Here is a 288,358-nt window from a genome sequence, read left to right on the forward strand (position 1 = left end):
ACAACGGGATAATGGGAGTTATTGCATCAGTGTAGATGAAACTTTGAACTGTGTAACCTAAGATGGAAAGGAGAGGAAGTGGAGTTGTGTGGGGTCTGGTAGGGAAAAGGCTAAGAGAGAAAGGGAATGGAAGTCATTGGAAGGTTCAAGAACAGGTATAGTGGAAGTTATTGGGTGGGAAGTTCTGGCAGGATAGGAGAGAGGGCTCAGAGTGAAATGTTTCAATATATTATTCCAGAGTCACAGCAATTCCAGGGGTTGACAAAATCAGTGTGTCAGGGAGCCAGCCTGTGGCCAAGTGGTTCAGTTTGTGCACTCTGCTTCAGTGGCCCAGGGTTTTGCAGGTTTGGATCCTGGGTGTGGACCTAGCACAGCACATCAAGCCATGCTGGAGCAGTGTCCCACACAGTAGAACTAGAAGGACCTGCAACTAGAATATACAACTATGTACTGGGGGGCTTTGGGGAGAAGAAAAGAAAATCAGTGTGTCAGGGTAGTGGGTGGCAGAATTGGAGGGTGCAAAAAGTCATTAGAGATGAAGTCTGAGAAGATAATGGACTAAGGTATTGGTTGCATTGCCCAAAGTGACATTTAAGTCACCTCTGATTATGGCAGCACTTGGGGTGAAGAAGATCACTGTGAACCACATACCGAAGTCCGTAATGAATGAAGGGGAATGACTGGGAGGTCAGTAGATGGCTGCAATGAGGAACAGCAGAGCATGGTAACCACCAATAAATATGAGTCCCAGAGAAGGAGGGCTTTGTATAATATGGATGGAGAATAAATCATCTGGAACTAGCAATGAAGAGCAATGTGGATGCTCAACTTTTCTTTCCATCTGTAAGATACGGAGGGGATGTTGGAGAATTAGCAGCTTCCATTTGAGAGAGTTGCTGGAGAGTGAGCTCTGAGTTTTAGTTAACAGTTATGAGGAGAGAAAATTCCCAGAGATTCACAAGAAAAGAAAGGTTGCTACCCTTATATTAATGATCCTAACATTCCATTAAGATAGACTAGACTACCAGTGGCTCTCAAAGAGTGGACCCTGGACCAAATCCATTATCACCACTGAGGAGATTGATAGAAATATAAATTCTCAAGTCCTGTCCCAGACCTGCTGAACCAGAAACTCAGGGCGTGGGGCCCAGCAATGCGTGTTTGCAGAAACTTTCCAGGTGATTCTGATGAATGCTGAAGTTTGAGAATTTCTGGACTAAATCTAGCTTCCTAACATAGAGAGGCAATGGAAAGATAGAAAACACAAATTGAGAGAAAGATTTAGAAGGCAAACATTTGAGGTTTAAATGGATGGCAACACCATGCATACTTCGCAAAGGTGCAGTTAGTCCCATAACAAGATCATGGTTCTCAGCTCACTGGCCTGCTCGAAACTACTCAACAATCATGAAGTGTTTCCTGCTATTTGCTCCTTTTCGCCATGGGGGTCATTGAAATCCTCTCTACTCTCTTTAAACTTATCCTCTATGGCCACTTATCAGATGACATTGCACCCTACTTCATACAAAACATATTATTTTTTTCCAGTTTTATTGAGAACATATTCTTAATTTAGACTTGAAAAAGGTCATAACACATCTTCCTTTACTTTAAGAACTACCTGGAATGCTAGGAACTAGCTATGTGGATTGCTTTACTCATTATGTTCATTAATAAAATTGGTAAGTCCAAGTGAATTTTGTGCTGTTGCAACTTCTGTCATTCACTTAAAAGGATTTATTGGGAACCTACTATGAACTGGGTTCATGCTTGGTTCACCTTCTAGTGGAGGAGGCACACAAACATACAATTATTAACACTTAGATAAGTGTTTTAGCAATGACAAATAAATTATCGGAACAGAGAAGATGAAGCATCTAAACTCAGGAAGGTGTTTAGTAAGTTGACACGTGTTGAGTCTTGGGAGAGCAAGAATTCTTTAGATGGATGGTGGGGATGGGAATGGAGACTATTTTAGCCTAGGGAGAGGCCAAAGGGATCTTCAAATAGTTTAACGTGGGAAAACCTGTGGGTAAGGGTTGCTGACCAGCAAAACATGAGGCTGTAAAGCTGGGCAGCCTGGGATCATGAAGGGCTTTGCTTTCTAGACCAAAGTATCTACACGATAACGAGGGACTCCTGGAAGATTTTAAGCAAGGGAACGGCATGATTAAATTTCCCCTAAGAACTGTTTTTAGTGAAGTTGGTTTTGGCACATGCACTTGGCTTACACTGGGGAACATTATAAAAACCTGCTGTTATACTCATTGTAGGGGTGCCCTTACGACAGTGCTCTCTATAAGAAGTCTCACATGAGAAATTTCTTATCAATCAGCTCTTATTCTTTTGAGGAAGGAGTATGTTTTCACCTTATGGGTGATGTAAACATGTTACTGACTTCTCTTTTTGGTCACCAAGAAGCTCAGAACCATATGATTTTATATCTTTTCCTTATAACTTTCTTTGTGCCCTTGAACTTTGTTTATATGTGGCTTTCTTGGTTATTTTTAAACTTATATATTTTAATTTCTTTATAAGTGTTCATTTAATTTGTCTCAAATTCTATGTGAAATGAAACCTGAGGATGAATTCATAAATAAATAAGACACGGCCATATTTGCTTTCTTTGAATCATCCTCCTCAGGGTGATGAAGTATGAGGTGGAGGGGAGGTAGTTATTAGAGGCAAGGGGGCCAGTTAGAAGACTCTTTGCAAAGTCCAAGAGAGAAATGGGGGAGCCTAACCAAGGGAATGGTAAGGGGATGAGGAGAAGAGGGGTGGATCTGAGAGATATCTATGAGGTAGAATGGAAGGAAGTTGGTGATGGATTGGATGCTGTATGTGGGAGGGAATGGGCAAGTAATGAGAGGTAGGCAGTGGCCAGAATGATTCTGAACCTTCTATCTTGTTTGCTTGGCTGGCAGGTGGGGATGGAATTTCACTCTAATATGGATGTCTGGAAGGGACCATCTGTGAAGGGGAAGATGATGAGCTACCAGTGGGACATCCAGGTGGACACACCTGTAACTGTTGGTCTGCAAGTTAGAAGAAAATCTGCAATAGGGATAGAAACTTGGTCTTTGTGAGACTGAACGAGCTTTTCTGGAGAGAAAGAGTGTGTGAGAGAAGGGCAAAAGCAAAAGAACATGTAGGTCAGAGCCTGAGGATCATCTGCTAGTGATCAGGTTGAGGAGAGAGGTGGCAAAGGACAATGGGAAAGAAAAGTGGGAGGAAATGAGCGTAGGGACACGGACATGAAAGCAAAGAGTGTTTAGGAGGGTGGCAGGGGTCAACGGTGTCCAATCCTGCTGGGAAGTGGAAGAAAGATGAGGACTGAGAAGTGTGCTCTTTTAGTCAGGACTTGTAAATCAGGTGACCTTAACGGGGGCATCCAGTCATTCATTAGTCAGTATATTTAAGCCACTGCCATGTACTATATTCTAATCACACAATGATGACTGATTTAATGTGGTAGAGAGAAGAGTCAATTGGGACTAAGGAAGTTTAATTACTCAAGATGTAGAATTCTGGAAGACAGTGAGTTGGAGGGGAAGCTTTGTCTGGAGTCACTACTATCTAATAAACAGGAAGTACTAGTTTTTAAAGAAAATCCCCATAACTAAGAATGTGCACTACATTGAGTGGTGGCATTGCAACACTTCAGAAGCGCAGAATATAATTCTTTATGGACTGTGTGTAAATCAGAGAAAACAGGCCAAGGTGTTCATGGAACATCACTAAAGCTTTATAACAATACAATTCATTACCATTGTTTGGATTAATATTGTAATAATTACACACTTTTTACATTATGAAAATAAGTCATAAATAGTGTAAAAATAATTCTGAAGATCAACTTCTCACAAACTAGGAACCCTGAAAACAAGTTAAAAAAGCAAATCAAAACATATTAGAAACTGAACACAATGCAAGTATCTCCAGACTGCAAATCAAAAACCACAATGCATCTTTGATCCGGCAACATCAGCTGGAGAAATTATCACGAGACTGAAGCAAGAAATCAAACAGGGAGAATTCAGCCTTTCAATTATTTACACTACGGAGAAAAACACGTTTGTGCCATATTTACAGTGATAAGACACAACACATTCTTAGAATAATCAGTTACATGAGACTGGCCCATAAAACATTAAGAAAAATACGCAGTGTAATGCTTGCCAAAATATTTTTTTTTTGCATTTTCTTCTTCTTTTGTATTTACGTGATTTTTTGGCAATATAAAAATAGCTGCACATAGAGATGAACTTTAAAATGTAAAAAATACAAATAAAAATATAATATTTTCTAAAGGAAAATCAGATACATACATCTTTTAAAAATGGTAAGTGGCATGAAACATTTACAACAGTATAAAGAATATTCACATAAATGTCAACAATATGTAAGACATTCCTTTGTGAATCCAATTTCTTAATATTTCTGAGATATGTGAGAATATCCACTGCATTTTGAGAAATGTTGATACTTTGTTAAATTATCAATAAATCAAACATAATAGGTCAGGTTGAAAAGGTCTTCCTATTTCCAAAAGAACAGTTCTGTCAATAAGCAGCATAGGGAATCTTATACATTTAAAGAAAAAATCAGAAATGCCATTAAAATGTTTCAGTGTTGGATCAGCAAAAACAAAATCCACTAAAAATTTAAGCTGGAAGAGTATCTCTGCCACGGCATGGCATATAGTAAATATAGCCAAAATGAAGATATTTCAACAAAAGTGGGAAAAAGTAGGGACTGAAAGTCCTTACATTCGAAAATAATTCAGCAGAATCATAATTGGTCAAGTATGTTAATTCCACTAGGAATGAATGATTTCAACATGTGATTGTTCTTTATTATTATTCTTGAGAACATAAGGTAAGGTTGTTATGGACTTGACTTTCTAGAGGCTGCAGGATTTTTCTTTTTTTGTTTTGGTAGAAATTAGAAAAGTTCATTTTTGGTAATGTTAATTATTAATATACTTGATTATCAAGAAATAGAGAAAAACGAGGTTTCAAATATCAATATCTGCATGTTCCTATGATCACTCATTAGAAGATATTAAAACACCACCCACCAAACAAGCATAACTCATTTCTGGGTAAGATAATACACAGTGGCAGGAAAAAAAAGGATGAAAAGTGGTGTTAACTTTTTATGCTACGATACTAACATTAAAGAAAAAAAACACCTTGGAAAATTAAACACATTTTTTAAGTAATAAAAATATAAGATACCAGACAATTTTCCATAGGTACTGACATGCTGATTTGACCGTTTTCCCACCTAGAGTTTTATATATATATATATATACAGTAGACAAAGGACATGTAGAATGAACTACTGGATGTGTAAGTTCTTACTGTGCCATCAGAACATCATGCACAGAAAGTAAATTCAAGAACAGACTTTTTCTTTTTGGTAAAAATTCAAGATATTCTCATTTTTTCTATAAAAACAAATAAGAAAGAAAAATCCTTCAAGACTGCTTTTCATAATGAAGATGAAAACTAGAAGAAAAATATGGGCACACTTGTGTCAGATACTCTATGAATGTGTCCAGACTTGTCTAATGCTGGTTTTGTCATGCGTAATCAACTTATATAAGCTAACAGATGAGAATGAAAATTGAGAAAAGCATATGGCATACGAAATGAACATGAAACAAGAGGATCCACGATCCAGGTAAACACACATCAACCTACAGGTACACTGTTTCGTTTTGTTTTACATCAAGAGAGACTGGTCATGGAACCATCATTATAGCAAATACATGAAAATAAAATCACACACTAATAGTTTAGGAATGCTATTAAACAGAGAAATGAAATTATCTATAGTAGAGTTGCATTGTCCATAAAGAAAAGGAAAAGAAATACATTAGCACCAACCTGAATGGAAAACAATTTTAAAGCTAAAACACATATCAGTTTGGCATCCTTAAAAGACGCTTATCAGAAACAGAACCTGATCTTGACTGCTTTCCAATGTGTCTTTCATGTATTTTTTTCTCAATCCTCTATCTATCCAATAATATAAATTAAAAGAAAGAAATCTTTAAGAAAAATGTGTATCTGCCAACACATATATCAGCAGACATAATTCATTAGTTCATTCATCAATTACTTGAGAATTCTCTATATTGATGACAAAATGGATGGCTGGACATATCTTAGTAACCAAAAGTTTAAGATTATCCATGGTGGTTAAGACCTGGTAATTCCACTAACAAAGAGGAGTACCATCCCCCTGTTGTTTTTCCCAAAGAAATAAATGTAACGGAAGTTTACAGCTTCCTTTAATCACGGAATAAAAGTCAATGTTGTCAAATCAGTTATAGAGCAAAAAACTCAATATACACATATGACAAAACAGTATTCTTAAAGGGCTGTGTTCAAAAAAATGTTTTTTGTCCATAAAATGTTTCTCTTTGATGTTGAGGTATTCTCTTTTGAAGCTGTGCAAGTTTTAAATAGTGATCTATCTCCATCCCTCTTTCTACTAGAGGAGTAGAAAGACAGACAGGTAGGAAGAAATATAGCCACCAGATTTTTCTCAAGACACCACTGTTTGTTTTCTTGAAGAGACTAGTTTTACCCCCTTTAGTTCATTTCTTCAAATTGCTTAAGACAAGTTGTTTCGGACACTAAACAATACCTTCTCTTAACCATGTCACAACAGAAATGGTCAGAAAATGCCCTCTGTTGTTTTAAAAATGCTAAATTGTCTTCAGAGTGTGGAATGTTACTAGAAATGTTACTAATTAGATTGATCGAATGGTTTGAACATCTTTCCAATCTTGAAAACTTAATGGAAATAAGAAGGCATTTTGTATAATTGAACATTCGGTTATATAACATGAAAGAGATCATAGGGTCTTAGGCTTCTTGTCTTCTATCTTAACTATTGTTGCTGCAAGCCAATGATGAGCTGGTGGTGAAAACCTATGCATAAAACTAGAAAATTTCCCACAAAATGGCATTAAGTCAGGAGGGAAATTATATTGTCCCATGAGCGGAAAGTGTGACTGCTCCTCACTGATAATGTTTCTCCTAATGCAACCATTCCACTTCGAATAAGCCATTTGAAAACATCCCACCAACTCTTTTCTGTGCAAAATGCTCAGTCTAATACAGTTAGGTAACTTTTGAGCAAGTAGATGAAAAAAATACTCTCTTTATGGCAACTATATTTCACAGCTTTCTGAGATCTCAGATTTGGTCTGTGCATAAGACAAACATTTAGAAATGTAAAAAAAGATAAAGAAATCTAAATATAGACAAAACTTAGATCTAAATAGAACTACAAAAAATAGAAATGAATTAATACTATCAAATGTAACCAAATCTTGATTTTTATCTTAACTGATCATCACTATGTGCATTATAGTCATCATATGAAAAAAGTCAAAAAGTAAGTACTGAAAAAATTGCTTAACTTTGATGCTTTACAATGACTGAACTGAAAGTGGAGTTTGGTTTATATTCTTTTCAATCATTCAGAACAGGAGTTAGTAAAAGGTCATCTTGATGGTTGGGACCAAGTTATTAGGATTTGAAGACTTGATTTAAAAAAAATTTGTTCAAAACAAATGTGATGAAAACTGAAATAAATCTTTTCTTAACATTCCTGGGACTAAAAAGGAAAAGCACTCAAAAGAATGGAAAAGATCTTTCTGTTTCTAGAACATTGTAAAAAATGTCTGAAATGGGTTGGATCTTGGAAGGCAGGGATGGTCTCACATCAGCTCCGGAAGAGATTGTAGGAGTTGTTCTCATCCATTTTCAGGAGACATTATTTCAGCTGAGCCCTTCTTGGGACTTGTTATTTCTTCAGCAACCTGAGCTTTGGTGGGATGTACATACTCTTCGTCCTCAGCAACAGGGGCCGCCATTCCAGGAACCCCCTACCCCAAAGCAGTGCTATATGCCTCTGTCATTTTCCAAAAGCACCCATATTAACATTGCTGGAATTCAGTTTATTAAAAAAAAAAAAAAGTCTGCCCTTCTGGGTGCCTGCAGTCGTAATCCTCCTTCTTACTTGGTCACAGGAGATACAGCGCAGGATGCTGACCTGGTCCTCTTCCCTTGTCTTCACTGCCAAGGGCAGCCCAAGGAAAACTGGCCGTGGCAACCAGCTGAACCTCTTGATATTTCAACCAAGGTGGCCCCGTGAGCCACAACACCGGAAGCTGTAGATCTGCAGTCGGGGACTGCAACTCCCTCAAAATACAAGACTGTTTGAGTGTGTGCTCTCCGCCACCTTATCTCTTTTTGGCAATCAGCCATGGTGTAACCCCCTTGAGATGACAAAAGAAATAAGAGCTCAGATGTGATCACAGGACTCATCAAGGGCATGCTAGCATCTGAAGGTGCACAACAAGGAGTGGGTGTGGCACACAGTCATGCTTTTTAGTCAGTTTCAGTGGGTGGTGTGGGCATCAATGCTAACAGTGAAGGAGAGGAGGGATGTGATGATAGACTCTAAAATCGGTCAGTATTGTAAGTACATTTTCATAGTTTTGAGTCCATATTTGGTCACAATTTCATGTAAACTACTTCATGGCACTTTTTGTCCATGCAATTAACAAGCCCAAAGTAAGAAAAGAGCAAGAACAATCATTCTCTATTGCTGATATGTCCTTATCAATACACATCTCACATAAGATATAGAGACACTGATCTATACTTTTTGCAGGCTTCTCACTGGTTTCACATATTGCCCAATTTCAGATGTAAGTGAAGAAGAGATGGACATATGTTCTACTGCCAACAGGAAGCAGCTATATGTAAACATATCTCAGACTTGTAAAATCTGCAATTCAGTTTTCAACTATAAATATAAAAAGTGGACCATTATATACACAACTTCATGCTCGGAAAGTTAGATTCATCACTGTAGAAAAACAAACAACAAAAAAAGACAAATATATAGAATTAATGGTCTACGATAAAAATTCCAAATTAACATTTATTTTAAGAAAACTGGTAGAACCCCAAATAGAGTTTTGTTATGTTTGTTTTATCAATGAGCCAATTGATATGTGTCCTATACATTTTCTACAACTCCAGGGCATCATCAAAATTTCCACCACAGTTTCAAACCACATTTTTCTTTTGCTACTGAGAAGTTTGTGGTGTTTGTCTCACTAACTATTCTGGGAAAGCAGAAAATTAGGATTTTATCACATCTGTGCCATAATGAAAATACATGTCCTGTTTATAACTGACAAAATCTTCTCCAACCATTAAAACACGTGGTGGAAAAGGCTGAGGATTCTGACCTCAGTGGAACTGTTGGCATCTGACTCCTGGCTATAGTGCTCCACTCTCCTTCGGTTCTCGCTTCCTCTTTCCTGTGGCCAGCCCTGCCCTGCTGTGGATAGTATGCAGGTAAACCTGCCTGCCATCAGGTCTTCCAGCTGTATTTCAGGTTCCATTGCCATCTAAGGCACCGTAAGTCTCTGGCTCCTTGTTTTGAGCAGCTATAATTATTAAGATTTTCCCAGAACTGAAGTCTGACAGAACTGAGGGACAATGGTCTTTGAGGGACAAACTTAGAGATCTTGGAGATACTTTTACTCCAAAAAAAAAAAAGCCAATGAGAAAAGAATGTCCAGTTCATTAAATATTTGCTTTTCTCTCTCCAAGAAAAATAGACGCTTTATTAGCTGAGCTTAAGAGGCCAGGTCCTTTGCCGTCTTTAGAGAAGATTGCTCATCGTTTACGCAAGTCGTGTCAAGGCAGAGAACGCGCTGGAAGGAAATACTCCTTTCTCCACACTCTCCCTTATCTCAGAAAACAAACAGATGAGTCTTTTGATTACCAATGTTTTGTAAATAATCTACAGAATTTTAAAGAGTTTTCTTTTTTAGATTTTAAAAATCTGTCACCTTACTTTAGGAAGTCCTGCTGCAAACCTGTCAGCCCTATCTGGAAAAATAAAGTTTAGTGAAACATTAAAAAATCTGAAGGCTTTGGGTACTTTCCCTATTAATAGTTTTTAATCTCTGGATAAGGATGGATGATAACTTTAATAGCTCATTTTTTCTTAACTATACCTTCTGCCATTTCCTCACTGTATGAATTACACTGTGAACTGGTACATCATTTTTCTTCAAAATTTAGAAAACTGAACTATATCTAGAAAGAGAAGTGATTTAAACAAAGATCAAATAGTTTTGCGTGAAAAAAATGCTTAGTGAGAGAAGCATGACCAAGAGACCTCGTTCATTAATCACAGTAATTTACACTGTGGCCACAACCTGAATTTTCAGTCAAACATTCACCACTGTGCCCAGAGGCTAACGCACCGAACGATATTTCGAAGGTACACATGAAACGGGATTAACTCAAAGTAATCTGCTGGCCTTCTTTTTAAAATATCATCTTAAAAATAATTTGATTTGACTAACAGTGTATTTGAGGCAGCTAAATTGACCACACAAGAGATTTCAGAACATTCATTTTTCTAATTGATTGTTTCTTCTTTTTGGGGGGTGGTTGGGGGAGGTTGATCACAACGATGTGCATTCGTGTGTGTTGGGCAGTGTGGTGAGCAACACTGAAGTTTTATCACTGAATTACTATTCTTTGTACAATAAGATGCTAGATTTAAGAGATCTTTAATCTTCCATAGAACATAGTATATATTCTGTGGAAAAATATGTGCTTTTTAAAGGAAATTTCTGATCTTCTGATGCTATTCACATTACTACTAGGTTCGGCCATTTCAGGAACCAAAAAGATGATGACTCCTTTGCTTGTTGCTGTTATTACTATGAACTCACAAAAAGAAGAGGACAAAAATGGTGTGAACCCAGGTTCTGAGAGTGTCAGAGGTTGGCTAAAGTAAGCTGTTTCCATCTCCCTCTATGAGAGTGTGCCAACGACTGTATTAAAAAGTCATTATAGTATTAGATCACAGGCCAAGGGTTACAGCGTAGACGGTAATTCCAGCTCAGGATAGTATTAAAAATCCTGAGAAGAGGGGTTATGCTGGTGAAAGGATAGTTTTCTCAGGTGAAGGAGAATATGATGCTAGGCTCCTCTTCCTGAGAACCGCTTGACCTCACATGTGATGGAGCTAATGAGCTGACAGGCTGAAAGTGGAGTATGGGAAGCTGTAAATAAATGACGCTACTGAGAGGGAAGGCTTTTCTTTCCCCAGCCAAGTGGTGGGAAAGTAGTTAAGTAAGAGAGCGAGGATCTCCTTGCCAACGGAGTTGGTGAGACCAGATGCAGCTAAGGGAGTCCAGTTTCTCCTCATCTTTCTGCGCCTACGTAGTTTTGCCAATGAAGCGTGCCTGATAAAAGTGACTGGATCAGCCACGAGGTGTTAGAGAAAAAAAATCAAAATGATGAAAGCAGCATGTATACTCCCCCAGCTCATTTTTACATGAGAACATTTCCTTTATCCTTCAGTAGCAGAGACCACATGCACAGTCCTTTATAAGCAGGTTCGCACAACTCTGGTGTGACGGATAGGTCTTCTCTTCGGCAGCACAGCACATACAGATCTCTTCTCTGCTTCAAGTTCTGCCGTTGTTCTTCCTCATCTGTTTCTCCTAGTTCTGTGATACACTTGCCCTGTGCCCTTGGGAGTTCCTTAACCTCTCTGAATTTCAGTTTCCTCATCGGCACCATTGAGGATAGCAATACCCCAGAGGGTTATTATGAGATTAAACAAATCATATTCTGTATACGAAAGGGATCATCACACAGCCTTCGTTCACAGGTTCTCCGGGAAGGATGAGTGCTCTCCCTACTGAATACAGACACAGGGACTATGGGCAGCCACATGCAGAGGCTACAAGAAAGTGACATCATAAAGGACGCCAACTTAAATATAACAAGATTCTCCCAAATAAATCAAGACATCATTGAAGAAAAAAAGTCATGCTTACATTTTCTGCTTTCTCAGCTTTGTGATTACTATTGACAGGGTTCTACCATGTATTTGCATGTTTGCCTAAGTAATTGACTATCACTAGAAAAAGAATCACAAGGAAGAATAGTTTTAAAGAGTAGGGGGACAGGGAGTTTATTGAGAGACAAGCAAACCATTACTAAGATGCGCTGACCCTTTCCATTCCAGACAGGATTAGGTAGGGAGGTTCCAAATGACAGTGTTTGCTACGAACTGTTTTCACTCATCAGTTTAGGAAGAAATCAGCAGTAAACACATTAATCGAAAGATATTCTGGAGATGAAATCTTTTGCTTTTTAATACCCAAACAATTTTCAGGAATGTCAAATTCAAAAGGTCTGTTGTAAATGGAAAAGGCCAGGCCAGGTGAGGAGAAAGGGAGAGCGCTTCTTTTAGAAAGAACTCTATAAAGCCTACCTTTTGCCAACAGCCAGGCATGGGTAACCCATCTGGCCCCTGGTTCAAAGAGGAGAATAAGAATTCCTTAGGCTCCACGACAGTGATCATACTTCATAATTCACATGCTCAGAGGCCTAACAAATGGACTTCTACCCACTAGGCATCTTTTTCTAATTATCAACTCCCAATAGAATGCCCAACATTAGTTAAAATGAAGAAAATTTAAATGTTTTCCAGAGTGAGCACACCTTTTGAAAATACATAAAGTATAGAAAAAAATTATGCCTAACTTTGAAATAGTAATTTACAAAGCATTGTGGTCTACTCAGTTCCACCTTTAGATAGTAAATCTGTACTAGTCCTCTTAATTTCATTAAAACACATTCCACAATTATCTTTACTAAACAAACTGAAACAACATCTCTTCCTGGTCACTGTGGTCTATGGTTGAAGGCACGATAATGATAAATAATCAATGATGAGCCATTTCTATCTGAAGTTTATAGCTCTTCACATGCCAGTATCTTTCCTCTTTCTATACTGAAAGCAGATTTGGTAGAACATATTCAATTAATTGAATTAAAAGATAGGCAGGCCTCTTTACATCTTTATAGTAAAATGTTATCCATAGCATTCATCAATTTTTCTATTAAAATTCTTCAGAAGCCAGTTAACAAATTATGAATAACCAAGAGATTCCTAAATCTTGCAAAATTTATTTTCATTTACAGTGAGCTCTCTTCAGATGCAAATGGTACGAATGAAGCAGGAAGAGTCGCTATATTACGAGGCATGCTTATGCTCCCCCTCAACAAAACGATTGTAAAATATTACTTATTATCAATACCAGGCAAACAAAATAAAACACTGGGCACTTCATATTGAGATTTTCTAATTGTAATTATTGACTGGATAAATTTTTTCTATAAATATAATCTCTTAAAAGACTCGAGAAACATAAATTCATCTTTAAAGAATCATGCTTAGCACTGAAGAATAATATAACATGCAGACCAAGTATAACCATCAACACAGCCATAGAAAGTTTTCCGTTATGTGAAAGACATGTGAAATATGAAATTTCCTTTATATGAAATGAAAATATGAATATACTTTCTTTTTAAATGTAAAAAAGAAAACACTTTGAAATAGCTTTATAATATATTTGGGAAGAAATTCGGTAATGCCAGATTGGTACAAGGAGAAGGATCACCCAATAGAATTTTAGATTTTAGTATAAGGAGGATTTTGAGTTCATGCCAATGGAGACAGGGGTTCTGTCTACTTTAGGAGAGTGAGTTTCAAAAGGAGAGACCATTAAATTGAGAGGGTTACGTGATACAGAAGAGGGTTTGGGCTGCAGACTCATCATCTTTAGAAGCTCAGGGAAGTTTGGCTTGCTTCTCTACGGGTCTCTTAACAGCATTCCTTTGAATTGTTAACTCTTGACCACAGAGGCTTGACTCTCTAGGTTTTTATTTACAGCCTGACAGAAATTCAGCGGAAGAGGCAAAACGCCTTTATATCTTTTAGAGAAAAATTTTTAAAAAGTTTAACTTAGGAGTAAAATCCAAAGTAATGGCCTAGCTGTGCCTTTACATGGGAGATATTTATGTGATTTTAACGTAATCTTTAAATATTGATTAAGTGAATATTCCCCAGAACGCAGACGTGGTGGTCGTGACGGTGGTGAGAACAGTGTCAGGAGATTAGTTGGCAGGCAGTGGCAGAAATGCGTGCTTGCTCTCTTCACTGCAGGGCGCTGAAGGAGCATCCATGCACATGCATGTCATGTGTTCGTCATGTAAAGCCCGCTCCAGAAGCAGCACTTTACACTGATCGAGATGAAGACGTAATAAACAAAGGAACTGCATGCAGGGTGGTAGGAAAGAGAAATACTGTACCAATTGGCAAGGGGCATCCAGCCCATCCAGGCCAGGCTGGCCTGGCTCCCCTTTTTCCCCCTTAACGCCACGGAATCCCTGTTTGTAAAGATTAACTCATAAAGTTACTAATACAAGAAATCACTTATCCACAAATACTGCTAAAGAAATAACCACAGTAACAGAAGGCTGGGGGAGGCGCAACTCTGGAGGGAAAAGTAACACGCAGTGAAGTTGGACAAAATAAAATAGAACGGACGTATCCCATAACTAGGGCTTGTCTGCAACGGCAACCCGCTCTTTCGAGCCCTATGGAACAGTGCAGCTTCCTCTCCGGCTGCTCCACTCACATTCCAGGTGGGCGTCAACACTTGAGTCTTAAGAACAGGCAGAGCGGTGGCCAGACAAGGTGTGACATAGCCGGACAACCTGAGAGAGATGTTTCTGGCATCTTGAAGTGTAAGTTAAATGGCCCTGCTGTGGGGTCCCTCCAGCTTGCTCCTCTCCCAGCTCATCCCTTCACACGTGACGTCAGGAGCCAGGCTCCAACGCAGACGTACCAACGGGCAAGGCGCATCTAGTCCAGGGGCCCCCTGCTCTCCTTTCTCCCCTTTAGGCCCCTTTTTGCCTTTCTTTCCCTTTTCCCCCTGTGGATGCAAGGGTTTAAATGAAACACAGGTTTTATTGGAGGGGGAAATAATGGTGGTTCAAAAAGATGGTTTAGCCAACAAAAGTCTGGAAGGGCATTTACCACTGTTTTCTGGTTTAGGTAAGGCATGATATTATAAAAAAATCACATACTTCCAGAGTGACAATGGATTCTGGGCAGTGATATGTGGGATTTTATTTAAGATACTCAAGATGAAAGACAGAGAGCTAAAAGGCCGACACATCAGAAAGGAGAGTCAAGGCTGACTTGGACCCCAGGCTCGTAGTCCTTGTGAATGAGGTGTTTCTGCCACGGATCTGGTGCGGATAACAGTACCAAGTGTATGGAAGCCAGCCCACAGCCGGTGAAGTTCAGAGGAATAACGGATACCTCACCCAATTTTCAATACCTGTCTACTTGCTTTTTTTCTAATCCTATAACAGATGAAAGCTACATTGAGCCAGAGGAAAAGGAAAGAATATGAACAGCTTCTATCTTTTTGAAATAAATCCAATTTTATGACATTGTTTTTTTGTAGCTCTCATTAAAAAATATTCAAAGTATTAAAAATACACCTCTATTTCTTTTAAAATTGTTTTTTAGGAAACTAAAAGCAAATACTTTCCTTATTAAGTCAGGTAAATAAATTTAAGAAGTGCTAACACTTCTCAGCATTGCCAATTGGAGAAACAGACATGTATAAACCCAGGGATCATCTTTAATTCACTTTTACTGATCTCATGCCAGGTGTTCACAATGGTAAATGGGTTTCCAGCTTACTCACAATGTAACAAAAGCCAAAAAAAAAGAAATTCTGCTCAAGAGAGGAAAAGCAGTTTGGACTCAGTTGAGCTAATACTAAAAATGAGGTAGGCAGGATAATTACACAGTGGGAATGTAGCCATGGAAATTAGTATTTAGGAATCAAGGTAAAGGTTGTGGAAATCTGCACGGATCATAGGGATGGAGGAATTAAGGAAAGGAGGCAAAAGGAGGAGAAGGAAGGAATGCACCTCAGCTGTTTCACATTAACGTCAGTCTCTGCATATTTATAGACAAAAAGTTGGTGCCAGGACAGAATACAAAATACTATACAATACATATTTAAATTAGTATATTCATTCTGCAATCAGGATGGCAGTTACGATAAAAACGAAAAATTTCAGAACTAAGACAACACAAATATTCAAAGGTGAAAAGACATACACGTAACAGAAATATACGAGAGAAACATTCACACTAATGCATTCGTTCTGACTGCGTGAGTGAAAGCTCCCCGTTTATCTCCTGTGTGCCAAAAAGATTGCATCAGAAGGCTCAGAATCAAAAACACTTGGGTTTCTTTAATATTGGGGGAAGAGAGAAATTCTGTGTGGTTTAGTTGATCATGATCTGAGAAGCCAGGGTGAAAAGGGAGCAGGTGTGATGGGAAGAAAGATGGGAGGAGCAGTCAGAAGTCAATTGCTCACTCCTGCAAGATGAATCAACAGCCTCTCCCGGCAAATACCTTCAGTGCCATGACAGCAAACTGATTTCAACTTGTTTGGGTGAGCTCTTTCCTCCAGAAGGCAGTGGACTCTTCTTCACATGGGTGTGACTGACACCAGGTGGGCTGGGTATTATTAACTTAGAATTCAATTCCTTATTTGATTGGTAAATCAACTCAGATTAATCATGCAATAGAAAAGTGTTGTCATATGGACATTGACTGTATCAGGCCACGGGGATCATTTTTCAGCAATATTTTAGTGAACCTCAAGCTTTATGGAAAACAGACACTATTGTACAAAGAATAACATATCAGTGTTACTATTAATCAACGTAGTTTTCTAACAGTTAGTGATTCCCACGAAACCATCTATCCTTGTGGGTAGGAGCACATGGGGGCTCTTGCTAATTTTTCTCTCTCATGTCAAAGAATGATATACATAAGTGTTCACATTTAGATCTAATTTTCCTAATATAAAACTTCTAATCATGGAATCTTAAATTTAGCAATATTTTGGTAGGTATGGGTGGTTAACATTATTCTGAGGATTAAATTTGTAGCTTTACATTTTTATAAGTTATAATACTAGTAATCTCTTTGTTTAAAAGATTATTAAAACGAATATCCTCATAATGGTGACATACTTTTGAGTGAATGAGATTTGGACTCAGACAAGCCATTAGGTAAATATAAAATAAATGCCTATAATCTTTAGAGCACACACACCTTGGGCTAAAAGCTTGCATGTACAATTTATCTCAAACGTGTATTTTATAGTTAGAATTTATAATTCAGAATAAAAGAACTTTCATGCCTCAGTTTCCCTGTCTGTGAAACGGGGCCAAGAATGGCACCAACCTCAGGGGGGTGTTATGAGGATTAAAAGACTTATGTAAAGCTTTAGGGAAAACACATAATCAGCGCTCAGTTAAGTGTGATGACATGGACGATGCTGATGCTAGAGCTGTCACATAACCGCTCACAGGAGCTCCCTTACCAGTGGGCGGCTAAGTGATGCTCGAGGTCTGAGGAATACACAGCAGGCTGAATACACCCTTTCTCTGACAACTCTCATTTGGCCTTGCTTTTTAACAGCTATGAACTTTGCTGTTCAAGAGAATTTATAGGGTTTTGAAACAGTTGTGAAGTATAGAGCAGGACAAGAATTAACCTGAGAAATAGAAGCAGCTTAAATCTGCACTGGGAAAGTGTCATTGCAGCCACTCTCAGGTTCTCACTGTTCTGTTGAGGTGCTGAGATTTTCTTGCCACTTTTGCTGTGTCCAGCGTAAAAAATTACCTTCAAAGACCCAAGCAAAGGGTGAGAAGAAAGGAAAAAATGATTTTAAAAATCCATAGTCCAAATTTTGCTTTTAGACTTAAAACCATTTTGTCTGATATTGGCTCCCACATGCCCTGCAGCTGATGGTCCTGAGATAGAATGCAAACACCAACTGCATAAAATACACCAGTATCTTCATTTAAAAATATCAACACCATCTGAAGGTGGCAAGTTCTGGTCCCTGTGTGATGGACTCCCTGGGGTCTATCAGTCACACTGCTTCTCCTCCATTTTACAATAAAAAAACCGAGATACAGGACATCTCTTCTGTAAGTCTACTGAGCATGCTCTGAAGATAAACAACAGGCTGGCTGCACAGGGTCAGGGAGCTCTGCCGGAGACCAGGGCGGGGTGGTGCTGCTTAATTTTACCTTAATGTAATAAACGCCTTTTTTTTTTTTTTTCATTTTCAACAGTCCCTGGACATTACGTCTTTCAACAAATTGGTGTTGAGTAGTCGAAAGATTGTAGCCTGGCTACGTGGGGAGTGTAACTGTTTTCTTCTATGCAGGACAGTGCCCTACGTGCAGCAGTGTAGGCTTCTCCCTCCCTCTGTGAAGACCTGACTCCTCAGATCAGGCATCAGAGTGTTTTTGGAGCACAGCATGGAGAAAGACTACACGCGTGAAAGAATCGCACAGGCTGACAGCAAAGCAGACAGCATGAGAAAATCAACCAAGACAGGCAAGACAGACAGGTCACCTTTTCTCCCTTCTCTCCTAGATCACCCTTCTCGCCTCGTGGACCAGGGAAGCCCTAAAGGATAAAAGCAAACCAAAAAGATCCACTGATGTAACTGCGGCAAAACTGTACTGGAAAAGAAATTTAAGGTTTCATGTTTCCGAACACAAATATAAACAAAGATGGCAGGCCCAACAATTTCAAAACTTAGGTAAATTAGCACTTAGAAATATTGTTTTCTAACATCTCAGTTGTCTACATACTACAGGTTTCTTGCTTTTTCTCTTAGAAATGTATAGTGGAGAGAATTTCAGAATCCTAGTTTGAATCCTGGCAAGTTCACCGATTTGTGTGGCTTTGGGCAAAACACTTACCTCTCAGCCGTTTAGTGCCTTGAGTATAAAATGGGGTTAATGACATCTACCACACGACTGTTAGCGCGAGTGTTGACTGTGATGACGTACATAAAGTACAAGAATGGCGCCTGTGCACAACAGGTGCTCAATAAACAGTGACCGCATTACTTCTGCATTGTTATTCTTCACATAGTACAGGATGAGCAGTGATTATTCAAGAGGCACTGACTTCTGACATTCTTTATTTTTAAAGAATTATGTTACTACAAGATACAGGGACTTTACGCTAAAAGTATTGCATAACAGCTTTGAGAATAGACATAATATACCACTCCCTAAGGGCAGCATGTGAAATATATTTCCATTTTATGCATATTTTAACATAAGTGGTTCAACTGCAGATGTTAAGATTGTCCTTAATTTGGGAAAGTATTTTTGAAGTGCCACTACAACTGTCAGTTATGAATTTTATAGCAGACAATTGCGGTTTTTTCTATTTATCTCATGCAAACACTAGTAGTGTATTTTCTCTTGCTGTCTACATGCACAACAATGTATGCTGTATGCATAACTATGTGCACAGAAAAAGAATGCTGTTGTTGATGATGGAGACCATCAGCATCCACTGTAATAGGAAGATGTTTATTGTCCATACTACTTACATCGAGACCAGGCTCTCCATCTTTCCCCTGCCAAAGAACCACAGTAGCTACATTAGTGTTCCTAAGTTTCACGAATCGGTTACTGTTTTATTTAAGGCTCCCTGGACATGCAACACCAGTATTAGAGCAACTACTTCAGAGACGTCCAAAGGATTCTCTACTGATTAGTGACACCGACTTCTCTCACTGAATCAACCGAAGTGACTATTAGTGCTGCAGTTCAGGTCATGAAAAGTTTTTATTACATTTTCGGTTAAATAGCCTGTTATTTTGCTGAAGTTTAATGCTTGGTATCCACGTTATCAATCCAGGGATAAGTTGAAAGCAAAAATACTGTTTAGTTGACTTAGAAACACACCAGCACTAATAGAGTATGCAAATCCATGTTAATTTGATAACTTAGTAGTTAGCTCATAAATGAGCAGAGAATGTGAAAACTGTTATTGTTAAATATGGTTTTAATTTGGCTAGCTGTGTACCTAGTCTATGAATATCGAGGGCGTGAAGGTCACCACTCAAAAACCATGTTTAGGTAAGCTTTGTCAATGAACGACCCCAAACATAAAAAGAGTCATAAGACTGTTGTTATGCAAGGATGATAATTCGCCCACCACGGTGCAGGTTATGAGGGCAATGACCCTATTGTGTCACAGGACGGATCCACCCAAAGTGACTTTCATTCCATCAATTTGATTTTGAAACCTATTTCAAAATCAGCATGCCTTGCAGCACTGACGTCATCATGGTTTAGGGTTATTATTGCAGTTTCTGTGGGCTGGAAGGCACAGGTGTGTAGAAGGTAGATGAGGGCTGAAAACCTTCACACCGTATATGCTTCTGCTGCTGTCCTACCCCGCCCCATTGAAGCACCCGTAATTACCCCAGAGCTAATGTTCTGAAGTAAACCTGGGCCTCAATTTGAAGTAACTGAGAATTTTCAGAAGACAAAGACGATAAACATTCTATGTTCTGAAGATCGTTTGTCACCACAGTAACTTACAGAGGTCGGACATCAAAGTCATTGTAAACATCAACTTGAGAAATAAATTCTATTAGCAAGAGTGGTTTCAGTATTAACCTACTCAAATAGATAAAGCCTGAAGAAAGTGGTTTTGGATAAAGCTTTCACACCCACTTTTGGGACAGCGACCTTCCAACGAAGTGAGAGTTATAGGCGTCCAGTCAGATGGCAGAGGAAGGCATCATCTGACAGGTGGAATCGCCTTTAGGGTAGTACTTTTTGCCTTCTGGACAGTCTCGGATCTTCTCAACCTCGTGAAGGGCACGGGTGTGTGTCCGTATGTAGGTGGCAAAGGACGTGAGCATGCCCTGCCTCTGAAGCACACGTAACACTAGCGTTGCGGGGAATCAGTGGGTTGATCTTTGTTCCTCTAGTGTGATTAGTGTGCCCCACAAGGGATGGGTTAACCGTGCCAGTACCAGGTCATCTATGCATGCAGAAGGGGACCGCGCCCGAGACAGAGAACTCACAGGCAGACCGTAGGGCCCTCTGGGTCCAGCCTCTCCCATAGCTCCTTTTTCACCCTAAAAGGAAAGGTGGAAAGTTCAATGACACACAAACACCTATATTTACACACTTTCTCTAGTGGCCTGTGTGTACAGCCTCTGTTTGAAGAACCACTCCATCAAAGTTTCAAAGATTCAGGCGCTCCCGGGGCACTAACACACACATCAGCATGTTTGACCAAATCATCTTTGAATACCGTCAGCAGGTAAGGCTGCCGCCGCCCACGTGTGCAGAAGGTGGACCATCTCTGGGAGGCTGTCCTTGGGTTTCTCTGGCATTAGTGTGAAACATTCATTTGTCACTGTCTTAAGTTACTACTTTTTAAAAAATGTACAAATAAAATGCCTTTTTTTCCTATCAAATGTCTCACCTTGGCCACCCTGCCCTTCATGAGCTGTCATTACGTCACAGCATTTACGGTGGGAGACACAGGTGTACTCTGACCTGGGTATAATCTGCTGAGCCCTCTCTCGGATGTCACCATTAGGGTGCCAGGGCCTCTGGCTTTGTCCCCCACTGCACCCCCACGGCTTATGACAGTGTCTGGCACATCAGTAAATATTTGTTGAATTAACAAATCAATACATTCATGGATGTGCTTTGCTTTCTTTCTGAAAAAGGGGATTTAAAAACTTATGCCTTCTACTAAATGCCTGGTAAGGTAGGTATATAATACCTTTAAATAGAATAGCTTGTGCTGGCTTAAACGACCATCTCGAATGCTTATAAAGAACAAGTGCAATTGGAGGTGGTCCATGAATATGAAATAATTGTGTCCATAAAGAAAGAGACGTCCTGCTTTTCAAGTAGAGTTTTCTCCTGCTACCATCTCCAAAATTAAAGGTTCGTCAGAATTTAGCCTGAAGCTTCAGAAGTCACAGTGATGTTTACATAAGTGGCCAAACAGACAATGTCGCTTCTTTTATGACACCCACGCCTGAGGCAGTTTAAAGGTTAACAAATGTTTTTCATGGGTGAAATGCCAGGGTCAGCTGATAAGTGTGCCTGCAGTCCAGGGTCGCACTGTGTTTCCCTGTGCTCCAGGTTCCCACGTGAGCAGACTTCCAGTCACTGGCAGCTTTCTTCTTCACCCTGCACTTAGGCGTGGTGCAGCTAGGTAGCACTGTCACCCAGGGGCACACACAGGACAGAAAGATTTCTTAGGACAAAGCTTGCTCAACTTTTACTCATTATTACTTTATGTTCATTACTGAAAGAGCAGCAATTGCACTCAGTAAAGTGGCCAGGCTTTGAAATGAAACCGATTTCAATCTGAATTCCAGTTCTCCAGTTCTGGCACTTACGGGCTGTGTGGCCTTGGGCAACTTTCTTAACTTTTCTATGCCTGAGTTTCATTGGCTCTAAAATAACAAAAATAATACATATTCTGGAAGAATTTTTCTGAAGATTAAATGTGATGATAAAATATGAAATGTTGCCGAGAAATATGTCCCATGAATAGTAGTTATCAGTATTATTATACAATTAGAAGACTTGTTTTGAATTAAAGACTTAGCAACTCAAAGACTACTAACTCAAAATAAATTTCTTTCAGTTTGATTCGGCAGTGTTACTTAGGAGTTTTAAAATGGTGATGATGGTGGGTGTGGGGGGTGTGGGGGGGGGGTGTGTTGTGCGCGTGTAGTAGGAGGTGGGGGTTTAAAAGGAGGGTTCATGTAACTTGGAGTAGGTCTAGTTTGAAAAAACTCAACAGATTAGAGCAGATTTAGTTGGAAAAATCTCCGCAGACTAGTTTGATATACCTACTTCCTGTTCCTGCCTCCAACTGGATACTTCAGCTTTATTTTGCTTTCAAAATGACTATATCACGGCTTATTTGAATCAAGCTGTCACTGAAAGCTTTGTCTGTGAACTCCTGTGATAGAACTGCCCGCTCCACATGATGACTTGAAGCTAACGATGACAATTCCACGTCGCTCGCCAGCGGCTGCTTCAGGAGGGACACGTGGCCGGTTCCGGCCCTCGCACTACCCGCTGGGAAGCCCTGGGGAAGCTGCCTCACGGTGAAGCGCGGGATGATCTCCACGTGTGTTTGGCGGCCTCCCTGGAGGGAGGTTTGGAACCGCTGTCACCAGCTTGCCTGTGGTCAGAAGACAAAGCCAGCACGTGGAAAGGGCACAGAAGCAAAGCCTAGAGTCTTCCTTTGAACATTTTGTTATGCAAAACAAGAAGGTTCTTTATTGTCTAAGCCATTTCGAGTTGGGGTTCTGTCACCTAAAGCCAAAAGCATCCTAATGGTCCCAGCTTGAAAGCTTTTAGGAATGAAATATTAGCACAGGGATGTGAATGTGCAACTTCTTTCCCTGGATTAAGTAGTTCCAAAAGAACTCTTGAAGCTCTCAAATGTAACCGCCTCGACAGAGTGCCTAAGCAGTTACCAGGCCAGATGAAGAGCTCCACTGAAGGCAGGGACGGGCAGGTGCGGGAAGAACAGAACGCTAATGCTGTCCACCGTGGACTGGACAACTTCTGAAGCACATCGTCTGTCAAATGCCTGGTTTCTTTTAGGCTGGTCTAATTTCATTCGGGCTCTTCAATTTGCCTGTCTACACTGAGAAATTATTCTAGAAGGCCCTCTTGCCTGATTCCTCCCTCTTCAAAATGTGAAACTTTTCAAGAGAGTCCAGATGGCACCTCCATCAATTAACATTGAGAATCGCACTCCAGTTTAGCTCTTTGGGTGCGGGGCACTTGGAGAGTGCTGACATACGATCCAGTTAAGATGGTTAACGTGCTGAGTAAATACAAGTGTAACACTTCACACTGCACACCAGTTGACTTCAACTATGCCTTCAAAAATGCTTCGCGATTTCATTTGCTCTCCTGGGTAATTCTGCCCCAGTGCTGGGAACTGATACTCTTGTGACAGTGTGGAGCTATCGGAAGTAGCAGCTGATTTACCAAACAGTAAGCCCTCTTGAGCCCCAGGGCATTCTGCCAAAAGACTACTTGAGATTGGCCGCCCCATTTTTAGTACAGGTACTGGGTTTCTTGATAGAATGCTTGTATGCATCAGCAGTGTGAAGGTCTCAGCTTTTAAATATTTTTAATTAAGATGATCTTCATACACTGTTGGTTTGATCTTAGAAATAAGACAATTGCAGATTCAGATTATTTATTCCTTTAGGCCTCATCTCTTTCTAGAAGCAGTCTTGGATGAAGCTGGCGTTCTTCATCATTGTATGTACAGCCTGCCCTATTTGTATTCACTTTGGCCTCATCATCTGGTTATTTCTTACAGATAGGTTTTTCCTCTGTAATTAGATTGTAAACTCTTCTAGATCAGGGAAAACAGCCGCATCCTTGACAGTATTGAGTAAATATATACAGTGTATTTATAAAAGGTTTAGTATGACGAATCAATTATGATGGTACTATTCAATTCACTGGAGCAAATTAGCAAAATAGACTTTCCATAAATGGGAGGAGAGTGTTTCTGTTTCACACTAGGAGTATGCTGTGTTTTGTATATTGTAATGTGTGGTAAATATTTACTGAATGAATTCACTTTCTAGAACATGCAATTATGTACACTGTAGAAATGGTGCACATTTCTTTGGGATGTACAACAAAGAAATCACTATGTGGCCCTCTATTTTAAAACAAATTATCCCAGACTGAGGAAACTCTATGTAGTTTTAAAAGACCACAAACTTGCATGAGGAACCCTTCCAGCATTTGGAAACCCTCACTGTTAGGACTTTCTTTACATCCCTTCCTGGATGATGGGGAAATTGATGACACAATTCCACTCATACACACACAAAAACTAGGTTTCCCAAGGTGAGGAAAAGAAAAAGTGGGAGAAAAACAGAGAAAGAGGGAGAGAAGTTCCAGACAGATGACCAGCTGCTGATGCTGCCGTTCATCTTTCTGTGTCAGATATTTATCTTCCACTCTGAATGTCTTTTTTTTTTTTTCCCCAAGGATGTGGAAACAGTGCCCAGCAATAGAGAGGTTAGTGAAAGGTTTTTGTTTTATAATGCACTGAAATTATTTCCTTATGGTGAAGAAAGACAGGCTATTCTTTTCCTTAAAAAAAAAAAAGGAGCACGTGTAACGGTGCAGAGGAGACTACTTAGGTTTTGTAATTTCCTTTAAAAAAAGTTATAACTTACTCTGAATGAATACGGTAGCTTTATACAAAAAATTATCAACCAGAATATGTAGTCCTGGAAATTTTTGGCTTATTGACTTCAACTTTCTGGATGAAGGCCAAATGAAAATATCTTCCTTATGGGTTAAGAAGAAGAGGTCTGAGCTATGTATTTTAGCGATGTAAATGTATGCATTGTTTTTTATTAAGGAAGCCATATTCTATTTTAATACTCTATTGTTTTCTTCTCTCAGTTTGAGAACTCTGAAAAGGGCTTAGGATGGTATCTATTTTCATTTAACGTTAGATGGTCCTTTATTTCTTCTGGAAAACGAACAGTTCAGTTCAACTAAAATGGAAAAGCCACACACTGTGTTTTCTTTAGGTCACGGGTTAATAACCTCAGTAGCAACTTACTCTTTCTCCTTTGGGACCCGCAGGGCCATGGGGTCCCATAGGGCCATCTGTACCCTACAAAAAAAAGATAAAGGTAAGATAATATGAGACATGTCCCACGGGCTGTAAGCAAAGCAGTTATAGTTTATCCTGGACTTTCCCTGGGTGAGTGATGGCTTAGGACGTCAGTCAGACAGCGCATCTCCTTTCAAAGGGTTTTCTGCTTGATTCTTTCAGGCCAGTAGCTTTCAAGAAACTCCTGCAAAACGGAGGAATTACATAACTGCGTATTTCAGTGAAGGGCACGCACAGAAAGCTGTATTTCATATTTAATTATCTATTTCCTCCCTGACTCCATGGAACATCTTCACTCTGCCCCCAGAGTCGGAAGAAGAAACATCTAATTGCTTTCCTTCACATCACCTCTTCTTCAGGTCCCTTTCCCACCCCCACTCTCCTTGGCCCTGAGTGCTCTGAAGCCTTGCTTTCAGCTGTTTAAGAGGCTTGGACAGTTCTACAAGTGAAAAAATATTAAATAAATGAGAACGGTGTTTAACTGTTCAAACCAAACTTTCTTGGGCTCTGTTGGGAGCAGCAGGGGCCTAGTGGGAAGGAATTCATCTATAGGTCCTGCCACAGTGACTGAAGTCGCCGGGCTTACAAGGCTCGAACCAGGCAGCTGGATGATTTAAGGGCAGAAGTGCCCTCTGGCCTCCCGGCTCAGGAATTTCTGTGGCAGACGAGGTAATATCTGAATGAGTATAGGAACACAGGTCCAGTGGAGATGGCGACTGCCTGAAGCGGGTTTTTAGAATTGAAGAGCTTGGAATTTCTTTTTGATTCTTAAAAATGTAGCAAGAACGTCAAGTATACTTGCTCATTTCCAAGAAGACTATGCTTAGATTTGCAAAGAATTTATTATAATATTTGCAAACATAGGAACTATTCTGGCACAATTTTAAAATAACATTCCTATTTCTGTTCCACTACTCTTATTTATTCTATGGGAGACTTGTGATATGAAATAATTCAGGGTTTTAAACTCATTCTAATGTTGGTGAATCTTATCATCTTAACTGATCTTTCTCTTCTGTCTGAACACAAAACTCTTCAGGAGACTTCTAAATACTGAGTATCTGTGGCTGAAATTTAAGAGATGGAGCTGTTAAGAACCAAAGCAAAGAGACAAAATGACAGAAGACAGACAACTCATTTTCATGAATAGAGATTTGAAAGTTAGTTTCAAGGAAGAAGTTACATTTCTAACATGGACATAAACATAAAAGGGAAAGCAAGTCACAATAAATTCACATTATTTTAATCCCTTTGAGAGTCTCTCTCACGGAATTACAGGAAACGTCCACTGGGTACGGAGAAACTTGTCTGGGATTCTAAGACAATGAAGCCAATTAGATTGGTCATTCCTCCCACCCAGCAAGTTATCCCGACCAGAACCCGGGCTGCAGAAAGATGTTCTGCCCTTCAGGCTGCACGCCAATCAGAGCTGCGGCCATGCTCTGTCCACTCTCCCTTCTCTGCCACTCTCATTGTCCACCTTCTCCTTTCACTCCAGTCCTGTGGACCCCTCCTCATTTGATGGCAGGAGGATCTGTCCTGACACACAAAATTCATAGCCACCAAACATGCTGGAACAAGACGAGGGACTGACTCACCCGGGATCCTGGCTTTCCGTCTAAGCCAGATGCTCCCTGTGGGATTTGGTTGGTAGCAGGGTTGGTGGGTGTAACACGAATGACAAGAACAGAGATTAGTATGAGGAACCGATGAACAAATGTAACACTTCAAACAACATAATACGCAGTCACAGGGTTCTGGGAGGAATATCACATTGCTACAAATTGTTAGTTAAAAAAACAACACACAACAATAAACACCCCATGGATGATGGCATTTTAACGGTATTACCATTTGACAAATTCGTACTTAGAAATCAAGCTAATGAGGTTTATAAAGTGGGCTTTAAAGTATTTCCTGGTAACAGTGACAGGCTGCTGATTTCCATATGAAATTCCTTTTCTAAAGACTGTACTATTCCTACTACATTTCTTTACATTCTGAAGAAAAAATAATGGCCAATCTCTCTAGGAAGGGCTCATTATAATAATCAATCAAGGTTAACATTTCAGAGGAGGAGAAAACAGCTCTAGTTTTGCTTGTTAAAACAGCATTTGCGGGGGCTGGGCCTGTGGCCGAGTGGTTAAGTTTGCACGCTCCGCTGCAGGCGGCCCAGTGTTTCGTTGGTTTGACTCCTGGGCGCGGACATGGCACTGCTCTTTGAACCACACTGAGGCAGCATCCCATATGCCACAACTAGAAGGACCCACAACGAAGAATATACAACTATGTACCTGGGGCGAGGGGGGCTTTGGGGAGAAAAAGGAAAAAAATAAAATAAAAAAAAAGTAGCATTTGCGAATAACAAATACAGAATTTTAACACACTAGGATGACTCTGTGGATTTACATGAAAAATACTCATTGTTTTCTGGGTTGTTCTTACTGTGTTCACATCAGTCACCACTAGAGGGACTACTAGGAACAGGAAAAAGCCAGAAAAATGTCATGAGTCCAGACAAAAACTACCTGTCCCACATGAAATTGTTCCTCAATTCACTTCAAATAACCACCGCATCCAAGTCTGCATGGGAAATGTTTTAAAAATCTAATGCGCTTCCCAGGCAATGCGTCCTGTCCTTTACCTCGAACTTGAGGCCACATGTAGCGTATGATTAAAAGATGACATTTTCAAAACTTGTCTCAAGAATAAGCACAATTAATTCTCTGATAGGGCTTTTGTATCTCCAAAAAATACAGATTTATAGTCCTTTAAAAATATTGATTAGATCAAGGAGTAAAGACAGACAACGCACTAGCCCTATAAATTCTCTTGGCTGGGCTGCAGAACTATTTCTCCATTTTATGCTTCAGACATAGTTAATACAAAATGGAAGAAAAAATCTATTCCAGCTGCAAACTTCACCAGTGATGCCACACCATATATATTTTGGGTGCTTTTAGTTTTTTATTTTACAATTCCTTCTTGATAACCCTATTATGAGTCAGACTATAACTGCAAAATACATCTTTAGTTAGCAATGATTAAAATTTTTAAAAATACGTGTTTTGTCTTTTTGTTTGCTTAATGTTAGCATATGTAGAGCTTTTGGCTAAATGTTCCCTAAAAATGATCACTAGCCCTAAATTTGAAATTAGGAGAAACTTTAAAGACATCAGATTGAGGGTTTAAATAAAATAGAAATCCAAACTTTCTTTTGCCTTTTGCTACTTTCTTCAGAGTCACCATTATAATAATATTTAAAAATGACTAGGGAAACGGTAAAATTTTTGCATTGATAATGTAATATTATATTTACCTGGAATGTGAATTAATGACTCACGTTGTTATAGAGGGTTTATGCCTGTGGTCCATTGATCTAAGTGGTATAATTTAACCTATATTCCCATATGAGGCTTATACCACTCACTCGATAGATGAATCCATGTGGAGCATCTGCTACGTGCCTGATCTGTGTGAGGCACTGGCTATTCAGTGGAATACTTTAGTACTTAAATATACATGGGAAAAATGAAGCAAGTGGTCACCAACTTTTTTTATCTGTAAAATATGTGTATAAATCATTTTCCACTACCAATTTTATGTCGTATTTTAACAATATAATCTATAATGCTCTTTATTGACTTTTATCTGCATTCACTGAATTGACAGCATATTAAAAGCTTGAAACTAAAACCTCATATTCAATAATTATTTTAAAAAATCTTTGTAATTGTTGCGGAAAGAAGACTGACATAAAGTGCATAAAAGACGAAAATCCTCTTTTCATTAAAAATAAAAATCTCTGGGGCTGGCCCCGTGGCCGAGTGGTTAAGTTCGCGCGCTCCGCTGCAGGCAGCCCAGTGTTTCGTTGATTCGAATCCTGGGCGCGGACATGGCACTGCTCATCAAACCACGCTGAGGCAGCGTCCCACATGCCACAACTAGGAGGACCCACAACGAAGAATATACAACTATGTACTGGGGGGCTTTGGGGAGAAAAAGGAAAAAAATAAAATCTTAAAAAAATATAAAAATAAAAAAAAAATAAAAATCTCTAAACAACTGCAAAACACTTCTTTAATATTATCCACTCTTGCCACAAGAACCTCCTAAGAGGGTATCTCCAAAACAAACAATGTACAACATTTAGACCACGATATGATTGATTAATGTAAAGAGCCACAGCACTGACCTCAGCCATCAACAACGGCCAATTGCATACCTGCCACCAACAGAGGGCTGCAGTTTTTGGTATCAAAGGAGAAAAAATGTTGAGGGAGGATTTTAAACTGCACTAAATTATAAAAATGTTTGGGAGAGATTATGAAATAACCAGCACAATACTTTTCTAAAGAAGAGGGTGATGGGAGAAAAATTGTCAGCCTTAGAAGAGGAAGGTTGGCATGTATGTAATTGAATGACACAACGCTGAAGGCATTGTTTCGTACAGGTCTTCCTCTGACACGAGAACGAACATCAGAGAACAAACAACTGGGCTGAGCTCTGCTCTAACATCGTATTTTTTCCAATCACAGAAATCTCGACTGGAAGATAGTCACTGAGTAAACCAGAGTTGTTAACTTGAAAGAAAAGTCTGAGATTTGCACTGAAATGGAAAGTTTTCTTTACTTACTGGAAGACCAAGGGGTCCTCTGTCACCCTTTTGACCTGGTTCACCCTTCAATCCTTTAACACCATTTAACCCTGGTTCACCCTAAATGCAAAAGCAAATGCCAATTTTGGTTGCTATCACGGGTGTTTCAACTGCGAGAGAAGAGAGCCAGTCTCCGAAACGGCTGCAGATTCCAGTTTGAGGTAACAGCAGAGTCAGGCTAGATTTGACTTGCATCAGTTCAAAATTAATTAAAAAAAATTAAAAATTAATAAGCTGAAATTGACAATTAAATAATATTTTTGGAAGCAAAACTCCCGAGAGAGTGTGCTCTTTATCATCAAAATATATTTGACTGAGTTCCCGAATTTTTCAGTTCTACCTCAAGGAAATTGGTGTTACGCTGCATTGTTCTGACCAAGCAAATCAAAGACAATCTGAGTGGAGGGCGCTGAGGAGAGTCAGCGGGAGCACCCACTCTGCTGGAATGGAAAACTGGAATATGCAGGACAGCGTCATAGACAGATATTTTAAGCCTTTAAGCATTTTGCCCAGGGGAGGGAGCTAAAAATGTAGCAGCTGACGTTTGAAGTGATGCCGTTTCCGAGTCCTTGTTTCCTGAGATTGCCAAACCAGGTCCCTATGTGGATTAATCAATAGAATAGCCAACAAATAGCCAATCCCAGAAGAGAATATGAAGATCACAGAACTTAAACGCGGTTTTACTACTGTTTGTCTGCCCAATATTAGAATAAAGGAGGTTTAGAATTTAAATTAAGGCGACAACAGAAAAGCCATGCTAAGTGATAAATTCTCTTGACTCGTTTTTTTAAAAAAATACAAGAATACAGGACCCCTACTTTCTATCAGAACAGCACATTAGAAATAGACAGTTCTGACCCGAAAAGTCAGAACTTTTCAACTTTTAAGTACGGACGTTAGTTTCATCAAGAAAATCTTGAAAGACTTGTAAAAGGAAGATGATTTCAATCTCCAATGGCCTGTGGAGTCTCGCTGGGCGGGTGCGGGAGGGGAGAGATCATGCTTACGTGCGGGACAGTTATTAACCTGGGCGCTATTTCCCCCATTTGCCTGGTGATGGAAATTAGTGTGGCGCTTGTTAGACCTAAAGAGTACAGCGCCCCACCTAGACCAGTCGCACAACAATGGGTATTTTTAATAAGTCTCTCAGGGAATTCTTCTCATTGGGAAATTCTGGGAAACAGTGAGCTAGTGAGCATCCACGAAACCAGACTGTATATCTGAACTTTCAAAGGGGTCATGGAGGAATGAACACATTGGCACAACCTCGTATAGTACCTAGTGGATTTTTGGGATTCTAAAGATAGGATGTTCTCAGTGCTGCCACCATAGGAAATCCAAATGGGCTATGGTCAGTAAAGAAGGATCCTGGAAATGTCACAGAGCTAGAATCCATCTGAGATTAAGACCAAGGCTCCATAAGCAGCCTCAGTTAACTGGCTAAACTGGAGACCCAGGGCCGTGCACGTGCGTGGACTTCCAGGCGGTGGTCTTGAGCTGACGAACAGGCAGGGCAGGGCAGCCTTGGCAAGCTGTGGAATTCTTTGGTGAGGAGTCGTGCATCGATAGGAGAGGGCAGTAATTGAGAAGGTGAGTTTTTAAACAATCAAATTCAGTGGCAAAAAGACCGAATTTCAACTCTGGACCTAAGTTCGAGTCCCAGATCTGTCCTTTAATTAGTAGTGTAATTTAGGACAAGTAACTTAAATTTCCTGGGCCTATAGTTTATCATCTGTAAAATCAAGGAACTGGCACAGGTAAGCTAGGATGTCTTCTCAACTTCATAATTCTCTGAAATCTATGATTTCAGGAACAACTGAAGTTACAGGCAAAACAAATCATTGCATTGTAGATATCAAAACGATCTTGAGTATTTATTAAATCTCCTGGTGATGGGGCATCTGAATCACTCATGGAATTAAAAACACAGTCTTGGAGGCATTAGCCTGAGTTATGATGATTGGGTTGGTCTTTAGTGGTGCCTTGAAATCCAAGGAGAAGCGAAGAGTGGGAAATACTGCTTTAGTCTGGAGTGGGAAAAGAGGCCCAGAGAAGTTAGATAATTACCAAGACCACAAAGCTGACAGACACGCTCTCTCTTCTGACCCAGAGCAATGCTCTTACCCCAAACTATAATCCATGTGTCTGGGACACTGTCACTCACCTGCCTCATCAGAAGGTACGGTACTCTAAAGAATGAAGAACTCTTTCCATTCTTGGGTGAGTCACCTCCCTCACCTCAAAAAAGAAACTCAACTGTCTAGAGTCAGACTAATACCTCTGCCACCCCTAAAGCTGAGTGCGCCAGAGGGGCTCCCCAGAGGAGAGTCTGGGCTGCCTCTAAGCTTTCTGATTCCTAGAGCCGACATGGCATTATGGCTCCTCCATCCCTCACCACTTAAATGCACAACTCACCACTGAGGAGCTTCCAAGAGTCCCTGACCCTTCCGTCAAGCAGCCTCAAGGAATAGCTAAATTTTTCTGTTCAGAACAAAGCATCAAATCACAAGATAAAAATAACAACGGACATTTTTGGGTGTTTATCAACAACTGCAGATATTTTACTAAGTGTTTCATAATCATGCCTCATTAAATCATCACCACACTATGAGGTAAGTTACCTAGTTTAGTAAATGAAGGATCAGAGAGGGTAAATAATCTGCCCAGGGTAACACAGCCCGTCAATGGCAAAGCTGAGATTAGAACACAGGTTCTCATCACATACGCTCCCTGGAAGAAGGAGCTTGTCTTTCAGGGCCCATTTAACCCTCCAAGGTGTCCTCTCTGTCTACACAAATGCAAAGAACAGGTGGAGAACATCTTCACAATACAAGCTGCACCACTTCCGACAAGGAGGGGCTATTCTCTGTCGTTCTCTTGTTAATGTAGAGTATAGAATACACGTATGTGACATATTCTTCTCCTCAGTGGAGCACACCCGATGTCCTTCACCCCACTCTAGAGCAGTGACCTCTGGGGGAGTACCAAATTAAGATGCTGGATAGTCAAAGCATTTAGGTGCAGTACTGCATATGAAAGCAAGAAATGTCAATTAATAACACCTAACTATACAACTAAAGATACCATAATAAGAAAGAGCATCTGGACTAGTTTGAGAATCTCATCAGACTCACTTCTGAATGGTTGATTTTGACTATGATGGGTAACTTAAGAAACTTACATAGTGACCAGGAAAGAGGCAAAATGAGGAAAAACTCATCTCCAGGTGATATCACTCAAATCTGCTGTAAATCATTCTGTGCTGTGAGATTCAAACATCTGGATGCTTAAAGGCTTAAAGATTATCAACACTACTTGACAAATAAATAAGACAGGACAGACATGCTTCCGCCATGCTTCTCCATGATTAACAAGGAAACAGAAATAAAACAATCAAGGGATTTGTTGAGTTACCTTTGGTCCAGGAAGTCCATGGGGTCCCTGAAAAAGGAAAACACAGCTTTTAATTAAGAATTGACTCACTATTTCCCAGAAGAAGTGAATATTATATAAAGTAACAAAAGACAGTAAAACAAGAATCTTCTCGTTTGAGCTACAGCTAGAGGCAGGCCAGTGGACCCCCTCGTGGAAGCTCCTTCCAGCTCTTGGATTGCTCTGTACTAGGAAATTCACTAATAGCAGTTCTTTCTGCTAAATGTCTGTGAGAGGGAGGGAGGAATCTGCAGGTTTATACAGAAGAAACATAGAAAAAAGTATTGTGAACCCACACTACTCCTATTTCTCAACTTCCCATTTATCTCAACTCACAAACTTGATGAGTTTATATGGAATAAAGGTAAGTCTGAAAAGACAGAAATTTGTCAAAGAAAAGTCCCAGACTTTAAGTGCCAGTGAAGAGAAGACCTTTTCCATTACTAACTCCTGTAGACCCAAGGTGTTGAGAAATCTAAAGGAGGAAGGAAATGAGGAGACGACAGTCAAGTTTGGAACCCTATTGCATCATCCATTTGAATTAAACCTAAGGAAAGGATTCTAATGCAGGAGGGCTAAGCATTATTATCTGGAATGCATTCACTTTTACAAAGATGAATTTTCCAAGGTTCTTGTAACAATTGTTTACCAAGGGAAGGAAGTAATAATGCATGCACGAGTCAGGGTTTTTCCCCTGTATTTTGTGGAAAATCTAAATATACAGACTAATTAGCCAATCTAAATTAATTAAAATTTTCTTTGAATTGCTTTAAACTTTTCAAGTGATTAAAATAAATTCTTTGGAAAGAGGAGTATTTAAATACCTATCAGTGCAGGAAAAAGTTTTCTATCAAGCAATACACAGACATTTGTTACTGATGTCTACATTGGGAATATTTTCCCTTAGATAAGTTGTGAATAAACATTTTCAGGAAATGACTGGTACTTTATAAAGTATTCTTATCTCATTTTAGTAATGGTTTAAAATTTCTTTAAACTAATTAATTTTATGATATGAACAGGACATAGCATTTTTAATCTAATCTTCCAACTTAAAGTAGAGGGAGTATAAGGAAGTCAAAAGTATGCCATTTGCTTACTTCTTAATGAACTGTTTAGTTTTAAGAAAAGAAGGTTGTCATAATGCCTTCTGGTACGAAACAGAAGTGAGTGAGGAAGGAAGGGATGCTCTGGTCTGGGGCTACGTTCTGAGGCTTAGATCGTTCCATTGAGGCTCTTTTTTAGAGCACAACAGGAGGAAAGAGTGACCCACGGCTTGCTTCATCTGTCTGGTTGAAGACATGGTTTATTGAGGCATCTTAGAGACAAAGGGGACCTTAGAGGCTGCCGGACATGTCCCCTCCCGCCCCAGTCAAAAGCATTTGAAGCACGGCACTGTCTGCATTCTAGCCTTAACACAACCGTCACCAGGTGACATTCTGAAAATTACACTGCTTTAATGGCTGCTGTCCTCCCTGGACGTAAGTCCTACAAGGGCGTGGTCATTGTCTCCACTGGTCTCTGAGGAATATCTGCATAAACACTTTTTCCACTGAAGAACCATAAACGTGAAAAGACAAGACCCTACAATATACGTCATCTGTGGAAGTGAGCTTCCATTTTTATCATATTATTTTACAAATCTTCTGATTGACATTTCATTAAAGGATCACAATGCTCAAAGCTGTTTAGAAACATCCATTAACAGCTACAATTACTAATCTTGTTATGTTACTAATGGCCTAGAAGAGTGATTGGTTAAAACGATTTTCTGATGTTCATGCTAAGGCTGGAGTAAAACCCGCCAGATCTATCTTCCTTCAACTCTCCTATCGCAAAATTACGCTCTCTCTTTCCAACTGATATGTTTGCAGGAGTGAAAGGCAACACTGCAAAGTCAGTATATTGAGAGCACCTCGCATTTTCTGTCCAGTCCACAGACAGTAGCACAAAGCTGGCTGTTTCCAGTGAGGTGTTCCTGTTTTCTCTAGTAGCATGCTCGTAATAAATGATCACATTGTGGAGAGAAGGGAGACTCACCATGGGGCCTGGTGGGCCATGGGGACCTGGTGGGCCTGGTGGGCCTATGATCTGTATGTCCAAAAAATAAACATGGATTTGGTTACTTCATTTAGATAAGGCAGTTTGACTCGAATCTTGCGCTGGGGGTCTGCGAAGGCCATTAGTAGTTGCAGAGGAAGAAGGGGTGCATTGACTCTCTAGGTTTAGAAATTCCTTCATGAGAACAAAAAGACTGAAAAAAAATACAGTTGTTCTACAAAAGCCAGAATAAATCAAAAGTACATTAAAAGAAAAGGAAGCAACTGATTACCAAGAAATGGTATAATGCCACAACCACTAATGAACTCTCAGATCTTTCACTAAGCAACAACAGGGCTCTGGAGCAAAAGGAACGAGTGTCCTATATTCACAGAGCTCTGCCCACAGCATCGTGGGAGAACCATTGATTTTCTCCTCAGGATAGACAGTCCTCTGACACACAGCTTCTAACTCAGACCTCTGAGATACTTTGTCTGTCATCGTGCAAGGCCGACAAATGTTTGTTCTACAGTTTGACAAACCAAGAGGGGACACGGTCTTGATGCTGTAGATAGCGCCACCTGGCACAGGCTGAACTAGGTGAGTAACAGGCCGGGTGCAGAGCTCTCCAGGAGCATGGAAGTTCCGCCGCCACGGACTTACAGAAGGACCCTGAGGACCTGGCAGCCCGGAGTCTCCTTTCTCCCCTTTCACTCCATTGGCACCCTACAAACAAGTGTTGAGAGAATTGAGCTGGTGGAGTTATCTTCAAAGTGTGAGAAACAGCTGAATTTCCTCCCCTAACCCACCATCCTCTTGAAATTTTTATACTATCATGCATGTAATATATAAAAGAGGGAGCCATCCCCTTGTGTTTTAGCCTCAAACAGCAAGCTTATTCAAATCCCTCGGATGGTGGGTGACGTGAAATAAAATATAGAGTAATTAAAAACTAGGTTAGGCTTGATTGGTTAACTTATACATTGTTAAATATATCAGATTATAAATGTCATTTTTTTAATGGTGGTGCTCACTTTAAATAGCAAAGGTCAGTCTTTTAACTTAGTTTTCATTGACATTTGTTTATACATTCCCTTGTTTTAATACAGATGTAGGGCAGTGAAGTTTTCTACATTTTTCCCTCCAAATTCTCAGTAAAAATGATGGAAGAACACCATAAAAACACCATCCCACAGTATGATACACACAAAGAGAATACTTTCCAGAGTAACTTGTTTTTTAATTGTTTAATATTTTTTGGTTTGTTAGTTTTTTATTATGGTTTATTTAAAAATGATCAGTTACCACTATCTTATGCATACTAAGTTAAAGTGATCAACTGTATTTATTTTACTGTCTTCTAGTGAAATAATTCAGGGAAACCTGATGATTTGTTTTATAATTCATTTGGCTGATGCTTTAACATTTTTTAGTGCCCCAGTGGAGTAATTAACCAAGAATACCTTAAATATTTAAAAGTAAAAGTGTTATAAGAACCACTGGATGAGACTGCAGCTAATAACATTAACTCTTTTCTGATTATTTAGTTTATTTTAATATGAACACAGCATAAAAAGTATAAACCTACCGGTAATCCAGGAAGTCCAATTCCTCCTTTTTCACCTGGCATGCCTGGGTCCCCCACGTCTCCCTTTGAGCCTTTGAGCCCCTACAAATGATATGGTTTGTATGTAAGAATCTTACCGGCCCTTGACAGTAACATCCTCAGGAAATTAGAATTCTACATCAATTTTGTGACTAGGTGGGTCCCATGCTGAGATGATTCTGGTTTTCATTTTTAGGCAGAGTTATTTCTTATAGCAACCTCTACATTGAATCTATACTATTTCCCCATGTAATGGAAGGGATTAAATTCTATTACTTAGGCCATTTAAGTACGAAAAACATGAACTTAGGCGTTGATATAATTTCTCCTGATTCCATATTTTCACCTGGCAGCTAATTCTGTATCACCGGTCCTGAGTACAATTTAATGGATTTAATTCTCAACGTACAATATACATTTTGAACCAGGACTAGTGTTATGATAACAAAGGTCTAAATAAATTTCTCCCATCTCCACCCACCATTCTCCCCTACTCCCTTAAAAGCAGGCAGAACTTCCAATCACTGTCAGTCTTCAATGGTCCAATACACAGACAGGTAAATCATTTACTGCACACCAATGCTCAATCAGTGCTTAGAAATACTTCAAGTTTTCTACCGTGTTCTTATTTTGTTCTCAAGACATCTCTACGAGGTGATCCAGGATGTTATTTTTATTCTTCTTTTACAGTGAGGAAATAGATAAATGTGTATTTTGAAAGCTAGCAAATCTGAATTTTGTGATTCGAATACTGAAATAATTCATATTATTAAGCATTTCATCCAAGGGACCTCAGGCAACATGACCAGATGGTCTGTTCTTCAGCAGAGATGAGCACAGTTATTACAGCAAGGGGTCCCTAGGCTGCACAAACTTGTGCATCTTTTCTGTACCAAAAAACTACGTAAGGACAGGAACGTGTCTTTTCTTGTTACTTATACGTATTTTGTAGAACCTAGTTCAGAAGCACCCACTAGGTGGGTGGGTGGGTGGGTGACTGAATGGGCAGGTGGATCTTACTGGTTAACCAGACCCTGGTTGGTTGTAGGGATCTAGCGATGGACAGTAGCAGGACAGTCAATCCAACGGACTTAGTAGCAGAAGACGACATTGTGAAGCCTATGGAAAAAGTCCAGCTCCTGTGTATGTAGGGACCCTGCAGTATGTCATTACGCATGTCAAATTAACTATTTTTAATGACTAACAATGGGAAAGGTAATACAACTAGATTTTTAAATTCTAACATGAGCTCTGATTGATAACAGCAAATCACCTAAAGTATCTTTCTTTTTCAGCTACCATATGTTTATTTAATGTGACAGTGTACGATTTCAACATACAACTCTGATATCAAAATAACTCAGCTCAAACTTAATTTTCTTATCTAATGGTATCTACTAAGGAGTATATTTCACTAACTGTATCAAGAAATCCCTTGATTTCTTATGATTGTATTGATTTTAGCCATTTCTTGGGTAAATAATGGAAGCCCAGAAAACATCAAATACCTTGAAACTGACCCATGTGATTTGATTCTGAATTCTGAATACCATCCCTTCTCCTGGTCAGACTCTCTTTGGCCAGGGGTCAACCATGGTTAACGGGACAAATCCAGCCCAGGGATGGTTTTTATACAGGCTGAATGTTTTAAAAAATTTTTAAGAGGTGTTAAAAAAAAAGAATGTGTGACAGAGACTGTATGAGGTCTGCAAAGCCTGAAACATTTACTATCTGGTCCTTTCTAGAAAAAGTTTTCCAATGTCTCTTTTGGGGGAACCCCAGAGATACTGCCACGTCCTACAAACCCACAAGTGCCCTGCTGGCTTCTGTCTTTTCTAATGACCTAGAATACTAGGTGTACTCTTTATTTGGGAAAAGAAAATATTCTCAAAATCACACACAGAGCAATATCTAATTTTGTGAAACTATGGTCACTGATGTTAATCTTGAATTATTTGTATTCACAGACAAAAATTGGGTTATTCTTACTAAATTGTCAATGATCTTACAAGTCTATTAAAAATTCACAGAGGTGTCACTGGTAGATTGATTAGGAGTATTAAGACAAAACTAAAGATCATATAGGTTGTACGTTTCTGCAAAAGAAGACTAATGTCTATTTTGAAACCAATGGCTTTTCAGAGTTCATGTAGTCTCTAGAACAGATGGTGAAAAAAAGAGAGGATATCATATACCAACACTCATGCCTTTTTGGCTTCAAACCTATAATAAAAGAAGTGATCAATAATGATGCTTTAAATGACAGTACATCTCTCTGAAAATTACCTGCTCTCCATCGGCTCCTGGGATTCCTGGAGATCCTGGCTCTCCCTGTTAAGATAAAAAGTGATGGCTCGCCTCCATTTATCATTGGTAGCATACGACACTAAATAAGAATGGTGCCAGTTGGTAACAGTACAGTTTGATTTTCAGCAAATGCATCATAACCCAAGAACACTTTATGACATCATACCACATATCTAAACTAAGTGAAATAACATTTTCTTGAAGATTATCTATAATAATACTTAGATGTAGCTAAGTATTTTTTTCCCACTAAAAGAAAAAATTAGTGAAAGAGAACTGATAGAGATCATTTGATGGCTGACAATATCCTGTAACAACAACCTCCATGCCTCAGTTAATTTTTTTCTCCTTAAAAAATCTGTATGATTCTACTTATTTTCCAATTTGAGAAAAAAGCAAAAATGAGACAGTTAAGAAAAAACAAAATGCAAAGCCCCATAAGTTTACAATATTTTAACTGGCACCATTTGAATAGAGAAGACAAATTCATAATGAGTATGAACGTGGTATTTCCAGATAAGCCTCATGGAAGATATGATAAATCAGAGAATATCTTAAGCCACATAAAATTATTTTTGGATCAATTCAATTTCCTACACTAAGCTAGGAATGAAATAAAATTCACTATTCACAGTATGATTTATTAGAACCCTTGACAAATGGCAAATATGTAGATTTACTTTTTCTCAACTGAAGATGTTCCATTAAAAACAAATTTAGGGACCGCCCAGTGGCACAGCGGTTACGTGCGCACGTTCCGCTTCAGCGGCCTGGGGTTTGCCAGTTCGGATCCCAGGTGTGGACATGGCACCGCTTGGCAAGCCATGCTGTGGTAGGCATCCCACACATAAAGTAGAGGAAGATGGGCACGGATGTTAGCTCAGGGCCAGTCTTCCTCAGCAAAAAAAGAGGAGGATTGGCAGCAGATATTAGCTTAGGGCTAATCTTCCTAAAAAAAAAAAAATCATATTTAAACAGTGTGCTAGAGATTTATCCAAACAACACACTTCTAGTCACCTTTCAGTTGAAAAAGGTCCTGAACAAATTCTTTGAAAGGCAAGATAGTATTTTATATCAATGAGTCATTTACGTCAATCCCATTATAAATATCCCTGATTCCCACATTGTGGAAACTTTGTGAAATCAGCCCGCGTGAGCGTGAGTGGCCCGCGTCACAGAGAGATTTCCAAGGGAGCTGACTTGAGGCTGTATTTTTCTAGGAAGCCTTGTTTGGTGATGTTATAAACTGCAGTGTGGAAATGCCTGCAGCTCCTTCCCTGGTAAAGCTTTAAGAGCTATCAGCCACCACATGAAATTTGAGCTTTGTAGTGTTTAAGGAAGGCATGACAAACCAATGACAGAAAAAAAAAGGAAGAAAGAAAGGCCTTTCCTTATTCCTGATTTCTTGCCCTTCGTGGTAACAGCAAAGTTTGCTTTGCCCCCAGCACGTCGGCCAAGGCTGGCTGAACCTGGCTGTTTCCTTCCATCTGAACACTTGTCAGCACTCTGGGTCTCATAATGATCATTTTGCTTTTATCTTCAAGATGCAACCGTGAGTGTTTGAAAGGAAGCATAATTCCTGAGTTATCAATTTACCTTCACCCATCAAATGTAGTTTGTAAAGAGTTTCTAGATGTGTAAGAAGTCACACGATCCTCGTTTGATTAAGGAAGGAGGAAGGCTAATTGACTAGTTCCCATTCAGTCTGAGGCCGAGTCCCCAGTGGGAATGGGTCTCTATTTGTCTCAGGCTGCATGTGCTGATTCTTGGTCATGGACACAGCTCACCCCAGTTATCCCAACCTTCTCAAGGAGAGATCATGGAAAGCATGAAGGACTGGATCAATTTACCCAAGATCTCAGTTATGACAGCATGAGGGGTGCGCGGGGTGGAGTGACAGCGCAGCGGCAGGTGGCAGGGGTAAGAGGTAAGGAGTGTGACTAACCCCCACCCCCACAGCTCTAGACATTCATTCAGCCAGCTTCCCCTGTCCCTCAGTTTCAGCTCAAAGTCATCCTTGACTCGCAAGACTGAAGGAGCCTTGCCCTGTGCACACCCAGAGCACGTGCGCTTAATCCCAGCGCTCACTCTATCTACTAATAACTGTGCCTGTACTTGCCTATCTCCCTTCCTAAGTTGTAAGCTCCTTGTTGAAACCCCTTACTATAGCCTAGTATCTTTACTAGATATTAGTCCTCATCACAGAGTAGACACTCAAAAATTACTTACTGAATAACTGAATTAACAACTGAATAGCAATTGGATTATAAAGCAAGGAGGGTATAGATTCTACTGACATAGCCTTCTTGGCTAGGTGGTCCTTTTTGCCTCTTTAGGGTAAGGGATGGGTACCTTTTGGCCTTCTGTAGGTCTTTGGGCTATAAAGAAGAGTAAAGTCCTAGAAGCTTTCGAGGTTTTAGGGAATGAGGTACGTATTTAGCTGTGGGGACAATTTTGGTTCTGGAGACTTAGTCAAGTGAGGGGATGAAGCAAGGAACTTAGATCTTCGCTGACTCCACACAAAAGAAAAAGGAATCTGCAGTTTCCTTCCAGGTTGTCTAGTCCAGCTCACCAAGACACTAAAGAATAGAGATCCAGGCTGACTTGCTCACCAGGAATGAAGACAGTGTGTGACTGGAGCATATTTTTGTCTTATATCTCTTAGGGAGCAGAACGTGGTGGAGAAATAGAAAGTTAAAAATCCCAACACTTACGATAATGTTATATAGGAAATCTATTTGAAATTAGGGTCTATGTTACAAATATATCTCAGCCAAGGATCTCAGTAATATTTTACTTTATATTTCTTTTTATGTGCTGGCTTTCTGTTTTTAAGCATCTTGAAAGAGAAGAGTACAAAGCTGATATGTATGTGCGTATGACAGACTTCGCAAATAAACTGCCTTAAGAGGTATGAACAAAAGATGGATTTCAAAGCTGCTTGAATTGCCTACAAAAATCCAATGACGGAAGTCACATTTCAACACATATAGCTCAGTTCTGAAAAGCCAGAGCCACTGGCCATGTGTTCATTGATCAAACGCGGTTGAATAAGTAAGCTTTCGTTTGGATAATGCCACCAACAATTTTAGATATTATCAATTAATTCTAAGTTTCTACTATTCATGGTTGTTATGTTTCATTAGATATGATTTAAAAGGCAAAATGTCTGAATATATATAATAACAGGATGTGTTATAAAAAGTGACTCAAAACGATTCCTACAAGTGTCATTTGTGAATGCATCATGCTAAAGCTCCCCTTGTTATTTTTATTACAAAGGAATTAGAGGAAAGGATCTTTTTAAGTGTCAGAGTAAATTTTCCTTCAATCCTCCTCTATTTAAATATTTTCCCTTTTTCATACACCACATTTGTGTTTCTTTACATTTACAATTTCTGTAAAACTTGTTTTCCCTTGTTTACTATTCTGTTTCTCTCACTGTCCTCCCTCTAAATTTAATGTCATTCTCACTTCTCTCCCTTCTCTTCTAACTTTCCTTTTTTTCTGATCCCTCTTCCTTTAGCCCAGACCTCAATTTCTATTCTTAGCTCTTTTAAGCAATATTGCTGATCTCAGTTCCTCCAGTATTTTGTAAGATTGATTGTCAAAGATACATATATTTAATATGAGAGTCTCTGCACTACACGCGGCAAATGGAAACAAGTAAAATAAGGAAAACCTTTGGGCCTTGCAGTCCTTGCGGTCCAGGCGGTCCAGGGGGACCCTAAATCCAGAAAAGACAGAGTTTTAAAGAGTAGCAAGTATATGTATTAAAAATTATGCTTTAAATAAGTACACTATACAACTCTGCAGTTTCTATCATAATCAAATACCCCCCCGATACTGATTTGCAATGCGGAAAAATTTCACTTGTAAGACAATGTGAAATTGCAGCTGGGTCCCACAGTCGTCTGCTTGGGCTGAATCAGCCTACTCAAATAACCTGTGTTTCTAGACTCACTTCTCCTCTCCCCCAGCCAAGGCTTTGGTTTCCCAAACACTAAAGAACAAAGCTGTACCATTACAATAAGGCCAAAAACTTCTAAGAAAAATAAGAATAACTTTTTTTCTTCACTTTTTTCACTAAGTAGACAAACTGATTCAACTGGAGAAATGCTGTAAAAAGGTATTAATATAAGAAAATATAAAATTAAATATCAGATAAAAACAACTGCTACGTTAGTATCGTTATGACCAGCATGCATGAACAGCAAATACAATGTCCCAAACCACAGAAATCATGCAACAGGAGTTACCGTGACGGTCAGGGTGGTCATCCTCTGTTGGGAAAATGTATCAATAAAGACAGAGTCACTGATTTTGTGTGCCGAAGTTCAAAAACATGTTTCTGAAATAATCAACTTTTTGAATATGTTTTGGCAAGACTGATGTCTTAAAAGAAACTGACAGAGACTGAGAACACATTATCCTATCTTAAATGAATACAATATACTGTAAAGATTTCTTTTGGATAAAGAAAAATTAAAAATTTTAATGCATCTGATTTTTAAAAATTATGTAGTAAAATGTACACACCAGAAGTCTGTCAGCATAATTGGGAACTGAGAAACTTTGCTACTCATAGGCACTCTATTCTAGAGTCCTTCAATTAGAGAAAACTGAAATAGCTAATTGTATAAGTAATATTTTTTCTCTTTTCATCTGTATTTCATTTGTTGCATTATAATTAGCCTGCTTTTGTGTTTGTGACATGACTAACGATAGGAGTTAATAAGGGATTCATTTAGTTTCTTAACGTAAAGCGCTAGAGTACTGTAACAAAATATATTCTCTCAAAGTATGAATCCCCAAACACCCACTCTCTAATCCATGAATCGTTTGTCCATTAATATTTTTCTAGTCTGAGTCTTGTGCTAAAAGTTCTGTAGGGTATAGAACCACTTTATGTGATCATAGAGGAGAGAACATTTCCATTACGGTCTCTGCTTGTAGAGAAACATTATCTGATCACATGTAGAGTGGAGAATATCAGTTTAACACCATCCCTTTGTTTTCCACTACTCCAGTCCAATTTCTGATTCAGGCTGTTGTTGCTGCTTTTTATTATGGTTGTCGTAAAAAATAATCTTAACATTATCCTTCTTACTTCAAACACGTAATCGAGTCTCTAGTGACACAGTGTCATCCTTCCTTAGAAAACAATATATTTATGCAAGTGTACAAATGGATCAACTTTGGATTCTATGATAAAATCAGTCATGGTTGTGACAGCTTCAGAGAAAACATAGTAGGAAAAAAACAACCAGTGCTTATAGGTCAAAAGGCAAAATGGCCACAAGCTGGGGGCAAAGTTTTAAAAAAATCAAGGTCCAGATTTTTATACCATCATATCTGTGTGACAAGAGGCATGACTGACTTTATTCTTAAGGGATTCAACTAGAGTGAGAGTTGCATTTACGGTTATGAGAAAGTCACTTCTTTGCTCCTTTTGGCAGATGAGTCATTAAAAAATGCCATGAGAAAATTATAGAGTAGAAATAATTTCTTTATTCTTGCCTTCCAATTACACGTTACATTTTTAACTAGAAAGCAGAATCATAAAATCTTAGAAAGGGAAGGGAGTTTAAAATTTGAACTCTCAGAGGTTTTCCAACATGTACCATAAATGATTCATTTCCCACCTAAACACAAAACTCATTTGCCTTTTTTTAAATTTAAGGGTAACAACACATTTCATAATGAGGTGCATAATAGAAGAATATTATTAATGGTAACTGAACTATCTGGCAGATGGAGTTTAAATGATCCTGTTAAATGACTATATTAGTGAGACCTAAAAATTGTGCAGCGCAGGTTCCATCCAGGGAACAGAAGAACAGATAACTGCATACTAAGCTAACTTCTCAAAAACAAAGCAGCTACTGCCATGCAGACGCTCAGAACTGTCCGAAAGATGTCGGCTCACTTTGGATTTCTTATACCTGGTTCCTCTAAGTTAAAGCAAGATAAACTTAGTAGGATTCTCTCTGGAACTTCAGTAATGATTTGAAAAGCAGAATTTTTGGCAGTAATGGAGAACGATATGCCATTCTCTAGTGAGGAAGGAGGTGAAATGGGGGCCTGAGCTAGAGCACCTGCAAACGGGGTGAAAGCTAGCGGGCTGCTGTGTGATTTATTCCCTGAGATGCTTTTGTGAATCTCCTTCATTTCTCATAACGATGCAGGCTGAAAATCACGCAGGGTTTACGCTAGAGAAGAGGGTTAGTTTAAATGGTGTCGAGAAATTTTAAAAGCTTAAGTTAGGAAATGGAGAGGTTTTATTGCTAAATGTGGAAATGTAACCACCTTAAACAAAAATCAAAATAAATGGCTTATGGCAAACAGTCTTGTAAATAATTTTCCATAGGGGCAACAGTAGAATTTCATATTTCTAATGTGATTATTTTTATAACTGTAATTTACCCCTATTTATCTAGTCATTCTAGATTTTTTTGCAGTTTTTTTAGAGGACAGACTAGTGAAATGAAATCAGCTAAACTGTGAAGATCCATCAATGGTTAGAGAATTAGAAGACTAAAGGTCTACTACTTCCTCTCGATCTAATGGATATTTAGTTTAATTAATTTTATTGGGGACTCTTAACCCAGTAGAGTTCTACATTAGGAAAACAAATAGTTTCGAAGTAAAAAAATATCTATAAGCCATTTACAAGCACAACATACAGTTGCCCTAACAATCCCATAAGAATAATAAATCTTTAGGTTGAGAGATAAACATGAACTAGTTGACTGTGGTGGATATTGACTGGTTACGGTCATACAGAACTCAAGGTGAGAAAAAGAAACTGAGCATATGTATCCTTTCATATCAAGATGCAGGTGTCAGATTTTTAAAAAGTGCAGTGAGTTTAAGGCACACCAGTAAAGACTGGCCAGGAGCTGCTGAAAAATTAGCCTAGGCATAATATTATTAGATTTTATAGACCTTTAGAAAAAAATCTATTATTTTACAGATCAGACCAATAAAGTATAGATACATCAAGTGATTTCCCCAAAATGACCTAGCTAGTTAGTAGCAGAGGGGGAATCAAAACTGAGATTCTGTTTTAGGCTCAGGCAGGCTTGCTTCATGCTGGGCCCTATCCACGCACAGGGTGTCGTAACAAGGTTCTTTCACAATTTTTCAGAAAATGGCGAATAATACTGGAGCATTTCTTGGGAGATAAGAGAATGGATACCTCTTAAAGGTGGTAGCAAGAATTATGATGCCAATGGAAGCAGTTGAAGGGAAATTTACAACATTGCTAATAAATTAAGTTAAAAAAGTGTGTTCCTGTATTTTACAAGAACTTTGAAAACATAGTAGATACACTAAAAATTCTTGTTCTTTCTTTCTTTATACATGCAGTTATCAACTGGTGAGAAAAAGGGAACAATTTCGAAAACTGGTTTTAGAACTTTACAATAGCCCAGAGGCTACTACTCGTGTCTAATCCACTTGCACTGAGGAACACTAATTCAAGCCGTTGACTGAACATCCTGCTCAAGCAACATTTCTCCAAGCAGTAAGCATACTTCTCCTTGCATCTTACAGAGTGAAAAGAACAGGAAAATTGGCTGAGCTGAAGAAAGGTTCTGTAAGAACTATTTAATAAATGCTTTGCTGGTTAAAGATGGTACTTGTAGCAAAGGACCCATGGAAATGTAGACCCACCATAACTAGATACTGTTAGGGAAACCAGACAGATGGAAACACAATTCAAACAAGTGCAAAATGACAAATATTTAAAACAACTGATTTGGCTTTCAAACAAAGAAATACATTGGCCATATGAGCCAAGTATACTCACTCATTCAACCAAGAATAGTTTATTTAATATTCACATGCCCAGACCTATGTCAGGCACCCTGGGGGATACAGAATAAGCATAAGACATGTTTCCTGTCAGCAAGTAACTTACAATCTGGTAAGAGGCAAGACTAAAGTAAATTATGCAATTTGAGAACAATTAAATGTTAAACTACTGGGCCCTGACTGCTGATATTTAAAGGGATTACGAGGAGGCATTCATCTGGGTCAGCAGTGGATTGTTGGATGGGATTTAGATGGATGAAAGAAAGAATGGGATGAACCAGGCAAAAAGAGGGGGAATTTTATGGATATGATAAATATGACTACTCTAGGGGGAAAAGAGTATTGTGGAGAAATAGAAAATTCTGTACAGGAAAGGCAAGATTATAGAGCCTTAAAAGTCAGATGCAGAAATTCGGGCTTGATAGAGTAGGCAAGGGAGTCATTTAGGCTTCTGAGATTACAGCCACCAAAATAGTGATAGTTTAGGAGAATTACTCTCTGAATTGGAGTGATCTACTGTATGGATTAGAAGGGGAAGGGGGCACGTGGGGCAGAGGAATTGGTCAAGGGCTGGCGGCAGCGTTAGACTTGAAATAAACAGGATGTGGATCTAGTTGGGAATGGAGAGAATAGAGACACTTTGAAAAAAGCAATCGCAGCATCTGGTGAGACATGATGAATGAAGGACTAAGAATAGTTTTGAAATGACTCTAAAGTTTCTATCTCAAGAAATTCAAAGACTTATGGTATGACTCACAGAAATTGGTTAGTTAAAAAAGGGAATCAACTCCTGGGTATCTACCCAAATAAACTGAAATCAACAACCCAAAGCAACACATGTACCCCTACATTCTCTGCAGCACTGTTCACAATAGCCAAGACATGGAAACAATCCAAGTGCCCATCGACTGATGACTGGATAAAGGAGATATGTTATATATATACAATGGAATACTACTCAGCCAGATAAAAGACAAAATCATCCCATCTGCAATAACATGGATGGACCTGGAGAATATTATGCTAAGTGAAATAAGCCAGACTGAGACAGACAAACACCACATGGTTTCACTTATATGCAGAATATAAACAAACACATGGACAAAGAAAACAGTTCAGTGGTTACCAGGGTAAGGGGTTGGGGGGTGGGAACAGGGGTAAGGGGGACCACTGTGTGGTGACAGATAAGAAATAATGTACGATTGAAATTTCACAATGATGTAAACTGTTATGAATCTCAATTTAAAGAAAGGGAATCATTTGGTAGGTGGGAAAGGTAACCAGTATAATTGTGTGTATTGGTGGGAATTGATTTGGCGATCATGCATCTATAGTAGAAATATTCTTAGACAGCTGGAGGTGCATGCAGATCAGACCCGGAGATGAAAGATTGGGAAGCCAGAAGATGGAAGAACATGGAAGGAGTTACTGTACCAAGAAAAGACCAGAGACTTGAGGATACCAAAAATTAGGGAATGGACAGAGAAACAGAAATACTAAAATAGGGTGGATCCATCAAAGAAGAAAACTGGAAGAAAGGAGAATAGAGGGTCAGAGAAACCAGAAAGAAAGAGTCTCAAAAGGAATGTGGTTTACTATAAATGTCACAGAAAAGTCAACACTGATGAGCAAGTGGGCTTGACCTACTGGTTATTGTTGACCTTTATAAGAGAGGTTTCAACAGGATGATAATGCAGGCGAGAATGCAGGAGTCTCAGCAGGAGAAGGATGAATAGGAAGCAAAGGCAATGGAGACAGCCATGTAGTCTATGGGTTTTTACTTAATGGGAGAAAAAGAATTGACTGGTAGCAGTAATAAGAAATACCCGTGGAGGACTTATTCTGTGCCAGGCACTGTTCTAAGTGTATAATCCGTATTTAGCCATTTATTCCTCACAACAACCCTAGGAGGCAGATACCACTGCTATCCTCATTTTACAGATGAGAATACTGAGGCACAGAGAAGTTAAATAACTTGCCCTAGGTTCTTCACTTAGTAAGAAGAGATTTGAACCCAGGCAGTTCCAACTTCAGAGAAACAGGGCCCTTAATTGCTTTGCTAGGCTCGCTTTGCAAGGAAGGAGACAAAGATTGGCAAAAACTAACACAAAGTTTAAACCAGATAAGACTAAAGCATATCTGAAGGTAAAAGGGAAAGAAAAGGAAAGATTGAAAAAATGCTAGGAAATAGAATAAAGTGAGGCAGGGAGAAGGCGATGGGTTCAGGAGATCAGGGAGAAGGTGGGCTTTGAGCGCTGGAGCCCTCTGAGACCCAAAGCTGGTAGTTACACCCATTACATGGGCGCTCATCAGTGTCACTGTGTCAGGGTAGGGTGCGGTCACTTGCCTGCAAGGCTTCGTGGAGGTTGCCATTGTAGTCTATGATCTCGGTGGCTCCTTGATCTCCCTTTTGACCAGGTGGACCCTAGGAAAAAAATCAACCAATGGAAAATCTTGGAAGTTAGGCTAGGATGTAGAAGGGACTGTGGCAAAAACAGAAATAGCAACAATTCCCTAGTACGGCCCAACTGCTCTTCAGAATGAATAATCAGGTTCAAATTTTGTCCTTATTTCAAAGGAGGCAAACCACTTCCAACTTCCTGTCTGTGGAAGGTTAAAGACACGAAATCTGATTTTGAAAAAAACGACGTGGTTCAATCTCTGAAAGTTTTTTCTGAAAATTATAAAATGTAGGCTCACCTGATTTGACTTATAAAATGTTGTGGGCTTTATCCATGTTTATTAAAGCAACTCCTAACTTCTTTCCACTCATGTACACCTCACAGATTGCTTCCTCATCCTTTAAGAAGATACAACACTGTTCTGTAGGAAATGGTTGGCTTTCCCAACAGGAATAGAATTCCACTAAAATTAAACCAAATAGGGAACAAATATTTTTAAGACATCTATGGTCCATCCTACTCATTAGGTCTGCCACTGAATTTCCATTAGTCATGTCCTAATTCTCTGCCTGTGTTTAAAAAAGGCTCTGAAAATATGGGCTATCGATTTCTTTATAATTGGATTAATTGAGAAAGGGAAAATTCTATTAGCTGGATGGCTACGGGTTTGCTATTGCTCATTTTTACCAGAGGGAAAGTAGATAGAAAGAATTCTTTAGAACTTCTTCTCGTGGAGTTTACTTTATGTGCTAGAATCTACACATTCATTGCTCCTGGTGACTAGCATAGAAAATAAGAGGAAAGGGAGTAGGAGCGATAATCACAGTAGTCTATCTCCAGTGCTATCACTGGATATTATTAGTCTGGGTGAAAAACCCACATGGACACATACGTCAAATCTGGGCTTGTAGGGGGCCAAAAGCTTAGACAAGAGACACACTCACCCTTGGTCCCAGGTCTCCAGAATCCCCTTTGTCTCCACGATCACCCTTACCACAGTGAAAAAAGAGAAAACCTAATTAGTAGTGGGGCCCACAGTCTAGAAATATCTCACACATAATGATGTCTTTAAAACCACACAGCAGCACCTTCAGTAGGAACTTGTGAAGTAGAAAACAACAACTAGAAGAATAATAACCACCAACACGGCAAATACTTCTTTAAGATGCACCTTAAAGTAAATTAAGATTCCCCTTTCAGATGACAGAGTATCTTGAAACAATAATATATGTTACCTCTCTCACTAGGGATCTTCAAAAGCAAAGTGAGTGGTTTCTAGGACACCCAAAGTAAGCCTTCACCTCTCAGATTGAGCCACGTTCTTGCCTTTATATGAAAAGATTTGGGGCAAAGGGAAAGAGAGCCATCTAACGGGGTTGTCTGTTCTCTCAGAAGGAAAGTACAGATAATCGGGGCAGGGAACGAAAGGAGAGCTCATTCTAGGGAGACCGAGGACCGAAAGGTCACCAGGTAGGTCTCCCTCTGATGATGAGAATCTAAGGAAAAGTTTTTCTATAGTTACGTATGGGCCTCTTAAGACTCAGAAGGTGCTGAAGTGGACAGCAGCTCGCTGCAACAGGTTGGCCCGGCTGAAGGTCGGGGCAGGGCAAACCCAGCTCTCTTTCTTTCAACACAATATGCAAAATCTCTAAAGTTCCATTTACGGTGTTACTACTCCACCTGGAGAGACACCAGGGCTAGTCTAAGGAAAAAAACTGCAAGTGCATCACTCTGAGAATACTCAAAATTCTCGGAAGTCTAAACAGAAACTTTGGAGAAGAGATTTGAACGTGGATAGATTTGAATGTTCTTTAAAACAGCCTAAAATTTATAGAGTCCTTTTCCTAAATGGAATTCGACACATTTTTCCCTAAGCAGAATTCAAAGCATATTCCTATAAACTGGGTAAGGACCAACGAAAAGAGGCAGGAAAAAGGATTGTAATTTTTTTCCATCCACATTATGCTGTTAACATTGATCATAATTAAATTTACTACGAATAGAGAAATAATAATTCCCACTCTGTTTTCCTCATTTCGCACCCATTTTTCCATGTTATTAGCTAATGGCATCTTAAATAACATGATTCTGCTAACAGTATACAGATTATTACAGATACTATAAAAAGCATGATAAAGAATTTCAATTGGTGGTGAAACTTTAATGCAATGAAGGAAGTCAACTAACTTAAAAGCAAAGTATAATTTGAGCATTTATCACAAAGATAGCCGGGAAATAAAAAGTAAGATTATACCTTACATAATTTAATTTAAGTAAAGTACTTAATTTTTTCCAGAGAAGCTATTTTTACAAAACAGGAAATACAACTTCTCTTAAATAGTCTGAAGCACGAGAACACACAAAAACAAACAAGATAAAACAAACCAACTGTTTTGAGATATCATCATAAGGATGAAATTATTACAATCCCAGTGTGTGAAAGAATTTAATCTAAAACATCATTCTCTGCGGAAGAGGCGAGAAGCGCCACTCTCGACGGTCCCATGGTACATTACAAGGTTACTCAGTTACTGACCTTTGACCCCTTTGGGCCTCTAGTTCCCGATTCACCTTGTTTCCCCTATTACAGGAGAATATGAAGATGAAAAGGAGAAAATGACAAAGGAGATAAGAACAGAAAAAAGAAATTAGCAGTGACTCAGAATAATGAAGAAAAATGGAAACACTTTATTTTAACTGCCTCCATATATGGCTCTATATAATGTGGGATTTTATAACAGTAAACATAAGTATTGTCACCGTGTCATTAGTTCATTCCCTGGTCTCTCCACCGACCTTCATTTCATTATACTTCTGAAGACTTCCCAGCCATCAGTGGATGGGAAGAGTTCTGAGAATAATTCTCATTAGTCTCAACAGTGTTTGCATAAACTTCCTTTTCATCAAAGAGTGAATGACTTCCCGTGTCTCTAGGATGGGTTATTAAAATAAAGTGTTACCATATTGGTTTGCTGGAAGTTTAGAGGAATAAAGATCGAACAGTCAAATAAATCCTTAGCTCTCATATTTCCAAGGTGTTACACACCATCAAGTTACCACAGAAACTAACACAGCACGTGCCTACATTTTTCTAAGTAAGTTTGAACACACATTGAGTGATAACATGTTAATATGACAGTGCTTCCCCTTTACGTTTGGATATGTTATTAAATTTGTTTACCAAATAGAATGGAGTAAATTGGAAAAGTTGAACTGTAAAATCCCTTCTGAAAAGAACCAATCGGTGAACATTTCAATACACTACTTGTGATTTTGCCTGTTATAACTCCTGTTGAGGAATTGTATTTGTTTCATGTTCTAAGCAAGTGACACAAATTTCCAAACCAGAGGATGTTATTTTCCAGCATCAGAAGAACTGACCTTTGGTCCGGGGGCTCCAGGCTCCCCTCGCTCGCCTCTTCCAGGAGGCCCTGCCTCCCCACGTTCACCCTGTCACAAATTACAAAATAGGTAAATGGCAGCTTCCCCCCACCAGGCTGATCGCTGTAGATTAATAAGTGAGTTGAATAAAATCAAAGAAAGCAGAGAGTTGCCATTTGTTTACCATGTACATGGCACTTTATTAATCTCAACATGGGTTATCCCATTTAATAATCAAAACAATTATTGAATGTTTGTATTACCATTCTCATTTTATGGACAAGGAAGTGGTTTGGTAAATGCTTGTCAGGTGCCTATGTTGGTAAACAGAAGGGCCTTTGAAGGGAATTGATAAGGGCCATCATTACGCCTCAAGACAAGCGTGGCCACAGTTTTCATTCTCAGTCACTTTTTAAGATCTACAGGAAGAAGCATGGTGACATGGTTATACACCAGCTTTGTGATCCGACATCCTAGGTTTTAATCCTGACTCTGTTATTTGCCTGTATTTTGGGGTAAGTTACTTAAGTTCTGGAAGCCTCAGTTTCCTCTGTAAAATGGAGAACATTACAGTACTGGCTTTATAACTTATCAATGTAAAGTGTCGCAAGGGTGTAATACACACAGGGGTTACAGCTGGTTACCAGATTCATGGCTCTGTGAAGTTTGCACATGGCCACTGCCCTCAGGGAGCTGGTGACCTAGTTAGACAGACAAGATCCACATGAACAAAACAGTTAAGAGTTAAGGAGTAATGCAGGGCTGTGTGCGAGAGAAGAGGAAACCCCATAGAGTTCTGAGGGCTCCAGATTGGCTCCTGACGTGAGACCTGAGTCATGTTCTGAAGACGGGTAGGTGTATTTTATAGTTATTGCTGTTTATGATTCTGCTGCTATGACTGCAGGAACTGCACAAAACAGCTTACATGCATTATCTTCTGTAATCCTCAGGACAAATGAGAAAGGTGTTAGCCTCCATAGTCTACAGATGAGGAAGCTGAAACTCAGAGAGGTTAAGTAACTTGCCCAAAGTCACAAAGCTTTTAAAATGAGAGAGCTGCAATTTAGAAATGATTGTGCTCAATCTTCAGTATTTGCATAAATGTTTTTGTATGCAAATCTTTTGCATTTCTCTGGTCATTTTCTCAGGATAAATTCCTAGCTGGGGAATTGCTGGGTCAAAAAGTACAAATACTTTAAAAGCTTGCCAAGCCACCCTCCAGGAAGACAGTGCCATCTTACACTCCCTGACCATAGGGAGAGTGTCCGGCTTCCCGCATAGTGGGTAGAATGTCAATAATCAAACAGGGTTGGCATTCAGACTGGTGATGGCATCTTTATGGATGAGAGATGTGCTGCCCTCACTGTAGGAGCTCACTCATTTTGCAAAGAAGAAGAAAACACGATTGGATCCACGATGGGTGACGTTGGGCTCTAAATTCCAGGGTCCTTGTCTGTACCATGCCCGTCTGGGAAGCCTTTGTGGATGGCAGGGGAGAGGGGCTAGATTATGGCAAGGATTAAAGAACGCTTGGTAGGTTTCTCAGCATGAACCAAAGAGAGGTGTGAAAACAGAGAGACTGGGAGAAAGGCAAGAGACTGGGAGAAAGGCAAGAGACTGGAGTGACGGAAGAGATGGAAAAGATGTTCCAGACGGCACCTCCCAGGGATTGGAGGCTGAAGGGCTTCTGTTGCTATATGGAATTTTTATTTTTAAAAAAGTACCATATTTGGTGATTCTTTTAATAGTTTACAGAAGACTTCTAAAATAGGAACTATAAGATTATTGTAGAGAACATCAAAAACCTTAGAAAATCATTCATCTGTCCTGGACCGCAGGAGTCTGTATATCTTTACCCAGAATCACTTTTTATCACAATGCCCCTAATTTTGATTCTCGCTCTTTGGAATTACATTATTTACTTGCTGACTTCTTCCTCTCCTTCCACGCCTCTCTCGCACACCCTGGGAAAGGACAGACTGTTTGTGTTGCATTTGATCTCAAATCTCAAATATTAGAAAAATGTCTGGCAAAAAAATGTGTTGAATTAATGAATAAACAGTATTATTCAAAGTATTCTAAATTATTCATAGTAAAACCCCAATTCTTTAGACCCAATTCTTTAGGTCTCTCCCAGGCACTGATGTTGATGCTGAGGAGATGGCGGAACCTAAAACAGATTTTTAGATGCCGTCACACGTCTTCCTTCATTATGATCTCTCTTCACTGTGTTGGGGGTAAAATATGCAGGGTTAGTTTATTTTTTAAATCTGAATTTAGTGGCCCAAATCCAGGCTCCCTACGCAACTGGAAAAAGACTCATGTTTTCAGGCTGAAAGAGATTTTCAAATAATGATGATTTTTCCATTATGACACCAAATGCATGTCAGATAGGCAGTTCAGCTGAAAATTAACTTCAAAATACTGTTAATAAAATGAAGTTCCTGTCCACATCCCTACTTGGGGAATGAAAAACAGGTACAGTACATTCTTTACTTTTATTGAGAATTCAGAGTAGCGTCTATTAGAAAAGTATCTGGTCTGTAACATCAGGCTGCGTTCTTCACAAACAGTAATTAATGTTGATTTTATGGCTCCACATCTGGATTGTTTTGAAACTGCAGAGTAGTTTAAAATCAGTGGACTATAGAAAAGAAATTTAGGGATGAACTCCACTCTCTCCTGCCCGTGTTTCTTCTATTTTCCCTCGTTTAGCGAACAGAAGCCTGCAAACATTTTAGGATCTGGCTCCTGCCGGCTTCTCTGGGGCACTGACTGGGTTTCGGGTTTCTTTGTGCTTGTCCACGGGCTGTCTCCTTTCTCACCTGGCCCTCAGGCTGCACGCCCCAGTACACCAACAGCTCTTACAGGAACACAGAATGCTCCTTATTCTCTTGCTCTCTCTCCTTTTATTCCAGAGAGTGCATTTCTTGTGTGAATCTGTTCAGGCTAAAACAGGCATTCCTCATATTTTGTTCATAAGCCTGACAACTCATTATGTGAAAATGAAATTGCTTAAGAAAACAGCAATTTTGCATAAATTCGACCGAGTTTCAGCCCCTCTTAGGCCACACATAGTTTCCATTTACTGGGATTAGAGTTATTTTCTCTCGACCAGCGGAAATGAGGACCCTTCTGTCAGAACAGACCATGAACATGTTTCTCCAGCTCTTGGAAATCATCCTGGCTTATTTCTGTGAATGCAATACACAGTGAGGCAAAGACTGCTACGGTATAAAAATAAAAGAACGTAGTTTGATCTAATTTTGCCCCTTCTTTGATTCATGAGTCTGTCATGAGTAAGGTTCCATCCTCAGAGCTGTGCCTTTTTATGTCTTACTGGGTAGATAAAAAGAGAACGACAGGCCCACTGTATCCACAGCAACATCATTTTTTATATGGCGGCAGCTCAATTTGTTTTTAGGGCCCTCTCTAGGGTTGCCAAGTGGAATATCATGAGATGGTTTTCATTACAGAGTCTTTTTGCAGACATTATTCAGGATGGATCCTTTTGGGGTGAGACACTTAGGAATCTACATGACATCAGGACTTGCCTTTGAAATCTAGGGAGTGATGGGGGAATAGTAATAATGTTTGATTTACAAGTATGTCCTAAAATCGGTGATGAGGAGCGGGAGGTAACGAGTTCTCTCTCTCCTCCTCAGAATCTCCCCATTTTTCCATCTGGCCAGGAGGCTGACACCATCACATCAATTTAGGAGCAATTTGGGGGCAACTGGAACAACTAATATATTCCACCATCCTGTTGTCTTGCCTGAGGCTTTCTGGAATTAACTTCCTATTACTCTATTTAATATAGTATTCCCATTAAAAGTGTTATTAATGGGTGATAGGCTGCTTTAACTCTCTACCAGGCGAAAATATCTGGTCACTTAAATAATAAAGTCCTTTCTACATAATGAACTAAAAATACATGGCAAAAAAAATCAGAAAGAAAGGAAAGGAAAAAGACTCCACTTACCTTTGTTCCTGGTAACCCTGGTAAGCCTGGTTCCCCTTGAGGACCAATGAAACCTGGTTCTCCCTGTAAAAAGGTGGCATATGAGATCATTATTCATGTGACAGTAAAGTTAAACTGATTTCCTTCTACTGGGATTACACTCCTTTGATTTTATACAGCTTTCTTGCTGAGATCCAGCTACTGACTATAAAATTAATCAGAATTGGTTTTGCTCAGTGAAAATACTTTAAGCAAAGCTTTGGAGAAAACCTAGAAAGGGAGAGTGACAAAGAAAACAGATAAATGTCTTTACCACTTCCTTTCTCATCTGTTGCTTAGTGCTTCTTATCATTTACCAAATTGAGAGCCATTATGTTTGGGTGGATGTGGTAGGTATCCTCTGAGACACGCCTCCATGATGCCACCTCCTGGTATCCATGCCCTTGTGTCATCCCCTCTGCTTGCATGTGGACTGGGTTGACTGTCTCATATCTAATGAACAGAATATGGCAGAAGTAATGGGATATCACTTCTGAGAATGAGTTAGAAAAAGACCATGGCTTCCACCTCTGGGGCCCTTTCTTGTTGTCTCTCACTTGGATCACTTGCTTGGGGAAAGCAAGCTGCCCTGCTGTGAGCTACACTATGGAGATGTCCACCTGGTGAGGAACAAGGTCTGCCAACAACCACATGTGTAAGCTTGGGAGTGGATGCTCCACCCCAGTAGGGTCTTCAGATGAGACCACAGCCCTGGATAACAGCTTGACTTCATCATCATGAGAGACACTGAGCCAGAGGCACCCAGTGCTCAAATTCCTGTTCCTCTAAAACTGTGAAATAATTGTTTGTTGTTTTAAGCCACTCCAGTTATAGGGGTAATATGATAGGCAGCAAGGGATAACTGATACAGTGGATGTGGCTAGGGAAGAGATTCAGGAATGTTCAGCATGATAGGAAAAGGCATCTCTTCTTGCCACAACTCCATAACCTCTTCTCCACTACCTGGAGGAAGTCGGTTGTGGTATAATAAAAAATGTATTTGGTCTTTTTTCTGGTTCCTGGCACAGAGCTTCTAAAACCTTGGAATTGTCTAAGTGATAGGAGTAACAGGAGCATCTTTTGTTATTCATAACAAGAGTCTTTCAAGGTACCTGAGTTTATGCTAATGAAGTGACTTGACTCTTGGCGGCCCCTAGAGAGCCCCAGGGTGGGGGCTATGATGAGAAGGGTGGAACATTCAGCCCGTCCCCTCCTCTCACCATCTCCAGGGAGGAGCGGGACTGGAGAGTGAGTTCAGTCACCAACGGCCAATGATTCAATCAATTGTGCCTACATAATGGCACCTCCATAAAACCCCTAAACAATGGGTATTAGAGAGCTTCTGAGCCGGTGAACACATCTACACGCTGGCAGGATGGTGCACCTCAACTCCCGGGAACAGAGGCTCCTGTGCTCAAGACCCTTTGACCTAACCCTATATATCTCTTCATTTGGCTGTTCATTTTATCTTTTATAATTAACTGTAATAGTAAGTATGACATATTCTTGAGTTCTGTGAGTCATTGTAGCAAATTTTCAAACTTGAGTGGAGGTGAGAGTGTGTAGTTGTGAGCATCCTCAAATTTGTAGCCAAGTAAGAGACAAGTGCAGGTAACCGGGGGACCCAGTACTTGAGATTGGGGTCTGAAGTGAGGGCCGTCTTGGGGGCTGAACCCCTAAACCTGTGAAGTCTGATGCTAACCCTGAGCAGTTAATGTCACAATAGGATTGAATTGTAGGACATGCAGTTGGTGTCAGAGAATCAGAGAGCTGGAGAAGCGGTGTTGGAAGACACCACGTATTTGGCATCAGAAAATACCTGAGACCAGTGTTCATATTTTCTTGAACATCCAGAAAGTTTTCTTTTCTTCTTAACAATGTGAGCTCAGATATAAGAGTCTAAATTCCTTAAATCGATAACATAGTTTTAAAGCAAAAAGCATAATGGTTCTGTTCTCATAGTTCCTGTTTTCTGTTTTTGTTTTTTACCCAAGGTGGATTATTTCTGGAGAAGTTTCTAATGTTGTTTGATAACATTTGATTTTTCTCTAAGGTTGCAACATTTCAACTTGTTTTTTGATACTTGGAGTTGAGCAGGCCAATACAGAGAAAATATTTTATAAGAAGTGTTAAAATGTCATCAAACATTTTTGAAATAAGTGAGTTTTAAAAATACGCTGTATAAAGCCTTGGGTATTGGATGGGGAACCACCACAAAATGTATCCTATTGATACACAACTCAAAAAAAAATTATCTCTAGCTCTGATGCTTATGGTGCTGGTTTAAGAAAAAAACGGTGGAGGGGAAATACTGCTATAGGTTTATTGTTTGTGAAATTTCTATAACTCTACTCTACATGCCCCACACCCTTCCACATCACGGAAAGGAGAAACTGGACAAATAATTTTGTATGGATCTCTTAATGGTCTAAAGAACATCAACTATATTTAGAGCAACCAATGATGACCATTCTACTTTTTGTGAAAGAGTTTAACTTGTTATTTTAAACAACAAAAAAAATCACACATAATACATTTATTTACAAGTAAGGTATTTCTCCCAATAAAATGATATATACAAAGACATAAATATTCCCTCTCCGCCCTCAAGAAAAAAGCTGTATTAAAGTCAGTGTGTATCATCAGTAATGACTTACTGTCTTGAAAATACAAGGCAAGTTAGTAGGTTGAAAGTTTACAGGCAGACAAGACTCTCATATATGTTCAAGTAGAAATGAAATTATCTCACTGTTTAGTAAAGCAAATAGAAGCACTATTAAAGCATACTAATAAAAGAGAAGAAAAAAGAGGAAGTGTTGCAAAAATGTATTTCTTATTCAGGTTAGTGTTTAGTTTATAAGAAGATGAAACACACAGTGTCATAATTCACAAATAAATAAATAAGCCTTTGTGATCTCAGTGGCCAGACAAAAGTGTTTTTTCTACCTTTTAAAAAAATGGAACGTACATTAAATTCTCCTGAGTAAATGTAAAGAAAGTTCCCTTAAACAGAAATGTTCGGGAGGAAATTTTTTTATTTCAAGATATAAAATTAGCAAGGTAGGTGACAGTCACAAAACTTTAACTCTATTAATATTGGCTGATTCTAAAGCTTTGAGTATGATTAAACCTCACCATGCTACTCTAAGAAAGCAGCTACCACATCAATACAATCATTTCTTGTTTCAATTTATTCAGGGGGAAAAATAGCATACTTAACTTTAGGATCAAATTTTTATGTTTATTTAATTCCAGTGCTCTCAATCACTTCAGAGACATTATCTCCATCCTCTCTATATCTTGGCAGGAGGGGGAGGAAATAATCATCGGGCTTTTTCCTGTCTCAGGCTTGGAAGACAATTGTTGAAGTAAATAAGGCATAAATATGTGTACTCATGGTCTTGAGCTGGGCGGGCTGTTTCTTACCTTCCTAAGCTTATACCAAGGGTGCTCAAAGTGCCTTGTTGTGTACCCTCATTAGTTACAGAGCAAGAGACGTTCATTGATGTGGTTTCAGATTCCACATTGCACCTAACCTCTGAGAAGCCCCCACCTGTAGAGTTTGGGGTGGTATCAAAGCAGAATATCCACCATTTTATGGAAAGGCTACTAGAATAATCTTCCTTTGTCCAATGACATATCTGTATGAGGCTGGTTTTTCTTCATATACTTCACTCAAAACACAAACTGCAACAGATTGAATGCAGAAGTGGCTATAGGAATCCAGCTGCCTTCTATTAAGCCAGACATTAAAGAGATTTGCAAAAAAAAAAAAATAAGTATAACAGTGTCACTCTTCTTGCTAACTTTTTCTTTTTGGAAAATTCTATTTCATAAAATGTTATTTAACACACAATGAGTTTTTAAAATTTCTCAGTTTTAACTTCTAATACAGAAATGTCAATAGATATAATGTACATAAATGAAACCTCTTTCAACCCTAATTTTTAAGCTTATAAAGAGGTTTTGAGACTAAAATGTTTGAGAACTGTTGGTATAAAAGTACAGAACTGAGTTAAAACTTGGCTTTGCAAGCTGGAATCCTGAGGATCCCAATAATGGAAGATTTTGGTGTCATTAAGGGGCGACTTAGTCAAGATTCATTATGAGATAATGCGAGCACTGTCTCTGGAATAAAGGAACCGAACAATAATGTCTGTTAATATTGTTGCCCCGATCGTATAGGCTCACAAATGTTAGGTATTATCATCATCATCATCATCATCAGTAGTAGTAGTGTATTACAACATCTCTGCAGCTCATTGGTGACATACAAGGTAACTTCTTGTTCCTTTACAACCTGTGTGGGGCTATACTCAATAGCTCTTCAGCTTCTTCCAAGAAGTAACCCTAAATTTTCTCATGTGAATACGTCATCATTTTATGAGACAATATCCATCTGCAGAGCATTTAGGATTGCAAAACCAAAAGTGTGTAAGGTAGAGAAGTGACAGATTTCCTAAGAATGACTTTTCTTCCTGTAAGGAAGGGAAAGGAGAAAATGGTTGTACCCATTGAAAAATCCCTAAATAAGTGTAATCCTTTAAAAAAAAAAACCTCACCTCTTTGACAAAGACTGAGGTAGAGTTTAATGGTTCTAGAATCTCCTAAAATGTCTAGGAGAAAGCTATGACAACGTAAAGTATTGAAACACTTTTATGTGATTAAAAAAAATAGGGAACTGTTTATTCTCCCGTAGTCACAGTTCTAGCTGACCAGGGTAGAGGAAGGAGACCGGGAGTCAGGGAAGGTGGGGGAGCAGCTGCAATATGATTCAAACACAAAGCACTTCTGGGAAATCATCTTTGGAGTCAATCAGACTACACAAAAATGAGCTTACACAAGTTTTTGGGGGCAAGAAACAGAAGTAACGATTTGTACTAGTCTAATGATTCTCAGAGCTGTTTTTACATATCTAATGTCATTTAATCAATGGGAAATAGGAGATTACTGAATTGGAAATTATTCACATGTATTTGAGCAGACAATGTGGAGGAGAGATGCAATAGAGGAAATTAAAACTATAATGGAATTAAGTTCTTACATTATTTTTTTTTGAGGAAGACTAGCGCTGAGCCAACATCAACCACCAATCTTCCTCTTTTTGCTGAGGAAGACTGGCCCTGAGCTAACATCCGTGCCTATCTTCCTCTACTTTATATATGGGACACCTGCCACAGCGTGGCTTGCCAAGGTGTCATGTCCGCACCTGGATCCGAACCAGCGAACCCCAGGTCGCTAAAGCAGAACATGTGAACTTAACTGCTGCGCCACTGGGCCAGCCCCTTACATTACTTTTAACAAAGGAACAATTAAATCTTGAGTTTATTTTTTCTTTTTCTTTTACAAGGCAATTACCTGAATTAGAAAATCCAATTTATAATTTCACTGAGCCATTTTAGGGATAAATTGGGAACATAAAGCAGAGGCCCTTTGAAAAGGGCAGATTCTGGCCATCATCCTCAGGGAAATGTGGACTACACGGGAAACAGCAAGTTCATAGCTCTACTGTCGAAGTGAAACAATAAAATATGACATTCTCTGAAACAAGATTAATTTTTTCAGTTTATGATGTATTAGTGCTTTTTTTTAACATGACAACAAAAAACATCAAAGAAAAATGAGGGAAAGGCAGAGGATTTACACATTGGTTTGTCCTGAACACCAGGGCACCGATGGCTAGCATAAGAGTAAGGCAAGAAGAGCACTAATTACCTCAGAGTCACTTCACTCTGCTTAAGTGTCAGAGACACATGTTTTCTCTCGTTTCATAGATACATTCTAAGTTTTCCTCCGTCTCTCTATGTATTCACTCACCATCTCAAGTGAGACAGCACTTTGGGTTTCTACTTTTGTTATTGTTGAGAGTAAGATTACAAAGTAAACTGGGACTCCATTCATGTTGGTGCTGTGGATCCTGCGGGGAAGGGAATCAAGAGGGAAGGCCACCAGTGGACAGATTTTAAAACGTCACTGCTTGCAGAGGTAGCGCCTCAATACCAGGGGTTGAAAATTAAAGCGAAGGAAGAGGAGAAGGAACAGTGGAGGAGTGTGGCAAGGGGCTGGAGAGAAAGATGCAGGAAGACAGGAGGGGAAAGGAGGAACGGAGGGGAGCAAGCATCTGACAGTTTTCTGCTCCTCCACCATGACCCTCACCATTAAGTCCAGGTTTTACCTGTGGTTTTCGTTGGTCCTGGAAACATCCAACCACATCTACCCTTGGGACAAACATAGAAAATATATACAATATCTGACTCTTAAAATAAATACAGAGCTATGATTTAACCAAAGCCTGGAGATGAAATATGTACAACACTATTTATCAGAACCCCTAATACAGTCTAAAATTCTAATCACTAAAACATAATTAATAGCTGGCACCATATTCTGCTGCCCACACCACATGCTGACCAGGGATTCAATGGTTGTCAGAGAAACAAAACTCTCAGCTCGAAGGCTGGTGCTGTTGCATCACAGCACTAACACAGCATCAGATGCCAAAGCGAAGAAAAACTCGGTTGAATTTTCTCGTCTTGTCTTGCATACCACATCTGATTTCTTCCTGAGCTGTTTCATGAGTTCTGTCCTTTGTTTATTCTCCACATTAATTATTTAGCCCACCACCAAGGAGTTCAAAAACCAGGCCTCAATACCAAGACTGTAACGCATTTCCCTGTGTTGAGCTGGAAGACACGATGAATAATAGAGTAGCTGTGGTTTTGGCAACTAGAGTGGGATTCACGTTGGGCAGAAGAAATGCTGTTAATTCAGGATAAAGCACAATATAGGCCTAGCAGCAAACTGCTGGGAGCAGCAACAGCAGCAGCAGACCCATCTGAAAATCTGAAACAGCTCGCTAATTTGAGTGAAAGCTTTGAACAGCCAGGGCTCACAAAGATGCAGACCCACGTCTACGGAGAAGAGCTGTAGCCAGAATCAAAGGTGTGTCTCCATGTCGCCAATTTGGAGGGCCTAACGGTCTCACAGTGATCTTTCCAATACAGCTAACCATTTGGCAGCCACAACTTTGATGTTGTAGTATTAAGCTCAACGAAAATAAGTCACAGTAGCTAATATGTACTATATTTGAAAAACTGTCTTGTTTGTGCACCAAACAAAAAATTCCCGTTGATTAGAGTGTCAGTATTAGGGTTCTCTCTCTCTCTGCATTCTTTCATAAATTGGCAACATATGCACAGAGACACGCAGTAAACTGCAAGAAGATTTAGCTACAGGAAGGTGGGGTCCATTCACTCTATAAGACAAAAGGAAGACACCACAAAGATACGATTTTTGACTGAAGCCATTTTGCTCGACTCGTTTGCTATTACCTTTAAAAAATTTAAACAACCTATTGAGATAGCTTAGATTCTGTGTATTCTGGCCAAAAACCCTCAAAACAAAACCAAAAAAACCGAAACAACCAAACAATGACCATCTTTGCCAACCAAGATGGCAACAAAAACTGGCCTTCTTTACCCCAAAAAGGCAAAGGAAAGCTAGGAAATTCCGTAAGAACAGGACCCTCTGAAGTCTAACAATGACCATCAAAGCTCCCACTAAGTCTTAGAATTCCATCATAAAATCTGGACTGATTTTTCTTCAAACCCACATTGAATACATAGTAGTAGTTTAGATGACCTTATTCTGTCTTTTAAATGGCTATTGGGACAGTTCACTTGACACTCTTGTCAACTTTACATAAAAGATGTCTTTGAGGTAGGCAAGAAGAGTCAACAAATACACAGATGGGGTTATCAGTCAGGGTGAGAAAGGAAGAGAGAGCTGCATTCATACAGAAATGGTCACCAGGTATTTCCCTATAAACTTCCAGAACTTACCATCTGTTAAAGGGAATGGTGGCCAGAAAGTCCTAACTGATTAGCTCTTGTCCACAGAAAAATCTCTGGTTTTTCATTTATTACCATTTGTTTTATTTTTATAAGTCATTATCAATTAAAGGAGTAAAATAAATTATTTTTTTAATCTGTCTAAAAAACCTCTAATATAGCAGCTAAAACTAAGTCATGTTTTCCATGATATTTATTACCCCCAAGCAGATCCAATTTTCATTGCCCAAAAAATAGTACAACAGGGATTGAAAAATATGTGCTGATTTGCCTGGGTGCTAAAAGCATCACAAATAATTTTGATTAATGTGTCTTGACACTGAATGCATTAGCCTTACAATATTCTTCTTGCTTAAAGGCTAATTAGAATTCAAGTCAGCGTGATACCTGCTTTTGAGGATTATAGCAGGAACATTTGTTATAATAAGAACCTCCAGGCAGCCAGTTTTGGTAATGATTGATTTGTAAAATTATTGACGGGGAAAAAAAAGAATGAGAAAGTAGAGTCTGTCTCCAAAATACTTATTTCCCTTAAGGATCAAATTTGTATAAATTAAAACATCTTGGTGGCTGTGATGAAAATGAACTACAATAGCAGGTTTATTTAAAATCCAGAAAATAGATCTGATTTTTTTTCTTTCCGTAGCAGGATTACATCATGAAAGCACATTCAGTCTATTTACTGGAGGTTTCATTGTGGCTGCTAAAAATCTCTGATTTCTAGTTGTATGAGTGTCCTAATTGGACTCTTAAATTACTCAACTGCTCAGACACATTTCATACAAGCAGGAAATAATTATATGTAAAATAACACAATGTTATCCTTTTAACCAGTATTTCTTTCTTTTTTCTTTTAGGAATTCATTCCACATCCTATGTTATTTCCAAAAAAGTAACTTTCCTCTGCTATTTCTAAAATGTGATTTGATGTTTCTGAGGGAAGAACCTCATCTCCAGTGGATTTTGAAGATAAGTTTCCATTAGATTACTGAACACTACACCAAATCCTAAGAATGCCAAGTACACGTTTCCGCCACCTGTAAAAGTCAGTCCTCCTGTGAGCGAGTGTCAAGGAGGACTTCATACAATGGGGTATAAGGAGTCACTTACTGTCTTGTACCCTCCCAATCCTCAAGTTCTTGATCAGAATGGCAAATTTTCACTAATGTGGAGGCCAGAGAAAAAATATCAAGCTTTCAGGGAAAATACTGTAAAAATGTCTTTGCCACCTAAATGACTTGTTTTTTTTCTGATTTGGTATAATTTTTACCACATTATGTCTCCCTACTATATTAATTTTACTGTATTATGTAAATTTTTTCCAATTTATCTTCTAGATATGATGAGATAAACTCGTGGTCTATGCTGAATGTTGCATTTCCTCATCCTTTGTTACTGGAATATGTTTGGGTTATAGGAAAAGGGGCATAGTGTGATGTCATGTTTCAAGAGAAAGCAGATGATCTTACTGCTCTTAAGGTAACATTCACCCATCACTGCAAAGGAGTTTTCAGAGCTTACGCTCTATGTATTAACCTGTAGGGGATAAATGGCTTCACGTTCTCTGGGTTAAAATTACTCACATGACGAAAGACTATATAGAACAGGTGCATAACCAATGTTTCCAATATTCTGAGCTGCTCCAAGAGAAAGAAATGACAATACCTACATTTATATAGTATTTACTAGAAGCTTGGCAATATTTTAGGAGCTTCACATATAATAATTCATTTAATCCTCACAACAGTCCTCTGAGTTATATGGAATGGTGACTCCTGATTGTAAGGAAACCAGAGCACAGAGAGATTACGTATCTTGCCCAACACCGTGCTACAGCCTCACGAACTGGTGAGGGCAGGACCAGGATCTGCACAGCGGCAATCTGGGTCTAAAGTCAGGGCTCTCGATCACTGCTCCATTATTAGGGCAGTGTCATCGTAAAAGGGGGAAGTAATGCAGTTACACTTTTCAAAATAAGTGAGGAGAGAAAAATTTTTAAAAAGTAAGAACTTTGAATCTTACTCTTTTATGTGGTTTCAGAAAAGCTAGTTACAGTAAGTTTTACCCATGAAAAACATATTTGAAGACTTATTTATAAAAATAATTTTCTGAGCTCAAATCTTATTCCAGAAGATCAATGTCTGCATGGTACATTGTGCATGCAGTAATTTAATTTTCCCAGTTGAACATCCTGACACTATATGAACCATGAATACATGAAATAGAAATCCCACATGTCTTCCACATGGTCAGAGGACTTCACAATACTTGTGCAGGAAGCTTAAGAGTAGTTTGAAATTAAGTTATGCCAGTTCTTAGTGACTTTTATTATGTATGCCTAAGGCGTCAGCACTTTTCTCTGAGTGGGACCCTGAGGTGACAGACAGATGAGACTGCTGTCTGTATTTAGGCCCTTTGCTCATTTCCTGAGAGCTGTGTGGAAGGCATTTGGATTCTCATTAAGTTTCCAACCATTCCCCGAGAGCAACAGGTGGCAAATCAAAGCTTCCCTGGTATGTCATGGCTGGTTTCCTCAAGGTCTTGGAAATACCCGATGGCTCTTGCATGCTCTCTGCAGTACCAGCAGATAAGAAGGAGATGAACAGCAACAGGAAGTATTTCCAAAGCATAAACAAACATACCAGTCTAGGAAGGTTATGACTGACGTTCTGCTACCACACATTCTAAATCCATACATGGTGGTTTCATCTTTTGAATATTGGTACTCATTCAAACTATGAAATTGTGGGTAACTGTCCTGGGGTTGGCTACCTAACAGAGGGAAGGCATATAAAAGGAATGAAGAACATACCAAGTTAATGAAGCTATATCATAAAACTATAAACTTTTAACTCATGTATAAACATCCACTGACTACTCATGACTGTTATGTGTTCTTAAATGTCTCCTTTACAAAATTATTTATACTGAGCACCTATGACACTATAAGGAAAATATATGGCTCACTTCCTGAGCTGGAGCGAGAAGACAAAGCTTATTAATCTAAAAACAGTATCTGTGATTTAAATCCAATACTGGATAGTTACCCAACAGTAGAAAAGCATCTCCAGTGAATGACGAAAAAATGTTCGTCAACTGATAGCTTCTTGTCACTACAGTCACTTTGCAAGGTTAGAAAAGCAAACCTTGTTTTTCTATATGATCTTGACAAAACTTGGCAATTTTCTATGACCCTAGGAATCAAAGCATTTACTTGAGATGGCAAATTACCAACATCCTTCTCTACTTAAAAAAGTTCAAAACCTTCAGACGGCCCCACAAAGGATTAGAAGCGCCCTGGAGGACTTTTCTTGGTGGAGGACGTGAAATAAATAAAAGATAACGATAATAAATGGTCATAACTGACATTGTTTTTTGTTTTGGAGGGAAATAAAGCCAATACCTTCACCCTAGTGTACTCTCTCTCACCAAGCAAGTGCCTTCCTCACAGGAGAAGGGACAACTGGACTTCAACGCAGTGCTGAGCGTCCTGTCACACGACCTGGCATTGGCCACACAGCTCTGCTTGCCTACAAGTGCTGCAGAAAAGCCGGCCCCAGTCCTTCCAGAGTGGCCCTCCTTGTAAATGTCTTCCTCCTTTCTTATGCTACCAAGCTCTTCTTAACTAATGCTGAACACAATTTTCTTAAATTTGTTTTAAAATCTATGATCTTTCAATCATTTGTAAAATGCTCCTTTTTTTTAATATGTGGGAATTACTAAGAAACTACCATAAATTAACTCTACAACATGAAATCACATACTAATTTATTAAGCTACTTTGCTAAATCTCAAATGATGAGGAAATGACTGATTCTTGAGTAAGCTGTTGTCATAGAGTGCACTTTTTCATTGAAGATGCCAAAGACTAAAAATATATTAAAAGGATATATCTGAACATCTACGACACTAATCTGGAAACAGCAAACAAAAAGCAGAATGAAAATTTCCGAGTGTCAACCTGGAAGACATAGCTTTCATGTCTGTTAATTATACCAAATATTCTCATAAAATATTATATACGATACCATACCATGTCTGGGAACTCAACAGTTTAACATATTTATTCTAAAATTATATGATTTCATGCAACACACCTCAAATACAACCTTCGTAAAACAGTATACACAACCCTCACACTGAAACTGGGAATATTAATTTTAGAGAGGTCTGATGCACACTAGAGATTAATTCAAAACTCTGTAAGATGGGAACAGTGTAAGGAAAAATCTACTTGATACATTACCTTATCAAATAGTTCTAGAATTTAAAAAAGAACTTTAAAATAAGATGCTGATTTTACTGAAGCAACTACGGTGGAGGAAGCAGAACTTTTAAACCTCGTGAGTTGCCATGTGAAATTTTCACACGGTTTAAAAACATGTGAAACAACGTTTCCAAACTAAGCTTTCAGCAGTTACTTCAAAAGACACATAAAAAGTTGACAGGAATAGTATGTGGGTCAAAACGGTTTAGCAATATGATGTATACGCTGCAGTGAGAATTACCGACAGGAAGTGGAAGCACAAAACACTGTAGCGGGATTATCATAATGGGTGAATCACGAAACAGCTGCCTAAATGTTGGATTCATGGGGACACTGAGACTTTAATTTCTGGTCAGAATCTAATAGGATCTTAAGTATAAAATTTAAATGTGAAAGTAGACTTTCTAGACTTTAAAGAATTCTTGTGACTTCAAACGACGTGGTTTTTACATTCATTTCAGGGGCATAGTAGGTTAAATAGCAGAATACATTGTCCAGATAGCAATGGCAAACTTTAGAAATATGTGCTTAATTTTTAACTAAAAATTTTAATTGGTTGAGATGGCTGGTGAGAATTTAAAGAACAGGACTATATTTTTAGTTTTGATTTTTTTTCCTATTTTCCTCCAATGTTTGTGATGCTCACGATTACAGTTCTATGAAGCTAAGACTGTCAATGCAGTATTTACCTTTATCCCCGGAAGTCCAGGAAGGCCAGGCAGCCCTGGTTCACCCTACACAGGAAAATCACACAGCATTATAGGACAACAGTCACTCAGGCATGGCGCCTGGAGAAAACATGGCAAATGCTCCTAGCTGAATACTTGGTATAGATATATACTGTATATATATAACTACTGTCTAGTTTCAAGAAGTGTATACAGTTCAGTCAACTCTTGATTCAGGGACTGGCTGACCATTTTGCAGATTTTCAGGGTTTTCCCTCTTCCTGCCAGTTCACTGCTCATGGAAGGCGAGGAAGAGCAGAAGGAGAACTCCTGTGTTTTGCTACTCCCCGGTGAATGACTTGTGGGGAGGCTGAAGCTATTTGCTGAAATGAGGATTCTGCATACATTTGAATAATGCATCTTATTCCACTGCTCTCTTACCTCAGATAATCAAGAGTTGGCTGTATGAACAGATGGTCACATCAAAACAAGATACACTAAAAGTCTTGCTCACTTAAAAGTATAGTAAGATTTCTTTTCCATTCCTGAATGATGAGAAGATAAACGCATGGTTAAGATTATACTTAACTCCAGCCCATATTTCTAACAATTGTTGGGTCTGGGTAACCCTGCTTCGCAATTTAGGGCTAATGGTCCCATGCAGCTGTTCCTGAATGCAGGTTTGAGATTAAGTGGCACATTGTGGGCGAGCACACTGGAGTCAAGCTAGGTCTTCTCATTTTCACAGAATAGTCTACATTATTTTAAGTACAAAGTATAGTGAAGAGAGGTTACATTTCTTAGAAAACCTCTCAAATTCCACTAAGGAAGCATAAGAAAATCGCCAGAGAAAATGCAAGTTCATCCTGAGTTGGAACTGAGGTGACTATTATTTGTGGAAATAACATTTGAAAGTTTCATGATGGTCAGTCAGTGGGAAGACAGCTTTACTAAAAGACTAACAATAAAAGTGGCAGACAAGCCTTTCTTTTAATCTAAAGTTTTAACAATTCTCATCCTAAGGAAAATCTACTAAGAACAACCAGACGTTTCATCTTTAATGTTATCACTTTCAAATTATGAAGAGCCATAATTTGCTCTGGTATTATCACAAAGTGACGTCAGACGCTGTCTATTAAGCTGTATGGTTAGACATAGAAAGGGCAATGACTTTCCTGATGGCTTAGGTCAAAGGTGCTTCAGGAATGCAAAAGAAATCTATTCTGTCTGAAACTATATATGACAATCTGCATTCTGAACAATAAGACTAAGAGGAGATTAAGCCAGAGAAGAAAGGATGATTATTAAGAATTTGATATTCCATTCAAAGAATATTGTTCATGTAGACTAAACTTTACACAGATACAACATCGGACTTTTGCTTTTCCTTTTTCTTTCTCTTTTGCCCTTCAATAAATAAATCTGGGAAGACCTCGAAAAAGGGCTTGTATCTCCAATTTACTCAAGATTCTTTTTACTGTAAAAAAAGTATAAGGCCCTTGAAAACACAGTAAATTGCAGCAGAATATACAACCAATATAAGTCAACATATCAGTGACAAATCTGTAGTTTTGAATTGTTTTAGGAAAGTCCCTCCAAACTCAGGACAGCGTGTGCCAATGTATAGGTTGTAACACTGTTTCCAACAGCAGTTCCAACCACACCACATCCCTCCCACCAAATTAAAAGGCTCAATGACTTCTTTAAAGAAAGATATTATACACAGGCATACATAGACACACACCCATGTTTTTTAACAATGAGAAAGATTTACAAGATATTATGGAATATTTTATAACGTAGATTGAATACTTACAGAGACTTCCAGCACTGAGTGTATATATATATATATATATATATATATATATATATATATATGTAGGTTATAAATGTACTTTTTAATGAACAAATATTTCAGGAATTCATATTTCATAGTCTTGGAGTTTTATAAAGTTGACCTTTCCAAATTTATATTTACTTAAAAGTTGACATAATGAAAGATTATAAAATATTTAATGCTACCCTTTGTGAAACATCTCTCAGCATTCTTAGGAAGACATTTCTTCCTATATAAATTCTCTACACCTTAAAGGCTTATCTTTCAATTAAGAGAGAGTTTTTCACTTAATTTTTCCAGTCTTGCCTATTCCTTGGCTCAGGAGCTTCTCTGGGTTGAATTCTTGGGCATGCACAGCCCAAGGTCAGATCTGGGTCAGCATTAAGAACTGGTTTGTTATTCCATTTGAAGAATACTTGTCCAAGTAGGTGAACCTTTACACAGATACATCACGCTGCTGGTTTTCTTTTTTCTTTCCCTTTCACTCTTTGCTCTCCATTATAGGAGACCTTGTCTGCTGTCAAAGTCGGCACTCTGCTTTCACTGCAGGTCCCCCTGACAGTGCCCTGTATTTCCAGATACAGTTCAGCTGTGAGGGTCCCTTCCAATGGGTGATCAAGTAATTTTACCCCTTTAAAATTAGAGGATATATTTTAAAAAGATATGGAGAGCTTAAGAAGGAAAAAGTTATGTGATGAAACGGTACTTATTTTATAAAACTACACACTCACTTTACAAACACATATATACACTCTAACTCATGTATCAATTGCACACTCTACTGTTGAGTTTGTATAAGAAAAAAACTATAATGAAATCACTCCTATATTATGAATGTTACTCTAAATAACAAACTTAGATACTGCAAAATACCAGACAGTGGAAAGCTAACCACTGCGTTTTTTGTTCTGTCATGATATCCTCTACTTGTCTGGGAATGTCCCTAATGCAGGACTTAAGTACCAATGAGCCCACAACGCGGTTCTGCAATGGTAAGAGAAATGCCATGGAAGATCTCTTGAGCTGATTCTGTACTCACTTCTGTCTGTTATTTTCCAATCTAAGTGAGCAGCGAGCATGGAAATACTTTACTTTTAAAGCGATGTTGGGGTAAGTATTGCCAAATCCAGATATTAGGACAAAGGAAGTCATAAATATTGTGGGAAAGTTAGATTGTGTCAAAGGGTAGAATCTGGCCTAAATATTAATCAAAAAGATGCTGCTCATTTCAGGGCACATATTCATTCAGATAGGTTATAAGTTTTTAATGAAACCACCCCTTCTCTCAACATAATTTAAAACAGGTTTTTAATGAAATACAAAAGAAATCCAATGTTTCCATATGTAAACCTATAAACTTCCAGAAATGAATCTAAACTCTATTTCTAAATAATCATGATAAACCAATGTTTTTTAAGCAAGGAAAACCAATTTGGATCTTCTACTCTGAAAACAGAGGAGTCTTTATGAGATTATAGCAGATTTTTTGGTTTTGTTTCTTAGAAAGACCTAACAGGCCTGCAGACATTTCTTTTAGTATATCATGGATTGAGAGCAGTTTAAAGTTAGCCTGTAATTTTTAAAGATTAAGGGACCTAAAATTAGACCATTGGAGAAGATTAGTTGTTTTTTCAAACCAAAGCAGACCATGGATCTCTGATGACATCACTAATTTCAAACTTCTTACATAAGAATCAGTAGGAAATCTTAGGAACAGAATAGCCAAATTTGCAGAGTTCTGCTGGGCTCTTTGGAAAAGTCTCAACTTTACCTGAAATTGGACCTGATGGATCATTACTCTTAGATTCTTAGTTTCAGGAGAAAAATCTATTTTTAAATTAGAGATATGTTAAAAGACTGTGAAAGACCTTATCAAAAATTACTTTAAGTGTTTAGAACAAAGCAATGACCCTCTCAATGACTTCAGGAATGTGGGAATGTCACTTTACTATGTTTTAAGCCTCCAAACTACTACAGTGCAATTTACTCTCTTTCCCTTTACACTAACGAGATAAATTCTATGTATCTAATCATATTTCCTTCTATAACATCAGCTACTCCTAGACAAAGGCAGAGTCACGATCTGAAGAGATTTAGCCTAATGTGGAATTCACGTTTACTTGTTTGCCACAATACATCTGTTATCTAAAATCTGACGGCACTGGGCACTGATATCCAGATGCTCACACGATAAACTGCTAACAGTTGTTTCCTGCCTCAGACTCAAGTGAGGATAGGAATCTAAACATATTCACTGCATGTCTTCTCATTTATCACTGGAGCAAAGCACAAATGATAAAAAAATTAATGTATGTATCCACAGATTGGTTAGCCAAAGTGGTTTGGTTGTGTCTCTAATTAAAATTTAGTTTATGAACAAATTTCTTTGTTTAACATAACATTCACTGCACAGGTAGATGTTAGTCACAAAAAGCGATCAGTAGGGAAGTATTTGAGATGTAAGGAATATAATTTTAAAAGAACTGTCCATCATTCCCTGTTGAGACAGTTTAGTAAATATTCATTACTTCTCATGAAAGACAGAAACATGCAGAGTGTCTTCAACATGCAAGATAAATTAGTGGCATTCCAACCCAACCTGTCTTTGTGAGTCTCAAACAGCTCAGACCTTAGTCTACACAGCATCCCTTCTCATGAGCGCAGTGTGCTTCCACGTTTCCTATCGTCAGCATCAACACTTTAAAATGCAAGACGACCAAAACACTCTGCATGCAAAGCATGAAAACTGCACCATTTTGCCACAACTGTTTTCATACTCCACAGTGGATAGCAGATATAAAATGGTGACCATGAGACAGTTAATAGAGATGCACCAGAGGAGAGAGATTACCTTTTGCCCTGGACGACCAGATTCTCCAGGTTCTCCCTGGCCAAACAAAACCAAAAGTGAAAAGGACAGTCTTAGGAGAAATCCCCCAAACCCTCAGGCTCTGGACACTTTCACGGAGACAGCCCAGCCACCTTGATCGCATGCACTTCACTCACTTTTCCTGTTACTCCACATCTCACTAGAAACAGGAAAATTTTTTTGCTTTGTCTAAAGCTCACATACAAGTCCACATTTCCATAAAAACCAATCAGAAAGGGAACAGAAGGCAAGACCTCTTATTTAAGCCTTTATGAGATTTCCAGTAGTTACTCCTTGTTGAGTTTGGAAGCTGATTATTACAGGAGAATAGGAACAGAGTTATAACCATCATCCTTGGTCAAAGGGAAGAGAAACAGAGGCTTATAAACACTGAAACTGTAACTCCTGGCACACAAATACTTCCAAGTCTACAGTTACCTTAATTCCTGCAGCAGACGATCCAGGGTCACCCTATAATGAAAACCATGAGAGATTATTCCGTAAGTTCCAGGCACAGGAAACACACACACACACGCAGAGCATTACTGACGGGGTCACTCACAAGAACCCCATGACTAATGCTAACTATGCTCCCTAAGACTTTGTATCAATATGTCAGCTGTTGAGATGTCAACAATTTCCAAGATAAACAATGTACTTGCTAAAATCACGGGTTGACTTTGAAGGCAAAATACATAGGACTACATTCCTTGAAATAAATATAAATACATAAATACGGATCTCTTCCCTTGATACAGTGCTAAAATTGTATTTTAAAGCAATACATTATAATTTTGAGATCTGGAATTTTGGTTTTCTCTATTTCTGGAATTTATTAATGTCCCTGGCTATCATTTACTGGGAGATCCTTGACCCTTTTGGTCTTCAGAAAGTCAGGGTTCAACAGACGAAGTCAAAGGGTTAATGATGTCGAGTTGGAAAAAGCCACGCAGCAGGTCAGTTTGTCTTCCTCATGCAGTGCTGTCGCAGTTGCAACCGGCACCCTTTTTTTTTTAGCTTTACACTTATTTCATTGTAACCCAGCCACTGGAAAGTTACAGGATGATGGATGACTTGTGGGTGACAGGGACACATGTAAGATCTGAGAGAAAATCTTGAGATAGAATCTGGTTTTCTAAAAGGCACTGTATTCCATCCAGATTTCATCAAGGGTGACTACATTTCTAAAGCAAATATGTTATAAATAAGCAGATAGGGATGAGTGGAAAAGAATATGGAGGATAGCTGAGAATGTTGCTCATTCTGAAACGAGGCCAGCAAAGGACCGAGATTCTCAAGCTCTTTCTAGCCCTCTGTCACATGAACACGCCAGAAGGAAAAGAAAGGGAGACAACTTAGTCATTTGAGACTCAAGAAAGCAGAAACAGCCGCAAGGAGGAAGGCACATATAGGGATTTCCTCAGCAGTCACCTCTGTGCAAATGCTGAAGTTGTTCCAGGCATCTACCTCCTCGTCCTAGCCTTAGGAAGCTGCTCATCAACCTCTTTTAGAGACAGAGATAAGGCCTCAGGCCTGTGTATATGGAGCACTTGTCCCCTCCCTCTATTCCTCTCCTCTCTTCCCATGGCTGGTACCTTTTCTTTCTTCAGTTCTCGGTGTAAGTGGCTTTGCCTCAAGTACCCCTTCACCAACCAACCTAGACACATACCCCTCACACGCACATCTTTCCGCACAGCATCATGTCCTGCTGTCCTGCACAGCTCGCTTCGTAATTACACGACTATGTTTTCTGCCTATTCTTCGTCTGTCTTCATTTGACACTCAGCCACATGTGGAAGATTCAGTGTCTCTTTTTAATCAGTGCCTCGTCCATAGTATATGTTTGATACATACATGGTGAATGAATAAATAAATCTCAAAAAGAATGTTCTAAGCAGGTTGGCAGTCAAGGATCAAAATGAAAAAACCTTTGGGAAGGAAAAAAAGCTTAGGAAGGAGAAGGAAATAATAAATTAGCTTATTGAGGAAACTGATATATATGTGAGGTTCTTTGACATCTGTGCTATTACCCAAGGAAAAAGTAAAACATAACAAAATGTAAAGAAGAAAAGGACCTCAAATACTGTCTTATTGTAAAAGGATACTGGTTTCTCTTCCCAACTATTAACATCCAGGTGAGTTCTGAATGGGAAGTGAAACAAACGTGGCTAATAAAATAATACTTATTCCTATTTCTACTCAATCAAGTCTGAAAGGCATCAGCACCGACGAATCAGGTCTGCAATATTTTGCACAATAAGACCTTTGCATCCACAAAAACAGCTTTGACTTTGTGCAGTCCCTTCTTCCATTTCATTTATACCTCACAGACTCCCAGGGAATAGGGGAGATAGTACTACTTTCATTTAACAGATGAGGAAACTGAGGCAAGCAGAGGCTAAGTGATTTTTGGACTTCCTACATTCTGTTGCTGTGTTCTTTTTTATTAGAATAAGAAAAGAATTCTTGGTTTATTTCATTTTGACAACAGGGCATAAAGAGTGTAGCAAACGTAAATAAAAGGGAGGTACTTATATTAACTGTAGTTTAAAAACTTTTTTTTTCAGTGTTTTAATAGAAAGTGGCAGATAACCCACTGATGGGAACAAGGACTAGATTTAGTTCTCACAGGAAGTAAATGCACAGAAAAGGACAGCTTCCTGAAAGGCTGATTTATTTGTGGAAATTGCAGCAGTTTCATTTGATGGGCAGATATGAGTGATATTTTAATTCTCTTTAAAAAATTAGAACTGTGAACTCTCATGGAATTTTTATAACTTTTCAGTGGCAAGGCAACTGCTGGAAGACACTCACGAGTTAAACATTTTAAAGGATAATGGTGCCAGTAGTGGAAATAAAACAGTCAGTGTTTTAATCCTCACTCCTCTCAGTGAAAACGAATACAGGATTAAAGTAGGAAAAAGCCCAACTGTGTCTTAAGTATACTCCCAGCTTCATGAGTCAGTTGGTTTGGAAATAAAATTTTCCAAACCATAAGTCATTAACGGGAAGATACTTTGAGGAGATACTTAAGATAAACGAATTTGACCTGACTATTGATTATTCAAGCACAGAGAGTATCCGTTTTCTGTCATGACTGTTTTCAAACACAACACTTGGAGTATAATTATATGTATAATTATATGTATTTGTGTTAATAAAGTCTATGAGGATAAATGAAGCGAATGTGGTGGCATTTCTATCCTTCATTAATTCACTCAAGAAATATTTACTGAGCAACAGGGATGTGCCAGCCATATTCTGGATGCAGGGATGTTAGGACCTGGGGAGACAACTGTGAACAACGCAGGTACAAATCCTGCTCTTGTCCTGTGCTTGTCATAATCACTTACTAATATATGTTTACAAAAACACTATTGATTGAAAGCATAAAAGATACTTTCTTTTTCTTTCTTTCCCTTAAAAGAATATGAAATAGAAAGAAACTGTCATGTTTGAGAAATTCTGTGTCACTGTACATACACAGAAGACATGACAAGCAAATGCACGTTACAAGAAAAAGTTCTACCTTTCAATGAAAATAAGAAGCAGTTGAAAGTAAAACAAGTTTTAAAAAGATTATTCATTCAGTAATTATTTACTATCTTCCACCTATGTGCCAGGAGCCTGGATTGCTGTTGGGAACAGAATTGTGAGGCATCATATAGTTTTTATTTATTTGCTTTTTCTTTTCCAGTGAGCTGGATGTCCAATTAAACAAGGAACCACAATAAACTGTGATGAGGGTTATGAAAGGATCACAAAGGGTGCTGTGGGAGCACGCAGTATGTAGCCTAACCAATCCAGAGGAGACTGAAAGGCTGCCCCAGGGAAGTGACTTATAATTCAGGTTCCAACGGACTGCAGAATAGATTAGAAGTGGAGAGGTGGGGCTGGACAGAGAGCAAGAGGGTTCTGAACTCAGGGATCATATGTGCTAAGTTAGAGAAGGCCCTGCATTGATTGGGGTGGGAGTGAAATAGGCCTTCACATGTGATTTTAAGAAAAGAAGACAATTTGGTCGGTGTCATCAAATATGGGTGTTGCTTCTAAGAAGGCTCACAGGATGCAAATCAATGATGCTATCTATGTAGGCGTAAAGTAAGAAGGCAGCATATTGTAGGAATGAGGCTAGGGGAGCAAAAAAGATGAAGAGACGGACAGGTGATACAAGAAAGTGAAGCTTCTTAACTGACAGATAAAATAGTGAATAACGCAGTGGCGTGAGCAAACCATTCGACGTGCTGCAGAAACACCCACTTTCAATGGGGGGAAGCAGATAAGAAATCCACTTCTACACTTGTCAGTGGGATTACCACTCCAAAGAGCAGAACACAGCCTCTCCTTAGTCACTCCACACACGCCTGAACTCAGTCTTTCGAGGTCGTTCTTCAACCTCGCTACACTGTGGCTGTTGGCAGAGCAAGCCCGGCCTAGTGGTTTCCACAGCTCCACAGCATTTCCAGATGACCAGTCTGGAACGGCTTAGATTGCTTTACCATCCAAAGGCACTGAGTCGGATCAAAAAGGAAGAAAAATCCTACTAAAGTGAATCAGTCAATGACGTAATTTACTACATCAATGGCAGAAAAGAAGCAGTTTTTGACTTTACATCTCAAACTTGGTAAACGATGAATGAGTTTCACATAGTGAACCCAAAGGCCAAGAGAAGCATATTTCCAACATGCTGGACACAAGTTATACGACAGAAGCAGGAAGTGTTTAAAAACACATCAAAAATTATATTCCAATTACAGCATTGTTGGGGATGAAAGCTAGAGGTCAGATTACATATTATACATTACAGATTCCTATTTACAGTCCCCTGTTTAGACCGACTGAAAGTTTATAGAAATGGTACCCATTTTAATGAAGCGTTTCTTGTACTTAATTTCAGTTGACTAATAAAACTTTCTGATAAAAAAGAAAAATAACCAATCTAGCTGATTCTAATTTCCATATAGTAAGAAAGCTAACATTTACCGAGAAATTTACTATGTGTGAGTCAGTATGGCAAGTGATTTGCATTAACATAAAAAATAAGAATAGTATTCCTTTGAGATGAACTTTGTCTTTTCAAAGAAAAAAGGTGCCTTACTACTGGAAAATTAAATTTAAAAAATGGGTGATTAAAGAAACAATTATTGGCCTATATTCAAAAAATGAAGCTTTAAAAGTACATCTTCTAAAGCATAAAATTCTACATGAATTCACATAGGCATAGTTCAGACTTGGCATACATTTTTTTCACTTGAAGAAACTGCTCTCTCTTGAGAAGATTTCCTTTCTTTAAGCAGAGGTTGGCAACTGTGGCCCGAGGGCCAAATCCAGCTGGCCACCTGTTTTTGTGTGGCCCATGAGCTAACAATGGTTTCTACATTTTTAAATGGTTAAAAAAAAATCAAAAGAACAATAATATTTCATGACACGTGAAAATTACATGAAATTACAATTTCAGTGTCCAGAAATAAAGTTTTACTGGAACACAGACACACTCGTTTATGTTCATGTTGTCTATGGTTGCTGTCATGCTACAACCACAGAGGTGAATAGTTGTGACACAGACCAAATGGCCCACAAAACCTAAAATATTTACTTCTGGCCCTTTACAGGAAAAGTTTGCTGACCTCTGCTTCTAAGCAGAAACCAGAAAGTTAAATATAACATCCAGGTTTATGTCTCTGGGGTTTGAAATGTTGACTTCTAGAAGAATTGAGGTATATCATTGGTCTCCTTAGTATTAAGCATATTCATGCCATATTTGATTGCAGCACGATACTTAAATTTGACAGATAAATAAAATGGGTTTACAGCAGTGTTCTCCACTAGGGGTGATTTTGTTCCCCAGGGGAACCTCTGGCACTGTCTAGAGACAGGTTTAGCTGTTACAACTCGGGGATGCTACAGGTATCTAGTGGCCAGAGGCCAGGAATGATGCTAAACCTCTGACAGCCTCCATGAGAAGAATTATCTGATCCAAAATGTCAACAGTGCTGAGGTTGAAAAACTCTGGTCTACAAGAAACTGAGTTTCTACATGAAACTAATTTCTAGACTATTCTTCCAATGCAAACACAACTGCTACTTGGTGACATTAATTTATTCCTATTACTCATGCCATATTTATATTAATATTTATAAGAAAGAGAAAGATAAATTTTTCTTTATTTTATGGGTATGTTTTTATGACTAACCATTATCCATCTGTACTATAATAATTTTCAAAGTGGAATATTCTTATTCTCAACTATAAGCCTAAATGGATAATTGTTTTTGTCATCACTCAATTCTGTAGTTTGATTTAAATTAAAATCAGACTGAATATTCTATTTTCAGTTTCTTAAAAGATCTTTTTCTTAATTCTTAACATATAGTACAAGTGAAGTCAATATCCTTCCTATGTCAGAGATGTCTGTGAAGCTTGAATCCAACAAAAGCTATGATAGACTGGGCGCGTAGGAACGCAGGAAGATGAGCCACAAGACCACTGCAATGTAAGTGGTTTAAATGGTTTAAAAGATGAAAAAAAAATGACAATACAAAGGCAGACAAAATACCCATATTAAGCAGATTTCAAGTTGAGGCAAATTTTCAAGACTGCGTTAATCAAGCGACATTCACTTATTACTAAACTTTTAAATCTCTGATCCTCTGCAACGTTCTCTCCTAAAATTGGGACAAACGGAATCACTTTAGGAACTCTATTTTTATATTTCTGTATAAGAAGGGTGTGTCCCATTTACACATGAGTGTTTTTGATCCTTGAACGCCACATTACTGGAAACCTAGCTACACATTTTCTAGAATTTGTGACCTACCACTTTACTTTTAAAATATTTAAAATTGTAGCTAGGAGCTTGTGAAATAATCACCTCTTATAAATTAAATACTTAAATGTGATCTAATCTTGTAGAATTATTTCTGATTTTGTCATATTAAGCTACTGCCAGTCACTTACCTCTCTCAAAATCTCCCATTTCCACACACATGAAATATATTTCTTGCTTATAAACACACTCTTTCATATTTCACAACACCGTACCTTTTCGCCTGTGTCACCTTTGGGGCCATTCTCTCCAGCATCTCCCTAAGAGAGGAAAAGGTGGTACACGTAAAATACATTGGTGACATTAAGCAAAGAGTCGTTTTCATTAGTTTTAAACACTACATATTAAAATCTGTTGTAAACGTTCTACAAAGCTAATGTAGTTTTACATGACCAGCTGCCTGATAGCAATTGGTCTGAATAAATTTTATTACAATGAACACGGTTAAAGAGTTTTAAATGACTCCATGACATTAACAGAAAGCAGTGACTTCTCGGACTCCTAACAGCGTCCTCTGGCGCTGAAACCTCATTAACTCTACCCCTTTTCCCTCTGCTCAAAGCTTTGCTGTAACAAAGACTTCCTCCTGACCTTTCCCCCAATGTGCCATGTGCTTACACCTCTGGGTCCTTCCTCTTGCCATTTCTGCCACCGGGACAGCTGCCCTCTCCTTGCCCTCGGTCTGCAACAATCTTACTGTGTCTTCAAGCTCAGCTCAAATCTCCAGGGCCTCGAAGTGCCTGACGCAGCCCTCAAAACCTGTGCCCTGAATACTGATTTACCTGTGCCTACATGTTTTGCATTTGTGAAATAAATGCTTTATATTTTATTAGAAACTCCTTTTTTTAAAAATCAGAGTAAAATAAATTGGGGAGTTTATGCTTCCTTAGTTATTTTTGAGACTTCCAATGCCTACTCTCTCACTGACATCTCCTTTCTACCCACAAAGCAACGCATCAGAAAGAAGTCATTCAGTTATTAGCCACGCTTTGCTTCCTTCAATTCTGAATTCCTTAAGTTAAGTCTTACAGCAAGTTATGGTGGAAACGCCACAGACTTTGGAGCCAGAGAGACTGAGCCTGGCTCCAGCACCTACTGGGCAAATGAAATTCTCTTTGCATCACGTTTCTTGTGTGAAATGTAAGGGCAAGAACACTTTATGGGGTTGTAAGAAATAAACAATATACTGTGTGTGAAGCAACTAGGACAGGATCCGACACACCATCAGCTGTCAATGACGGCCGTTAGCAAGAACAACGCATTATTGTTCAGATATGCCGTAAGCTGCAATGCCCTTCTGTCTTGCTTCATAAGAGGTCACTTATCTATCATTTAAAAATTTCCTTAAAATAAGACATAGACTATTGACAATTTCCATGGGAGAAGGAGCAGTGGTGAGGGAGGGAGATGTTCACTTTTTTTCTCTGCATTCTCTTTTCTTGTTTCAAATAAGCATGAAGCTAACCTGGCCAGGCATCTGTCTATGGGGATGCAGACACCACAACAGGCAGGCGCCTGAGCCACTTCATCTGAGGAATCCTGGACCGGTGCTGGCACCGCTCCTTTCCCTCCTTAATTTCTACACAAAAGAATCATCTGATGACTAATTCATTTCAACTTAATTACCATGAACTGGTTGGATGCCAAATAAATGTACTGATAATCTGTTATGAGGGATCTTTCATAGGCAGCCTATTAGCATACTTTAAAAAAGTGCTTGAAAATCCCTTTACTAAAAAACAAACAAACAAAACAAACTTCCTTACTAGGAAAACTGGCTCAGAATGGTCATGAAGTGAAGGGTTTGACTGAGCCATTTTGCTCAGTTCTTCCCTGTAAGTAAACATCCTTTTTCTTTTTGTTTTACAGTGTCAAAAAATACAGTTACATTCAAGAAGCTTGCGGATCTTTAGATGCACTTCTTTGGGAATTGGTGGTGATAATATTGATTTGTCAGAAAGACCGTGTCACGTATGAAGAGCATCACAAGGTATCTTGGTAGTTGCCTATGCGGACAGCATACTTCTCAAACACGATGAAAGGAAACAGCATGAGAAACAGGAAAATGAGCACCGCAGCGGGCACTGAGGGTCCCAATAATTAGCACCTGCTCGGAAGTAGTAAGGAAGGACATCTGAGCAAATTTAACACATGGCACTCTGCTTCGCCTTTTGTTTCTCTTTTCAATTTTTATGGGAATTCTGTGTATTTGCTGCAGGTGAACATCTGTACTCCTTTAACCCAACAACCTGAGAAGCAGCAGAGAGCAATGTGGATGCTTAGAGAAGTACCGGAGAGGCATGAGCAAGTAGGGGACAGAAATTTTGTGAGCCTAGGGGTTTTTAAAAGACATTTAAAAGCCTGACACAGAATGTTTAAATTTGCTCCCTTTCCCTTCATTTCTTTAAATCTTTTATACTCAAACTTCTCTCCATATGTAAGAATTACACTATTTTCTCCTTCCACTAATTAACAGTTTGAAAAGAACAATTGTCATTGTATCTATCTATATTTATCTATCCATATATATATATATATATATATATAGTTCAGTTTGGTAGCTTTTTGGGGGAAAAAAGACAAATACAGGCAGAATTATTCTTACCTTTTCTCCTTGTTCTCCAGGTTCTCCCTGGTCAAAAGAACAAAGATTGAGTGATATTAAATTATAAAACACCTAATTAAGCAAACAAAATCAGATGTTTAACTAGACACTTCCTATTTTGGGCCATATATAGTGGCTATATGAAAGCAAACAGTAAGATGAGTTCCTGGAGAATTGGATATGGATATGAATATCAAATGTAATCTTAATTCTTTGTTTTCAGAAGACTAAAGAAAGATATTGGAGATTATCCCCAGAAACTGGCTTTGGAGGCACTAAGGAGAACAACATGGTGGCGAGTCAACATCTCAGCCTACGACTTTTTACTCTGCCCCAAGTCAGAATCCATAAGGAAGGCTAGCACATTCTTCCACGAAGCCTTTTATTCAAAGCAGCGCCTGGCGTGTGGGTTTTCTCAGGAGTCCCAAGTCCCAGTGTAGCTCCCCAGCCCATCTTCCCCTAACGTGACCATAAACACAGTCCTGAAGTTGGACCTTTGCACACTGTCGTGAACTCTCTTCAACCTGCTGGTAACCAGCATGTTCCAAATCAGGTGTATTTTAGGAGGCACTGGCAGCTTCAGGAAAGACACCAGAAAAGAGCAGAATCCAAGTGAGTTTAAGAGAGATGTCTTTACTCAAAGTGATGACCAGGACAGTACGAGGACTAAAACGCAAAATTGTGCTCTGAAGAGAGTCTCATTTTCACTTTACCAGGAAGAGACGGGGGGGTCGGGGGGAGAGGGGGAGAGTTCTAAAGCAAATCATCCACATTATGATAATATTCCTCTTAAGAAAAGCTTGACTTATTTCACTCAGCAGAATACCCTCAAGGACCATAGATGTTGTCACAAATGGCCAGATTTCATCATTTCTTATGGCTGAGTAGTAGTCCATTGTGTATATATACCACATCATCTTTATCCATTTGTCCCTTCATGGGCACCTAGGTTGCTCCCAAGCCTTGGCTATTGTGTATAATGCTGTAATGAACATAGGGGTGCATGTATCTTTATGCCTTCGCATTTTCAAGTTCTTTGGATAAATACCCAGCAGTGGGATAGCTGGATCATATGGTAGATCTATTCTTAATTTTCTGAGGATACTCCATACTGCTTTCCATAGTGGCTGCACCAGTTTGCACTCCCACCAGCAGTGTATGAGGGTTCCTTGAGGGTATTATGCTGAATGAAATAAGTCAGAGGGAGAAAGTCAAGTACTGTATGATCTCACTCATAAGTAGAAGATAAAAACAATGAAAAACACACGCATAGCAATGGAGATTGGATTGGTAGTTACCACTTGGGAAGGTGGGGTAGGGCAAAAGGGGTGACTAGGCTCACATGTGAGGGGACAGACTATAATTAGTTTTTGGGTGGTGAACATGGTGTAACCTACACAGAATTCAAAATATATTATGAAGTACATCTGAAAGCTATATGTTGTAATCCAATGTTACTGCAATTAAAAAATAAAATAAAATAAAAAAAAGAAAAAAAGAAAAGCTTGAGTAAATATTGCCATAAGATGAAACTGCTTTAAAAACGATTTTTAAAGTGGTTACTGTTTTTTAAAATTATAACCCACTCCAGAAGCCAGTTTGAAAGCAACACTCTTCATTCCCTGAAACTCGGCCTGACCCTTTGGCTTTCTGAATTTCTGGCCACCTTTCACTGCTCAGCATCCATCCGGGTGGTCGCTAGGCAACCGAAGAACAGCACTGAGAACGTGCATTAAGCATTAACTCCCATCCTTGGGTTTTTTTGCATGGAGTTAGAGTGAGAAGAAGGCAGGAGAATGGCTGTGGTCCCAGAAGGACTATTTTCTTTCCTCTCCTGCAGGACAAAGGACAGGTCTATAAATTTTACGTCTGTCCTAGGCGCCTGTCAATAGCAACGTGATCTGTAAAATCAGCTGACAGGCATCTGTGGGCACGGATACACACCAGCACAGCTGACGGGATTAGACATCAGTTTTATACTTCAAGGGATGTTCACTCATCAAAGGATTTGGGATTTGTCTGCCTGTTTGGTTGAAAGGAAACTGTCACCAATCTTTTTATATTTAACAGATTCGTTTGTTCTTCAAGTAACAAAGAAAACTTGTAATCCAAAAAAACTCCTCATTACATTTTTTCTCTATTTAGTAATTCAGATTATATTCATTTTTAAATTTTAAACATCTTTATTCTGCTCTTAATTTAATTTGTTGGTTATGTTGTGTAAGTGCTGGAGATGGCCAAATTTTGAGGAAATGCCACAGTGGCATTGTGAACATCATCTTTAGTAAGCCTTGTAAATAATGCACAAATTTTAGGCGGTATGGACACAACCTGTGTTTTAATATGGTTATTAAGTGGTAAAAAGACAATGGTAATATTTGAAACATAGACTTTCTCCTGTTATTTAAGTATCTTAGAATAAAAATTTTAAACAATCATATCCTATTTGTTTTTCTGCATTTTTAATGCTAATGAGAATCACAAACATAATTTATTCATTAATCACAAAGTCCTATACTATAGCATATTATACTACTGACCAAAAACTCCATCCAAGTCAAAGCAGTGGGACACAAAAAAATTGTAATAGCTTACAATTTCATGAAAACTCATGTGTCAAATGATTCTGCTTGGTTTTATTCGCACTCACCTTTGGCCCCGGTATTCCATTCTGTCCTACTGCTCCAGGCAACCCGGGCTCACCCTCAAAATAAAAAACAGATACTACTCAATAAAATAGACAAAATCTACACATTACGTAGATCATTAGAGGACATAACCATCAAATAATGCTCTAGAGGTAGCTAGAAAATAAGCGACTACTAGTGTAAACACAAGTTAGATTGTGTGGTCCAGAATTCTATGTGCTAGGGACTAAGGACATGACAGGGTTAATTTCCTTTGTTCAGCCTTTTCTCCATTAGGAAAACTGAAGCAGGGGCTGGCCCCATGGCCAAGTGGTTAAGTTCTTGCGCCCTGCTTTGGCAGCCCAGGGTTTTGTCAGTTCGGATCCTGGACGCGGACCTAGCAGTGCTCACCAGGCCATGCTGAGGCGGCATCCCACATAGCAGAGCTAGAAGGACCTACAACTAGAATACACAACTATGTACTGGGGGCTTCAGGGAGAAGAAGAAGAAGAAAAGAAGATTGGCAACAGATGTTAGCTCAGGTGCCAGTCTTAAAAATAAAAGGAAAGCTGAAGCAATTTACCGATGGAAACCAATGTCTAGCATGGTGCTAGGTACACTGCAGGCGTCAAATCAACATTTGTGGAATGCAGAAAATACACCCGAAAATCTAAGACTCTCTTAACGGAGAACTTTTAAGTGATCCATTAGCTCAGGAAAATAAATACTAAATGATTGTATTTATCAGTCTTAATCAAATGATCATTTCCAAATCTAAATCTTGAAGAACACACGCATCTTTGAAGACCTACTTAATTCATTTAGACACATTCGATGCTAAAGTAAAAATGGCTTGGATCTCTTTTTCCAGTTTTACTGTAAAAATAATCAGAATAAACATTCAGACTTGTGGTTCTTACTGTCACATTGAGTGACAGACATTTGGGGAAAAGATGATGGCTATTAGGCTAGAAAAGTTTCCCATTTCAGAAAGATGATGATGTATACCAGTCTTTCTAGACTCTTCACTAGCAATTGTTTTCCAAGGAGGATAACTTCGTTGAAGTACTCAGAAGCAAAGAAAGAAAGTGCATGGCGACTGCAGTTAACAAGACTGTCTTGTATATTTGAAAGTTGGCAAGAGAAGAGATGTTAGATGTTCTCAGCACAAGGAAAAGAGAAATTATAACTATGTGAGGTGATGCATGTTAATTAGACTTATTGTGGTAATCATTTCACAATATACACATATATCAAATCATTAAGTTATACACCTGAAAGTAATACAATGTTATATGTCAATTATATCTCAATAAAACGGGGAAAAAAAAAGAAAGATGCTCTGGTTCTCAATGCTTCCACGTGGCTCAGACTTATACCAACCAGAATTTCTTTTTCATGTAAAAACATTCCCAAAGCCATTATCCTGTGCTTCAACTACTGGACAGCTTTCTTCTTTCCACTGAGGGTAAAACAGTTGCTCCTTACTTGATTTTTTTAAAAAAATAGACTTTATTTTTCAGAGCGGTCTTAGGTTCACAGCAAACTTAGTGCCGGCCTGGTAGCACAGCAGTTAAGTGCACATGTTCCGCTTTGGCGGCCCGGGGTTCGCCAGTTCGGATCCCGGGTGCAGACACGGCACCGCTTGGCAAGCCATGCTTTGGTAGGTGTCCCACATATAAAGTAGAGGAAGATGGGCATGGATGTTAGCTTAGGACCAGTCTTCCTCAGAAAAAGGAGGATGATTGGCAGCAGATGTTAGCTCAGGTCTAGTCTTCCTCAAAAGACAAAAAAGAATGTTTTCTAAGTTACCTGGAGGGCAGGAACTGTGCCATTTTTATATTTGTGCTCGCAGCTCCAAAAACATGTGCATTAGTAATAACGGCAACATTTCTTAGGTGCCAGGACCTCTGCATTCATTAACTCACTTGATTCTCATACATTTCTGTGAGGTAAGTACTATCTTTATCTCTATGGAATAGATGAAAAAACAAGAGCATACAGAGGTAAAGTGATTTTATCAAAGCCATTCAGATTTACACAACTCTAGCTGACATTTGACCTCTCATGATCTGCCTTAAGAGGTTGTGCTTCTAACACTATGATGCATTGCTGAATGAATGGATGCATCTAGAAACTGGGGGAGAAAGCCGATGATGAATATTTCTATCCTCATTATCATTCGGTTTACACTCCCTGTTTATAAACGACTTTCCAGAATGTATAGAAACCTGAATTAAATATAACTTATATAAAGATGATTTTTTGTACACCCACCAGATAAACTAAGAATTGTGAAGCTTATGGGGTCTATATAGAAGAGGAAAAAATATTTTACTATTATACTGGACTGTTATAAGTGCTAAAGTCTTAACCTCCTGGAAGAAATTCTGCTTCCTATACAAAGTTGCACTACAATCATAACTCTTACACTTTCTTTGGTAAAATGGCAAAAATGTTGACTTAGAATAATGATGGCCATTATAGGAAAATTTTGATATGCCATTTGTACACAACGAAGGGTAAGAACTTGGAAACAGAATACACTCTGAAAGAGGACTATCATTTCCTCTGCACCCAGAAAAAGAGCTATTGAGTCTGCTTTCTTCAAAGACTCTACAACAGGACGCACTAATGTCATCACTCATGGTCTAATGCAAACAAGAGATGCTGCCAGGGAACAATACAAACTCTGTTTAGACTTTCAAAGAATAACCATGGTAGCCAGAAGAATAATAAAAAAAATGGTTAAGCCCCTGGAACCGGACAAAATACATGCTGAGATTTTGAAGCAAAGAAGAGAAACGTTGCTCAGGTATCTGCTTAACATCCGCTTTAATATATGAACTTCGAGGGACTAAACTTGATCTCTATTCTTCTTTGATTTTATATATTGCTAAAATACTCTTTTAACACAAAAGGATACCAAGAAAATTGCACCCATAATCCCATCCCTCTATAATAATTGTTTCACCTTGTCCTGTTTCCTTCTAGTCTTTTTTATTTATGCTTGCATATCTTCAAGAAATTGTTAGCTTATAGCTTGACATTCTGATTTTTTATTATTTTATACCACACATTTCTTTCCCACAGTCTTCTTGACTGTCTTGTGAATAGTTTATCATCTTTCAAAGTCAGGTGGGGTCATCCGTTTAATCTGTGCCAATTGCTGAATACTTAGGTTGTTTCCCGTTTTCGCTATTAAAGATAAACTAAAATAAACACCTTTGTAAATATTTCTAAATTGCTTTCCAAAAGTGTCCTGAGTCTTATCTGCTCTTATAGGTACCCTCTCTGTGTTACGTTTTCACAACTTTATCAGCATTGGATACACAATTTCAACTACTTTTGTGGCTATTTTAATAAGCACAGACAAGAGTTTACTGTTGCTCAGTTTTCCATTTATCACTTGTAAGGTTAAATATTTTTTCATGTGTTTATAATTTAAAATAGGTATCTCACAAAATTTTAAAGCTAAAAAGTGAATAAAGCTGTTTCCTGAATGAATCAAGGGAGGATGAAGAAAGGGAAAAATGACTCATAGAGTTTCACCTTTCTAATAAGTTACATCAAGAAAAACACATTCAAACTTAGATTAGGAGGCTATGGAGCATTCTGTTAGAGTACAAACTTAGTTTCCTAGATTGCGTGAAAGGAACGCTACAGATGAAATGCTGTACAACTCTGAGCACTCAGGCCAAGCTCTGGCGTTCTGGAAGGCACTAATTCATTCAACTAACACTTAGCAAAAATTTACTATATGTCCTACTCTGGGCTGAGTGTTTCAGGGATATCAAGAGGAAACAGACATGACAGGCACCTGTGCCCAAAAAGCCTATTTTTGAGTAATAAAAAAAAGATACGTACATAAATAATTTAAGAGGACATCTAACTGACATCATGGAACTTTTGTGTGGGTGTGAGGAAGATTGCCGCTGAGCTAACATCTGTGCAAATCTCCCTCTACTTTATGTAGGATGCTGCCACAGCGTGGCTTGACCAGGGGTGCCAGGTCTGTGCCCGGGATCCAAACCTGTCAACCCAGGGCCACGGGAGCAGAGTGCAAGAACTTAACCACTATGCCACTGGGCCAGCCCTGATGGAACTTTTTTTTGAGCCAAGTTTTCTTACACTTCATGAAGTAAAAACGCATAATAAATAGAAATCAAAGGAAATCTTAATGAAGAATGAACCACATGTCATATAATGTATTAACATTTTTTGGTATATGAGGACAAAATATTATCATGAGGCCTCTTCAAATAAAGTTACAATGATATTCTATTAAGACCTAATGTAGTACAAATATACATGTACAGAAAAATCAGAAAAGTACAGACAAAAACATGGGTATTAGGTTTTGTGTGTGTGTGGAGAGCCAGTCTCCTGTTTGTTGGATAATCTATGCATCTATTTCAGAATGCACGTCATATGCACAAGTACGGAGGGCATTCCAAATTCAGTGATGAAAACAACAGCAGAAATCTTACCTGCAGAGAGAGGGGTGGGGTTTTCCCTCCTATACTTTAAATTCTAAGGCTATTTCCAGTGCATTACTCCCAAACGACAATTTGCATATTTAAGCTAAAAATAAGTTGGACTGACTTTTAAGAAGGATGGCTTGCTGCTTGCTTGCTTGCTTTTTAAAACCAAATACTCTTTAGAACTCTAATGTAAAACATAACTCAAGGCTTTTACAATTATTTCAGTTACTGCTATTCAGAGGCAACTTGAAAGAATGCTTAAAGATAGAAAGGAATGTGGTTTTCTTATGAAATTGAGTGCTAAAGGGAAATAGGTCATTTAGCAGTAATATTGCTTGCCATCACTTCAGTCACAACTGTTTTCCATTCTGGAAACAGGAATTTAAAATGAGTTATAGCTTTCAGTTTTTAGCATAATATAATTTCACATTCACCTTGCCAAAATAGATTTGTTTCCTTTAAGTACTGCATTTTTGCAGAGAACTCATCCAAACAGGAGGGAAAATAACTACAAGGAACATGGACCAGCAGTGGACGGAAAGAGTGATATTGAATATAACATGGCATCAGTCTTACAGTTGCTCTCCTGTCTCTGGAGTTGATGGTGTCGGTGTGCACGTGGAACAAAATAAACACTAAAAATAGGCAGTGTTGGTCACTGATGGCTCTCTAAGACACTCGGTGGTCTGGGCCTTGCTTCCTGATGGCAGAAGGTGAGGTCAGAGAAGCAGGTGTTCTCCCCTTTCACAGACAGTCACGGTGGGGAGGAGGTGTCCTTTTCTACGGCTCAGGGCCACAGAGGCCTTGGTGGCAATTGTGTAAATGGCACTTGGGAGAGGAGGACCCTTTGAAAGCAGTGAGGCCCCCAACAGGGAGTTCCAGATAGAACTGCTGGGGGCAGAGCCAGGAAGATGCAGCTCTGTTCTCCATTCACATTTGTTCTCTCTCTAGTTTAGGTTAGTTTAGTTTTCCACACTAGCCCCTAATGGCAAATAAGTGTGAACATGAACTTGTGTGAAGGCAGGAGGTACAAAATGACCAACATATTTGACCTGGAAATTTATAGAAATGTAGCATTTTATGACACTATCATAAAGAATCGTAACCCCAACCTTCCTGTGTTATTAATGCTCTAGATAAATCCTTGTCTCTCTGGACTCCTGCACACTTCTGTGAACCCCCAGTTTAAGAAGTTTGACTTCAGGGAGATTCAGTTTACACCAATAATATCACAGTTTTAGCTCTGCTATCTTTTCAATGAGTTTGTGTGGTTGGCTGGCTGAACTATACACCCTTGGAAATAGTTTTTTCTACATATGTTATCTACACATATTTGAAATTGAAAATACCACCCATTCATATACTGCAGATGTCAATCATTGCATTCAAAAAGAAGCAAAATCTTTGGTGACATGATGGTGAAAACACACACATTTAGAAATGTACAACCTGGTACCAAATAGCACAAAGGAGAAGGACAAGTTTGAATCAAAGACCGAAAATTGAGCCACAGCCATAACGAAATCAGAGTAGTCCACATTAGGTTTTTACACTGAGCAAATACATCAAATAACCATAAAATTGGTAATTTACTTGCTGTTGGCTATATATGTCATTTTAAAGATGTCTAGCACCAATGTATTTAGAATCTAAATGGAAAACTGTTTTCAGTTCCACATTCTTTGATCCAATTTGTTCCCTGGACAATTTTCCCAGTTCTCCTTCAGTCTAGAACCACTGACACCTGTTCCCATGCCATAAAGGCTGTGATGTGGGCTAAACCTCGCAAATGAGCAGAGTTGAAACCTGTGTTGTTCAAATGGTACCACTGACCACATGTGGCTGCTCAGCACTGGAGATGTGCCTGGTTTTGAGAAGTGATATAAGTGTAAAATACAATTTTGAAGACTTCGTAGGAAAAGAAAAGAATGTAAAATATCTCATTAATGTGAATATTATTAATCTTGAAATATTAATTTATATGATATTGAAATGATAGTTTTTGATATATTAAGTAAAATACATTATTAAAATTAATACTACCTTTTTTTAACTTTTTTTAATGTGGCTACTAGAAAATTCAAATTTACATATGTGGCTTGCATTTGGGTCACTCATTATATTTCTACTAAATAGCACTGATTTAAACTATAAGATTCTTTAATTATTAGAAGACACGAGGGATAAAAAGCCTTTAAAAGGAGGGAAGGAGCACAGTCAGTCTTCGGAAGGCAACCCACAGCGAGACTTAAGAATGGAGACACCACAGGGTGGAGTCCAAACCCACCACAGAACTCCGCCAAGATGGAGGCGTGTGTATTAGGGGGAGAGCGGAGGAAGGCTCTGGAGCAGAGGCTGCTGCAGGGCCAGGGAGGGAAGGGCCTTGTGTGTGACGTGGCACAGCTGCAGTCAGCCTCGCTCAGCCTACGCAGCCGGCCAGGGGTGACTGCCTAACCCATCTCCTTGCCACCCACTGTCCCAACATTCTCCTAAAAACAAGCTAGGCACATGGCTCCTTATCTCAGTTCTCTCAGGCATCCCACGGCACTCAGAATAAGAGCTGAACCCTCACAAAGGCCTCCTATGTGGTCTGGTGTCTGCCGCTTCTCAGGTCTCACCTTCGGCTGCTTCCCTCTCACTCACTCCAGCCACATTACCCCTTTGTTTCAAGATGCTAACCAGGAGCCAGCCCAGGGCCTCTGCACTTGGGGTTCTCTCGTGGACCACCTTCCCTCAGATGGCCAGGGATTTACTCTCTCATCTCCTCTGGCCTGGGCTCAAAGGTCCCCTTACTCTATGGTTGCCCTGGAACTCCAGCCCCACAGCACACCCACCACCACAGCACCCACTCTACCACCCCACCACCCACGCCACCACACTGCCTTCCTATATCCATTATCTTACTTTATTTTCTCTATTGCACTAATTACCACCTAAGATATAATTTTTTGTTTCTTTTCTTTCTCTCCCACTAGGATTGCCAGATTTGGGAAATAAAAATATAGGACACCTAACTAAATTTTAATTTCAGACAAACAACAAATAATTTTTAGTTACATATATCCCAAATATTGAATGGGACACAGTCATATTAAAAATTATGGGTTGTTTATCTGAAATGCAAATCTAATTGGGCATCCTCTATTTTATTTGGCAACCCTTTTCCCACCCCACCCCCTCACTACCACTAGAATATGAACTTTGTCTATTTTGTCTATTACTCTTTCCACAGTGCCTAGAGACTGTCCCGTACACATAATAATTGTTCAGGAAAGAACGAGTACGAGAGGCAAACCCATTACAGCCACAGGAAGACAGGAAGCTCTTAGAGCTTTCTCTACTGGGAAACTGGAAAAGACCCATAACTATGGTGGTGGGAGATGGCTCTTTGTCTCAGCTACCGCAGGGCCCCGAGAAAAAGATGGGAGAGATGTTAACCCAGCAGTGACAGCTCCAAGTCAGGCTCAGGTCCACCTGACACATGAGGACTGAAGAACAGAGGAGCACGGGGTCAGAGTGAAGGGCGGGATGAGTGTGGGGAGAAGCCCTGGGAAGGGCAGGCTGCCAGGAACCCCTCCAGGACCCTGCCAGGGGAGCGTGGCTGCCTGGTGGACTAAAGGCCCCGACAATTCCAGCTGTGGGTATGGAGACTGGGCCATTATCAATAGTTCCATGTATTCAGTTGTTTCGCCTCTTCTGTCTCTCCTTCCTCACCCCCCCACCCACCACCTTCAGGTGGAAAGCAAGTAGTGGGGGGGAAATGCTGGTTATACAAATTATCACGTCCTCCAAAGGTCCCCAAAGACCCTTTCAGACTGCACACAAGTGTCATCGTTTACCTCATGAACTCACTCTAACATCTGCTTCCCCTAAGCAGAAGCACTCACAAAAGAGTGAAATACTTTTAGTTGAAAGGAACTAAGCAGGTCATTCTTGACAGACGAAGAAACTCATTCAGAGCGGGGAGGTATTTTCCAGAGGCAAACAGACGTGAGGTTAGAACCCAGGCCTTCCGACTCTCCATCTTGGGCTCCTTCTATCTGAGCAACTTGTGTCTCAATAACTCGTTCATTTCTATGATTTTTTTTTCTCCTTGATTTTAGCATAAAGTAGGAAAGTGGCCTCAGGGAGCCTCCAGTCTAATCCCAGGCTTTCCACTTCTGGTCCTTGTGACACAGAGCAAACTGTGGAGCTTCTCTGGGCTCAGCTTTTACTCTACGTGGTGTGAGTGGGTAGATTAAGTGATTGCTTTCTCCCAGCTCTACAGGATTAAGATTTAGTTTTATTATTATTATTTGTTGTTATTGGACTAAAGATGTCACAGGAGGCTGCTTGCTCTTCAGACATCTGATTAAACCTGGCTCAGTCCCAGTTTCACAGGTCGTGGAAGTCCAAGACCCGCTCACTGGGCTCCCCTGCTCGAGTTATTGCATCCGTATGTGTCATCTCTGCTTTGCCCCAGACCGATTCAGATGAGTCAGTATGTCCTTCAGCAGTCGCCTCAAGAAGACCAGTCTCCTCAGGCCTTTTGTGAGTCCCGGATTGAATACCTTGGGAAGGTGTCACATCACAGAACTTGGCTTCTCCTTTCTCCCCCGTGCATCTCACCTTCCTCCCACATTGCCTCCTTCCTAGACCATCCACAGAATTCAGCTTCAACCTCTCTTACATGGAGCAGTCCAGCAGTTTTTAGCTCCTACTTGCGTACCCAGCCAGTACTTCTGTATCTGCTTCCTTCCTGGAGGCAGAGGCTTTGTAACACGGCGAAAGGCAGACAGAAACCCCTCTGCCTGGGCGATTAGGTCTGGTTATGCATCAGGGAACTGGCATCCCTGGAGGGGGCTTTTGTCCTCTTTATCCAATCAGCAGATTCCTTCCCTAACATTGGAATCTCTTTGTCCATGTTGGTAATATGCACACTAGTTAGTAGAAAAATAGACTGATCTATCAGCCGAGAACTTAATAAAAATATTCTGTTTCAGATAATTTACTGAAATGGGTCTTAAACTGATTAAAGTAATAACTAAACTTAGTAACCAAACCTTCATTATCTATTTTTCTTTTTTTGTGAGGGAGAGTGGCCCTGAGCTAACATCTGTTGCTCATATTCCTCTTTTTGCTGAGGAAAATTAGCCCTGAGCTAACATCTGTGCCCATCTTCCTCTATTTTGTATGTGGGATGCTGCTACAGCATGGCTTGATGAGTGGAGTAGGTCCACACCCGGGACCCAAACCTGTGAACCCCGGGCCACTGAAGTGGAGCATGCAAACTTAACCACTACACCACTGGGCCAGCCCCCACTATGCTTTTTTTTAAAGTACAAAGGTCTAAAAATTTAATGTAAGAAAATATGATAGTTGTAACAAAAATACTATGGTATGGACTATTTCAAAAATAAGTCTGCTGGTAACATTTTTTATTGTAGTTTTTTGTACTGTTAATATAGACAGAAATGTACAAAATATAATTTGAACAAAAATTCAAATGCAGAGAGGTAACTAGGAATTTAGGGGTCACAGAAAATAGCTAAACTGAGTTTATTTGGGGGAAATTTATACAAATGAGAAGAACTATCTGCCTTGAGCGCACCCCTGGAATTGGAAGGTCCAGGCAGGAGGACACACAGAGGACTCCGTCCCACGCCCCTGCTGACATCCCCCTTCTCTTCCCAATCCCACTCCTACTGTCCATCAGGGAGAGCCTTGGGGCTGTGTGTGAGCAGCCCATAACTCTGCCCACAGCTCCCCGCCACAGCTGCTCCAAGGCCACCCACAGGTTTAGGGGTGCACACACCAGCTGTGTGGCCCACCCTTGGGAATGTGGACCTGGGGAAGAGGCCAAAACAGGCACCGGAAGCAGACTCAGGGCAGCTGAGGCAGGATTCCTGCGTCTAGATCACCTGGGACATGCTCTAGAAGTGGGGAGACCGGGCTTTGAGTGGCAGATCTCCTCGGCCTTACAGACTCCTCCCTCACTGGGAGGGCGATACCACAAGGGGGACAAAGGAGGCTGGAAGAGCAGCACTGCTTGCCGGGGTCTTCGGGAAACACTAGGCAGTATTTCCTTCTTAAACAACTTACGAAAGGTACAAACATCAGCCAAAACCAGCCAGAGCCCATGAGGCCACGTGTGGTACATCTCCTTTCTGTACATCAAACAAAGTGTTCTCTGTGTGTACTCTTATGGAAAAAACGATTAAGAATAAAGGCTTATGTTTTAGGAAGACAAAATATCCAAATGGATGAAGCCGGTATGGAAAGTGGAGGAGTCCATTGGGAGCGGGCTAAGTCAGACACAGCACGGTTGTTCAGCTCCCTGGCCTTATAAGAATCTCTTCTAAATTAGATAATCAGTGTTTATTGCAACTTTCCCTGTGACTGGGGCTGCCAGAAAAGAAAGTGCAGTGGCAAGAGCTTATCAGCATCTGACACCCCCTCGCAAGGGACCAAGTGAGAGGCTGTGACCGTGTGTATCCAACTACAAAGGGACTCAAAAGTTCTGCTGGATATTTGAAGAGAGAGGCTCATCCATCTCTGGATGCAGGTAGGAAAGAATGAAGCCCCAGGCGTTACTGACAGCCACCTCACAGCCAAAAGGAAAGCAGGAATTAGGATGAAGGCAGCATCGTGGAAGACAGTGAGGTGAAAGAACTGGGGCTCTCTGTGCCTTGGTTTAGCTGTCAGAGTACAGCGAGCTGAAGCTGCATTTGTGCCGGACGTTCAAGTTACAGGACCAACAACACCTTCCTTTTAAAAACTGTGCTCTTGATATCAGTTTTTGAAGTTTAAAAACTCAGCTAATTTCTACTTTCCTGAAGTATAGCTCTTAATAAAAAAGCCATGTATACTTTGTATGATAAAGTATTCTTTTCTTTTGGAAAGAGAATGTGTCTAATTATTGACAGAAATGATAAATGATGTTATGTCCAACTAGAAGAATTCTAAAGATCAGTAAAGAGTAGTAGAAAGAGATAATAGTTCTTATTAACATTCACTTACACACCCAGGAGGTTTGTGAGTCATGGAGTTATTAATGCCTCCAATTCAAAGAGGAAAACTGTTCTGATTTAATGACATCTTTTAATAAAGTTACATTTATTATTTCCTTTATTTTCTCTGATTAAACTTTGAAGTAAGTATGACAGTCCTCACTTGACAATGAAGACACTAAGGCTCAGAGAAGGTGAGTACCTTGTCTGGGGTCACACAGATACTGCAGAGCAGAGCTGGGATATTTTGAACTTGAAGTCCACACCCTGCAGCGGGAGCAGACTGCCTAGCTTTGAAGCTGAGCTCTGCCACGAGGACCTGGGTGACCCTGGGTGAAATATTTACCCTTTCTGTGCTCAGTTTCCTCATTAATAAAATGGAGATAAGACTGGCACCCACTTCCTAGGACTGCAGTGAGGAATAAGAAGCCAATACGCATACAACACTTAGGGCAGTGCCTGATGGTTAGCAAACAATGAATAAACGTCAGTAATTCCTAGACACCGTATACTCTTCTACTCTCTGCACTGGGCAGAGAAGACAGATGAGGATCCTGAAAGAAATTCCATTTCTCATAAATTAACCCCATCGATGCTATTTCACAGTTAGATCATCATTACTGTCCCCTTGGCAATGGGGCCTGGCGTCAAATGAATGGAACTGGGTAAAAGTTAACTTATTTCGATTGTCACGAAAAGTTATATTTCATTGCAGCCTTATTTTTAATACAAATTTCAAATTCAAGAGTATCATTTAGCGATGAGAGCTAATGATACAAGAACGAGTTTTGTGCTAATATTGATTTAATATTTTAGTGGTTAGAAACTTGGAGCAAAAGGAATCAATGATGAATACAAAACCCTGTAGTGGTTAACAATATGGTGTTTTAGAAACAGAATTCTAAGACCAAGGTTGTCCATAATTTAATTTGTAAGTACAGAAACATAGTGATAGTCTTACTTCTCCTTGCCAACTGCTGCCCATCTTTCAAGTCTCAGCTAAAGTTACGTCTTCAGGGAAGCATTCCTTGACCCTCGGCACCAGGCCAGGCTGCCCCGTGCTTCCCCACCGTGGTATTTAACAGCACTGTAATTTAACAGATTTCTGGTATAACTGTTCATTTAATGTCCCTGTCCCCAGTTAGGCTGGAAATTCCACGAGGGCAGAGACAGCTTGAATGTCAGTGCTCAGGTGGTACGTGGCACTTGGTAGTAAGGGCTGAAAGGATGGCAGAAGAAATCAGTAAGTGAATCAATGGATACATTTAAGGGAAGTTTTTTCAAAAAGCTTTCTCAGATTACGTAGGCAATTTAATCAGATCTAGTAAACCAGTACTTTTGTGATCCCCTTGATAAACAGTGTCTTTTCAATTAAAAAGAAAAATAAGTGGACTTGATGATGTCATAATTCATTCAAACACACTTGCCTTGTTGTTTCTTTGTTTGGTGACAGCCTATGAGCAGTTCCCTCCCTCTCACCTCCCTTTCCCCATCAATCCCCTTTCCCAATATTTTTGTTTAGCAGAACGATAACTAGCATCAAACTTTATAGTAACATGCCTAAATGAAGTCGGGGGAAAGTGGTTTAAAAAAATCTTATTATAATGGTTTTATTTCAAGCCAGCATTAAATTACCTCTTTCAATTAACTTTTTATTCCTCTCTAAAGGAAATTAAAGTTAATTATGGAAAGAATAGAAATATCATGTGTTCCACTTAACAAGTAAAATTGAGTGAAAAGTCTCTTTAAGAGTAAGCTTGCATACAAAACTGTCTGAGAATGTATGAATCACCCTCAAGGATGAGGTGATCTGACCATACGAAATATTCTGTATTAGGAAAACGATGACGTTTCTTTAAGAAGAAAGAACACATCTTATGATTATAGTTACCAGAGAGAAAACAATCATGTATTCTTGAATTCTAATGTACACAACTGCTAACTGTAACAGAAAAATTAATAAAAACAATTTTGTTCTCAACTTTAACCTGCAAAAGGATTGAATTGCTATAAGATACTTCCCCAGAACAATTACTTAGTCTGGAATCAGAAAACAACCACTTCATTTATTCCAAATATCTTTTCTTAAAGTCTAAAATCGAAAAGTCCTACATGTATTGGGTAAGACATCACTGGGTAAATTCTGCTACAGGAAATTTTGAGCTAACTAACCAGAAAACAAGCAGAACTATAACAAAGTCAAATCCTTCAGGAATTTAATTCTGACTGTCTAATGATAGAGTCAAGGTAGCCAAAGAAAAGAGCGCATATTTCATGGTTACAGTAAGTGAATCAAGAGTAAGAAATACTGAGCTCATTGTATACCCCACTGTATGGGCTTGAATAAACAGCTTGACCTTTGGAAGACTCAGAGCTTCAATTTATCTGCTCTCTAAATATATTTATAATAAAAATGCCATTAGAAGTACGCTGTGAGGATTAATGTCAGTGAAGAACTGTGAGACCCACGGAGAAGGGATGAAAAAGAACTCTAAATACCATGACTATAAACCAATTAAAATTTAATGTCACTTAAAAATCACATAGCTATCTGGGACAGATACACAGATGATAGACTAATAGCAATTTTTCATTTATACTATATTTTGAAGTTTTAAAAATAATAAATTCTAGAAAACACTTGAAAAATACATGAAAAGATCATCTGATATTTATCTTTTGCTTTAGAAACAATCCCTATGACTCTGGAGCCTCAGAGAAATTCTAGCTTGCTTAGACAAAATAATTTGTTTTTAATCTTGAAAATCTTTAATATTATTTTTATAGTAACAAAGAGACAAGGATGTGGTCTAAGGGCTACATAAATGAGACTTATGAGGCAGCCTGTCTCTGTCCCCAGACCTCCTCTTCCATGGCATTCGCAGAGTGCTGGGCGCTGACTGCTATTCAAATAAATTGTCATTACGATGATTTATTCTTATAGATGCCAATTAATGTGAAAATGTGGAAAGAGTAGAAAAATATAGAGTTCTAGTAACACCTATTAAGAGTTGAGATTTTAAAACAAAAATTGTAGAAGCAATTTATTTTGTCAAAGGATTCTTTACTCTTTATCTTATTTATTTTTATTTTGTCAAAAGGATTATTTTATTTTATTTTAATTTTTTTCAAAGATTGGCCCTGAGCTAACATCTGTTGCCAATCTTTTTCTTTTTCTTCTTCTCCCCAAAGCCCCCCAGTACATAGTTGTATATTCTAATTGTGGGTCCTCCTGGCTCTGCTATGTGGGACGCCCCCTCAGCATGGCCTGATAAGCGGTGCCATGTCTGTGCCCAGATCCTAACTGGTGAAACTCTGGGCCACTGAAGCAGAGCACAGGAACTTAACCACTCAGCCAAGGGGCCAGCCCCACAAAATTATTTTTAAAAGTCCCCACTTCTCCAGTATATCTGCAAAGTAGGTTTAATTGACAAATGCTCAGATATACATCTCTTTGTGTGGGGGGAGAATGAATCATGAAGCACCAATAAAATGTTAATTATACTTTTAAACTAACAAGATATATTCATAAGAATTACAAAACTTCTGTGTCCAATATAATTAGCCACAGAGGAAGAGGGCAACATTTCACGTTTTCAGGTAAGACTTAGCATCAAATCTGCCCTAAGTGCTTCAGCTGTTGGAAACAAGTCCAAATTATGGAAACAACAGCTTTCAGAATTGGGCACAGAGGATGCTCAAAGCTGGCCGAATTGGAAATGAGACATGGGTGCCTTTTTGTGGTATCTCTTAGAGACCTACAGATAAATTAGCACAGCCCCCTTTCTCATTTTTCAGGTGAAGCCACCTTGAGCCCAGAGAGGAAAAGAGTCTTTCAGAGGCTGCACAGGAGGTGGTGAACACAGAGCATCTCACTCCAGGACAGCGCTCTGAGAGTCTGTCAGAGAGTGGAGAGAGTGCCAGGGGACAGAGAAACAATTTACCTTCTTGTGGAATTTTGCATACTCATTTTCTTCCTTTCATGAATTCAACTGGCTTCTGCTCCCTGCCTGCAGGTGAACCTAGGTCTGAAACTCTCCAGGTGTGCTAACACTACTACAGATACTAGGTAACATTTATTGAGCACCTGTTATATTACGTTCTCTTTAGGTACCTTATCTAGTTAACGCTGCAAGGTCTGTATTTATATTTTGCACCTGAGCCTTAGAAAAGTTAAGTAACTTGTGCAAATGAGAACAAGGACTTGAAGCATTCCCTCTCTCTGACTACAGAGTCCATACTCTTTCCTCCGTACCACACTGCCTCCCACTTCTCACAGAAGGATGCTCAGCAGCCCTTCATAGACTGTGACGAGAGAAGGAGCTAGATTGGAGTTTAATGCCATGTTACTGCTCATGTAAGTCTTTTTTCCTAATACAATCTGAAGAATTGGAAGAGCATTACAAAAATGAGAAATATTCAGATTAGCAGTCAAGACAACCAATATTTAAAACAAAATAGTGTAAAAAAAATGTCACCACCAAGTTTATTGGCCAAGGCGAATCACCAATTTTGTCAATTTGAATGGATGGAAAAATTTCTAGCAGAAAATAAAATGTTTTCTTAAAATGGTTTAGTTGTCTTTCTTTTTTATAAGATAAAAATCTTATAAAATCTTTTTATTTTCTAGTTGTTATTTGCTGTATTTCTGATGGCTTAGAAATCAAATATCTTAACCATTTTCTGAAAACTATTTTCTAAGCATCAAAAGTATTTCTTTGGAAAAAGTGAAATTAATGTGAAAAAAATGTTTTCTGAAGATAATTTAAAGACAGGTGCTTTTTAAAAAGATTATGTCATTGTAAGCTCTCTTCTTACAAAAACAAATTCTAGAGATCCAAGACACATTTCATATGCTCTAAGAATAGAATTATTACTCTTTTTCCAACTGTGTTTTTACTGTCTAAATGACCTACCGTTTCAGTGAAGGGGATGCATTTTTTGTACTTTCTTTTCCTAAAGATGATTTAGCAAATATTACAAATGTTAGATAACGACTAGGATTAAGAGAAATTTCATACATAAACTTTTAGGTTAAGTTCCATGGAGTAGAAAAAACAATCTTAAACTACATTTTGCTGATACCTTCATAAAGGCGTGAACCATTCAGCTTCCCTAGTTTTATAGGAAACACTTTAAAATGCCACAAAGATGTACAACAAGACATAAAACTGCAAATATTAACTATTTCCTTGAAACATAATTTAAACTTGGTGACTAGGACAAGAAAATGTCACATTCCTTTCTCTTGCTAAGGAAATTGCATATTTCCTTTGCAAAAATAAAGAATATGCAGTCTTCATAAACATATATGTGACAGTTTTAAAGTTGTTTTGTTTCAGGTTAAAGGCTTCTATAAATTTTCATGATTGTCTCAGAGTTGAAAAAAGAAAAGAAGCCAAGAAGAAAAGGCAAAACATTAACCTTAGGCGTCTAAGTTTTGTTTTCACCAATGTTAAAGATATTTATGTTCTATCCACATTTTGTCCCTTCCATATATTACCTTAATTTACATACTTTTCAAATCCATCTTAGAATGAATACACTTTCTCATTTTTGCTTGTTTTCCTCCATGATCTGCAATGTTCTAAACAGAAAGTTAATCTTTTCTGTTTACCAGGATTTGCAAAGCAAATGGATGTGCATTTATTAAGATCTATTCTGTCTATAATGGTTGGGCTCCTTATGATTTCAGAATTCAACTCAGAGTGCGTGAATTTAAAATCCTCTGGGAAGACAAGCCGACGGGTCACAGGATTTCAAAGGGCCAGTCCCAAAGCTGTGGGGAAGACGGGAAATGCCTGGCTGGGCTCCCTGGTTCTGTGGACTGGCCCAGCTGGCGGCTCGTTCGCAGCCACCATGGCTTTCCTGGTCTCTGTAGGGTTCCAGACGGAGGAGCAGTCAGGACTGCTGGGGAGCACAGAACACCAGACCCACCAAAGCCAGAGGCTTTGTCCAACTGGTAAGTAGGCTGCAGGTGTAAACATGCACACGCACAAGGGTATGTCTACGTAAAGCTGTGGGGCTGGTTTTCTTTTACTTTTTTCTCCTCGTTATTAACAGTCCAGTAAAAGTGTACTACCAGAGCCTGGCAAGTTTACTTAACTCCTAATTTTGCTTAACAGGAAAAAGAGCTTGCTTCTGGATTCAGAAGATTCCAATAGATTCTCTCTATGATAATAAGTTTTTTTTTTTTTGCTGAGAAAGATGCATCCTGAGCTAACATCTGTTGCTAATCTTCCTTTTTCGGCTTGAGGAAGACTCGCCCTGAGCTAACCTCTGTGCCCACCTTCCTCTATTTTGTACGTGGGTAGCCGCCACAGCATGGCCGCCTCCTAGTGGTGTAGGTCTGCACCCAGGAACTGAACCTGGGCCACCAAAGCAGAGTGTGCTGAAATAACCACTAGGTCACGGGGCTACCCACTCTACAAGAATAACTTTTGTTAACAAAAGAAATAATACATATTACTTTCATCACAACAAGGATAAGCTAGAGGTCATTTTATTTATCACAATTAATGTTAAACACAGCATTCTGTCTATTCTATGTAAACTTATGAGAAAGATAGTTGTATCTCACATATAACTGACCAAAATAAAAGGGAAAATTTTCCAAGAGTTTCTGACTACATAATGCATCTTTAAAAATTAAACTAATTTTAACATTCTCATCATTTGCACCATAATTTCTCTCTATTTCAAAAGCATATGTAGTGGGGTTTGTTTTTGTTTTGTTGTTTTTTTGCTAAGGAAGATTCACCCTGAGCTAACATCTGTTGCCAACTCTCCTCTTTTTTTTGGCTTGAGGAAGACTAGCCCTGAGCTAACATCTGTGCCCATCTTCCTCTACTTTGTATGTGGGACACCTGCACAGCATGGCTAGGGAGTGGAGTATGCCCAAGCCTGGGATCTGAACCCATGACCCTGGGTCACCGAAGTGGAGCATGCAGAGCTTTAACCACTTTGCCATAGGTCGGGCCCATATGTAGTGTTTTTATAACCACATAATCTTTTTATTAACATTACTAAAATAATTTTGTGATTTTAATCCTCTCCAAATGATCAAAAATACTGTATTCCATAGAACTCACCTTTTGCCCATTTATCCCTGGAATTCCAGGTGCTCCAACAGAACCCTATGGAGACATATGATTAAATTAAATTGATATCATAATCACAAAATATTTCAATTCTAAAGGTAAACTGTATTAGTTATGTTAGCCATAACGTTACCTTGCTATAACATGTCTGGGAGGCTGTTTTTCAGACCTTATTCACTGTGTTCAAATATATAATACTGTAGGCAGATCCATCAACCTTTCCCAGAAACTATGGAGTTAAATTTAACCATGTTTCTAAATATCCACTTAACCCTAATATGATTTTAAAGAAATCCACACCATAAATTGAGATCCATAGCTATCAGAGGGCCACATGGCTCTAAGTTTGGGTGCTTTTAAGAAATAAATAGGCCTACCTCCATCTGGAAAAAGCCCAGCAGTAGCAGTACGTCTTGAATTTCATGAGTTTAAATGCCATAAAACAAAAGGTAATTAAAATAACCACCCTTTGTTCCACAGTTAGTCAAATAAGGGAGCCATGTTGTAAACTCGGATTTGCTGTATTTGAAGCATTTCCCCCTGGACTTTCGGGGAGTACATTTAAGCTACATGAGTGTGAATACGTCTTCCAAGGTAGATAGAAAAGACGTTACAAATGTTAAACACTGACTAGGAACAACACAACTTGGGTACACAAAATATTAAGGTAAGTGCGTGTGCGCGGGCGCGCACTCAGACGTGCACATGCGCACTGGGGTGACTCCGAATGCTCGGACGTAGGCGGGGTGGGCTGAGAACAAGAGAGCCGATTGCTACCTGGGAAAATCGGTGACATTTAACTGGACACAGAAATATAAACAAATTTTTCAAATAGTGATGTCATTTCCCTTGGTACACTTCCTTCTTAGGCTCTGGAGAAACTATTTTTAAATAGAAAGTGCTTATTCTTAGTCTAGCACTGGAAAACATATTTTTCTTAATAGATGGATGATATTAAATTTCTTTAATAATCATGGAAAAAGTTTTAAAAAATTAGTAATTGTAAATTTAAAACTGCTCTAAAAAGTAAAATCTATTAAAAATATAGTCATTATATGCAAAACAACTTGAGACGGCCAGTTCCTCAGTGCTCTATGGTTATATCGAGTGGGTCATTAAAGGACTTCCTGAAGCCCGAGGCAGTAATTTTACCCCAGTTGCATGTGGATTAGAGTAGCTTTACAATTTCACACCAAGCTTAATAGAGACATTATTGCGAAGGACAAAGTGTTCCTACACTCAAGTTGTCTCACAACCTATTGGCTTTTGCTTGGTTTGTAGGATCAAGTTTCAACAGATGCCACATGCCCAGTGCTTGGGGGATAAGAAGTCTCTATCTTTGATGGATTCCAAAGATAAAGAATAATCACTTTTCCACCTGTTGTAATACAATTGTTTTCTTTAATTTTCTGTGGGTTAAATACCCCCTTCCTCACAGTGGGGTGGGAAGTGTAATGGGGAATAGGAACTTAGTGACATTTGGTTGGCAAAGGGCCATCTACCTGCTATTGATATATTTACTACTATGGTATTGACCCAGTTTTAGAACTGCTGGATCCTCTCCATCAGAAGGCAATGATCAATTCTGATGACTGTGGAAAACGTTGAAATGAGAGTCAGGAAGCCACTTTTCAGGCTACCTCAGCAGAGGAAAACGCTCATGGGCCACTGGAATACAGCCACCAAGCAACAAGTCCATCTTTTGTTCCAGCCAGTTTTATGGTCATGTGTTAATCAAACATTTGAGCCAGGCCATGCACTCAACTTGCAATGCCAAATGACCCTCCACATTCTGAGTTTTGTCACAATGTTTTACCAGTTTTTAAATTAAAAATTCAATAACCTACAAATTTGGCAGACAACTTAAAAATAGAGTCTGCTCTGGATTTATTGGATTTTCTATAATGGAGTTGATTAGAAATCTAATGGCCCACATTATAGGATTATATTTTTAGGAAGCAGATTGCACAAACCAGACCTCTTCAGCAAGGCTTACAGTAGCTAATTCTACTCGCCTCTCCTGCTGGCCATCAGGCCATGGAGGAAAATTACTTCCACAGTGTGTTTATACTTTACCTTTTGTCCTGGAGGCCCCAGAGGACCCTAAACAAAGAAAAACAATCCAGTTAACATAATATTGTAACCATTTAAAGTTAAATGACCAATTAAAACTGTCCTATCCTGCAGGGTTCTCCTCGCTGTGCTGAAATATGCTGATGTTTTGTACATCAAGGAAAATGAAAATTTTCTGTTGGAAGTACACAAAGGGTCTTTTCTTCTCTCTTGTTCTTTTTTGAAGAACATTAAGCATATGCAGTAGGATTCTGATTTTTCCTTTAAAACAATAAAGAATCTTTGCTGTTCCAGTGCATCTGTTTCTTCAAATACCTGCAAATCTATCATCATATCAGTCTCATTTGGAAGGCTGGAGATGTTGCTGCTAGAAGCACTTAAAATGCAATGCAGTTCCCAGCAAACGGACACATTCTGTGACTTCTGTACCTGAAAAACTTCAGTCAGCGGATTGGTAGAGGAAATAATTGAACAGCATTACAAAGAAACATGTTTTGCTCTATTCTTCCTCTTATGAAATGTGGCCAATTGACCTGCACAAAAACTTGTTTACAAAGTATCGGACGCCAAGGTCAGTTGTGGCATCTAGTGTGTACCAGAAAAGGGAACAAAAGATGATGTCAGCTGTTGCTTAAACTATGATACTCGGGGGTGGGGGGGGGGGGGAAGTGGAATATAATATTCAGGAATATGAATGGGAATATTTATACGTAAAATGGAAATGTGGCAGTTCTGAGATTGAGCAGTTTTTCAAGCACAAAGTCAGTGGTGGGATTCTGTTTGCTTTATTTAGAATAAGGTACAGCTTTGGAATGGTGGAAAAGAGCACAAAGATACAGGTATAATTCTGACTATTCATGTATATTTTTAAATAAGAATATTAAGAACTTTTCTTCTGATTCTTTCAAAAATACTTTTAATTTTAGTAAATTTTAACAAAGTTATAGATACTCTATCATTTCCTGTAAAAAGTTCTTTATTCCGTTACACTTAACTACAACTAGCTTATTTTCCGTGTGTGACATTTCAGTTAATCAGCACCAGACATTCACCCTCTGTAACGTTAAATAAAGCACTAGAGTGGTCATTAGAGGAAGAACTGGCCATGCATAATTTTTTAATGAAAAATAAACAGTGTTTAGGGACATTCAGAGAATCTGTTCCTCATAAATTATTCTGTAATCCTCAGGGGAAGACTAACAATTTCTTCATATAATCAGCTTTAGGTTCTTGTAGGCGCACTGGGCAATACCACCTTTATAGATTCCTTTCTGATTTACTCAACCCACCAACTTCTTAACGACCTCGTTATCTGACACATCTGTGTGGTCAGACACACTCCCTACTCATCTCACTCCTTCTATTTAAAATTCTCCTTGTTTTAGATTTTGCAGAGAAAACAGAGGCTAGCAGGTGAAAATTCCCCCAATTTCATGTCTCTCATCAATTCCAACCCACATGGACTTCCTTCCTCCGTCAGAAGAAGAGGCTCTCCTCGTGTCCAGGGAAAGTGCTTCCAGTAGACTGGAATCCATCCTCGCCTCCGCCCTCAGGGGCCTTTCCCAGTTAATTATCCCTGCACCATATCAGAGCCTGCTGCTCTCTACTAGTCCCTTCCCCTCAGCACATAAACATGTTCGATCATTTCCTCACTTGGGTAAATTGTTTGGTAAGTGAATGTGAAGCTAAGTAAAGGCAGAGTTTGAAAGTCGCAGTGATAGGAGATCTGAGAGTGAAGACAAGACTTGGGTTCTATCATTGTCTATGATTCCATTTTTCCAAGCATCTCTTGAGTATTTCACTTCTTAAAATGTTGATGTTAGAAAGGAAATTATATAACGAAAAGTACATTAATTCAATGTTTAGACTGAGAAGGTACATGCTCAATTCAAAAAGATTTGTTTCCCATTATAAACGTAACTTTGCCCCTTGAAAAAATACTGTGCACTAAAATTGGATATTTCATCGCACTGATGTATAACCCTGGAAGGGAATACTTTGTTCAAAAAGAAGGGCAAATTGTTTTTTCCATTTTATTTATTTATTTAATTTTAATTTTAATTTTTGTTTTTATAGCAGAAGGGCACATTTTAAATCAAGTGTTTTAGCTAGAGACTAACATATCTGGTATTTTCTAATTTGGTCTTTGTTGCATGATTACATTAAATCAGAGATTTAGAAAGACTACTCATAATTCTGAAATCCATAAAATTATATTAATTGTATATTTCAACATGCTATTTAATGAAAGTCAAAGGATAGCTATAAGGAAAATAAAATTTTTTCTTCACTGTTAGGAATGACTGCTATTTTTGCTAACCTCCAAAAATATAAGCAGTTTTTAAGATATAACATTAATTTTGAATTGTTAATAAATGTCTTGTGGATTATTCATAACAATGTTGCCGAGGATATATTCTTAGCTACCAAAAAATGTGCATATATTTCTTTGATCTCAATGGAAGCAAAAATGGTAGTAGGCCAAGGATACTGTCATCCCTTACCAGGAGGAGACTGGGAATATAGCAGCATTGTATACAAGGTACAGACACATTCGAGTAAGTACACACACACACACACACACACACACACACACATGCACACCTACACACACCAAATAGCTATTTTATTGATCAAGATTTTGCTTATATGTATCTGTTTTGAGTATCCTTAGATTAACAACGCCATTATATAACTGTGATACTGTGGACATTAAATTTAAGTTTACAACTGAAGGCTTCACTGCTCAAAAATTGATTTTGAACTTAGGGTATGTTGCTACCAGTTGGTTAAGGTGTCTACGTTTGATTAATTTTGTGGTTTCTAATACAAACATAAATTTATAAAGCGATGGGCAAACACCATAGAACCATTTACTAGCGTATCTGATCTTTCCTAAAGTTATTTACATTTTCAGCCTGCTCAAAAGTCCTTATGAATAATGACTTGGATGAAGGATGTCCTAAGTCCATTATTTATTTGTCAAACTAGTGCTTCCTGGTGTTCCTAAAATTAAAGTCCATTTTTCTAGTGTTCTAAGATTTCTGAAATAATTCCATTGCTGTTATCCTCATGACTTACTAAGTTTGGATCAAATAGTTTTTCAAACCAAAGAATTGATCTTTTTAGTCATTCTTATTAATCAATGACTTATTCCTTTCTTAGACATTTTCTTGGTGGACACCTTTATATTTGCATATACTTTGTCCACCAATTAAAATGGGAATAATCTGCTCTCTTTTATTTTTCAAAATAATTTCTTGGTACGCCTCTAGATTAAAAAGTGCATAACACATAGCATCTTGACATATTAAGCCACATTTAACTCCAGAAGGGTTAAACTATAATTTGAACCTTAAAATACTGTGTGCTCATTTCAATGTAGGTTCTGAGTGATGTAAAATGTATGAACTTTCTCACTGAAGGATTTTGCATAATGGACAGAACTTTATTCAAAAGATAAAAACCAAATGAGCCCTTGAAAAATTCTAAGTGTGGAGTAACAATATCAGTTATCTGCAGATAAACTTTTATACCAAGTTTTCTTGATCTTTCAGAAAAGACCATGGAGAGCTATGCAAGGTTAAGTTAAAAACTGTTAACAAGTAAGAAATTACATAGTGCACTGATTTCTTTCCTATTTTCCCCAACCCTGCTAGATTCCATTTCTAAAGATCATGTAAAATATTAAGTAGAACATGATGAGCAAGTAAGTGAAAGAAATATGATAGTCCCCATTGATGACTGCCTTTACCAAAAGCATGTACTCAGGCCTGAGGGGGACCCTTCGCTCCTCCTGCCCCACGTCCAGATAGCTCCTCAAGAACATCCCTCAAGTCCAGCCTCTTCTTCAGCTGCATTGCAATGTTCAAACCCTCTTCTCTCCCACCCAGCTAGTGTGACACCCACCTAAGGGCTACTCTGCTTTTAGTTTCTTTCTGTTCTTTCTGCACAGTGCTGCCTGAGGGAGCTCCCTAAAAGGATAATGGGTTCATCCCTTCCTCTGTTGAAAGATCCTTCAATGACTTTCCAGAGCTTTTGGGAAAGTCCAGGCTTTTGTAACAGCTGCAGTTCACCCATAAGCCACACTTTCACAACTCTGCACCTCTGCACCTCGAGCTCTCTGTTCCTACAACGGGCTTTTTCCTCTCGTATTCTCTCCTTCACCCATTCCATAATTCAGAGCTCAGCACCCCCACCCATGGGGTAAGCTCCCCTTCTTTTGTTCTCCAAAGCACCCCTATGATAGCCTTTTACAGAATGTACCAACAATAGTGTAATTATCTGGTTACCTCTTTCTCTGCTCTAAGTATCTTTTGTCATGCACAGTACCCGGTAGATAGTAATTGCTCAGCAAATCCTTTCGAGTTCATTCATTCATTCATCCACTTAACAGCTTTTGAGTGTCAGGCTAGGCTCTGGGATACAGCAGTGAACAAAATGAGTAAAAATGCATGCCCCCCAGACTTCACATTCTAGTGAATGGAGAAAGACAGTAAACAAATAAACAAGTCCAGTACAAAGTTGCAGTCAGGTGGTAAGTGCTAAAGTAAACATGGGGATATGGCTTGGGAGAAGCAGATGTGGTAGTATTTTAAACTAGGGGGGCAGGGAAGGTCTCAGTGATAAGGTCACTCCTGGACATAGCTCTGCAAGAGGTCAGGGAGAGAGCCATGCATACGGGAGGGGGAGGAATGTTCCAGGCAAGAGAACAGCAAGTACAAAGGCCAAGAGGTGAGTGTATGCTAAGAGTGTTCAAGAACACCGAGGAGGCTACAGGTAGCTAGCAGAGATGGGGATCCGGATGGGGAACCAAGAGGGTGCCTGTGTGGCCTTGCAAGTGCTTGTAAGCACAAGGGTATTTACTTAGATTGTGATAAATATTATAAGAATAAATAAATGAATACACAAAGTAAATCAAGTTTTTCTCATACCTTAGACAAAGTGTCTCAAGACAGGAGTGACAAGATTTTTCAAGCTTGTGTTTGTTAGAGTCATTCTAACAGCCTCTAGATTACCTCTAAGAGCAAGAGTGAGTGGAGGAATTCAGTTCCTGGCTTCTATTAAAACAGCAAAGCAAAAATCACCTTAGTCACAGTCTCATCAGCAGTAAGAGTGCTGTGGCTGTGGATGTAGGTCTAAGGTCTCTAATGCCCTTCAGAAAGCCATTAGGCAAACAGTAGGTAGAATTATCAACCCAAGTTAATCTTCAGAGCAGGCAGTTAAGAAATGGATGTTTCTATAAACATTATGCATTGGCTGTGCTTTCCGGTTTGTAAAACTAAAAAAAAAATTTGTAATTTAAAAAAGGCTCTTGCTTGATAGATCACGGAATGGAAAAAAATTAATGAATTTTTCTGACACTACCGATGTTAGCACAGATTTGATTGAGGTATTAATTGCTTAAACAGGATACAGAGTTTCTAAATAATGTCCTTTAGCATGCCTCTTGGGAGGTGTTTTAAGGCAAGGTCTGGTTGCCTGCTATTAGGAAATGATGTTCTGTGTGAGCAGCGGGCGGACACAGTTCCTGTTCCGTCCCTGATGGCTAACAGTAAAACCTGAAGCTCTGAAAGCTGCTGGTCATTTCTGGATACAAGAATATACAACTGGCTTCTGTAAGAAAAAAGCACAGGGAACAAAAAAGAGGTGGTCCGTCTGTGAAGGGGAGGATAAAAGCACCAAATTATTAAGCCATTTAAAATTATTTCCCCTTTAAGAATTTTCCCATGATTCAATAAAAGTTAGGCAAAATGAAGAAAATACGTTTTAAAGTCTGGTTTCATAGCGAAGAATGATAACATGCATAATCTCACTAATGGAGTCATAAAATGTTACTTTCAGATTTTCCTAAGGGTCTGGTGCAACAGACTTTAATTATAACTTTTTGAAAGATACTAATCTGGTCAAATACATCACAAGATCAGAAAATAGGTAGACTTGTTTTATAAAGAGTAAGAGCAAATTTGAAGTAAAAAACAGAAATTTGTCTTACTTAAGAGAGATTCATTTAAGATCTCCTTATATAAAATTCCAAGTTCTGCTTGGATGTTTGATGAGCGAAGGTCAAGAAGCATAAACTCTAGCCACCATTATATGTATGTCTGGAGTGTAATTCAAACAAGGTTTTACAAGATTCAGATTTCATAGCTTCGGTGTGTGGAAATGCCAAACTAGAAAGAACTGGGAAATGTTTAGAACATGAGAGAGTGTGCTGAAGTGTTTTCAGTGTAAAGGCCCATGATTTGGTTGAACTGGGTTTGGAGGAACACAGCATAAACAAGAGCAGGACGGTGCTGAGACCCGGGAGCCTCGTCTCTTGTTTCGAGTCTTTCGTGGACTCTGTCGTCAGTCACACTTCATCATTTCTATTTTCCCAAGCAGTCTCCTGTTAGTCTTCGTGTGAAGTTCTTAATCATTCTTCAAGACTCAGTGGTCATAACTCACTTCCTCTGTGAGCCTTCTCCGCTGCCCCCAGACAGAGCTTGTCTTTATCTTCTGTGTTTCTCTAGCACATTTTAACTGGCTGTATTTTAATATATTTACATATTTATAAAATCTACTTGACTAGGCAGCAAATTCTTCAGCCCATATATTTTACATCCTCAGCACTCAGGTCATTGCCTAGCAAATCAATAATTACTGACTAAACTGAAACAATGAATTAATATAAAAATTGTTAAATTACATTCCTCAGATCTCCTCCATTATTTTACTGTCCAAACGATCACAACTACATCACTGGAAAGAGTTCCCAGCTTTGAGGCAGTTGTTTCAGTTGAAGTAGCTGGGATTTTTGTTTCAATAATATCATCCCATAGTTTCTATTTCAGGAAGTTCCTCCAAAACAGGTCTCATTTAGAGACTGTCAATAAGATGACATGTCATTATATTAATTCATGAATGTTTGATGAAAAAAATTTTAAAAGGAGTAATTATTTTTTTAAAGAATACATGCTTTCTGACTTCTCTATCTCATGTGCTGACTTTTTGGGGACAATATTAAACCAGGATGATTTATTTATTGGTATTTCTCGAAATCATGATGCTGGGACCTGTTAAAGGGAGGTCTCTTAAAGCTCAGGAAATTAAAGAAGTAATACATTTTTCTCACCACTTGACAAAACCAGGACCCAAGACTAAATATTGAGCATTAACTACCACCAGCAGATTAAAGACAGATCTAGGTATTTGAGAATCTACATTCTGATTAGGTCCCAAAACAGACTCTTATCACCTCTCACCAGATATCCAGGGCTGAAATTAGCTTACTCCGTTCCTTTAAATATTTAATAAATTCTCATTGCTGAACCTAAAATGGAAATGACCCGGAAAGAAAGAAAAATTAACAGGCTTCCTCTGCCCTCTGTGATTAAGCATGCCTCCCTGGTGCACCATAAAGGAAACAAATTTATGGTTCACAAAAGCCTTTCGCCCTACACTACACCCAGTAAAAAATATTTCTATTGAGTAAAGTGTAAGTGCTCTTCCTATCTTAAATCAACAAGGCTGAGAAACAATAGCTGCTAAAATTTAAATATCCCACGGTCGGCAGAAGGAGGACTTAAATTTAGGACTATACTATATACTCATCTACTATTCAGATCTGTTTTCTATCTAGACCAGCAATGTCCATCAGAACTTTCTGGAATGATAGCAATGGTCTCTATTGCCCTATCCAGTATGGTAGCCACTAACCACATAAGGCTACTGAGCACTTGAAATGTGGCTAGTGCCACTGTTAGGAACTGGGTTTTAAATTTTATTTAATCTTAATTTAAATTTAAATAGCCACGTGTGGCTAGCAGCGGCTGTATTGGAAAGTGCAGATCTAGCAGATGGAGAGTGGAAAACACAGAAGACTGCAATCAGGTGAACTGGCTTCTAGCCTAGTTCTGCCGCTGACTACTTTGTGACCTTGGTCAAGATTTGTGTTCACTCTAATGTTGTTTCTTTATCCGTGAAGTGATAAACTAGGTCATTCCTAAGACTTCTTCTAGATCTTTTATACTCTATACTTTAAAAATAGCCACAAAATGTGACTAGAAATTGACCCAGTTACTTTTTCACTGTCCTCATGAAAATCAGTCATTTAATTACAGCATGCATATTCAGGAACACAAATATATGCCAAATAATCTATAATACATGGATGAACATAAGATGGAGGAGAAAAAGCAGTTCTGTACTAATTCTGTTGGATTTATCCTGCCTAATCCTACTCCTGGTGTGCAATGACATTTGTTGGGAGAAAAATATAAATCTGATTCCTTTGTATAAGTACCTGATTTATTGATTCTTTGATTCATATCATTCAGTCATTCAGCTTATTGAACACAGTATCAAGCACAATTATTATATGATGTGATAAATGCTGTGGAGAAGGGGAGAAGACAGCTTCTAATTCAGCTTGGGAGAGTGGGAATGTGTGTGAGTGATTGTGTGTGTGTGTGTGTGTGAAGTTGTCTCAAAGGAGGTGGCCAAAGCGGATGTCTGTGTCTTTAAGAATCCTTTCGGACGCATGGACTCTGTGCTGCCCTTAGACCTGGGCAAGAGTGCTCTTGCTTTGGGACCCACGCTTTAGAGAGCCTTTCTCTAGCTTCACTCCTCTCCTTGCATGGCAGCCCACCCCTAACCGTAGACTATGCTTTGGGTACTAGGGACTCTGGAATTCTCTGCCCCAACGACTGGCACTCACTTCAAGGATTGTGAGCTGCTTCTTTCTCAGGTCTGTTCTTCTGAAGGTGAACCACACCACTGGTGTGCACAAGAATAAACCAGAGGTGGGTATTTTGAGGGGTGTGGAGTTTGATCTTCTCCCAGAATGGCTACATGGGAGCGCTCGAGTCTCATAAAGTTGAGGGATGGAGGTAGGTGTGGGAGAGAAAAGGAGCGGGCCAGGGCCAGGGCCCGGGGCTGGGGTACAAATGCTCTCCCCACGCCAACACATTCTGGCGTGGCCCTCCAAGGAGTGCAACAATTTTCATTTGAATTTACCAAGTCACTATGCAGATATAAATGTGAGGGTTATAGGATAGAACATATTTACTTATCAGTTAATTAGTTTGGTTTATGCCTTTTAAATATTTAGACACTTGTATAAGGGCTTCCATTTACACTCTTGCCCTAAAATTTGTACATTTGTCCTTAATCTGCAGACATAAGGCACAGGACTTACATGGAGCCAATTTTGTTTTCACAAGTTTCTTCTTAATCAAATGAAAAGATGTGAGAATTTGGTAAAAGAGATTAATTATAATTTCATTAATATCCTCATACAAGAGTGACATTTTGCATCAGTTTACCTACAGTAGGTTGGATTCTAAAGTTAAAAGAAATGACAATTAGAGAAGTTGATTATAGGTTTGCAGAGGAAAGGCAGTTTTTAAGGCTCCCATCCATTAGAACTTAATATATGGCTGTTGCTCATTGTACCTAATTATTTACAGAATACATAGGCATGTGTATATAACACGGACGAACGGCTATATAATATGTGCCTGTGCATTTATCATGAAAACATGGTTGGATGCCAGGACTCAGAGCTGGAAGTGGACTCAGATCTCATTTAGTTTCATCACTTTTACATATGAGGAATCTAAGGCTTAGATATCTCAACTGTCCAATGTGACATGGCTTATCAGAACTTTAACTGGGGCTAGTGGAAGATTGTTAAAAACAGAGCAGATTCACAGCCTAGAGGTGGTTAAGAAAAACAAAATGAGATTGGGAAGGATACAGTCATCTCTTCAGCCTTTAAACTATCTTTTATACTTAGGTTACCTGATTGTGCTCTGAAATCACTATTGAAAATGCGCCCTCAAATGTCAACTTCCTGTTTCTCAGAGACCGAACCAGCTTCACAGGAAAGCTGAGTGTTCCTCTCTGTCACCACACTAAAGTGACTTTGGGACGCCTCCATAGAAGTCCACGCACACAGGAATCCAGAGTGGCTTCCCTTGAGCTGAGCAACTGGATGGGGCAGTGGCTTAGCACCAGAAGGAGAAGGCATTGCTTGTCTACTTTCTCTAGGTCCATTTGGAAAACCAAGCATTACAGGCCCTGCACAAAAGCACAAGGAGGTGGGAGGGGCTCTGTCGACATGGGATTACGCCTACTTCACCGGACCACCAGAAGACGGGAGGATGATAAAGCATTCAAACTGTTGCTAGGGCGGCCCAGCAGGCAGCGTGCACTGTTGAAGTGCGCGTAGTTTTACCAGACAAGATTGTAGTGTTAAAATCCAGTCTAATAACTAAATATCCTACCACAATTTTGGTCCATTTTTGCTATTTGTGATTTGAAGGTTTGCAGTTTTGCTCTTTGCTGGATTAAAATTACGAAGAGAACCCTGCTGTTGTCTCTGATGTCTGCCATCCTGCGCATCAAGACAGTTGGCAGAGAAAAGTACAATTAAGGAAAACGATGAGTTTCACCAGAGCTGTAGGATAGCAAGGCATTAGAACCAAATATATTTAAAGTAGACCCTCATATATTGGTTATTTCAGTTTTATTTTAAATGAAGCAGAAGCAATTATTTATGCTTGTTATTAGCTAACATAAAACGCATTATATTCACTTGACCCAAATGTACTAAATGTGTTTGCAGGCAAAATTAAAATAAACTGAAAATATCTATAGCCTCTTTGGACACAAGTCCAAATTTCACCTTGAGGAGCAATAACAGCACAGCTTTTCTGAGTTTCGAACTCTCAGACCCACCAGGGCCCATGAACAACATTTTAAGTACTCATAATTCAGAAAGAAATGAATGGAGATGCTATTTGAGGGGCCGGAGAGGAATGAAGAGAGTTTCAGAGCAGGGAAAGTGGTTTGGTCTGCAAGACCTTGGATGCAGACACTTTGGACCAAAAAATAATTTCCAGGAAACTGGGACTAGTTGGCATATTAAATATACATATATATACACACACACACACACATATATATATATATATCTCATCTATCTTTTATGCTTTTGAGAATTTCTACTACATTTGTCAGAGAAAGAAACAGTAAGAATATCAAAAGGAAAGATACCTTCAGAAACACTATTTTAATGACTACTTAAACTTCTGAAGAACTGAAGAACAAAGATGAGTTGTGCTGGGATTCAGACCTTTAGCATGTCCAATGTGGTCACGCCTTGGTTTGATTGTTTGGTCTAGTTTTATGACCTAGAGTGGTTCTCGCCTTATTTAGATGGAGTCCAACTTATTTTAGCTCAAAAGTCTGTCTTTAAAAAAATCTCATCCTGAACTTCTCAGAAAACCTGCAGGTCATGTTTACAGAATAGACGCACAGCAGGACTAAATGCATGTGGACCTGCCTAAGCTCTGGGTCTTTTTTATTCTATCTGACGCTGTTAATCTTCACATGATTAATTTTGCAATATAAGATATATACCCCGGATTATGAAAACTAATTCCCCACCTGACAGGTTCATAAACAGTTTTGTAAGAGCTAATTTTAGACTGTTCCTAGTTTTTTCATTTCATCATCAGAGACATTTTAAATTTTAAAAAATTCTCCAGTGCCTCTCAAGACCCTCATTGTGAGCAAACACGGCACAAACCAACGGATGCAGTGGGTTTTGCATACCATGCAAAAGATGAGAGCAGTGGTGTTATTATCTTTCCTTGTTTTAACTGGTGGATGAGAAGGTGCGTGTTATGAAAAATGGATAATGTAAGATGATGAGACATGTAGGAGAGGGCCAAAAACAATGATGAGAACAAACAGGACAAAAGGCATAAGCTGCATTGTCAACAGTGGTATTTGACACACCATAACTTAATGGACGGCTCTCATCACACTGCTCTAGCCCCTGGGTTTCAGAGTGGCCTTTCTGTATGCCAGCTTACGTCACGACACATTTGTTTTAATAGCCATACTTCTCATTTATGGAACTCTTTGTCGTTCATAAAGCATTTTCATAGTATTGTTATTTCACTTGCTTCTCACCATAACCTAGTGAGACAGGTAGAATAGGAATCATTGCCTACATTTTATAGATCAAAAAAGGATTAAAAAGGATCACAGACTATTGTGACACACTCATAAGTAGTTCTGAGGTCGGAACTATTGGTACAATGTACACTTCTCCCTACAGGCTTCAAGTCAACACACACACACACATAATATTTAAAACAAAAAAGAAAAATTCTAAGGAAATTTTTCTCCTCATGAAAGCCACTATTATATTTCTAGTATTCTCTTCTCCCTTTGAGATGTATTAAAATATACAGGTGCTACTTAAGTTAACAAACAAAAATAGTAGTTTTTAAAAATGATAGTTTTTAAAACATAGAAACATTTCACTTTAAGCAAACATAAGATATAAAAATTCAGTTTGCTGGGAAGAAGAATTAGGGGATTATATTGCTTTACAAAAGGACTCCGAATAGGCTTGCTTTAAATAGCAAAATTCCCCAGCACATTTAAGTTATGTTGATTTATGAAAATCTGATTCATATAGAACTTTACAGGAATACATCTGGTATAGAAATCCACGCTCACCTGTAATTTACTCTAGAGGGAACAAATCAGTGATAATAATAATAACATACTCATATAGTTCCTCATTACATATTTTAAAGCACTTTCTCCTAATTTATTGCATGTGTCTCTGGCAACCTTGTAAGGGAGGCAGAGGAGTATTATTATCCTTTCTTTACAGATGAGAAATTGAGAGGTTAAGTGACTTGCCCAAGGTCAGACAGACTATTCATTCATTTACTGCTATTTGAGTGATGTCGTTTTAACGGGTAGTCAAGGAAGTAAGGTTCTTCCTCTTAATTCTTTTTTCAACCAGCTGTGAAGGCTATTAAGACAGAGGTGGATGAGCTCACAATATAATGTTGTACGAAAGAAGCCAGACAGAAACGTGTACATACTGCATGATTCTATTAACACAAAATTCAAATGCAGGCTAAATGGGTCTATACTGGCAGAAGTCAGAATAGTGGTGAACTTTGGGAAGAGGAGGATGGTGACTGGGGGGTGCAGGGGGTTTTCCAGAATATGATCACGGTTCTATTTCATGATCAGGTTTGCGGTTCATGGTTACGTTCACAGTGAAAAGTCACTGAGATGACACTTACGATTTGTCTACTTCCTTTTATATATATTATAAAAGTTTTCTTTCAGAAAAGGATTTTGCTTATTTAAAACCAGTACAGTGCACTTTAGAAGATCATTACTTTACACATATCCTTTGAACATTTGTGATTTCACTTAAGTCTCTTAGCTGCACTTTTTAAACAAGGATATGAATTAAATCTGAAGGGTTAAATAGAAAAGAAAAAGTTTATAGAGAACGTATGCAGCATCATCTTCATCTGAAAAGGTGCTACATGAACTGGGAAATCAGAGCCACTTAGGGCTGGGTGGGAATTTATATCCAATGACATTGAACTAGGAATTGCAGGGAAATGGGATGAAATTAATATTCACGTAGTATATTCTAGAGAGTATACATGAATTTAAGGAAGATAAGATAATTCTTAAAGTATTCATTTTTATCTCAGACCTTGTATACTAGGATGCTGCACAGGGCATCGGGGCAGAAAGCCACTGGCAATGACGAAAGCCCGAGCAGGCTGTGCGAACCTGGAGGCGAAGGAGGGCTCCTGAGCATCCCAAGCACCTTCAAGGGAAGAATTATGGGAGGAACCTGTTTTGACCATTATCCAGGATAGAAACTACAGGTGCATTCAACTGCTTAAAGCAATTTCAAAATTTATATTGTCGTTTTCCAAGAATCCTTCCCCTCCTGTGACCCTGTGACCCTGAGAGCTAATTCTGAACTTGTACGCAGAGTTGCCACTGATGACAAATGTTTTGTTTAATTATACAGGTGGTCTTCTGTTGTTGTTTTTCTTCCAGTTTCTTCTTCTTAAAAAGAATCCATTACAGTCCCCCCTCCCCAAAATTATCTACATCAAATATCTATCTTGATTTTATAGGTCAGCAACAGAGAATTTCCAGGCAGTGGGTCAGATTCCATCCCAGCCTGCTTCCATTTCACCAGTGATGTTTCGAAGGCAGCTACACTACAGCTAGGACCACAGCCTTGTGAGTTTCCCCCAGGAGGGCTGTTGAAGGCATCCCGTGCAGGAAGAAGACTTTGACCTTTAACCCATTCACACATTTGTTCTAATTCCTGATCAACTATGGTGTTCCTGTGCATTAGTTTCACTAGGACCTCTATTTTTTAAAAATACACTTTATACCCTGAACACCTGCATGCCGCATGTCACATTATGTCGAATGGACATGATGAAGCTTGTGTTCACTGCATCCAGGACGAGCGTGAGACATAGCTGTCCTCTGGAATTTGGGTTATTGGAACATCACCCTGGGCTCCCCAAGATTGCTCATGTCATAAAATAGGTCAGAAAAGCTGCTCCAGAGACGGAGGAAGAGACAGGGAGAGGTAGGTTGAAGGATTCTACTCCTCAGGGCTCAGCAAGCTGCACCAACTCTTCCTTCACTGGCAAAGGATAAATCGTGTGGAACTTGGACCTGCATGTCCATGGGCAAGTCCATGTGGAATCATTTCATGATCTTTTTTAATGACAGAGACCAAGAACACACAACTGTTTCTCTCTGAGTGGAGTCCTTCAACAAAAGAAAAACTTGAATCACTGAGGAAGGTTTGCTACACTGATTGACAGTCGGTCACACCTGGTTCCTTTGAAAACTCATTTCTGTTTAAGCTAATAGGCAGACACCTGAATTTAATCTCCCTTATAGCAGAGCTACTTAAAGCAAATTCTCTCCTCTGACCTTCCTCAGCGTCTCTCTGTCTCTCCCCCGACCAGGACTCTCCCTCTCTTTTTCTCCTGTGTCAGTTCTGTAGACGTGTTGTCTTGTCATCCTTACCATGTAATGGCTAGGCCATACTACTTTTTAACTTTCACTAATTTCCACTCTTCCTGTTATAGGTCATATCACAGATACACTTGTTACACATAATCTTGACCACAGTTTTGCACAACTTGGCCCTCCACTATTTTTAGTATAGAAATGATAAATTGAGATACTTGCCATCAAGCCTTGTTCTCCTGGTTTCCCTGGTTCACCCTTGAGAAAGAACAGTGATAATTTTATTACCGCTATAAACATTAAAAACCAATTTCAATCTCTTTTTTCTTTTTCACAATATCCACTGGGGTTCATGAATGTCAAATATATACTTTTCAGGCTAAGCAAATGAATGCAAACACAATGCAATTAAAAGAGAGCCAATATTCTTTCTTTAAATGCATTTTATAAACATTTTGGGATTTAATAACATGAGTCTAGATTACGGCAGAGATTTAAGAATTACGCCAAGGATGTATTCTAAATAAAACTGTGCCAACACCTTGATCTCAGACTTCTAGCCTCCAGAACTGTGAGGCAAAGAATTTCCGCTGTTTAAGCACAGCAAAACAAAACAAAACACCAAACTAGTAGGCATGATTCAAATCAATAAATGGTCCCAGAAAAATATTTAATTGTAATTACAGTAACGTTTTATTTATTATGTCGTTTATGAGGACATAAAGATGATGACATAGTCCACTCAGTGAGAATTCAGAACTTCCATATATAGGACACAGAGACCACTGCTCTTAGTGCAGAAATGAGGTAATAAAACGAGCATGGATTGATTTTGAATTTTGGTCCTCCTGGAGTAATGATAGCTAAAGTAAGACATTTTAATAACATTGACGGGGAAAGTTCTGGCATCTTATACTACTATCATCATTTCCTAATACTCAGATTCATACAGAATTCATTGTCGTGTTCTATTGTCATATTATTATAAAGACAGTCATTGGCTATAGATATTTTTCGGAAAAAGAGTGCTTGTAATGCCAATATATATAGATGTTGCTGGACTTTAAAATTAAGTATTTTTTAATAAAATCTTTTTCTAGTGGTTATGATAGTATATACAAGTAAACTCTGAGACTATAAATCCAGTCCAAATTATATTTGTGGAATTAAAAAGATATTCATGAACCTTTGTGTAAAAAGCTCCATTTCTTACTTAAATAAACTATATTCATTTAAAAGATGACATAATATTTGGATGGTTTACAGTTTGTCATACCTTAACCTTTATCTCTGTTTCTTAAAAGTAATTTATAGCTTGAATTTTCTGTAGAGGATACAATGTCCACTGGTCTAACTTTTTACCATCAAAATGGCTTTAACTACTCTTCTTATTTGAAGAGACACTCATTATATCTCTGTTGGTAACAAACAATCAATTTGAGAGCTTTAACTATCCCTAAAGCTGGGCTCTGTCTTTTGGGGTATTATCCTGAGAAAAGGCAAAATTAGAAGAAAGTTTTAGGAAGAAACCACTACCTTTGATGGTTCCGTGAAAGCAATCCTAACAACCAGCAGATCATATGTTGAAAGTCAACTCCTAATTTCATATGATATGTTTACAGCAGCTTTCAGAAGGGGAAATGGGACTTACAAGAAGCTTGTGTCAGAAGTGTTTTAAAGTACCCTTATTCTTACAGAGTGAGTCACTCAAAAAATATATATGAATATAAAAATGAAATACATGAAAACATTAAGGACTATGGCTGATTTTTATATTTTTCTTGTTGTTTGTCATTAAATGCCAAATTTTCTCCTTTGTGGATAAATATTTTCACTATTACTTTATTTTGTTTGTTTGGTTAGGAAGATTGGCTCTGAGCTAACACCTGTTGCCAATCTTCCTCTTTTTGTTTGAAGAGGAGTGGCCCTGAGCTAACATCTGTGCCAGCCTTCCTCTATTTTGTATGTGGGTCACTGCCACAGCATGGCTTGGTGAGTGCTGTAGGTCTGTGCCCATGATCTGAACCTGCGGACCAGGGCCACCAAAGTGGAGCACGCCGAACTTAACCACTACGCCACTGGGTCGGCCCTCTCATTATTACTTTTATACTACAAAAACACTAATGAAAATAATTTAAGTTAAAACAATACATTAAATAAATAAATAATTTGCTTCAGCAATAAACCTGAACTTCAAGTGCTAAAGTCATAATATAGGTATAAAATTTTTTACCATTTTCCATGTATTTCTGAAAATTGCTGGGTTGCCTCTACCAAACCTAACCATTTATGGACTCTCCTGTACTTCTCTATCACTGACACCTGACCCATCTTAATGACTAAATGTTTAGATCTAAGTATCAAGATCGGTTTTAAGTCATTTCTATCAACAAGCTTCACATCCAAGGACAAATGATATTCAAACCACATCCACTGATGTCCTACCCGTGAATCTTACTGTTTTATTAGCAATTTTTTTGTCAAGTTATTACAGGGGATTAAATATTAGGAGGATGTACCTCCTTTACTTTCCATACATCATGCAGGACTTGGTTGTCTGTTATTGATCCTTTGGAAAATGTTGTCACTTTAGTTTTCATTATCATTTTGTTATCATTATAATTTTCACGCTAGTCTTCCATTAAGCGGAAGGCACTGGTGCTCGCTCCGTCAGGCGCCCCAGGCACAGACGTCTCGGGCCTCACCTGGAAGCCAGCTCAGTCACAGTCTTCCGTCTCTCTGTGGTTTGCGTGGATGCCCCGTGGACTGAGCGGTAAAGCAGGATCCTGCTGGCAGTGCCTCTCTGCCTGGGGACTTTCCCATCATGCCACTTCCCTGAGCCCACTCCACTCACTTGACCCCCCAACCCTGCAGCCCCCACCCCACCCCACTCCATCCCAATTCCCAGTCCATAAACGGAACAAAACCTGTGAGAACAACTGATCCAAAAAGCAACTCACGGGCACTCCTGGCATTCCACGGGGGCCGTCTTTCCCAGTGTCCCCAGGAGGCCCTCTTGGGCCTGGAGGGCCTGGAGGTCCTGGAGGGCCAGCCTGCCCTTGGTCACCCTACAGTGGAGAGGGGAAGAGACCAACAATGACCACAAAAGATAAAGACTCAGGTCTTCTTTTCAACACCTTAAATTTGTATTATCTAATCCACATTTAAACTATGAAGAGAACCAGAACAACCAGAAACACAGAGCCTGTAGGCAATTTGCCTGCCAGCAGGGAGCCAATAAATATTCATGCTGGCTGAGGCGGCTCTTGGAAACCATGTATGTGATCACTACACTCAGAGCTGGAGTAAACATTTTGCCTCCCTTCACCTACGACAATGCTGCCTCAGTGATGTTCACCTTGTTTAATAAATGGCTGCATTTGTAGTCGGACAAATGTGTTTAATTTTTCATAACCTATAAAATTAAATGTACAAGGCTGTTGTCCAACTGTCTAATAATTTATAAATCACCAAAGCCAGAGAGCTTAGAAACTGGATCTGTTACTGGGTATAATTTAAACTTTCTTTTTTTTTAATTAAGAAAAAAATAGGTTTTCCATATCTTCTTATTTTGGTACTTTCACAGACATTTCAAACAAATGCAGCTCACTAAACATAACTGTATTCTAGGATATTTCCAAATAAACACCCCCCTCCCCACCCCCACGCCCGCCCCACCCCTGAGAGGTAAATGGTAAAGCAACAGTACACAGAGTAATAACGGAACGAACAGAAGACATCCGACTCAAGCAAGAACGAGCACTACCTTAATCAGGCGGCGTTTAATGAGCTGCTGATCAGCAGAGAGAAACCCATGATTGATTTTAGGAAACACCATCTGATCAGTCAGGTGAGGTCAAAGGTTGAAGTTCAGAGATGAGAGAGTTGAAGAATAGACATCAGAAGGCCCCAAGAAAGAAATAGAGATATACACATTAGACTTATAATGACCATTTATCAAAATAGAACTGGTACTTGTGTCTGACGTCAGACCCTCTGGCTCTCCTGAAAGAAACAGAACCCTGAAATGGGATGGTGAGACCAGATTTTTAGTTAGAAGTGAGGCTTTTTTGTATCCCATCATTTTGCTGTGGGCGTTGGGCGTTTTAATGTGTCTGTTAAAGGAGCAGGTCAGCTCGTGCCACCCTGCATCCTGCCCTCTGAGCAGAGAGTCCGCAGACAAAGTGCCAGTTCAGTTTCCGTCAGACTCGTCAACCAGCGTAAGGTGGCATGAACGCGGCTGCCATGTTAATGCCCAAAGTCCAGAGTGTGCAGGATGATGTAATCGACTGGAAAATATCCCAGAGCATTGGATGCGTGCAAATTAAACCACCGAGGTGTGGTGCAGCCCTAGACAGTCACCCCGCCTCTCTTCATGGTCCCAGCTCTACCTCAACACATGCTCAAGATTCTCCTTCTTAATATACGTTTGACCTCACTGATATAGGTGGGCTCCCAAGGACCCAGCAACTTCAGTTGTATGAGGACAGGAAGCAACTGGACCCGACAAGGCAGTTTCGCGTTGGTGCTCACTCTTAGGCTGACTGCCGGCCCGGCTGAGCAGGCATGGGTGCCAACCACAAACCTTGACGGTGAGGATCTGATTACTGTGCAGAGCGGCGACTGTGGGGAAGCCTGGCAGGCCCTATGGACGTGGCACAGCACCAAAACAACACGACACAAACGTCACACAGACATCTCACTGAAGACACACAAAACAAGCGGTACAAATGCCACCCTCTCCCAGCTCTACGTCTGGCCTTGGTGACACACTGTAAGCAAAATCAGACACACGAGGCCCCCAGGCAAACCATTCCTTAGAGGGAAGGGTTGATTGTGAACTCTCGGTAACTGCCCCGTGTGGCAGGGACACGGGGATCTGTGCGTACCCCCTTAACATTTCTGGAATCTTACACACAAAATGTTAGTACAAGATGGAGATGGCTGCAGACGCCGTTATGAAAACAGCACTGTAACTCCCGTCTATTGAAATGCTGTTTACAACTCAGGACATACAATACGGGTATTAACTCTTTATCAGACAACAGTGAACAGAATTTTGCAGTGAGATCAGAAGTATTCCTCAGAATAAACCAGCACACCCCACCACTAGTGCCTTACCACCCACATATCAAAATTTCTCTCTCCAATCACATGATGATGCTCAGGGCTTTCCTGTTTCCCAGGTGGTGGATGGAAATCTGTCTCTTATAACATGCGTATTTCATGTCAGAGGGATTTATGGTCACACTCTGCAGTAATTACTTCTGTCACGTAACTTTTCCAAAAGAACTTGACAGTTCACACAACCCCTTGAAGCAGAAAAGGGGTTTTGGAGTCTTTAACGAAGGAGAATGGGGGAGGGGCGTTTCAGAGGCGCCTGCTTCACCCGCCTGCACTGATGCGCCCTCCCAGGCGCTATCATTCGGGTCGGGCTGAGAGAGAAATTTTGCCTTTCTTCTATTTCTTTTCCAACAACATGTGGCATTGGAGCCTTTTATTCCAGTGCTTTTTTTTCACACAGAACATGTTTACCATGCAAATAAAACAAACAGCCCCCAAGCCATACAACCACCGGCCTCAGTGTCTGCAGGCTTCGTGGGTGCCCCACCTCCTTCCTTCCCCCCCAGCACCCCCCAAATCTGTCGTGAGGATGTTTTTAGTAAGGCCAGAAAGGTTCTAGTTTTTTAATTTTATTGGTCTTGGTATATTTTTCTCCCTTACTTCTGCCTTATTAGGGAATATTTTTCTTTTTAAGGGAGCCAATAAAATTGTGTTTGTACTATGAAGACATCTCTTCAGCCCTAACGCCTTTGTTCTCATTCTTTAGAGCTGGGCTTCTCAGGAAACAAAGCAGAGGAAATCTCATCCATTCTGCCAAATCCTTTCTGATAAGGCTATGAAGTGGCTGGGTAGTTTCGAGGTGACCTGTATCCTCTTTTTCTTCTCCCTGAGTAAAAGTCCTTTAAACACAGACTCGACACAAATTCAGAAACGCTACAAGTTGGAAAACAGATGTGTACAATTTGCTTTTGTTTCACTATGGAATATGAGTTTAAAATGTTATTAGATGGTAATGTGCCAGCATCTTTCCATCTGTGACTCATTAGCCCTATATTACATAGTCAGAATTTTATATATAAACCTCATATTTATGTAACAAAGAACAAAAACAGATACAAACAAGAAGTCTATAAGGGATCAGCATCTCGATTAGTGGTGATAAATCATAATGTCACTTTAAACAGGATTATCTAACAAAAATAATTTAAAATTAAAAACCTTTTAACAGCACACATGGTAGGCTTTACAAATGTTTTGAAATACAAATGTATAAATAAGTCACTTCTTGTACTCATGTCTGAGCATGACCTGCTTGCTGTTTGATCATATCCTCTAAATGCTCACAAAAAGCATCAAGTTCTGCAACTTCTTGGTTTGTTGTCCAGAGTTAATGAGATCTAAAGCCGGAAGTAGACAGGTAATTCTCACCTCGGACAGATCCTTTTCTTCAAACTGAAAATCTCTATTTAAGGAAGCTGATTTTATATTCCTCAATCATCATAAACCTGGACATGCTCCCCATTAGGTGCTTAGAGCTACATTTTAAAGACTTCAATAGTGAACTAGGCACAGGACGTCAGGAGTTTATACATAGCAATGTAGGCAGGGGACACACGAAAGAATTCGCTTAAATTCTAACAAAAATCCCATGGCCTGGGCTGAAATACCCTGGGATCCATGCTTTTCAAACTGGGAGAAAGCTTGAAGGGTGCAAGCCAGTGTCCTGGGTGAGCGTTTAAAGGCAATAATAAATATGGTACACGTTCCTTAAAAGGCAATTTTAATTAACAGTAAATAATTTGAAACATTTTTATGTAAAGCAAACATTGTCATATTATGGGGTAGAAGGCAAACTTTGAGCATATTTTTAGGAATTTTACCCTTTGGCGGTGGTAGAGAACCTCGTCTCACGGGGAAAGCTCCAGACCATAGGTAGACACTGACTGGACTCTCTACTTCCTGCAGGCAGGCGTGGCCTTGCGTGGTCATAACTGCTAGGCTTCCCTAGCTGCTCACACAGAATGCACTTTTTCATTAACTATGCCATTTTTTTTCCCACAGTATCATTAGTCATAGTCCTTTCTAAATAAATGGAATGGACATATTTCACTGGGTTTTACACTTTGGAAAACTTGCCTCGTACACAGATGGTTTGAGTGGGTGTGGGGGAAAAAAAAATATGTCTCCAGAAAAACTCGGAGGAAGAGCGGAGGAATAAGCTGAAATAATTTGTACAATTTTCACTCCCAAATATTTTGAATTCTTAAGAAATTGGAGGTATGAGTGTAAAACTACCTTGCACAACCCATTTTCCTCCTGAGAACACACTCAGACCACTTCAAGAATCTTCCTGACTTTCTGGGAAGCAGGTAAACATCTCAGGACCGGGGTTTGTCACCGTCCCAGGAGGAGCTCCATCTTCCTTCTTTACGTTCTAGAAGGAAGGACGCAAGCCTATCCCAAAGGGATGTCGAACAAATAAATATTTCATAAGAAATGCTTCTAACCACTTTGAAGCCATAAGTTCAGGATGCTATTATCATTTTTACTACATACTCAGTACTGGTGAGTGTTACGTGGTTACATTATAGTGAGAAAATTTTTTTTTGTCAGAAGTATTGTATAAGGCAATGATAGAGGCAGAAGTTAATCCAGAACTTCTAATTCCAGCCCTTGTCAGCATGCAATTTACGTGTTTATAATTTCTTTCTACTTTTTTATAGTTTAAATATTAGAAGGCTTAAAAATTGACTACCATTCAACAATGTTTAAGAAGTATTTTTTGAGGGCCTGCTGTGCAGTGTTCACTGTGCAAGGCCTTGCACCCAAGCTCACAGAGTTTAATGTCTAGTGGGGAAACAGGGGAAAATAAGCAGGCAGTAATCATGCAGAGTGACAACTGTTATGATGAAGAGGTAGAAGGGCCACAAAGGAAATCAATGTGCACCCAAGGCCAGGTGTGAGGAACCAGGCGAAAGAGTGGATGGGGCTGGCAGAGCAGGGGAAAACCGCAGACAGACCAGTTAGGAAAACATTACAGTAGTCTACTGAGGGATTGTGTCCTCCAACTAGAGGAGGGACAGATCCAGTTTCGAGCGATACTGAGGAGGTAAGATTCCCAGTACTTGTAGCTTAGCTGAGAACAGAAGGGAGAAAGAGGAGCAGAGGATGGTCCTAGGTCTCTAGCTAGAGAAACGGAAGATGGAGGAAACACTAGAAGAGAGTGGATCAGTGGTTATGGATGATGAATTCGCTTGGAGACTTGCTGAATTTGAGGTGTCTACGGACAGCCTAGGGCAGCAGTCAGATATGCATATAAAATAGTCAGGAGAGGGCCGGCCCTGTGGTGTAGTAGTTAGGTTCGTGTGCTCCGCTTCAGTGGCCCAGGGTTTGTGGTTCAGATCCTGGGCATGGACCTACACACTGCTAGTCAAGCCATGCTGTGGTGGTGTCCCACATACAAAGTAGAGGAAGACTGGCACAGATGTTAGCTCAGGGCCAATCTTCCTCACCAAAAGAAAAAAAAAAGTCAGGAGAGAGGTGGGAATCATGTCATGGGCTGCCTGAAGTCACCTAGGGAGGCTGTAGAGGGAGCAGACCTAGGAAAGAACCCTTGGAAAGACTTTGATTTAAGGGATGAGCAGAGGGAGAGGCAACTACAAAGAGAATTAATAAAAGAGGTTGTAGAAGCAGAAGGAATGCTAACTCATTTCACAAAAATTCAAAACAGGAAAATGACTCGAAGTGACTCATTAATGAAAACTGCATCATTAATTGTGCTGTATTATTGCACATAAACTGAACTGCACATGAACTGAATCCCTCCACTCACTCTTAAACCTAGAGGTCATTTAGAAGCTAACAATGGCCAAGGTCACTGACAATGGATGCTCACTGATAAGCACAAGGCAGTATACCTGAGATTGCAGAGGTACGGAGGAAAAAATAAACAATTATTTTAATTTTAAAGGTGGTCAAGGGACCCCCCCCATAGCAAATCATATTGGAAGAAAAAATATGTGTTATGCTGAGAAATGAAAATCCCTGAGTTTCTCCATAATGTAAATAACATCAGGATTCTGTTTGCCCAAAAGCTATCATGCATTACAATGCAGCCACTATAGCAGGGTATGTGTGTGGCATACGTAAAGACGAATATTCCTAGAAGTAGATAAAATGACTTCTAGCTAAGAGAGACCAGATGGGGAAATATTTTAATAGAATGCAAAAATATTTAGGTAAAAGAATAACTTTAGTTTAACAGCAGGAACTGTTACAAGGCTAAATAAGGAAAGAAAAGAGATTAAGAGAAAGAAACTTGCTGCTAAATCATTCCATATTGCAGGAGATGGTATAATCTGTCTCAACAGAAAGTCAGCTACACGAAGCTAAATAGCTAAGGGAATCCTTTGAACAACCGAATAACACGAGCACTGGAGTCTTTGCAAATCAGAACACATAATGACTAGAAAAGATTGCTTCCTGGAAGTGCAGGCTTGTGGAATAATAAGCAGAAAGATGGCAGATCTTCAACACTGGAGAGTATGAAGAATAAGAAAAAATGACTGAACTACCAACTGGGGAAGGCTCTATTTGTTATGCGTGATCTCATAAGGGATTCTCGGGGTTCTTGTAGTGTTTCCCAATGACAGACAGCTAAGAAAGGCCAACAAAGATGAGATCCCATGACAAGAGGTAGGATTCCTGAGGAAGCACTGTCCTGCCTTGAGGGAACCAGAGAAGCATAGACACCGGACACAGGCGAGAAAAAGAGAACAGCCTCATGGTCTGGGAGATGGTACAAAAACAAAATTGTATCAATTTGATTTATATCAACTTCACTATCGTTGGATCAGAGCTGTTCTCTCTAAGTGGACATTAAGAGAAGTCCTGTCTTCGTGTTTCTTAATAACAATAAAGACAATAAATAACGATGATGATGGTAATGACAGTGGTCAACATTCATACGATACACACTAGGCACCAGGTATTATTCTAAGAGCTTTGGGAGTATTAACTCTTTTACTCCTCGCAACAACCATTTGACAGATGAGGAAGCTGAGGCACAACGAGGTAGGGTTTGCCCACCTAACTGTAAGCCGCAGAACCCAAGTTCACGCCCTGGCCAGCGGCTCCCAAGTCTACCCTTTTAGCCGCTATTCTTTCCACAAATCCCTCACTGGCTCTGAATTTCACTCCCATTTATTCATTCATTTATCAAGAAGCATTAATAAGATCCTACTACAAACAAGGCAATATTTGGACATTGAGATTACAAAGCCTGACCCAGGCTTCATGGAGCTTACCGTATGACCAAGAAAGGCAGACGTTAAACAAACAATTGCAAATGTGGGCTGGGATCTCTTTGGATATATTTATCTATGCTCTTTCCTCTTCTGTTTTGTCATTTTCTTTGCCCCTCAATCAAGCTCTTAGTGGGCCACCTGCTGTTGCCTCAGAAGAGGTATGAGGAGGCAGGGTGGAAAACAAAACTTGTCTACCAACATTTCTAGAAACCGAAACTATCTAGGAAGACACTCCCCCATACTGAAAACAGGAAGGAGATCTGTGGACCCCAGAGGAGAGGCAGCCTACGCTCTGCTTCCTCGCAGCACTTCAGGAACTCAACAATACCGTAAGGAATACAGCCCCGTGACGTGTCTAGGTGCACAGGACCATGGGTAGCCTTGCATAAGACCCCCCTGTCTGAAGCATGGCACAGAAAGAGCAGGAAGTTCCCCATGCCCCATAGATGTGGCTACAACACACTGCATCTGCAGGGCCGTGCAGCTCAGCACGCCATGCAGACGGATGCCCGCGGACCAGGTGCCTCTCCATTCCCAGCCCAAACCTTTTGTGCTATAAGACCCTGGCAGTGTGAATCAGTTCAAAAGGAGGAGGAAAGGGTGGTAAGGAAAATCTCAAGAAGACTGATGTTTGGTTTTTATGTCAGCTCAGCAGAATGGAGGCTCAGATTCAGAAATCAAATTGTTACAGAAAAGTAAAGTAAGTCATATTTCTTACTCACCTGAGTTTTTGGATTCAGAATCACACCCCGGAACTGAATATGATGACTGTTAACCAAACAAAAGCTGTGAGAGTGCACAGAATGGAGACCTGAGCCAGGTCAGCTGGTCAGGGAGGACTTCCCCAAGGATGGGATATTTAAGTGGAGCCCCGCACAACGCACTGGCCCTGTAGGCCCCTGGTGCCTGGCACTCTCAAAGGGCACTGCCACCTTTCCTTCCTGAGAGTATCATCTAGACGAATACTGGAACCAAAGAGAAAATGTATTTTCCTTTTCCAAAGCCATACTGTATCGACACTCATAATACAAAGATTAGGTCCTGTTCCAGGTACTCCCTTGAGCTCAGACTCTGTTCTCCATTTGGGGGAGATTAGGATAGGGTAATGGCAGCAACTACAGGGTGAAGGATTCCTGTGGGAGTTCAGATCGATGAGAGCGGGAGAGATTAACTAAGACATTCATTCTTTCATCTAACAGACGTCTCTTAAATGTACGCCATATGCCAAGTACAATGAAAGAAGCTGTAGGAGTTTAAATCTAGTGGTGGGGGGTGGGGGGTTATCACATGGATGTCAATTCAAATGGAAAACACACTAAATTAGCGCTATAATTGGAAGGACAGGCAGTATGCTATTTGAGCACATTCTGACCGGGGAATGGAGTAAGGCTCCTATAAAGGTGGGATTTGAGATGGGTGAGGAGGCTATTCAGGACAACGGTATTTGAGGTGGGGCGTGGACTTGGGGCCTCTGGAAGAAGGTGTTCCAGTCTGAAGTACAGTGAGCAAAGACGTGGAAGGTATATTCGGGGATTGCTGGTAAGTGCAGTTTGTTTGGGGTGGAGCTCAAGTTTTCTAGGGAAGAGCCGGGGAAAGTTGATAGGGTATAGATGAGGGGGGTCTTCAAGGGAGCTTAAAAGGGGAAGTAGTGGGAAGACGTTTATACAATGAGGGTGCCATGCCACATGTGGGTTTGAGGAAGACAACTCGGGCAAAATTACGAACACTCTATTAAAAGTCAAGATATAGTCTATGTTCTCTTATCTGCGATTCCAAAGTCCCTGAAAATGAAATATTTCTTCATAAGTTTAACTCAAGGTTTTCCTAAGTTTACGGCAGACTCATTTGGTGGCAAAAACTTATTTGAACAGATGCGAGGCTATTTATGGTCACTAATAATCCTTCCTAGTGAGAACATGCATGTTTCATGGCAGAAATTGATGGTTTGATTACAGGGCGCCTCAGGCCTCTCCCAGGAGTCGGACAACATGCGGTGTGTGAAGAATACTAACTTCCCAATGCCTGAAAACTAAATTCTGAAACACGTTCGACTCGGAGGGTTTCAAGAAGGGATTGTGAGCTTGTTCCAAAGTTCATGACAAAGATCCCTTTAACAGAATTAAAGATCATAAAAAGAGTAGTAAGTTTTGAAGTTAAGGCAATGAATTTACTTTTGGACAATAAAACTTGTTAATATAGGCTAGTCTGGCAAATACCCTGTCTAAATATATAGCAATCTGAATTATACATTATAATTGACACCAGTTTGTAGTAATTCAAAATAAATTTACTTCTACGATTTCAGTTTTATACAGTGATCAGAACTGGTTTGACCAATTGTCTTCTAGTATACATCTTTTAATTAATTGCTTTAATGAACAAATAAGCACATTATAATTATCACACGTTTTGCAAGTCAATGCAAAAAAAGACCTGTGAAAATTTTGTTCTTTTAGGAAATTAAAAAAAAACAACCTCCAGAAGTCTTGTTTAGAATATCAATTTGGTTATCAAACACTGCATAATAATTTGCCTAACACTTCCCCCTTTAAAAAAATAAATAATGCAAAAGCAAGCTTTAATTCCACCCATCTGAATATAATGCAATTTGCATTGGAAATACAAATTTTGAATTCCAGAGCCCAAACTAATAGTCTTTTAATTCTCAAGGACTCTTCCCTCTAAGATGCTACCGTATCATGAGAGTGTGCAACAGAGTAATATTTTGCATCTACACTTCTATAAAGCCAAGGGTGCCTTCTAGTTGCGGTTGCCACATCAAAGGCTGACCTCAACTTGAGTACAGTCTATCCATTTTCTGAAAGGAACCAGTCTACGTCTGGGAGAGAAGGCACAGCATGCATCAGGAAAGAACAGTGCCAAGAAAACAGGGGATACATTGGCTGACAAGGCACCTTATTACTGAAGGGAAAAGAAGCATTTATCCAGTAGCTTGGGAGAAAAATTCCACTTTTTTGCATTCTTCATTCTGGGGGAGAAAGCAAAAGTGTCCTGTTGTTTCCTAGAAACTCTCTTTAGTGTCTGGCTTAATGGGTATTTGCTAAACTTCCTTTCTATGGTATTAGGTTGAGTTGACTCTCAAATTCCTTGGGCAGGAGCCCTGGATGGCAGCCTATTTTCTTCTTCCCATGGAGGAGGTAATGGCTGGAAGCCAGCCTCTAAGGAGTGGTGAGAGTCCCAAGGGGCTCAGCTATAACAGTGGACAGTTACCCTTGTAGTTCCTACTCCACCTCTGAGGTTCAACCCTCCCCCCGCCCCAATAAATAAATGTGAGCCCACAGCATATGCCTGATAGCCCTCTGGGATAATGGATGTCTTCAAAAGTGACCTCAGCAACAAAAAGATGATAGAGTCCTTGGAGGCGTTCACCGGAGAGTAGTGTTACTTGGAGTAGTACTTCCAGGGGGCTTCCTCCACTAGCGAACTGGTCCCGTGCTCCAACATCTCCCTTTGGTCCACTCCTGAACTTTTAGTGTTTTCCCAGGGACAGTTCAATTACACAGAAACTAAAACAGTGTGTGGCTTGAAAGCCTGGAAATGTGCATGTTTCCCTACTGGTCTAAAATATGGATTGCAATTGAGGACACATTTGAACATCCCATAATTATCTTTATATTTGATGTCACATGTGCATATGGAGTAGACTCCAATGACTATAAGGACCAGGCAGATAACATAAGTAAGGGAGCAGGTTTAAGACAAAAGGAAGTGGGGAGACTTGGTGGAATCGGAGGCAAGCTGGGGCTAAAAGAAAACAATGAAGACAACAGATGTTGCCACAGGAGAGGTCAACCCAGTGCTGCTACATCTTCATCTGCTTCCAGAGAAGCCAGAGATCCAAGGCGTGTTCAATGAATACTTCAGATTGTAAACATTTGCTACCAATTCAAATTTACTTTAAAACATTTTATAGTCCAAACAAAAATACATTTGAGGGGAGGATTTGGCCCCCAGACCACCAGCTAAAGATCTCTATATAGTGCTTTTGAGTGTTGAATGAGAAATAACACACTGTAGAAGGCTTTGCTTCAGAAAGGAAATAATACCGTCAGCCCATTGAAGGAACTTTGCTTTGTTGTATTAACATTTGAAGAACGGGCTACAAGTTCTCATTGCCTCAATCACATGGCGTAATTCAGAGCACTGGTTCTTAAGTCATTCAAACTTCAAAACATGACTGTGACACAGGACCTCTAGCAGGAAGAACAGAACAAGGTGCAATTCCTTTTTGAAAAGGAAGTGTTGTACCCCATAGTGATGGGTCCCATGATTTCAGCTCCTAATGAAAGAGGCTGTCATAATCAATGTGAGAGTTATGGTTTCTCTGGGAATCTCAGAACAGAATTTCCTGACTTCTGTGACGCTAAATCTAAACTTTATAATGATATGAATGTTAGAAATCATAATATGAATTTTGACGTTTTGGTCTTAATTTCCTGGCTGTGGTTGATGATGATGGTATTTAATGAAATGCACTATAATTTTCATATTAAGTTGTAACATACTATAATATTTATTATATTTAATTTTTAAAAGTGATATTTATTTGCACAATTTTTTTGAAATATCTACACTGATAATATTCGAACTCTTTTTTCCCCTCAAATTTCCTTTCATACCTCCAAATTTCAAACATTTAAATGATAATAAGCCAGCCCAAAATGTCAAAAGTAAAGATTAACTTGTCTTGAAAGTTACTGAAAATGAGGGCTCAAAATAAGGTGCAGCTGCAATTTCTGATAGGGTCAATTCTCTATTTAAATGTACTTAATATTCCATTTATCAAAGGCACTTGCCACATATAACAGAAGCAAGATTTGTTTCTTCCTACGATTCCAAGAATTAATTCAAACTCTAACATGGTCTTTTAACTTAGTAAACATTAAATGAAATGCTTGCCTTATTTACCAGTAAATAAAAAAGAAACAAAACCAACAGTGAATAATTGTGTTCTGTGTTTGAACACATGAAGTGATGGTATTATACATAAGTCAGACCAAGAAAAACTATTTCTCTGATGTCTTAAAAGATCTAAAAGCAATAGTCCAGGTTCCGAAGCACAAACGCAGATCATAGGTCTTATTTTTATCTTCAATGGATCTCTAATTTCAGCACCCATAAGGAACAGAGTTTACGTTTTAAAAGCCAGGTGGCATCTGGTGTACTCAGCTAAGTAACTGGTTCTACCACCTCATCAGCTGCAACGCTTATGATTCCCATATGTGGCTAAAACATTATGAGCTGTATGCTTATCATGTCCTTATTGAAATGGAATTACTTATTTATACATAAGGCACTGTCAACCTTTCTCCTTGTGTGACATGGGATATTGGCAATTATGGAACATAAAGGTGAGGAAGAATAATTCATCATTTCCCAGGTCTGGGATGAAGCTTCACAACATCACACACAGTTGAGATAAAGCTTCGTAAACATTAATAGTACAATTGTCCATGTTTCTTGGCTTGTGAAATGTTTGGGGAAATTATTAAACATTGGGAAAATAGCATGAAAAAATGTGACTAAGCAAAAAGAATATTTTCAAAGAAGCTGGCAGTCAACTGTTGTACAGGGAATCATTATCCAATTTTTGAATTTTTAGGCCCTTAATTTCCCTTCCACTCTCCTATTCTTTGTAGGATTTCCTCTGTTATGACGGTCATAATTAACTGTAAAAGAGGAAAGGAAAAAGGGGATGAAAGTCAGACTAAGGATTAATATAGGAGAGCAGCTAGAACACTAAGATCTGTATCAGGGCCACTAAGGGCCTAGTGGGTTGCGGAGAAGATACAAAGAGCAAGAAGAGCATTTCCAGTTAGAACAAGAAAGAGAAGAAGAATAAAAGAATAGGCCTTCATTTCCCCTCCAGTCAGCTGAGAGTAAAATATTAATAGTTGACACAAGAAAGCAATAGCAGCCAGTTCCTATTTAGCTTCTAGTTCTGTCCAACAGAAAAAAAAATATAGATATTGGATTAAAAATTGAAACAAATAATGGTAGTGTAACATGCTAAGAAAAGTGAAGAAACTATAAGTGAAAACTTTGGGAATTTAAATTATTCTGAAGAAATGACTTTTTTAGCCTGTCTTGGCCTGAAGAAATGAATTTCAAAATACTGAGAGCTTGCCAAAAAACTTAAACCATTCAGATCATTTTTCAGGAACTGTGGAAAGCAGGAGAAGTAATAGAAGATAAAGCAGAGAAGAAGATAAATCCTGCAAAATATAGACAGATTGGTAATATTTTATTAACGTAAGTCAAGACCAGAATAGATTATTAAAAGGAGCGTTGGTGAAAATTTGCCCAAAAAGGTGTGGTTTAAAAATACTACCTTTGTTTCATTTTCAAAAAGGGTTACGAGCAGATGGATGTACATATATAACCAGACTACAGCAGCAGGCATGCCAAGGTTTTGTATATATCCTTAGACACTCAATCTGAGAATCCTGAACCGAAAGCCAACAAAAATAGTGGCTTTATAACTGGTTGAAAAATTTACCCAGGTAAGACTGCTTTACTGGCCACGTAGTTCACGTTCTCAGTCCTGATCCATTCAACATTTGTATCAATGAGTTAGATTAGTCTTCTCAAACTCTGGGTCTGGAAATGATTTCTCTACATGGATATCCGTTTCTATGTCTCTGTCTCAAGTCTCCAGACAATGGGACAGAAGAAGAAATGTAATATTTGTCGGATGGCACAATCAGACCCCAGAGAGGACTGCAACAAGATAGAGTGTTCTAGTAATAAGAGAATAACAGTAAGGGACAGTGTTCAGATCCAATAACCAAGCTCTATAGATACACAGCTGAGGAGCGGAGGGTTAGCGACAGTGAGAAAAACGATTTTAGAATTTAAGTCGATAATAAACTTAGACATCAATATATATGACTGCCAACATTGTTTAAAGCTAATCTAATTCCAGGCTATGTTAACAGAAACCAAAACATAAGCAGGTAGGTTTTGTCCCCTTTAGTCCAGGCTACACCAGAATTAATGTGTTTAACTTCTGGGCATTATCCTTTAAGGAGGACACAGACAGACAGGAACATACGCAGAGAACAACCACGACTGTAAGAAAACACAGAAGTGTCCTATGAGGAATGGATGAAGGGCTGGGTCAGAGCAGGAGATGAGACAGGGCATGAGAGCTCCTTTGAACAGGCTCAGAACTGCAGGTAGGGCCTCACCACCACCACAAGGTAGCCAGGCTGATGTCGGGCCATTACTTGTTGAGGGATGGCGTAAACGAGGGTTTGGACTAAAAGGGCTGTGAGGTTCATTCTAACCTTGAGCTTTATTCAGCGTTCCTATAAAACCAGTGAAAGGTTGTCACGTGGAAGAGGAATTAGCTCAGAAGGGGGGACTAGATCAAAGGTATAGGAGTGGAGAAGAGCAGATGTTGACTCAAAAGAAGGAACCATCAATATTTGCTGAATGAATGATTAAATTACTAGAATTATCTCTAATTATTAGTCTGATTCGAAAGATAGTGAGCTCATTGCCAGTGGCGGTGTTTGAATAAAACTCAAGAACCGTAAGCTTGGGATATAGTATATGAGTTTACAGGCAATCGGCTGGCTATGAAATGGGTCTATTGTGCAATTATAAGAGAAAATTTGATGGAGCAGCAAGTGAATTCTCCCTCCTATATTATGTTCCCTCTCACCTCCTTTGAAAACAGGAGAATCAAGATTTATCTAGAAACCCTTTCTGGCATTGCTAAAAGATTTATAACTCTAACAAAAAGCCATTTTTTTCATTCCTATATTATCCAACAATTAAAAACACTATAAGAAAAAAAATGTTTCAAATGTATACAACTCTTTTCCATAAAAGGAAATATAATCTACCTTATAGGATCCTTTTTATGCCATCTTTTTTCAATCCTTTAGACTACAGCCTCAGATTCTGTATTTCTTGCACTCAGAGACATCAGGTTTCTATTTATTTATTTATTAGGAAGTGTGGCCCTGAGCTACCATCTGTGCTAGTCTTCCTCTGTCCTGCATGTGGGATGCCCCCATAGCAAGGCTTGATGAGCAGTGTGTAGGTCCATGCCTAGGATCCAAACCTGCAAACCCTGGGCAGCTGAAGTGGAGAGCATGAACCCAACCACTATGCAACCAGGCCAGCCCTTCAATTTATTTTTATATCAATAAGAACACAGAGAAAAAAGGATCAAATAATACTGACTCAAATTAGTTCTTTTTCTTAAGATTTGTCAGTATAGCTATTGAGGGCAATTCCAAACAATTTATGAACTTATTTTTATTGGTGCCCCATCAGCGCAATTCTGTTAGAAATCTTTATAAGGAGAAATGTTTCCATTAATCTAACTATACAATCAGAGCAACAAAAACGCAGAAAACATATACAGCGTCTTAAAATATGAATGTTCCTCAAAGTATACTGACAAGTATTATAAAGCAAATTATTTGAGTCCAACAAAAAATATGCAACTAAACTAAATTTATATCATGATTCTAAATATCTATGAACTTCAGCTACAAGCAATATAGACGTCTAAGCTATATCATCTTAAGTCATAAACCAACATATATCTTTTGAAGAAAAATCTAGTGGAAATTCTGAAATTTGGGACTGTATTTTTCCTCAAAGAGTGACTCTGAAGTGCAAGTCTTCAAAGTCTGTGTTGCTTCTTATTTTAAACATATAAAACTAAAGGGCTAAAATTCATCATTTTAACATTACCTGCATGTTATTTAATTACTGTTCTATTCTATATATATAAATGAGGTAACTTTAAAAAATTCTATTATTCTACAATTCATATTTCAACAAAATTCTTAAAGACAGCATAAACCATATTGGCATCTTGATAAAAAACTACCAAGTTTGAACTAGTACTAATTTTAACCCTTGAACAGACTTGGTATGCCAATAAAAAAAACCTATCACCATAGATTGACAACCACCAATGTAAGAAGAGTTCTATGTAATTTAAAAACGAACGGTATATAAATTAAATTAAAGGCAATAATGCAGACTTCTTCCTAGAAAATAAATGATCCGTCATTACTTGTTTTGAAACCTGTATGTGTGCATATTTTGATGGGCTTTGTCATCATAAAATCAGAAGCAAAATCATCTTAATATCTAATTCAGGCATTGCAAACTCCAAAGCCAACAGGGACTGTGTACATACGTAAATAAATGAGATGGGCTGGGTGTCCCTGTGTGCAATGCAGAATGCATGCTCCATCTAAAGTGGACAGACTCCATTCAGCTCCAGCCAACCGCAATTAGAGCAGAACGTGTACTCAGTGGTGCCAGATCTTCCAAGTTTCCAAGAGGAATAAAAAATAAGATTTTTTATGAAATTGCCCAATATTAAAATGTTAGCAACTAATTTGGGAAAATCAAATAAAATTTATCTACTACCAGAATCTGGTCCACAGGCTACCAGTTTGTAGCCCGAAATCTGCCTCATGAGAATTATTAATTCAAAACATAGAGGGAAGATTGCACAAAACAGTGTATATATTTCAAAAATAAGGAAAAATAAAGACATTGAATTCCTTTCCCCCACTACCAGCAAGGGTTGTTCCTCTCTCCCCTAAAAAGAAATCCCGTATAAGTTGTGACAGCTTCTCAAACGACAACCCTGTTGGCACATGCCATTTCATTCGACACATTCTAAAAGTCCTGAGGAGTCATAACAGTTACTACATAAAATTCTGGGTAGATACCATGACTCAAACTTTGCATTCTTCTCTGACACATTTTATTAGAACAACGGGGCTCCAAAGTGGAAGTAATACCACAGATCCGTATAGAGTTACAGCACTAACATCCAGCACTGCACCAGTGACACAGCAAGCTTTCTCCATTTCGATTTTGTTTGACTTTTCTGCCTAAAAGGGTAAAATGAAGGGTGAAGCTGTAAATCTCTACATTAATTTTCTGGACAAATCCAAAATGTCTACTAGATCTGCAGACAGTCCCTTCTTCCTGTAACTCCTCAAAATTAATTTCCTTTTACAATATTACTGAATAATTGTGAATGACAACTAAACAAAAGCTTGTAAGACTGAAAAGGAATTTTGTATTGAGCAAAAAAAGTAACAAAAATGGCTTTATAAAGAAGGGCTTTATAATGTTATGGTCTAGAATTTCCTAACATTGAAGAATCTTTAGAAACTTCACATTGTCAAAGAGAAAAAAACGTATGTTTATCTTTGCCAGAAAATGAAAGTGGTGTGTGTAGGGGGTGAAGGTTTTAATATAAACATAGTAGTTATCTACTTGGCAGAGAAAGAATAACATTATTAAAAGGTACAATGTTCCTTACTATTGTTTTCATCATCAAAATTATAGTGATTGTCGTATAGGTTATACATTCTTTAAACAATGACACAATATCAAAGAAATGTAAAAAAATCATTAAAAATGGTGAAATTATAACTAGCAGCTTTTTGCCGTATTATGGATATCAGCCATACTAATAAAGACAAAATAGTTTGTGATTTTCAAAACATCTAACAAAACTAGACTAATGATTTACAATCTTCCCAATGTTTACCTTTTCAAAGAACAATTCAGTAGGATAAAGATAACTGAGAGTAGGGAAAAATCAAGGCTGGAAAATTACAAGGTGCTGCTATAACTTATGTCAAACGCAAGGAACATGTTGGAGTCCCTTTCATACCAAAAATTTACATCCTTAAAAGAAAATTTTGGTGCTGGCATTCTAGGAACTCTGACTTCCTCAACCACTAAGAAATATAGAGAAATAAGATAGCTAAGAAAAGGCAACTGAGTTCTGAACTTGGTCTCAACCTCTTCCCTGAAATTCAAGACAAGGCAAGCATTTGTCCCTCAAAGGTTATCACAAAAAAGCTCAGTCAGTGGACTCTACTGCAAAGAAGGAGCCAACCTTCAAAGTGATGGTCAAGAACTGTCACAGTGATCACTTCCATCTAACTTTGCAAGGAACTATGGAGAATGGTTTTTCTTGCAGGCTAACATGAAGAAAAATTAAGCACAAATGATTAAAAGTTAATTTACATTCTCTTTAAGCAATTCTGAAATGCCACACTGAACAGAAAGATGCTTTTTAAAAAAACAGTTAAGTAAGATATATTAATTTAATCTAAAAAACCCTTCACAGATTGCTTTGAATATTTGCCTATCCTTTCCTTCTTTTTCTTTCTTTCTTTTTTTTTTTTTTTGGCTGAGGAAGATTTGTCCTGAGCTAACATCTGTTGCCAATCTTCCTATTTTGTACATGGGACACCTCCACAGCATGGCTAGTGAGTGGTGTAGGTCTACACCCAGGATCTGAACCCGTGAACCTGAGTCACTCAAGTGGAGCATGTGGAACTTTAACCACTTGGTCATGGGGCCAGGCCCTGCCTATCCTCTCTTAATAGGAATGAGAGTATAAACAAGAGTAGGCTCACACTGTATGTGTGAATAACACTCTACACTCACGGAGAATTCTATTTCATAAAGATAGCATAGGCGACAGCAATTTTAGGTAAATATTCACAAGAATATATATGTATATAAAATATCCCTATAGATAGAATAATTCCTGTTTGTGAAAACTGATATATGTAAAAACACCTACAGACAGAATGAATACAGTATAATATTTTAAATGATTGGTTGTGTAAAAGGCAAGGGTTTGATAATTCTTAACATGAGAAACGACTTGTAAACCTTGGAAAAGACAAAATCACACAGCACATGCAACCTAGAATGAGGCGTGTTTTAGACGATTCTCTGCTGTGTTCCGTATTTGGGCAGGGCTCCCTCAGTCACGTCCTTCATTCCCCACTTCCTACTTCACCAGTGGAAGAACTTCCCTTCAGCAACTCCGGAAATCTCACAAAGCTATGACCTCCTCTGTCATGATGGGGTGAATGCTTGCGCGAGATATTCAAGGCTGGGCCATAATTTTAATAGTTTAGATAAACAGATTAACTCAGCTTCTAAAAATAAGCCTGATGAAAGGCCCAAAGAATAAAGGTATTTTTAAAAACAATGGGATGTTTTCACAATTAAGAATTTGGTGGCATCTCCTTCAGCCTTTTTTCTCACTTGCCAATAAACTCAGAACGTTCAGGCTGACGTTCGTTTGAAGACATGGTGAATGAGGCCGGAATTACCACCTGCTGTTCCCTTGCACTTCCTAGGGGTATAGTTAGTTCCTGCGAGTTCACACCAGCTCATACGGGCTTTAAGCCAGAGCTGCTCTCACACTCTGCCACGCCAATTTCTCTCTCCTCTTGCTTACTCACCATCATTTCCCATCTTAATTTTAATTCTAATGAATTCCTTCAGGCCTGTAGCTAACTAAAGTTCCTATCCTGGAAAGACTGTCCCATGTTATTAGTTCTTTGATGTTTCAAATGCTACACTGGAGGGTTTTGATACCACTTGTTCCATCACTAAGGCTCCTTTATCAACAGATTCATGCTAGACTCAAAAACTAACAAAGCATGATCAGAATGCCCAGGAGCTTTCTTGGTATGTGGAACTATGAAAGCAATAGTGTTACATTATTACTATTACTCTTATTACTTTTATTATTATTTTTGTGTTAAATCATTTAAAAGTTTATTTGTGCTAATAAAAAATACTAGCGGTCATAAGGGTTTCTCTGAATATCAACATTTTTCAAACAAAATTTAACTGACTTCTAAGAGATTGTAATCAAAGCTCCCCGACTGCCTCCAAAGTCGCTACAGAATTGAAGTTTGAAGTAGGACCTTGCAACTGACATCCTTTTCCTACAAAGCCAGTCCTGTTTGCCACTTGTGATTTACAGGCTGTGTCTGCTCCAAGGAGCTGCTGGACACATTAGCGCAGGTATGCTTATGAAAGGATGCTGCTGTCTGGCACTAAATGACTTTCCAGAGACCCATCTCATTCAGACCTACGGGAACTGTTCTCTCTGAACATGCTCTGTCAGTGCAGAAGCCATTATTCCACCCATTCTGAGGGGAAAAATCAAAAATACAGTCTTGCATTCTAGTCCCTTCTGGAAATCCTGATGTACCATTAAAAATCTGCTATTTCATATTTTCTTGATTTCTACTTGGCTAATCCACTTCATTAACACTTGTGTTGCAACTATAATTCTGCATTCGGGAGTGATGGAAAAAGAATGTTGGTAATTGTGTTGGATGTTATTAGTGTAAATTGCTTATAAAAGGCTGTATTTCCTCTTTGCAATGTGCTTGTTATTCATAGATACTACCAACAATCGTATGTTCGATTTTTTTTGTCCATTTCAAATACAGATTTTAATATATTTACCTAAAGGCTTACTTTCTCTTCCTTATATGATATTGAAAGTCACCAACCCCAAATTATCTTTCCCTCCACATTTTACTATATGCTTCAGTAGCAGGCATTAAAGTGAATCATGGCTCCTTATTGTATGGGTTAATAAACATAAGACTCGTGTTTGAACTCAAGTGAAAATTAACTTGCTTAAATATGAGACAAAAAGAGTAAAACCCTCTGTATAGTTTTGTGTTTGAGAGAAGATCATTCATATATCAAAGAATTCTTTTTTGTTTTTTAAAGACTGGCACTTGAGCTAACAACTGTTGCTAATCTTCTTTTTTGTGTGTGTGCTTTTTTCTCCCCAAATCCCCTCAGTACATAGTTGTGTATCTTAGTTGTGGGTCCTTCTATTTGTGGCATGTGGGATGCTGCCTCAAAGTGGCCTGACAAGCGGTGCTAGGTCAGCGCCCAGGATCTGAACCAGTGAAACCCTGGGCTGCTGAAGTGGAGCATGCGAACTTAACCGCTCGTTCACTGGGCCAGCACCCAAAGAACTCTTTAATTATTTAGAATATATTTTACAGAGAGCAGCATTTGTAAAAATTCAAACAAAAGAAATATAAATGGAATGATATTAAATATATACAGATTCTCTTTCATTCCATTCATTTTCAAGAGAAATGTGAAATGGTGCATATTAGCTTGAAAATATTGTAAGATATATATCCAGATACACATATCACGAAAAAAAGTAAAAAGAAGAATATTGCAGGTGATATAAGCAATCAGGACAAAAGTGTGGACAATGAAATCTTGCCTTCACTTTGCAAAATGGAATAAATAATTATCTTATTATGAAGGTCACTGCCTTAAAAATACTAAAAGGAAATCCAATGGCTATTTAAACTGGTTGGCATCATTTTCCAGAATGCCTTGTCAGAGGATATGCTTAGGATTGGATTTGGGTTTTAATACATCCGTGGTCATTAACAGAATTCTCAGGTGAGCGTTCAAATCTCAGGCTTTCCACTATTGTGTCACTGTTGTAGTTTTAACATAAGAGTTTGCAAAATGTCCACTTTTACTTCCAAATATTTTGTATAAAAGCTTACCCCATTGGATTACTATATTTATAGTTTTACTGAAACATCTTTTACATTAGACAAAAATGTACAAGACTTACAGTGACGTAAAACAGGTCGACTCACTACTCCTCCACCTTTTTAATATCTCTTTTTCTTCTTCTTATTTGATGAGCTCAGTTATCCAACCAATAACTGAGATATAACTCATAACACTGAATTCCAAGGGAAATATTGTGTACACATCAACAATTGTTTGCAAAAATAATTTATTTTTAAATTGACCCAAATTAGGACAAATTTACAAATGTTTCTGGATTCAATTCAATATACCAGCTCTTAGTGGTTTGAAGTATGACAGAGGCACTCAAAAGAGAACTCTGATTATAAGATATAACAAGAACATTTGCAAATTTTAATGAACTTGCTGTTTCCATGCCAACTTCTGCTGAATCTGGAAAGCATTAAAATAATTTTCTCACAATTTATTTCTTTCCATTGTGTCATATCCATTCCCTTTTCACAGGCAATACACTAAGTCCCAATGAGTACTTATTCATTAGGGCTAAGGAGAAAGGCAAGGGTTAAGTAAATAAGAGCATCAAATTAATATCCAGGCCTAAATGTTCTAGCAGAGCCAAGGAATCTGTTTAATCATTCAAGTCAACAAAGGTTAAGATAATAAAATAAACTTCTAAATGCTTTCCTTTTCTGGAACTTAATCTGTCTGGCTGAAGATGTTTTTAAGATGCTATCAGTTTTGTGTAGTCCCAGCTGTTATGAAAAGTTATTTGAATATACTGTGAAGAGAAAAGAATTTTATGAACACAGTTAAGCAGAGCTCCTGGGTGGCTTATGAAACTGTGAGAGCCCTTGACTCATTTAAAACCAGCTGTTGGCTGATGATGTTGAGCCCAATACCACTAAGTCTTTTATTTATCAGGGCCCTGTGTTATTTGGCAAGGTAATGGTAGCCAACTGATTAGAAGAGTTATATATAGTCAAAAGATAACTTCATGACATGTGTTCATTTTTTTGCCTAAGTTTGATTAATATATTTGCCATAAATTCAGAACACGGTACCCTAATTTTAAAAGATAGTATTCAACATTAAAATAGTTTTGCTTATTTCTAAGGCTATGTTTTTAAGTCACTAAGATAGAGAAAAGAAATATTAGCCATTAACATCAAAGCCTTGGGTACCATTGTGATTCCCAGGGCTGTGGTTCATGACAAGGGCAGAGGTCCTTATGAACCAGGCAGACAAGAAGTCCTCTTTAATAATGAAGAGAGAGAGCACCGTTAGTAGTGGGATGTGCAGATGACAACGGGAACAGCCTTTAAAGTCTTGAGTCTTTTACACTTGACATTCAGATTCTGTTACTGATCAAGAAATGTAATTCAATCTTTTGCAAAGAGAGGCTCCGAATAAAAGCAGAGTCAACAAAATACCTTGTAGAACATGAAAACACAGCATTATGAACAGCAGAAACCAGACTTTATTCATCTGGTTATCCCGAAGGGGAAAAAAATCACTAATAGCAAATATAACAGGATCTTGACATTGTACAATTTTCAAATTGGTGCCATCAAGCTGAGAAGTGACACTGTTATAAGAAGATAATTGGGTCTCCTATTGTCCCCTGGATGGGGGTTGGCATTGTCCTGACTCTGCTCCATGTGGAGAGGTTCTAGGGCACGGCTGTGCATCATTCATTCATTCATTTGCTTTTTGGAGGGTCAACAGCACATGGACTGTAAAGACGGAGACTATCAGGATTGCAAAGAAAGAAGATGCAGCTCTTTGCATTTGTGTCCCCAGCTTTTCAGTCTATTCACAGAGTCACGGAGTCTTAAAGTTGTAAAGGGTCCCAGCAGCTATGTGGAGGCAGCTTTGGTATTGTGGAAAGAGAGAAGAACTTGAAACCTGGGTTTGACTCCCAGCATTGTCTTTTGGAAGATGTGTGTGAAAGAACTCGAACAAGTCATTTAACCTGCTTGAGCTTAATCTTCATCAGAAAAGAAAAAGTCATATTAACATTTGTGCTATTAACTCACAGAGTTACTTTTCAGGATAAAGGAGAGAATATATGGCAGATGTAATGTGTAAGTACCTAGGCTCAGATCCTGGCTCTGCCACTGACTGGGTCTGTTAGGCTGGACAAGACATTTAAACTTTCAGAATCTTGGTTTTCTCATCTATTAAATGGAAACAGTAAAAGTAACTATTTCATAGGGCTGTTGAAATAAGATACATCTTCACAGAGTGGTTGGTATATTTTAAGAACTCAATGTAATTATTTATCTTATTATTGTTGTTATTATTTTACCCATAGATATTTCTGTAACTCCTACTGTTTCACACTGAGGTTGACGACTATGACAACTACCTTGCTGATCGGAAGCAGCCTAATCCACTGGGAACAGAACAAACCAGAGGCCGAGAGAGCTAGGTTTGAATCCCATTTGTAGAAATTGTGTGAGCTTGGGCAAGTTACTTCACTGTAGATTCTTCATGTGAAATATGGGGAGAATAATAAGCTATGATCTGTTGAGGACATACTATAGATTTTTCACACATTATTTTATTTAATCCTAGTCATAAACATAGAGACAGAGAGAGGTTGAGTTAGAATTGGATCCCTGTCCAGACTAGAAAGGTGTTCAGCAAGTTGAGACTCTAAGTAATGAGCAGTTATCATTATCATGTGAGGTATTAGGTCCTGCTCCCACATTCATTCAGTCCAGGAGTCCCCCACAGCTCCCTTAAAGCAGGTCTCCAATCTCTGCTTGAATACAGGGTCAAGTCATAGCCTCGAAACTCTGTAGTACAAATGCATGAGGATGAAATGAAGACTGCTGAGCTCAAGCCTGGTGACTGAGAGCACCCAGACAGCAGCATCCAGACCATCCAGCTGAAAGGACAAGCTGCTGAACTGCAATGTGTGACAGCAACAATGATCTGAAGGTTACAGTAAATCTGGAATGACATCTCGCCAAGAAGCAAGAGGGGACGTGCAATTCTAACGTCAGGACGCATTCATCTGTGGAAATCTAACACTCGGTGTTCTGCAGAACAAACCCAAATGATATCTATGCTTGTTATAGTACACCTGAAACTATAAGCTCGAATTGGTTCAACGTACACTGACAGAAAGCTCATGCCGAAAAAGTTAGCCCTCTTTCTTCTGCATTAAATCTATGCCATCAATGGTATTCAAAGATAGTCAACTTTCCTACCATCTACCTTTTGACATCTTGCAATGTGACTTCCACTCACTTCTTAACAAAATATACTCCCCAACATCCCATGACTCCAGAACACCAAATCCAAAACCTTTTTACAGATCTCATCCCTATAGCTTTCTTTTTATTAAGAACAGTTTGCTGACCACCTTCCTTTGTTTCAAAAGTAGCTCTCCCTTGCGCATGCAAACATTGCAGTGTCCTGGTTTTTCTTTTGAGTGTTGCCCTCTTTTCTGACTCTTCTTCATCCCACTCCCTAAATGTGGATATTTCTAAAGTGGTTCCCACTTGCTTCACTCCTGTATCCACTATTTTTCTACCTCTACAGTTTCAATTCTCGTTCTGTGACAGTTTGGCTAGATAACCTTTGCCTCCAACTATGACACCACCTCAGATTTCCAGTCTCATGTTTCCAACTGTTTGCTACATTATTCCAGTGAAATAATTCATCGAAATCACAAACTCAACATAACTAAAATTCAACTTATCATTTGTCCTCCTGACTTTCTTCCAATCAATTTTAACGAGCCAGAAACTTTGGTCCTATCTTTATCTTCTTTTTCACCTTCAGCTGCTACATCAAATTAGCTCCAAGATTTGTGTTGAATTTTCACCTCAGTATCCTTCCATTTTACTCCTTGTTTTGTTCTGCTTTTTAAACTTTAACCTGGCCACAACTCCATCCACGGCCACAGATTTTGAACGTAAATCCAATATAAATCGAACATCTCCCACCCTCTACTTTAAGATTTCCCTCCTATCAATTTCTCCTCTACTAATGTCATCCTTGGGTTTCCCTCTTTGCCCAAGTTTTTGCTTGGCACTTGTGGCAAACCCTATTAGTGAGATGATACAACTTTCCTTTTCAATCTCATTTTCCTTGGTTCACTTCCAGCTGAGGGGTAACTATGTGACACAGTCTGGCCAATGAGACATGAACAGAAATCTGCTATGAAATTCATGGAAAGATTTTTGTTTTCTTGATAAAGACTCTTCTATCTTTATCCTGCCTGCTGATGTAGATATAGATGTGATGGTCGGACTTGAAGCAGCCTTCTTACAATCATGAAGACAAGGCCAAGAGATTCACAGAGACTTCCGTAGTAACATCATTGAATTATATAAATATTATCTAGCACCTCTTGGTATAGCTATTTACGCAATATAATATACAACCAGGTAGCTTCCTTCCTTCCTTCCTCCCTCCCAAGATTGGCACCTGAGCTAACGTCTGTTGCCAATCTTCTCTTATTTTTTTCTTCTTCTCCGCAAAGCACCCCCAGTACATAGTTGTGTATTCTAGTTGCAGGTCCTTCTGGTTCTGCTATGGGGACACTGTCTCAGCATGGCTTGATGAGCCTTGTTAGGTCCACGCCCAGAATCAGAACCTGGCGAAAACCTGGGCAGCCAGAGTGGAGGGCATGAAATTAACCACTGGGCCACGGGACTGGCCCACATAGTTTTCTTTTTCAGGCACCCAAGAGATTATCAGCTCCTTGAGGGCAGTAATGATGTAGTAATATTTTATTCTAACATTCAATAAATATTTATTGAGTCCTTACTGTTCTAGATGACGGTGGTATGAATAAGACTCTTATGGAGTTTATGTTTTAAGGAGGGGCATGTTTTACAGATAACTAGCAAGTAAATAAACAAACAAAAACAGGCTATTCTAAGATTTAGATTGGGTTTTTAGGGCAGTTCTCCCTGAGGAGATGTTTGTGATGAAACCTCAATGATAAGAAGAATTCACTCACAAGAAGGCCAGAAGAGAGCAAATGGAAAGTTGTCAGGTTGGGAGTGAGTGTGATGTGTTTGAAGAACACATGGAGGAAGTGTGGTTGGAGCATAGTGGATGGAGGGAAAGACTAGTATGAGATGAGATTATAGAGGTAGGCAAAGGCCAGATCTTGAAGGTCCATGGAGGCCAAGCAAAGAAGTTTGGATTTCATTCTAAGGGAGTAACATGATCTAATTTACAACATAAAATGATCTCTCTGTCTGCTGTGTAGAAAATGGATTATACAGGGTCAAGAGTAGAAGCAAGATTAACTGGAAGATGACCACAGTAATGAAGAATGTGAGATGATAGTAGGTTGAATTTGGTGGATGTAGTAGAGAGAGAAAGTGGACCCATTTATAGTCTCTGTAGTATTAAGCATGGTATCTTGAACACAGTAGACTCTCCATATATATTGCTCAATAATATGTGAGTGTTTCGAAATAGTGTCACCTTCTTAATTTCTATATTATTTTCAATTTTTTCCTGCCTTGATTCATATCTTATGGCTTAATATATTCCTGTTTGACACTTGGGGAGCCAAAAAGAAAAAAAAAGGACCTCATATTCAAGGAAACAGTATAGACTCCATAATGGAAAGTCAGCTAACAAAGAACTGAAATGATGGAGCATATATTCTTAAGTTAGTTATAGAAAGAAATAAATTACTTGAAATAAATGGTAAAAAGTGGAATTCAAAATCTACAATAGGATGAAAATGGACAGGGTATTCAAACACAAAGATCTGCATTTTGAAAAAGAGAGCCTCCGTCAGTATCAGCTTGAATAGTGTGCCTATAGAGGATGCGAGGAAAGTTAATTTTCATTAAAATTGAAGACTTTTCCAGTTCTAAATTACTTTCAATTTTTCTGGAAATATAAAACCTTCTATTTTTACTATCTTGATATGATAAATTTCCTAATGAGTAGCTAATAATATCTGACTAGAAAGTAATATTTATAACATTCTAAGAGCCTTGAATGTGACCTGCCTTGTTTCTAAATTAGGAATCTGAGAAAGGACAGGCAATTTGGTAGGTTCTCGTTCTCGTTACTTTTTTACTTACACACACTTCTCAGGACATTCAAATTTTTACCCATGAAGATTCATCCTGCATTGTGAATTCAATCCAAATTCCTTCAATACAAAGCAAAATCCAGGGGAAAATGAGATCAATTTTTGCCACTTTCCACCTGAAATGCTAAATGGCCCCTGAATTGTGTGAAACTTGGCCCTAGTCAGTGTGAAAACTGGCTGAAATCTGCATGAAAGCCAGTCTGGGTTCGTCAAAGTAGTTCATGAACTTTGGCCAAACTTGCAAGGAACCTGGTCCAAGTCTGAGTTTGTAATGCAACATGAAACCAGGTGAATTTCACATGGTTTCAGGTTTCATCCTGAAAACTTGGCCTCGCTTTATAATCAATCATCACTTTTTCGAACGATGAAAGCCAACACACCTTTTTGAAAATGAGGACTGCATGCATACCGATGACAGCTAAGCTGTGAACCACCCCTTCACTTCCTTTGCCAAAAGAAGATTTCTCAGAATGAAAACAGTTTCCCTCTTACCTGGAAAGGGCAAGTTGAGTGATTTTGATATTACGTGTAGAAAGAAATGATACTCAATACATGGAGGCATGCCATGTGAAATATTTACCACCTACAGAGCAAGTGGCTATACTCTAATCACATAAGGTTATGAGAATTTTATTCCATTCACATCCATGACAGATATCATGATGTTTAATCTCCTTGACCATTACGATGAGCTTTTAGCTTGAAGCTAGTCATCAGCTCGAACAACTGCCTTGAGAAATGAAACGCTCTGAGGCATAATCATTATTTCTGTATAAAGAAATGGCTGAAGAATGAAAGGAAAGTAAATCATACTATAACTTTTATCTAGTGTAATAAACATGAGGAGATAAGACTACAAACTTTTCAAATTTCCATCAACTACATCTTTTGCAATAAAGCAGCTACCGCACTATAAATGAATTCAATAATTAACTGTGCGGTATGTTTTACAAAAAACCTACACAGTTTCTGTTTCAAACCTGAAAGTTTTAAATGTGCTTTTCCACTGTAAAAAATGACTCTCTTCAACCAAATACTCGTTTTTGTGCATAGTGACATGAGAAAATTGAGAGGTATGTCTGAACGGAACCACTACATCATTGGAACAGTATGTCTGAACATTTGGGTAATAAGGCACAGATGTGAAGCTGAGGACTTGGCACTACCAAGGTAACAACAAAGCCTTCACCACTGTGTTCTAATGGTTAAAAGAGCTACATTTTAGAAGAATGGAAGAAAGCTCCTCCTCTCTGGAATGCTAAATTATATTACACCTTTTACCTACTTAAAAATTATAAAAAAAAATTCAAATAAGTATTATTCAAACTTATGATGAATAAAAATATAAAATGCATTAATCTTTTCATCTATAATACAACATATTTATGCAATAGCACATAAAGTTTAACTGCAGAAAAAGGCCAAGTTCAGTAGGAATCCACATGGTCTCTACATTGCAAAACAACGATGCAAATCTGAAGGACCAACAGCCATTGGAAGGGTGGTGGTTGTTGACTTTCTTTAGTAGTGATTCTGGCCCTTAATCAGTAGGGCTAATTACTGTAGAGTGTCCTATCTACAGGAATCAAGTTAAGGTAATACAACAGGGTATACCCATCAGTTATTATTAAGGCTATTTCACTTCTAAGAGGTACAGTGTATTTGTCAGCCGTTACTAAACCATGTGACACAAAGGCAGTTATGGAGCTGGGGCTACTTTAATTCAATAAGTTTGAAGCTGAAAACTAATTTTCTACCCAGGACTGGAAGAGTATAACTTACCCGTGGTCCCTGATCACCTTGTTCTCCCTGTAGAATAGGAAAATGAGATGATAGTTTAGCACAAAGTCTGTAAATGATGCCCATTAAAAAGATCGAAATGTGACATAAGTCATTGTCAGTATGGATTTCCACTAACTTAATTTTTTTCTGCTATACATTTTCTTACCTTATCACCTTTTGGACCAGGTGGACCCTGAAATAGAGAAAGAGAACAAAAGATTTTTTAAATAAATAAAAAAATATTGCAGCTTGCATAGATCAACTAGAGTTAGTTACAAGATTCATGCAAAGGGCACAGAGATAGAGCTATCGATGAGGTTTCTCAAGGAATTTGGGGTTCTAAGCCATAATTGTAACATGGCTAGAATGTGAAAATGGTATTATATATACATATGCATGCACACACAGAAAAGTATACATGTCACAAGTACATAACACGCTGAATAAGTTTTTGTAAGCTGAACACATCTAACGCAGGTAGAACCAGCTGAACAAACCCAGAAGCCCTTGTCACTACTCTCTACAACAGTAATCACCATCTCGACCTCTGACAGAATACACTAGTTTACCCATTTTACACTTTATATGAATGGAATCATACAGCATGTGTTTGAAATTTATGCCTAATTTTTTGTGTAGTTGTAGACCATTCTGACTGCTTTATAATATCCCACTGTGTGAATAAACCATAATTTATTTATTCATCCTGCTGTTGATGGCCGTTTGTTTCCAGGAGTTTCTAGGTCTTGGCCATTACGAATCATCCTGCTATAAGCATCCTAGTGTACATCTTTTGATGAAAAATTGTATGTGTTTTTCTGTTGGGTATATATCTAAGAGTAGAATTGTTACCTTATAGAGAATACGTATGTTTGGATTTAGTAGATATTGCCAAATAGTTTTTCAGTGTGGTTCTAACAGTTAAACTCTCATCAGCGACGTATGAGGAATTTCAGTTCCCCTAAATCATCACCAGTACTTGGTATTTTCCATCTTTTTATGTTCTGTGGGAGGTGGTGTAGTTTCACATTGTGTTCGAATTTGTATTTCTCCAGTGATTATGTTGAAATTCCTTTAATACATGTACTGGCCATTTTGCATCCTCTTCCATAAAACGTTCACATCTTTCGCCCTTTTTCTATTGAGTTGTCCCATTATTTGCTGGGGTTCTTTATATATTATATATTATTGATAGAGATATAGATGAGAATTCTTTACATATTCTGAATGTGAATCTTTTGTCGTGAAAGAATATATTTATTGCAAATATATTTTCCTACTCTGCATATTATGTTTATATCCTCTTAAAGGTGTTTTGATGAACAGAAGTTCTTAATTTTAATAAAGCTCAGTTTAACATTTTTTCTCTTTATAGTTATCTCTTTTAGTGTTCTACTTAAGAAATCTTTGCCTCTCCCAAGGTCATAAAGAGGTTTTCTATGTTTATTTTAAAAGCTAAAACTTTATTATTTTATCTTTCATATTTAGATCAATGAAGGTCAATGGAGATTTGATTTTGTGTGTGGTGTGAGGCTGAAGTCAAGATGTTTTTTTTCCCCATGTCAAATTAACCCAACACCATGTATTGAAAACGCATCTTTTCCCCATTATTATACAGTGTTACCTTTGTCATAAATCAGATGACCATATATATAGGATCTGATTAGGAATTTCTATTTTGTTGAGTAGCTGTCTATTCTTGAGCCACACTGAGATTGTCTTTATCTTTGAACAAGAATACTATCAGGAAATACTAATTCTAGAGGCAACAGTACTTTTTTTCTAGCTCTTAAAGATGAAGTCATGTTTTGGGGCTCAGCCTAGCTGAGGAATTAGAGCATTTCAGAGCTACCTTCAGTCTCTCACCTTCATCTTTAGCAGGGCCAGGCGAGAAGGATGAGATGAGACAGGCAGTAAAGCCAAGATTCTAGCGGTGGCCCTTCTTAGTTCCCAGGGGAGACTGCTCTGTCAGCTCAGGTGGGAAGGCAGGAGTGCTCTGCCTCTCAAAATATCTCCTACCACGGGGCAGCCACAGAGGAACTGTACCACATTCCTATTCTCAGTTGTGGCACTTCTGGTAACAGCTGCGAGGTTCTCATGAAATTAATAATAACAATAACATCATGTCTTACATTATGTGTATTTTACCATCAACAAAGAACTTTCACCTGTTACCACATTTAACCTTCTCCCAATCCAATGAGGAAAGTATTATGATATCCCTTTTAAAGATGCCAAAAATAAAACTCAAAGATTACCAAGGTTAGGCCTCTTGTGACTCAGTTATCCAGGACTTTAACCTAGTCTGTGTAACTTTAACTGAGGTGGTTTGGGATGCTAAGTGTTGGGATGCAGCTCAAAACCAGGTTCTCAGAAAGAATGATGACCACATATCTGGTGCCTGCCTTCAACAGGTGGCTTCCGAAATGCCTCCCAATTGCGTTTTTCACAGTGTCATGGACAGTGGCCCCGAGATCTCAAGTTCAAAATGAGAGAAAGAGGGATTGTAGAGAATCAGGGAGGGCAAGAGGGGGCTAAGATAACGGAATCAACTAGACCACCCTTTTTTTTCTTACCCCCAAAATAATTTTGCCATTAAAAAAAGGGAAGGGAAGGGGGCTGGCCCTGTGGCCGAGTGGTTAAGTTCGCGCGCTCCGCTGCAGGCGGCCCAGTGTTTCATTGGTTCGAATCCTGGGCACGGACATGACACTGCTCATCAAACCACGCTGAGGCAGCGTCCCACATGCCACAACTAGAAGGACCCACAACGAAGAATATACAACTATGTACCAGGGGGCTTTGGGGAGAAAAAGGAAAAAATAAAAAAAAAAAATCTTTAAAAAAAAAAAGGGAAGGTAAGAAAATTATTTTTCTTAATGTGTGCCTATTTCTGTAAAATTAAGTTTAAGGAATTTATTTCGTCATTTTTAACACACACAAAGTGCTCACTAATGCTCTTCAAGTAGGAGTTTATTTTTGGTGGGGCAAAGGAAACCCAAAGGAAAGAATGAGAGGATACCTACCATCAAGTATAAGAAATACAATGGAGCTCCTAGTTTTGATTTAGTTAAGTAGCATGCTATTTAGCTCTATTTTGATTTTTATATACATTTGTTAAATGCCTATAAAGAGTTTGGCAATGTTCTCAGCCCTGGTGGAGGATATGGTGGGAGGGGCTGATTTAGAAAAGCTAAATAGTCTAGTGCCAAAGTCAAACACTTCCCATATACTAGTGTTAAGGAAAATGAGCCCTAAAAAATCCAGCTACTGTAAGGTCACTTAGAGTTATTGTGGACCCTTCCCAGCCACCCCTCCCCCAAAATTGTCTCTGTAAAGTTTTGCTTGCTGTTGCTTGGTGAGATTTCAGAGGCCAAGCCTCTCATTGTACCAGTCCCCCAAAGGCACTTTGTTATGTGAAATGACATGCTTGAGGTCAAAGCTTTTTGAAATATTTTACGGTGGGGAACAGAGATGACTTTTTTTTCCCAAAGTCCAATTACTAATTCCAAAGCCACATGTGTCAACTAGAGCTCTGTAGACAGCTTGCCATAAGCAAGGGTGCTTAATTCATGAACACGTGAAAATTTGCATTCACAATTGAGCAATAAATACCGCTCTTCGAAAGGGGGTGTTTCTGAGCAGACAGGATGGCGTCCTGGCACCTGCTGGCTCAAGACAGAACCGAAGCTGAGGTCAACCGCCGCTCACAGCTGTGGCGGCTGCCTGGGACACCCCAGACCCCACTTGTGCTCTCGGGATTAATGGCAGGTGTTTTCTTCTGCTCTGACTGAAGTCCTACTCTTCTTTATGAACTGGACCCTCTTCGTGGCAAATATGGGTTGAATTTGAAGAAAAACGTGAGCTACTTTAGTACACACAGCCAGTACTTCAAAATTGGGGAGCCACGGTTCTTTTTAAAGTCAAAACATTACAGATGAAAGCAGTGTTTCTTTGATTACTAACTTTTAAAATTAAAGCTGGGTCATTATTTATTTATTTATTTACTTATTTATATATTTTTTTCTTTAGAGTAAAAAAACCCAAACTCACTGGTATCAACTAAAGGATAGGCAGCAATACAAATTAATAAATTATGTGAATTACAGAGCAGTATTTTATAATGGCATCTTGCTGCTTCCAACTACACCAAGCTAACAATCTAATATGTAGTGGACATATTTGTGGTTCAGTATCAGTATCCATGGCTGGTTGGTAACAATTGGAAGGTAAAACTTTGTTGCTAAAACAAGGTTGAGGTCAATGGAAAGGAGATATGGTGACATGAGCATCATAAATTAGTGACTAGTGAATCACAGCTTAACATGAGGCTCCTTTGGCAGTCCTGTCTTCCTTCTGGTCTAGTATGTTGGAGTCAGATCTTTTAATGTCTACTTTAATAAATAAGAATATTTGAAATGATCTTTCTAATTAGCTTTATGTAATTATTGCTAACTACACAAATTTTAAAGGTGCTAACAAAGTCTTTATTATTGGTGGTGTTACTCAGTAGCTGGAACATTTCTTTTAGAGCACTGTTAGTGTCATTAATTTACTACCACAGTATTTATAAATTTCAGCAGCAAACTTCAAATTAGCCCCTATTCAAATGACTTCAAATTCAGAATTTACAGGAACAACTTGTCTATTTGTGTCAAGCCTTTAAGGTGGGTCTTGGCCTATACCAATTTCAGTCTCCCCAAAACTATTTCCACCCAAATAATTCAGGTTTCAGCTCTTTTTCCATGCTCTATTATCTATGTCAATTAAATGATAAAACCAAACTAAAAGCACAATGAATAAGTGGCACAAGAAATGGAATTCAGGAAAATATTGGATTTCAATCCACATAAAAGTAATTGAAAAATAGCTGGAAAAGACAGATATATTCATAGAGATTGGATCCCCCAATAAAGGCCTTTCAGGGGCTGGCCTGGTGGCATAATGGTTTTGTTCATGTGCTCTGCTTCAGTGGCCTGGGGCCTGCAGGTTCAGATCCCAGGTGTGGACCTACATACCACTCGTCAAGCCATGCTGTGGCAGTGTCCCATATGCAAAATAGAGGAAGACTGGCACAGATGTTAGCTCAGGGACCATCTTCTTCACCAAGAAAAAAAAAAAGGCTTTTCATTCACTAGAACTGTACATTTTGCCTACTTTTAATGGGTAAAAGCTAAAGAGGGAGTAATTTTTAAAAGATGGCAATCATGAAAATAAAATTAAATTCTGCTAGAGGGAGAAAAAGTGGAAAAAGAGCAAACTCTGGAAATTCTTGGCAGCCAGAGCTGCTAGAATAAGAATGGAGTTATGATTGCTATCCCAGAGAAGTATAGATCATTTTTGTTTTTGAAATATAACAAACCTTTTCCTGATTAATCTTTTCATTGCTATAGAATTATGAGGACAAGAGAGTTTCATTTTCTCAGCATTTATAGCCAAATATCATCCAGGCACTACGCTCCGAGCCTGGAGGAGGGATATGTAAATATAATTATAATCAGTGGAATAAACTCTGTGTTGTGGAAGCACAGAGAGGAAAGAAGGTAAGGGAGCTGGAGCTAAAAAGATGATATTGGAACTGGCTTCTCAAAGTTGGCCAGAGAGAAGCTGGGCTGGGAAGGGGTAAAGCAGCCCAGGCAGAAGGGAAGAACACACAGAAGTGTGAGAGGACATTGTGCTATCAGAGAAGGATGAGGAGTTCAGAGTGGTCAGAGCATGTGGTGCAGGGAGTGGAGATGGGGAATTGCAGGCAAGAGAGATCTGGGAAGACTGGCTAACAATACCCAGGTCCCTGGGCCGGACTCTGTCATCAACTTAACAAGGGGGTGGCGAGACCAAGTGTGCTCTGTGGCTCTCTGAGAGCATGGAATGCCATTCTTAAGAAGTCTGTTTGGTCCAGAAGAGAGATGGTAAAAGATCTGAATTAAGATCATGACAGAGAGAACACAGGGAAAGTTCTAGATTCAGAAGATATTGCTGTGGCAGAACCAACAAGACCAGTTAAAGGATTGCACAAGGGGACCACTGACAGATCATCAACATGGTTGAAGACGTCCTACTCGTTTGAGTTCACAATTTAGTGCATTTGCAGGATAGTATAGGCCTAAGCTGGCTCAATGTGATAAACACAGCAGCTCCAGAGCCAAGTGAACCATAGAGAGTTTTAACTCTGGTCTGTGTTTCAAATCCAAATGGAGCATTGGCAGCTTTGGCTGACCTAATCAGAAATAGCTGAGAGAGAATTCTCTATCATCACTGTTGGGATAAAGGAGCACAGAGATACATGGTGGCCATACGGTGCTGCCACCATACGGAAGCCATCCTCCGTCTATATCAACTTATGAGTAAAGTACACCTTTATTACACTTCCCTTCCTCTACTTTTTAAACTGTAAACTGAACACAGAATTACTATACAGGCACACCTCAGAGATAATTGTGGGTTTGGTTCCAGGACACAGCAATAAAGCGAATATTACAGGTAAGCGAGTCAGACAATTTTTTTGGTTGCCTAGTGCATATAAAAGTCATGTTTACATTATACTGTAGCCTACCAAGTATACAGCAGCACTATGTCTAAAAAAATGCACATACCTTAATTTAAAAATACTTTATTGCTAAAAAATGCTAAGCATCATCTGAGCCTTCAGCAAGTCATAATCTTTTTGCTGGTGGAGGGTCTGGCCTCGATGGTGGCTGCTGACTGATCAGGGTGGTGTTTGCTGAAGGTGTATGCAACTGTGGCAATTTCTTAAAATAAGTCAGCAAAACAATAAAGTTCGCTGCATCAATTGACTCTTCCTTTCATGAACGATTTCTCTGCAGCATGCGATGCTGTTTGATAGCATTTTACCCACAGTAGAAATTCTTCCAAAATTGGAGCCAATCCTCTCAAACCCTGCTGCTGCTTTATCAACTAAGTTTATGTAACATCCTAAGTCCTTTGTCGTCATTTCAACAATCTTCACAGCATCTTCACCAGGACTAGAGTCCATCTCAAGAGACCACACTCTTTGCTCATCCATAAGAAGCAACTCCTCATCCATTAAAGTTTTATCATGAAAGGACAGCAATTTGGTCACATCTTCAGGATCCACTTCTAATTCTAATTCTCTCGCTGTTTCTACCAAATCTGTAGCTACTTCCTCCACTGAAGTCTTGAACCCCTCAAAGTCATCCACGAGCATTGGAATCAACTTCTTCCAAATTCCTATTAATGTTGATATTTTGACCTCTTCTCATGAGTCACAAATGTTCTTAATGGCATCTAGAATGATGAATCCTTTCCAGAAGATTTTCAATTGACTTTGCCCAGAGCCATCAGAGGAATCACTATCTACGGCAGCTACAGCCTTAGGAAATGTATTTCTTAAATAATAAGACTTGAAAGTCAAGAGTACTCCTCGATCCATGATCTGCAGAATAGATGTTGCATTAGCAGGCATGCAAACAATATTAATCTCATTGTACATCTCCACCAGAGCTCTTGGGTGACCAGGTACATTGCCAATGAGCACCAATACTTTGAAAAGAATCTTTTTTCTAAGCAGTAGGTCTCAACAGTGGGCTTAAAATGTTCAGTAAACCATAAATAGATGTAAATAGTTGTGCTGTCATCCAGGCTTTGATGTTCCATTAAAGAGTACGAGAAGAGTAGATTTAGCATAATTCTTAACAGCCCTAGAATTTTTGGAATGGTAAATGAGGATTGGCTTCAACTTAACGTCACCAGCTGCATTAGCCCCTAACAAGAAAATCAGCATGTCCTTTGAAGCTCTGAAGCCAGGTACTGACTTCTCCTCTCTAGCTATGAAAGTCCTAGGTGGGATTTTCTTTCAATATAAAGCTGTTTTGTCCACACTGAAAATTTGTTGTTTAGTGTAGCCACCTTCATTAATGATCTTAGCTAGATCTTCTGGATAATTCCATGCATCTTCTACATCATCGCTTGTTGCTTCACCCTGCACTTTTATGTTATAGAGATGGCTTGTTTCCTTAAACCTTATGAACCAATCTCTGCCAGCTTCAACCTTTTCTTCTGAAGCTTCCTCACCTCTCTCAGCCTTCACAGAACTGAAGAGAGTTAGAGCCTTGCTCTGGATGAGACTTTGGTTTAAGGGAATGTTGTAGCTGGTTTGATCTTCTATCCAGACCACTAAAACTTTCTCCGTATCAGCAATAAGGCTGTTTTGCTTTCTTATCACTTGTATGTTCACTGGAGTAGCAATTTTAATTTCCTTCAAGAACTTTTCCTTTGTGTTCACAGCTTGGCTAACTGTTTGGTGCAACAGGCCTAGCTTTTGGCCTGTCTCAGCTTTCGACATGCTGTCTGCACTTAGTTTAATGATCATTTCTAGCTTTTGATTTAAAGTGAGAGATGTGCAACTCTTCTTTTCACTTGAACACTGAGAGGCCACTGTAGGGTTATTAACTGGCCTAATGTCAGTATTTTTGTGTCTCAGGGAACCGGGAGGCCTGAGGAGAGGGAGAGAGATGGGGGAACGGCTGGTCGGTGGCGCAGTCAGAACACACACAACACATCGATTAAGTTCGCCATCTTGTATGGGCACAGTTTGTGGTGCCCCCAAACGATTACAACAGCAACATCAAAGATCACTGATCACAGATCACCATAACAAATATAATAATCATGAAAAAGTTTGAAATATTGTGAGAACTACCAAAATGTGACACAGAGACACGAAGTGAGCAAATGTTGTTGGAAAAATGGCACTGATAGACTTGCTCGAAAGCAGGGCTGCCACAAACCTTCAATTTGTAGAAAACACAGTATCTGCGAAGTGCAATAAAGTGAAGAAGAATGAAATGAAGTATGCCTGTGTTTTAAAAGCCATAATTTCCCTAGTCTTTTAAGGATGAAGGAGGCAGAGTCTGCTGCACAGGCTGTTCTCCAGGAGCAGAGCACAACCTCAGCAGTTTCTGCATGTTTGATGTCTATATGCTCAGGCCCTCTCGCAAATACTACTTTACCCAAGGTCACAGTCTTCCAGGGAGGAAGGAAACAGAGATTATCCAGTTTTCCCTTGTTCCAGTAGGACAGAAGCCTCAATTCTGCAGACTGTAAGGTTTCTGCCTACTCCCTGACTGCACCATTAACTCGGCACATCACACCAATGGGATAGTTGCTCTGCAAGCACACATTGAGGAAGAAACGGAACTCGGTACCACAGTTTGCAGCTGGCATCTGAAACTGCACAAAATTATGTTGCAAATAGTATTCACAATGGAAAAATCTAGTGTTTTCTTGAAAGATAGGAACCCTAGCTATTCACATGTGGATAAATGTACCCTACTTCTGAATGAAGGGTTTTATGCAGTTAGCAAAGGCTCACCTATAAAGAAAATGTGAATATGTGTTCTTCCAAGTGTATGTCTCAACTTTGAACTCACATAGTTTTCTGCTTGACTATCATAATATGTTTTTTAGAGACATTTCTTCCACAAATCACCAAATCTTTCTGTTTCATAGACTTTAACTTTGCAAATAATTTCATCTAGCAATGTGTAAATTTTAAACTTTTTATGGAAAACCTGATGTGAAAATGTGAGTTCCTATATATAAGTATAGATCAATATGTGTATTTGTATAATTTCTTTTTAAATGCTTCAGAAGAAAAGTAAAAAATAGCAACTAAGGGTATAATTTGGGGGAATTATTTTTAAATATAAAGTACACAAAATATCTTGGTGGTTAAGAGCGCAGGCTTGGGAGGCAAACATATCCAGACTGAAGTCCTGGTTCTGATGACCTGTGTGATCTGTGGCAGCTAAGTAAGCGTTTTGAGCCTTAGTTTCCTCATCTGTAAAATGGGGAAAACGATGTTCACCACTTGGCTAAAACGCAACAGTGCCCATGAAGCATTTGTAGAATGTTTCATCCACGTTGGGAGTGATTATTAGGTACACACTCAATATTTTTAATGTTTTAATCATGGTAAACACAAAATAAAATTTCTTTTCCAGATACTTGACCTGAGGATGAAGAAAGCAAACATATTGATTTCCAAAAATCAAAAGGCAATGTGGTGGGGCAGGCCCAGTGGCCAAGAGGTTAAGTTTGCACACTCCGCTTCGGTGGCCCAGGGTTTCGCTGGTTCAGATCCTGGGCGCAGACATGGCACCACTCATCAAGCCATGTTGAGGTGGCATCCCATATGCCACAACTAGAAGGACCCACAACTAAAAGTATACACCTATCTACTGGGGGGACTTGGGGAGAAAAAGAAAAAAAAAAAGCTTGGAAAGTTGTTAGCTCAGGTGCCAATCTTTAAAAAAAAAAAAGTCAACGTAGCGAGAAATGTTTTATGTGTATGATTGAAAACATTTGGGAATATGCAGGTTTAATATAGTTTATCTCAATGTTCATGAATTATTACCCAACAAAGCCAAACAAAAACACTTCAATGTGGTTTTAACCATGGTACTTTAATGACCAAACAAGACTAAACTTTCGGCCCTGGAACTACCTTGTCACCCCTCGCATACAGCAGGTGCTCAAATTCTTGCTGAATTGAAACACCCAGAAACAAAAGAATGCAATAAAACTGTGTTCAAAGCAGCCAGCATAGAAAGAATTATACAAGAACCAGATTCAATGCTGCTGCAGAAGAACCGTGTTTATTATAGTGTCAAACTCTGCTAAGCCAGGGAAAGGGAATTATAGCTATAAACAGATTCATAGCTTCAGACTTTACACCTTTCGTTTTGCATTGAAGATTAAAAGAGACCAAGCAGAAAAGGGGGTAGGTATAAACAGACATTTAAAATATCAAAACCAGCCCCACTTCTTGCAAAACTAATTTTTACAGCTATTATTTTCTGGGCATTTTCTGTGGTGAGATCTTAACTATAAGTTCTTTTGTGATGTCAGTTTGAGGCCTGGACAAGGGACTATACATGCCCATGACCAGTCTTAAATCATAAGCAGCTGCCATCAGGAAACAATTAGTGGGATCTAGCACTAAAAGAAAATTTAGAAAAACCAAACATTAAAAAAGGACTCTGAAAAGTAAGACTGCTGTAGCTCAATGGAGTGAAGGGCTTATAAACCAGCAGGAATCGGGGAAGCTCACTCTGGCTTTCCTTTCTAACACAATACAAATTAAATCCGGCCCAATTACTGCTCCTGCCAATCAAAACCAAGGGGTCCCTTCTTTCTAGCATCATTCCTTGCATCCAAATGTTTTAAGAAATTGCTAAGACTTTTTTGTTTAACGTTGAATTTTTTTTTTCCACTTATTTTTAAGAGGTCAAATAAAATGAACTCTATGGTGAAAGACTTGGAAGCCTAAACATTCCTTTTGTCGAAAGAAAGCATCAACTTGCTGTCTAAATGCCCACAGTAGCCCCTGTGACTTCACAGCTAATGGTGTAAGCTATCCTACAATGTTCTTACTGTCCTCAATATAATTCAAATGTATACAGAGGTACACCCATCTTTACACCTCAGGTTTAATTTACAATCATCTATTTCAGCATGTTTCCTAATAGACTTTCCCAACATAATTTTGCCGAGGCTCCTAAGAAAGTCCTGTTTGCAGGTCAGTTTGATTCTTTGCTTTGTTTGCAGTATCTTATAGCGCAACAGGGGTTTTGTGAAGGGCAATCAGGCACAGTGCAGGGATCAGGGTAAGGTGTCCCCTTGAGTCTAAGGAGATTCGCAGAAGGAATGAAAACAACAGCAGTCAGATGAGGCTAGGGGAGCCTGAATCTCAGCGTTTGTCTATGATTCTCGAGCTTCATGTAAATGAGAAGCCCAATCTCCCTCATTCTCAGCTGATGACTAAGAAGATCAAGAGCTCCTAATGGACACTTCTACAGCTCCCCTCCTCCATCCCCAGACTATTCTTCACCCTCCTCTCTCTGTGGAGTGAAGGGAGCACCGCACCTCCTCTCCACCCCTCGCCTCCCCCGTGCCTCGCCCTGCTGCCCTGCTGTCTATGGTGCTCTCACTTGTCTCTTCAGCCATCACAGTTCTCTTGGATTCTTCCCCTCAGTCTCCAAACATACTCATTCACTCTCTACTAAAGTCAAGGGGAAGAAAAGTTGCCTTTCCCCTCTATCCCTCGTTTTAAAGTCCTACCTTCTTCTTCCTATCTCCACTAAACTTTCCTAAATACTAGAATGGTCATAGAAAGAAAGGAGATTGAATTTAAAAGGAGGTAGCTGAGTAGAAGTCATATTTTCACAGTCTGGTTTTGGGAAAAATAAAGTAACATGAGTTGAAATACATATTGGTCTTGGGGGCATTTCTTTCCATTCGGAAGAAGAACGCTGAGCTATCAGAAGGGAAACTGCTGAGCCAGTCCTCAGGGCACCGGGAAGGAGTTACCCTGGGCTAACCTAAACTAAATAAACCAGAGCTTTGGGGAGGAAGGATGACAAAGCCCATAAATGTCAGGATTGCCCAAATTTGTGTCTAAACCTTTTGTCTTTTCACTCTACTGCCTACATCAGCTATCAAATATACTCTCAAGGCTTTAAGTATTACCTGACTTATGTCCTGAATTCCTTTCCAAGCTGCAATCCTGCATTCCCAACTGCTCACCAGATGGCTAAGCCAAGATATGCCATCACCAGCTCAAACTCAAACTCAACATTCTCACTGAGCTTCTCACTTTCCACTGTAAGCCAATCATGACTTTCCTATTTTTTTCCTATCTTTGTTTAACACACCACTACTCCTCCAAGCATAAAGGCTCAATGTTATATTTGATTTGGCAAATGGATCTGTTGCCAAGTCCTGGAGATTTCATTCTCCACAAAATCCCCTAAATCTATCTTTACATGTTTGTCATGAGCATCCTTGTGCCTGGATTACAAGAATAGTCTACAAGCCTCTCCCAGTCTCTCCTCACTCTTCTCCATCCTTCACACTTTTGTCAGGTTATTTTTCCGAAAGCACATTTCTAAACATATCATTTCTCTGCTCAGAAAGCATCAAGGGCTCATTTTGCAATCCACAGTAAAAGAGTTGTTATAGCCAATGATCCTCCATGGACGTAAAAGCTGTTAGGTGAGAGGTTCCTGGGAATCAGGCCAACACTTGCTGACCAATGAAACATTACATGCCTCTTGATGACCTGGGAAGCCGAGTACACCCCTATAAGAGATTCTTCCTAAAAACGGAACCAGAACCTCATCAAACCTCTAAATAGAACTTGCAGTTTACAAGAGATATAGAAGAGAGGGGAACAAGTTAAACAGCACCATGAGGAAATCATTAGACCAATCCAGAATGTGGGGCATTCTATTTATAGGACAAACGTCCTAGAAAAATTTATGGCAGGTAAAAATAAAAAGAGAAGGAAGACTATAGAGTAAAAGAAAGTGAAGAGTTATAACAACTAAATGCCAAGTGTGGGCTTTGGATCTTGATTCAAACAAACCATCTGTACGAAGGCATTTTTGAGGCAGTTGGGGAAATTCGAATATAGATCAACTAGGATGATATTGGAATTATTGTTAATTTTATTAGGATTGATAATGAAGTGATATAGTTTGCTTTAAAAAGGTTATGTTTTCTGGGGCCAGCCCCGTGGTGCAGCAGTTAAGCTTGCACATTCCGCTTTGGTGACCCAGGGTTCATCAGTTCAGATCCCAGGTACAGACCTACACGCTGCTTGTCAAGTCACGCTGTGGCAGGCCTCCCACATATAAAGTAGAGGAAGATGGGCACAGATGTTAGCTCAGGGCTAATCTTCTTCAAAATAAATAAATAAATAAATTTAAATAAATTTTAAAAAACAGAAAGGTTATATTTTAAAAAGGCTCTACCAGTTAGAGATTCATATTTCAGTATTTGCAGATGCAGCGACATGATATCTAGACTTTGCTTCTAAATACGCCAGCAAAAAACAAAATAAAATACACGAGGGGAAAGGATTCATGATTGGCAACTGAAAATTCTTGAAATTGGGCGATGGGTCCAGGACCAGTTTATGATACTATCTTCTCTTCCTTTTGCATATGTTTGAAAATTCCCAAAGGAAGTAATTATATATTTTAAAAATTTATTTTTGACGACCCTTCAGATTCCTACCAAAGTGCTAACTTCTGCCTGTGTCCAAAGTCCTCTGTAATCCACTCCTAACTTTCCTTTTCTGCTTTATCCCCGCCCTGCGCCCCCACCCCCGTCCCCCATCAGGACCTCCTCCTCCAGTCAGCCCTGAGTACCAGCTGTTCTCAGAACGCCCCTCACTCTTGTCACTCTCTATATCTTTGCTTATGCCATTCTTTCTGCCAAATAAACATCATCAATTATCATTCTCTTTGGAATAATTCTAGCACACCTTTCTTGAAACCTCTTTCCTGCAACCTGAGCAATGGAGCTACTTGGGGAAAAAAATAAACACAGCAGAAATTTGAGTTTCTGAAAGAAATGTTAGTCCTTGCTGTAAACGTCTCATCTCCACATGCCCTACAATCTCACTCTCATTATACCCAGTCACCGATGGCTCATCTCAGTGACCTCTCTGCCCTAAGCTTTACCTGACCTTCTTTTAGATAAGTTCTTTTCCTACTTTTGAACTATGATAGGACTTGTAACTCCTATAAAACTTAGCTCACCCTGCTAGGAATAAGATTTATGCTTCACCCTAAACTATCAGGGCCTTTAAGGGTAGAAAGAGAATCATATGGGAAATGTAACAAACACGGACTTTGGAGACTTTAACATCTATTAGCATATGACCTTTGGCAGGACACTTAACCTCTCTGAGCCTCAGTTTCCACATCTGTAAGATGGAGCAAACAATAATTACCTCATCTGTGAGTAGCAGGAGGTAATTAAAAGAACATACGGTCTTCTGTAAACATTATTTCCCTTCCGAATTCAAATGTCTAGCCTTGTACCTCATACATGGTAAGTATTCAATATATTTGCAGAGTTCCTGCAACAGAGGTCTCTAAGAAGACATCAGTGCCAAAATTACTATTCCCTGAATAGCCTGTTAATAATCAAAAAGTCACAGATATCTGTACGTCCAACATGCTTCCAATCAATGCTTATGAGAATATTTTGATTCCAGATAGAAATTGTGCCTTTTGGGGTGACTACAATTCTCTAATTCAGAAGAGTTAAGACTAATAGCAAAGGAATGAAACAACTTTGCACTGCCTCTTCAAGATGAAATGAACTCTAGTCAATGAAAATTTTTTTTCTCACATCTCAAACACAGACAAATATTTATGGCTCCTCTCCCCCTCCTGCCTGTGACTCCAAACCTTTAGAAAGAGTATTCTATTTTCACTCTCCCCACATTTTCAACACTGAGTCACTCCTAAAACTGTGGCAATACTGCTTCGAAAACCACAAGGCTGCCAACGTTACCAGCTGACCCCCTGACTGCAAACCCAGTGAGCGCAGTTCACAAGGCCGACCACCCACCTCTCGTTTCTTTGGCAATGCTCTCCTCTGTATTTTCTACCGCCTGAAGGGGCTTTCTCAAGAATTGATGACAAAATTTATTCAACCACATCCATTGAGGATGCATCACCTTTGTTTTGCCTTCAACTCTATTTATTTTTTATAAAAAGAATATTTAGTGAACATAAATTACTATGATAGATTCTGCCTGATCTGAGACGTAAATTAGCATTGAACTTACTGACCATTTGCAAACAATAAACCTAAAGTGTGAAGGCTCACATTACTTAGGGGGGCAGTAGAGTCTCCTACAGTTATTGCTCAAACTAGGTTTAAATGTGGCCTCTGCAAAAGAAAGAAGACACTAAAACGTTCCTGAAGCCATCATTCCACTTACTGTCTTATGGCATTCCTCCATTTTAATCTCTACACGACCCAAGAAATATTCTATATTAAAAACGTGGTATCAATCAAAATGACTGGATATATTTAGAGAAAAGTAAATTTAGCCTATTAAGAATTTGGTTAGGATATCAAAATTATTAAACAATGGAATCCATGAAAACATATATACGAAATTATACATACATGTATACCAGACTTGAGAAAATTTATAAGTAAAATTTTTAAAGTTTGAAACGTCAAAATAAATTAATTTCACTTCACTGAACAGGAATATTTTGAACTAAAACTGTTTGCTATCTTCATAAAGACTTAGACACACAAATGTGCACATAAATGTTTGTTTTAGATAGAGAGTTCTATACTACAACCATACCTTACTGTGATAATCGTTTGGCATGAATTAATTTTAAGATTGACTTACTTATCCTAAACCTCTATAGGCTTTTAGGCTATCATGCTATTGGGTGTGTATCCAGCAGATCAAGCACTGCAATGAGGGTAACGTGTCTTTCCGGCTCTGTCTCAGTGAAGGTGTGCATGTGGGAGTTCATATGTGCATAAATAGGCCTTTAATAATAACACTTACGTGTGCCATACACTGTTCTAATGTTTCATCAGGTCATGTATCAAGTCAAACCAACCACCCTTATTTTACATTGAAAAACTGAAGGGAAAAAGATAACTTGTCCAAAGTCACGCAGTTCGTTAGTGGTAAATCGGGATTGAAACCCAGCGATCTGCCCCCAGAGCCCATTTCTTTAGCCATATCCAATGTATTCCATATGCTGCTTTAAAAAGGGACTGATAAAAGCTGGTATTTTCAGTTGTTTAAGTCATTTTATCATCAAATAAATATAAAATTATCCTTAAATCTGAATTATTAAATGTTTACATTTATCCAACAAAAACTTATTGTACATTTTCTATATATCAACACTGTGGAAAGACACTGAGATACAAAAATGAGTAAGTTCAGGGAAGGACAACAGCTTCCATGTATGCAAATCAATGTCAGATTAACTTAATTATTCATGAAAGGCTATGTGTTATTCACCTTTATTCAGACGGAATTAAGAGGGAATATATTTGACAGAAAACAAAGCATAAAGTTGGCAATAGAAGTTTTCTTCAATTAACTCCAGTGGGAAAGAATTCTAAGCTAAAATTAAACTTTGAGATGCTGTTATACCCTTTCAATATACAGATGACCATGTAAAAATAAAGAAATATGGATTATAGTAAAATAAACAAGCTCCTACACTACGTGTACTCATAAAGTTATAAGCTATCTGGAGTACAATGGAGTTTTTCATTTCATATTAACCATTTACTCAATAAAATACAAAAAAATATGAAGCAGTAGGACTTTTATAATCATTCTCTATCATACAACCACTGTATAAAATATAGATAACGGGGAATGAAATATTTTATCAAGTCTATCATGATTTATTCAGGACAGAATACATTACTGGTTTAATATGACAGTTTTATTATGTAGTGAGCAAAATAAAGAGTTTCTGTACACACACTCACATGCACACATCAGGCACAGACACATGGTTTTCAAATTTCTTGGAGAATGTGTCTGTCCTCCCCCTGCCCCCAAGTCAGACTACATGGATCTGAAAAAGGCTGAATTGGAACACAAACATGAAATATGGGAATTGCTAAAGTGTTAGGTTAGAAGGAGTTTAGTATATAATTAAAAACATATGAATAGAAAGTTAAATACTGCCCTAAAATATAATATTTTATTCCAAAATAATTCCTTATAAGGCGGACACAGCTTGATTTTTGCAAATTTTAGTGAAATGTTGTTAAATGGCAATGACAATGTCAGAATAACAAAAAAAAAAATCAAAAGGGACTTGGGGAAGAAGGCAAAGTGGCATCTTCTACTTCTTTTCAAGGGTATCTGAGAAAATACAAATGGAAGCCGCCCGCCTCCACGTGCAGTTGTCTCATGGTATTTGCTTGTGGTTTCTCTTACATTTTTTTCTCACTGAGTAATACAGAATTACAACATGCAGGCCACTTTAGTCTTTCGAATTCCTGAGGGAATTATATCTCCTTTATGTTCACATGCAACTCCAAAGGAGAGTTATGAGGAAGGCTTTGAAATTCTAAAAATTTTATGCAAAAGAAATGCCCTCAGTATGGAAGGGATACCCTTCACTTAACACAGTGGTTCTACTATTTCAAAATCCCCTATTGAATATACTGATGTAGTTATTTGGGGCAAAGAAAAGGCCAATGTATCTTTATAAAGTGTACAAGATGGAATCCTGAGAAAGGTTTTTAAAACAACAGTTTCTGCCATTTGCATTAAATTGTGTCTTAGTGGGAGAATATTCTTGTCTAAGCAATGCGCTCTTACATACACCACCATGAGCAACCTTCTCTAACAGTCTGGACCGTTAAGAAGCAAAGCCAAGCCTTGAGCCCTACAAATAAATTGTTACAAAATAAAATAATACACTATAAGTATGGCCCTAGGTTAATGCTTCTGTTTCTTTTCACCAAAGATTAAATATTAATATAAATAAACTACTACAATGAAAGGAAACAAAGATATCCAAACTCTCCAGACCATCTGGATGTGAGATATTAAAAGTGATAAATGTCGGTAAATTCTCAGAGCTTAGAAACCTCAGCGTCTGGTTTAAACGGCATTATTGATGACACACGATGTTACTGACTGGGGCACTTAGAATTACGAGAAGCTGACAGTTTTCTCTCTTCCTCAGCTTCCTCTTCCTTAAGCCCTTGTATCTGCCATCCACCACTCAATAACATTTGTTGAACTTCTATTTGCAAGGAACTAAGGTGTTGTGGAGGATACTAAAGATGAAAGAAAGCATAGATCCTGCTCTTGAAGATCATAAAAGCTAATAAGAAAGAGAAAAAAGATGTTTATAAATAACTATGATACAACAGAAAGCGGAAATGGGAGGACAGGAATTTATATTCACCGAGTGCCTGTCGTGTAAGGCACCACGTTACAAGTTAGACGTGTATTAGCTTATTTAATCCTTACACTGTCGGTTGAAATAAGACATTATTATCTCTGCTTTACAGATTGGGAACACGAGACTCAGAGTGACGGAGGAACTTGCCCAAGATCACAGAGCTTGTAAATGGAAGAGCTAGGATTTGACTCATGATCTGTCTGGCTTTGCTAGCTATGCCCCCCCTATTTTAAGCGTAAAGTAATATAAAAAGCTGTACAGATAAAGTGCTATGGGGATTCAGCAAAAGGAAGAAATTGCATTCCACTAAGGGGGAGTAAAGACATCTTGCTGGAAGAAGTGGCATGTAAGTAAGAGCGCTGATCACATTTGGGTGTTTGGAAAGTGAGTGTATCCAGGGGCTAAGCAGGGAGCAGTTCTGAAGGAAAAAAACTGTTCTAAGAAAAGACAAATGACGTAAAACAGATTTGAAGAGAAAAAAGGAAATGGTTTGATTTGGTTTGGATGAAGCATAGTGTCCAGAAAGAGCAGTGATGGGAAATTAGTGGGAACTAAGGCTAGGAAAACAGTCCAAATCAAAGGATTTGAATGTCAGACAAGGAACTCGATTTCATTGCACTCTGAATGGTAACCACATTGAGATTCAGAGTTCTGGGGTCAGAAGAATGACATAACCAGAACCGTGATAGAAAAGCTTCATCTGGCAGACATCTAAAGGATGACGTTGGCTGATGCCACACTCAATCCCAACCCTCGATGTCTCCGCTATAGAGACAGGAGAAAGCTGAGTGTTCATTTTCTGACTCACCTCCCTTGCAGCTGGGACTGGCTGGGCAACAGGCACATCTTCACAGGGTGCAGAACGGCAGTGGGCAAGCAGGGGGTCACAAGGAAGAGAAAGGTGGGACCCTGTCAGGTAGGCAGAGAGCTGGAGGGGTTTAATTGTCCTGTCAGCCATTAGTGAAGCTGTGCAGAGCATTAGCACCTTGACTCTAACACCTGGCAGTAGAGGAAAGGAACAGGAGGAGCTGGGGTAAAGTCAGTCATGGAGAAAGGGAATGCAGGTCTGGGGAGCCAGGAGAGGACCAGCCACCTGAACAGGGGTGCCTGAATCCAGGCAGAAACCTGGTTTCTAGAACTAAGGCGTGGCGCCAGCACCACACCCGGAGCAATGGCATTGATCCTGGGTCAGGTGCACGTGGGAGAAAGGCCTCCTTCCTGCCTCATGTTTAAGGTCCGACTGAACCTAGGGAATATTCAGATTTACTGAACCTAGGGAATATTCAGGGTTAAAGCCATCCTTGGAATGGCAGGTCTGCAGGAACTGACAAAACTTCAACACTCTACTTGACTATTAATATTAAGGAACTGTCAAAAGAACAGAGTCTGAGTCTGCCTTGTTCACGACAATTTCACAGCCTCATGATTGCACCCTGTACGAAGCAGGGGCTAAGTAAATACCTGAGCTACTGAATTGAATTATGTTAATATGACTTAATGAGCAACCATCAGGGTGACTTGCACTTCAAGAGATTAATTTTGCTATACCGCCCAAATAATTCTGATTACCTCTAGTCTGAAAAACAAATGCTTGCGTCTTTTTTCTAATTTCCTTTTCTTCTTTCTTCCTGTACTTACTCTCTGTTGTCACTTGTTATTTTTTCTCTTTTTAACCAAGCTTTTTTTTCCAATCTCTGTGACATTATTTACTCCATCCTACCCCTGTTCCTCTCTAAGAATTTGATTTCTGTTGATTCAGTGGATTCGTAGCGACATCCTCTCCGTTCATTTCCCGCCTCTCTCCCCATCTTAGCCACAGCTGCTGGAGTTGCCTTTATTCCTTCCTAATACCCTTTCACCATCTCATTTCCCTTGTCAAGAACCATTTTCTCACCCATTTAGGGAAATGCAAAGACTCACCTCTCTTCCCTCAGGCCTATTTTCCTGTTCAATTTCACACTATCACTGTAACACGGTTCACTGCCAGTTAGCTGTCCAGCGCTCACTGTTTTTTAACAATCTAAGTTAAATCCACCTAAGCCATGTTCAACCTTAGCAAGATGATCAGAAGAAGTCCCTGAAGAGAAGACATTTCCCTGGTCTGCAAAATAAAGCCTGATTAATCTGAGAGTTCTTACTAAAGAATGCACGACACCGAAGAAGCAGAATTGAGTTTTTCTCTCTCTAAGGAAGAGTTTTGCACCGTATGATACTATGATTAAGATGATGTGGGAGTGTTCCACCTATGCAAGAAAGCTCTCATTGACATAAATATTTGCACATGAATCGGAAGGTGCCAATTATAATTCTGTCCGAATCTTTTACTAAACTTTAAAGGATGTGCAACCTCCCAACTCAAACATTTGCAACTCTCCTTTTGGAAGTGACTTGCTCATAATTGTGGCTGTAGACTCAAGATTTATTATGACAGTATTCTTCTTTTTACAGTTATTCTCATTAACATCTTATTAACTAATGTGCTTTTAATGCTGTCTTTTTGTCCAATTCTCTAAGTCTTTATAGCCATATCTGAATTTCCCACTCTTTTTTGTCTATAGGACACTTGCACTTGGATGTTGTAGCAGATGTAGCTGCCAATCCGCACCATGCCTCCCTCTAAGACAGAGCTAGAACACAGGTTCCACACGTCCCTGCGGCTCATGCCTCTAGCAGAAGGAGCATGCCAGGCCTTCTGGGTCGGTCAGAAGCACCATGGAGTTAACACCCAGGCAGCACTCTCAACAAGGAAGGAAGGGACATTATTGGAGAAAGACATCCATTCCTTGCCCCTCAGCGGGGGGATTCCCAGGCAAGCTTGACAGGCTCTCAGAGGTTCCTCAGCAGGCCTGAGGCCCAACTGTCCACAGCAGTAACCTGCTCATTAGTGCACCGATTCCTGGGTCTCTTGGCTTCCCTGTGACATTTTCCCACTCACTCACAATGCTGCCCGGGTTCAACTCCCAAATAAACTATTTATGCCCAAATCCTTAATTTAAGTGCCAGTTCGGGGTAGGAGGAGGTGATCCAGGCTAACACAGAGGTCCTATTAAAACTTAAAATACGTTAAAGATTATAATCTTCTCTTAAAACCAACTCTCCAACTTCTGTTATTATCTGTTATCTCACTTTCTTCTCTTCTCTTGAGAGCCGAGCGCTACAGGGGTGTGAGGGTCTTAGAGAAAGCCTTGACTTCTGCTCCCAGTTTTACGGTGTCACTCCAGGTGAGTCATTTCTCTCTCCGGATTCTGTATATACACCTGTCTAGGACAATAATACTTCCCAGGGATGTTGTAAGCATTAAATAAAGCACGCAAAGCTCCTTCTACTTTGTCTTCATCTCATTACAATGCAGCAGTTTCAAATTTAGGGAATAAGCTACAACTTTTTTTGTGGAGGTTTTTCCTACAAAAATTACCTTGAGTCAACTTAGAATATAAGAGCAGAAATCACAAATAGTGAGGATATTCTCTAATATGAATATAAATTAATTACATGTCAAACTTTTTCTCATGAGTGTCGTGCTCTACTGAAGTACATGGGGCTTTTTGTTTGTTTTGTTAGACATCCTTATATACAGAGCTCATAAGGCTATTAATAATATTTTCATGATCTAGTATGAGAATGAGCACACAACAGACAATTTATGCTATTGACTAACAAAGATATCATGAAACTCATTTAGTTACGAAACAATCTACGAGAGAAATAGCATTCTGTATATCAAGGGCAAAGATCCATAAGGGGAACTCAATAAAGAATTATGCTACTTACAGGTAAACATTAATGACGGCAAAACATTAATGATGGCATTTCCTCCTCTATAACTTCCCACAGACTACAATAAGAATTGATACTGAGTTTGTTGTTTTTTTACTGACTGTTCATTTCTGACAACTCCCTTCCTTTGTAACTTTCACCTTTATACACATTCCTTCCTGTTCTAAAATTTCCTCATTTTCTTCAAGATGACTTCAGGCTCAAAAGATTTTCTGTTGACTACATTTAATTATAAATCACGTCTTCAGCAGTTAGTTTATATTGAAAATGTAGAGCGGATTCAATATCTGTCTATAATGAATCAAACGTAGCTGGTAGGATCACAGAATAAATAATCAGAGTCTGTGTGAATTTCCAACAACATTATTAGTACATGATTAATCAGGACCTAATGCAAACCAGGTCATACCCGCCATCTACTAAGTCATTTTATCTTATGTTGAAGTCCTGTGGCATTGTTTCAGATCAGTTAAGAGTTTCGCTTAGATGAGAGCACATTGTTAAACTTGCCATCTGGTCCAACAGCTGACGTGGCTCACACAGCCCTGAAGAGGCCCCGAAGCTTTACTCCTGGGAAATATTTGGTCTACTGTGTGGTGTCACGATCACTAGTTCATAGCCTTTTTATATCGTCTGAAAAGAATTGCAGAAAATCTTCCAATGGGGAAAATTCTACAGTGGAATTAATTTGTTAGAAAAGAGTTCACTTACCTGAGGACCAGGCTGACCCTGAAATTGAAAAAAAGAAAAAAGGAAAACAATTACAAAATTGTTTTCTTAAGTGAATATTTTCACTACAAAAACTAAAACTAGTTCTAAAAATCTTTTCAAAATATTTCTGAAGATAATAATACCTAACTACTGACAATTTTCACTTTGTGGTTTTAAAATATCATATTCTATCTTAATATTTTTACTTTATGCTACTTACCTAAAATCTTGATATTATGATCTGTTATATGTAACTCCAAAACGACTCCAGGGTTTTAGCATGCTCTAGAATTAAACTGGATAAGGAGAAGGCACAAGGTGAGCTACACCCCGCGTTATCACAATAATTGGGTTACACGAAGGGAAGGTCTCCTAGCACAGACTATTCCTGTGAGCCACATATTCAAAGACGGCACCAAGTTAAGAAGAAAAGAGGCAGATGTTTAGTTTCAGCACTCACTGAGTCTTTGAATTTCTCGTTGTTTCAATAATACTTTAAGTCAATTTTTTAAATAAGCATCTATCTCGTACTCTGCATAATCCAACCTAAGGTCATTTTAAGAGGACATGAGAGGTCATTGGCTCAATTAAAGTGCATCGTAACTCTTCACACAGTCAGTAGATGATGTAACCTTTGGCCAATCTCACTCTTTTTGCATTTCACTCTCTTGTTGTTTAAGCTGATAAAAATGTCAAAGCAGCATAATGGTAATACTTCTTGCTAAAGGAAAATCACCTGTGAATAAAAGCAGTGATTACGCATCACCTTCTTAAAATTGCCAATTGGGTTTTATGTAAGATGAGATGAAACAAAAAGTTCACACTGAGTTAGGGAATCTTAAAAAATAAATTACTAATGTACCATCTCTTTATATCAGCTGTATGCCACTAGTACGATACAGCAAAGCATAGAGCTAAGACTTTCTCACTCTCTCTCTCAGGCCCTCTCCACACTGGGAATTACCCTAGGGACTTGTTCGCTGATCGACTGGAGACAGAACAGATGGTTTTTCAAGAGCTTTCTATGAAAATGCGGTTGGCCAGCTTTTATCTAATGCAACCAGGAAGGGAGCTAAACCAAGTGACTGTGGATGTTCCTCTCCCGCTCCTGCACTGTCTAGTGGTGGACAGGGAGTAAGAGAAGAGCATTCATTAATTCCCTACCAAGTACCAGGCACTTTTGGATACGTTATTCCATTTATCCTTATAACTGCCCTGTACTTTACAAATTAAGAAATGGAGGCTCATAGAAATAACCTAAAAATCACACAGCCTACAGGTGGAAAAGCCAAAAGTTAAACCCAATCTGATTACAAAGTTCCCGCATTTTCCACCAGGTCATTCGGCTTTGCACTCTGGAAGTTTAACCTCACCACTGTGTGCAGACTTGCTCAGATCAACAAAGGTACCAGAGCGCTCTTCAAGTGAGCGGATGCTCTACATTTCCCAACCACTCCAGGGCTGCCACAGCGAGCATCTCTGCTTCCAGAGGCAGACGCAGGACCAGCAGGCACCCAGCCTGTTAACTGATACCTGTACAGAAACCAGGTCAGCGAAAGTTCTCAAGGGTAACAGAGGGCCCTAAAATCAGCTCTAAACGTGGAGACCCTACAGAGGCAGGGCTCTGCACTTCTGATCTTCTGGATCCACCTAACGGGCGAAATGACGACACATGCTCACTCTTGCTTGTGTTCTCGCTTGCTCTCTCTGGACGCTTTAAACGTCTGATCTTTCTGAAGTTTTAAACTAATGCCAACTCAGAAATGTGAACACGCATCTTTTATAGAACCTCAGAATGCATTACATCTCTTATGTTTTTTATGAAAACTAAAATGTAGGATTCTCTAAAAGCAGAATTTCTTTAAAAGAGTATGCTTTAGCATCATTGCTGAGATCTTTTTTATTCCTATAGTTGCTCCACAAATGACAGACTTTCCCCATCTACCTTTAAAATGTGGTACTTCTGCCATTACAATGAACAAATGATTTTAGCACAATGTGTACATATATTTACATGTTATTATGTACAACTATACACTGTGTTATGGATTTCACGTTAGCAATAGTGAGAACAAACAGTAAATGATGGTAAAATTAAACAGTTAACTTTCACGTAAGCATTGGAAAGTATATAGCACCTAATGTGTGATTTGAATTTCAGGTGTATATGGTGTGCGTGCTTGTGTGTGTGGAGGGTGGGGAACATGAAAAAGAGGGATGGAAGTGGGTTGCAAGAGAGGCTTCCCAGAAAAATGATGCATACCACATGACACATTAGTAACTCTCCCTAAAACATGGATTACACAGTGCAACAATTTACAAATTGTTACAAATCTTACACAAGATTCCAGGGCTGCCCACACCAAGTCTTCTCACTCAACGTGATGGAACAAACTATCCACTAGCAGACACCTAGAACTCCTATAAGAACACAGTCCAGCAACGGAGTCCTGTAGTCATGGTAACAGAGCCCTCTGGTCAAAGAGGGGAGGTGATGAGAGGAGAGGTTTCAGTGGGTGTGGCAGTGTCAGCTGCCCCATGAGAGTGCAAAGCATAGAAGGAGAGAATTCAAAAGTCCAAGAGTAAAGGGCAGCCCAGAAACTCCCTGGTGACTGAGGGCTGGGTGATGAGGGCTTTGTCACAGAAGAATCACCAAAAGAAACATCTCAAAATTTCTTTAAGTCGCTCCTGAGTAGCTGATGAGACATACAAGAATTTTCATTCATTAGTGGATACTTTTCTAGTCTATTCTAATTTATGGGTACCAAACATTGTTAGTAATCAACTGTGAAAGTTATTTTCCATTTTCTGAAATCTACTCTAACTGAGTAGTTATAAATTATGATTAAGGCTCACAAAACTCAACTTAAGTTGAATTTTTAAAGATGGAACTCCTGAAAAGGACCGTTTTTCCCAAGCAAATCACCAAACTGTTTCTATAAATACAAACCTGAATCTAGTCTAATCAAGAGCTGTGCCAAGGGAAATAGTTAAATCATAGAAATACTGAAGTTTGGAACTTCCATGTAAAGATGTAGAGTGCTGAGTGCTCCAGCTGCTGAGTTACTGGAGTCAAAGCTCCATGCGATGCCCTAAGGCAGCTAAGGCACCAGCGTGAAGAAAAAGAAACAGCAGGAGGAGCTGACTTTAAAAGTGGTAATCAGAACAGTCTGGGGGAAACAACCAGCCAGTAGCTGATGCTTGACAGGAAAGTGTTCAAAGCAAGTTGAAAGTTTTGTGGGGCAAGTGAACCACAATGGCACATGAGAAATGAGATACATCACTGGAGTATGTAGTGTTACTTTAGGCAATTAAAGAGCAATATTAACAATTTTTTGTTAGGCTGTTATCACAATTATGGTTGCCAGAGAGTGCTAACACTCTCCTCTAAATAGACAAAGTCATTTAGGCTCTGACTGAGGCAATTCGTTTCACTACATGGTACTTTTTTATGGATGGTAAATCTGTGTCATTCCTTTTCAGATGGGACAAGTGCTGTTTTTCCATTAGCACATGCACAGATAGGCACACAAAATTTGTACTTTTAAAGTACAGTCTTACTTTGAAATACTGATTAGGATAACAGAATCACATATATCTTTACTGTGATAAATTTTAAATGAAAACGCTTCCATTTACAAAAACTTGTGGAAATATTAGCATTGTTCTTGCAACTCTAAAAGGTGCTACCTCTGCTTCAAGGTCCTTAGAAAGAGATGACTTCAATAACTTAGAAACTCATCAATAAGAAACCCAAACTTGACGACCACTTTTAGTACCCTCAGATTCAGATATATTTCATTCTCTTGAATTGAAAGAAAATACTTCAAAATAATAATTTCTATGTTTTGCATTTTAGATCCTTTACTGTCTAAAAAGATCATTTGAAGAGGACTAGTATAACTTCATCATCTCTTGAAAATTCTCAAATCCACACATTCAAATGTCAAGCTTATTTTTCCTTTCAGGTGGAAATGGCACGTGAAGTGGGCGCCCAGGTAAAACGTTCGAAAGACATCATAGGAACTCTGAGTGGCAACAGGATGTCCTGGTGGCAGGAGTTTGGAGGACCAATAGGAATCCTAACATAGAATCACCTCATGGGATCCCTCAACCTTTCAAGAGTGGCAGTGTGACCTAGAGTCTGTGCCGTAAGGGGAGCAGACGCCCTTGAGCTTGCGGCCCCAGGGAGCAGCAATCTTTCCCTCGCCACGGCACCGGGAACCTGCTCACAGTTAACCCCCAATATCCCAGTGCCCAAGGGGCTTCAGAAGCAATTGTTGAATTGCTAAAAGGTGAGATTATTTAGCTGGTCCAAAGATAGTTAACAATATTTTTAATGAACCAATAGGAAGTTTACTATTCTTACATTACAGAGTTATATTTTCAAAATGTAGCTTCTTAGTCTAATGACCTAGAAAGAGCTCTCTTGACTTCTGCTCACTGCAGAATAAATGCATCTATGTCAAGAGGAAGTCTCCCCTCTGAATGGGCCCTTACCAAGGCAACAGAGATGGAACTAGCTGGAAGCTGGCAGAGGCTTCAGGGTGAGATTTAGACACCTGTGCACAGGCCACAGGACAAACAGCATAGGGGTTCTGTCCCTCATTTGATTAAGCCTCCATACCCAATTACTGTGAGAATATGATATCAAATTGCTTTGTAAATTATAAAATGCTGCACAAATGCAGCATGGCAACTTAAAGTAGGCTATAAAACCAATACTAACAATTCATTCAATTAATTCAAATTTAGATAAAAAGTGTCTATTAACTCAAAAGACAAATTAATATGCAAATGATATAATACAGAGAAAAGCAATTGAAGAAATAAAGCATTACAGATTATGCATATTAATTAAAAATGGCTTTGCAAAGACTGCAAAGTCTCTTGGTGCCTGGAAGCTGCCCACGCTTCCAAGGCCTCTTACACACTTGACTGAATCAAACAGCATTCATGATTTATAGTGCCTGTTGCGTTTCCCTACAGGACAGTATTAACCATTCTTACCTTAGCCACACTCACATTGTGGTCCTTAGATAAGAGTATTTCTATTTAAGGTTTTCTTTTGAAAAAATATTTAATCCTCTGTGGTTTTAATTCTGGGAAGGAAAAGTCAATACTCTACTCCAGAGGAAAATAAATAGCTATAGTCTCAAGCTCGATGGATGTGTCTTTTTTAAAATTGGAGAGAGGAGGAGAGTGAGCAAGAGCAAACATGGAGACAGTTTTGTAGGGTTCAATGTAAAGAAAACAGAAATTGATTCAAAACTTGGAAGATTTCTTCCATGATATTTGCCTTTCATAAATAACTTCTTTAAAGATTTACTCTTATATTTAAACAGATTAACAAGTCCTTCCCACAATAATTAAAGAACATGATTATATTTTCTAACACAAGACCATGTTTATCTTTTCTTTCTTATGATTAAATGTCCATAATGGAAACATAAAAAAAATAAAGAGTTTTATCATGTGCACTTTCGTCATTGAAAATTTCATATACAGAACATAAGAAAGATAAAGAATCTATTTATGCATTAATTTACAGCATTAAAATTTATTGGATGCCTAATATTCCAGTGAGGTTGATTCAGATTTTGGCTACTACAAATAATGTTTACATCTTTCTATATAAACATTTGACTATATCCCTGATTACTTCCTTATGACACAACACTGAAAATGCAGTGTTATTCCAATTATGATCTTTATATATTTTATTTATTTATATTGTAACATATAAAATACAGATTATACATTTTCTCAGATATAATTTTACATGTGTATACATATGTATTTATTCAGATATCTATTTGTAAATCAATCTATATGACGAGAAGAAAGAAAGGAAGGAAAGAAGGATGGAAGGAAGAAAGGGAGGGAAGGAGGGAGGGGGAAGGGAGGGAAAAGGGAGTGAGGGAAGGAGAGAGAAAAAGTACAGAAAATTGTGGTTATCTCTGGATGGTGGAATTATGGGTAATTATTTCTATCTTTAGAGTTTTCTATACTTTTCAAAATTTTCCTAGCCCTGTGTCTTGATTATATAAATATTTATCACATGATACCTAATTCACTGCAGAAAACTTCTAAACAGAACCTTAATTAAGTTGTTAAATTTTTTGCATGCTAGATTCATTGACTCAAAGATCTAGGTCACTGATTTTGAATTCCATTTTCCAACTTTCTTTCAATTGAGGGTGTTTTAAATTACTTGGAAGAACGCTGCAAAATTCTTAAAACTACTCTTCAAAATTCAGTAAGTAAAGGCTTTCAATTCCCTTTCTGTATGTGCCCCATATCCCTTTTAGGAGTTGATCAGGAGTAGAGACGGGGGAGAAGGGTTCTAGAGTCAAGCACCGATGACACGAGGTCCTGGCTCCACGTAGACTGGGGACCCCTACTGGGTCAAGTTTGTTGGAAACGTTCCTATTTTACAAACCCAAATATTTGGGTTTGGGGATTTAGCTGTATTATTTCATGGAATCACTTAAAGAACTTATGCTTTTGGCTGTGTGTATCAAACTTCTAAAACATAATTCATATCCAAATCTTTTCACCAACTGGCATGGAGTCAGGAAGGGCTATCAAGGTGTAAATAAATAAGGAGTTTTATAAACCTATGTTTAATAGGACACAATAAACACATGGAATACATGTGAGGAGAGACACCTGTTCAACTTCCATCGTTTTAACAACACACGCCTTTTAAAGAATGTGAAGGCAATTTTTACTGCCCTGCCAATTTTTATTACATTGTATATAATGAATAATTTGGCATCTGCTATGTTTATTAACATCTTTAAAAGTGTGCTATTTTGATTGCTCCAGATAAATACTGGAAGCCAATTTATAAACATCTCTCAGTCTGATTAAATTTATGTGTCCAATTCCAATTTTCTAAATATTGTTCAAAAAGATGGACTTCACAGTGCTCTCTGCAGCTGTCTGTCCTAGATGTTTCGTGTTAATAAATGCGTGCTAGCATAGTCAGTTAATTCAGAATGCATGAGTCACACAATGCTTTTTGCTCTAGTGAGACACAAGCCGAAAAACAAAACCTATTGTAAGACTGGGGAGGAGAGGCTCTGCAAGCTGCGAAGCTAACGTGCTCCCGGGACCAAGATGTTCTGGGCTGTACCATGACTACCACTTACCGACACCACAAGACACCAAGAGCTTGACAAATGACAGCTCTGTCACAATAACCCTGCAAATTAGGGGGCATTTCCATCATTTTGTAGTTGAATAAAACGAGTTTCAGAGAGATAGGCCAAATTCACAGAGTCACATAGCTTCTAAAAAGGGAAGCTGGAATATGAACATGGCTTTTTCTGACTTGAACACTGCTGTGCTCTCACTTGCACCATGCTGGTGGCGGACGTCACAGGCTTGAGTCAGATTACTCAGGGGAAGCAAGCAGCAGTGATCCTTAACCCTCTTTTGAATCCAATAAAAGCCATAGCTGCTCTAGTTAGAAATAGGAATATATGAAATATATTCATATATATTCAATATATCATATATGAAACACTTAAAATTTTGCACACACACAAAAAAATCCTGAAGTCCAGCCATGGATTCTCTAGTGAATCTTTCACTCCAGGCTGCCGTGGGCAGAGAAATATAAACATTTCAGGAGTGAGAGAAGAAGAGGGTCCCCAAAAGAAAACTGAGGAGGAAAGGAATAAACAGAGCAACAGACTAGCATTATAGAAGTCAAGATTGGAGAGAATTTCAAAAAGAGAAATTAATGAGGACTGCAAAGAGTGCATTGCATTTAATCAACAGGGAGTCAGAATCTTTATTGTAATTGATTGAGCTGTGAGGTGAGGAAATGAAGACAAGAATAATCTCCATCGACGGCATCTGAAGTGCCAGCCCTGATGGGTTGTCAAGGGCTGCCTGGAATGATGTGTTAAAAGAAGGCTCAGGGCTGGGTCACAGACTTTGGTTAATCAGCAATGTCTACAGAAGGCAACAAGTGGAAAGTATGTGTACCAACTATTTGTCAACCTGAGTAGACGATTCTTTGGAATGACTGTATGTGAAGGGAAGACAAGAAATAGAACCGTAGTTAAAAAGGATATAGGGTCAAGATAGAATTTTTTGTCTCTTTGTTTTTGCAGTAAAGTGGAAAGGATTTGAAAATATTTACAAACTGACAGAAAACTATTGGCTGAGAGAAAAACAACAGCCTGCAGAGCAAAATCAACACATAAGAGAACACAAGAGGAAGTGGTGTCAGGGCACCAGGGTAGGAGGCGGGCATCATTCTGTTTGAGAAGAGGAGAGAGAGAGTGAGGACAGGGACAGATGCATTTGGAGTACAGAGGCAGAAAAGGGAAGTATTCCTTGCCCCACATCTCAAGGGGCTTGGAAGTAGAGGTGTGCTGGGTGTGGGGTGGGTTTGGGAAGGGTAGGGTTGATAACTTATTCATTCAACTAACAGTATTGTTAAGCATCTCTAGTGTGCCAGGCGTTCTTCAGGAACTGAAACAAAGTCCCTGCTTTCACTCTTGTTGGAGGAGACACACTTAAAGAGAATGTTTATATGTAATGTGGCAGGTGATGATAACAAGAAGAAAAATGTATGAGGATAAAGAGGCTGGAGTGGGAGGGTGCTATTTTCTAGGTGGTCATGGAAAGACTCTGAACAGAGGAAAAGAGAAAAAGGAACAGCAAAGGGAATGCCCTATTGGGCAGAGAGAGGGTGTTCAAGTAACTGATGGTGTGTCTGGACTACAGAGAGCAACAGCAAAGCATAAGGAGCGAAGTCAAGGAAGTGGAGAGCAGTTCATGTAGAACTTGTAAGTCAGGACTAGAACTTGGCTTTTAATTGGGGTCAGATACAGAGCCACAGAGGGGAGGCTTCATACAGGGAAATGACATAATCTGAATTATATTTGAAAACAATCACATTCATTGTGGGAAAAGCTATAAAAGGCAAAGGCGTAAGGATGGAGAGAAGTTAGGAGGTTGTTGTAACTACCCAAGTAGAAGATAAATTATGGGATGGGCAGGGTGGCGGTGGAGGATGAGGTAAAAAGGGTCAGATCCTGTGTATATTGTGAAGAAAATGGGGCCAGATCTGCAGATAGAGTGAATGTGGAGTATGAGACAAAAGAGTCAGGAATGACGCCAAGGTTTGACTGGAGCAGCTAACGGAATGGAGGTGTCGTCTACTGACTGTGCAGAAGACCGCAGGAGGAGGGGCTTTGGAGAGTAGAGCTTAAGTTTGAGATATCTATGAAAGAACCATGCAGAGATGTTGAGTAGATAGTTGGATATACAGTAGAGTCCACAGGGGAAGTTCAGGCTGGAGATTTAAATTTTGGAGGTTTTGACATATAGATAATATTTAAAACCATGAGATTGCATGAGATCACCTAGTGAGTGAATGTGAATAAGGAAGACAAAAGGTCAAAGGACTGAGCCTTTGAGCATTCCAACGCTTAAAGACTGTGAGGAAGAAAAGGAACTAGCAGAGCTGACGAGTGGCCAGGGAGGTGGGAGGTGTGCCTTGGAAGAAAGATATCAAGCAGGCAGATAAGCAAGGTAAGTGTTTTCAGAAGAAGGGAGAAATCAACCGTGTGGAACATGATCCGGTAAAATTTGAACTGTACCCTGACACTAAATTTGACACGGTGAAGGTAGTAACCTGCGACCCTGACAAGAACGCTTCCAGCAGAGCGGTAGAGAAGAACGGAACAACTTGTTAGATTCAAGAGAGAATGAGAAAACAGCGTTTGGTGACCATGGACAACTCTTTCTAGGAGCTTTGCTGTGAAGGGCAGTGGGAGTAAACAACTGTAGTAGTGTCTGGGGAAAGATATAAGGTCAAGGAAGTAGTTGTTTTTTTAAGATGGAAGATATTATGGCTTCACTTTATGCTAATAGAACTATCCAACGGGCAGGGAAACTCGATGACGGAGGAGGGAGGCCATTGTAAGAGCAACCAGGCTGAGCAGGGCAGAGAGGACGGACCCATGGCACATCTGAAGGGACAGTCCATCCCTGGAACAGGAGGACAGGAGGGTACAGATCTGAGTAAATTATCAGATTTGCTGGTGGGAGTGTATAGAAGTTATGTTCTGAACGCTTCCATTTTCTCAGGGAAATAAGAATATTATCAACGAACTCAAGTGGGAAGGAGATGCTGGAGGATTCAGGAGCAGGAAAAAGGTTTGAACTAGTTAAGAAGGTAAGAGAGTGACTGGATTATGGACAGGGATTGGGCGCATGGGCAGCACTGTGGGTCCTCTTGAGATTAGGGCTTGTGAGTTTAAGATGAGACCAGTTAGCGCGGTGTTGTTCTCCATCCACATTCAGCTAGGTGGGAGCAGGTGCAGAGGAGAGAGTGAGATGGATTTAACTGGATTTGGGGTTTCCCGTGGCCAAGACAGAGGGAGAGAGGGAGGAGGGTGTTACAGGTGCATGCAAGAGCATGATTCTAACGAGGGACTGTGACGCCTAATCTGTGCAGGAGGGAAGTGAGGATACGGGAGACGTAGGGGATAATGTTTTCCACTTCTTTGTCAGATATATTTTTTATCCTTTCCACGTTATTTTTGTGATACACCCCGTAGGCTACATTTAATAAGTTCAATTAAATCAATACTTTTATCAAATAGTTGAATGTCTGAAGTGTTGATCTATTATTATAATTTTTACCAGTAATATTTTAACAGTTTTTTGAAACATATTTTAATTATTTTATATTTCTATCTCTTTAGGCTTAACTGCAGGAATATAATTTCAATAACATATGCTATGACAATAATAAAGATAATGTTATCTATATTTATTCAATAAACGCTCAAAAACCATTGAAAGTATAGAGTAATTATACAAAATACATTGCCTAAAATACTCCGAATTTTCCTATGATGCTCATGGTCTTTAGACATTGTTCATGAGGAGCTACCACAGAATTTACACGAATCATTCAATCCTACATTTTCCGTAACCAGGCCAAGTAAACCTTACCAACCAAGTCACAAAACTGGAAGGGTTACAGTGGCTGCTGAAATGCCCGAGGAAGGAATATAGCAGTTAGAGCAGATGCGGTCCCGACAGGACGGACTGACCAGATTTGAAAACTGCACTGTTGCACCATCAGAGGTAATGACCCCTCATTTTGACCAAATCAAGGCTCAGACCTGGCAGCCAAAGCCTTTGGCTCAGCCTCTGGAGAGACTCTTAGCCCTTGTGACTGCCTCCAATTGCTCCGGGCTCCGGACCCCCGGCACAGCCTTGTCCCCACCACCCGCTTAGCCTGCCGTGAGTCCTGCCCACTCCACTCGTCAAAGCCCATCCAGGCTTTAGGCTTTCACCTCTTCCACAAAGATTTGCCTGCTTTCTGACAGCAGATGGGAGCTTCATTTCTTCTGAACATCCACAGATTGCATTCTTAATTCTTTCACGACGTTACATTCTGCCTTAAACCAGAGGTATTGGTATCTGATCTCTTCCATCAAACAGTCTTCTCCTTGAAAAGCTAACACTTACGGTGCTGTTCCACTCTACCAGGCACTATGCCGTTTGTCTCGTGGACAGGAGAAGGTACCATTACTGGCCCCGCTTTACAGTTGTGGAGACTGAGTCAGAGAGAGGATGACTGACGTGCCCCACACAACTAGTAGGTGGAGATCCTGGGATATAAATTCAAGTCTGTCAGATTCCAGAGCCTACACTTCTGAACTATTATGCTATACTGCACCTTGGACAGTGGAAGGCACCCAATAAACATTTGATTTTATTCATCCTTAAGTAAATTTTTATTCAACCAACGTACTAAACACCAGGCACTGCGGTGGTGCTAGAGGAACGAGTACAAGGAAGGCAGGGACTCGTCAACAGGGAACTCGCAGTCACAAGAGCCACAGAGAAGCGAACACATTTTCAGATTCGCACACTTTATTGGGCTTTTTCTTCCCAAGCAACTGGAAGACCTTTTGACAAAGGCTCAAACTGTGAAAACCAGTTAAAATCCTCTCTTCTTGCTGCAATAAAATTGATTGTATTGAAAAGTCAGCCACCTCAATTTATTTCAACAGATAACGTTACGCAGCTAACAATGGTGGGACTAAATCAGATACTGTAATGTTATCAAGATATACTGAATACAGTTCATTTCTTCTATAATATAAATGCCTTCTGTTAAGACAGGGAAGGTAACAGCATTTTTAGAGCCAGTGGCTAAATTACTTCTATTGGTGAGGCTCGGCGGGTTCTTTCTGAAGGATTCTAAATGACTGCCGAGGGATAAAAGATAGTGTTCCACAGGCTGCAGCCACAGCATGCTCGGAACTACTGGTGAGGGAATAAAGCACAGCCTCCACGCATGAATGGGTCGAAGTCCTGCCAGCCGCATGGCTGACCGGCCATCCTTGAAATTGTATAAATGAAAGGAAGTAGGCCAAGGTAGACATTTGTATTAATAATTGGTGTGGATGAAGCAAATTAGGCTATCCCACCAGGTCTTTCCTAAAGGGGTGGAAAGGCAGCACAAACCTCCCAAAATGAAGTCTGCTAAAGCAATCTTTTCAAAGCTTCTGACAAAGGGCAAACCTCAGCCATTTATTTTTTTCTCATTAAAAGGAGAGTTCAGGGGGAAGTTTCAGTTCAGTTCACACACATGAACATTCACATATACGTTCACACAGGAGGTATAAGTGTAGGAAGCATGAACTAGGACATGAGAGTCATGTAGCATTGTCCTTATTCACAAAAGAAGTCAAGGGACCTGGTTCTGCCATTAAGCAGAGGGAGGAGTTTCCGCGATGTCAGAGGGCAGGTGCAGCGCAGTTCCGGGTTCATTTAGCTCCCGCGTATATTCCCACGTGGACAATCTACAGTACAATGAAATTGGGTCCCCTTGTCTGCACAGTCATGTTGCCATTGCAGGCAGGAACAGCAAAAGGCAGTCACAATCAGAAAAGAGAGGTCAAGCAATGCAACCAAACCATCATTCACATTTCCAAATTTTTGAAGGAAACAATAAATTTGAAAGGTCTTTGCTCTGTGATTCTAGAGAATAGAGTTTTAACCTGCCTGTTTCCTGGTGTAGAAATTACCCAAGATTCTAAATTCTTCTTTTCAACATTTCCCTTTCATGAAGAGCCCATCATAGGTAAAGAATAATGAGAAATATTAAACCCATTTAACAATGCTATCAAATCATGTTCTCGTCTAACCTTTGTGGAAAAAAAACTATCTTGTTTTTGCAGCATATCCTTTACAAACAAATATACATATCAATCTTATGTCATTTCATAATAAATTTTTACTCTTTCACTTGTGCAAATATTAACCTTGTCTAAATAAGATTTGAGTCCAAAAGAGCAATAAAATCAAAGTTTACAAATAATGCCAAATCACTCAAATATTTTAATTCAATAGTAAATGGATTCCTAAACTTTCTCTTAACCCTATTTTCATTTAAACTAAGGTAAAACATAAGCAATGAAAGATTAACAAAGTTTTGAGGTTTAACTCAAGTAATTAAAGGATAATATTACTTAGAAGTAGGAAGCAGGTTTCCTTCAAGGTTATTATTCTATTTCTTAACCACACAAGTATTAAAAACAAAAATGTAGGGGCCAGCCCCATTGCACAGTGGTTAAGTTCAGCACTTCAGCGACCCAGATTCACGGGTTCGGTTCCCAGGTGTGGGCCTACACCACTCATCAGTCATGCTGTGGCAGCGACCCACATATAAAATAGAAGAAGATTGGCATGTTAGCTCAGGGCCAATCTTCCTCAAGCAAAAAAAGAGGGAGATTGGCAACAGATGTTAGCTCAGTGCTAATCTCTTCCTCAGCAAAAAAAAAAAAAAAAAAAAGTAAAATTTATGGCTGATTGAAACGTGAAAGACACCTTTACCTAACAGTTCTTATTTCTTGTAAGAAACTGAAACCTCCACATGCAGAAACAGAATGTACATGGCTAATTCATCTTGAGCGTCACTCACAAAATACATTTGATGTGGTTTGTGCCATGTTGATGAGAACACAATAAACTGTGAAAAATGTCATTTCTGGAAAATTAGTCATTTATAGCTCATCAAGAGATAAATCTTTGTAACAGATGTGACATGATGACTTTGAGGAATTGAACTTTTAAAAATGTGGAGCATTTTAAAAGCTATTCCCTTCGAAACTAATTAATTTAGCTAGAACATACTGTATACCATTCTTCACCAGTCCACTTCCATCACTGCAGAGCAGTTCTGCATCAGTGTGACGATACCTTCCTTCAAATTCCTGTTTGGGCTCCACTTTTAGTTCATTAATTTAAAAAACGAAAAAAGTTGAACTGAATCTCTAAGGTTCCCACAAACTGAAATTCAGTAATTTTCATATTTTATGCTTTATGAAACTTTCTATGGTTTGAAAGTAAAATCTGAGGAAAAGATCCTTCCTCTAACAATAATTTTTTTTTCTACTTAGCAGAAAAGTTTGAGCTACAAGACATTCTGGATGAAGAGTCGATATCTTTGTCAATTGTTACAGATATACCATTTCCAGATTTGTTAGAAAGAAATTAAAAGCCTGTAAATGTGAAATACTAGAACTTAATACTCCACTATGAGACTTTTAGCATCCTATAACATATGTATTTGGATGTTAGACAAGGAGCTAGTTTTATATAAGTACACATAGTCATGTTACTGGGCTTCATATGATGCCCTTGATGGATAAAGCCAAACAACATTTAGCTAGTTTTGGTTATAGTTTAAAAGTAAGAAGCTTGAATATCTGTAATTTAGGACACTATTTAGATACTGCTCTTGGTATCCTAAGCTATATAAAAGGCTAGCCAGTACAGAGTGAGACGAAGAGAGAACAAATATGAAATGAAAGAGGTGTCCTTTTCTAAGAGATTTAGTATATTGATTTTAACAGTAGGCCACCTGCAGTAGCTACTGTCCGTGAGAAAAAGCAGGATGTAGCAAGGAAACATTTCACACCTGAAATGATGCTGACTTCCAGCCCCTAAACAAGAAACATTCTAATAAAAGCCACCCCCTTTGACTGTTATCGAAACTCTTCCCAAAAGAAATGCTTGTACCGTCCATGGAGTCTAATCTCCTGACAACATCAGAAGTGTATTATAAGTCTCTGATAGTCCGAAAGTAGGCTACAGCTTGTAACCACTGCACTTTAGGGCAATAGACCAGTTCCTACCACTACGAGAGATAAGACAGGTCAACTGCCAGTAATAACTCTTTACATGAATGAAAGCTTTCTACTTAATTTATCTTTTAACAGAACACAAGCCTAGCAAATGATCTAGGTGCTCCAGTTACTCGAGTTTCTATAAAGAACTGGAGGTTCTAGAAACGAACCCGAATGAAAGAAATTGCCTACTCCTTAATGATCCTTTTAATGACAAAATAAAAGCTTCCCCTCCTCACAGTGATGAATAGGAGGAGGTTCCCCAAGCCAAATTCATTTGCCTTGTGGTTTTGATTAAATATATATACATAGGAAACTTCATATTATAGGAAATATATAATTTTTGTAGTGAGTTTCTCACAAATTATGATATTTGATACAAGGTCAAGAAATTTTTCATTTTGTTCAAAATTCCAACAATCTGAAATTGCCATCAGTTTGTTTACGCAAAGTCTCTCCTCCTAAACTCTATTAACATCACCAAACTAAAGATAAAATAAGGAACTTTCTTCCCCCTAAACAAGGAGTTACTGCCTATAGAAAAATAACATTCTTAACAAATAAAACCCAGGGGATCTAGTCAGGCGAAGAATAAATCCTCATCTTTCACACAACTTTCAAACTGGAAAACAATACAAGAATTCAAAAATAGCTTCTTTTCAACTCAGGCCATACAATGTACAAAGTAAGTTTGTATGTAATGGCAACGCCAGATCAGCTTTCCAGACACGAAGATTCAATGATTAGAGGCTTAACTTTAACATGCAAAGTAGAGGGTTGGGTGGAGATGGAGGGGGCATCAGGATAAACAACCCACACAACTCGAAATGGAAGTTTAGGTCATTTCCTATCTGAGGATATGGAGGGCATACTGGATAATGGTCAGACTACCTGAAAGGAAACCACAAGCTGATTAGTTCCACCCCAACGGATGGTTTTTAAAAACCAGTTCTTATTCTTTCCCATTGATTAGAATTCTAAATGAAGGGCTACATATGGTGAAAGATATATACATTCAGCCATTACAACAGAAGGGCGATAAATTATCCCGGGTGCCTGCAGAGAACTCTATAATCCACTCTTTCAATTTTTACTCTCACCTGTGAAAAAGCCTGAAACGGTACGCCAAGTGGTTGTTAATAATGCGCTTTGGAAGGGGGCAAGTTGAAATTGTTCCCAAAACTGCAAATCAAGAGACAAAGTATGTGTGTCTACTACTGTTGAATGAAATTATATATCAGAACAAAAGACCGTGCCTGCAGGCCGGGCTGAAACAGTCTTTCAGATGTCCTATAAAATTCACGGCTCTGGGCGGCACGAAGCTCTGGGGAGCTTATATTTCTACTCCCAGAAGAACATTCTAACATAGATGAAGCTAACGGAAGCCTCCAAAAGGAAGTTTGTGATATGAAATGTAAAATAATTGTTTTTAAATTTGTAGTTTCCAGATTGGGTTTCTACCAAGCCTGCCAAACATTCTCCTTCCTTTTCTGTGGGTTAGCAACACAAATATGGATTTCATTTGTTTATTAATAGAAGGAAGTGGTGATTCAGCCACTTTGCACAGATGCCCTAGTTTTCCCATCTCAGCTGTCCTTCCACAGAACACTGTGAAGTGACAGGTCAAAGCCAGGAGCCAGGGAGAGCACAGTGGGGCTGCGACCAGGAAGAGCAAGCCCCTTGCCTCTCTGGTTTGGTCTGCAGCCCAGGCTGCCTCCCTCAGACCTCCGGGCTTATGCTCCCCTCTGCCCCTGGATGGCCCCTGCTGCTCCATTCTGTCCCTTTCCTCAATTTGGATGTGGGCACCGGGCATCAGAAATACTATCACCAAACACTTTCCTTTACACAGGTTCCAAATGCCAGTTTTCCTCAAATGTGTTTTCTCCTCAAATGTGTTAAGTAGGAGAGACTCTCTTGTTACCTTTCTCTAAAAAGTTTGCAGGTCTTGTGCTCATTTCGGCAGCGCATATACTAAAAGTTTGCAGGTCTGTATTTATTTGCTACAGAAAGATCACATCTAAGCATTCTAGAGCTCAGTGTTGCTCACATGCCACTCATGAGCCACGTGCCCCAGGTATGTCGCTCCCCTTCTCTTATAGTCACTGAGTAAAATAGAGCAATGCTACAGCCCCCCTATTTCAGAGGCTTGTAGCATCAAATGATCCACCTGAAAGGGTTTCTGATCTCTAACTTCCAATGAATCGTATTGCATAGTTACCAGCGAAGAATGCTTGTCAAGTGAAGAAGGTATATTCACACATCACAGCCAAAGTTAGAAGGCTATGCAGATGGAATACGAAAGCTGAATCAAAGAAAGAGATGAAGGAAGAAGAATTTACAAAGAAAGGGAGAAGATAGCAGGACAAGGGTGAGGGTACACGTGGGCATGTTTGACAGAGATCTGAAGAAGTGCAGCTTGAAGAGGTACTTCTTTGAAAACATCACTGTGATGGTTAATTATGTGTCCACAAGGCTAGGCTATGGTGCCTGGTTGTTTGGTCAAACACTAGTCTAGAGGTTGCTGTGAAGATATTTTATAGATGTGACTGATATTTACTATCAGTTGACTTTAAGTAAAGTGGATTACCCTCAATAATGTCAGTGGGTTTTGTCCAATCAGTCAAAGGTCTTAAGAGCAAAAACTGAGGTTTCCTGGAAAAGAAGTAATTTCACCACAAGACTGTCACATAGAAACGCTGCCTCAGTTTCCAGCCTGCTGGCCTACCCTACACATTTCAGATTTACCAGCCCCCACAATCACGTGAGTCAATTCCCTAAAACAAATCTCTGTATAGACCTTCCATTGGTTCTGTTTCTCAGAAGAACCCTGACTGATACAATCACCAAGGCCATTTTTATCGGAAAATCAGTGGATTCTTTTTAGTCTTTGTCTTGTTTGCCATTCTGCAGGAGTATCTCCACTCTAACCATCCCAGCAATACAGCCTAGAGAGAACACGGCGCCAAGCGAATGATCATTTTTAGTCACAATGACAAGAGTTTGGTATCTTTCAAAGTCCATAAATATCTCTATTTAGCTATCTTACCAATAACTCAGACTCAAAAATCACTCAACACTGAAATCTTTTTCTCCCATAAAAGGCTCTTTTTTGAGGTGCTGCTCCTGCAGTGCCCTACGCTGTTTTCACTGTAGAATCATCCTTTACTTCTCTAGTTCACTCCTCACACCCATTCTACAAATCCTATAACTCTTCCCTGGTAACTCTTCTCAGATGAAGCCCACCCCATGCATGCCTGTAGCCCAGCCCAGACTTTCTTCAAGTTTCTTCCAGCAGCTACCCTGCAAATCACTCTCAGACCAATTATTCCAAACAGGCTTTCCTTTATTACTTACCAACCACCTATAGCTTTTTCTATTAAAATTTAAATTCAAACTGCTAAGTCTGGCATTCAAGGCTCTCCACAAGGAATCCTGGCCAATGCTCCCACGATGATCTCTACTACTTCTACCAGGAGCTGTCCACTCCACATGCCTTGGCCTCTCCAATCTCATCACCGCCTCTTGGGCCACCCTTTTCCGGTTCACTGATCCAGTTATTTCCCACCTTTCAAGTCTCAGGTCAAGTTCTAATTTCCGTAGCCATTCATAAGCTTAATGAAACTTCCTCTTTCAGAACTAGTGCTGGGACTATCTGGCTCATTCATTTGGCATTTAAGCATAAAATGCCTTGTATTATTAATAAATAGCTAACATAGGTGAAGACCTTTCTCTTCAATCATATTGAAAGCTGTCTGAGACAGGGACTATATTTTTTAAAAATAATTTAAGGAATGAAAGAAGGGAGGGAGGGAGACCCTAGATGGGAGAACTCCCTTTGTGCTCACGAGCTGTGAGATGCAACTTGGCATGTGCACGTCTCCCATCCAAACGCTATACTTCTTATTTCAGCTGGTGGGAGTAATCAAGAGACATTTTAATAGAATGTGCTGTCCTGAGGACACATGGGTTTTCTAGACGTGGCTGATTTGTATTACATCCATTTTACCCACCCTGGGCACAGTCAGGGGACAAAGCAATGTTAACTAGCGTGCATGGGGATGCCCTGAAAAGCAGCACCAAGGCCGTTTTATTGGTAAACACAGTGGCCACTTTCCAGTCTTTATCCTATTTGCCAATTTGCAGTATCTGACACTGTTTACCACTCTCTTCACTTGAGACTTTTTCCTTTGTGTCTCCCACAACAGCAACACGTCCTAACTCTCCTTCTACCTCTCTATATAGTCCAGCCCAGTCTCCTTTAAGGGCTCCAATTTTTCCACCTATTTCTTAAATGATAAACTCTTAAGTGGGAGAGATCTCATCATGACCTCATTCCACAACCAGCTATACTTTGATTTTTCCTAAAGCTCTCACTCCAGCTCAGACCTCTCTCCTGAGTGGAATACCGACGTGGCCAACTGGCTACTGGATATTTCCATATGGACGTCCCATATGCATCTAAAACTCAACAACTCCACATCAGACCTCAGCATCACCCCCTACCCAAACGTGCTCTTCCTTCTTTATTCTCTATCCCAATGGCCTGCACTATTATTCCCCAGAGCAAGGTCTGAGAATCATCCCACTTCTCTCTCCTCCGCACCCTGCCCCCAACATCTGGGCACACATTTCTGCCATTTCTCCCTCATAAACACCACCTGAATCTATCTCATTCTCTCCCTCTCTCCAGGCCATTCTGCTTCTCACTTAAATAAATTCAACAATACCTTAATCACCTTTCTCTTCCTATTTGTCCCACTCCTGTCCTTTATCAAGAGTGATCTTCCTAAGATGTTCCTCTGACATGACGCCCCCCTGCTTCAATCTGTCAAACTCTGCATACTTTTAGGATAATTACTTAGCATGGCATGCAAGGTCCTTCTCCAATCTCTGCTCTATTTACTTCTTAATCCCCTCCTTGAACTTTACATTTCAACCTTATTGAATATGCAGTTTCCCCAAATGCCATTCGTTCTTGTTCCTAAAGGCTTTGAAAATGCTAGCCTCCCTGAAAACACTGTGCTGCTTAGGTTTTTTACTTCGACCACTCCTTGACTTAGATCCAGAGGCATCCCTGACCCCCTCCCCACCAAATGTGGATTATTTACCACCCCCCGCTGTTCTCCATATCCTGAGCATACTTCTTCTCACATCATAGTGCTACGTTTTTGTTTTAGTTTGTTCCCACTAGGCTCTAGGGTCCTTGAAGAAAGTGACTATGTCTTACTTGCTATTTTGTCCCCATCGTATATAGCAGAGAGCAAGGCGCATATTAGGCACTCAGTGAATTTGATGAATGAATCAGTGAGTGAGGGCACTGTATTTTAAATAAATGTATGAACTAATTATTAATTATCCTTTAAAGTCTCTTCTTCCTCTATATCCTATGATTCCATCCTTTATTCATTTCCTTGGCCATAAACAAATATTTTCTAATAAAAAATTCTGGAGAAATAAAAGCTAGAGATGTATATATGTTATTTTTGAGATTGAAAATATTAGCCAATAAGAAAACAAGGAAAAGTTTTATTTTATTTAACTCTAAGAAAATCTTAGGAAAGCATGAGAACTTGTGAAAATAAAAAGTGTATTAAAAGTATCATTCACAATGATTTTTTTAAAACCCATGAGAACATTTAGGTAACCTGAAACACTTTAGATTCCATGGCTTGATGTCTTTTAATTCCATGAAAGCAGCACTAAAGTTCATTTAATAACTAAAGGAGGAAATTCTTTCTATACTATACTAAAGGAGGAAATACTTTCTATACTATTCAATTCAGATCAAACAGGTCACTTCGTTAGCTTAGGCCAAATGCAGGCCAACTTCACGGTGTCCACAAAATCAGAAATTAAGCAGGAACCACTCTTTGTATAAGAGGAAACCATGGCATTCAGTAGCTGGTTTAGAATAACGTGGACGCTGAGGCCTTTCCTGCAATCATATGCTGCTGAAGATTATTGACTGCTTAGCCATTCACAAAGAAACAATAATGTACTCTGAAATCACTCATTCAACCTCGCCCAAAATACTAACATTCAAAATGTATCCACATTGCTCTCTAACAGACTTTGTTTTAGAGTGGCTTTCTTGCCTCTGGCTAGTTATTGCCTCACAAATCCACAGAAGTCATATAATTACTTCCCTAATTTGTCCCAGTAGATATTTACAGGTCTGCCTAGGCAGATGGCCCCAGGAATTCAGCAGTGTGACTCAGTTTTGATCACAAGAGAGTCAAGCAGGAAGGAGTGACAGGACACCTCGTTTGTTTGTAGACTGGATATTCAAAATGTCTGCAGGTGCCCCATCAGCCATCAACAGCAAAGATCTGAAAACTGAGAGGTTCCTCTTTAATAATTCTGCCTGCCTGGTGCTACTTGTTTTGTTTTTTATTTTTTAATCTAAAAAGAAACCCTCCTTAGCTCTCTCGTATTTCATCTGCCCAGCATCTCTGGGGGAGAGATGATTCATCCCCGAACTCTCCCCTTTTTGCTTTACTGATGTTTCCCACCATAAGAATGGCAGTTGCTCACTTTTCAAACCTCATAAAAGTATTACTAAAAATTAAACTTTCACCTGAAACAACTGGGAATATGAAACAAGATAGATAACCAGAATTGTTCCTGGTTGAGGTCACCCTGGACCCAATATTGTTACAGATAAAAGGCGATGAAGTCACTTAGCAGCACAAGAAACAGGAAGGAGAAGAAAGAGAAAGCCGTACAGTGTCTGCTGGTGCTTAAAGATTTTATAAGTGCTTCGAGATAAAAAGCCCTCCTTATCAATGAGGTTATGAAAGTAAGCTGGAGGGCCTGGGGCCCATGGCCAGGCACGAATACCCTGCTCTTCTTAAAAACCACCCCCAACTTTTATGTTGTTCTTTAAAAAAAAAAAAAAAGACTCTTTTTATTTCTTTTTTTGTTCAAGGATTCTAGTGATAATAGATTTAATGAATGTTTTTCGCTCTAAAATGTTACAATAAGACAGAGGTCACATTATTACCCAAGTAACATACTATGTACATCTCTCTAGGAATTTCTGGTTCTTTCTATTTCTTAAGGAATTATTTCCAGACAGGGCAGCAAAAACTGTCTGTTCACCAAATCCGTTTACCTTTTCTCCTAAGCCCACAGCTACATCTTGTGCCTCCTTTGCAGTTGGGTGTGAACACGTGACTTGACTCTTGCCAAAGGAATGTGGTCAAAAGAGATACAAACCATAAAATCCTGTACTTCTACTGCTGGCCAAAACAATCGTCCTACCTGACCTTCCCCTCTCTTCCCTTATTTCTCTTACCTGATGGCTGTGTATCTACGCCCAGGGTAACGTCAGGACACACACAGGCAAGATGGCAGAGTCTCCATCCACCTGAGTCCCTTCAAGAAGCATTGCCCTCACCACGGATAACAAATAAACTCCTATTGTGGTAAGTCGCTCACATCTCAGGGTTGGTCTGTTATAACAGCTAAAGTTATTATAAACAGATGGTATCCCGAAATAGACCACAAGAAAAAATAATGTTGCAAAGAAAAATATTGTCAACATTTTTGTAGGTCTATTTCCTTCTCCTCCTCCTTTTTTTTTCAACTTTAACACTCTTATTTATATCAATTTGTGGGGTCTTTACCCATTATCTTTGCCCGTTTGAGAATTGAAAAGTTCTGCTTAACCCGGCATTAAATCTATGTAAACAATGTCAGAGGAAGTGTTGAAACAAATTGCCACTGAACAATGAAGTTCAAACTGCCATTGCATATCAAATATGGCAGCTTGAAGCTCAAAACAGAAGACATGAAAGACAATGGGGAATTCAGGCTATGTAAGAGTTATAGTTACACGTATTCTTTGTTCTGTCTTTTGTTCTAGGATACAAACCTGCGTGCAGGGTCCCAAAATGAACTACTCACCGGTGACAGCCTATGGTCATTCTATTATAACTCTGTCCTCAAACCACCTTTAAACACGAATTAGTTCTCCGGGTTTGCTTTGTGTGTGTCTTTGGTGTGTTATAGTTACTACATCTGAATGAATCTAGCCACCCTGGTATTTTGTAGTGATCTTGCTTCCTATAAGGTAAATGGTTTGCTCCCTCCATCCACAATAATACCCTATTATTATATTATTATGTTATGATTGTATTATTATGTATTATATTATAGAGAAATAACAGTCCCTACACATGCAAAAGCATGCTCTTTGAGCCCAAATAGAAATTAAAATATTTTAATAATTAAGTAGGAATATAACAAAGAAGCAATTAAAGGAACATTTGTTGAAACAGTCCATGACAATTTTATATTCAGCTTTCTTGACTCAAGAACCAAAGATCGTATCTCCACATAGTTTACTTCTGTTAGATGAGAATTAGATGATTTATAAGTTTGTTTTGAGTAACTGGTAATATGAAAGAGCACATATATGGAAGAGCTACAGACAACTAAGAAAAGCTTAAATGAATCATAGATAAAAGAGAGAAGGATAAGATACAACAAAGAAGGTACTTGCAAAGGAGATGTTAACACTTAAACCTTACTTCCCTGAAAAACATCTTGTAGAAATCTGAGGGGGATGGGCACCTGGGTTCAGATGCTGGTTGTGCCTCCTGAGTACTTGGGCAAACTGTTTGACCTGCCCAACCCTCAGTTCCCTCCTCTGTAAAATGGGTGTAACAAATGTCTAGTTCACAGGACTGGTATGAGAACGGGTATGTAAAGTGACATGTGGTATGTAGTTACTATAAATTGTAGTTATTACTATATCTGGAAAAGATTTACTATTGACTTAAAAGTCATATTGTTTTTTCAATATGAAGTAAAGATATCAGAGTTTCTCATCTAAAAGTTCTGCACGGATTTCTTTCCTAATTCATCTACCACATTGGCAGAAATTGCTTGTAAGCTTTACTTGGCTGAGTCTGCTCCATTCATCTGTCAACAAGATTCTGGGCTTCAAATCGAGTTGACAATCGTTGAAGGTGAATGCAGGCTGCCCAACAGCGTCGTATTTCACACTTCAGAGGGTTCTACGCTACCAACAATAACATCATATCTCTGTCAGTCAAGCACAATTATGGGGCTTGAGAGATTGAGACAAACAAAAGCCAGTTAAAGCGGGTCTCTGCAGTCTTTCCTGCCTACAGTTGTAGGACCTGTTTGATTCTGTTTCCTGTGAACATTAGAATGGCACCTCCTTCAGAGACAAAAGGACAGAGAAACCACATCCCCCACTGACTCTAAAAAGATCAAAACTAGTGCAAAATTTGCCATATTTGAAAACTCTGAAGTCATCTTGTAAATTTTGATCATACCCTTTGCTTCTTGTTGAAACACAAATGTATTTTTTTAAGCTATAAAAATAGAAGGTACAATTTCATGCCATCTGGAGTCAGCCAATGCAATGGTCAGACAAATCATTCTAGCCAACACATCTGTGCCATCGAGTTAGGCGCTCAAAGCACTCGACGAGATTCCTTTAGAGCAATGTTTTATACACGTTACCTTTATGAGAAGGAAAATAGAAAAAAGTACCTGATAGTCACATAAAAATAAATTACATACATTATCATAAAATTACTTCACCGCAGCCTTTTATAGTGGAGATGCCTATGGTAGCAATATCTTTTTCTCAACATGGATAGGGCCGAGCAGTAAGTTGAACAGCTTCCTAAAGCGTAGATTGATATGTGGGATCTAACTCAAGCTGTATTTCAAGTTTTCAATTATAAGTGGCCTCAATATGCAAGATACAGAAACTGACAAAAGAAACACGTTAGCCACACATAATTCTAGCATGATATATCCAACTTTTCCAAAATATATCAAATGAAGATGCAAATGTAAGGTTGCTAAGTTAAATTTTATCATTAAGCTTTTTCTTTTTACTCTTACTTGAGAGTATTACTTTAGGAGGGCAATGAAAAAAGATGACTACCAGTGACAAAGAGATCTGCCATGGTCCCTCAGGCCGACCAAGCTTTCCTTTGTTCGCTTGTCTTAGTGAGTGTTCTAACGTTGCCTTTGGCACTATTGATCACACTTCACAACAAAGTGAAAGCGAATGTCAAGAAAATGCACATCAGGACACCAGGTTACACTTCACAATCTCTCTGTCCACCTGAAGCCACAGGACCACAGAAGGTCACAGCTAGAAGGACGTTCCAGGGATTTACTTGATACAGGTTCTGTGCCAAGGATTGCTCACCAGCAGTAAGACTACTTAACCGCGCAGATGACCATTGTTCCTCCATTTCATTTACAGAATGGAGGCAAGGGCAACTGCCGAGAAAACGGCAGCATAACCTCTGATATTTTATCCAATTTCTTATGTGTGGAGAGAGTTAAATAATTTTTTTTTTTAATTAGGGAAATAGAATTTCTCTAAAAATAAAATTACAGAAACTTTCAGTTCACAGAAAAGAAGTGGAATTAAAAAAGGACACATAAAATTAAATGATGCTAAAAATAGGAAGAGTATGGTCACTACAAGTTAAACTGTCAAAAACTGGATATTGCATCTCAAGAAATATACCATTGATAAACCTATTTAATCATGGTCTTGCCACTGTTCATTAATTTTTATTCAGATGCAAGAAATATAACGGAAATATCTTCTAAAGCCAGTTACTATAAAGCAAAATTTGATGAAAGGCAAATACTTCTTGAAAGTCATATATAGGCATTTATAAATTAGAGGCTCAAGAGGATTCCATTATAAGATATTTCACCCTTGATATGGGGTCCCAAGTACTATGGTAAGACTCCATTGTATTAGTAAAAATAGCATCATCAATACCTATTTTTTCTCTTTTTCACAATCAATGGTTTTTTATCTTATCAAATGTGAGTGACTTGAATTACCTTTTAGTCAGTATGAAAACTCATGATTATACTTTATTTTTTGGATTGATGCAGTTCGCTAAACACATTATAACTTCTCTAAAATGCAGTTGAGACGGGGCAGTATTAACGCTTGCTTTATAAATTAGCCACTTTACATTTTTTGGTCACGCTTTTACTATGCGTAATTATTTATATCAAGGAATATGATTTGACCCATGGCCTGCCAAACCTGTGTGACCATGATCCATGTGATCACACACTTCTAATTCATAGGGAACAGGGATAATTGGTAAGCAGAAAGGGTTTAAAATCAGACATATCTGGTGGAATTCCAACTTTGCAAACCCTCTCTAGCAGGGCAACTGTTGATAATCAACCTTTATGAGCTTCCGTTTCCTCACCAACAATGGGAATGGTGACATCAGAGGAGCGCTGCGAGACAAAATGAAAGTATGTGTGTAAAGGGCCCAAAACACTACCTGCCATATACTAGCAGCTTAAAACATAGTCGTTCTCTTTTCTATTTATCTAATAAGTATGTAGAGAACCTGGACTAATAGACCCCGAGAAAGCAAGAGCTACACAGCTGCCTAAATTTGTGAAGGACCAAAGAGGAAATACTAGAATCCTGAATGTCACCGTAAGGCGGAAATGAGATTTAACAACCTCTCGGCATGCCTGATACTTACATCCACAAAAAGGAGCCTTGAACACTCTCTTCTGGCTGTAATCTCCAGAGTTTCCTCTGGGTAGTAGTGGTTTGTTTCTAGTTTGAAAGACAGAGGCTTAAATATGAAGCCAAAGAGTAAGTGTCCTAGACCTGGGGCATGCCATCTGCCTAGCATTAAGCAAGAGCTGAAAGTCAGTTACAGAAGCAAAGTCATTTCTAACATGATTTATGTTCCATCCTTGAACGTGGCAGGAAGACTGCAAAAGATATTTGGAAGCCAATGCTTCCTCTGAATAAAGTAAACGAGTACATGCTAAGCCCCTCTCCCCGGACCATGCTGGCCTGTTAGATAAGTTGCCAATGTGGAGTCTATGAATCTTGGAGCAAACTGGCTCTTCAGGATGAGAAAATATTTCAAGGCCAATGATCATGGCTACTGTAAATGCACAGTGCACAACACAAACACTGGGGTCAGACAATAGATATCCAGGATATTACTCAAAAACACATCTAGCTCAAAGCTGACAAGATAATCTGTTCCTGTGAGTGCAAAGCAGACTGGAATGCTGCAGCTATGACCCACTCAAGGAAAGGAAAAAGCAAGGGCATCTCTCCAGGGGCTCCATCTCAGGCTCTTCATGCAGGCAAAGCTCCAATAGACTTCAAAGGAGTATAGCCTGAGGGGGAGGACTGGACCAGGCCCATGGGGGTATCACTTCCAAGATCATGTTGCCATCTACATTTGGTGGACTGGCAAATGCAAATATTTCAGATACAAGTTTAAACAGATGAAAAAAGAAGTGTGAAATAGCTTGGAGATTTGCTTGCAAAAGAAACCTCAGAATTCCAGGAAAAGCATTTAATAGTAGGAGCTTCATAAGTTATTCCAAAAGACCCAAGAGAGTAATTGGTTTGTGATCGTATTAAAAATAAAGTTTTTTTAAATTGACGCGTATTACATTCCAACATGTACAAAATAGTTTACTTAAAAAATAATTTCCAGAAGTTAAGTATTCTTCAAAGATCAGTAACATTTTTCTAATTGGAATACAGACTATATTTTGATGTTTTAGCAAAGTGTTAACATACGTGATCCTGATTAATGTAGAAGAGCCAAAATGCAGCAAATATACTTACAGGAGGACCTGTGGTGGGGGTGGAGAGACAAGAAAAAGGGAGAGATGAATTAGCGAATATGCAAAATACTAAGATTAAATGAAAGATTGACATAATCATCAGCACAATACAAGGGACATAGAAGTCATTTAGATTTCAGTGGTTCTTAATCTTTTTTGGGGTCATGGACCCTTTGAGACTATATCAGAAAAACGCATTTACATCTTTCTGCATACAAAATTTTGCATAAAATTTCAAAGAATATCAATTCCTTGATGCCTGTTTATGGATTACTGAGAGGTTCATATATCTTAAGAAAAGACTGCCTAATTTATATACCTAAATATTTAGATAAAATGTGAATCAGGAAGATCTTTGGTCACCCAGGACAGACCAGTTATAGAGAATTGATATACAACTTTCTTAAGTTTGGTAAAATGGCTAAATCAGAAATGTATCCCTTATTTGTTCTAAGAACGTTTTTCATTCAGTAGCATTGTCAATACATAAAAGACTACATCCTGATGTCTATATGTTTCTTTAAAACTATGTATTCTCATCAAAACACAGGCAAAATCTAAGAAAATTTCAATATTTTGCACACCATCAGCTTAATTAAAACACCAGTTTTAAGTAACCAGGAGGTTGGGAATTGACTTTTGTATCTTCTATAAAACTTTACAAAAGGGCAACATTTTCTCTGTTTTTTTCCAATCCCCTTTCTTTTGACACAAAGAACAATTCAGCGGTTATTTGACTCCACCAACATTTCATCATTTTTTTCCTCAAAACAAACTTACAAAGCAGCCTCCATTATAAAACTTTGTACTTTGTGAAGGGCTATCCAAACCAGTTTCCATTATTTAGACTCAATGAGGCTTAAAGATAACTTTTGAGAATACTCTTAAAGGAATTAAGCAGATACACTGCCTAAATTATTGAATTTTCATAAATCCTTTTTACTTTGACATCTTTTTTCCAAAAGGAAGAGGAAATGAGACCAAAAAAACCAATCTGCTGTCTGCTCTTTTTGATAGGTTAGTATTTTTACTATTTGACACTTAGTAATTGGTTGTTTTTAATACTGATAAATACTTATAGAAAATACTGGAAAATAACAAGTCTTAGCACACTAGAATCAAACCTTAAATTACCTTCCTCTTATCTTGACTTCTCATGGTTATTTACATTTTTGGAGTCTTAGACTTTATAAAACAAGTAAAAAAGTAAGCAAACTCAGTCATTCGGATATCTTGGTTTCAAAAAATGTTTTATTTGACTTTTCTGCTTCCCTTTGTATGTAAGGATTTGGCCTGAAAGCCAAGACTCACTGAAGCGGGCGTCAGGACAACTGCTTGAGTTTCAAGTTCTGCTCATAAAAAAGTGCATGGCCTTGGCCGACCACCTGACTGCTCTGGGCCTCCATTTCCTCAACTACAAAATGAAAATGCTGGATTGATTGCCAAGGCTGCTGTCATCACTAAAATTCTAGGGTTATACCAGAGGAACACAAATTCTCAAATTTTGAAAAAGATGAGAGTAAAAGCATGACAAAATTGTACCAGTTGGATAAAATAACAATAAAGCTTTCCAAGACATGTGCCCCAGTGTCCCAAGACAGATGTTTTCACAGAGAACCTACATTCACTGACCACCTACAGAGACGGAGGCAGGGGAGATGTTGCCACACTGTGTGCAGCTGAGAAATCCTCCAACGGACTCAGAAAGGACAGGCTTAACCTGATACAGTAAATAAGCCAAAACTGGGTGCCAGTGGTTATGAAACTGTAATTAATAATATTTTGCCAACTTCTCCTTCCTACAGTTTGATGGACGTAAGGAGAAGACAAAAAACATTCTAGGTCTAGCAGAGAAGATTTAAAGACACACAAGCACACACACGCAACCTCCAACTAGACAATCTAATCATTAATTAGGAGGAACAGATGCAGAAACCTAACCAGAACATGAATGACACAGAGCAGCTGAAAGAGACACTTACCAGATTCTCCTCTTCGGCCCCTCTTACCTCGTTTCCCTGGAGGGCCTGAAATACAAAGAATAAATTTTTGAATGTGATCTAACTTTTTTTTTCTGGTTCCAAAATGGCTAGTAAATAATTCCTATACATATTTTATCACTGTTTTTAACTCACAATTTCAAGAAAGGGACCACATATTTGTAAAGGCCAGCACTATCTTTGGTATTTCAACCTAACCCTTAAGCTTCACTTAATTATAAAAGCTACATGAGACCTCTAATCACCTAGTGTTACTTCGGAACACTAAAGATTCGGAATTTTTATTCATCCTGGCTCAATATCATAAATAAAGAAAGGCTTGCTAAGCAAATTGGTGGTGTTGAGATTTCATGTTTCTTAGGAAAATTTCTTTTCTGAAGGTTTCAGTATATTAATAATTAAAAGTCCTAAGTATAAACGACTATAGTTTCTCTTCAGTCAGGTCCATCATGATTCTCTCGAAAATATTTAGTTGGCAGTTAATTAAATGTATATATTAGTAATGGAAATAATCCTTACACATATTTCTATTTTATTAAATGTGAATATATATATATTGGAATTTCCCTAATTGAGAACCAGCTGAGTTAAAATCACATCCTTTTAATTAGAAAGTGTTTAGGTAGTAACTATAGGCCTCATTTGTCTAAGGGGCTAGCTCATTTCTTGTCATGCAATAAATATTTAGTCCTTACAATGATCCCACTACAAAAGTGGAGAAAAAACTCTTTTTTCAGTGTGTTGCCTACAAAGATCACAAAGCTGGTATGTATCAGACATAGCATGAGATTCTGGACATTCACGGCCATAATTTCAAGCCATTATTCTCAGCTATATAATTTCTGCCTTCATTCCCTTGGGTAGGAATAGCTCCCACTGAATTATGGTTCAGGCAAATAGAAGAGAATAATTAGCCCACAATGAGAACTGAGGTCTTATAATATTTGCTGGATGAAAGAGGCCAAGGAAAACACAGAACTGCCTGGCTTTAAAGAATGAGCTGCTAAGGTAGACTGATGACTTCCAAACTCTAGAAAGTTCAGGACACAAGCAGCACAGGTCTTAGCATCCAGCTGACTCTCAGTGTGATCCTGAGCCACCAATTTCCACATGGAAACACCATCACGAGAAATAAAAACATTGGTGGGCTAGTAAGTTTCCCCTCCAGCCATTCCACAGAATGTTTGGCCATCTGTGTTTCGTAAGAGGTTAAAAATAATTAAACAATAAAATTAGTTGAAAATATTAGGAGAAGCAGCTTTTCAGCAGAGTCCAGAATGGTCATTAGAAATATTAGGTTTCTTTCTGTATTCTGGAATAAAGAAACATTTTAATCATAATTCAAGGTATTCTTGGCCAGATTGAAAGCAGGAGGAGAATCACATAAATAGGTAAATAAACCCAGTAGGACACTAATAGGTATGAAAATAATATATTTATATACACTCTCAAACACACACATATATTGACATATTCTGATATTATACAATGTCCTTAAAAGTAGGAATCAGATTTTTTTCTATTACAAAATCACTTAAACTAAGAAGTATTTAGCAACTACTGTAACTTATGATGTCTGCAGTCTGCACAGTAGGGGTTATAGGGCCTGTATAAGATGTATACCTGCCATAAAGAAGCAAAGAAGTTGAGAAGATTAAAATATTACACATGATAAATTGTTAGTAGCATGTTGTGAAGATGAACAATGAATTTATGCTCTGATTTGTTCCTTCTACTCAAAACACATGGTCAATTATAAAAAGAGAAAAGGTATTTAGAAGAATTTGTATACAAAAAAGAATGGGCATGTCCACAGGCCAGAAATGGACCAAAAAGCAAAGTGGAGAGCAGTGATAAAACCATGAGCCTGCTGAACTCCAGTTCTAGAAGTAGGAATGGCGGCCACAAGTACTGTTCCTGAAGAAGACACACACAAAAGTTCTCTAACCAGAGCCAGACTCACTTCTTCAAGCCAGCAGCTTAGAAGTGCTGAAGACCTTGGTCTCTGGCTTAGTGACTGAAGAATACAGACATGATCTCTCAATCAGAAAAGGAAGTAAGGATCGGCTGGTTTGATGCCTAACTCTATGATATCCCCAACACAACTCAGAGACCGGAGTCCTGAAATGCCATTTTTAAGATTAGTCTTGTCTAGAAGGCTGAGGGGTCAGCTAAAGACCAACACAGAATGGTTAGGTAAAAAAGGGTGAGCAAGGGGAAAGAAAGGCAGACACACAGAGAGAAAACTACACCAATAATAATAATAATAATAATAATAATAATACCTACTACTCATACTGAGTATACAAACCAAAATTCTAAAACACACGAGGAAATCTAATGCTAAGAAAGGCAGCACTCACAGGAGGATCATGAATTCTGTCCAGGTATTAATTTTAAGAAATCATCAGACAAAGGTCAGTATGTTAATCATGCTTTAAGAGATAAATGAAGAAGTAACACTCATTAAAAAGCAAAGGATTTTAAATTTAAACAGCAAAGAAAAAAAGAACAAATGGACTTGAAAGAGAACCCTTAAGAAATCTTGAAAATGAAAAATACAGTCATTGAAATTTTTTTAAAAGATAAATTAATTAAATGCTAGCCTGGATATGGCTGAAGAGAAAATTGAGGTAAGAGATGCAGAATGCAGCCCAGAGAGACAGAGCCAATATCTGTTTATCTATATCTATCTATCTACCTACTATAGTCTGAATGCTTGTGTACTCCCAAAATTCATATGTCAAAATTCTAACCCCCAAGGATGATGGTATGAGGAGGTGGGGTCTTTGGGAGGTGCTTAAGTCGTGAGGCTAGAACCCTCATGGATAGGATTCATGCTCTTATAAAAGAGAACCCAGAGAGCTCTCCAGCCCTTTTCACCATGTGAGGACACAGTGAGAAGGCACGAGCTATGACCCAGGGGGAGGGCCCTCACCCAAAGGCGACCAGGCTGGTGCCTTGATCCTAGACCTCCAGCCTCCAGAACTCTGAAAAACTGTTTATAAGCCACCCAGTCTGTGATATTTTGTTAGAGAAACCAAACAGACTAAGACACTATTGATTGATCAATCGATCTATCTATGTTAAGAGGCAAAATTTAACCATCGAAAGGAGAACCCAAAAAAAGTGATAGAGAAGCCTTTGTTTAACAGATAATAGATGAGAATTTTCCAGAATTGAATACAGGAGTCCTAAGATTGAACTCATACTCTGAGTGGCAAGTAAAAATAAATCACACTTAAACTTAGGAATATTCAAGGATAAAGAGAAAATGTTAGGACCTACCAGAGGGAAGACTACAGTGAGTGGTACTTAGACTGACCACTGTCTCACCCACAATGAAGGTGCCAGAAGGGCCCAGTCCTGATTTTTATGACAAGTCTTAGAAGTCTATAATTATTATTTGTTTATTGGAATTAGTTTATTTGTCATCTTCCCCCTGAAGCATGTTCCTTTTAAATAGTAGAATTTATCAGACAAAAAGAATAAATTGCATAAATGTTTAAAAATTGTTTGAAATAATTTTTTAAAGATAGATTATGAAAAAGTGATCAAAGAAACAATGATATCTTTTGAAGAAATCAAAACATGAACATGTCTACCTTAAACATTCACTCAGAAGACTTCAAGAAATGAATCAAATGCTGCCGCGAAGCTGCTCGTTATGTTGAGAATTGAGAAGGAATAGGATCTAAGACAACGGAAAAGATACTTGGCAAGACAGATATCTATTGAATATGATAAAGTTTTACAAAGAATGTAATAATATTTGAGAGAGAAAATGAAGCCAACTAAGTTATGAGAAGATGGGAATCTAAACTTTATAGGATTTACAAAGAAAACACTAGATTTGAGAAGAGCATGTTATAATTACTACAGGAAACAGAAGATTGGAGTGAGCATTATTCTGAGCTTAGTAAACTAATAAATTATACAAAACTCTCAGGAGGACTTAGATAAAGATATTTCTTACAAAGAGAATAAATAGAAGTTTTGAAGATGTCTACTGTGCAGATGAGAGTATTTGATATTGCTTCTGCATTTAAGGGCAAAATAATAGAAAATGGTACCGATGGGATGAATTTGACAATGGATAGCTGGCAAGTCACCAGAGTGAGAAGATGAGAAATCAAAAGAGACAAATGAGAGATGTTTCCCAAGCAAAACCAATGTGAACAATAGTTGGAAAAGATAGAGACCATTTCCATTCCAAACTGAGCAGTCAAGTATCAACCAGGCGTGAGCTGTAAGAACAAATACAAAAGCTGGAACCTGATTCTTATTCACTGAATTTGGCCAGATCCTTGCAGCAGAAATTCTCAGTGAATTCTATCAGCAGAAAGACATGACTGCAAAAGACAGTGGTTCAAGAATATGAACGGGAAGAGAAAAAGCAGAAGCTATCAGCAACAGAGGAAGTGAAAACTTATGAGCAGAGTATTCATGAAAGGAAGAATGAATTACAGAAAACAGAGGAAGGCTATGAAACCACATTGCTCTTCACGATAAGAAAATTCATGACAAGTGGTACTGTTCATGCTTCGAAAACAGTGTTTGCTTGAAAGATGATGCAAACTGTCAGCCTGAGAGAGTTATCAGTAAAAATTAGCCATAATGGTAATGCTTTAAAGACTAGTGTTGACAAACCCAACTGCAGACAGACCCAGGTCATCAAACCACATCAGAGCCAGGTGTCTTAAGCCAGGCCAGTTCTTTTGGCCCACAACTAATATTGTTGGAACACTCTACTCCTCACTAATGATGAACACACCTGTGATAAGGCTCTTCTCTAAGGTTAGATACGTGCTTAGAAGTAAACATATGCCTTACACGGGCCTTCCTGTGGTCTTGGGGGTGGTTGTTATTGCATATATCTGGATTACCTTATCTGGCTTATCAGATAAATTACCGAAACCTATCAATTCTACTCCTATTACTTGAATCTGTTCACTTCTCTCCACTCCTACAAGTATTTCAAGGCTGAGCTTAAATGTAACCTTTCTGGGTACTCTGAAAAGAGATTTTTTTACTGGAATTTTATTTATAATTTTAAAACATTTTTACCTCTTATAAACACTTACAATTAAACACACACAAAGCATTCAACAAAGCTTCAAAATTCATAATCAGCTGGGTGTTTTGTTTTGTTTTTACCTCGTGCTTCCTATTTCAACACACATTTCTGGTTTTGTCTGCTTTTTGGAGATCAGAAATCATGTGGATAGAAACAAAGGGAAGAAATCAACTTAAAATGGATTAAAGACTTAAACATAAGAAGTGAAACCATAAAACTCCTAGAAGAAAGCATAGGGAAAAAAGTCCTTGACATTGGTCTTGCCAATGACTTTTTGGATATGACACCAAAAGCACAGTAACTAAAGCAAATGTAAACAAATAGAACCACATCAAATTAAAAAGCTTCTGCACAGCAAAGGAAATCATCAACAAAATTAAACAAACTTACAGAATGGGAGAAAGTATTTGCAAAGTATATATCTGATAAGGAGTGCATATCTAAAATATATGAAGAACTCATAAACTCAATAGCAAAGAAACAAATAACTGGATTTAAAAATGGGCAAAGGATCTGAATACATATTTCCACAAAGAAGACATCCAAATGGCCAACAGTTGTGCGAAAAAGGGCTCAACATCACTAACCATCAGAGAAATACAAATCAAAACCACAATGAGGTATCACCTCACACCTGTTAGAATGGTTGTTACCAAAAAACAAAAGACAACAAGTGTAGGTGAGGGTGTGGAGAAAAGAGAACTCTGGTACACTGTTGCTGGGAATGTAAATTAGTGCAGCCACTATGGAAAACAGTATGAAGGTTCCTCAAAAAATTAAAATTAGAAATACCATATGATCTAGCACTTCTGGGCATTTATCCAAAGGAATTCACATCAGGACCTTGAAGAGATACCTGCACTCCCATGCTCATTGCAGCATTATTCACAATAGCCAAGACATGGAAATGGCCATCCACGATGAATGGATAAAGTAAATGTGGTATATAGATACAATGGAATATTATTCAGCCTTAAAAAAGAAGGAAATCCTGCCATTTGCAACAACATGGATGGACCTAGAGGATATTATGCTAAGTGAAATAAGCCAGACACAAAAAGACAAACGCTATATGATCTGATTTATATGTGGAATCTAAAATAGCCAAATTCAGAGAAGTAGAGAATAGAATGGTCACTACTAGGGGCTGGGGGAAGGGGGAAATGGGGAGGTGATGATCACATGGTACAAAGGTTCAGTTATAAAAGATAAATTCTGGAGCTCTGCCACACAGCATAGTGCCTATAGCTCACAATACTGTGCTGTACACTGAAAATTTGCTAAGAGGATAGATCTTATGTTAGGTTTTCTTACTTCAAAATAATAATAATAATGATAATAAAAGGAGCAGGAGGAAACTTTGGGAGGTGATGGATATGTCTATGGCCTTGATGATAGAGATGGTTTCATGGATGTATACTTATCCCAAAACTCATCAAGTTGCATATATTAAATATGTACAGCTTTATACATGTCAACTATACTTCAATAAAGTGGTTTTAAAAAAAAGAAACATAGTGAAGGCTCATGGCCTAGGTGATTGGGCTTAGGTGTGTTGTTATAAAAACCTGAGAACAGGGAGAAACGTAGCCACTTTGTTGCCAGTATGACCTAATGGTCACTAATGACCTGGGTCATTTGAGAATTAATTCCTGACTGAATTTCCCTGAAAGAAGTAAAGAATGAATATAAAGGCGCAAAATGGGAGCTCAATAAATATCAGCTTCCTCTTTTGCTCTGTTCATATTTTCTTTTTGTATTTAGTCAATAGTGATAATGTATTCGAGTATTTGACAAGAAATGCTGAATATGGATGTGAATAAGATTGTGAGAGATTAACATTACCTTCCAATTGTAACAAAGAGGCAGTTTAGTATAAAGAAAAGAATATGGAAGTGTTAAAAGAATTACAGGTTTTCACTACTGTGTAAATCAAGCTAACTTCCAATTTCCTCTTTGATTTTTGTCTGCTAAAAGATCTAATAAATGAAAATACCCTACCACATTTATATGATTATTGTGAGGATGAAAATTGTGAAGTGCTACATACGTATGTTAAATGACTGTTTCCTTCATCTCTCATTAAGGCATTGATGCTTAGTAAACTATTTCCTTGTTATATTACTGTCATATTCCTCAATAAAAATAGTAAGACTTCTAAACAGTTTGACACATTCTGATAAAAAGCTGAAACGTCTTGGTTTCCAAAAAGCAAAGATCCAGAATTCTGTCGGCAGAAACACAGAAAACGTTAAGGCAAAGGAAAGAGCAGGAGATAGAACTTGTGGTCAGCGAGGGCGAGAGTGAATGAGAAGCAGCGGGCAGATGGAGAAGACCCCTGTGCAGATGCACGCTGCGGGACGGAGGCCAAGAGGAGAAATGTGTGCAAACCTAGGATGCCCCTCCACCCCAGCCCCTCCAGGAATAGGTCTCCAACAGCTGCACACGGCTCCTGGCAGGGAGGGATCAGACTGGGCGCAGAGGAGACTGCAGATCATCCTTTCTGAACCATCATCCCCAATCCTCCAGCTACTTTCCGAAGACTAAACCAGGTTTACCTTCAGATCTTCCGGATTAACCTTACGAGAAGGCAGAGGTTAATTTCAGAGCCTTCCCCAAGTCCGCCCACCTGCCTGCTTGCTTAATGCCTGAAATTCTTTTAACATGGACCAAAGCCTTTTATTCCACAATTAAAAGTAGAAGGCTTAAACAGCAAATACCTGGTAGAAGTAGAATGGTAGCTAATTTTTTTTTTCCTTACTCATAAAATGTCTTCCACTACAAAATACCCAGCAGGCTATACAGCCCAAAAGTTTCCACACTGGGCTTCATACGGGACTCTCAGAGGAGCCCCAATTTGCCATATTGAATTGCAGCCACTTGCAGTCAAAGTTCGTTGGCTAAAGTAAGTTTATAACCAATGATTCACATCCCTGCAAAGATAACATTGAGGCCAAGAGGGATGAAAATAACCCTCAGAGGGTCCCCTGCACAGCAGATACCAGCTTCCTGGTTCCACACACAGTGCTCTGCAACTTACCACGCTCCCTCTCATTTTCCAACCCAGGCTCCACAGTCTGAGCTGGACACAACCAGCCCAAGCTTTCCAGACTGCTGCACTTGGTCAACGGCCTGCCTCCTATTTCTATACAATGGCTACTTGGTCAGATGGATGATTGCTACTTGCTACAGTCTCCCACTGGACTGTAGGCTCTGGAGGGTAGGGACTCTCCTGCTCATCCTTCTATCTCTAGCAACTGGCATGGGCTTGATCACCCCATGCCCTTAAAGGAACACTGCCCTCGGGCTCTTTGATGCATGTCAACACTATTTCATACCATGTTAACTTTCAAAAGAAATAACTTTCTTTATTCGGGAGATTTATTTCCCAAGATATTTTAAATCAGCATGTACTCCACTAAATGTAACATAGGCTTCTTTGTCTTAAATATCTTTTCTGCGTATGTATTTGTTTCAAACCTCAAGTTTCTAATCTCCATGGAATGTCAGTTTATGAAAGTTAATCATAATAAATAATAGGTAATAATTTAAGTTTACAATAGCCAAGCTCCATAACTCTCACTATAGAGTATTATTCAGATATAGTTTTTATTTTAAAGGCAATGCGTTCAATTGAAAATTTGTAAAAGTATTCCTCCTTTATGTTACTAAAGTGGTAAAAAATATAAAACTTAATAGTTGTTATTAAAAATAGTTCATTAGCATTTTAGTTATAAACAACAAAAGTAAAGTTGTTAAATTTTTATTTTCGTATCCTAACCAGGCCATGTCATAATTTTAATAAGGCTATGAATACCTATAATGTACTGGCCCCCTAACATAAGTAATTAGACTTGTTTTGTCAAATTCCTAGAGGGAATTTTAAAAATCAAATAAAATACCAAATCATTAAAGTAATTTTATGAATACTCCTTTCATAAATATGCATTTTTCTAGCTTTTATACCAGGGACTTTTTGATAATTTCAAGCAAAATTTATGAAACAGAAAGTATGTAGAGAAATTATGTCCAATGAATGGAGATAATGTGACTCACGGAAGGTATAACGAGAGAGAGAGAGAGAGAGAGAGAGAGAGAGAGAAAAGAACTCGCTTCAGTGGCTTATAATTGGAGCGCACCAACAGTGTGCACATTGGCCACCTTAAGCCAACTGGGTGGATATATGAATGTGTGCACTGGTTTAAATGTAAAATGCAGTGCTTCCTTGGGGTAGTAGCCAAAATGGTTTAAAAAGCACTGGTTTAGAAGAAAATAGGCTCGTTATTCCAGACTACGCTTCTCATTAGGAGAGTTCTTAAGCAGCAAGCCACGCCTTTCCGGCAAAGTATGTTATCTTTCTCCCGAAATACATTGAGAGCAGGACTCTTGTTTTATCTACTTCTATATTTTTCCAGTTTTAACGATTTATATTGAAGTACTTAAAATAAATACAAGTAACTTCCATCAGAATTGCAGTGACTCTAATTCTCAACACTACTTGATCATTAGAGTTATTTTTAAATTGGGTGAGTTCCTATTCCTCGCGGAGAGAGGCCACTGGGCCAAAAGTGCCTTCGAAATCTTCTTCCCAGTTATCTCCATGTTAGTTCAGTTCTAGCTGGTGCTAGGTTTAAACGAAGCATTTCAAGTTTACCCAAGATTTCATTGATATTTCTAAATTTTGTAACTATGGAAAAACGATGATATTTACAAGAAAATTGGAGACTCTCCAAGAACATACTGGAAAACTACTGCACTTAAACAATAAGACAAGGGGGTTTCCCAATCGAGTGCAAGGAAATATTTTCTGGGATTTATGTAAATTCCGTGTTTCCAGAAATGGAATTCCAGCAAATGAGGAGTTGTCTTTATTGCTGTTTTCAATATTTAGATAATAAATATAGAATATTCAACAGAAACTGTTGATGACTACAAACAGCCTGGTGTTGCCGGTCATTGACTTTAATGAGGTCTGATGTGGCACAGTTGTTATTTCTATCATTCTTCTCCCACACATAACGTGTTTCATTATTGTGGTACTAGAATGTTTAACCCATGATCCTACAGGGGATTTGTCATGACAGCTTTCTTTATTTCTACTTGCAGGGGCGGGGGCTGCAAGATGTCAGAGTAGCGGTTGGGAAACAGGAAGGATGTGTTTCTCCATGAGATTGTATGCTATACAACAAGAGTGGTTATTATATGTACAATGTAATATATTAATGTGAAAAAAGAAGTTTAATTCCCCAGTTTGCAGAAAATTTTAAATGAGCCTTCTAGATTCCGTGTCTCTAATGGAATGTAGAGTGCTAAACAGCTCTTTGAAAGATAATTTTTAAACTAACAGAAAAAAATAACAAGATCAATGGTTGAATGTAGTTTGTCACATTCTCAATAAATTAAAAAATGTTAATTTTTAATTTATCAGAGATTGAAACAATTTTCCTTATAGGAAATGTGGGGAAAGTGGGCCAATGGTAACTGGATTTGTTTTCCTTAATGGCTGTGCAATATCTCAAGCTTTTGCCAAATTGCTGACAGATGAGTTGAACACAGCAGCACCTCATACACCATTCCACACACGTAAATGGCCCACATGTCTTTAAGCTGGTGCTAAATTAATTATTAAGCCTGTGTTTTGCCAAAATTAGTCACCAATAGGAAAAATAATCATAACAGGACTGGTTTGACACTGAAAATTAGTGACAGAAAATGAGAAAACAAAAAGTGCAGGTGAAACCATCCAAAGAGGATAGGATCCTTCAGAGGGAAGGGCAAGGCAGGAGTCGAGACCTGAGGGAACAACAGGCAGGCCTGAGTGTGTCACTGTGGCACGAGGGTGGGAGGGAGAGGAGAAGAGGCTGTCCCTGGAAGTCAGAGAACCTGATGGCCCCACAGAGTCATGGCGGAAAAACACAAAATACGAGGACATAATAAAAGAGATAAGGATGATGGTTAATATTTGTGAGTGCTCATCACCCATCTGGCACTGGGCTAAGCACCTCCATGCATCGTTTCTTTTCCTTACACTAGGTGTGTGATCTCAATACAGTTCTGTAAGGTGATGATTAGATAGGTTAAGTGACTTGCTCAATGTCACACATCTAGCAAGTGGTGGGTTGGGGATTTATACCCAGACAGTCTGACTCCTGAATTGTAAAGTCTAAAACTAAAGATGTACTCATTTACGGAGCACAGCGTGGATCCCTCTGTTTCCTGGTACACACACACAGAACTACCATTAAGGGAAAGAGGAGCTGTAAATAAACCTTGAAAGAATAGGTTCAGGAGTATTTCTGAAGGCCTCTGTTTACGATTCTAACTTATAGGCTTACTTTTAGCTTCTCATTTTAAATGTAAAATAATCACAAGAAATTACTGGCCAAAAGTTAATTAACTTTTATTTTACAAAGCTGAAAAGGGGCCATTCTCTCTTCATACACTGAAAACACTCATGGTCCCCCAGGGATGTGTGATTCACACATATTGTGTACACGCTCAGTTAACCTACTCTTACACGCTGCACCCCAGTTTTGTTTTTTGAAATTTTATTGATGGTAAGAACACTTAACATGAGAACTATCCTCCCAACAAATTTTAAGTGAACAATACAGTACTGTTAACTGTAGCACGCACACCAGTTTTAACAAGTCTGTTACATATAAGTATACAGAACAAGCCAAAAAGAAAAACACTGATCTTTCAGAAATGAGGTATAGTGTCTGTTTTGTTCACTATTGTACTCTCAGTACCTGGTAAAAAATTAAATGTTAGTTAAATAGATGACTATTTTTTAAAAAGCTGAAATAATAACAACAATTTTGTAGTATTTCTTCTGGTTAAGAAACAAAAACAGCAGAGTACTATTTTTGAAATCAGCTTATTAAAAACAAGACAACAGGCCCCAAATGGAGTCGCTTATGCTAAGCCCCATGTCACGAAACAGAGGCTTGACTTGATTACAGTTTTGGCCCTCCCAGAAATGGAATCCTAAACCAGTCACTCAGCAATCACCTGATCAGCACTAGTTAGGTAACCTGGCTGATAGAACCCTGCCATCCCCTGAAGGAAAGTGACCTTGCTGTAACCAACCCGCTTTTTCCCCCAGCAGAACTTCCTTGTTCCTGCTCCCTTCTGCTTATAAGAGTCTTTCATTTTGCACAGCTCCTCAAAGCTCTTTTCTGCCTGCTGGAATGGATGTTGACTGATTCATGAATCATTGAATAAAGCCAATAAGATCTTAAAATTTACTCAGTTAATTTTGTTTTGTAACAAGCCATAGGGACATATGTTTGAAGCTGACTCTCAACACCCTAGCTGTGTGACTTTGGGCAGATTAACCTTGTAGAATCTGTCTCTTCATCTACAAAATGCAGGCTACCTGAGATAGTTTGGATCTTTGCTCCTCGGCTTTGAATTCTTCCTAGTCTTTCTCAAGTCCATCTGCATACAAGTACTAGGGTAGTCGTTTTAATATATTGTCATTATGCAATCCCCCTGATGAATAAGCTTCCACATAAATAGGGAGAAAGTACTTCTTGGTCCAACAGACAAGATTTTCCCACTAGGAAAACCTCACCCCACTATTTCTCAACCCCAAGTCTCCAGGCCACGTAAGAGTCTCTTTTTCCTAAGCCCTGGTCTTTCATCATTCTTGTCCTCTCCTGGCTTAAATTTAATTTCAAGAAGATAGGATAGAGGAGTGACAATCCTTTCTTGCCATGCATTTGGCCCATTTTCTCCACCAATCTTTTTTCCCAACATATTCATGAATTGATTCTGCTGTGATATAAACTCTGCCTTCTTGCAGAATAGCACTACCAGCTTAATAAACATTTTAAGAGATTTGTTAAGTAAAAGTCCACCATTCTCTTTTACCAAATAGAAATGACATTTCATACTTTAAACCATAGTTTAGACAGAGCTGTTATTTGCCTATATAAGGAACTAATTTTCTCAATGCCATGAAGTATTCGAAATGTCATATGTATGAAAAGTGCCTTACAAAATGTCAAATTATCTTATTAAACTAACTGAGAACAAAACGCAATGCAGGTTAGGATAATAGTTGACCTCTCATAGCAATGCTAATATAGGTGATCTTCACCAGAAAATCAAGTCCCATTTGGTCATTAAAAAAGATACCTGGAATCTCCTTACCACCCCACAGAATTTCATTGTCGCCTTCTAAATAAACACAGTTGTTTCCTTACAGTTAAATCTCAGATTTATCCTGACAGGCAAATTCCCTAGAACACAAAAACATTATGAGTAGATTTCTATGGATAAACTATTTCCCCATATGATTTCACAATAATGCTGGCACTTTACCGCTGCTATATCCATCACACAGCAAGCACACATTTTCCAATGAAACCATAGAAGGGCCAATCCAAGACATACGGTTCTAACTTTGGAAGTCAAGTTTCCTTTCTATGTTTTATAGGAACTAATACAAAGTTAAAAAAAAAAAAGAAAGGCTTTTATTTCTGTAGACACACACTCTCAGAGCCTTAAATAATAAGGGAAGCATACACCAAAATCTAATTGGCTTTCTATCTGGCATCTTTTGTTCTAACCAAGATGGAACTTCAAAGCACAGCAATGTTTGGATGTGTGTCAGGCCAATAAGCAACATGTCTAAGGCCTAACTACAAGTGCCAATCACCTTTAAGGGACTTATGAAAACCCCTGGTAAGGCAGCCCAGGAGCTCTGGACCTAACTACCAGGGGTGAAAGTTCAAGAGTTACAACTTTAGGTTATGAAGGAGACGGTAATTTCGAAGTAGAATTTGAGTTCTTTGATTTTGCAACTTGCTCTCATAAGAGCTTTTCACAAAAATAGAAACAGTTTAAAACGGGCATTTTATTATGATACTAGGTAGCACTGGAGGGAAAATCTTCAAGGGAAATATTAACTCTGGTAAATATAGAAGGAACTGTGATGCTCAGAAACGGAATTGGTACGATGAAATCCATTTTATGCTCCTTAGTAAAATGACATATTCTTAATGTATCGATAAGTGGGCTCATTAGGTATCTTTCAAAACATAAAAGAAGGTGTCTTGAATAAGACAATTGTACTATATAAGTAAAATAAATTTCTTAGACAAAGAGCTTTGTGTAAAATGTTCAATAGAATAAATTTTCATTCAGTTATTCTCCATATCTATATTTGAGTGTGAACAAAAATGAGGAAATCAGGATCTTAATCCATTTTGACACTAGCTATAGTCCATCCACATGCATATTTGTGAGTACGTATGACTTAATCAGGTCATACATCATTAATCATTCTCCATATTCAGCCTCCTCACTACACAATCATTATTGAGAAATTCTTAAGTTCTACTGGTAAGCTTTGAAGTTAGTTGTTAATATTCAGCATGAAAAAGGATTCCTATAACTAAATCACCTAGATACCTAATTGAATTAGATTGTTCTCTGAATGTATCTAAAACAGTTGTTGATTTTTTAAATATTTTAAGTCAAAGAAGAGGCAAGAATGCCCTATGCTATCAACAGTGCGTATGGATGGTTTCTCTCTGAAAAGATCTCATGATCTTGTTGGACACACAAGGCCTAAAACAAAAACAAGTAAAGGACAATATTTGCCAGCATATAACACAGTGTTATACCATACATGCCACTGATTCTACCACAGAAGCTCAGAGAAGAGAATTGGGAGAAGATTCTCAGAGAGGTGAAACTTTAGCTTGACATAAAAGGGTAGGTAAGAAGAGGATAAGGCAGGATATGGAGTAAGGCACGAACAAGCACAGCCAGCCATGTGCACTGCAACTAACCATGAGACCAGCTGCATGGGAGCAGAAATTTTTGTTTGAAACAAGATTGGATAAGTAAGTTGGGTCTAGATAAGAGAAGGGCTCAAATGGCAGGAGAAGAAGTTAGGAAGTTCTTCAATAGGTAATAGGAAGCCACTGTAGATCGAGAAGTAAGATAAGGACATGAAGAAAGTGGTATTTTGGGACCACTAACCCGGCAGAAGTTAGCAGAGTCAATCACAAATCTCCTACAAAAGTTAAGGCATAAAGTGATAGAAAACATAGTGGCAATGGGGACAAAAATTAGATACTGAAAGTAATTTTGATAAGAAGAATCAAACCTGGAGGCTTAATTGGATGTAGAGGATGAACAGCCAAGGTTGAAAGTTAAAGATGACTCCAAAGATGGGAGCCTTATAGAACAAAAAATTGGTGGGACTATTTATATATTTTGGGTAGATAAAACAAAATGCCCCTCTATCATTAATATAACACTCAGATGTCAACCTTGAGCCTTGGAAATGGTATCAGAATATTGGCATGTTAATAGGAATTAGATTCTCTGCAGAGTCTGCATTTCTTCAGACCTTTAACAATTGAAGGTGCAAGCCCCAAAACATGGAAAACATTGCTCTTGTATTTGGAGATCTATAGCATTCAAGGTCAGTTTCACAGACATAATCAAAAAGTTCCACCCAAGTAAAATGGATGAAACTTGGTGATGATATTACAGAACCTGTAACAACAAATCACAAAGCTGAGGCCAGAACTATTAGGGTAATTTACATCTTTCTATTGATTTCCTTTATAATCTGCGAAATACTTTCCAATATTTCCACTCGCATACAGTGAGTTAATTCAAGATTTCCATCAGTGGAATATTGATTTGAATCATCCCTGAAATAAAGAGATGGCAGGATCCATGGTTTGAGAAACAGAGAAATCCTAAGCTTTATTGTCAAGTTTTTTAGAATCTTAGACTTATGTGTAAAATGAAAAGATTGTACTAGAGCACCTTCAAACAATATGCATCTATGAGCAGCAAAAGAAAATAATTCACTTCCTAACAAATGGCCACACCTGCTCTCTGGTACCTACAAAATTAGTAACTCTAGGTCCACAAAAGTAAATACTAGAATGCTAGTCAAGTCTGTTGATTTCCCACCAAATAGGCAGGCACATCATTAAGTGGGTAGAATATCACAGCTACTGCCATATTTTCCTGTATCAAGCGTGGAGGTCCTGCCTTGAGGAGGTAGAAAAGGCAGAGCCAGAGCAATGGGGTATCGAATGCAATGGCAGGGAGGTCAGCCAGAGCCCACAGTTCTTTGGCTTTTCAGAACTGTGGCAAGAAGTAGGCAGTGGCAATGAATGACAGCAATGAGGTCTGCCTCTGCCGGGCTCATCTAGCCCCTAGAACTGATGGCTGCAGCTGAGAAATTCCATCAGGATTGAGGAGGGGAAGTGCCCAGGGCATGATGCAGGCACACAAATCCCTCTGGAGTCATAACCATTCGGCCTGAGTACACACAATCGTGAAGCGCAGTTGTTTGATCTTGCTACACATTCTGCCTCCCTCGGGAAGAAATGTTCGGAAGTAGGAACGCTTCCATTCAGTTCCGTCTCAAATTGGAATAAATGAAGACCCAGTCTTTGTTCAGCTTTGTCAATTACAATCTTACCATAGAAGTTCTACATTCTAGAAGAATGCAGACAATTGTCTTCTACATAAACATTTTGTCATATTTGTTGTGCTATAAAACACTGATGCAATAACCAAATAATGTCAAATGGCTTGTAAATACCTTTTCTGTGCTTTGTAGAAGTGTGTGCGTGTTTCAAGAGTAAGTTTCTTCTCAATTTGATTCCTTACTTCTATCCTATTGGGTGAAATAACCAATAATATCTAATACTAATCAAGAGGAAATCTTAAAAAGATAACTGCTGAATAACCTCTATTTTTATTTAAAGACTATCTCTAGTTTGGTCATTAAGCCTAGATTTTTGAGCCAAGATTGACAAGGCCTTCTTTATGACAACAGATTAAAGTATTCACCGTATGGCAAGGTTTTCATTTCACTACAGCAACCAATGATGAAATGCAATATGGTCAGATTAAAGGTGGTATATAACTACCCTTTTGTAATAGTAATATCTTTGGTGAACCCACACATGTTATCAGTCATTTAAATCCAGAACCTCAAGCTGAACAGAATCCCATCAAAGTCTTTGCATGTCCCACCTGCCCTAGGGTGACACATACATCATTTGAAGCAAAGCTTAGTGACAGCTGCAGAAATGTACTCAATGAATTTAAAATAGACAGCAATCTAGAATAATAGTGATGGAAATATCTGGACATTCACTTTTAAATGAACTGTAACACTCCAAATTCAGAGCTCATTTGCAGCTGGTACACATTGGCACTGCCACACTGGTTATTAGCCAGTTTTGAAGGCACCCAGTCCCCCGACCCAAGCACCTCTCCACTTAACACCCTGTCCATCCTAGACTCTTCCTTGAAGCCCCTGTCGATCTCCACACAGAATAGGTACTAAAGGAGGAGAGTCCTGGCCCGGCAGGAGATCTCTCACTCTATTCCAGTATTGAGGCTGGTGTCCATTCTGATTTGTTGGTGCCTCCATCATACTGCTTGATCAATATTTTGAATACCACCCTGCCCACCTCTATCATCATTATAGCACTTATCATGCTGTATTGCAATTATTCCTGTACAAGTCAGCTTCTGCCTACTCAAGTTCTTGAAGGCAGGGAATCAGTCTAATTGATCTTTGAGCCCTAGTGCCTAGGACAATAATACAGTATTAATAGACGTTTGGTGAATCTATGAATGAATGAGCTATAAAATTCAAATTTCATCACGTCACTTTGATAGTATAACATTGACAATAAAATTATTCTCATTTTTGCACAGTATTTGTGATTTCTTATAAGGATTTTCCTACAGACACACGTGGCCGTTAAACTTTCTTTGGCTTTTACAGAGTAAAGATGAACTACAGATCCCAAGAGATCCCTCCTTTGAGTTAGTTATGCTTTTTATCTTACTCCTGCAACTTTCCAGGAAGAGTAGTAAGGTTTATAAGAGACCATCGTATGAGCATGAAAACAAAAAATGTTTTGCAGATCTCTTTGACTTGACTCACTGTAGAAAGCGTCTTTTGAACTTGCGTTCTTCAAACGTCCACAGTTTTTGAATGTGCGCGGTTCCTGAGGGCCTCCGTCGTGCCCCTGGCCCCTCTCCCCTGCTTTACTGAGCAGCCTCAGCATCTAAACACAGTGTAAGTCTTTGACTTTCAGGGGAAGAAAAATACTGAAAATGTTTTTATCTCCATAGCATTCTATAATTAGAGTTACAGAATGTTTTTTTAATGCTTTGGTACCAGACAGGAACCCAAATTTTGTTTCATTGCCTTGGGGACCATTTAGGATAGAAGGAAGCACGGTGGAAAAACCTCTTCACAGAGGAATATATTCTCCACCTCCTGGTGAGCAGTTTTTGTTTTCTTTTCTAGGGAGTAGTTGATGTGCTATGTTTAGGCCACACATGAAAGTAATATCTCCCTCCTGAGACTGACTTTGGCTTATGCTGAGTTCTTGGGGCCAAGATTATGGTAATGATTTAAGGAGGGAAAGCAGCAAAATGGCGTAGGAGGAAAAGATGGAAGAAAAGGGATTAGAGAGGTGAAATTTTTTTCCCAACCTAATTCAACACAATTAAAGTATGTCTTAGGGAACTGGGAGGAGAGTCAGTTCTCAAATAAAACCAAAGATACTGAGATAGCGTCTTCATTATGCGGATGATACTGTGTATTCTTCAGCCTGATACACCAAAGGAATGTCAGAGTCCAATAATAATCTAAAACCAAAAACTTGTCTTCTAAGTTTAGGTGCTATTCTACGAAATACCCAGAAGTCTACTGGGGCACGTGCCGTTGCTTTCGGTGGCTCTTCCAAGGCCAGCTGTGCATATCTTCAGTAGCTTGGAAGCTGGCCAGTGCAGTAAGCCCCATGCTGGACTTGGGAAACTAATCCCTTCTATTATTGCCTTTTCACAGGTGGAACACCTGCCCTTTTCTTTTATCAAGGTCTTCCTAATGACATATTAAAGGCTCCCCAAACTCAACATAACATTTGGATCATTATATTTGAATGAAAAGATAAATGCAATGAAGCAACACTAGTAATGGGTAAGTAGGATATTTAGTCTAAGAGTCCAGTGCACATGTAACAGATTTATCATTTTTGACAGCCAGACTGAAAGGGGGGTGGGGGGAAGAGTGAGAGGCAGGAAGGGAGAAAGGAAGAACAGTAGAAAGGAAGGAAGGAAAGATGGATGAGGACAATTTGTGCAAACCAAAGCAAGCACACTTTCTGGGTTCCATGCAAATGAAATATTCATACATACTTATGGCTTTATTTTCTTTTCTGGTGGAAAAAAACAAGAGAACTGGGATTGTCTAGGAGATATTGAAGCTCCTGGCTTCTAAACATTTGAAAACTCGTTTTATTTATTTGTTTATAAAATAGGCAGAATGCTACTTACCTTAAACAACTAAATTTTAAAAGACGCAATTTTAAAAAATAAAAGAAAGCTAACTGTATAACAAGAAATTTAGAATATTAAGAAAAGTAGTTTTAGAAAAACCCTCATTTCCCTAACACAACTATTTTTTGATTTTGGCTCATTTTCATGACCATATATTTGATGTGCTTATTTTATACATATAACATTTTATATCTTCTTTTTTTTTTTACTTAATCTCACATAATAAGCATTTTCCATATTGCTTCAGTCTTCATAATCATTATCTTTACTCATAGCTGGTTAAGCAGATGTTTCATTTTAAAGTAAATGACATAATCCTTGACCCTGTGGAACATTTGGTTGCCCACACATTTTGACCATTATTAATAATACCATGATGAACATCTTTGTGCATATGGTTGCTGTGGTCTGAATGTTTGTGTCCCCCTAAAATTCATATGATGAAATCCTAACCTGCAAGGTGACAGTATTAGGAGGTGGGCCTTTGGGAGGTGATTAGGCCCTGAGGGAGGAGTCTTCATGGATGGGATTAGTGCCCTTATAAAACAGGCTCCAGGGAGACCCCTGGACCGTTCCACCACCTGAGGTCATGAGGACACAGTGAGAAGTCTGCAATCCGCAAGAGGCCTCCACCAGAACTGGACCACGCTAGTGCCATGACCTCGGACCTACAGCCTCCAGAACTGCGAAACATTAATTTCTATTTGTATAAACTACCCAGTCTCTGGCATTTTGTTATAGCAGCCTGAATGGACTAAGACAGTGCTGTCATTTTTTCACTTAATAAGGATTATTTCTTTGGGATAGAGCCTCAGAAAAATGACTTCTGAGCTGAGGGAGTTAAAGATCCTTTTTGTGGAAATTGACCAGAAACATATGATAATTCTCATCTCCATATCTATGCCGGCACTGGATAATCTCATTAATTTTGAAATTTCTAAGTTAATGGATGAAAAATGTTACTTCAATTTAACTCACCTTTCTTTCTTTACTAATTAGGGCGAACATTTTGTATTTATTAGTCATATCTCCTCTTTTATAAACTGAGTTTAAGTCTTTTGTATGAGTGAGTTTTGAGAGAGTAAAACAATGAGAGTTCTTTGTGTTCTTTTCTTTTCTCTTTTTGGTGAGGAAGATTAGCCCTAAGCTAACATCTGTTGCCACTCTTCCTCTTTTTGCTTGAGGAAGATGGTCCCTGAGCTAACATCTGTGCCAATCTTCCTCTATTTTGTATATGGGACACTGACATAATATGGTTTGATGAGTGATTTGTAGGTCCATGCCTGGGATCTGAACCCATGAACCCCAGGCCACCAAAGCAGAGCACACAAACTTAACCACTATGCCACCAAGCTGGCCCTGTGTTAATTTTCAAAGTGGTATTTGAGGTTATTATCATTAAAGTTTCATTTCCAGTCTAAGGCATAACCCAGTCATATTACAAGGATCCCAGATTTTGGAACTTTGTTCTTCCCGCAATTAGAGGATCAATATGAGTCTCTCATATCTGGTGGCTGATAGTGATTTCACCATTTCTGTCCTTCCTGAAGCCCATCACATAGATGCACCCACATCCTCAGCTTGCAAATCTGTCTGCAAGTTTTCTATCTTCTTTGTGAAACCTTTCGATTACTCTGAAATGACAAGCACCATGACCACTACAGACCCCCAGCCTCACCAAGATGTCTTATTTCTCAACAATGAATATTGCGATCAGCCCTACAGCTGCCAAGTTATTCCTTGCCCAGATGTGCTAAATCCATTACATAACTCTATAGGGGCCCACATAAAATTTTACACTGCTCAGCACCACCCCATTCCCACACCCAGCAAGAGCTGCCCAGACTCCACAACCCAGCGCAGGATTTAATGGCTTATTCCATTCCTCCACTGTGTTCTGGGCTGGTCCCTGCAGCCCAGTTTTATCAGCTTGCAGCTTTTCTCTGAGGACAGATTTACCATCATTCGCTACGTTTCCAGATGGGGTCACTGTGCTGTTATACACAGAATTTGGGCTATCTCAGAGAATCTCTGATAAACTCCGTGTGAGAGTGTGTGCGTGTGTGTGTTAGGTGGATGGCAAAAGAGGAGGAGTGGTGTCAGAAGGAAAGAAACCAAGACCTGGACCTCTCAGCTCAGAATAAACAAACACCTTACACACCTTTGAACGTCTGAACATAAGTTCTGCAGCTAATCTTCTATTAAAATGTGACTCGACAGGTAACCTCCATGATGCCATCATGAAAACTCGGGGATCTATTAGACCAGAGATTCCATGAGGACAAAACTCACTTTCATCCTTTGAACTGGCCCCTCCACCTGGTATGTATTTATTCAAAAACAAGAACACAATGGTATCAGGCCTTCCTTAATAAGTGTCCCCTGGAATTTGGGCTTCGTAATATAGCATTTCATTGTTGATTGCTACCTATTTAAGGTTTAGCACTGAACCACAACAAAATATATGCTTTGGAATATTGTAGCTTTATCCTTTTTTATGGTCTACTGATAATGAACTCACTCTACTCATTCTGAGTTCTTCAACTCATTTGAGCATTAACTCATATACTTTACAATGCTATCATATCTTTGCTGGTTGCTTTCCATCGAGGCTGGCAACATTCAATTCTTTAACATCTTCTCATAGATCATATCTTCAAGCCTCTACTATTTTGCTGTTCTTCACCCCTGGGTTCTACTAAATTTTTAGTGTCACAATAGCTACAACTAAAAATAGTAGTTTAAGGGGCTGGCCCCGTGGCCGAGTGGTTAAGTTTGCGTGCTCCGCTGCAGGCGGCCCAGTGCTTCGTTGGTTCAAATCCTGGGCGCAGACATGGCACTGCTCATTAAACCACGCTGAGGCAGCGTCCCACATACCACAACTAGAAGGACCCACAACAAAGAATATGCAACTATGTACCGGGGGGCTTTGGGGAGAAAAAGGAAAAAATAAAATCTTTTAAAAAAAAATAGTAGTTTAATATATAAAAAGAAAAACCAAAACAACGTCCTTGTGCACAGACCCTAATCATTGAACCCTCAAAAAAGTTAGATATAGATTATCTAGGCCAGGTCAACAGTCAATGTTTATGTGGCTGTTTGGACTAGTGGGAAAACAAATCAAAGTGGCTCCAGAGAATATAATCAATTCTAGCTCCCCCCGCTGCCCCAACACAGACAGACACAGACACAGAGACACACACACACACAGTATTACTGGCTTTTTTTGCTTTAAAGAGGAAATAAGCAACTACTCTTAAACATTCCTGTTGCTGTGACAGAAAACAAAGTATAACTCATAGACATGCCAAACGACACAAAATGTTAAACAGAGTTAGCTGAAGTGTGAAATCCCTGTGTTCTCCCAAGCTACCTACACGGCATCCAAATCTAATTTACAGGCAGATGGATTCCTGGCGATTGACTTAGTGTAAGTAACGAAATTAACATAAGATCCAAAGGGAGTTCTGTGTATTATTCTCATTAATTATGAGAATATGATTAAATGATTTACACAATAGTGCCATCATTTAGGCATTCAGTGCAACCTTACAGTACAAGAAAATCATAGTTGTTTCATTTAAGGACACAGAGCTTGTTTTAGCAAATTTTTACAAAGTTCTTAGAGTGCCATTCAAATGACTCAGGCCCTAGTAAAGGCACAAAGTTGCGTTCTTAATAAGGCTGAAAGGAGTACACATATCACTTTAAAAGACCGGTAGCTCCAACTTACACATTTCTACCCAAAATAGTTCCCCTAAGACACAATACTGATATAAAGTGAGCTTTTTCTTATATGCATCTCTAACAAAAAAGCAAAAAGACAAAGAAAATGTCATTTCACCAAAATAGATGGTTGAGTTTCTCAGTAACAGATGTAGATAGGTCCTCTAAAGGCTGGTAGCGTTCCCCAGATGGCAACATCATCTCACGGTTTTATGATAGGATTGTGAAAGTCAAATATCAATTCAAAATCCAGAAAACACCAGCATTTACTGAGTTGCTAGTATCTACAGTGACAGTCTCAATAACCAGACTGAACATCATTATTAGTCTCATTATTTTGTTCTTTAAAATTTAATTTTATATCCTATTGCAATAAAATACTTAATCATTAGACTAGTTGTCTATATATACTTTAAAATGGGAAACATTTTAGAACTAGGTGTACATACAAACAAATAAGTAAGAAATTTTAAGTTACTCCATAAATTTGGGACTAAAGTCAAGACATGACCAGAATTATGGTTGAAGGAGGAAACAGTCATAAGAATTGGTATTATGTGATCTTTTGGAAAAAGATAGTGACAAAATAGACAAAAGATAAAACTGTACTAAAAACTCATTTTTCGTGTATTAGATCTTATAAAATTGTGGGAGAGCACACACTTTTAACTACATTTTCCCTCAAAGATTTCTATTAACATTGAAAAAATATAGCCCCAAAGGAGAAATAGTTAACACAATATGTAATAAAAATATATTAAGAATTTTAATGCATATTTCACTTCCTGTGTATATTTTACCCTCCACATAATCCATTCAGACTTAGTCAAATCAACCAGCTGAGTGATCTTATATGTTCACTCGAAAGCCCACATAAATGCTAAAACATCGCATGCTTCCTCGGAGTTCTGATGGGCAATGTAAAATTTAAAAGTTTAAACATTCACATAAATATATCTATATTCTAAGCATTTAGCAGAATTCTCTAGATGGAAGGGCCACGTGGCTATGATTTTTCAGGTGTTTGAAACCATGTAAGCAACACCTAGTTTATACTCCATGGTAAAATTATAACTCCCTCTTTAAGTAGAACTCGCTCTCTTGCCCTACTGTCAATCTCATTAACCCTAGTAACCTATTCATTTATTAATCAATTTAGCATTTATTGAGGGCTTCTTATGTGCCCGACCCTGGTGTTCTGTAGACTCCTAATTGAGAAAATGACAAGGAAAACTTTGCATATCATTCCTAATAAGAATACCTGTTATGCTAATAAGTAGAGCCAGAGGACCGTGCACGGATGCTATTGCTGTGTTTAAAGCAAATCCTCGGATAAGCTAACTGGTACCTGACCGCATGCTAAGTGAGCAGTTTGATAAGTGAACAAGGGCTAAGTGAGAATGGAAAACTAAGTCAGGAAGGATTAGAGTCATATAAAGGAAAAATTTTCAAATAATAAATTTTTAGAGCAGAAATGTAATAGAGAACAAGAGATTGTGGAATTGAGGTATACGGCAACTCTCAAGCACAAGGCCAAGCCGTTGCTCTAGGAAAGGTGGGACAAACTACCAGCTTGTAGAATTTCTTTCCAGATCTGTATTTCCATAATTCTGCTAAAAACAAAACCAGCCTCCCACCTCCCGCCGAGGGAGAAAAGCAGCAGCCTTATCTTCAGCATAGCCGTCCAGCTCACACTGACAGCCATAAAGGCAGCCCGAGGATTTAAACAGTGCCAAACCCATGGTAGAACCCCACCCGCTGACACCAGCATCAGGCACCTCAGCCCCAGAGCAAAGGGTGGCCACTGACACATGATGTCAACTGTCTGAAGGGTAAGAATGAAACCATTTTAAAATGGAAACAGACAACAAGGCAAACTCCCTCAAGCATTTTCAAACTATATCATAATCAATGGTGTTGAAAGCTGTACTAAGATGGAGTGCTGAAGGCTAAGACTGGAGGAGAAAGCAAAGTCTGAATGTAAAGAGGTCATTTATAACTCTGACAAGAGTAGTTTCCCTATTCACGGTGTCTCAAGTGACTGCAATTTTCACATTTGGAGTAGTTCGATACATATGTCATCAACTCTATGGCCATCACACATAGAGGGTCACTCTGGGAGGGAGAGCGCATGGGCGTGGTCTGGTCGTAGTGTATGATGGGGAGGTGTTCTCTTGTCTCTTCTTCTTGGCTGATCCTGGAATGTCACCATTTCCAGGGTCTCTCCAGACAGCCTCGGGACTTGTTTGTCCCCTAAGAAGCTTTTTGAATGTTTCAGTTTCTTTATTAAACTAATTTTCTGTGAATTTTCCTATACCTTCCAGAACTCAAAGAAACATTGGAATAATACTGTCCGTAACTCGCTTCCTAGAGTGTGTTGAAAGTTTTTACTTTGCTTTGCTTTTAAAACAAGAATCAGGGATCACGGTACCATTTAAAAGTAGCCTCCGATATTTATGGTTCTCCTTCAGGGGTCTCATCACAGTGTAATTAAACCAATCATGCTGAATTGAGTAATTTGAGCATTACTTTATGTAACTTTTGAGATTATCTATTTATCATATATTCTGAGACACTCTCAAATCTCTATTTTCCTCTAACTGAATAAAATAAAAGACACAAAGCATTTGCATCATCAGAACCGTTAAGCAGCTTTTTTAAAAAAACTAATAAAGCACATTTTTAAAAGTATTTATTGTCAAGCTGCTTTTCACAGCTTTCCAGCATAGGTTAAAAATACACATTTATTGAAACAGAGTAGATCAAGATTCAAGCGGATTCTGGAAGAAAAGACACCATTTACCATAAACACATTGAAACATGTAAGTAGGACTTACAACATGTAAGAAGCTCATTTCTAGGTGAAATGTTAAAATCTGTAGGGGAAAACCCTTTACCAGAAGAATCACGAGGCAGGAGCGGAGTGTGGACTATGTTGTGATGGAAGCGGCAGGACCGTACAGTGCCTGCAAGTCAGCATCACAGCCGCCACGTGCCAGCACCGTGCTGACATCCCGGGGCTTCTTCCCACCTGCCCTGTGGTCAACCCTGAACACCACCCTGGTGTGTCCAGCAGCTGCAGCACGCTGGCTCCCAGGGACAGGTCTGAATGTGAATGTTGCGGGAAGAGCAGCCCACAGAGCTTTTGAAACCTGATTTTTGTTTCTGCTTCCTACATGGTACATCAAATGCAAAAGGCAAGAAGAAAAACATGCATGTTTTCCCTGGCAAGCTTACAGAGCCTCGTGGTCAGAGGAATCACAATTTCTGCTGATGCTCCTGGAAACAGATTGATGATCTAGGTTTCTTTGCTTTTTTCCGGAGGTGGATGAAAGAATGGTGTTAAATAAGACAGATTATTCTGAAATATAGTTTCGTAATAATCCCGAGACTCAGACTGAACTAAAGCAAAGCCTCACAATCTTTTAGGTGGATTTTCTTCTACCCAAGATGTTCATTTGTTTTCGTTTGTTCTTGGTGTCCAGACAGATTCCCCTGCTAGTCAGTTGAATGCTCTCATTGTTCTGTTGAACAATTTTCCATTATTCACTATTAATGCACTTTGTATAAGAAAGTGTTTAGTATAACTGAAAACTTTCTTTATAATCATTTGGGCAATCCTTTTGGGTTGATTCATACATTCATTCATTCAACAACAACAAATGTTGGCACTTGCTGGACCAGGCACTGTGCTAAGCACTGGGGAGGAAAAGCTGAAAACTAACACACTGCCCTTATCCACAGGAGAATTCCAGGATGTAGAGGGAGACATGTGATAACTAAGATGATAAGATGATGATAACAGCCATAATAAATTCAAGTTCAGAGAGCTAAAAAGTGCACACAATAAAAGGAGTTAATTCTGTCTTATCAGGGCAGCGGCTAGGAAAAGTCTATGGCTTTTCATGGCCAAATAAGAAGACAAAATGTTTTTATTTATTCAGAGCAGAGTTTTCTGCATTTTGGAGCTGACACACTAATTTTTGTGTCACATGCTTCCAATCCTCCTGAGAAACTTTTATATTTCCAAGAGTTGAAGTGAGTTAAAGCTAACAGCTTTGAGAATTTTATCGAGAATTTTGTCACATCCACTGAAATAACTAGAGACAACAGGGACAATGTGGACTAGGAACCAATGGTATGGAATTCAAACACAGGTCATGAAAGGGATAGAAAAGGGAAGAGAGTCAAACGGTTTTCTTCTCAGTCAGTATAGACAGGTTATGCTCACAGCAAGTGAGGGCTTGCTCGACTTAAGAAAAATGGACTGCGCCAGCTTCTGTCTACACTTTATCATCAAAAATTGTGTCGTCATCATCATCATCACCACGTTAACTACAACTAACACACGTGTAGCACAAGCCACTCGGCCAGGCACTGTTCTGTTACAAATATTAATTCATTTTATCCTCACTTCAACTTTACATGAAAGGTGATATTGTTATCCCCATTTTACAGATAAGAAAACTGAGGCAAAGAGAAGTAGCATAACTTCTTAACTACTTTGTGAGGAATAGAGCTGGGAAGTGAACCCAGGCAGTCTGGCTCCAGAGTCTTCACTCTGAACCACTATACTTAACTGTTTCTCTATAGATTTTTCAAGTACAATAAATAAATATAGTACTATAATATTAACCTAAGAAAGCTCATTCTAATGGAAAAATAGGGTTAAGTTTATATACAAGAGCAAGGGCTAAATCACTTCTAGAACTCCGTAAGTCTGCGATACCTTTACACAAACGTGTCCCACTGCAAAATTGACCAGTTCTTTTCCAAAAACTCTTCTAGTTTTCTCACCAAAGTAAACACAGTTTTTAGGACTAATGTTTAAATATGTTATTCACTGAACTTACCTTAAGTACAGTGGTGAGCAGCCATTTTTTAAAAAAAATTTATTGAGGTCATAATAGTTCATAACATTGTGAAATTTCAGTTGTCCATTATTATTTCTCAGTCACTATATAAACGTGCCCCTTCACCCCTTGTGCCCACCCCCCACCCCCTTCCCCCCTGGTAACCACTAATCTGTTCTCTTTGTCCATGTGTTAATCTTCCACATATGAGTGAAATCATACAATGCTTGTCTTTCTCTGTCTGGCTTATTTAGCTTAACATAATACCCTCAAGGTCCATCCATTTTGTTGCAAATGGGATGATTTTGTCTCTTTTTATGGCTGAGTAGTATTCCATTGTATATATATATATATACCACATCTTCTTTATCTAATCATCAGTCGATCAGCACTTGGGTTGCTTCCATGTCTTGGCTATTGTGAATAAAGCTGCAATGAACATATGGGTGCATAAGTATTCGAATTGTTGATTTCAAGTTCTTTGGATAAACATTCAGTAGTGGCATAGCTGGGTCGTATGGTATTTCTATATATTTTTTTTAGTAATTTTTTTTTGAGGAGGATCAGCCCTGAGCTAACATCTGCTGCCAATCCTCCTCTCTTTGCTGAGGAAGACTGGCCCTGAGCTAACATCCATGCCCGTCTTCCTCTGCTTTATATGTGGGACGCCTACCACAGCTTGCCAAGTGGTGCCACATCCACAGCTGGGACCTGAACCCTGGGCTGCCAAAGCGGAACGTGTGAACTTAACCATTGTACCACCAGGCCGGCCCCTCTATTTTTAATTTTTTGAGAAGTCTCCATACTGTTTTCCATAGTGGCTGCGCCAGTTTGCATTCCCACCAGCAGTGAGGAGGGTTCCCTTTTCTCTACATCCTCTCCAACATTTATTATTTTTTGTCTTGGTGATTATAGCCATTCTAAAAGGTGTATGGCGATATCTTAGTGTAGTTTTGATTTGCATTTTCATGATGCTTAGTGATGCTGAACATCTTTTCATGTGCCTATTGGCCATCTGTCTGTCTTCTTTGGAAAAATGTCTGTTCATATCCTCTGCCCATTTTTTGAGCAGGTTGTTTGTTCTTTTGTTATTCAGTGATGTGAGTTCTTTATATATTTTTGAGATTAGTCCCTTGTCCAATATATGATTTGAAAACGTTTTCTGCCAGTTGGTGTCTTTTCATTTTGTTCCTGATTTCCTTTGCCTTGCAGAAGCTCTTTAGTCTGATGAAGTCCTGCTTATTCTTTCTTCTGTTTCCCTTGCCTGAGAAGACACAGTATTTGAAAAGATGCTGCTAATACAAATGTCAAAGAGTGTACTGCCTATATTTTCTTCTAGCAGTTTTATGGTTTCAGGTCTTACCTTCAAGTCTTTGATCTATTTTGAGTTAATTTTTGTGTATGGCGAAAAATAATGGTCTACTTTCATTCTTTTGCATGTGGCTGTCCAGTTTTCCCAACACCATTTATTAAAGAGACCTTCCTTTCTCCATTGTATGTTCTTGGCTCCTTTGTCAAAGATTAGTTGTCTGTAAATGTATGGCTTTATTTCTGGGCTCTTGATTGTGTTCCATTGATCTATGTGTCTGTTTTTGTGCCAGTACCATGCTGTTTTGGTTATTAAAGCTTTGCAGTCTATTTTGTTTTTGTTTTTGTTTTTTTTTAAAGATTTTATTTTTTCCTTTTTCTCCCCAAAGCCCCCCGGTACATAGTTGTGTATTTTTCGTTGTGGGTTCTTCTAGTTGTGGCATGTGGGACGCTGCCTCAGCGTGGTCTGATGAGTAGTGCCATGTCCGCGCCCAGGATTCGAACTAACGAAACACTGGGCCGCATTTTTTTTTTTTTTTTTTTTAAGATTTTATTTTTTTTTCCCCTTTTTCTCCCCAAAGCACCCCCGTACATGGTTGTATATTCTTCGTTGTGGGTCCTTCTAGTTGTGGTATGTGGGACGCTGACTCAGCGTGGTTTGACGAGCAGTGCCATGTCCGCACCCAGGATTCGAACCAACGAAACACTGGGCCGCCTGCAGCGGAGCGCGCGAACTTAACCACTCGGCCACGGGGCCAGCCCCTTTGCAGTCTATTTTGAAATCATGGATTGTAATGCCTCCAGCTTTGTTGTTTTTCCTCAGGATTGGTTTAGCTGTCTGGAGTCTCTTGTTGCCCTATATGAATTTTAGGGTTCTTTCTTCTGTTTCTGTGAAGAATGTCATGGGGATTCTGATTTGGAATGTATTGACTCTGTAAATTGCTTTCAATAGTATGGACATTTTAACTATATTTATTCTTCCAATCCATGTGCATGGACTATCTTTCCATTTATTTACATCATCATCAATTTCTTTCAATAATGTCTTATAATTTTCATTGTATAGGTCTTTCACCTCTTTGGTTAAATTTATTCCTAGATATTTTATTCTTTTTGTTGCGATTGTAAATAGGACCGTATTCTTTTTCTCTATTAGTTCGTTATTAGAGTATATAAATGCATCTGATTATTGTAAGTTGATTTTATACCCTACAACTTTGCTGTAGTTTTTGATTATTCCTAATAGTTTTCCGATGGATTCTTTAGGGTTTCCTGTATATAAAATCATGTCATCTGCAAACAGAGAGAGTTTCACTTCTTCAGTGCCTATTTGGATTCCTTTTCTTTCTTTTTCTAGCCTAATTGATGAGCAGACATATTTTTTTATGTAACTATCTAAAGATGTTAATTTTAAACCCAGGGTTCTGTTGAGCATCATATGGGATTCCTATATGTTTTATTTTCTTCAGACATCTCAGACTCAAACTGCCTCCAATTTATTATTTCTCTTTCACAACTGTAGTACTATGAGATTCTCTCTCTTAAATTTTATGAAAATTTCCTAAATATATCCCTTCCTTCTCATCCATAATGAAAGTGTTCTCCTTTCAGCTTTCATCTCTCATTTGAATTACAGCAATCAACTCCCTTAAATTACTGAACTCTTCCTATATGCCAGCCACTATGCGAGGAGCATGATCTATTTCTCTCATTTGATTCTCATACATGTTGTGAGCAGAGTAGTGGTATCCACACTGAACAGGTCAGGAAAAGTTTCAGAGGGATTAAGTGACTTGCCCAAGGTCACACTACTGGTGAGTGATACAGCTGGGAGAACTCAAAACCATTTCCTGTATGTTCCATGTTTTCCCCAAGAAACCATCTAATTTACAGCGCATCTCCTCTGCTGCATGCTTATGAATTGATTAGACATGTTTGGTGCATGAAAGGAAACATGCCCAAGGTCCTTCCACTCTACTGTACCATTATGGCTTAGCTCTCAGTACTCCATCACCCACCAGGGTTTTTTTGCCTCATATCAAATAATATGTTCTGAATCACCTATCCAGCAAAAAAAGGAAAAATCTGAGTAAATGTCTTTAGGTTTGAAAGACAGAGAAAATTAATTCTATTCACTTTCATTTCTTACCGCTATAATATTTAGTAAGCACGAGTAACGAACCCAAACAGATAGGACTGTACCACGTTTTCAGGACTGATATTTTCAACAAAATAATATTTTTTCCTAGAGAAAAGAATCTTTCATGGAATATTATTGGATGAGAAATACAATATGATGAGAGAAGGAAATTTATGAAAATTGTGGTGTATAAAACAAGTCTAATATAGACATTTCTAAAATAAAACTTTCTAAAGGAAACAAGCAGTTTTAAAAATCTGATATTGTAATGAAAACTTAATAGGACTTCCAAACAAAGAAGCATTCATCTTTTTCAGGACCTTTTGAGAAACAAATCCAAGTATTTTCCTAAGAAGTCTAGTCTAAGCATTTTTGATATTGTTAACTCCATAATAGTCATCTATTTGATTTACTGATCTAAATCAGTTTGTTTAGATACTCCTTCTAAAAGTCAAAAAATGTGATTGGGACAAGCTAAAAAAGAAAGTCAAAAAGTGAAAAACAACTTCTAAAGAGAAACACAACAATTTCTATTACTGCATACATTCCAGACTGCTCCATTCTTCTTCAACTACATATTTAGTTTGACCAAAACATAGCAACACCAATAATTTTCATACTAAAATAAAATACTTTTATGCAGAGTAGACAGGTTTCTGTAATAATCTTCCATAAAGATATAAAATAAGGGGACAAAAAATGAATAGCTTTCATTTCCCCAAGTTTTCATGTCGGTTTCCTCTCCATCTTTTTTCTTCTCTCTGGTGTCTATTCTTTTAAATTCAGCAATAGAGAAACAATGTAAATTAAAGGAAAAAGACTACTTGTATTTTTCGAAGAGAGAAGAGCAATCCACCTACCCATATTTCAAGCTCATCTCAAGAGTCACAAAAGTTCCAAGCTTTTTCCTGATAACACTGCCCCCGAGCAGAACAAAGGTCCCTTGTTTTGTGTCCTCTTGAAACCATGTACACTTGTCTTAGAGCTACAACAGATTCTGCTTTAATTTGTTTCATCTGTTTCCACTACAGGACTGGAAGTTCCCTGAGGGCACCTCTCATGTATCAATGATTCCTTGGTGCCTGGTACAGAGTTTAGAAGGGACTTCATTAACTAATGCTTATTGAAAGAAAAAAATAATAAATGAAAGAAAAAAAAGAAATAAATTATAAGTATGCCTTTTCTTAATTAAGGCCACAATATTAATATTATTCTTGCAAAGCTGAAATTTAAATACCAAAACTTAATGAAGGAAACCGCTTACAAGTTCTCTCTTAAATACAAAAACAATCAGCAATATAAAGCATAAAAAAACACATTTTCCACTGCAATTTCTCAAGATAAGATAATTCCTGTTGACCCAGATGGTTGAAATGTGTTTATTTTTATATCACACACTTAATCTCTCTAACACTACAGGGGAGCCTAAACCACTTTTTACGTTAAATTGCATTCCTTGACAACTTATTTTGGTATATTATTATGCAAGCAGCACTATACTAAGAACCAAGTACCAGGTTTTTATGCCCAATACCCAAGCCCATATTCCATTATGTTCTGTGGCCCCAGCAGGATTCATTGATGACACAATACCAATCTCCCCCTCTGTATAAATCAGCAGTTTTCACATCTGAAAGCCACCTGGTGGTTTTAGATTGTTTAAATTCATATTGTTTTATTTTTGTTTTCTGGGACATACTATTTAGCACTTCTCTGTTTTCTCAAAGAGTAATCATAAGTAACATTTTTATATATGTCTTATTCTTTCTTGCATTTGGATTTTTACCCCTACAATTCTAAAACAGCTCTCTTAAAATTCACCAGTAACTTTCCAAACTCAATGAGCTTTTTCTTTTTTCAGTCCCATCCTTAGATGTCACAGCAGGATTTGGTACTTCTCCTCCTATTGGCTTCTGTGACACCAGATTATCCCGGTTCTCATTCCACTCCCCTCCGACCACTGCTTCTCAGGCCTCTTGGATATCAGTGTGCCTGGCCTCCACATGTTTGTCCTTGCCCCATTGTTCTCTCTGTCTACTCTTTCCGCCTCTGCATCTTCGGCTCCATCAGCTCTGCCTGACCCAGTCCTGCACTGAAGTGCCATCCTTCAGCCCCATAAAAAAAGCAAATCTACCTTTCTAATTGTCTTCTATGTCCACCTAGATGACTTTCAAACTCCTCAAATGCAAAATTTTTGAAACAGAACTTACCTTCCCCTCAGATGTACCCCTTGGGTCTCATTTCTGTTAATAGCCGTACCATACTCCATGCAGGTTCCAGTCTTACAAAACTTGACTACTCTCTCTCTCTCGTCTATTCTGCAATATATCTTGCACCTATTCTTTATTCTGATTCTACTCACTCCACTTCAATTTAGCTCTTCAGTTCTATTCACCTGGACAATTGCAAAATTCCAAGTGAAACTCTAGCTTCTTTCCGTCTCCAAAACAATCAACATATTGCTCTTAAACTAATCTTCCTTAAGAACATCTCTGATTATTTCCACTGTGCAAAAAGCCACCAAGGGATAGAATGCAAAATCTTTAGTCCAGCATTCAGAGTCCTCTGCAATATCTACCACTTTTCCAATCTTAACTCCTTCTGCTCCCTTTGGGTATTTGGCATTTCAGCAAAACCAATTACTAAATCGCCTTGCACCTACTCCAAGTGAATACCTTCATCTTTGCACTGCTAGCACCCAGACCGTTGCCTAGTACATAAAAATGCTCCATAAATATTTATTCAAGGAATAAATGATAATATACAAGAATCTTTGACCCTGAAAACAGATCCAGTATATTTTATAAGGGTGAGGGAGAAGTTAGTGTAAACCTTGATGAACGCAGAGAGTAGAGTAAGCCGAAGGCATAATGGGAGTGGAAGCCACCAAGACAGCCCCAGGAGGACCCACCCCCTAAAAATATTATTAGTTCTACTGGAAAGCACATGAGTTTTCGAGACTTTAAGTAAAAGGGTAAATAGTAACTTTTTAGAAGAAATTCAGTTCCTGCTGTTCTTTATTTACTTAAAAATGGGTGTGACCTATCAGGGTCATTTATCAAGGACTGAACAGTTACAGCATAACAAATTTGAACCTTTCACTATGAATAATGCATAATTAACATACTAGCCACAGGATGCTGGATGATCAACTCAAAAACATTCTGGTACCAAAAGAAAAAAGGAATCTTACTTGGTAAATAAAAACATATGTTGCATGTTTGAGTCTAAACATCCATAAAACTGAAGGAATAGATGCCAATTTGTCTAATAATGATGATAAAGTTGGAAGAAGAGCGGGAAAAATCAGTCCTTAGTGACTATATTCCAGATAATCTCTCTCCCATCTCTGTTTTGAGATATGTCTTGTGATGAGATCTTTATGCTTTGAACCATATAACATTAAAATCATTCAAAATAAACAGAAAGGCTGTGTAGCTATTCTCTAATTGGCACTCTTGATTCTGTCATCATAATGAGTAGAGCTCTTAATGCTTCTAAATAAGCATACCCTGAGCTATGCTGGACTGCTGGAATTATTTCTTGACTATTAATAATTATTCATCACCTGCACCTGGCTATTCAAATAAAATTCTCGTTAACTCTTCTTGGAGGAATCCCCTCTTTCTCATAGGAGTCCAGGAAAGCTGCTTCTTCAACGCATCAGGCACGCTTTACACAGCTTTAAAGGAGTTAGTTGAATGTCTTTTGAAAGTGCCCAAAGCGTTATCAAAAACACTGCACATATGGAGAATGCAAACAAACAGCACTGCAAGCCAGGTGACTAAGGTCAACGTCAGCAGGCATAACTCAGGGAGATGGTACGTACTCTTAACGTAATGTGAAGAAATTGGTATTTTATGTCTGTGGTCTTCCTCCCCAAATCCACAACCCACTCTAACTATGAAAAACATCAGAAAAATCCCAACTGAAGGATATTCTACAAAATACCTGATCAGTAAGTAATCCTCAAAACAATCAAGGTTACAAAAACAAGGAAAGTCTGAGAAACCGCCAAAGACAAAAGAATTCTAAAGAGACCCAATGACTAAATGTGACATGGTACCATGGATGGGATCCTGGAACAGAAAAAGGACATTAGGCAAAAACTAAGGAAATGCGAGTAAAGTATGGACTGTAGTTAATATTACTGTACCAATATTGGCTCATTAACTGTAATATGTATGTGCTACTGCAAGACATTAATAATGGGAAACTGTGGAGCGGGGGTGGAGTATATGGGAACTCTCTGTACTATATACTCAATTGTTCTGTAAAACTAAAATAGAAATAAAGCCTATTAATTAAATAAAAACACCATGAATAGGTTCACTGACAGGACTTCTGACACAGGGTGCCATATTACGTGGTTCAGCAAGCAGGTTGAGGTCAGGGGAGGAAGGACAAGAAAAGGGTATAACAGACAGTGAATAACGGGACAGCTGCCATCACCTAGTCTGTGTGGAATCCTTCTAATTCAGAATGTGAGTGTGAGCATAATGAGGGCTGAATTTGGACCTGCTGTCAACCCCCCAGTGTGTGGACAAAATGCTCCAAGAAGCTAATGGAGACTCATCATTCAAGCAATCTAAGGTCATGGCTGAATCTCAGGCCTCAGTAATGCTGCTCTTAGCGTTCATGCTGCAGCTTTATTTTTTATTTTAGTATAAACAAAAACTCTCTTTGAGGGAAACAGCATGTACAGGATGAGTAAGGTCAATGTCAACAGTCATGTCATGTAGACAATAAGTATCTTAGGATCCTTGGAATTGCATAAAGCCTTTCAACTGGACAGGGCAAATAAGGGGTTCTGTACCTATAACATAAGTTTAACCACGCCCCTCCTAGCTGCCCCAACCCCAACAAAATAGCAACAGACATAGAAACACCACTACCTAACCTCGGCCTTGAAGTCTAACAGGGCTTCTCAGACGTGATCCATACAGCACCCCTGCCTGAAAGATAGACGTGGACTCTCACTTACAGGCGCACACCAGGAAACAGACTCATCTATAATGCACAAGACCCTTGTTTCACATCGGTGGCACCCCAGTCTTTTCAACCACTTCAGGTTTATTAACATAATTGAATACATCATTCATTGAGCTGCTTGCTACACCCCTAGGAAGGCATGTTACTTTTATTCTGCCTTCTTTATTTTAACAAGCTCTGTTATTAAAAACAGACATTCAAGTACACACTTTAGGATATATATTACTCAAAAATTTATGGCTCTCTGCATAGTATGTCTTACCTGTATTTTTTCCTGAATAGTTACAATTCCCATAATACTTAAATATTGGGTCAAATAGCTGCAGTGGACTGAGATATACACCATTCTTTGATTATTATTTAAGTCTCATTCTATACACTATTCATATCATTATATTTTTAAAACAACACACAACTTGACTAGCATCCAAAAAGTTGGTACAGGAGTTATTTAATACTTTGAAGCTTCTGGGGTAATGAATAGACTCTGTTTCCTTTTTTTTAATTGAAAATATATTTTTACAAAAAAATATTTAAAACTTCAAATAATATTTTTAAAATAACATACATAGAAAGACATATTTTATGCTGCTCATCTTATGTATTAGATAAATGTTTTGTAAGTTTTAATCTTATCAATCCTTCCTGATACTTGAGAATAGCTAGAATTAGTTAACACAGTTGAGGGGCTGTCTGAGCTGAGTTTAATTCCTGAAGAGCATCTTATAGAGTTCTCACACAGGTGTTCAAAACACTATTCTGCAGCTACAAAGAGAAGATGATTTATAAACTAAAGGAGATACCTTTTAAAAAAAACCTTTAATCTTAGATATTAACTCATGAAAATATCTATTAAAAGGCATTTGGGGTAATGACGCGTTTCATGAAATTTAGCTAAAGTATCAGAGATATTTTATGTAATTCACAATTATCAAAGTTAGTGGTAATATCTAAGACTTTGTTTTCTAGATTGTGTAACCTCATCATCCTCTAAGTTTCAAAAATAGGCAATATATATGCATTGTTAAGGTTTTTTTCCCCTAATCTACCTAGGTATAAATTTAATCTGAAGGTCTCAAATGAGAATTAAACGTAAACAGGGGTAAACTGAAAACATCTTTTATTTTCTCAGTTTCATGAATCTACATTTCTAATATCATTAGATGACAAAAATAATCCTGAATTGTTAATAACTGGAAAATCTACAGCTTGACAATGAGGGTCAGACACGGGGGCACCAATAAGGTTCCACTGCCAACTGTGGCCAAACCAAACCGAGGCTCAAATCAGTGGTTCAGAGATCTTAACCACATACAAATGGCAAGAACCAGCTCAAATTTTAATAGTCCACGCGAAACCATAAATTCTTAAAACTTTCTAGTAGTAAGAGGGCCGGATTGTTTTCAATACACATATGTAAGGCAATTCCCAGCCTGCTAATAAAGATTTCACTCCGAATATGACTCAAAATGAATATATGGTGTTATAATTCTTAACAACCTTGTCCTTTACATGCAGAAACTACTAAACAAGAGCAAATTTTACTTTTCCAATTTTGTTGATCCAAAAATACAGCCTTCAAACTGCACAAATGAGAAAAATTTGCATTGTCAGATTTTGTGGGGAGGATCAAGATGAAAGACATAAATGGCAAATAATCTTGCCATCTTACGAAAACACTACTACCTTTAGTACATTTTGTAATAGCTCATATTTAGTGTTGACAATGTCCCAGACACTGTGCTAACTGTATTATTCATTATCTACAAAGGTCACAAAATGTATGCCAACTCAGTCTCCCCCATTCACTAGAAACAGAAACAATGGTGAATCTTATGATAAGAAAGTGTTAAGGTACATTTTAAGAGTACTATCCAATTTTTAAAATACCTCATTTTAACTTTGCCATAATCTTACAAATTAGGACAGACTAAGTATCCTATCCCCATGCTAAAGATGAGTAAATACTTCCAAATAGATTAATTCATCACTTTAGAACTCAGGGGCAGATCCAGGACAAGAACCCAGTTCTCTTTTAATTGCATTGAAGACGTGAAAATTAAGTCTACTATAAAAATAAGAGTGACTATCAATAGGTTTTTTTTATAAAAAAAAAAAACCTCTCAGGATATTCAAGTAATAGATTTGAGATATTTGTTCTTTCAGTAAACCCACTGGGTAGCTCTGTCATCACAAGAATCATTCTAAATCAACTAAAATGGTTGATTCATCTGCCTGCCTCTCCCATAAATCTGTAAACTTCCAGAGAGTAGGGACCTTGTTCCATTCAACTTGGTCTCATGAAACTTAACAACTCTTTACTAGTAAAAGGTTTCAGAGACGACTGAGAAGGGAGCTGTGCCTGTTCATGACGGCACCAGAAGAAGAAAGCTGGACAAACGCAACGGGAAAATCGCAAGTAGCAGATCATGGAACTCTTAAACTAAAGAGAACCACAACTGAAGGGGTCATGAGTCCCAGGAAAAACTCACAGGGAACAATCAAATTGGAGACATAACCTAAGAAAGTTACAGATAAAGAACCATTTAAGCATCCTGGCAGAAAGATCAGGTCATTTCTAAGAGAGAAGAAAAATCCAACTGACCTCACCCTTCTCCATGGCAGAGCTCAGAATAGGAGATAATGGAGTCCTGCCTATACAAACCCAGGAGAGAGAGGTTCTCCCAGCGAGATGACTTTGATCCGTTTGGGGCAGGTCAGTTTTATTTCTGACCTTTCATTTCTTCACTAGAATGCCTATGTCACAGGATGGCAAACCTCTTTTTAATAAATATTGGCTTCCCTTCCTTTCTACAAAGAGGACAATTCAAAAGTGCTTGGAAGGAATGTCCTATACATAATTGTACTGATTTTATGTACACTGTTCTGTTATAAAAAATGCAAAGGTAAACCTCGCCTCAGTTCTTACGTGAATGATCATAAACAACGAGGTCGGATCTACATGAGCTTTCAGGGCAGTTTCATCTACTTGGTGACTTATTTGAATATATTTTAGAATTGCAATTGCTGAATAGATAAACTTTTTTCAAAGATTCATATGAAGCACTATAATCTGCATGAAGTTTGAGCTTACAAAATTCATTATATATAAATGTAAAACATTTCTATTTCAGAAGAAAGTGTATACACAAATATAAAATGTTCCTATTTCAGAATAAGGCAAAGTTATTCAAGTAAATTGTTTTTTCTCCAAATATAGTTTAAGTTCAGATTAGTACATTTGAACTATAAAAAGTATAAGGGGCTGATAATTTTATATAAGTCCTCCTATAACAAGCCTTTGATAATTATTATCCATGAAAGTTTAATCTGAGTTTTTATCTTCTACTATTTCCTTGTTAACAGGTTTTCTTTATTTTTCTTCTACATTCTATCTTCACATAATAATTTTTCCCCTTTGGTAAATAACTTTGCATCTTAATTAAACATAGAGGAAGATATCTGTCATCAGTCCTTTCATTGCATTTATCAAAAATTAAAGAGGCTGTTAGGAAACACTTTCACGGTTTTCAGGAATTAAATTTAAAATATACAGTTCTAGAACTTATAGCAGCCAGAACTAAACAGTGTGCTTGCAAGTGCTGAAATGTAGTTATGTTACATCTAAATGTCTTATTAAAGATAATATACTTAATATAATATAAGTAAGTGCTAGTTAAAAAAAAAGAACAAAGCCTTCTTTACTCCTTAGTTTTCATACACTTACTCTTGGTCAGAAGGCCAAGTAGAACATATTACTTTTAAATTCCACTTGAAAGTTTATTTTCTAAATTACCATCTTGGAGAACTATAGGGAGTTGCATGATAGGGTGTAACAATGAAGGAAGTTGTCTTCTGGACTCAGCATTCATGATTGACATCTTTAAAGGATGAATGCACATCACCAAAGTTACATCAAGGTTGCTAATAATTACAGCCTGTAGTGAACTAAGAGACAATTTTTTTTTAAACAAAATAGTCTGAGAAAGGTCTTCTCTTCAGCAAAGCCCATATTTTTAATGTACAAGAATAGAATCTAAAATTTGCTGGGTTACTTCTTTTTTTTTTCCCCACTGTCCAAGGCAAAATACAAATTTGGCAACAGCCCCTGGATGACAAAGAATCCTATAAAGAGCTGAATAGGAAGTTGGTGGAAGCATTTTTTGATACGCTTCAGGATGAAGTCGAGTCCTTGGGCTGGCCTCGGAGGGCCTCTGTAAGCTGACCCACAACCTTCATTTCTTCTCTGTGTGCTTTGCTTTTCCTCCCTGTAATTCCCTAACAAAAGTTAGACTCGTTTGCCTGCTCCTCTACAAGGCTTTCATTTTCACCCTGTGTTTTTGCTCACGAATACCCTCTCTCCTTTTTGTCTCTCCAAATCCCATCACTCTTTAAGATACAACTTAAACTCACTTCACTAAGGAAGACGTCCTTAGTGCAAAGCATTTCCTCTGCCCTCAAAATCCTACGGAAACTGCCTCTGCAATTAAATTCTCAATTTTCACCCATTTCTTTCTGAGATACCCTATATTGTTGCTTGAAAGGTATTTTAACCCAAATTGTCTTTGCATGTGTATGTGTGTCTGTCCTATACTTTTTTACATACCCACAGCACTGAAAACAGAGTTCACAATAGAGTGCCCAAGAGCGTCCATCACTTTCTGAGAGCTCTTTAGAAGCCAGCCAAAGCACTTCCAGGACAATTCTTCCCTTTCCTACGTGGTGGCTCGTATGTCTGACTAATAGCCTTTCGGTGAAAAAAGCCTTGTGCAATACTTGTCCTAACACCAGACTCCCAGGGAATCCATTTCCATCTGAAATAGGCCAGGACACATCACCACTTCTTTGGAAGAGTCTGGCTGCACTGCATGAACGCACCAGCGCAGGAGCAAGTTTTCCAAGATTCATGAGACGTGAGCCCACGCCACATAGCTCAGATTAGAACCAAGCCCAAAGCTGAAAGAGCTGCAGACTCCTGAAACATTTATGACATGTTGGTAAGGGCAATGGATGACAGCCCAGGGAAACAGTAATGTGATCCTGAGCTTTTCACCTTGAGGTGACTGGTTAAAACTCAGCTTGGGATCACAAAAAATTTATAGCCCTCTAATGCAATAGAGAAAGCTATTTGTGACCAAGGGAAAGTGACCATAAGACAAGGGCCATTCCCACTGGTCTACAGTGAGATCTGAGACAGACGCACACCACCTGAGAAGAAATTAAAACACATATGCATGCACACATGCACACACGTACCACACACACACGTGCACACACACATATAGTGGAATAAATATTGCTTTCAGCAAAGAACAGACTTCCTTTGGGGCAATCCTCAAGATTCATTTCCTTATCCTCTTACTCTTTTAGAAGCTACCCTGAATTTTAAGGTACTAAATGAGGGATAAAATAAAACTGCTAAAACTTGTTCCCCTTACTGTCAATCAAAAACAAAAGTGTGAATTTGATAACTGTATAGGTAGACAACGACATTTACAGAATTTCTCCAGCGGCTCCCATATGCATAGCATTTCTTATTAATTCCAAAGATTTCTTGGAGGCAGCTAAATTATAATGAAGAAGAACAGACATCTTAGTTTGAGGAGATCTAGCTTGAGTCTCAGTCCCGCTGAAGTCATGTGACCTTGAGCAACTCGGTCATGTGAGCCCCAGAATGGAGATGACAATACCCAATGTTCACAGGAGATTCAGAGCACTGAAGGTTAAATGAAATATTGTTAGGAAAAAAATTTTAACTCTGACAACCACTTTAAAAATTAATGTAAAGTTACAGGCACTTTTTTTATCCTCACTGGGGAGAGTTACACTGAACTCTGGTCAAATTTCCTTCTCTGGGCCTAAACAAACGAGAAATCTTAGACTTAGGTGATTGTCCAAGCACATGGAGAGCTTGGATGATAAATCAAAAGGGAACTATCAGGCATGACTTTAATAATGCTTTGAGAAAGACAAACTATCACCAAAAATCACATCCCCGCACCCCCTCCCCTTCAGTCTAAGATGGATTTCCCAACCTTTTGCGGATTACAACTGAAAATCCTTTGACATCTCAACTAATTTCATCTTTCTTCTTAAAAAATACACACAGCTGAAAGGGAAGTTTAAAAGCAAATTCTGTGATCTACAAAAAAATCTCCAGAACTAATGACAATCCTATAAAATAATATCTGGGGCAAAGAAGATTGGAACCAAAATTTTTAATTGTATGTTTTTGCATTAATTTTATTTGCTTATTTATTTATTTTTTTGGTGAGGAAGATTGTCACTGAGCTAACATCTGTGCCAGCCTTCTTCTATTTTGTATGTGGGACACCGCCACAGCGTGGCTTGATGAGCGGTGCATAGGTCTGCAGCCAGGATCCAAACCAGGGAGCCAAAGCGGAGTGTGCGAACTTAACCACTCAGCCACGGGGCTGGCCCTGCATTATTATTGATGTAATCTAGATGATAACATTTTGGTTACTTCAAAATTATCATCAAAAGACTTCAGCGTTTTCTAAATCCATAGCAATTCTTATTGACTTCTTTGAGCATTTCTCACTGCAAAAATGTTTTTAACTACTTAGGAAACTTTAGTTGGAAAATATCCATAACAAATCAAAGAAGCCATAATTTTGAAGGTCCTATTTTTTAATATTATGTGTCGAGTCAAATTCAGCATAGGGCCTGGAAGTGCTTCAATAAATGTTTGTCACATAAATGAAACAATAAATGAAAGATGACTGAAGTTTGTCTTCCAGGGTTTCGTCAACCTTTCTACATATGTAAAATATCCTTCCGGTGGAGAACAGCAGGGTCTTCCCTTCTCCACTGACAGTTGCATAAAAGTACAAAGGAAACCCATCCAAACCACAGGCACATGTTGGATAAGAGGGAATATTTAGGGCTGACTACTCAAACAAGTCCTCATTCTCATCCTGCCAGAAGGACTGAGGTTTCACAAGGCAAACTCTTGAATTTAATTTTCCTCATTTCCACTACATTTGCTTGGCACAGACACAGAACTCCATCCGAAGAGAACCATTAAATTCATCACCGTAATCCTCTTGAACATGCAAGTTCACTTTGTACCGTGATGACCTTTTTCACTTTCCTTCCTTCTTGTTCAAGTTTTAAAAAAGGATTCTTCAAAACTAATGTGTGGGTTTCTATTTACTAACTTAGGAATCTTCTATTCCTTTACTTATCATTGCAACTTTCTTTTGGACTCAGCTTGATTCATATTCCTCTCCAGTACTTAACATAAGGTTCTCATGTTTGGTAGCTGACTGTCGACTTAATCAAATCATTTACATGACACAGCATTAAAATACCACATTTTGGCAATACACTTCATGCCACATGTCTGAAAACCTAAAGTCTTCAGACATTCATCAGTGGAAATGTGGATTGTTGATGTTTCGTTTGCAAATCCTCCCCTGAACGTCAAAATAAACCTCCCTTTGAGTCGTGTGAGGAGTTACAAAGACTACATTTGAAAACAGGTTTTTCTAAAACTACAGAAGGTGAAGCAGAGCCTTCTAATGATTAGACAAGCACAAATCAGCTGAAATATATACTAATTATGCATTTGAATCATCAGCCCATATTTCCTCCTTGTCTAATTTTTTCAGATTTTTTGGGTTTTTTGGTGAGGAAGGTTGGCCCTGACCTCACGTCTGTGCCCATCTTCCTCTATTTTGTATGTAGGCCACTGCCACAGCATGGCTTGATAAGCGGTGCATAGGTCCACACCCAGGACCTGAAGCTGCAAACCCCAGGCCACTGAAGCAGAGTGCATGAACCAACCACCATGCTACCGGGCTGGCCCCTCAGATTTTTAAAAGAATACCATTCATTTTATTCTGCTCCCATATAATCATCCAACATTCCTTGTTAATGTGGCAGAACATTATCCCAAATAAAACTGTTTTCAGTTTAAACATTTTTGCAATACACTGGAAATTTCAAGGACATGTACAAAAAGAGATGCTCAGGGGGCCAGCCCGGTGGCCGTGTGGTTAAGTTTGCGCACTCCACTTCGGATGCCCAGGGTTTCCTGGTTGGGATCCTGGGCACGGACATGGCACCACTCATCAGGTCACGCTGAGGCAGCGTCCCACATGCCACAACTAGAAGGACCCACAACTAAAATATACAACTATGTACTAGGGGGATTTGGGGAGAAAAAGCAGGAAAAAGCAAAGAAGATTGGCAACAGTTGTTAGCTCAGGTGTCAATCTTTAAAAAAAAAAAAGAGTTGCTCAAATATTCAAAGTGATGAATAAAAATTTCTGGTATTCCCCAAATCCTAATTCTTTAAATGACAGCGAACAGGCATACTATTATTATAATGACACTAACTCATAAATGATTCTAGTATGCACTGAGACTCCATTCCATTTACGTCTGTCAGAACACCAAAGACACTTTCTAAAGACTCAACTCCCATTAGAACAAAATAAAGGATACGTGTATTTCTCTTCTAAAAATACGCTGGTGGGTTTTTTTTAACCTCAGAATAGTGAAAATTTGGTGCTCAGACATGCCCTGCGAACAAAGAAAACTCACCCCATTATTCTTCATCGGAAGAGAGCAGAACAATGCAAAACCAAAATGCCAGGAAATGGATAGAGACTGTGGGTTCTCTCCGACTTATCTTCCCAAGTGCACAGTACTGAAGCGCAGCACATGTGCGACCAACATGTCTGGGCCCAAAGGCTTCATACCAAGAGATCATAAGCAGACAACACATGAGCAGCTCAAGCTTCTCTTGGGAAAGCGGGAGAGCCCTGAACCGAGCCTTCCCAGACTGTGAAAAGCAGTTACCCTTCTGAAAAGCCTTTGAAAGTATTATTCTGGATAAGACAACAGTAAAATGAACCACGATCGGGTGAGAGAACAGGGTATTTGTAAACCAGGGCCTGGCTGCACTTAATAAGGTGACCTCCTTACTGCCAGTCTCTTATCTAGAAAATGAGACATGCGCAGAATTAATGCATGCAAAGAATTAACCGTGTACAGGTAGCAATAGAGATTGTTTACCAAAAGCAGACTTTCGGTCTTTGCCTCCCCAAAGATTGAGATTTGTGCAGAAGCTGAAGCTGAGTTCTTTAACTGAGTGGAGGTTTAGGAAATGGAAATGGAGTAAAAGAGTCTGGAACTGGAATGAAAGGTTGGACAGCTCTAGAAAACAATTGGCTGGTGACATGATAGCCAAATGAACATTGTCACTATCACTTGACATTTAATGCACGTTCTCTTCATGCACTGCAAAATAACGTATTGGCTGTAAACAAACTTTGCCCTATTACCATCATTTTCTCAGCAGAGAATAAAAACTTCTTCTTCTACAGTTCACTACGAAGAGACTTGCTTTGTTATTATTATTATTAAAAGCCCTATAGAGTTAAAATTCCACTTGCCAACTAGTTAACCTAATAGAAACTTTTTTACAAGTTCAGCTTCTTCTATTTTTAATTTTATATAAACACACCAACCAGTTATCTTAGGTAATCAACAAATATCACTTTTAAGTTGTAAATAACAATCATTTGAAACGATGCAGCAATAACATTCACTGGGGACAGAGGGTACATCAATTTCGTGAAGTTTCTGCTTCAGTAAACTATTTCAATCACTATATGAATGTGCATACATGAAGGCCTCTTCATTGTTCTAGAGAGGACTTTTGTGAGCCATCACCAATATCGTATACTTCCTGAAAACTTTCTCGATTTATGGTGTGCTACTTTTCTTTAAGCAGACAGAGCAGTGCTACATTGCTTAAGCTGAAACCTTGTTTCTAAGACCCAAGCTGTCTTGTAAATAAGCATCTGTGAGCCTCAGGAAGGCCCTGGGTCATCCGATGCAGAATGTGATGGTTAAGCAGAGGTGCTCTGAAACACAGGGAGACTGGGGACCGAGACCCACAGCTCTGGACAAGTGGATGCTCCTGCCAGCACTTGCCTTACGTGAGAAGCCCCATAGTCCACGCAGATGTAGGCTCTGGATATATAGAGCAACCTGTCCTACTTAGTTGAGTAAATACTTTCCTGTGTGGTAGATGCAATTTGTTGTAGGTATAATTCAAACATCATTGATATTATGAATAATTTTCACTCTCTAAGTAATAACTAAATCTTCTTATTCTCAGAAGAAAAAACTTTGATTTTTAGATTATTAAAATCTTCATCAGTCTTCTTTATTTATATTACTTTTCTTTACTAATGTAAACAACTTTACTGTCTAGGTCAGATATTTTCACCTGATAGCAAGAAATATAATTCATCAAGAAGATAAAAATCAAAATGACCCCTAGCTCCCAACCTACCATTTTATAATCACTGTTAACTGCAAAATTTGAGAGATTAGAAAACCAAATGAAGTCATGGAGAGGCCATATCAGCTGGTGATTAAAAGATGGGTTTTGAAATCAGAATGCCTCAATTCATTTCTGGCTCCAGGACTTATCAGTTTTGTGATCCTGAGTAACCTGTGAAAACTCAGTCTCCTTATCTGTAAACCGCGTGTGATAACAAAAACCACTTCAAAGGAGGTCATCCCCATACCGCAGTCAGGGCGCAGAGGGCTCACAGCAAATGCACGGTGAGTGTCAACTCGGTATTTTACACTATTTTCTAATGATCTAAATATCTTTAAGAAGTTTTGTGTACAGTAGGAAAAATACAGTAAAGTCAAAACCACCAACCTGAATCTTTTGTAGAATTTTATTATTATTTTTTAAGATTGGCACCTGAGCTAATATCTGTTGCCAATCTTCATTTTTTTTTACTTCTTCTTCTCCCCAAAGTCCCCCAGTACAGTTGTATATTCTAGTTGTAGGTCCTTCTGGCTGTGCTATGTGGGACGCTGCCACAGCATGGCTTGATGAGCAGTGCATAGGTCCGCAGCCAGGATCCAAACCAGGGAACCCTGGGCTGCCAAAGCAGAGCACACAAACTTAACCACTTGGCCACGGCCAAGTGGCCCCTTATCTTTTTTTCTTTATCGAGGTGACATTGGTTGATAACATTATATAAATTTCAGGTGTACATCATTACATTTCCATTCCTGTGTAGATTACATAGTGTTCACCACTCAAAGGCTAATTATCATCCATCACCACACACATGTGTGAATCACTCCTTTTGCCCTCCCCCCTCCTCACTTCCCCTCTGGTAACCACCAATCCAATCTCTGTCTCTATGTGTTTGTTTGTTGTTGTTGTTATCCTCTGTTTCTGAGTGAGTTCATATGGTATTTGACTTTCTCCCTCTGACTTATTTCGCTTAGCATAATACCCTCAAGGTCCATCCATGTTGTTACAAATGGCTGAACTTCATCATTTCTTATGGCTGAGTCATATTCCATTGTGTATGTATACCACATCTTCTTTATCCATTCATCCCTTGATGGGCACCTAGGTTGCTTCCAAGTCTTGGCTATTGTGAATAATGCTGCAACGAAGATGGGATGCATGTATCTTTATGCATTCTTGTTTTCACGTTCTTTGATAAATACCCAGCAGTGGAATAGCTGGATCACATGGTAGTTCTATTCTTAATTTTTTGAGGAATCTCTATACTGTTTTCCATAGTGGCTTCACCAGATTGCATTCCCACCGGCAGTGCAGGAGAGTTCCCTTCTCTCCACATCCTCTCCATCATTTGTTATTTCCTGTCTTAATTATAGCCATTCTGATGGGCATGAAGTGATATCTCATTGTAGTTTTGATTTGCATTTCCCTAATAATTAGTGATGTTGAACATCTTTACATGTGCCTGTTGGCCATCTATTTTTCTTCTTAGGAAAAATGTCTGTTCATATCTTCTGCCCATTTTTCAATATGGTTGTTAGTTTTTTTGTTGTTGAAATGCATGAGTTCTTCACATATTTCGGATATTAACTCCTTATCAGATATACAGTAATGAAATAGTCAGAAGAATGATTGCTTTGCTTGGGAAAAGGTAGATTTAACAACAAATAAGAAACTAGAAATCTACATTAACATACGGGTTATGTTAAACTCACTTGGAAAAACCGGCATTAAACTGATTTTCAACTGAAGTATTTGAATTTCTAGACAAGAGGAAAGCATATATTTAATGTTATATACAGCTATTTTTTGAATAAAAGAGAAGATATGGCAAAAATACAATATCCCATTTTTACCAAATGTTCTGTTTAACTTCCATGAAAGTGATGCTTTGGCTATACTACAAATGGCATGTTTATATGTAATGTCATAAATAAATGGTGAGAAAAATTTAAGAAAACATGACAGCATAAAAGAAACATGCAGGATGACAAAGGAATCATTTTAGGGGAAAATGCAGCTCATATAATCACATGTATGAGGGCAAAGACTATTTACAACAAATTTTAACTTTAATTAGGTTTAAATTATATGCATCCACCTTACTGCTGACTGAGGAATCTTTAAAACAATATTGGAAAATGACGGTGGCTGCTTTTTTTCCCCTATAGCATTTCTAAACCTAAAGATTAAAAACATTTATAAAAATTACTTTAACACTAAGCTTATCTTCTCCTGAGAAAAATATTAACCTCTAATAATTACTGCTAATCACAAATTCCCATCCAAATAGCCCTGGGAAGATTGCTTTATAGTGTGCAGAGTTTGGGGTGCAAACTGGAGAAGAACGCCACGTTACACACTGCATAGCTATCTCTGGTCTCAGAATTCTAGAGCCAGCATTGCAGGGAAATTAAAGCGACTTCAAAGGGGTCTTCAATAAAGATCTAAGTGGAATATAAGAGGAATAAGAGACAACTCACTCTCCTTTTTAAAGTGTGAGGAGAGTATATTGTTTACGTCATGGAATTGTCCCAACCAATTTGAAAATACCTCAAAACAGAATTCAAAGTGAGTCAGGAAGAACCATAAATATTCAACATATTTTGTCAAACACTATGTGACTTAGCCATGATAGCAACTGGAAAGGTAGAAGTTGAGGAAGAACGCACAGGCAAAACTGAACCCTCAATAATTACAGGTCAGAGGGGGGCTAGATTAGCAAAGAAAAGTGCGGCGAGCAGCAAAGTTTGCTCAATAAGCTACTGTAAATCGTTCTCGATGCCCCAAACCTAAGCTTATCCAACCTCATGGAAGATAAAGTCGAAAAGAAATTGTTTGTAAAAGAACAGTATGATGGGGGTGGGGGGGCAGAAGGGAGACATGCCTTAAAACAGAGATTTCGAAATACGTAAAAATGTAAAAGGCATCCAAAAGAAAAAAAAACCCATCTTATTCAATATAACAACTTTGTTTGCAGAAGCTAATATAACCCTCCTGCTCTCCCATAATACTCATCAATTCCCTGTCTCCAGAAACAAGTCTAGATGTCTCTTGAACTTGTCTATGCTCTCCTCCAATTGCCTTTCCCAGTACTACTCATCCCATATGGTTATCATGTCGTTCACGACATGCTCCACTCAGCACGGAAGGCAGACGGAGGCTGCTCTTCAGGCTGCCATCTGGCTGTCTCCTGTCTGAAGCTGAGGCACTGTCAATGCCCCTCCTAGGTTTCCCTCTCACACCCCCTGAACTGACGGGGCGACTGCTGAAATGCTGTTCCTCATCTACCACGAAAACCCACAAGCAAGAGTTCTTCATTCTATAAATAAATAACCCATTACACATCATCCCAGCTATCATTTTTATCAAAAGCTTCAAGAGAAACAAGGAATGCATCACATTTCTGTTTTTGTGAGATTTTGTTCCCCTTGGGAATTAAATTCCTTATGAGGGGCATTTTCCATTATACGGAGCAGCAGCGTGCTCACCACGTCTGCCCTACAGAAATCAGGTGGTCACGTTCAACTATCCTAATTCCATTCATTTCAAATAAGCCCAAACATGTATGAAACTTTCAAATTTAAATGCATGCACGTGTGCATTACATGTGCACACATGTATTTAAAATGTAATATACAAAACTACAAATGTATAAATAATCATTTACACAGGTTGATGAACATGTAATTAGATACATCTAATGTATTTAATTACCATGCGATTTTTGTTTCCTAACCTTTGTGTAATTTCCAAGTATGTTGCCTAATTTTCAGGTATCTTCCTTTTATTGATTTCTGATTTAATTCCAGTAGGGTCAAGGAATATACTCTGCAGGGTTTCAGTCTCTTAAATTTATTGAACCTTGTTTAATGCCTCAGAATGTGCTCTAGTTGGTGAAGCCACACTTGAGAACGCTGTTGGATAGAATGTGCTACAAATATCAATAGAATCAAGTCGGTTAATAGAGTTTTTCAGGTCTTCTATTTTCTTACCGATTTTCTGATACTTTATCAATTTTTGAGAAAGGAGTGTTGAAATCTTTAAAATTATAGAATTTTTTAATTTTCTCTTTGAAGTTCTATCAACTTTCGCTCACTATATTTAGAAGTTCTGTTATTAGTTCCATATACATTCAGGATTTTTATGTCCTTTTCATGAATTGATCCCTTTATCATTATGAATTATCCCTCTGTATCCCTGGTAATCTTCCTTGCTTGAAAATCTACTTTGCCTGATATTAACATAGCTGGAATTTCTGAATATACATATGGTTGAGTCTTGCTATTTATCCAATATGACAATATCTGCCTTTTAAATGAAGATGTTTAGACTATTTACATTTAATGTAATTATCATTGTGTTTGGGTTTAAATCTCCCATTTTGCTATGTATTTACGTAGATATTTACAAGTCATCTAAATACAGAACTCATCTCACTGGTTTGGTAACAGCACTACCTTTCAAGAAACAAAAGATTCCTTAACACAAAGAACTTTAATTAAGGGCCATAGAAACACACTGATGTTCCAGAACACTCATTCTTGTCCCCAGAGAGTGCTACAAAAAGACCTAATTTCCTTAACTTCTAACATCATTATGCAAAACAAATAAGAGATCATGATAAAAATATTTGTTTCCATAAAAAGGTCATTCTTTTTCTTAGCACTCAATTATACCTTTTAAATGATGGTTTCACAAATCAAGTCTGCGTGCTAAAATGTTAACTCTCTAGACAAATTCAGTGGGATTTTGCAATCTATGTTACTTTTGGCAGCATAACCAAATATTTTGTTTTCTGCCTCACTTTATGTAGTCAATGTCTGTGATATTATTCCATCATCAAAATAAAAACAAATCTCCCACCTACCTTTTAGGATCACACCTAATGTCATGCGACCATGCCTATAAAGCACCAATATTTTACTTGCATACATATAACCATGTATTTACTTTTTATTAGGTTAGCAAACAAATTTCAAAGCAATCGTTCTTCAAAAAACACAAAAATACTCAGAATTGTGGTATTAAAATACCATTTCCCACAGAAAGAACCAGGATCCCTTGGAGAAATGTCTGAAGTCAGGTCTAGGGTAGGAAATGATCAAGATGAACCTGAAGCATTTTGTCACACTATGTAGCAAAGAAGTATCAAGGCCACCAGAGTTCTGGCAAAGGGCTCAGGAGCCAACGGGGATATAGGATGGGGTAAGATAAGCACTAATAAATTAGGATAATAACTACAAAGTAGTGACACATTAAATTCATGTGTTTTTAATAATATTAAAACAAACACACACACTGATCACTTTGGGCAGAAGCTAGGAAACCAACTGATTATTTTGAACGCTGACAAAAAAAGGGAAAGAATTAGGCACGAATCCCTTCTTTTCTATGGAAACTCCAGCTCAGCATGACTTGAACAATGATGGGAAGTTCCTCTTTATATAAACATTCCATCTAATAAATGAAAAAGGAATACTAAAATTAGAAAATCACTTTTTTCTGGCAACCCCTAATGAGTTAACAGTTCCAGAGAACGTTCATCAAAGTCAGACAATGAGAGAAAGAGAGGGCAAAAGTCAGACATTATTTATCTCCTAACAGAAGCCCAGAACTCTCCTTATGACATAGTCTTCCAAAACATGAATCTAATTCTGATCAAGACTCCAGCTCTAATTACCAATTTGAAGGAGATACAAGGAATAGAGGGACACATTAAAAGACACCTTTGGGAATGCAGTAACAAAATCCAGACTGTGGGAAACTACACGACAAATTACCTAATTTCTTCACCAGCAGCAAGACAGAAAAAAAAAGAGAGAGAGGCAACCTACTGATGAAAGAAAACTTAAGAGATGGATCAACCATTGTAAGAAGTCTGGATCCCGACTTGAACAAAAGAAATGCTAAAAAATATAACTTGATCAGGGAGATGAGAATACGGTTTGCATATTTGATGACATTAAGAAATTACTGCTATTTATTAGGTGTGATAATGGTGTGATTACGGCAGAGTCCTAAACTCTTAGAGAAATACTGACATACCTGCATGTGAAATATTTTCTCTTGAATTTTCTTCAAAATAATCCTGGTAGTGGGAGAAAGTAGGCAGGGATAGAGGCCTATATTGATCATTGTTTAGGCTGGTTGAGGATAAATTAATTTCATTAAGCTATTTTCAATACTTCTACATTTGTTTCTAATTGTCTATAATTTTTAGGAAAACCTAAAAAGGGAAAAATTCTGCTCTTTCATTTTATTCAAACTAAATGATAAAGAAATTGGAAGAATCTCACTACATAAACTTATTTGTAATATTTTCACAATGTGTAACACAAAGAAAAATGGAGTGCTATGAAAAGGTGAAATGGAGAGCTATGAGAATAAGTCCCCACTAATGGAAAGGCGCCATTTTCCCCAGATTAAAGAGTGTAAAATGGCGCTGGGAAGAGATCTGGCACTTGTCTTTCAGGCTGGTGCTCTCAAGGAAACAGGAGGCAAAGATATTAAATAAAACCCCAAATCCTCTTCAGCAAACTTCAATGTACCAAACAGCAGCTTTTCCTTTTAAATACACTTCAGCTTCCTTCATAAACCCTAGCAATTTTATTTCCATTTATCGGATATGGTTAATTTCTAGAAGCTGTAAAATTTTCTGTCTAAAGCACTCCAGAACAATTGTAATTACCAATTTTACTCAAGAATATGTTATCACTAAGGATGTCAGACAGATCCTCTATTACGCTAAATGAGTGAATTCTTGGGCTGTCTACATTTTTAGTATGAGCCATCTCTCATCGGACCCGGATGAGAACAGAGGAGAAGGAACGTTGTTAATCTCCATACAAAACACAAATTTTTAACATAGCAACGAATTGTAAAATATTACCTTTTTTCTTCGTCTCCCCAGTCCCATTCCAGAATTTCATATTAAAGATTATTGTTTCAGTGATATATGACATGTTTTTTAAAATTTGAGAAAGATGGGCAGTGAAATCTCTACTCCAACTCCTCTTCATTCCTGAACTTTCCCACAAACTACACCAACTGAAAATCAACAATTTGATGTTTATATTTCCTTTGAGAGTATAAATGGTATTTTCTTTACCTTAAAATTTGTCCAAGAAAATCTAGAAAATTCTAAAATTGTATATTTGATAAGAGAGACTGGCCATAAAGACTTCTTTTTCATCACAGCTACTTTATAGTATTATCAATGACACATGAATATTGAAGAGGTATTCAGCTATATGAGAAGCCATAGAAAAATCAATAAATAACAAATACTATACAGGAAGGGTATGGCTAAAAGCATTTGTCCCTATGTCTTATTAACAGTGGACAGAATATACTAGATATAAGAGTAAAATTAAAAGTTCTCATCAATGGGGCCAGCCTCGTGGCTGAGTGATTAAGTTCACACACTCAGTGGCCCGGGGTTTCGCCAGTTCAGATCCCAGGCATGGACATGGCACAGCTCATCAGGCCACGCTGAGGCATCGTCCCACATAGCTCAACCAGAGGCACTCACAGCTAGAAGATACAACTACGTACTGGGGGGCTTTGGGGAGGAGGAGGAGAAGAAAAAAAAGAGGAAGATTGGCAACAGGTGCCAATCTTTAAATAAAAACAGTTCTCATCAAAATGGAGCAAAATTTCAGCCCAACAATCACTTTGGGACTATATGCATGTATAATTCTCAATATCCATTTAAAATTTAATAAGCGCTCCAAGAAAAGTTTTCTTAAAACGTAGTTTAGTATAAATCCTAATGATAAATTCAGTATCTACCATAAGTCTCAATGAAACAGTTTAGGAAAAAAGTGATACTAAAGAAAAGAAAGTAGTTACTAAAAACAATTTTTCCCCTGCCTCCATGAAATTCTAATTGTACCTCAATGAGATCTTTAAAGTTATTTTCCACAGTCTATATTTACAGATCTTTCCTCCTATTTCATCCTCAAAGATGGCTAGATATTTTAAAGTTCAGACCTCAACCTAACAATTCAGAAGGGAGTAACATATATTAGAGTTCCCTTGAGCTGATACCAAATTTTTCATTTATTTCTACTGAGAAAAGAAAACTAACCATTTGTCATTTAGTAAGATAATACAATTTTTTCACTGTTGACAGGTGAGACATGGCAATGTTGGGTGTGGGGAAAAGAAAAGAAAAGAGGAAACGATAAGGGATGAAGGCCAGATGTCCCCCTGCCTCTCATCACACAATTTCACTTAAAATAAACAGAGAAAACAGGCGAGAGCCCAGGCCCTATTCAGAGCTGAATGTGGACATCTCTAAAGTCATGCTAACAGGTGTCTGAAACTGACAGACGACACAGAGAGTCACCAATAATGACTACTCAAGCCTTATTAACATAAGGATATACTTAAAAATAAATCCAAGCTCTTTGCTGTTTTTCTCCCTGTGGGTGTCTCACGGATACACGGCTTACTACTGAGCAGAGGAAGGGATCAACGTGTAACATCTTTCCTAAATTCCATTTAGCTTTGACTTCCATGTGATCAACTTCCCATTCTTTTGTTTTTAAAATAAAAATCTGAAAAGTATCAGCATTAACTTTCTACCTACCTTAAAAACCTATTTATGTACATGGCCAGTTTTCATAAAATCCATATCTTAAGTGAAAATATAGATAATTACTTACAGCATATGGTAGGAAGTATTTTTTTTTTAATTTTACATGTTAGGTTAAAAAAATGCCAACTTTTATCTGTGGACACAGAAATGAAATACTGTGCTTAGGTTGTATTTATTGCTATGCACACTATAATCCACAAAATATATACATATGCATAAATTATAGAAACATTTAAATATATACATATAGCATTAAAAAGTCCAAATAATTATTTCTGACATAGACACATCTTGAATAATATGAGACCATACAGAGAGACTGAGTGTGTGTTGTACAGTCAAAGGACAAATTACTGCTGGGAAGAGCTTTTCTTTTAAAGTTTTGCATGAATTTATCATCATTCAGGATGAAAGAGAATAGTGGCTATTTATCCTCAGAAGTGTCAAAGGTTAGCAATATATCCGTGTCTTCCGTATTTCTTGTTCTTCCAGTCACACCACATTGCTTCCTTTGAGGTACAAATTAGAGGACACTCCTTGCTCTACTACTCAGTGATGAGCGTGTGCTATAGAGAGGGCTCGAGACCCCATCCCAGGGACAGGGCCCTGCCAGCCCCGTTACAGGAGTGCGCAGAGCCTCCAGCGAGCATGCTCCACATTTCCCCCTTCTCTATTCTTACTGACCTTTAGTTACTTGCTTCTTATTTTCTGTTGACCAAAAACTGTTAGCACCATTCTACTTTGGACTTTTCTGTTACATTATAAATAACTCCTCTCCATTCCTCTATCCTTCACTAAGACGATTTTTTAAAAAATTAAAACAGTACAGTACTCATGATTGTTTCGTTTTATGTTAACTAGTGACCATGCTTCCTAACACTCTTGAATCACAAGACTTGAATCACCAATCAGTGATTTGTGATCTGTCCCCAAGGTTGGTATTCGGCCAACTGGTGCCCCTCTAGGATGCCTGATTGACAATCCGCAGTGCTTATGTTTTTACAGCCTCCTTGAAATTTCGTTACTCTTGGTTTCCATAATCTCCGTTATTTATAGACTCCACTTGTTCTCAGTGTCCCTGGAATGTTAATGGTTCTCAAAGTTCGTATCCTTTACACTCTTGTCTGTTAGCTGTTTTTCTTGTGGGAATTTACCTACCTCTCTGTTGTTGTTAGTGCCCTTGAGTGAATTCCGGCTCCTAGTGACCCCAGGCTAGCCACCCTGTGTACTGCCCAGTCTTTCTGCACCATCCTCTCACCTTCCGGCGCTGGATCAGATACTGCTTCGCTGCTAGTCATACAGTTTTCATGGTCAATTTTTTTGGAAGTGTGTGGCCAGTTTCTTCTAGTCTGTCTTAGTCTGGAAGTTCTACTGAAACCTGTACAGGTGCCATAGCTTTCAGCATCACAGCAACACACAGCTGCCACAGTATGACAACCAACCGCTGGATGGTGTGGTCCCCTGACTGGGACACTAACCCAGGATGCAGTGAGAGTGCCAGATCTTAACCACTGTCCCACTAGGGCTGGCCTACTTCTATGGCTCAACCTAAATATTCACGCCTCCCAAATCTGTAGCTTTCATTCACCTATCATTCCTGATCTCCAGGTCAATGTTACCAATTTCACATGGGCAAATTCTCCAAATACCTCTAATGTAATTTGCACAAAACTGTTTTTTTTTTTCAGATTCTCCCTTCAGTCCTCCCCCTTTCTTGCCTCAGACTCACACTCCCTCAATTTATCCTGCTCCTATTCATCCTCTAACTTCAATCAAGAGTAGTGGTACCATGTTCACCGAGAAATCAGGGATTCATTCTTGACCCTTACCTCTGTGTCACCTCATACATCTATAGTTCCCCCAAACCTGGAGAGTCTGGATAACAGAGACCTCCCTTCCCCCTTTCTGTATCTGCTGCCCCGTCTCAGTTTAGAGCTTCATCTGCTCTTATCGGCCCCACTGCAGCAGCATCCTGCCGAGCCTCCATGGCTCCAGTCCCCGCTCCCTGAAACTGACCTCCAAGCCAGTCCCAGGGCGATCTTTCTAAAAGTCCAAGCTGAGAACACTGATCCCTCAAGGATTCCTTACGTACGTATAGGATCAGTTCGAAATTGCCCCTGGCGCACTCGGCCCTTCGAAAGCTTTCCCTGGCCTCTGTTCCTATTTTTCTCTAACCTCTCCTTGTACATCTACACGTGGAATCCTTGTTCAGCCGTAAATTGTGTCTCCTCAATGTACTATGCTATGTTTTTGCAACCACTGTGTGGAATGCCTTCCCTTCCACTTCTCTGCCCCAGTAGGAACTGACAGCTTTATGACAAGTGTGAGAGTCAGATGCATCCAAGAAAACGTATCCTAGACTGACGCTACCCCACGGTCACTCTTCAGTTGTCCTTGCCTGCTCGCGATTAGAAATGCCCACACACCTTCCCGGCCCCCCTTTTATATTTAGACCTCTATCTATGGTTGGTTCCTTGCTTTACAAATTCTTTAGGCCACAACCCATCGTTTCACCTCCTATGTCACAGCTTGTTTATGTTTATCTGGCCCAGTGCAAATAAGCTGGTAAGGTGCCCTCTCCGTCTTGGCTTCGGAACCTTCCTCTGGAACCTCTCTCATGGACACTAAGATGGATACAGCCAGAGCGTCCAGTCTAGATTTAGCCCCAGCCAGTTGGTTAATGGCTAGATTGCCTGGTAAAATTCTTCTCATCCTGTAAGTCTCCCTCAAATATTATACTCCTCTGCGAAGCCTTCCCAGTGTCATTAACTCTCAGGCTTTGAATAAATTCCACCTCATAGCTTTCATACCATTGTAATTAACTGCTTGTTTTTCTCCCCCGTTAGACTACAAACTCTTTAAAGGAAGAACGCAGCACTTACTTTATATTAACAATACCAAATAATGTCAGGAATATAGTAGATGCTTAATTACATAATGACTGAAAAACAAAATCTTGTTCAACGTCTTTTTTCTCCAGTGGATATCCCCTTAAGACTGAAGAAATTCACTGTAAGAAGCTCCTATTTCATCTGTGAGATGAAGATCATGGCCCAGGCTTCGGGTTATTCTTTCCAATTTCCATTTGCTTGTTTTTATCTTAGTCTCTTTTGCTTTACCCTCTTGTTTTTATTTCCACTAAATAAACATTTATTAGGTGAATTAAAGAAACAGTAAGTGAATGACTGAATTGATTTAGTGGTACAAATTAAATTACCTCACTATATTTCTATTTTATTTCTTAATATCTTATTAATTAATTAAATATTTCTTATTATCTCTTAATATCTCACTATATTTCCAAGAATAAACATGAGTAATAAACTCTGTTGTGACGGAAGATCTCCAGGATACTTGATTGAGGCCCAAGGCTCCTCCCCAGCCCCCACCCCATTCTGTGGTTATTTACTCCTTCTCATGGCGAGGAAAGATGGTGACTACAGTCTACTTTTCTTCAAGTACACCAAGGCACATGTGTCCTTTCTAAACTGAAGCTTGTCTCTCCATAATAAACATGATGAATTATAAGTGAAAATTTTCTTTACCCCAAATTCCTCTTAGTTTGAAAATTACGTTTGTTTGCTTTTTAGAATATATGGCTTTACAAAAGATTAGAGAAAACTGCACGAGAACATCACACCAACTTTTCACAGCAAGATGGCTGAGAGCACAGGCTAAGCAGACACAGACTGTGCAAGTGTGAATTTCAGGCCACAGCTCATGGCTACACGTGGTAGACATTGCTGACCACCCCTCCAATAGCCGGACCCCACCCCATTTTGTTCACTTTCCTCTGAGGCGCTATTCCGGGGAGAGGCTGAGCCCCTCTCCTTCTACAGGGAGTGAATTTTTGTTGGATTGAGCCCATCTGGGGGTGTTTTTCTCCCTTCCTGGTTTGTGCTTTAAGCCTGAGCATATGAAGGATTCTGGCCAATGAGACATCAGTAGAAGGCAGCCTGCATTCCTCTTCTTAGGAAGAGAGCTGAAGAAAGGGCTTTTCCCTTTGTTTCTGTCTGTGGACAAAGTTCTCCGCCTATGATGCCTGGAAATACGGCAACCATCTTAGTAACTGGTTTGGGCAGGCAAGGACAGCAAAGTAGAAAGACGAAAAGAAAATGGATCTTTGAGGATGTCACTGAGTTAACCAACCCTAGAGTAGCCTTACCTACAGACTTCTTGTTATGTAAGATACTGAAGGCTCTTATTGTTTTGTCTTCTTTTCCTTGTCATCATAAGCATGCTAACTGAAATGCTGTGTGACCTTAGGAAAGTTTCTTAACTTCTCTATGCTTCATTTTCCTCTCTCGTATAAGGTAAATAAAAAGTTAATTAATCCTCACAAGATTCTTGTGAAGATTAAATGATATATGTAAAACACTGAGAACAGTTCTCATTTATAAATATTAAATGTTCAGTAAACAATTTTTATTGTCATTATTATACTTGGCAAATTTAATTATGAAACAAAGAATTGTTTCATCCCTTATGCCTTAAAGGTTACCAAAATAGACGAATAAATTATAAAAGCCAATATTTCTATTTTGCTATGCTATCTATAAAAAAGTAAATTTTATTTTTTATCCCTTGAATCTCTCTCCTCAGTCTATATTAAATTTTTCAAGTAAAACTAATATAAAAATATCTCCTTATTAAGAAAATTTACCCTCAAAAAAAGAAAGAAAAATGAAAGTCATCCCAAAGAAAGTAAAATTTATGTTTAATATGAGCTGAAAATTTCCTATCATTACAGAGCAGAGAAAAATGAGTAAGTCTATGATATCAACTACTCCATCACAGTTCCACAAAGGTTTTCCTATTTTCTATGTAGCGTTTTTTCTACTCTTATGCCAGATCTCTAAGAAGTGGAATCTTGCCAAGAATATAAAAGTCTCTCGAACTCTGTAGCAGTTTTACAAAATTGGCAAATGTCCACAAAGCCTTGAAGAAGGACCACCAAATTCAGCTGAGCTTTGAACTAAAGACCCCGTACAGTCAGGCTCAACTCTGATTGATATGGGGAAAACCAGAGAACTGAATCAGCAGTGGTGGCGGCACAGAGGGGCACTTCTTCAGTTTCTTTGATAACTGCAGACTAGGAAAGGCTTCTACACTGGAGAGAGCAAAACAAACAACTGTTTTAGGAGCACTGGGGCAAATGTGAATAATCTCCTCTTCTGATGTATTTCCCTGATCTCTTAGGGCAAAAAAGTCTCAACAGAACAGGAAGAAAACTGCCTCCTTAACCCCCTGATGACAGAAACAAATTGTCTCGCAGCTCTGGGAAGAGATTTGTCACAAATGTGCAAACCAGACCCTGCATCCTGGACACTGTGCAGAGCTGCAAGATCAGATTTTTAGGGAATTCCAAAGTAATCCTCTAATAACACAAGAGATTTTTTTTAACACAAAGCTCTGACTTGATGTTTAGCATATACGGATTTTGTGCGTGTGTGTGTGTGAGAGATATCAAACGTAATTTTGTTTTTAGTTTAATCACTATCATTAATTTGCCATAATTCTCAAAGTATCGAGGAGACTTTATTTTTCTACCAATGTAGTTTTTGAAAATGCTCACTCTGTTGTTGTTTGATGACATAATTCTATGTCCATAAATGAAATGTCCTCGCGGTAACCTTTCATAAGCACTTCGTATACATCTAAATAAATACAATTTATGCAGTACAAAAAGTAGGAGCTGCAAATAATAGATAGACCTAGAATTCAAATTCTGGCTCTGCCACTTAGCAGATAGGAAATTGAGAAATTACTTAAGGTCACTTGGTGTCTATTTCTTCAACTATAGAATGAAGATGATAAAACCCAATCTTAAAGGAGCATCAGAAGCATTAAATGAGAAAATACACACAGCACCTAGCAGAAGGTTTGGCATACAATAGATGGCCAATAATTGCCAATGTCTATCCCTCAGAACAGAAAAAATAAAAATAACAACAATGACAACAGTTCTAGAATAGGATCCAAATATATTAAGAAATCAAAAAATCCTTTTTATAGAATTTGTGAGTAAATTGGTATAACAGTAGACTCTGCATACATCATCCAAGTATGACAGAAAAGCCAGAATGAACACTCAAGTAAGTATCTATAAGCAATATTCCCAATCAGTCCATTAAACATTAACTAGCCATGTAATATGGGTTGGCAATATAGAGATAAATGGCTACTTCCTAAGGTCAATAGGCTCACAATTAAAGCCAGAGATTTACAAAACTATATTCTTGCAAAGAAAATAATTATGTGTAAGTATGAATGTAGGATGGATATTTAATCCACACTTGAAGGAGAAGGCAGAATCGAAAAAGGCATGCCCAAGTATATGACACCCGCGCTGAGTTTTGAAAGATAAGAATTATGCGGATGTACAAAGTGACGGAGAGTGGGGTTGAGAAGTGGAATGTGACATCTAGGCTAAGGGAGCAGTGGGTGAAAGTCATGAAGACAAAAGAAAGCAGTCTGTATCCTGAGAATTCAAAATTCTTCTGTAAGGCTGCAGCACAGGACTCAAACATGTTTACCAAGAACATCAATATGACATATAGGAATTTCATATTTGGCAGGTACGGGAGCGTGAGGCTGCCAACACTACATAATAGGGTCTTTTCTTTCTGGAAGGCATGTGCAGTACTGGTAGCAAAGAAAAGTGGCAATCTGGATGATAACATTACTCTTGAATTTAAATTGCAGTGGTATACATCCTCAGGACCACCCAATCTTTTGGTGTTCTGAAGAAATGAGTGGCCATATATTTAAGGTATGAGAACACTACCAGCATGGCAAAGAATAGCTTCGACAAAGTACTTGTTCAGACGAAACCCAACTTCAGTCAGATTAGACAGCTAGAACACTAACTGCCAGAACAGCCAGAAGCAGGACGCTGTTAACAATGCGTGAAGACAGGCGCCGAATGAGATACTTGTAAAATAGAAACAAAATGCACTGCAGTGATTTTGGTCCAGAAGCAAATTCACATGTTTACATAAGAATCAGAATAAGGTATAACCCTCTTGGAATATTGCTTAGAATCAGAAAATTATACATCAGAATGGTTTCTTATAAATCATCTTATCCATTAGATTTGAAATAGCAACTGAAAGAACTCCTCCACCTCTACTTCTGGGAGATTTGAACAGAGAAAACGGATCTCCTTATTTTTCTCCTTTCCATTTCCAGAGATTATTGTAGGGGACACATTAACTCAGAATGTGAGATGGCACAAGCTACAGAAAAGTGTAATTTCAAGACCACGCCAGGAGAGCCAGGGAGCAGCCATCAAGTGGCAAACAATCCATAAGCCAGTTACTTTGAAAAGAGCATGGTAATGGTCCCATTCCTTATGTAATATTAACCTCTGAGTACAAAATGATAGTAGCAGGGTTGTGGGCATGGAATCTATAGTTTAGGTTATATTGAGGGAAATATATTTGTTCAGTATGAATCTCTACTGCTCTCCAATAAAAATCACTTATGTATTTGGGAAGGGTCTGCGTGTGTGGATGTGTGTGGGCACATGTTTGTGTTTTATCCAACGGCTGTCCACTGACTACCATGAAGAGTCAAGGAGCACAGCAATACTTGGTATTAGCAGGGAAACCTAAAAGAGATCCAGACTTGGAGCAGAAAAGCCGACCTGGACCCCTCTGCTGGAGCTTCACCACTTTGCGTCATAGTCCCTCTCCCACGCTAAACTGAGTATTTCAGGCTGTAGGATTCATGAATCTCAAAGACTTTCTTGTGTAGAAAGGAAGATGAATTCTAAGGGGACCAAAGTCTATGGGATGGGGTTGCGAGGCGGCAGTTAGAGAGTCAAAATGTAGGTGTTTGAAGAGTTTTGTCAAAAGTCAAAGGGCAGGCTTTAAGTCACAGAGCAAATGAAGTATGTAGGGCTTACGATTTTTAGCTCTTTCCATTTGAACTAGGGGGGAGAGTGATAACATCGATTTTTTTCTATTTTCTTCTATCTTCTACCTTTCATTAATCATCCCCATTTCTTGGGTAAAGATGATGAAAACTGTAGAAAGTTGTGTGGAGAGGTGAGGGGAGATACAGTGAGGAGAAGGTTAAGGTATTAGGCAATAAAAAGAACTGCGGCTTTTCTTAGGTTACCCCTCTCGAGGGCAGGGTAAGGATAGTTGCATCAAGGAGTCAATAGTTCCAGAATTCCAGCTCCTAATGTATCAACGTGAGAAGTAGCCCCAGCAGCACTCAGATCTGCAGGTAGGGCATGAGATGGGGAGAAGCTGCTGCCAAGATGATGTCTCAACAGCACGCTTGAAACTCAACCTCTGCTTACCATGTATCTCAGAGAAGGTGGCCTCTTGGTGACACATAAAACAGATAAGAATAGTTGCCCTACTGAAGCTGGGACAAATTCCAGTTACATATTTCAATTGTTGTAGATTCAGTATCCAGATGTGCAACACTGGAGATGTCACACTTTGAGACAGATGAAGGAAAAAGAAAATTTCAACAGCAGAAAGGAATCAAAGAAAAATTTATGAAAGTGGAGACACACATCTACTCACTCATTTCAAAGCATTTATTAAGAACCAACTCCGTGGGAGGCACTGTGATAGTTGTATAAGGGGATATATAAAGACGAATTAGACATGATTCATGCTTTTAAGAAATGTAAGTAACTTCCAGTTTCTGGGCCAGCATACAAGAAGCTTAGAAGTCACCACTCTGTCCTAACAACAAGTAGAAAGCTGAACACACTGGAAAATCAACAACTCTTCTTAAATCTTTCAGAGAAGTGAGGTCACAAGGCAATGGCTGCCTCTCCCCCCCCCAAATTGGAGAGATTGACAGGCAGATACAGAGATTCACAACTTTTACAACTCACTGAGACAGAAACCCAGAAGCAGAAACCACCACCGGTACTAGCGCTGGGTAGGAATCTAAACTATAATTGATGAAATGCTGAGGCTCACTGTGGACAAGTTTGGGACTTAAAAACTCCAGGGAGACCCAGTCATATGGGGGCCACCACACTTCTGAGAGTTTTACCTCCAGGAGCTCTATCAGGTCCTCACAGTGAACATTGGAAAAAAACTCCCTCATGCTTCCAGCAGTGGGAGAGGAAAAGGAAACATTTTGAAATACGCCAGAGCATTCTGTTCTTCTCAACAAGGTCTGCCCTCAGGAGAAACCATTTTACCACAGCAAAACCTGCTGGGGTTGGATCAGAGCGTAACTGACCTGGGGAAAGGGAAATACACAACTCCAGTACCCTCTAGCCATCCTGCCCCATGTGAGAGGGGTAAAAACTGAGAAGCACTGTGAAACAGCCCAGAGACACAGGCTCACCCAAAGACTGAGACCTAATCATGGGACTGTGGAATGCTTCCCCTCCCCGCACCTCACCACCACATCACTAAAGGCCTGTTTACTGCAGTTCCTTCTTCCCAGGACATCATGTCCACCTTTCAACAAAAATTTACAGGGCATACTAGAAAAAAAAAAAAAAAAACAAGAGTTTGCAGAGAATGAACAAGCGTCAGAGCCAGAATCAGATACGGCAGGAATGTTGGATTATCAGACCAGGAATTGCTTTAAAACTCTGATGGATATGCTAAGGACTTTAGTAGAAAAAGTAGACAACATGCAAAAACAGATGGGTACTGTAAGCAGAGAGATGGTAATTCTAAGGAAGAATTGAAAAGAAATGCTAGAGATCAAAAACACTGAAACAGAAACGAGGAATGCCGCTGTGGGCTCATTAGCAGTCTGGACATGGCTGACAAAAAAAATCTCTGAGCTTGAGAATATGACAATAGAAATTTCCAAAACTGAAAAGCAAAGCAAAGAAGACAAAACAAAAACCAGAATATCCAAGAACTATGGGACATTTACAAAAGATGTAACATATGCCTAATGAGAATACTAGAAGGAGAAGGAAGAGAGAATGGAAAAGAAGCAACATTGAAAGTCACAAAGACTGAGAATTTCCTCAAACCAATGTCAGACACCAAATCACAGATCCAGGAAGCTCAGAGAACACCAAACAGACAAATGACCAAAACCAAACAAAAACCCTAACAAACTACATCTACTCATATCATATTCAAACTTTAGACAATCAAACATTAAAAAAAGATCTTAGAAAAGCCAAGAGTTGGGGGTTACGTATAGAGGAGCAAAGGTAAGACTTACGTTCAACTTCTCAGAAATCATGCAAGTAAGAAGACAGTGGAGTGAAATGTTTAAAGTGTTGAGAATTCTGTTCCCTGTGAAATTATCCTTCAAAAGTGATGGAGAAATAAAGACTATCTCAGACAAACAAAAATTGAGGGACTTTGTTGCCAGTAGACCTGCCTTGCAAGAAATGGTAAAATAAGTTGTACAGAGAGAAGGCAAATTAAATAACAGAACCTTGGATCTTCATGAAGAAAGGAAGAGCATCAGAGAAGGAGTAAGTGAACGTAAAGTAAAAACTTTTATTTTTCCTATTTTTTTTGTGTGTGAGGACAACTGGCCCTCAGCTAACATCTGTTGCCAATCCTCCTCTTTTTGCTTGAGGAAGATTGTCACTGAGCTAACATCTGTGCCAGTCTTCCTCTATTTTATGTGGGATGCCACCGCAGCATGGCTTCATGAGCAGTGCTAGGTCCTCCTGGGATTCAAAACTGCGAATCCCGGGCCACCGATGCAGAGCGTGCAAACTTAACCACTACACCACCAGGTCAGCCACTATTTTTCCTATTCTTAATTGATCTAACAGATAACAACTTGTTCAAAATAATAACAACAACAATGAATTCAATTATGTATATGTGGATGCTTATGCATGCTTATGTATAAGTGAAATGAATGACGTCAAAGATACAAGGGACGGGAGGAAGGAATTAGGATTATTTTGTTATTATAAGGTATTGGCACCAACCATGAAGTGGTATAGTGTTATTTGAAAGTGGATTCAGATTAGTCGGAAATGTATATAGTGAACTCTAGGGCAACCACTAAAAAAAGTAAAAGAAGAAGCATAATTGGTTATGGTAAGAAAGGAGAGAAAATGGAATCATATAAAATGCTCAATTAAAATTAAAAAAGCCAAAGTATGGAAGACAAAAATAAGAACAAAAAACAAGGGCAACAAATAGAAAACAGTAGCAAATATGGTAAATATTAATCCAACTATATCAACAACCACTTCAAATTTCAATGGTATAAACACAACAGTTAAAACAGAGATTGGATCAAAAACAAAGTGGATCATAAAACAAGACTCAGCTGTATGTTGTCTGTAAGAAACTCACTTCTAATAAAAAGACATAGATTAAAAGTAAAGGGATGGAGAAAGATACACCATGCTAATACTAATCAAAAGAAAGCTGGAGTTGCTGTATTAATTAAAGACAGAGCTGACTTCAGAGCAAGGAAAGTTACCAGGGATAGAGGGCATTACACAATAGTAAAGGGGTAGGTACTCCAAGGAGACATAACAATCCTTAATGCGAATGCACCTAACAAAAGAGCATCAAGTCGTCTGAGGCAAAAACTGATAGAATTGCAAGCAGGAATAGATAAATCCACATTATATTTGGAGACTTCAGTACCCTCTATCAGAAATGGACAAATCTAGCAGGAAGAAAATCAGTAAGGACATAGTTAAATTTAACAGCACCATCAATCAACTGGATAGAATTGACATCTATGGACTACTTTATCCAACAACAGCACATTACACATTCTTTTCAAGCACACATGGAACGTTCACCAATATAGACCACATTTTGGGTCATAAAACATACATTAAGAAATTTAAAAGAATAGAAGTTATACAACTGTTCTCAGACCACAGTGGATTTAAACCAGAAATAAATAACAGAAAGATAGCTAGAAAATCCTAAAATATTTGGACATTAAAAAAATACTTCTATACTACGATTCCAACTATATGACATTCTGGAAAAGGCAAAACTATGGAAACAATAAAAAGATCAGTGGTTGCCAGGGTTTGGGGGATGGGGAGAGGGATGAATAGGCAGACCACAGATGCTTTTTAAGGTAGTGAAACTACACTGTATGATAGCATAACGATAAATATGTCATTATACATTTGTCCAAACCCACAGAATGCATAACATTGAGTGAACCATAATGTAAACTATGGACATTGGGTTATTATGATGCATCTATGCAGTTTCATCAATTGTAACAAATGTACCACTCTGGTGGGGGATGTTGATAACTGGGGAGAGTATGCGTCTGTGGAGGCAGGGAATATATGGGAAATCTCTGTACCGTCCCTTCAATTTTGCTATAAACCTAAAACTGCTCTAAAAAAATAAAAGTCTTAATTTTCAAAAACACTTCTTAATAATACATGGGTCAAAGATGAAATTGCAAGAGATGTTAAAAGAAATATTTTGAACTAAATGAAAATAAAAACACATCAAACCAAAAGTTGGTTCTTTGAAAAAAATCAATAAAATTGATAAGCTTCTAACTCGGCTAGCTAAGAAAAAGAGAAGACATAAATTAATATCAGAAATGAGAGAGTAGACATCATTAATAAACAGGGCCAGTCCCAGTGGCCTAGTGGTTAACTTTGGCACATTCTGCTTCAGTGGCCTAGGTTCCATTCCCAGGCATGGACCTACACCACTCCAGTACTCGTCTATCAGTGGCCATGCTGTGACGGCAGCTCACATACAAAATAGAGGAAGACTGGCAACAGATGTTAACTCAGGATGAATCTTTCTCAGCAAAAAAAAGAACAAAGGATAATAAAGGAAGACTATGAAAAAATTGATGCCTACAAATCTGCCACCTAGATGAAATGGATCAATTCTTTGAAAGACACAATCTGCCAAAACTTACTCAAGAAGAAACACACAATCTGAGTAGGCCTATATCTATTAAAGAAATTGAATAAATAATTAATAACCTTCAAAAACAGAAAGTACCAGGCCCAAGTGTTCACTGGTGATTTCTACTAAATATTTAAGGAAGAAGCTATAGCAATTCTCTACAATCTCTTCCAGAAGATAGAGGCAGAAGGAATACTTCCTAACTTACTCTTTGAGGCCAATATTACCTTAATATCAAAATCAGACAAAGATGTTACAAGAAAAGAAAACTACAGACCAACATCTCTCATGAACATACATGCAAAAGTCCTCAAGAAAATTTTAGCAAATTAAATCCAACAATGTGTGAAAAGAATTATACACCATGGCCAAGTAGGATTTATCTCAGACAGGAAAGGCTGGCTCAACATTTGAAAATCAATTAATGCAATCCATCACATCAACAAGCTAAAGAAGAAAAATCACATGATCATATACGTCGATACAGAAAAGCATTTGATAAAATCCAATGCCCATTCATGATGAAAACTCTCAGCAAAGTAGGAATAGCAGAAAACTTCCTCAACTTGATAAAAACATCTACAAACAAACTTACTGATAACATCATACTTAATGGTGAGAAACTCAAAGCTTTCCTGCTAAGACCAGGGAAAAGGCAAGATGTCTTCTCTCACCACTGCTTTTCAGAATCACATTGCAAGTCCTAGCTAATACAGTAAGACAAGACAAGGCATACAGATTGTGAAGGAAGAGATAAAGTTGTCTTTGTTTGCAAATGACATGATTGTCTATGTAGAAAATCCAAAAGGATCAACAATAGCAACAAAAAACTTCCGGAACTAATAAGCAATTTTAGCAAGGTTGGAGGATACAAGGTTAATATACAAAAGACAATCACTTTATTATATACCAGCAATGAACAAATGGAATTTGAAATTGAAAACACATTACCATTTACATTTGCACCCAAAAAAATCGAAATACTTAGGCATAAATCTAACAAAATATGTACAAGATCTATTTGAGGAAAACTACAAAACTCTGATGAACAAAATCAAATAAGAACTAAAAGAATGGAGAAATATTCCATGTTCATGGACAAAAAGACTCAATATTGTCAAGATATCATTTCTTCCCAATTTGATCTATAGATTCAACACAATCCTAATCAAGATCACTGCAAGTCATTTTGTAGATATCAACAAACTGATCCTAAAGTTTATATGGAGAGTAAAAAGATCCAGAATAGCCAACTCAGTGTTAAAGAAGAACAAAATTGGAGGATTGACCCTACCCAATTTCAAGACTTACTATAAAGCTAGAGTGGTCAAGAGAGTGTGGTACTGGTGAGAGAACAGACAAATAGATCAATGAAACAGAATAGAGGTCCCAGAAATAGACCCACATAAATACAATCAACTGATCTTTGACAAAGGAGCAAAGGTATACAATGGAGCGAAGACAATCTTTTCAACAAATGGTGCTGGAAGAACTGGACATCCACATGTAAAAGAATGAATCTAGATCCAGACTTTACACTCTTTGAAAAGATTAACTCAAATTGGATCATTGATTTAAATGTACATTGTGAAACTATAAAACTCCTGGAAGATGACACAGGAGAAAACCTAGATGACCTTTGTTATGGTGATGCCTTTTTAAATACAACACCAAAGGTACAATTCACGAAAGAAATAATTGATAAGCTGGACTTCAATAAAATTAAAAACCCCTGCCCTGCAAAAGACAATGTCAAGAGAATGAGCAGACAAGGCACACAGACTGGGAGAAGATATTCGCAAAAGTCAAATCTGATAAAGGACTATCTTACAAAATATACAAAGAACTCTTAAAACCAACAATAAGAAAATGAACAGTCCAATTTAAAAATGGGCCAAAGATCTGAACAGACACCTCACCGAAGATATACAGATGGCAAGTAAGATATGAAATCATCCATAAACAGGCAATTTCAAATTAAAGCAATGAGATACTACCATACTACCTATCAGAATGGCCAAAATCCAGAACACTGACAACACTAAATGCTGACAAGGGTGTGGGGCAACAGGAATCACTCACTGCTGATGGGAACGCAATAATGGTACAGCCACTTTGGAAGAAAGTTTTGCAGTTTCTCACAAAACTAAACATATTATTACCATATAATCCAGCAATCCTGCTTCTTGATATTTACCCAAATGAACTGAAAACTCATGTCCACACAAAAACCTGCACACAGATATTTACAGCCACTTTATTCCTAATTGTCAAAACTTGGAAACATCTAAAATATCCTTCAGTAGGTGAATGGATAAACTGCGGTACATTCAGACAATGCAATATTAATCAGAACTAAAAAGAAATGAGCTATCAAATCATGAAATGACATGGAGAAAACTTAAATGCATATTACTAAGTGAAAGAGGCCAATCTGAGAAGGCTGCATACTGTATGATTCTGACTACAAGACATTTGGGAAAAGGCAAACAATGGAAGTAGTAAAGGATCAGTGGTTGCCAGGGGTTAGATGAGAGAGAGGGTTGAACAGATGGCACACAGAGGATTTTGAGGGCGAGGAAACTATTCTGTATGCTACTACAGTGGTGGACACATGTCATTATACATTTGTCAAAACTCATAAGACGTATAATACCAAGAGTGAGCCCTAACATCAACTATGGACTTTGATGATGATGTGTCAACATAGGTTTATCAACTGTAAAAAATGTACCAGTCTGGTTTAGGGTGTTCACAGCGGGGGAAGTTGCAGGGAGTGGGGGGCTAATGGGTATGTGGACAACAGATACATAGGAAACTTTGGTATTTTCCACTTAATTTTGCTGTGAACCTAAAACTGCTCTAAAAAATAAACTTGTTAATTTTAAAAAAAAAGAAACAAATTCATCAGCAAAAGTAGATAGAATATAAGGTGTGCTGAAGATGCCCACAAAGAAAATGCTGTGGAAATTAGGAAAGGAAGACATTACTTACACGTTGTAATATGTAAGTTACAACTATAATAACTTTGATTATAGGACTGTGAAGAATTCTCAGTGAACTTTCTAACAGAAATTATGCACAATCCTAACTGAGAGACATTTTGGGCTGTGAGCATATCAAGGACAGGAAAAAATATATATATATATGTATGTACAATTTTTAGTTATACCAAAAAGGTATATTTGATACGAAATCTACTGAGCAAAAACTTTCCAGGAAAAATATGTGAACTGTGAACACAGAGAAAAATATTTCTTGAATTACCCACATTGACAGTCCTCAAAAATAAGGCAATCCCAATTAAAGAAAGTAGAGTAGAAAAGCATAAGGACAGTAATGATTTCTGAAAGATTTCACCTTGCGCTGTCCATCACTATTCACGTTCATCATAGTCGGGTGATGTTGTTAGCTATCTGCAATTAGCTTATTCAATAAAAGAAGCTTTACTTAATAAATACATAATGAAAGAATATTTTACTTACTAAAAGAAGTAAAATTTAACTATTGCAGACCCTCTAAGGTTATGCAAGAGGAATCAAATATTCTTATAATTAATCCCATGATTTAAGGGTCATGAAACTTCTTCCAAAAGATCCCAATGATATTTATTTGATTTCAAGTGTAGAGCAAAATATAATGACTGATGTGTGGAGTGATTAACCCTTTTCTCTGTTGACAAGAACTTTAATAAGCATATCTTCCCTCCTCAAAAAATAAACAGCAACTAGAAAAATAAGGAGCCAATGTTAGTGATACAAGACTTACTGCTCAAATCACAGACTTTGTGCTTTAAATTTAAATCTAGAGATCTTTGTTTAACAAAGCAAAATCATATCATTCTATGTCCTTCTAAATGAAAACTTATTTTTCATTATTTTCACAATCTGATCTACATTAAAGCAAGAAAAAAGTTCCTAGCCCATATTAATAAAGTTTTTGAATGGATGAATAAATAAGTTGCTGTGATTATATTATAGCAAAAATAGGGCTTAGGTAAATCAATAAGTACATGGAAATACAAACAATAAAGTATATTGAACTTCTCCCTAACAAAATAGATACATAGCCATATGTTTATTTTTGGGCCAAAGATTAAGAAATAAGACATTTCAGGGGCTGGCCTGGTGGCATAGTGGTAGAGTTTGTGGGTTTGGATCCTGGGTGTGGACATACAGACCACTATCAAGCCATGCTGTGGTGGCATCCCACATATAAAATAGAGGAAGATTGGCACAGATGGTAGCTCAGGGTGAATCTTCCTCAAGCAAAAAGAGGAAGTTTGGTGACAAACATTAGCTCAGGGCCAATCTTCCTCACCAAAAAATAAAAACAAAAAACAAGGACTAAGGCATTTTACAGTTACAAAGAAAAATTATTCTTTTGATGATATTGGACTTTAAAAAATGAAATTATTTCCATGTTTGTCCAAGAAACCATGATATATTTATAATTACTCTATTGTTCATGGACATGGGCCTGGGCTTTAAAGCCATCATGATTACTTCTGTCTCCCTAGAATTTCTCCATCTTGAAACCCTGAATCTCCTGATCCTTGCTCACCACCTCTGACACACAAATGCAACAAATGGCAAGGTCATCTTATACAAGTTGAGGGACAGATACATAAAATCAACACGCTACTTCAACCCATTCTCCCCAGTCTCAGATTTTACACTGATGACGTTAGATCAAAACTTCACAGCATGTTTGATTCGTGAAGAAAAAGAAATTCATAAAGTGCAAAACTAGAAATACAAGAGGGAAAACACTACTTTCTCTGACCATTTTTATCCCGCTGTTTCAGGCACTGACGTTGTGTTTAAAACATATCAAGTCAGGATTTTACTTTGTGCAAGAAAGTATTTTTGACAATATCTGCTCCTATTTAATCAGTGTTTAATTTCATGCAGTAAGATAGCTATTCAGTTTACACCCCCCACCCCTGCCCCACATATTTCTCAGCATTTTTTCCTAACTTAAATTGAAGGTTTTAATTAATGTCCTAAAACATAACGTTAAATTACACCATGCAATTATGTGGGCAAAGTACTCAGTGGAGGCCAGACATTATTAGCTATAATCATCCTCTAAAATAAAAGTCTAAATATATGATTTTGTGAAATTTTCCATTCTGGCTACAACCTCTCCCTAACAATACACAAACTTTTTAATTTTATTTTTCTCTTCTTAAAAAAGATTGTTTTTAAGAGATTATCACATAAGAGTACATGAGCTCACGTAGAAGGACAAACGTTGAAATGTTTTCTTTATTTTCCTTCCAGATTCTAATCTGTTATTGCTAGTGGAGAATGATACCTCTAAAAAAAAAGGTGTGTTAACTGTTGAAAAGTAATACTTTTCCTTCTACAGCAGAAACCCAATAACAAATGCAAAATGGTCCATCTCAGCTTGAATTGTCCTAATTCTTAGAGAGGAAGATTTCTACCCAAAATCAAAGAAGCAAAACACCAATTTATATGGCCAAAAACTCAGCGCTACTAATTCATTATCTTCTTTGGATAGAAAAACATAGCAAAAGATAAAAAATATTATTATTATTATTTTGTGTGTGTGTGTGTGTGTGTGAGGAAGATTGTCACTAACATCCAGGCCTATCTTCCCCTATTTTGCATGTAGGATGCCACCACAGCATGGCTTGATGAGTGGTGTGTAGGTCCCCACCCAGGATATGAACCCCTGAACCCCATGCCACTGAAGCGGAATGAATAAACTTAACCACTACGCCACCAGGCCAGCCCCCAAAAGTATTATTTCTATTCCCCCTTCTCCTATAACTGGGAATTCCTCAATGAATACACTTAACTGTTTGATACTTGGTTGAGTGTCCTGAGAGCCTAAAGTAGCCAACTTATTTATCATGTTTGGTTAATACTTATGGAATTTTAAAAAACAAAGAGAACCCCAATTTTTTTTCCCTAGAATAACAACAAGATCAAGCAGAAGTATTCTGAGATGGAATTCCACCCAACAAGACTCCACTCTCCAGTAGAACCTATGTCTACGGATGGAAAATCATTTTCCTAAGAGCTATCGAAGAGATGTGTAAACTGAAACTTTATTTCTACAAAGCACGTGTGGAGGGAAAGCAGGTAGCAGATTGCTGTCCCTTAGGGACAAACCATGATGGTATTACATCACTAACGATTACAGAGTTTTTTCCAAGACAGTTGCTGTAATCCAGGTAGACCATTCAACACACAGATTTACCCCCAGTGAAAAGAAGACAGCTTTCTCAGGAAGTGGCACTTGTAAATTACAGGAACTTTGTGCTGAGTGCAGCTGGCAGGGTGCTGAACACCCGATTTCTTTCAATGGGTATATTTTCATGCTCAGTCTAAAGCTGCCCTGAATGAATCTTCAAAATCTGAGACTAAAATAGGCAATTTCAATACATCTTCTTAAACAACGTACTTCTGGAGTATAAAACTGCCAATACTTCATTTCTCTATGAAATTATTAATCTTAAGGTCTCTGTGCTCATGATCATTGGCTGAGAAGTCTAGTAGTTGTTAGAAAAGGTATTGTAACATCATTATTATTATTGTAATCATCATCAATTTGCAGACCTGGAATCAGTAATCTCTCTCCACTAAGGAGTCAACTGCAGAAGGATCAACTCTGGTAGGAAACAGGTGACAGTTGTCCCACTTTTGAGGTCCCAGAGGGGGAGAAGATAGAAATTGCAATTGATAGTAGATATAAACATAGAAAGAATGAGTAAGTGAACATGATTTCAACATCAAATAAAAACGTTTGCCATTTTTTCTGGTAAGATTAAATAGCAATATTTTATAATTTTAAAAATATAACCTATTAACAGTTCCTCCTTTGAAGGAAACAAAAAGGTGGGAAGAGACGCACATGATATCTCCAATTCCTATTCCAACACAACATTTTCTTCTCCTTCACCAAGTCTGTGATTATTTCCTATGTGTTGTATTGTGCTGTAGTATTCTTTTTTAGGAAGAAAATACATTATGTGGGAAATTTTCATTATTTTGCTAATTGAAAGGAAAAGAGGTTCAAAAAACAGATTTTTTTAAATTAAGTCCTGTGATGAACAAAAAGTAAAGCGCACAAAAGAAAAACATTCTTCATGATAAATGTTGACATTCTTTCTAAAACAAGACAAACAATCATTTGAGGCCCATTTACTTCATTTTGTATACAACTCCTCTTAAATCGAGACTTTCAAGGAATCAGAATATATTTGCAAACAATGAAATTCACACCTTCAATTCATCTCTGCAGACAAGAAGGGGAACAAAGCTGCCTAACCTGCTGTGCTCTGATTGGAGCAAAGAATTCAAGAGTATTTCATTACCTTATCATCTCATCCTGTCCTGACACTAACACAAAACACAATAATATGTTGGGACGTGATAGAAACCCAAACCAGTGCACATTTTAATAATGTCCCAGAGTATGGAAGCTCTTCTTGTTTTAAGGACAAAAGAAACTAAATTGTACCAGATATCTGCCACAGTCTGACACAAGGTCTACGGCATTTATACCAAGCATTAGGAAGACACCTGATAACTGTCATCAAAGCTATGAGATTCTAGCTCCCAGGACACCTCTCGTCACTTCCCTTTTACAGTCTCACTTTCCCAACTCAATTTCATTCATTAAAGAATTAAAGACAGAAACAATAGAAATGGAGAAAGAGATAAAAACTTCACAATACTGAATCAGAATCACTCACCATCAGGCAGAGCATTACACTGGTACAGCACGTCATTTCCCAGCCACAAAAGATCCTGAAGTGCTTAGACAGATTTGAGTGTTAGGACTATGCCTTCATTCCTTAGTATGTGCTGCTCGAATTAAACATTTATAAGGTATAGTGAAACCTTGACATGGCTTGGTCATAATTTGGTCCATTACACTTTCCAATACTCAAAGAGAGAATTAGTTACTGATGCATAAGCAAACTCTAGTTGAAACAGTATGTTAAAGTAGAAGAATCATTGATTTTGGATTCAGAAGTTTGTGGCACATAAACACAGCTCCATCATGATTAGCTGGAGATCTCAGAAACGTTGCTCCCTGAGCCTTAGATTCCTCATTGGTAAAAGAAAAAAAAACAAAAGCAAAAACAAAAGAGGGCAGTGAAACCAACCTCGAAGGGCAGGAATGAAGATTAAATGGACTACAAATCACTTAGTACTTAGTAAACCGGAAATGTTAGGTTTTTTTACTCGAGATATTGTATATTTACATTATATACCTATGTACAACCTGGATCTAGTTGGTAAAGAAATATTATTGAACGTGGTGATGGTGCAGTGGCCATAGTCAGCATGTGAGTGGGGAACAGTGTACTTGATCCTGTCTGTACCACAATCTTGAACACAACTCCCAGACACCCATGTAAACAAACGGATGGAATCACTCATGCTTTATGATTTTTCAGTTTAAGTGATTTTAAATCTTGTATAAAAGAAACTTAAATAGAATTGAAATTGTCAAAAATGATAAGAAATGACAAAATTATTCCCCAATATGCCTCCTCTGTTATCTAAAGATATGATATCATCTATTTTAGCAACCGAGTCCCCCTCTCCCAGGAATACCTCTGCCCATAGATCATGGCAAGGACTCAGCCTTGCAGCCAGCTCTGCGCCAAAGGGGATTTGGCTTCTCTGTGCCTGAAACATACTGGAACACCACAGTTAGTGCTTAGCCTTGGCCAAGGAACACCCACCCTAGCTTAAGAGTCAAGCTACTCCTGGGAACTGGTCCTGATGAAGCTGTTATCCTGCTGTGCATCCCGGAGTCAGTCAGTGACTTTACACCAGTGTAAGACTACAACAAGGGCCCATGGTACACTGGCAGAAACCTTACCAGGGTGATTTCAGGGGATTGTCTGCTAATCACCAAAGTCTCCTTTGGAGAAGAGAGAATCAGAGAAGCTGGCATCCAAGGTCCCTTCTGGCTTGTCTGCCCCAAACCAGTATTACTTGTGGAACTTTAAACCATGGTAAGAGCATGTTGTGCTACAACAAGTGTGAGAGTGGGAGAGGGAGAGCAGGGGACTTCCCAACTGGGGACACTGAAACCACAGATTCCAAGACTAGAGAGTCTGATTCAACAAGTCTAAGGGGGACCCAGAGATAGGCAATTTATGACGCTCTGCAGGTGATTCTGATGTACAACCAAGTTTGGGGATAAGCGAAATAAAAGCACGTATTTCTTTAGTAGTACCTTTTCCCCTCTTGTTTTTTGTTTTTTATTTTAAAGATTGGCACCTGAGTTAACATCTGTTACCAATCCTTTTTTTTCCTTCTTCTCCCCAAAGCCCCCCAGTACATAGTTGTATATTCTAGTTGTGAGTGCCTCTGGTTGTGCTGTGTGGGACGCCGCCTCAGCATGGCCTGATGAGAGGTGCCGTGTCCATGCCCAGGATCCTAACCAGTGAAACCCTGGGCCACTAAAGCGGAGGGCGCGAACTTAACCACTTTGCCACGGGGCCAGCCCCTCCCTCCTTGTTTTGTTTTGCTTTTAATTGTGGTAAAATATGCATAACATAAATCTAACCAGTTTAACCATTTTTAAGTGTACAGTTTAGTGGCAATAAGGACATTCACATTTTCCTGCCATCATCACCACCATCCATCTCCAGGACTCTTTCCATCTTGCAAAACTGAAACTCTAGACCCCTTAAACACTTTTTGTCAAATAATTTCCATAATTTTTCACTCAAATTCCAACTGCTGTGCTCAAATCTAACACATATTATAAAGTAACTTCTCATTTTCTTCAAAACAAAAAAAAATGTCCCAGAGAGATAACACAAAAATGCTCAGAGAGGACAATTTATGATTAACATGAATTTGAGTTTAATGGTGATTATATGATATGATGACACTGAAACCTGGGCCAAGCTTGGCTTTGATTTGTGGAATTTGCCCCATTCCCTCGAGAGATGTCTAATGCTATCTTTTCACCTAACAGCATTTCTGCCAATAAACCACACTACATTTCCATTCCTGCTGGATTGTCAGACTACAATAACAAGCTATGGCAGATTATAGAGAGTTAGCCAAGCTTATTAAGCCTTTCAGGGAAAGTCTCTAAATTGTCCCTCTCTCTTGCAAAAATAAAGTTGTTTAAGAATAAAAGAACTGCAAAGTTCTGAGAGGAGATAACAGAAAATTCCTTGGCTTCACAAAGCAATTAATTATTTATTAAACTCATCTTTCCACAGAACATACACACATTAATCACTAAAATCCCTCAAGTCCATAGAGACTAAGATAGGCCATACTGATGAGGACGATTAAAGTTAAAAAAACAGGAGCATTTGAATTTTCGCTCTGTTCCAGGTAGTGCTTATCTGTATAATATTATGTCACTCTCTACACTGGAATAGGCACTAAAAGGTCATACAAAAGACATACAAAGTCCCTGCTTTCAAAATACTTAAAATTTAGCTGAGAAAACACAGCATACACCCAAAAAAAAAAGATAATAAGATAGTCTATAAATAGATGTCAAAATAAATGGCACAGAAAAAATAATATAAGAATTCAGACTAGAAAGAATATAGGAATATAGGATGGGGTGATCAGCCAAGGATGATTTCAAGGAGGGGGAAATCATGCTAAAGCCTGAAGGATGAATATTATTTTTATAACTGAAAAGACGAAGGAGAGAAGCAAACAAGAAAAAAAGCTTGAGCAAAATCATAGATATGAGAAATGAGTGCATTGGGTTCAAGCAAACAAGTTAAGAAGGAGAATCTGGTTTCGTTGGGAGCCTAACTTTAGAGGAACGCCGGGGTAAAACAGTGGTAGCTTCAATGGGGTTAACACGTGGGCGAAGAAGAAGGACTTTAAAAACTAATCTGAAATATTTGGACTTTATCCTGTATGCCAGTGATCGTGAAACATTTTTGGTCATGTGACTCAATTTTGAATCTGCATTCATAACATATTTATGTTTATTTATAAATTACAAATGATTGAACCATTAGTTACATTCATATACAAAAAGAGATTTTAAAAGAATGATATAAAAAATAAATAAAAAATAATTTCAAATATCTTGCTAATCATGATAGTTTCATATCATCATTACTTAATATCTTAAGGCACAATATCTACTGGGGATGAGTTTCAGCATAATGGTAGTGAATGAAAGTTCATATTTCTAACAATGTTTTGGCTTATTTCAGAGTCTCATTAGATAATCATGTTTAACCTTTTATGACAAAGAGCTCTTAAGAGGAGATGAAGAAGAGGTGGTTCTGCCATTTTTGAAGACTTAGTATGAAAAAAAGAAAAACATCTCAGTAATATTTTTGTTAACTTTTAAAATGAATATTTTGGATACAACTGGTTAAAATATATTATTAAAATTAATTTCACTTATTTCTTTTTGCTTTTTAAGCATAGCTATTAGAAAATTTGAAATTGCATATGTGGTTAGCATTCTGCTTCCATTGGACAGCACTGCTCTAGATACTGAAATGGCTGCAATGTAAAAAGTGATGAAAGCAAGGTTATTCTGAACAAAGTTTTAACATACTGTTATACTCAACTGCCTGACTTAGATTATCTTTTGTGTATATATACACACACACACATACAGATATTCAATGGGAATATACAAGGAAAAAAGATGAGGGGAGTCCATGAGTATGGAACAGGGAAATGAAAGATATGTGATCAAGACATTGCCAACCAGGGCAGTAAAACTCCTCCTCTTAGACATCATTATCCAGCTGTAATGTGTATTCAGGTGAGGAAGAGTCAGTGCACATGGAAAGGCGGGAATACCAAGGCAAATCCATCACAGAAGCCAGCCCTCCTTACCTCCACCTTCACCAGGAACTGAGCCAGTGCACATGAATAGTGACACTGCAGGGCCAGACACCCTGCAGTGCCAGACAGGGAGCATGTGCAACTGCAGGACAATGCCAGCACACTCGCCAATGACACCACTTAACAGAAGATGGAGAGACAAAGTGATGCTTCCAGCTCTCCCCTCGCTACCAAGCTACCATGGAGTCAGACAGGAAGGAGAACTATCCTCTGACAGAGACAAAGGTCTCTAAGTTCATCATAACTAGATTTGGAGCCTCATGTGCTGAAAAGTGCCAGTGAGGTTTTAAGATTAAAAATATTAGATTTGAAAAAGAAAACAAAATAGGGGTAGAGGGATGGCTAGTCATAAATGCACCAATAGACAGTGTCACACAGAGAGACAGTGGTTGGTGCTCATTCAAGCAGCAGTATCTCTGGAAGGGAA

The 288,358-nt window shown here is 38.7% G+C and overlaps 1 protein-coding gene across 1 annotated transcript; it reads right to left on the reverse strand.

Moving 5' to 3' along the window:
• Positions 1–3,723: 3,723 nt before the first annotated feature.
• LOC106829786 (collagen alpha-1(XXV) chain) lies at positions 3,724–126,012 on the reverse strand. The gene is made up of 32 exons (XM_070506455.1): positions 125,941–126,012; positions 125,135–125,242; positions 122,397–122,432; positions 107,349–107,375; positions 105,264–105,308; positions 86,723–86,776; positions 84,073–84,099; positions 81,683–81,727; positions 75,080–75,112; positions 74,624–74,659; positions 69,957–70,001; positions 57,133–57,195; positions 53,151–53,219; positions 52,306–52,350; positions 50,714–50,758; positions 49,715–49,792; positions 43,809–43,832; positions 43,232–43,276; positions 39,529–39,573; positions 37,225–37,305; positions 36,300–36,362; positions 35,637–35,687; positions 33,579–33,605; positions 30,144–30,224; positions 27,106–27,141; positions 25,454–25,507; positions 20,883–20,936; positions 19,392–19,418; positions 18,395–18,448; positions 14,774–14,860; positions 12,349–12,387; positions 3,724–8,898 (listed from the first exon to the last, which is right to left on the reverse strand). Exons 1-32 carry the CDS (start codon positions 126,010–126,012, stop codon positions 8,896–8,898), a joined length of 1,599 nt encoding a protein of 532 aa, XP_070362556.1. The 3' UTR covers positions 3,724–8,895.
• Between the last annotated feature and the right edge of the window lie 162,346 nt (positions 126,013–288,358).

This window comes from Equus asinus, chromosome 3, assembly GCF_041296235.1.
Source record: "Equus asinus isolate D_3611 breed Donkey chromosome 3, EquAss-T2T_v2, whole genome shotgun sequence".
Classification (NCBI taxonomy): domain Eukaryota; kingdom Metazoa; phylum Chordata; class Mammalia; order Perissodactyla; family Equidae; genus Equus; species Equus asinus.

Coding starts and splice junctions, on each gene's coding strand:
- LOC106829786 (XM_070506455.1), bottom strand. CDS start 126,012: ATGGTGTTTCCTAAAATCAATCATGGGTTTCTCTCTGCTGATCAGCAG. Junction 57,196..69,956: donor CTGGACTTCCGGGGATAAAG/GTAAATACTGCA, acceptor ACCTTTTTACAG/GGAGAACCAGGTTTCATTGG. Junction 36,363..37,224: donor TTGGACTTCCTGGATTACCG/GTAGGTTTATAC, acceptor ACTTGTTTGTAG/GGTGCCAATGGAGTGAAAGG.